The sequence below is a fragment of the Polistes fuscatus genome, unplaced genomic scaffold (assembly GCF_010416935.1).
Source record: "Polistes fuscatus isolate 324 unplaced genomic scaffold, CU_Pfus_HIC Scaffold6, whole genome shotgun sequence".
NCBI lineage: Eukaryota > Metazoa > Arthropoda > Insecta > Hymenoptera > Vespidae > Polistes > Polistes fuscatus.
In genome coordinates this window covers 931170-1217692 of record NW_025113140.1, presented here as the reverse complement: position 1 = coordinate 1217692, position 286523 = coordinate 931170, and the positions used below count along the sequence as shown (strand labels likewise).

Genomic DNA, 286523 nt, shown 5'->3' with positions numbered 1-286523 from the left:
TTTATCTCGCGTTCGCGATATTGTTTCTTAATTCGAATTCAATATTTTTCTATTTCAATTCGTATATTTTAAAATTTTCATTCAAACGTAATCAAAAATATATCTCGATCGATGTATTTAAAAAACGACCGAGTAGTTATCGAACGTTTATTACAGATTAAATATTCCTTTATTAATCCCCGAGGTATATGCAAGAGATATAATTTTAATAAACAAATAAAATGAAATAAAATAAAAAAAGAGAAGGAATGCGAAAAGAAATAACGTTTGAAACGTCGTCCGATATTTATGGGGTGGGGAGGAGGGAGGTGGTTTGTTTTTACATCGGGATAGATTATATCCAATTGTTTCCAGTTAAAGTGGTAAAGAAGATATCGTTGGTGTATTATCCTTCATCCTTCTGTTTGAATTTTCTAGGAAACACTGCCAGTTCCCCCCCATCGGAGGAACTCGAAGGAGGTGGGATTGTATCATGGGCCGCACAGGATACACGTGCATTAGGCACGTCTTCTGTTCCCTCAACGTTCTCATATGGGTATGTGTAGTAATATACACACGCATACATACATATATATATATATAACATACACGTAAATAAATTCTTCCTCGTTTGTCCTTCTTTTTAGTAGTTACATTAACTCACAAAACTTGACCCGCTAACGGGATATTTTTTTTCTCCTCTTATTTGCCAAAGAATTTTGTATCGAAAGTTTAGAAATTGTATATGCGAGTCGCGTATACACGGTGACCGACAAAAATTCGATTCGGTGATCGAACGGGGGAAACGGGGGAGGGAAGAAAAAAAATAAAAAGTCAACGACGAATGATACTTACCAAGTTAGGATTATACCGAGCAATTGTACATTTAACTCGTTGCACATTCCAATGCACTTTTCCGGCCTCTCTCTCTCTCTCTCTTTCTCTCTTTCTCTCTCTCTCGAATTTATTGCCACTTTACGAAACATTTGTTACGAGAACAAGGGTAGGGAGAGACTACTCTCTAAACGGGACGTTGAACCCTACTGTGTGCTCTATGAGCTATGAACTTACGGTATCATCTAAGTAGACGATGATGACGACGATAATCCACGCCAATTTGTTCGGTTTACCGACGAGAAATATATTTTTTTTTCCGTACGAGTTACGTTCTATAAAATTGTATTTTTTTTTTTTTGCAACCACGACCCTTCCCATTACCTTTCCCCCTCCCCCCTTCATCTTCGAAATAATACGTTCACGTAAAATAATTATAAATATTATTATAATATTATTCCAAGGAAAATTTTAATTGGACATGTATCGATTGGAAAGAAACAAAAAACAAAAGAAATCATTCGATCGCTATCATAATTAATCTTTACAGTTATGCGCTTGCGGAATTTTGGGTGCTGGCCTTTGGTTGCGATTGGCATACTCGGGATACACAACTTTGGTACCACAATACAGTTTCGCATCTGCCGATTCCTTGCTATTAGCTGCAGGATGCGTTACATTTGTTATTGCTTTCTTCGGATGCTGCGGAGCTTGGTTCCAATCGAGATGCATGCTGATCACGGTGAGTTTATATAAACTGTAAGAGATAATGACATTTCAAATAAATATATAATTATCTGTCGTTTGATTTTAGTACTTCAGTTTGGTCATATTGATGTTCCTGGCTGAATTCATGCTCGGTACACTCGCTTTTATATTTCGCGAGCATCTTGCTAAGAGCCTTAAAGAAGAATTATTATTTGGTATCGAAAGGCATTACAATTTAACCAGGGAACCTGGTACCTTACCTGCCGTATGGGATCACATACACACCGAAGTAATAAATAATTTAACAACATCTGACGAATTTGAATGAAACAAACAAATGAACAAATATTTCTATCAATGTTTGATTGCAGTTTCATTGTTGCGGTGTACGAGACTATACCGATTGGTATCAAATTAATGCGTGGCCAACGGAAGATCGTGTACCAGATTCTTGTTGCATACAACGAGAAAGGTATTGTGGTAGATTAGATCCCGAAGGAACGAAAAAAGAACTTTGGTACAAGGAAGGTTGTGCATCGGCCATACAAATGTGGTTGGTTACCAGGTTACACGTTGTTGGTACTGTCGGATTGGTCGTAGCTTTTCTTCAATTATTCGGACAAGTAGCAAGTATGATACTTTTCTGTACGGTCAGGCAAAAGAAATCATCTCACACTTACAAGAGTTACGATACTACGAATACCTAGAATTTCCGTTGGATCTTAGAAGAGAATAGCCTCTAAGATCCAAACGAAAAATAAAAAATACAATTTGTTTTTGTTAGAGAATCGAATCCTCGATTGTATTTCGATTCACGGTTGACTATCGATTTTGATCTTTAATTGACCATCGATATAATTTAAGATCATCGATATCGTTACACTTTTTACCAGGAACGAATGTGCACGAGACTATAAGACGAAGAGAATTAACAGAAGAGAAAATTATTTATTTCACATTATATATTCGAGATTATTTTTTCCTTCGTTTAATTTCGTCTTACTCGTTCGTGATGTTTCTAAAGAAAGATTTTCAACATTTCGTTCCCATTTTTTACAGTCCTAACACACACACATACACACATATACGTACATATATGTATACAATTTGTACATATTTTTATTTCTCGACATATATCCAACGCAAATAAAGAATTCATTAATCAATGAATGTAATTGTATGTGTAGTTTCAATTTAAAATATTATTTTAATAGGCATTTAAATAGGAAGTTGAATTTATTGTTAAATTATTACGATGTATTTAAGATGGGGAAAATTAAAAACTAATGTTTAGAAAATTATTTAAATTATTTATATATATATATATGCACAAATGTATGTGTGTGTGCGATATAGGACTGTAGAAAATATATTAAATATATATATATATAAATGTATATAAATATATATTCTTTTGATCGAGGCTCCTTTCGAGCTAAAAAAAAAAACAACTAGGTTCGTTTAGCTTTAATTTTCTTAGAGAATGATGCCTGAAATTTTATTTATTTATAATATCATTAATAATTATCTAGGATATATAATATAATAGTTTGCTTAAAGCGTGAATAGGATTTCTCGTTTCGTTTTCATTGATATATTTAATATATTATGTATATTGTATTTTTTTTTTATTTTTATTTTTTTTTTATTAATATATTTAACAACGTATACGTTCCTGCGAGCTTACGACAATATTTTATTGTTAGAAAAATAATAGTCACGTGCGAGAAACGATTAGAAAATATTTCAATTTCTATATCGTTACTCTCTCCGAATTTCCTTTAGTCAGGCCAAAAATTAATGTTGTTTCTTTCTTTTCTTTTTTCTTTTCTATCGTTTTATTTAATAATAAAAAAAAAGTATACGAACGTCTCGTTTATTATCGAAAATAAGCGTAAAAATCGCGCGATAAAACGCATAATTTTCTTGAATTATAAATACAACAACGTTAAAATTAAATCTTTCAACAAATTGTTTTTCCCATTATACCGACTCGTACCATTTTCCTTTTTTTTTTTTTCTTTTCAATTTAATTTTGTTAACTTATTGAAGTCCAACCAATTTCCCACCAAAATGATTCAACGCGTCGATAACATTATTTCCCACGGTTTTCTTCAAATTTTGCGCTGACTGTAAATAAAAAAGGGACGCGTTAATAACAATAATCTCTTATGGGAATAATATTAAAGAGATAAATTGTTAAAATTGATTACTCACGTTGATCGCAGAGTTCAAAAAATTACTGAAACTTTCGTAACCGTTAACCAATGTTCTTCCAATAGCATTGCTTCCCGTGTTACCATACTTCTCCTCTTCTTTTATTCGATCCACTAATGGTGTCGGATTGAAAAAATTAATGAACAAATCGTTAAACGGCAACGTCAATGTTTTCTCAGCCAAAGATTGTTCGGATTCGTTTTCTAAATGAACAGTTTCACGACTTCTCGCAGTAATGGCAGAAAATATGCTAGGAGGATAACGAAGGGATTCCAAGGATTCTGTTCCTTCGTCAAAGAAATTCGATTTTTCCCTGATATTCGAAGCCACGTCGTTTGCAGTTCTTTTCTGAAAAAAAAGAAAAAAAAGAAAAAAAACGAGAACAATGTTGCGTTATCATAAATTGTATGAAAATAAAATGAGAATAATAATCGTGACGATAATAATTTACATATTATAAAAATAGAAGCCAACCTTTCGTTTGTGTCTGTCTAACCTTCTCAATAATTGGTAATAATAATTAAAAGTACGCATATAGATTAAAAATACGTTGTCAAATGTTACGAAATAAAGGTAAAGAAGTAGTTGCACGATCCGGTAAATAACTTTTTTTCATTGCAATATCCAAAGGTACAAATTATTAATATGGAATGCGGTCAATTGCTATCATTATTATTATTCTTAAGGATATTTATCTTTTTCTCTCCTTTTTTTTTTCTTTTTTTTTTAACATCCAATTTAAATATTTTGTTTTTTTTTTTTGTCGTTTGTTTTTACTATTATTACCTCAATTCGATAGACAATGTTGTTTCTGGCCAACGTAATAGCGTTAACAAATTTTCCTCTGGCAATTCTTATTGCGTCGCCAATTCGAAATAACAATTCCTACAAAAATTCAGTGTCGAACATATTTTTGAAATGAAAAAAAAGAAAAAAAGAAAAAAGAAAATTCGAAGACAGAGAAAAAGTGGGCGAAGAAAAACGGGAGGACGGATTAAAGGAGAAAGCAAAAGTGTGCCACCAATATCGATTAGAAACTCGAATCGTAAAAGAACAACGCCAAAGATTTCTCCTACGTTTTTTTTTTCCTTTTTTTTTTTTTAGTTTCTTTTTTGTCGTATTTCGATAAATATTGAAATTTTCGCATACGTGATCTTGAACGATTTCATTTCGTTATTTCAAATCATTCGTTATCGATCGTGTGCGATACTATAAAATAATTATTATTGCAATATATAAATGATCACAAATTTTTGATTATTATTTTTATTACGATAACGTACTATATAAATGACTCGAAGCTTGTTGCAATTTCAATCACGTATTATACTGATAACATAATTATTGCATGCAATTATTTTTGTCGGATGACGATCGATGATATTCAATTATACGAAAATACGTATAAATTTGTAATTATTATTTTTTTATTACGATAATGTAATATATATATATCTTACTTGTGCTTGTTCCAATTTCGATGCTGGTTTTTGCATATTTTCTACGTTAGAATCCTTGTTGGTGTTCAGAAGAAATTTCGTCGGTTCTTCTATCGGATGACAATACGACGTAGCGAGAAACGCAATGATTAATACGACAATCGAAAAATGCAACATTATCTTTTGAACGGGGAATCTTAATCGATTCAAATCACTGCTACTGAAAATCAAATTACAATTCTAATCATTTCAATATTACGAGAAATCTAAATTGAATAAAGATATTCGTTAAAGTTTTATGATAACTTTGATTCAAAAATAAACAGTTAACATTTGTATTTGATAATACAAATAGATTAATGATAATAATAAAAGTTTTTAATTCATAAAAATGATTGCAGCAACTTTTCCTTGCTTACATATTTTCCACCTGTCGTTTCAATTTTTCGTTTCAAATAAAAAGAACGAAAATGGAAGTTAGAAACGATCGTTTGAAAAATAATTGTACGATTATTTAACGATAAGTTCGAGAAGACTTGTATGTATAAGGGAAAACAATAAACAACAATTAAATAATTTTTCTCAACATCGAATAAAATTATAAATTCATTTGATTTCACGCTGAATTATTGTTTAATGAGACAATCGTATATTTTGACACTTTAAATGCGGAACGTTGAACGAGCATGTAAATAATCTAAACGAACTTGATTGTTACGAATTAAATAATGACTACCATTTAATTATGCTTCCGACCCTGACGAGGTTCACACATTGACTGACGAAGCACAGATGGTTGCCAACGGACTCGATGTACTCTTACGAAACTTGGTTACTTTCCCTTTAGAATTAATGCTCTCATGATGAAAGCAAACTCATTTTGTGTTAATATTTTACTATAACCATACAAACAAGATCTTTATTTAAATTTATTATTCGTGGATTTTTAGATAAATATGATCGATTGTTAAAAGGTAAATAATTAATATTAAATAAATGTTCATTAGTTATATTTTCATTGTATAATGTTGTTTAACGTTTCTATTTATTTTACATATAACTGAAAAAGATAAATTAGACTTTTTCTATTAGCATTTAAAAAGAAATCAAGCTTAATGTACGTGTATAAATCGTGGTAACACTGCCTTTACCGTTGATGACACCGATGATGATACCGATACAGGTAAAATCATACGGATCAACCCAAGAACTGCATCTATGATAAATTCTAACAATCCTACAACTAGATTAAGGGTGCCTGAAAGGAGACTGGATACAAGATGGAATATGCCTGAAACTAGGGATACTGGTAATGAGAGTATAGTGGATAAAAGATGCCAAACTCCGGATAAAATAGATCTAACGAGACCTGGCAGAGATCCTACAAGGCCACGTACACTAGAAAGAATCGAAGAGACCAAATTCAATACCATCCTTAACAGACCGGATACTACGTTATATGGCATCTGAAAAAGAAAAGAAAACAGTTTATAATTAAGAACATAACAAAAAGGCAAGAGATATAAAAATCAGCATTACTAATGATACCTAAAGTTATGGTTTTTTTACAACAAACGAATAAATTGCAAATAATAACTAATACGTACATGCAATACAGAAGATAAAAGACCACCCAAAAATGAAAACAAGGACGTATCGCCGTTATTACCCGATACTGTAATTCCGTTATGTGAATTGTTTCCACTGGAGCCAGATCCACTTGAGCTATGGCTGGAACCAGAACTTCCTGAGCTATGGCTGGAACCAGAACTTCCTGATCCATGGCTGGAACTAGAACTTCCTGATCCATGGCTGGAACCAGAACTTCCTGATCCATGACTAGAACCAGAACTTCCTGATCCATGGCTGGAACCAGAACTTCCTGATCCATGGCTAGAACCAGAACTTCCTGATCCATGGCTAGAACCAGAACTTCCTGATCCATGGCTAGAACCAGAACTTCCTGATCCATGGCTAGAACCAGAACTTCCTGATCCATGGCTAGAGCCAGAACTTCCTGAGCCATGGCTGGAACCAGATCCTCCCCCGATTACAATAGAACCATCTCCTCCTGAGCCTCCACTGGAGCTAGATCCTCCTCCGATTCCAATAGAACCATCTCCTCCTGAACTTCCACTGGAGCTAGATCCTCCTGAGCCTCCACCGGAGCTAGTTCCATCTGAACCGCCGCTAGAGCTAGATCCTCCTGAGCCTCCACTGGAGCCAGATCCATGTGATCCTCCACTGGAGTCAGATCCATCTGAACCTCCACTTGAACCAGATCCTCCTGAGCTTCCACTTGAGCCAGATTCATCTGAATCTCCACTGGAGCCAGATCCTCCTGAACCTCCACTGGAGCTAGATCCTCCTGAACCTCCACTGGAGCTAGATCCTCCTGAACCTCCACTGGAGCCAGATCCTCCTGAGCCTCCACTGGAGCTAGATCCTCCTGAACCTCCACTTGAACCAGATCCATCTGAACCGTCGCTAGAGCCAGATCCTCCCCCGATTTCAATAGAACCATCTCCTCCTGAGCCTCCACTGGAGCTAGATCCTCCTCCAATTCCAACAGAACCATGTCCTCCTGAACTTCCACTGGAGCTAGATCCTCCCGAGCCTCCACCGGAGCTAGATCCTCCTGAGCCTCCACTGGAGCTAGATCCATCTGAGCCTCCACTGGAGCCAGATTCTCCTGAGCCTCCACTGGAGCCAGATCCTCCTGAACTTCCACTGGAGCCAGATTCTCCTGAGCCTCCACTGGAGTCAGATCCTCCTGAGCTTCCACTTGAGCCAGATCCATCTGAACCGTCGCTAGAGCCAGATCCTCCTGAGCTTCCACTGGAGCTAGATCCTCCTGAACCTCCACTGGAGCTAGATCCTCCTGAACCTCCACTTGAACCAGATCCATCTGAACCGCCGCTAGAGCCAGATCCATCTGAACCGCCGCTAGAGCCAGATCCTCCCCCGATTTCAATAGAACCATCTCCTCCTGAGCCTCCACTGGAGCTAGATCCTCCCCCGATTCCAACAGAACCATGTCCTCCTGAACTTCCACTGGAGCTAGATCCTCCTGAGCCTCCACCGGAGCTAGATCCATCTGAACCGTCGCTAGAGCCAGATCCTCCTGAGCTTCCACTTGAGCCAGATCCTCCTGAGCTGCCACTTGAGCCAGATTCTCCTGAGCTTCCACTTGAGCCAGATTCTCCTGAGCTTCCACTTGAGCCAGATCCTCCTGAACTTCCACTTGAGCCAGATTCTCCTGAGCTTCCACTTGAGCCAGATCCTCCTGAGCTTCCACTTGAGCCGGATCCATCTGAACCGTCACTAGAGCCAGATCCTATCCCGATTCCAATAGAACCATGTCCTCCTGAGCCTCCACTGGAGCTAGATCCTCCCCCGATTCCAATAGAACCATCTCCTCCTGAACCTCCACTGGAGCTAGATCCTCCTGAGCCTCCACTGGAGCCAGATCCATCTGAGCCTCCACTGGAGCCAGATCCACTCGAGCCTCCACTGGAGCCAGATCCACTCGAGCCTCCACTGGAGCCAGATCCACTCGAGCCTCCACTGGAACCAGATCCACTCGAGCCTCCACTGGAGCCAGATCCACTCGAGCCTCCACTGGAGCCAGATCCACTCGAGCCTCCACTGGAGCCAGATCCACTCGAGCCTCCACTGGAGCCAGATCCACTCGAGCCTCCACTGGAGCCAGATCCACTCGAGCCTCCACTAGAGCCAGATCCACTCGAGCCTCCACTAGAGCCAGATCCTCCCCCGATTCCAATAGAAGCATGTCCTCCTGAACTTCCACTGGAGCCCCAGCTGGAGCTAGATCCTTCTGAGCTTTCGCCTCCTTTTTCCTCAGAACTATCAGAGCCTCCAAGTATCGGTAATGGTATATGTACGTTTATACCATGATGACCTCTATGTATGAGATGCCCTCCTTTATTAGGGTTTTTACCCACAGAAATAGAGGATCCTAAACCGTTAAGTAGATTTGAAATAGAGTTACTTGATTGTTTGTTGCTATCTTGTTCATCGGCTGACTGGAATAAAAAATCAAGGATATATGTCAAATATATTTTTCTACGAATATAAGTCCTAGATGTTAATTGTATGATCGTCTTTTTATATTTTTAGATTATTATTTTATTTTTCTTAATATTTACCCTTCTATTTCTCAAATTTTGAAGTCTACTAGGTAGACCTAATACGAGGTTTGCCGAAATGAATAGGAATAATAACGTATAGATGAACTTTCCCATCTTTGCCATGGTCTTCCTCCGTTTTCAGCACCGTTTCCTTTTTTCTAACTGTTCGTAACGAGTCGTTATGCAAAAGTGAACCGAAACCGAAAGATCCTCCAATTATAAGATTTCTTCCGGGTATTTAAAATGCCCTCTTTGTTGCTTATCACATTGAAAAGATATTAAAATAATTGCTCAGTTTAACAATAAGTAAATACATTGTTTTTCTCTACTAAATTCGTAGCCATCTTTAGCGATACGGTTAATTTATTCGTCCTTGTTATTAGCTTAACGTATTATCTTTAATGATATAACAAACACAGGGTAGAGTTTTGTTGTTTGTTACATATGCTTGTAATGAATTATTGGTATATACATGTAAGTACTTTGGCCGTGTCAAATTTCCACTGCCAATAAGGAAACAATTTTAGTTTTGAAAAATTCTCATAAATATATATTTATAATAATTACCATTGACGATTACTTTTATTGAGTGTTGCTCGGAAATTACAGAATTCGATGAATAATTAAAACATTCGACAATAGTAAATATAATGGAAAAATAATTATTATACATATATATATGTAAATGGACATATTAAAAAATACTGTATACAAAAATTAAAATTAATCAATAATAGATCATAAAATTCGCACGAAAGCAATCTAACCTAACGGATCCATTGTTTTGAATAAAAAGCGATCGACGAATGAATACTGCGGAATATAGTAATAATAATAATAATAAAAATAAAAAAACGAACGCACCCACATATATGCACGTCTCATTCTTGCTACGAAAATTATTCCTAATAGTATATCAATAACAAAAAGTATTAATGATGTAATAAAAGGTACAAATGATATAATATATAATAATAATAATATCGTGCTGTTTCCTTAACCGGCATTATTGTTGAGTAATTGATTAACCGCCGTTAACGCTGAAATTGGTATCTGAAAGAAACACCAAACGTATTTCAGTATCGAAACAGATTTAACAACAATTAAAATAAACAAAACTAACAATAAGCTTACATTAAAAATGTCATCGTACAAGGATCCAGGTTTGTTATTTTTCGTGCTAACATAACTGACGTTACTGTCAGCATCACCATTTACTTGGGAGATTTCTTTTTCGGATACTTTGACGGAGACTTGTTTTCTTAATGGACCACCACGAAGTCTTTTTCTTAAGTTCCAACGACTAATAAATGGTTGTTCTTGCGCTGACCTAAAACTGTTACCTGATGTAACATAATTAATTAGTTTAGTTCGTTAGAAAATCTATTAACAATTTTCATTAAAAAATTCGTATCCCTCACCAACAGCAGCATTTACATTAGCCTCAGATTCGGCAACATCTTTCGTAGATACCACATCATTACTACGTGGCTCAACAGCTGGAATATTTTGTACACTTTCGATTGCATTTTTACCATTGACGTTACCCGTATCCGCATTACCATATAAATTTCCATATAATTTTGTAGAAGACTAAATTCATTTATTATTATTATTATTATTATTATTATTATTATTATTATTATTATTATTATTATAATTATTATTAGTAGCATATCTATATATATATATATATACTTACGTATTTTGATTCAGGAACGGCTTCGTTGATTACAACTTTTTTAACGTCAATCTACAAATGTAATGTTATGTAATATTTTATTAAAACGAGATCAAATTTATTGAAAAAGAGAAAAAATAGATCAAATATTAACCGCTCTTTGATTTTTGTGACCCTTCGTTGCCGATTTAGAGAGGATTTGTATGTTCGTATGACCCGTAGGAGTATTATTTGGTACATTATTATCATTAGGTGTATCAGGATTTCCACCAAGGACTCCTCCGAGTCCAGCTTGGGCTCCTGGTTGGTTATTTCCAAGATCAGCACCAGCGAATAGGCTACCGGCTGCAGCATGATTGGATCTGCCACTTCCATCTAAGATTCCCCCGAGTCCTGCTCTTGCCGATGGTCGATTGTTTCCAAGGCCAGCTTGCGCAAACAATCCACCACCTAACAACCATACCCATGTATCCTTTTTTCTTTTTTTTAATTATTTTCTTGACAAAATCATTTTGTAAATGTTTTACCCGCGTTAGCATTATCACCGCTAAGGAGTCCACCTAATCCAGCTGATGCTTGTGGACCAAACGGTGTCCCAGCACTCGCGTGAAGACCACCACCGGTTCTGGAATTATCCAGGAGACCACCCAGACCAGCTTCGGCATGATATCCAGCAAAATTCAAACGTACACCGCCATTCGTGAATTGTAAAAACGGTAACTGCGAATATACATTCAATACGTTTATATATTTAATTCATCTATGATAACGTATTGCATCAAAATAATATCTATTTATCGCTGGTTTATTATATTTTTCTTGTTGTTTTATTTAAATAGAAAAAAATATTATTATTATTATATATATAATATTAATATTATATTAATAAAAATATTATTATTTTAAACTTAGGAATATAATTAGTCGTAACGCGCATTTTCTAGGAAACAATTATATTTATAAAATATAATTATTCTTCGCAAGAATTATACTCGATAGGAGAATTTTCAAATTGCTCGACATTCTCGTTCATATTTTTTTAGCCCGGATATTGTATAGACGATTAGATACTAGTTTCTTTTTAAATGGCTTAACAGTTTACGTCTAAATTTTCGAACTAATGCAAGTCATTATAAGTATATTATAAGGCAAATAAATGTTTCCTCAAATGGATGATTGAATGATAAATAAAGTTCGTTCGAGGTATATTTTTTTCTTCTTATCGTTTCGATACTTATAAATTATTAACGGAAGTTATGCGAAATAAGATTGTCAAATATTGATTGATAATTGGATTGAAAATGATTTCATTCTATTCGTTATATATTTCGAATGAATTTTTATAAAAGAAAGATGTATATAGATGTATTTGACACTTGAATAATTATTTTTCCAAATAATATCGTCGAAATTTGTTAAATGAATATTATAATTATAAATGTTGCTTACCCCACCGGATGATTCTTGAACGATATCTTTGACTTTATCAGCATTGGTGAATAAACAAAGTAACACGAGATTGAATACTAAAAGAACACTGTTACCACTCACTATACTCGTTGCCATCTTGTATTATAATGAACCTTCTAAGGCTGCTGTCGACTGACGACTGTGATTTTGTAAAAGCAGAGGGAACTATTACTCATTGGAGAGGGAGAAACATCGACTATAAATACATACGGTATATCAAAAACCATCAGAATTATCGTCATTCCTTTCTTAATGTAAATGAGATAAGTGATTTGGTTATTGGATAAGGAAATAGACTTTTGAACTGGGAGAAAGTTTTATGGGAAATTTTAATCTAATACACACATAAGGATTCTTAATATTTTACTCGTATAAATTTGTTATCAACATTTGAAATATAAATTTTTATTTTGTGTGTGTGTGTGTGTTTTTCGATGTTTAATTTCATCATATTTTTCATTTATTATTACCATTGTCTGACGTCAATCAACAACTTTCCAAATAACATTAACCGATTTCTAATACGAACTATGACACAATACGCGTAACGCATATTTTTCTCAGACGATCAAATTTATTACTACTAACACTCTAACGATGGAATTTTATTGATTGGATTATTGATTGTTTGTTGGAATATTTTTTTTGTCTACTTTCGTCATTTTTCATCGTGGAAAAATATTCCACTTTGAGTCACGTCTTATTCATGGAAAAACACTTTCTTTGTTCATTCGATGTTTTTTATCATTTACATTTACATATACACGTTTGTATTAGTTATTTTACATATTGTGTACTTGAATTTTTTGAAAGTTCATAGAACTCGAAAGAAACTGATTTATTGATTTATTTATTTATTTATTTATTGTCGCGTTGTTGTTTAGTATTAACAAGAATAAATAAATGTAATTTTTTGTAAGAAATATACAATCAATTCTCGAGGAAGATCAAAGTCTTTGATTGAAAAATCACAGATTTCCAAGATCTCACGATGAATCATTCGAGAACTCATGCAACATGACTTTTGATCTTCAATCGTTTCGAAGGAATGATAATTTTAATCTTCTCATTCATTTTTTACTCTGTTTCTTTCGAATGCATATAACGAAAACACCTTTAACGTAATATTAACAAGGAACTATGAATTATTATGTATCTTCATTTAACAAAACATGATTATTCAAATAGTAATTAGAATTTTCATTTCAAAGATTTATTATTCAATTCGTAGATAAAAATCTTTAATATATAATAATTAAACATTGTCGTGTTAAAATTTCATGGAAAAATCAAAATTATTTGTGTACACGTTTTTACATTATAATCAAACGCATCATTGCATTTTTATATATTATAATTATCCAATCGGTTTAAAATGCTCTTTAGAATTTTAATGATGATTGTACTATGTTAACAACAAATTATAATAAAACGAAATACTTCGGTAGTCGTACATGAGATTCATTAATAATGTATGTCCAAGAATTTTCATAAATTTACATAATTATAAAATAAATGTTTACGTTTTACATAATGTATATGTTACCTTGAAAATTGTTTATAATAATAAGAATATTACAAGTTCTTTTACAATGTTAGACATTAGTTGCTTGTAAGAACAAAGTGTTTAGTATTTATCATCGTGAAATATTTTATTCAACAAAAGTTACGAGAAGTTACAAGAATCAAATTGCATTAGTTTCATTCCTAAATTTTCTCATTTATCCGATAATTGTTCAAATTCATTATTGACAAGAATTTCATGTACGTAAAATCGTTTCTGTTGTTCTTTACTTTCTCTGCCTCGAGCGTACACAACTGTAATTATTATCCTTCAGAAGCATAGACGTCTGACAAATTATCACGCGTTGCAATTCTTATAGAAAGAACGAACAAACAAACTAAAAAAATTCTTACGTAAAGTATTCTAAGAGATCGCAGAGAAGAATACTCGTCAAAGTAACGGTACGTTCCGCTCGGAAGAATTAAAATTATTACAAACAATAAATATATATGTTATGACACTTTTAACATTTAATATAAAAATCCACGACTTTTGCGATAGTCAAAATTACGATCAGAATTATTATCATATATTTAAAAAAATAATAATTTACAAGATGATAATGTAAATATAATCATAATTAAAAATTAAAAATTAAATAAATAATATATTAATAATGATAATTACAGCTATATAAATATTACATTTATTTAATAAATTGTTCGATCGAGTATCGTTGAATGTCTGAAAATATTTATTTGGAATTTGAACTGGTGCCTGGCGAATGGCAACCAGTTATACACGTGTATCACGTTGTTGCATTAAAAAACGTCATTCTGACGTTTCGCGTTCTCTGCATACGAAGAAGTGGTCAACGAGGAATATCAAAAAAAAAAAAGAAACAAACTCATGAAATTTTGTGTGAACGAGACACGAACTCTGGGTGACGTTTATTCTTCTTTGAATAAAACATTTATTCCATTCACGTGAAACACGTTGTTCGGAATCTTCCTCGAAATAATTTTCGAGCCACGACATATTGTTTTTTTTTCTCTTCATTATCATCATCATCATCATCATCATCCACGCAAAGTTCTTTTTAGTTTTGAAAAAATGTTGAGTAATACATTTTTCCTCTTTTTTTTAAAATTGTTTTCGAAAGATAAAACATAATTTATGTCGCCTGTGTAAAATTTATCTTTTTCTTTTTACCAAACTTTTTCAATTCGTTTCTTTGATGTTACTTAGTATATAATTATCGTTAAAATAGTATTGACAAAAATTCTAGACACGTGTAAGATACGTGAAAATGTTTATTCTTTGTGACGAAATGTTAAAAAAAAAAAAAAAAACTAAAATGAATAAAAATAGAAGCTTGCCGAGAGAAAAAGAGGACAATGTTCTTGAACCTTAGAACGTTACCGTTCGATGAACGACCAGTAAATCGAGTTTTCTATTTCCGGAGATGTTCGATCACGATTTATTATATGCCTTAAGGTCTTATCTGATTCTTCTTCTTTTTTGTATGTGAAATACGTGAGTCGAATTTGATTTCAAAATATCTTTCGAAATGTACGAAAACGAATTGGTAATCAATCGATAAACTCGTGTAAGGATCGTGTTACTAAAATTTTCATCAATCAAAAATCAATTTGAGAATCATCACGTTTGGATGTTTGAAACCTTTCTTTTTCTTTCTTCTTTCATTTTTATATTTAAAACGTTTTTTTTTTTTAATTTATGAATTAATTACTTACATATATATATATTTGTTTTTAAATTACAAACACATAAGAGTTGCTTATTGCATATAATTGAAAATAATTGAAAATAATTTTTGTTCATTTTAAATAAGTCTATTCCAAAATAAATTGACTATTACTTGACTTAATGTATTTGAGTACATAAATATTTTTAAATAATAAAAGAAAATTTTTTTATTTTTCCAGTCATTAAGGCAATTTTAAAAATAGGAAATACAACATTCTCGCAATTTTTATTATCATATTTGCCGTATTATTAAACGGTATACATCATAAAAATTATGTTTCAAATATGTTGAGTCACAATATATTTATTCAATTTTCTTCATAAATATTAGATTGACATCTATGTAAAGTGACGGCAAATTAAATGTATCATTATAATTGCTTTTTTGTTGGATCATAAATGGATATTTGGAAAATGTTATGCGCGTATTGTAAATCGAGAATTGTAATCGTAATAACAAACGTACGACACGAATTTTCTGATTAATTTCTCGAAAGTAAAAAGATGCGAGAATGTTAATAACGTTGTTCTTTTGATACCAACGTAATTCGATAAAATTCAAATAATATTTCAGTAATCATAAAACTATCGAATGTGTGTGTGTCTGTGCACGAATTAAAACTAATGATTATTTTCTAGGCAACGTATATGTAAACATTATAAATTAAAAATTAAGATTAGAGATCGGAGTATTCGGAACGAATGAAATCTTTCAATGAAAAATTCAAAATAAAACAAAACAAAAAAGAAAATAATAAAATTACAATAGAAAATATTTTTCAAACGAACGAAATTCTCGAATTACGCGGAGCAATTTTATTTTCCAACGGTGGTTCGTCGTATCGATCATATCTAGTTCTGTCCTTTCTCTTCGTTGAAAATCGATCCGATATTGGATCGTAATTTTGTTCCTTCGACGGTGCTACTTTGTTACGAATTTTATCTTTCGAGGTATTCAAGGAAAATTGTCCAAAGAAAGTTCCAATCGATTGTGGATTTCCTTCATCGACTTGTTCGTGTACCTGATACATGTTAGAACCGTGTTGTCCATTACCATTACCATTAATAATTTCATGCGAACCTGCAAAATTATATTCATTAACCCCACGCTTTCACTGCCTAGGGCAGTAAAACAGACGTATAATTATTATACTCTTTTAACGAATGCTGTCAAATAGATACGATTATTGTAAGTTACACAAATATTATCGATAACAAAACGTTTTATCGTAAACAATTTCATATTTATACGGTAGTATAAATTTCAAATATTTGATAATATATATATATATGTGCCCATAATTATGAAAGTGGTTTGAGTCAAAATTAAAACAAAAAATAAGTTTATCATTTATTCCACACTACATTATTTTAAACTAAATTAATTCAATGTAATTTTCACGATATTGTTTGTTATTTCAATATTATATAGAATTCATTTAATGTTTAAATGTAATCCTTTAAATATCTCGAAACAAGAAATATATGACTTAGATAACTTTCATAATTATGAGCACGTATATATAAATGATTGGAATGTGTTTGAAAAATATTCAAATAATTTTGAATACATTCAAACGAATTGATTGTTATTTAATTGATACCTCCGTGACTTCCTCCATGACCACCATGATTACTACCATGATTACTACCATGATTACTACCATGATTACTACCATGCCCACCACCAAACCAACTTTGATAATTTCCAAATATAGAATGTATTTGATTAGGTTTATCAAGAATACCATGATGGCCAATCAAAATTTTCGTCAACGAATTCAATCCCCAAGGATCTTTTTGATGTCTCGGAAATCTCGATGCTTTTCTTTGCGATCGTTCATTTTGTATTTGCGATCGTTCATTTTGTATTTGTTCTCTCCTCAATTTTTGTTCCTCCCTTTGAATTGACAATCTGTCTCGTCTATCTTGTCGCCTTTTTTGAATTACATCGGCGTTTTCGCGTCTTTGTGCTGTAGTCGTTTTAACGAGATCACCGACAGCTTCCAACGTTGAAATTGGAATCTACAAAATATTGAAACGACAGGGACGAGTTTTGAAATATACCATTGACAAGCGTAGAAATTAATTCGGTGCCACTTTTAAAGAATACATTTGACACTTGTTCCAAGGCACCGAATTAATTTCTATACCCTAAATATCAAAATTTCCTAATATTCGACCTGAAAAACGTTATCGATCATTTCTTTATTTTCCGGTGTGAACGATTGCGCCACCAATGCGGTTTGTTTAACCGCCGTAATTGGAATCTGTAATGATTTTCCATAAGTTGTTATTTGTTAATAAAACAAAAAAAAAATTCAAACGTTCGTTTTAATCTTATAACATTTACTCACGTTAAATATTTTATCGATCACACCTCCGCCATTTTGTCCAACACGATCACCGTAATTTTGTTGTTGGTAATCAGCCTGAGAAAACATTTTAAAATTAAAAAAATTACAAGAGTTATTTATATATATTTAAAATAGGGACAACGAACGCGTTGGAACTACTATCTTATTTCAACACGGTGAAACTTTCTCGCGTGTTCGGTAATAAGAACGTTCGAATCATTTATTTTTTTTCAAATAACAATCACGAAGGCTTAAACACATTATATCGATAACGTTCGTCCCGAAACAACAAGAATATTTAGCTTTTATTTATTAACACCATTAACGTAATAAATAATTCATTAAATTTCAATAAGAAACATATTGAATAAAGAACACTCGAATAAGAAGATCAATTGAAATTAAACAATAAAATGTTTCTACGAATTTACGAAGAAAAATTTATTATATTATAATATAATATAATAAAAAAAAGATAAAGAATATATTTCAAATTATTACATAACAATAATAAAAATGATCTATATTACAAATATAAACGAGTTAAAGCAACGAATTGCAAATGAAATAATGAAAATCAATTTCTCGGTAAGAATTTAGAAATATGAAATGTTAGTGTAAATAAACGGTAAAAAAAATTAGTAATAAAATGATTATAACGACGTAACACACGCGCGCACAGTTATGTAACGAGATAATCGAAAAATGATTATTATTCGTACTTACATCGTTCAATGCAGTAACGAGAGCAACGACACCGATCAGAAAGTAAACTCGCATGGTCAATTGAAAAAGGAAGACTTCGAGAAAGGTGGCTTTCATTCTGCATCACCGGTCCAGATACGATTGCCAGGTAGATTGAGAAAAACGATCTATATGGGCGAACGAGAGATCCCACGCTGATTCTCGGCCAATCGGAATTCGGCTCTGTACTATTACATACTCAATAACCTCAACGAAGTGAAATGGTGCTTTCTATTTAACGCAACACCGATACTTACGCGTAATACTTTTTTTTTTTTTATCTTTTTTTATTTTATAATCTCATCTCTCTCTTCTCTCTTTCTTTCATCTCCATAAAGGATTTTCTTTCTATCTTTTTTTTTTTTCATTATAATAATTATTTATGTCCTCTTGACATATTAGCAATAATGTGCGTGGGGTATAATGTGAGTTATGCAATCGAATAATACAACGATTATGTAATTGAATATATCAAACGTTTTCAGTATACCGCGTTTATAGTTCGCGATTAATAGATTATAATCATTTTCAATAGAAACATACAAAATGATTCTTTTACTATCATACATTTCGTTGTCTTTTACGAATTTCATTTTACGTCGTTATTTGATGATATATATTTTAAAAACTGTCCAATGTTAACGTGACATTTTCTTTTTTTTTTTCTTCGAGATATGACTCGTAACTAATGGAATACTCATAAATACTTCATTATTGTTATTACCGTTTTTTTTTTTTTTTTTTAAATTACTATTGTTAGTATCTAAAATTACTTTATTATGTCTATATACGCACGGAAATGTTGAAATATTTCACTCGTATTATATATATTTAGCTTCTTTTTTATTACCGATCTTTGGCTGTATTTATCGTTAAATAACTATAATTAAACTATGACGCATTAGAAATAATTTATGTCCAAAACAAAGTCTCATTCACTTCGCACTTATGTTTCACACTGATCATTGAGTCCACTTTTTCGTGTGTCTGTGTGTTTTTTTCTTTTTTTTTTTAATAAGCATTAGGATTGTCCTGCAAGTATATTCCTACCTGCTTACCAAGATCCTTTCTAAATTCATTAGCATTGATATCGGATTGCTAGAAAACAATATAATTATAAATATTCGTGTATCAATAATATAAAAATATATGCTGTAGATAAAAAAAAATTGACGGGAATCTTACTTTAATGGCATCCTGCCATTCGATGTTAAATAATCGTATCAATCCTTTGATATTCCTGACAATTAACGATTGTAATTCACCCCTTGATATTGCAGGCATCCGATTGGTGCTCGTCGTCGTTGTTGGTGTTTCTTCCGTCGTAGCTGTGGTCTCGTTTTGTTCGTTCAATGTTTCACTCGATGCCATCAACGAATCACTGCTGGTAGATTTAATAGTTGTCGTATCCGGTCCGATACTGTTACTAACTATTGAACTTATTTGTTTAATCGCCGATACGGTATCGTTGAACGTCTGAATCAAAAGTAATGAAATTTTTGAATTTGTGCCCCTGTCGAATGGCAACCAGTTATACATTTGTGTCACGAAAGTAATATCATTGCTATGATTTTTGTAATAAATCAATAATTATATATATATATATATATGAATTTTACCTCAAAAGTAAGCTTTGCAATTGTCCAAAAAAATCCAGGCTTTTGTTTACTAATATGCCTAACTACCCTTTTAGTATCTTCAGTCATGATCGAATCTAAATTAATTTTATCATTGATCGAATTTTTCGTCTCGAAATCTTTCTCCTCGTTCGTTTCGTCATCCGACAGCAATCTTTCGAGCAAATTCATTTTATCGATAATCTCTTCGTTCATCCAATTATTATTATTATTATTATTATTATTATTATTATTATTCTCGTCATTCTCATTAGGACGTAGTAACTTTTGATCGAGGATATCCTGCGACGACGGTGCTACGTAATCGTAATTCGTCGAATATGTCGGTAAATTCAAACGATTCATTCTTGGTAAGTGACTTTCGTAATTTGAATGATCAGCAGGACGTGAGTATCGGTAATACGTTTCCGGTACGTTGTATTTGACATGATCGTTTGTTTCGATTGTATAATCATCTTGATACGTTCCGTATGGCGTTAAGTATGAATTCTGAGATTCAACAATTTGCGATCCAATTAAAAATAACATTAACCAGCCGATGATCCAATGGTGATGCAACATCGAGGACATCTATAAAAAAAAATCTTTCAGTTTGTTTAATAAAGTCCCCGTAAAAAAAAAATTACGATCAAATTCTAATGATTCTAATGCGAACTTTGATTGCGTTCCTGAACAACAAATTAATTTGAAAAATTTCAAGCAGTTGCATTGAATCGGCAATAAAATAAAAAAACACATAATTGACGCTGTATGTGTGTATGTGTGTATTTAAAAAATTTATTATATTAGTATAAAATGTAAACATTCGTCTCTCTCATTCTCTCGAAGTTTAATTTTTTAAAGGTATTTCACTTCTACCGTTTGTGAACAACTGCACGCATGTATTTTTTCGTACACCCAAGAACATTCGATATAATCGGAACGTTCGGTGAAAACTTGAGACGCAAAGGAAGTATACAAAGTTATAACGAAACTTGTCGTAAGCGACGGGTTTTGGCTCGATTCGAAGTGAGAGTCGCGAGACGAAGAAAATAATCAAATAAAATAAAATAAAATGAAAATAAAAAAAATAAAAAAAGAAAGATCCGTGAATTACGTAAACTCGATTGGACTAACACGGGAGAGGAAGAAGAAGGTTTTACGACGAGAAAAGTGAGAGCTAGTGGGGGGATAATGAAAACCAATGCGATTCTGGAAAAGGAAACGTATACTTCGTTCAATAACGTTTAAAACTATCCCTCGTTGTACGCCAAATATTCATTCGACAAATTCCAATATTTCGATGATTATTCTCCTATCAAATTTTGAAGAAGAACAAAAATTCATCGTACTTTTCGTATCATTTATTCAATTTCAAAAATTCGTGATAAGAAAGTAATGTCGTCGTTGGACAAAAAAAAAATGTGTTCTCATTCTTGACGTACCTTATCTTCGATTAGTTAATTTTCCAAGAAAATCATTGACAATAAACAAACACTTGACTGTTCCGTTCATAATAATATTGGTGGACACGTGCGATTATTCGACAAAGATCGATTAGTTTTGTTCTTCTAACGTTTGTTTAAACAAAGATACGAAAATGTTCTTGACCGTTAGAACGTTACCGTACGATAAACGACTAACCAACCGGTAATTCGAGTTTACTTTTAACGTAGATCGTGGTTCGAGTTTTCGATTGCAATTCATTATGCTTTAAGGTACTACGCGACGACGTGTCTTTGATCGAAATCGTGAGTCGAATTTCATTTCTTTATATATTTCGATAGTTTCGAAACTAATCGATTAACAATCGATATTGGATCCTGTTCATATTACGTAAAATGTGTCGAAAATTCGTATCACTTTGAGTATTACGTACGAGTATTTAGAAATTTTAATTCATTCTCTTATGGAATCTTTTTATTTCTTTTTTTTTTTCTTATCGATTAATTATCTCGTTCGGTCGAATTAATCAAATAATTTCAATGTTTTCTATGCTTCGTTTGAAATTGTTTATGCTGGATATATATAATACCAAATAAGAGTAATTGATTATTTATCTGCAACGGTAAAAATATCAATGTTAATTGTATTTAATCATTTTCCCAAACTGAGCTTAAGTTTATCGATATTATTTTTTTAAATATAAGAAACACCTTTATTCAAATATTTTAATCTAACTTTTCGGAATCGTTTAACAGTTCAGTCATGACTGTCGATTTTAGTCAATTTTCATAATTAATTTTATCTAAACGTTTCACTTACGAAGAAATTTTCGCGAAAATTGTTTTAGTTGAAACATACTCTATTCGATCGATGTTGTAAAAATGATATATGCGTGCAACTGACTTATTAGGTTTACCATTACAAATCTAGAATTATACTCGTTACCGCGAACGTTCACGAAACTTTCTACCCAATTTCCTTAACGCAGAACATCGTAAAGAAATAAAAATCATCGTTAGGAAAAATACGCACGCATGATGTTAACTAATAATAATTCAGAACAGATTATCCTATACTTTTATTTCTAAATGATTAACATAAATTTTCTTTTTAATATTCCACGAAATCGATTATCGAAAGTATTAGTTCAATTGCACTTGTTTGTTTGTTTGTTTGTTTTTAATAACACACATTCGTACACACACACACACGTACACACGTATCGATATTTCAATCGATTTATCGCGAACGAATGATCGTAACTTTCGTCTCGTTATAATTTTTATTCCTTTTTTTTTTTTTTTTATTAATAACACTGAAACACTTTTCTTTCGATTAATTATCTAAACGACGATGATCATCGAAGTTTTCACCCGTTCGTTCGATGGATCACACAATACTCACAAACGTCCTTGCTTTCGTTGAACTGTGGCAGAAATTGGTCGACCACGTGTCGACCCTAACTCGCCATCTTTTACTTTCACTCTCGATTGCTCAGAATAACACGTGTTTAAACACATAAAAAGCGTAATTTCTTATTGCTTACTTATAGTGTTATTTTATATTTATTTTTTTCATTCGATCCTTAATATTATTCAATCGAATTATTTAACATTTATTAATGAACGTTAAACGTAGGAATATTCGTACCATTACTGTCAAATTTTAATGCAATCACACACACACACATACACATACACAATATTTTCTTGAATAATTCAATTTTATATTCTTATACGTGGGAAACCTTTTTCTAATCTGATTTAACATTTAAATATCAAATACCACTGTATTAATTAATTACAAAATTCATTCTTACTAAACCATAATAATTATTATTTTTAATTAAACATCGTTAAATGTTATTTAAGTATTATCGATTTTAATGATATCTTTCGTAATAATTCATCTATCTTTCTAATATAATTTTTCACGCGTTCGAATTAACGTTTAATATCTTCGATTAAAATTTCAATTAGTTAATCAGAAATGTTTTGTAATATTTTCAAAGTTCGTTTCTATGATACGCGTTAAAGTTTCTCTATTACGGAATTAACGAACAATTCGCGATTGTTATTAGTTTGGTCTGTAATCAAAACGGATTCATAACTTTCACTGCGATAAGATTTGTTCGAAGAACAAACGTTTCGTTATTATTACTCTTTAAATAGACCTTTTAGAAGAAGTTTTATTTTTTCTTAAGATAAAAAAATCTGTATAACATATATATACAACCACACAGTTATAAAACAGTCGCCTAAGGCTGTGTTTGTTTTACGTCACTTTTTATGCAACAACCAAACCAGGTGTTCCCAGTGCATTACGAAATTTTTGTTTTCCTTTTTTACAGAAAAATAAGAATTTTTACTTTTACTCGAAACTGAAAACAATTTGACCTATCAAATTTTCATACAATTTTTATTTACTCTAATTATTATTTTTGTACAATCCAAGTTTCTGATATTCTATGAAAAATGTATAATTGATGTTATAATTTAGGCTCACCTTATACGAAATATATAATCGTACGTAGAAAAAAAAAACGTTCTTCGAGTATATTAACCGAAAAGATGTTAACTCTAGATTCTCGAATCTCGAACTGATCGTATTTCGTTTTAACCAAGTATTTCAGTATCGTGCAAAAGTTTCATACAAAAAAAATAAACATTAATAAAAAGAAGGTACCGTTCATATATAATTAATTTAATAAATACATTTCACGGTTGATTACACCATTCCTGACATAAATCAAAGAAACAAGTTTACTATACTTCGACGCGTGTTTCCTCTCGTTTATATATTTATATAAAAATTCAACGAATTCGATCACATTAACGAAATTCTACGAAGTTTCAAATAGAAAAAAGAAAAATAATTACGAGATGTTACGTATTGCAACTAAAAGTTAAACGATCATTAACGACGTTATGCAAAATCTCTGGAGAGTAATGTCGTCCTAGTTGAAACAAGAATAAAAAAAAAAAAAAATGAAAAAGGTACAGAATAGAACGGTTAAACTTTACATAACAGAGATTTAACCGGACTTCGTGGTTATGAAACTTCTTTCGTGTCTTCTTTCCACCGTGTTTCGCGAATGACCATAATGACATTCTTACTTTTAACTTTTACCGGATTCTAGTAAATTGCGACACCTTTTTAATCATTCTACGTGTTAGAAATAAATTCAGTAGATTTACCGTATATCGTGAAAATGAAATAAAATAAGTTTCAATTGACACAAATCACATATTTTAATTTTTTTTTCAAAGCGTATAAATAAGAATAAACAACAACGAGATTTGATTTATTCATTTTCAACGAAATGAGAACAAATCATTTTTGTCGTCTTACCTTGGAATTTTTTCACAAAAGAAAAAAATGAAAAAAAAAAATACAAAAAGAAATAAAAATGTTCGATCTACTCGCAAACGGGTGGCCAATTTTATTTTCCCTTCGATTCCCCGAAGAAGTTTAATTCCTTTGGAAAATTTCGTTAAACTCGTGAAAAAGTAATTTTGCTCGAGAGTAATAGTATATGCATCCGGTCGAACGGTAGAAACGATACTAACGAGATGAGTCTTTCTCTGCCTTCCAATTTATTTCGTATCGGCGTCATTGAAGGTCGTCTACAATTTTTTTTTTTTTACGAAAGATCTTCTGAAACTGAAATTCTATTTTCTTCTTCTTCTTTTTTTTTTAGAAATTTTATTAGAAAATAAAAAAGTAGTATTCGAAATCATTACTTTATTTATATAATAATCGAATATTGTAAGAAAATAAATTTATGCAGGATGTTAAACGATATAAAATAATTATCTTAATTCTTTCTAGAGGTAAAAAATAAAGAAATAAAATAAAAAATATTACAAATTTTATTTTTAAATATTTTCGACAATAATAAAGATTTATATCAGCCTGACGAATGATAACCCGTACGACAATAAAATATCACGGAAAGTCATACGTACAGGGGTTTTATTTAATGAACATTGAATCCAATAGACCACGCCTTTTCATTTATATTCGTAACATTAACTTTTTCACCGATGCACGTTACACGAGAAGAGACTTCTTTATCGTCGACATTTTCAATAAAGTATTTAAACGTAAAAAACACGTAATTTTCAAGAAACTGGAACGCGTGATTGAATCGAGGACACGACCTGGATTCCTACTTTAGCAAGTAATTAATCTTCGATTGGAATTTAATTTCATTCTCGCGTTGATCTTTATATTATCTTACGAATTGCTGAGATGAAATGATAACGAAAAAAAAAAAATAAAAGAAACTTTGTTCTCAACTCGTAAAGAAAATTATCTATCTAAATAAGGTGTATGTAAATGAATATAAGCTAGGTGTTAAAGTTCGTATTAGATTTTTGCAATTACACTTGAAGAAACGAGAAAGAAAAAAAGAAAATATCTAACGTTTCGTAACGATCCTTTGGTCGTTTATTATTTTTTTCTTTTTTAACATTTGACGACCTATTACTCGGGCATAAACTTCTTACGAGACAATTGAAATATTCATTATCTCACATATGTGCATATGTATTAACACCATTTGGTCTGGAAAGACGTGCTACGCACGTTGAGATGGCATTCCTTTCCTTTTTTTTTTTTATTAACAATAAGTCGACGAACTAAGTATTGTACACGTTGATGAAAGATGACGTTCTCGGTACGTTAATAACTAACAATTAAAATTGTTCGATAATAGATAACATTTCGAATAATAATTGGATTATAAATGAAATATTCAATTTGATTAAAAGGCAGCAAATTAATTGCTACTTATGATAATTATTATTTTCTAAATTGTCATTTATAAATATTATAATTACGAGTGACTCGAGTGGTCACGTGTCCCTTATTATTACGAACGAACCCAACGAGTTTTATTTTTAATAAATTTTTATTTGCCTGGTTAGAACGTTAAACTTGAATGAAATGGAAAGTAACGAAAATATAATTGTAAAGAAAATTTGTCGATTTTACGTAACAATTTTGACATATCTTTTTACACATTCTTACGTTACTATTCTAATTATTCTAATTAATAATAATTGGATTCGTTCGTACGAGGATAAGGGAGAAACTTCATTTCTTCTTAAATTATTTTTCTACAAGATTTTACAAAAGAAAAGTGGACAATATACTAATCCAACTTTATCGTCATACTTTTGTACTTCCTACGTTATTATAAATCGATATCTCGTTATCGATATATCGTTATATAAAATCGATCGATTTTATATTTGAAAGAAACGTTACGTCCTTTCTCCAAAGATTTCTCGTATTTTTTATAGACGAATATTTATATGTGTGTATACGTGTGCGTGTAATTCAGCAAATAAAACATTCCAACGATCGTGAGTGGGCTTCTTCCCCATTATAAAATCGTTTATTACGATAACAACAAAAAACCAGCAAATATTGCATCGTAATAATTCGTTCAAAACTTACAAAGTTTTGCTCTTTATGGCATCATTTTAGGAAACTCGTCGTTTTCTTGTTTTTTTTTTTTTTTTTTATATTTACTTAAACACTCCAAGTTTATAAATAAATATTATCCTTAAGAGTGGGTGGGTTGAAAAGTTTTGAGCTTCGAGTAAAAAAATTAACAAATTTGTAATTCTTTATACAAAAGTTGATAGTAAAAAAAAAAAATTTGTCAACGTTAGGTTCGAGACTTTCCAACTCACCCACGCGTATTTCTATTATTACTATTATTATTATTCGAATATTATTCCTATTAATTATAATTAATATTTGGATAACTATCGTAAATCCCTGTTGCAAATAATAATTTCCTTTGTTCGGTGTAATAAAAAAAAAGAAAAGAAAAGAAAATATAAACATTTGATTGATGCGATCGATACGATCAAAATTATAGTTCAATCAAGTCGACTAAATTAGGCCTATTATGGCAAATCGAATTTCGAATATATTTTCGTTTGAAATCCAACGTTTCTCGATGCTCGGTCATTTATTATTTTGGATTATCCGATGGTAAGCCCTTTATAGCGAAGATACCTCGAAAGAAGGGCTTGAAAATCTCTAAGAGTGTCTGTGTTCGACGGGCTGAATTCTGAAACGTGAAAGATAATGAGTTCATTGAAAAAAAACCAATAAAAAAAAACATTACAATTATTTAATTAATTTATCATTAATGAATTCACACTTATTATTATATCGTTGGAAAAAGGAAATTACGTAATTAACAATTAAATTATAGAATAGAAAAATTCGTTTGACGTATTTATAAGGAAAGAAAAAAGAAAGGAAAAAAAAAAAAAAAAAAAGAAAAAAAGAAAGATGATAAATGACAACATTTCAGTTTATGATTTAATTCGCGTGTAAAAGCCTTAGATTTAATCTCAAAGGACTTTGATCGAGGACAACTAGTTTTCCTTATCCACATTGCTCGCAATTATTGCAGCAAAATTAAAAAAAAAAAAAAGAAAAAAAAACAGTCAAGTTTTACAATATTCGCAAGTAAAAAAGTAAAATATACAACTTTGTTCGTGTCTCGTACATCGTAATAATAATTATTGCAAATGATCCGCTCTAGGAGTATTTTTTTTTTCTTCTTCTTTCCCCCCCCCTCCCTTCCTTGCAACGTAACAATTTTTATTTAACCTCAGCGTTGACCATTGGGCCGTTTTGCAATCGAGTGAACGGTGTTCTCATATTAACAATAAAAAATAAAAAACTCGTTTAAATGGTAGATTAGTAGTCGTCTCATTAATTAAACATAAAAATATCGATTTTCAATCGGAACTGATTTCTAAACACTTACGAGAATAACACTGTTGAGAATCGAACTGATGTTGGTGACCAAAGTAAATCCCGTACCAAATATTGGCGGTGGTATATCCAAAGATACCCTTTGCCTATCAAATATTGGGATGTTTTCCTCCGTTGTCGTAGTTGTTTCAGTCTTCTAAACAAACACAATGCGTTTCCAATGTAATATTTCTCTCAACATCATTTGACTTTACTTTGCTATTTCGTTCAACCGTTGAATACTTTCACTAGTCAACGACCTTTATAAATCATTTTTACTTTTTTAATAAATCTCTCGATTATCTACTTCTACGCTTATATGTGTTTGTGTGTATGTGTCTATGCGTTTATACGTACATATACATGCATATTTACGCGACTAAGTTCGTGACGATTTATTTCTACGATGAGATGTAACTATAGAAGAATTATCATGAATTTCTTTATTTATTATCACTTATGATTTTGCACAATAATAAATAATTTCAATCGATTAAATTACAATCATATGTTTGATTTTATTTAAATGTAATATATGATAGAGGTATTAATTCGTGTAAATTTGTATAAAAGAGAGAAAAACAAATATAATTTTTTGTCTTACGATAGATAAAGATAGACGAACTATGTGATAGGAAAATTAAAGGGGGTTGGGGGGTGGAGGGAAGGATTTTATAATTTACTAAAAAATCATCTCTTAACAAGTGATACACAAAACAATGGTAGTAAGTTTATTTCATATAATCATTATTATTTATCTATCACCATTATCATCGTCATCACCATCATCGTTGTCATTATTATTATTATTATTATTATCATCGTCATCATCGTCGTAAGCATTATACGTAAAAAAAGCGTACATATGCACTATTTACATTCACCTAACGCACAAATTCTAGGTTGATTCTAAATAAATGATTGAATTGTGTAAATCGAACGGTAGTAATAATAATTAATTAAAAAATAAAAAAATAAAAAAAAAGAAAAAGAAATAATACTATTACAATAAAAAACAAAATTATTTACAGATAAACAAAGAAAAAAATTCCATACAACACAGAGAGGAAAGCGGGGGGAGAAACACGCATGGGATATTTAATATTCTTTGCTTATGGTATTTTTTCTTCTTTCAATTCATTTTGCATCATAACTTTTTTCCTCGAGAAATTAGAACACGTCGCAGAAATGGGGGGCTTGCACTTGCACTTGCACTTGCAAGTCTGTCTACTCGGGGGTGGTGAAGGGGGGCTTGGGGGGGAGATCGAAAGAGTGTCCTCGTTAACGTTTTATCGGCCGAGCTAGAAAATAAAAAATGAAAACAAAAAAAAAGGTAACCCATTTGTCAATGAAACTTCAGATCGCAACTTCATTTACTCGTCCACTTATAAGAATTTAATCTTTTTTGTTCCTTTTTTTCTTTCTCCTTCTCTATCTCTCTGTCTTTTTTTTTTTTTAAGTTTCGATTGTTATTATAAATATTTTTTGGCATACTGGTTTCTCTCTCTCTCTCTCTCACTCTTTCTTTTTTATTTTTAATGGCATTTCCCACATTTGGATGGATGATCATCTCCTGTCAAGCGTAGCTGGGCTGGAACGATGTCCAAAGTCCACATTTCCAAATCTCCAGTTTATTAAAGCCGTTACTATGCCTGATTTGGTGGCTGGTAGTCGTACTGTTTATGCATAATGAATGGTGACTAGATTCAGTACTCGTTAACAGAGCTTTTTCTTTTTTAATTCAATCTGTTTTGTCATTTTTCTATCTTTGTTTAGCGTTACAGTGACAAATTTTTCTCCTATGTTAGATTATGTTAATTATTACGTGTTGTTCTTGTTGTTGTTGTTGTGTTGTAATATCAATGAATGTTAATTTGATTGTATATTTTTTTATACATAAAAAAAAATAAAAATAAAAAAATTAATTATCGTTTAGATCAATTAACGTTTAGACATTGTTTTAGAAATATGTTTAGTCGTTGTTAAGAAACAGTAGTATGAATATAAAAAAAAGAAATAAAAAAAAAAAAAGAATCAATAGTGTAAAAGTAAGCATTTAGCGTGAGAGAATATAAGCACCAGGGATAATGTTAATTATCACAAGATAAATAAATCTTTGACCCTATTTATTATCCAATCATAAAGAGCTCTCTCTCTCTGTTATTATTACTATTATTATTATTATTATTATTAATGCATTTTGTTGCAACGAATGCAATCGACTGTTTCAATGCATTTGTGCAATTTTATTATGATAAAAACAAGCTACGTTACGAGTTGCTCGTTTTGTTTTATTTTATTTTTTCTTTCTATCCGATTTCGTTCTAGATAAAAATGTTTTTTTTTTAACGTGATTAGTTAACTACTTAAGAAACATTGTCATTGATTAATATCGTTAACAAATATGTTTGTTAATGATTATGCAAAAGTTAAGCTTTAGCATTTCATAGATTTTTAATTAGTTTTGATACCTTGACCATAAATCGAAAGATTAGTGCAAGAAAGAGAGGAAGAGAGAGTGATACGAAAGAATAGAAATCCAAAGTACATCTTTTTGTTTGCGAACGATTGAAAATTATGTAGAAAGAGAGCAGCAGGTGTGCTAGAAACGAATATAAATGAAAGAGATAAAGAAAAAGATCGTTGTGCGGATAGAAAAGGAAAGAGACAACAAAAAAGTACGTATAGTTCTCGATTGATAGAATTACATTTGTTCGAACGATTAATAATACGTAGAAAAATTACGTTAAATTTATTTGTTTAAAAAGAATAATAATAATAGACGTATAAAAAAAAAATTCGAGAACCATCCGTACTCGTATTACTTTGTAAACTGAAACACTCACACACACAGATCAAAAATTAAAAGTAAAAAGAAAAAAAGAAAAAAAGGAAAAAAAATAATGCATCATTCAATTAATGTAATCCTACCCCTGCTAGATTTGCGAATGCTCCAAGATTAATTCCAGCGGATGCTCCAGCGGATGATCCAGAAGATCCACCAGAACCGTTTCCATTTCCATTGGAAGAAGAATCGGAATTACCGTTGGAACCACCACTACTACCAGAGCTACTTCCACTTAGGCTAGTAAGAGCTCCTAATTTCGATGAGAGCAAGGTACCAAATAATTGGGAACCTGCTGATCCGGAAGAACCACCATCCCCACCGCTGCTGGATCCCCCCCCGGAGTTGCTATCACCCGAACTTCCTAAATATTCGTTCAAATGTATTATCATCGTATCGTTATATCAGAGTGAATCAAAAGAAAATATTTCCAAAATAAATTTTACAAACAAACAATCCATTAGGCAGTTTCAATGTAAAGTTTCAACACGAAACTTTTGTTTCACCCTAATATATTAAATCATTAAAAAAAAGAATCAAATTACCACAACGATATAATTATTTATATTATACCTGATGAACTACTACTAAGACCACTGACTATAGAACTCAGTGGCGCCAATTTCGAAACGAATGCACTCGTCAATCCACTTCCGGCAGAATTAATAAACGTCGAGGCACTGTTTATAACCGGACCGATGCTTGCAGTACCAGCCTTAATCTTCTGAGATATTAGATTGCTAATAAATTGACCTGTTGCTGATTGAGTATTGTCTATACCAAAAGCTGCATTTTTAGCTCTGTTAGAATCTTCCAATACAGTCAACGCTCTCGTTTTTGCGTCCAAGAATGCATCTAATTTCTACAAATATCACATCTCATATCTAATAATCTTTCATTATAAATATTATTATCATTATTATATTTCATTTTAATTAGAATATAACTTGACTTACACCAAAAACGAAGTTGATCACGCCATTGGTTACCCCTAATTTAACAACACCAATTTTTCTCTTGTCTCTGTCAGCCCTTTCATCGTCAACCCCTTGATCATCGTCAGCTTCGAATACATATACCTGTTTTCAATAACGAATTATATATATAGATATATATACGAAACTATTGCTAAAACGCACTTTCACAATTTCTACAAATAATCTTAAGTTAATAAATGGTTTTATGTAATAATATAGAGAAAGAGAGAGAAAATAATCTATTGGGTGGTAATTCATTGTAACAATAATAAACTATTAATAAATTACATTAATTCGAAATAAAAGGATTATAAATATTATTATAAGAATTATGTAATACAAATTTAATAATTATTATTTGTCGACAATGAGATATCTTTGACGCGCACGCGTGTCACGGAAAATCCGTTCAAAGCGTGAATCTATCTATCTCTGTCCTTTCGTATAAACTTAGCCGTCAACTTTCACTCTTAACTTGTTCTTCCGAACCGTGATATCTCTCTTTCTCTCTCTTTCTATAGATATTTCTATCTCTTTCTCTTATTTTATCCCTATTTCACTCGGTTAACTCATTAAAACAACTTAGCCCGTTTATTCTACACGTCAATCTTTGCAAATATATAAATATAAATATTAAATGACTTAAAGTACTTAAGAATTTGAAATATTATCTTTTACGTTATTACTATTGGTCAGAAAATGATTGGTTAAAATAAATGATTATTATTATTATCATCTATTTGTTTAAATCTAAACATGTAATCCAGTATATTCGTAATTTTTTGATATTAAAAATATATATATAAAAGTAAAAAATGTATCATCTTATTTTATAAAATCGTATATCAAATTTGTATTATTAATATAACATTAAATATAAATAGAAGAACGTGTGTGAGACTTAAGAATTTGAAATATTATCTTTTACGTTATTACTATTGGTCAGAAAATGATTGGTTAAAATAAATGATTATTATTATTATCATCTATTTGTTTAAATCTAAACATGTAATCCAGTATGTTCGTAATTTTTTTGATATTAAAAAAATATATATATAAAAGTAAAAAATGTATCATCTTATTTTATAAAATCGTATATCAAATTTGTATTATTAATATAATATTAAATATAAATAGAAGAACGTGTGTGAGACTTAAGAATTTGAAATATTATCTTTTACGTTATTACTATTGGTCAGAAAATGATTGGTTAAAATAAATTATTATTATTATTATTATCATCTATTTGTTTAAATTTAAACATGTATTCCAGTATATTCGTAATTTTTTTGATATTAAAAATATATATATAAAAGTAAAAAATGTATCATCTTATTTTATAAAATCGTATATAAAAAATGTGTATTATTAATATAACATTAAATATAAATAGAAGAACGTGTGTGAGACTTAAGAATTTGAAATATTATCTTTTACGTTATTACTATTGGTCAGAAAATAATTGGTTAAAATAAATGATTATTATTATCATCTATTTGTTTAAATCTAAACATGTAATTCAGTATATTCGTAATTTTTTTGATATTAAAATAATATATATAAAAGTAAAAAATATATCATCTTATTTTATAAAATCGTATATCAAATTTGTATTATTAATATAATATTAATATAAATAGAAGAACGTGTGTGAGACTTAAGAATTTGAAATATTATCTTTTACGTTATTACTATTGGTCAGAAAATGATTGGTTAAAATAAATGATTATTATTATTATCATCTATTTGTTTAAATCTAAACATGTAATTCAGTATATTCGTAATTTTTTTGATATTAAAATAATATATATAAAAGTAAAAAATATGTATCATCTTATTTTATAAAATCGTATATATCAAATTTATATTATTAATATAACATTAAATATAAATAGACGAGAACGTGTGTGAGAGATACGTGCCGAGAGATACATCAATTTGTTAACTAATAAATTGTTTAATTAAAATGAACGTTAGTCGAATAAATGATCTGAATTTTGTCGATTGCTCACGCATCGTATTAAAGATGTAAACTGTCATCAAAAATATTTCTTTTCTACGTGTCTATAATAAACATCGTTTTCTCTCATTAAGCAATACGTCGTCGCGTCTACCGCAAATCGAGGTTGTTATTCATAAGTGAGCGAAATGGCGCAACGGAAGAAGAAGAAGAAGGGAAAAAAAAAAATAAAAAAATAAAAAGAAAGAAAGAAAGAAAGAAAGAAAAAAATCGCGACAACGGTAAGTAAGTAACGTTGTTGAACTAATCGTAACGTAATCTCTCTCTCTCTCTCTCTCTCTTTCTCATTGTCCATGCATTATTGAAATGTTTCAAAAGTAACCACGATTGAAGAGAAGGACAACGACGACCATTTCGGATAAAGCTTTCTAAAATGTATAGTAGTCAAGGTCGTTCGTGGTTAGCCAGCTTTCCTTTTTCCTTCAAATTCGTTATTTAAATAATCCCGATCATAATTCGATAATAATAATAATAACAATCAAATGTTCAACTTACTTCGTTCAAAGGGTTGATTTCGTTATCGGCTGCTTCTCTTTTTATTATTGGATTGGAATCAACGAATACGACGATCAGCAACAAACCGCACAACGTCCACGTGAACTTCATTTTTTCCTCGAGTATCGTTTACCTCCCTTTCTTCTTCTTTATTTTTTATTATTATTATTATTATTATTATTATAGTCGTTAGAAATTAAACCTGTGTGTCTAGACAACAAGAACAACTACAGACAAAAAAAACAAACAAATGATTCGATTATAATATCATTAAAAAGAGAAAGACTGAATTAAGGGTGATCGAATAACGATGATACGTGTAAAAAAAAAAAAAGAATAAGGTTTGGTGAAAGGTTGAAAGAAAGTAAAAGTATAATCGATTACATCTATCTCATTAGATCCTCATCTAATCTTAATTCTAATCTTGTATCACGTATATATTTTTTGTCATCGTATTATACAAAAAATTACAGTTGAATTAATACGATCGTATCTAATCGTAATAATTAATTATTCTAAATACATTCGAAATCTAATCATATTAAATAAAGTAGAAATTAATTACGAACAAATTAATTCAACAAGAAAAAAAAAATATAAGTATATATATAAAACGAATTAATCAACAATTAAATTCACAAACAAAATAACCCAACACAATATAAAAATCAAATGAAAGATAAACGCATGTGTGCGTCTGTGTGTGTGTGTCGTGTACCTGCAGGCATATGATACGTTTGTCAAATAATAATAGAAGAAAAAAATTCAATGAATTGTAATAGATGAAACGTTAACTTACAGTAGACACAGTAAGTTGTATATGCAGGTGAGCGAAGAGATGTGTACCTGACGGAGTACGAGGCTCGTTTGAGGACCACGGTGAAGGAGGTTCCGATGTCTTACAAACTCGAGGGAACGAACGCGAGCATGTGTGCCCCTTCGAGAATCGAGAATCGAGAATTGCGAGCCACGCTATATGCTATCAGTGGTGGGAGACTTTCGATTTACCTCTTACAAACTCACATGGATATTTAACATTTTTTATTTTGTATCTCTATTTACTTATAACACCCCCCCCACTCGACTCCCCCCTCCCCCACTCCTCTACCCTTCTTTCTTATTTCATTTCATAAAATCCCACCCCCACCACCACCACCACCACCACCATCACCTGTGATATGAACGAACTATTTTACGAATATATTTGGATTCTAATTAAATTCTACGCTTAATATCATCGTTTTTATGCAATCGATTTATCGAATAAGCTTTTAAATCAAATTTTATTTCGATATAATCTATCTCTCGTGTTGTGCGTTATTTTTGTATTTTTTCGTAATTCTCGTATCGGTCGAAAATATCATTTGAAACTCCATTGAGTTACGAGATCGCGAAGAGATGATGATTTTTTTTTTTTTTTTTATTAAAGTGAAATTTGAATGACGTATTGCTATATTATCCGTAGAGTAAGAGCGAGATTTTTAAATTAATTACCCAAAGGTATTGATGATTACCTTGAGATGATCAATTTGATTTCTAGTTTTTTTTCTTTTTTTTATATTTAATTTCTACTTTCACGGATAAAACAGGTATTACGTATTCCACGCAAAAGGTAACACTTCGATTATGAAACGCGGGACTGCTTGTGTTATGTTATATTTTTTTTTTTTTTTTTAATTATAATACATTATTCATTTTCGTTATATTTTCCAATATACTTTGTTATAAGCATTCCGGTTTTTAAGGGTATCATTTTTTTTTTCTTGTTCTAACAATCTTTATATTTTAATCGATCGCAAATAGAAAAGCAAACAACGAATATAATTCGATTCTTTTTCTTGTAATTAAAATACACATCGGTAGAAAGTAAATCGAAATGGTTTATTAAATTTTTACGTAATCCTTTCGTCAAATTAACGATTTCCAATCATAACAGCTTTTCCCTAACGCTAATTACGATTATGCACCGTAATACGTTAATCCTCCTTGCTAATTAATACTGTTTCACCAACATTGATTCGATGCATTTTCCTTTCTTTCAACCTTGACCATAATCTTGATTTTTAATACCATTTAACACAATTAGAATATTTTCGATAATATATTTAAATAAAAATTTCCGTAGAATTTATAATTATGAAAATAATTATGAAAATAATTATGAAAAATATTGATTATTATCTATCTTGTTTAAATGTGCACAACTATAACTCTGAATACAACGTAACAGATTTTCACGCCTACGCTTTTTTCGATTCGGTGCACGAAAATGTACGATTGAAAATATCAAGGACACAGAAACGAGTTTAATTGGTTTTTCATAATACATTCAGTTTGAAAACGATGGTATAGTATTGTGGTCGTTTATGTTACTTTCAAATGATACTCTATCGATTTAACTAGTTACATGTATGGTGTTCTACGTGAACGCATTATTTAACTGCTCATCTTTTTCTTGCCGATGTATCGGCCATTATTACGCAAGCAAAATGTGTTTGTGAACGAATACACACACACACCTGTTTGTAAATCGTTCATTCAAATGATTACGCGAGAGTCAACGAACTTGTTCGATATTTTTGTCCTCTCTCTTTATACCTATTTATATATTCGTACAGATATATTTATTTATTTTTTTATCTCATTTCGAGCAACATTTACAAATATTTAATCCATATTTGAAATTTTGAAATGTAATATTAAACGAAAGAATTAGATGATGACAGTGAGGGATTTGTTCCACGACATCTCATGGTTGACAACATTTTACTGGATTGTTAACAAACATGAAATACGTGACACCAATAGATAAACTTTCCTATTAAAATCACATCTTACGAAATAACATTATTTAAATGAAATTGGAAGATATCAAAATTGATAGTACGATTTAGAATATACATAAGCTTATTTTATGATCAACCATGTGAACGATAGAGAGAGAGAGAGGGAAAAAGAGAACTGATCACTTTGAAAGTTACTTTTATTTTTTTAAAAATGTAGGCCAATGTTAATTGTGCAAGAAATTGTGTATTTCGTTAATGCGATTAATTTCAATCGGTAGGTCGTATCCCTTCACTTTTTGATCCCTACAAGTATTGAGTAAAATTTGAAGATTTGTTTTTATATTTTGTCCTCTCTCGAATCGTTGAAAGGTTATCAAAGATTCAAAGATTTTATCTTCATAGACGTGAATTAGAATGATATTTGCGTAGGGACAAAAGTAGTTAAGAATTACGATATGGTCGGACATAAATATTTTTTTTTTTTCCAAAAAAAAACACGTGTAAAGTGGTGCCACGTAGCGTCACGATAATCAAATACTTGCGGCATCTTAAACGTTTAAGAATGTTCATATAACTTTCCAACGAAAGAGAGAGTACAACAGAGGAGCGAATAGTCCTCTCATTCTTTCTTTCGTGATCTTTCGAACACGTAAGTAAAGAGTGAAAACGAGAACAGGATCCTCTCGTGACTTATGTAAGGGAACACGTAAGGTATCACACATATGGACCACACAATATTAACTAATTTTAAAAGGATATCATAAAAGTTGAAGAAGTTTTCAGAGAGCTTAACCGGGTCTTCTCTTTTCAACGTTTTAAGAATAATCGAACGGTTCGTTGACCCGGAACCCGACCATCTCTTTTCTCTTTTACCTTTTTTTTTTTTTTACTCATTTATTTTACTTATTTATTTACTTACCCCAGACAATTACCTCCTCTTAAGAGAAGAAATTATTTATGAACACTGATTTACTACGCGATTTATCAATTAACGTTCATTCGCAATCCAAATAATATGCATCTTTATTTTCAATATTATAATGTTGAATTTCTTATATGAGATCGATAATTGATAGTTTCCATCGTATACTACAAAAAATAATTTTATATTTTTAATATTAAAGAACAGAATTTTTTTTATTTTTTTTTTTTTTAGATAATGTTGCAGTAATTCTCAAAAAAAGTATCGCGACACCGTAACAGATCTGATAGATTCGTTTAAATAAATACGAATGAAATATAACGATTGTCGTTAACAAATTTGATAGATATTCATAAACAAAACTTTCTTCTTTATTTCGTTGGAAGTAAAGCTTCTTCGATAAAAGCTTGATTCTCTCTCACTTTCACAGTGATTCTCAAGCTACACCTAAATAGAACAGAACCGTTATATTTGTCTTCTCTCTCTCTCTCTCTCTTTTTCCTTGATACCGTCTCCTCCGTTGCTTTAAGAAAGGTAAAGCGTACCAAAAGAAAAAGGTAAAGAAGAAGAAGAAAAAAAATCGTGACACTGCACTGAACGTTATAAACGGCAAGAGACACACTTTCAAAACTTTGTTTGCTGTCTTCGTCAACGTTCCCTGATAGAAAACCGGTTCCACATTTAAACGAAACGATATATCGATATATATATTGATCGAGAAATCGATTTTAATCCATTAATCGAACACTCGAGAAGAAACGATGCAAGGAAGGAATTTAAAAGCCGAATTTTGAGAATTCTTCTTCGTTGGTGTTTTAAACTCTGAAGCCGATAGTTCGATGTTTAATACTCCGTTGCTGTAGACGACGACTGTCTAAGTAAGCGAAATAAAACTGGACAAGTAAGACACTAAGCGAAGAAGGAAAGTTGTCTCATTGGGGAAATTGGTTGTTGTGACCGACAAAACTCCTAACAATTATACTTCTCTCTGTACCTAGTAACAAATTTTATAATTTTAATAACACGACACACCTATGTTATTTGTCAGTTACTTTGTTTATTTTTTTTTTTTGTTTTCCATACACGTTTTATATAATCCTATAATCTCATAGACTATTCTAAAATGAAGTATTTCCTAATAATTATACCGTAACTATATCCGATCTCTGTGTATTTTCTTCTTTTTACGAATGATCTAACCGATCGTTTAATATTATTTTTATAATTTGACGATTGGAAATTCGTAGTATTTTGAAATGATTTCTTATTTCTTAAATTCTTTTAGAGATTCATAGAAATTATCGATAGTATTCGTACGTGTAATAATTTTCGTCAAATTATCGACAATTTCGTTCAACTTATTCTTTCATTTTGGATATGGATACAAAATACGAAAAAAAAAAAAAACAAGATGTTACTTTTCGAAGAAAAAAGAAATTACGACCGCACAAATTTGAGTTCGTATGTTTTTAATAAAAAAAATAACTATGATTTCTCTCGATTAAATGTAATATTTCATTCTAAAATGGTGTGAGACTTACAAACGTGATAAATAAATCTTTTACGTAAGATCTCGCAGAGTTTCTTACCCTGAGATTTGTTTTTTATTTCTTTATTTTTTTTGTAAATTTGTATAATACTAATAAAATATGTCGCGTCCTTACTTTCTCCGTACTATGAAACTTCCTATTCGTAACGTCTTATCGTTGATCATTAAAAATTTTATTACGAGATACTTATATCGAATGAAGTAAAATTTAAGAGAGGAATCTCTCGTTACGGCAAATCACATAAGACGAATTATGCGACTAAGCGAATATTTTCTTTTTTTTTTTATATATGTATTATACATGGATCTACATTCTAACGATAGAAATATATTACCCATTCAATTCGTTGTTGATTTTCTCTAATTTTCTTCTTGTCGTTGTTGAAAAATTGTCAATAAAAAATTAAATAGAATTTACATACGCGTATACGATCGTAATAACACTTTCGAGATTTAAATTATTTGGTACAAAGTACGAAAGTTAACTGGAAATAATTATTCCTTTCTCAATTTCGTTTATTTTTTTTTTTTTTTATATAAATATATCTTTGATTTATTTCTTCTACCTTCTATTTACACAAGAAAAAAAAAAAAGAGATTTTTTTTAATCCTCTATCCTAAAATTTAATTCAATATATATATATATATTCTTAATATCAATCGATTAGTTTGTAACATTACAAGAATTCCATTACGTAATAATAATTTCTCTCGCATCGCTAAACTTTCTTCTTCTCCGCGAGAGATCTTCCGTGATAATTATTATTCTCTTCTCGAATTACAATTAAGGAATTTTATAGTCGCGAAATGAGTCAATTTTACACGTCTACCATGTTACACCTTAATTACATGATCTTTCGTAATGAGTGTGAGCTAAATGTTTCGCGAATGAAATTAACCAAAGTTTATTCAAAAAAAGTCAACGACTAATATCATATTTTAACTATTTTCATATGTAAATTGTTTTTATTACTTATTCCATAAATGGTTGGTTAGTTAAGTACGAGAGTAATGATGAAAATAAACCGAAGGTAAAATTGTGCCGATGAGAAAACTTTGATCAACGTTTGATCTCGATAAGATCTTTCTATGTGTGCGTTGTTAGGGGGGGACGAGGGGGGTGAAGGGGAGAGTGGGGCGTTGGAGACTTGGGTTAATAAAAAGACGCTTATGGGGGACACACTGGTTTATAATGACATGCAGTTAGAAAGCGAGATTTCTAGGGGTCATGGAGCAAAAGATCAGACGAATCAGTGTTTTACGTAACACCTATCCTACCAACGAGAACACATAGAAAATGAAACAGGTAAAAGTAGAGTCCCATTTTATTTATTACCAATTGCCAGAGTCATCTTTGACTACTGGAACCTTCGATCTTGTAATTATTACATCATTTGTTTGTCTAACTTAAACTATCGTGTTTTTTTTTCTTTTTTTTTTCTTTCTTTTTTTTTAATGTCGTGCTTTTACAACTTTTCAATCTTCATTAAGGTTTACGATGAGTTTATAAACGAATCAAAGTTTGCTAATGGTTGCGTTAGACGTTCGCCACAAATATTTACACGCGTGATTGATTGTAATCTTTTTGTCTTCTCTCGAAAAAATGAACAATTAATTTTCATTCAAATTACACGAGTAATTCATATGCAAAATGCAAGAGTTATGATTGATTTTAAACAGATTTCGTTTCTCAATAATTATTAAAATTATTTTGAAAAATGGCAAAAGATATATTAACGACGAGAGTACTCGAATATATTATTAACATTACAAATTTTGATTAAAAAATGTCATGAAAGATCGCGAGACTTTTACTTCGATACATTTATTTACTCCCGTGCGTTTCGTTTCTATATTTCTATTCCTTTTTTTTTTTTTTTTAAGTAAATTTATTTTACATTCCGTCTAACTGTTCCAAGCTAGTTGCAAACCGGTTTCGTTATAATAATAATAATTAATTATACGATGACAGGGAGTAACTTACGTATTATTGGAATTTCTTATTGATAGGAATGTTATCGATATTCGAGAGATCGATGAACTCGCGTTAGATAATTACCCAAAAAAAAAAAAAGAAAAACAAAAATTATCCTTCATACATTCCTAACGGGTTAGAAACAAATAAAAATAGGTAGTTTACGTAATTATCAACGAAAGAAAATTGAAAATTGTAATTAAAGAATCGATTGAATCGAAACGATTAAATTTTATTATTACGGACATTTGTGACATCAATTAAGAATAAAATAAAAATTAAAATAAAAAAAAAGTATCTTCTTCACGAGAGTGCAATCGTTTAGAAATACACACCTGTGATGATCAATTTGATCATTGAAACCATTGGATTGTTGAAAAACTAAAGTAGCTATAATTTTAAAACAAAGTCTAATGGGACACGCGTTTTTTACTATCTTTATTTATTATTTTTTTAATTACCTTCGTATCTTCTGTTCACTCCTGAAAGGTTTGCGTAAGGGTTTCGTCAAGGTTTTCGTACAAAATAAATCAATAAAAAAATAAATATTACGAAACACCACCTTGTGTGTATGTAATTTCTTTTCTTTTGATTTCTAATTTTTTTCTTTCTTTTTTTTTTTTCGCATAACATCAGTTAGTTGTGTCTCGATGACGTGTTCTATGTTAAAAGGCGAGAATTTTTTTTTTTTGTTCAACTTAAGAACACACAAACTCGTATTTACGTTAGAAGAAGACATTCTAGACCACGGTGATCCACTACTGTATGTATATATTTAATTATGTGTACGCGTAACGATGATCTCTTAAGAATGATCCATAGTGATCTTGTAGCAGCTAAGCAAACTCAAGGATAGATAGGGGGTCACGATCTTAGTGGTCTACTTACGATATTATAAAGAATCATCTGTGTTCGATAAGCAAACTCGACCTACTTATTTAATATTATTCACTTAATTTCCAAGTTTCAGTAAATTTAACCCTGCGATAGATCACGATCTATGTCATTTTTTTTCATCATCTTCTTTTATTACAATCACCTTTTTTCAAATCTTATACAATTCATTATTAGCAAATAATTGTCAGTATATAACTTGGACTCATCACCTTATTTTATTCAAGGCTGCTCACGATCGTTCCATTTACGATGAATTTTTTTTCAATCGTCTTTTTATCATCGTAATGAATGTTTTATGAAAAGAAAAAAAAAAAAATGAGGTGATTTTTTTTTGTACCGTGACAATGTCCAACATAATTGAATCGCTTCAATGATTAATTACATTGATAAATAATGTTATTATTGCTATCGTTTGTGTCAATGCTTGTTGTTTCATGATAAACAAGATTGCAAAAAAATAAAAAAAAATTATTTGTTTAATCGTGACAGGTATCCTTCGTAATTGAACTATTTCAATGATAGATTATCGTATATTGATAACCTGTAAATATATTATACGCAGACATTTGATTATAATTAAAACATTTTTCAAACGATCTGGAATTAATTATAGTTTATGATAATTAAATAGTATAGTTGGTATTTATGATGATTCTAAAATATTAATATATATTTTTGTAAATATTTAAAATGCTTCCTCGAGTAAAAAAATCATTTACGATTAATTAAATATTTCTATTATTTCCTATCGTTGTCTTTTATTTTTTATCTATCTTTCTTTCTTTCTCTTTCTATACAACAACAATAAAAAGAACAACAATGAGACTTTCACGGTTCGCCAAGCGTACGATTACGTTTATTTTCAGTGTAGTAAAACAGGTAGAATATCGAACGTAGGTGGTATGGTAAATGTGCGGAAGAAAATGATCTTCCGGACGATAGTAAGATACATTCATAGGTCAAACGATGAAACGTGCTTTCACTCCTGCAATCCTATGATCATGCGTGTTATGTCTATCAACTCAATTATCCTTGCTACCATTCAACATTTTCTACATTTTTTTTTTCTTTTCTTTTTAAATATCTACGTACTAATTGCAATTTTCTTCTCACGAATTCTAAATACAACCTTCGATCATGCTCGGTTACTTCGATTAAGTATTCATTAGATATAATGATTTTTTCATTATTTACTCACGTATCTATTTATTTTACATTATAATTATTACGTATAAAAATTATCCAAATATGTTTATACTTAAATTTGTGTATATTTGTATATGTAATTTAATTGTTTTCTTTTTTCTTTTCTTTTCAAAATCTTATTTTAAAAACTTCAATTATTTATTTAAGTGAACATATTATTATGGAAGAATTATCATTAACTATATAATACATCAATGAATTCTTTACTTATAAATCTAATATTCATAAAAATCAGAATAATATTTAAATTGTATTATACACATATACGTGTGTCAGTCAGGATTATAGAGGATATGGTATGCATACATAATACTTAGTTGCAAATATTCGATCACTTTCTCTACTTGCTAACTTAGTTCCTGCTAGTTCTTTGATTATTATCAATCGTAACATTAAACAAAATTGCAATAAAAAATAAACGCGATCGAGCATAACGTTAAACGATGTTTAAGCGTGTTATTAGGAAGTGCAAGAAATTCTGTTTGTGGTTATCGTCACCAAGGATAATCTTATCGGTCACAAACAGGAACCACCTTGTTGCACATTTCACATATTATATTCCTAAAAAAAATCAAATGAATTTATCTCTAGAGTCCTGGTTACGCGAATAATAATCTCGTTCTCTCTTTCATTCTAAAACTCGCAATTCCTACAACTAGGCTATCAATTTCACTTTATGATTTCCCTTAACACGCATAACGTTCAAAAGTACGTAACAACACAAAGTAGACAAGACAGATACAGTTCTCGTAACGGGTTACATAGGAGGAGACAATAATACTCGTTTCACGAATCTTTATTCGGTGTTACGTGAATGAAGAAAATTATGTTAGTAGCCGAACAGGACGAGACGATTTATTACTTCTTTTCCTTTAGAATCTGATTATTTCCGGGTTTCCTTTACCCCGGAAGCGTTTTCTTCGTTACACATGCATACATGTATGTATATGTGTATATTTATAAATGTATATGATAGATATATATATATATATACCTACTAATCTCTCTTACATATTTACAAAGTCTTTTGAAATTATTGAAATTTATCGCACGCGAACAAATCCGTTCCTATTTAATAACCGGATCATTTTTTTATTGGCGTTTATTTTTGTATCTAGCAAAACAACACCCCCTCCTCCTCCTCCTCCTCTAAATATCGATACAAGAACAAAAAAAAATATATATAAAAAATTAAGAGGAGGAAAATGAAGGGATTAAAAAAAATATTTAACAAACTTTACGAAATTTCTTTGCTGAACGACACGTATCACTTAACTGGGACAAAGTGAAAGTAAAATATATCTTTGATAAAATATCTTTCATCCTTGAATTATAAATTAAATCAGATAATCAATAGGTATGACGATTACTAGTGGATTTATACAAGTGTACAATATATATACCTGGTAATACAATGTTTGTATAAATATATAAAGTAGCAGTTTAATCAGTATTTTTTTTAAAAAAAAAGAGATATTCCATTTCGCAATAATTGCATTGTTTTTTTTCTCCTTTAGAATATATTATAATCGACAGGCGAAAAATAACGCAAAGAGAATGGCAGGTCGAAGTCAACGTTATAGTTTTCCTATATCCAACTTCTTGTGTAATATTTTTTTTTCTCTACCTTTTCCTTTTTTTTTCATAATTACAAATTCGATTGTATCGATAATAGGTTTACCTATCTAAACGAAGGGCGTTTTCTAGGAACGAAATGAAAAAAGAAGAAAAAAAAAAAAGAGACGATTACACGAATCTCACGTTTAAAAGATGGAAGGAAAGAAAAGAGAAGAAAAAAAAAAAAAAGAAAGAAAAATTATTTATATACGATTAAATAATACGTTTCTTCACACTGGTTTGCCTTGGTGGCGGAGGTGCCGTTTGTCCGGTTGGTGCATTTACATACGAGTTGTAAGCGTAAGCAGGAGCCCTTGTGGTAGATGGTCCATAACCTGGTGGTGGACCATAAGCAGGAGGTGCTGGTTCTTGTGACGAGGCACCTAAGACCCCTGTCACTGCTTTTAAAAGTGATCCAACTAATTGAAGTGCACCGTTAATAATTCCTTTGATGGAATTACTCAACAGGTTCACCGGATTGACCGTGTTTGCTGGTGCCTGCAAATATTTTCAACAAAAATGCCTCCAAATTTGCAAACAAACTTTACGCAAAGATTCGAATAGAAAAGGACAATGTTTTGTTTTGTTTTTTTTTTGACAGTATTATTTATAATAAAAATATTTAATTAATTACCGTTAGTAAAATAATCGTTCGTTCGTACCATTTGTCAAATTCGTTACGAACGAAATTGAAATGAAATGATAAAGTAATTTAATCGAACGATTAATCGAATATTCGATCAAATTATTCACACGTTATTCTCGTTTATATATTTAAATAATATAATTGAAATAAAATAATGAAAATTTCTTACTGGACCATAACCACCGTATCCACCGTAACCACCGTAATCGCCATAACTTGTCGGTGAATATGCGGAATCTTTGTAACCGCTACCTTTCGATGATCCACTAAGTCCAGCACTAGTACCTGCTAGCAAACCTGAGACAACTGTACTAATCAATGTCGACAAATCTAATCCACTTCCACCACCAGGACCGTAGCCACCCTTAGCAGGAACTGAAATTTCCTATAAATATACGAATATAATATGTTTTATTCAATATCAACATTCTCATCATCTCTTTTGCGAAATAAAGTATTTTCTAAGCTTACAATTAATCGAATATAAAAATAAGCGTTAACGAACTGAAGAGAGGAGAGAGTTAACATCAATCTTAAATAATATTATTATACGTGAGATGACGAATAAGCGTAAACGTTAATTTGTTTTCTATGCGTCATTAGATACAAAAAAACAATAAATTAAAAAAAAAAACAAAAAAGAAAAAAAGACAAGCAGTCTTTTACTGGAACAGGGCGAGGTGCGTAAAAAAAGGAAAAGAAATCGTCTTGGGTTAATCGAACGTAGCGAATGGCATTCAATTTTCTTATTAGTAACATTCTCAAGTATAAATAAAAAAAAGGTAATGGGTTGCGTACTTTGCTCAGACTAGCAACGATCCCGGCTATTAAATTCGATAGAGGTGACATTTTTCCTGGTCCGGTTGGCTGGAAAAAATATTTTATAAAACTAATTTCTATAGAAAAAATTTAGAAAAAAAATATATAAAAAAGTGTACATATTCGATATAATTATTAATGATCGGTTATTACCGTACTCAATGGACCTGCCACGGATTTTACCAATGCCGATAAAGATGAACCACCTTGTCCATAAGGCTATAAAAATATATTTTGTTTAATTATATAAATGAATAATTATAACAAACATGATATCATATAGTAATCTTACTGGATTACTCGAACGACTCAAAGGACCGATTAAAGGGCCGATCAAAGGTCCTATCAATGGTGCTATCAATTGAATAAGTGGTCCAGCTATAGCTGCTACGTCACTTCCTTTCCCATCCCTACCCTGTAAATCGATTCTCACTTTCGTTATTAAATGATACTAATCAAAATGTGATTAAATTAATACTATCGATATGAACGACACTTACTCCACTGAGATTTAATAATACAGGTACTAGGGCTCCTGGAATATCGACGCCATCTCCGTCGCCCTAAAATAAATAAATAAAAAAACGAAAAAAAAAAAAAAACAAGATAAATAAATAAAATTGTCATAATTTTTCTCCGCGTGAATTTAAACAAAAAAAAAATAGAAATGAATTTCACTCGCTTCGGATAATCCTTGGATCAAAGGTAAAGCAGCTTGCAACACCTCAGCCAGATCTGTTTCCGAGTTAGGCTAAAATTATAGAGAGAACACTATCATGATGAACGTTTCGAATAGAGAACGAAAAAGAGAAAGGTTTTTGTTTGTTAACTATAGAAAGAAGTAATCGTTCGAAGGTTCTCTCTTACGTCACTTAAATCTTCCAAAATTGGTACGGCTAATGGCAATAAATCAAGCAACGCTTGTAACGATCCACCCATTTGATCGTCATCGTCATCATAATCATCGTCGTCTATCTACGAAAAAAAAAAATAAATAAATAAATAATTATAAATACTTCAGCTTTCTCATTTCGAAATAAAAAAAAAGAAAAGAAAATGGTTAAAAAGCAAAATAATAATATAAAAACACGTGGATCGGTGATACCTGTTGTTCGAGTTCCGGCGAATCAGAATTAGTTTCGTTTAATTCTTCTTTACTCGTCAATAACGTTGACTGAAATAGATGAAAGAAAAACAAAATAAATCAACGTCACTCGAAAACGAGTAAAAATCAATTTTTAAATTAATAATGTTACATATTTGTACAAAATGTGTGTGTGTGTTCGATCATTATATATATAATACGATTAAATAATTTTTATATTTATTTATAATCAATTAATAATAACATTAATACATATATATATATTCTTATAATAAATTATTTTGTTGTAATTAAAGTTATACTACCTTTTCCAATTAAATATTAAGATATCAAACGTCACACCAGTCACATTTCCCTTTTCCTTTTCCTTTTTGTTTTTTTTTCCTTTCTGTTGTTGTTTTTTTTTTTTAATGCACACACGCGTTAAAGTTTAAGTACCTGCGACACTGTATTACGCAACTACCGCTGTTCCCATAAAAGACTCTAATGTTTATCCTAACTTGAGTAATCGATCATTGACAGTCTACGATAAGTTTTGACGAGAAAGACGCATGCATAATTAAAAGAAAAATATACTTGTTAGGATAGAAACGTTTATCATATATACGTATCGTTAAATTGCTTTCACGTTTACGTCTTATGAAAGTCATCATCATCCAACTTGCATTTCATTATTTATTTATATATATAAATTTTTTTTGGTCATTTTCGAAGATAAAAAATATATAATATACGATTTTGCATGAATATTTATATATTAATTTTCTAGAATAATTTATTCAAGAATAATACAAACAAAAGGTCGACGTTTCAATGAAAAATAGAGAGGAAATGATAAATGATAAAAGATAAAAGATAAAAGTATTACCTCGTTATAGGCTGGAGCAGTTTGTACCTTCTGCGACGTCATACCTTTAATGATCTTCAAAATTGGCGGAGTTGTTCTGACGTTGGTCTCGTTTTGCGAATTTCTTCTTAAAACTCCTAACAATTGTAAAAGTTCACCTATCGTATTAGACGGTCTTTTTTTATCTTCCTTCTTTTTATTTTCCGTTTCTTGCCTAACGTTTTTCCTCGACGAATTGTTCTTATTATCCTCCGTTACGAAATCGTCGAAAATAACGTTAATTTGACCATCCTGATCGATAAGAGTGTAATTTCTTTCGAAATAGGGAGGAAATTCGTCGGGTGGTTCTCTCTTGGGTATTACCAAAAGATTTTTCGTTTTGTTAGGTGGAATTGTAGATTCGGTTGATTGTTCTCTCGTTATAGTGATCACTGCTTCGAATGGTACGCTTATCAATGGTATGATAGGACCATTGCTCGTATTTCTTTGAATATTCGTCAAATTGTTTGGTTGTCTTATCGGTGCTGATAATTCCAGAGGATTATTGATAAACTTGTTATTAACGTTGGTTAAATCATCGTTGTCGAACGTCTTGAAATCGAAATTGTTCGTCAAGTTTTTATCGAAATCGTCGAAGAATAATTTGCCAATCGGTTCTTCCTGTCTGTATCCTGAAATTCCAGGATTACTGATCGGCACAGGAAGATAAGTTCCCGCTGGCTGAGGTATAACAACGTTGTTCGTGTTACGTATGATTTCTTCGTCGTTCAAATCGTATGTATTTTTCGTACCAAAGTTTGGATATTGCGGTAAGAAAAGATTGCTCTCCTGTTTTGCATTGAATCGAGTTGTTGGAAATTGCGAAGAAGGTACTACCTTGCTTTTGATCTCCGTATTATATCTCGACGACGTTTGACTAGGCGTTTGTAGTTTGAAAGAACTTTTCAAACGATTCTGTTCAACCTTAGACAATTCTTCCTTGACCGACGACAAAGTTACATTTATCCTAGATGCCATCAAACCCATCACGTATTTCGCCCAAGCTATCAGATCATCCTTCGTAGCTATTTTAACGGGCAATTGAATTTCTAAAACTTTCGGAGACTCGGCGAAACCCGGTTCCTCTCTTCGTCTATTCGTATTATCGAAATTTCTTATTGGAGGACCTATTGGCAACGAAATTACCAAATCCATCGTAAAAAACACGATTAAAAACGATCCAATCGCAAACCGAGAGAACATGTTTTTGAATTTTCGATTGATTTTCCTTGGTCACACTGATATTATTATTAATATTAATATTATTATTATTATTATTATCGTAATTATTATTATTACGTATTTAACTTGAAATCACCGTGTATGAGCAGCATACTCCACGATCCCGTAATCGTTCGCATTATTCGCGAACACGATAATGATGATGATAATGATGATCAAAAAAAAAACAAACCAAAAGTAAAATGAATTTGTTTATTCGTTTGTTTTGCTATCCCAAGCTCGTTCCAGCGATCATGGAACTGAACGGATTCACGACTCATGGCTACTTTATAAGCGAAAGATAATTATGGGGTTGAAAACTCTTCCCTGGTCGTATAAACGTCTATATTTTTCCATGGACGTTGCGTCTACCTTGCTAGAGTCCATTGGCATTCCTAATCATAGTGCACGTGGGGGCCGGATCAGCCCGGTTGCACTCACTTCCGTCGTTACGTTCGTGTCAGTATAGTAACATAATTATTCGAATACGACTTTATTCGTAGATTTGAATATACGCAACTAAAATAGGATAAACCTATCCCGATGACAAGTATAATTTCGTAAGTTTTTTCATACTTCCAAGTATCGGTAAGAATAATCATGATGAAATAGGTATCTCTTGCTAAACGTATATATCTCTATCGTTAGGAAATTCGTCCGATTTTCCTTCGTTTTGTTTCTTTTTACGACTTTCCAATTGGTAATAGATACTTGAAAAAAAAAAAAACAAAGGGAAATAATATTTGAAAAAAAATACCGTAAAATGAAACGTTTTATTTATTACAAGCGAAAATTAAACGTTGATTAGTTAAGAACAATTGAACTATTAGGGTTCATTTATAATTACTTAAAATACGTATTAAAAAAGATAACATAAAATAATTCCAGTTGATTCGAAGAAAATTCTTTCCCAGACACCGGCAATGATCTTGATCTTAGAATTACTTTAGCCATAAAATAAAAGGCAAAGAAATAACACGAATAACCATGAACGTGTTAGCAATCTGCAAATGATTTTACGTTAGAAATCAAAATCAAGGACTTGTTTGCATCGTTAATCTCCCACGCTAATGAAAGTTTTTCCTAACTGCATTCGCTAAGTGCATGCAAATTGCATACACCTATATGGCTTTCTATACGACGACGACAACGACGACGATTCCTTTTGCTTTCTCAAATTTGTTCGGTGCAGTATGAAAATACAATGAAACCTGACGAAAGTTTTGAGAAAGTATTATATATATAAAACAACACTACCAATGTAATAATAATTAATCGTTTAAAGAATTTTTGATACGAATTGCATCCTCGTTTTGTAAACGAGTCTCGCAATGGATTTGTGTCACGTCGATAACCGTTAAGATCGGTTACTGACCAGATCTAAACAAGTTTATCGTAACCATAAACGATCCCGTTCGTAGACCGTCAAGAATGACTTTTTTATGGTATTGATGTTTTCAAGGACAAGAACTTATTTAGAAGATCGCACGCATTCTTTCTTAAAGTTTCGTTTTGTGCACACAACATTCTTTAAAACCTATCCCACGTTTCATTGTATATTTTGTATTTAGGTACGTGTACCTATACTTTTTAACAAGGCTGATCACGCGTATTACACCGATCCTGGCATTGGAATCATCGATTTCGAAACTTTCAATTACTTTTCTTTATAGATTCTCGTTGCATTCCCATCAACTTCAATTACGTATATGCATTTGCTATGTTTTTTTTTTCTACTATGATCGATCGATCATGTTTATCATAATTGAACAAAATTATGAACGTTTATGATTATGTTAATGACGATGGAATCGAATTATTCATATTTTTTTTTTTATAATGCGTAATATAATATTATGTATCTTATAAACTTAAGCTTTCTATCAATAAACGACAAAAGATATAACAATCAAAAAATCACGATATATATTATAATAAAAAAAATATCTATGAGAATTAAAGATCTTACGTAAGATCGAAGAACTCGAAATAATGTTTACACGCATGCTTAATATATTTCATAATTATGGACATTTTAATCGAACGAGATTCGTTTATTTATTCAAGAACACAAAACTTTCGCTTTTCGTTTCAGCTTTTTATTTTTGTCAAACGAGAGAGGCATTTCGTCGACCTTCCTAAAAAAAGAAAAATAATTCCCACGTTATTTCTCATATATCTTTTCTTTTAAAGGATTAAATGAAAATCGTATTACCAGTTTTTTCTCATCTCTTTTAAAATATATAAAATCAGATAGATGGACGTACGAGTTTGTTAACAAACAAACGAAAAAAGAACGTACGCATACATATTCCAATAGTTTTTTTGTCAAACTTTTAATCCAGATTAAAAGTATTTAACCGAGTTAATGAGAGTATTTGCAAATACGTGTGTGCGTTGAATGTGAACGGGTGTAAGGTGTGTATATGTGTATGCGTTTAATTTTCTTAAGTTCGTGCGCGTCCGGACGCGTTCGAGATATCGTGCGTTACGGTATCGAGTTTGTTAACTTGTAAAAATGTATGCACTAAACAAAACTCTATAAACATACGTTACGGAGATGCTCCGACGAGCAAAGTAAAACAGGGGCAGGGAGAGAAAATATGAATAAATGCAAACGTGCGTCGAGACTTTCCATTGCGCAAATGTTCGCCAGTACTAACTGGACTCCCGTACTATTTGTTTCTGTGTGTATATGTATGTGTGTGTGTGCGTATGTGCATATTTTTTATTTTTTGACAAGTTTCACCCGATCGATTTGTTAGAAAAAAAAAGAAAAAGACACAAAAGAAAGAAGAAGAAAAAAAAAAAGATAGAAAAAAACATTTCTCTGTTATCTGTCGCGTTGCATATAATTTTCGCAATCATTATTATACTTTCTATCACTGTCTCTCCATCTGAAGATGGAACACCTGCATAGGTAAATAAATCAAAACGATCACATTCACCATTTTACGATAACGTATTTTTATACCTGGTTTAGATACTTTATTTTTTTTAGAATTCGTACGATCTATTAATAAAATAAGGAAAAGGTTGTGAGAAGGAACATATGTATAAAAAAAAAAAAACAACGTTGTCGTTAATAACCAATGCAAAAACTGGTTTTCGTAATATTCATGCAGGTGAACCTATGCAATGACGTTCATTAAATGTTGATTTTTCTGTCCCTCTCTCTCTCTCTCTTTTTCTTTTTCCTCGACACATGCAAAATATATGTATATTCACCTTTCAATCTCTCGGGGTATTAGCAATTGTTACAACATTTATTAACCTAAGTGGAGAAAAAGAAAAGAAATTCTCGTTAAATATAAAACAACAAAATCTTAGGTCTATTGAGTTCGGAAGACACCTTTGACATTAACGATTAATTATTTGTCATTAAACGTGTATCAGGAATATAACTGTAATCATAATTATATAGGGTGATTGGAAATAACTATGACAATAATGCTTCGAAATACTACTACTATTACTCGTTCAATAAAGGTGTCTCCGTCTGGTGAACGTTCACTAAAGTCATAAGTTTCTACTACTAATACTACTGTTACTGTTACTATTTTTATTTCTACTTCTACTTCTACTTCTGTTGCTGCTGCTGCTGCTGTTGTTGCTGATCTAGGACTCGGACTTTCAAGTTCTCAACGTCCGGTTGTACAGTCGGTAAAATCGTGACCACGTTAAAAAATTCTTCCTAGAAAAAGGGTTTTTCCTGTAGGGGAAAAAAAAAAAAAAACAAAAAAGAGAAAAAAAATATAATTCATCCTACAATTATCCAATCGAATTCATTCCCTTTCTATTTCTTTCACTTTCCTCTTTTTTTTTTTTCCCTTTCGTCAGAGTCGAAGAATTTCCAAGCAAATCGATAATTTTAATCGTAATTTTTTTTTTAAAGGAATGTATTATATATATATAGATATATAAAAAAAAGAATACTAATCGTCCAATCGATCTCGAATACAATATCGATCGATGCGATCCTTGTTTCTTTTGTATGTTGCATATTATGCAAAACAAGCAAGGTTAACAACATAATTTTGCGTTAAAGATAAATCTAGAAAGAATAAAATGAAAATTTCAATGTTACTTAATTACATCTATATTACTCTTTATATAAATTGTTTTCTTTCTTTTTCCCATAGATATTATATGCAAAACTTTTCATTATCCTCGCTACGCAGATATTATCACAGTCGAGTAACTTTTCTCTCTTTTTTTTTTCTTCTCTAAATTACATCTATGGATTATTTTAACGATTAAACAAAACTATTTATTAACTTTTCACGACCTTTAAAGAAATTTGATGCAATTATCGTCGTTAAAAGAAGTACGACGTTTTAATAAAGACGTTTTTATTTACGTCACTATGCTTTAAATAGCAATCTTTCATAGTTGTATGATACAAAAAAGGCTTTCGCCAAAGTGTTCGCAAACACGTACCACGAATACCACCATAATTTATCGTTGTGTGTCAGTAATGAATATATTTATGCGTTTAATATTTAACACAAATGGTGGGTGTTAGGTAGGTGGATGACGTTCATACATTTTTTTAATGATTATCGTTCATCGACACGTTCGAACAGCAACAACAGTATCTCGAAAAGATTATCTACTAAATTTATGCACGATTTAAATACAATCGTATATAATCTAATCTAACCGAATAGATGGATTATGACTCAGCCAACCTTTTGCAATGATTACGTTTTAGAAAAGGATAAATAAAAAAAGAATAAAAAGTATATAAGAAATCCTTGGGCCCCTTTAATACGAACACTAAACAATTTCGAAAATGATTTTAAATTCTCGTCGTTAAGAAGCGTGAAACCTATTTTGAATTATCCGTATCTAATATAAAAATCGATACTAAATCTTCGAGCATATTCGATTACGTATTAAATCTTATTTCTTTTAATCTAATGCTAAATATTTCCGATGATTTCTACGGTAATAACAGTCTATAATAATACATTAATTCATATCGAAGATACTATTCATTTATATTTGTATTCTTCACAGGTGTTATCCAATCAATTTGAATAGAAACTTAGTTAGTCAACGAGGAATATTATTACATACCCCACGCAGTTACGGAAATCAGGATACGGAAAACGTTTAATCGTGTATTTTATATGCTCGTACATTTACGTATTTAAAATGTATGTAACTACGATCATTGACTGTTTCTTTTCTATCACACTGTATAATATACTTTATTCTTATTATTCATAATATATATATATTAAAGTAATTATATAATCAATTCCTGTAATTCGTTCCTATAATTCTGAGCAATACAAATTTCTTTCATTTGTATATAAAGCTTATTCAATTTATTATACATGTAATCACGATCAAATTAGAGATACTGATATTTTCTAAAAATAAATATAGGAAGACTACATTATTGAGAGAGAGAGAGAGAGAGGGAGAAAGAAGGAAAGAAATTTCAATTAGATTTGTTTTTATTTGATAACATAACTCCGTCAACGATTTAACCTGATTACGACTAACGATGATCGAACATACACGTTTGAATTTCCTTTAAGATAATTCTCTCTCATACCGGAACGAAACGCATGTCTCGTAATGTTGTCGTCTTTGCTTTGGCATTAATCAATACACGTTACGTGAATCTAAGATCGGTTATGCGAACAGATAAGAAATCAATGATCAGGATGTATGGTGTATGATACATGTACAGAGAGAAATGAAAAATAAATAATAAGAACATCGCGGCTTGCTTTCCTTTTTAATTTTTTTTTTTTATATATATATACGAGTTTACGTAAGCTTCGTTTAAGATATAATTACTATATTTTTTTAAAAACGAACATGTTCACAAAAAAATATATATATCTTTTATATAAGAACAATGAATTATTAATGCACGTAATTTTCATGCAACTAGGTCGTTTGATTCTTAAACAATGGCTGTTTTCTATGTGAATTCGTATCATACGAAACGTAGAACTAATAAGAAAATCAAACAAAAACAGAATTTACCTTTAAATAATTTTGTTTTACGAGATAAACTTATTTTATCATGTATAAATACAAATGAATGAAATAATCAAACACAAATATTGTTTATTGACAGTAAACATATATTTTAAAAAAAACACATGTTACTCGGTAAAATTGTCTCCAATACACGTTTTCTCTAATTCTTTGAGATATTCCCTACGAATTGTCGATGAAAGTGCATTATAAAGCGAGTGGTGTGAATGTATCGGGTTAGTTATGTAAAGTCGAAAGTTCTCATCGGAAATACGCCAAGTATGTCCAAGTTTCTACGTTAAATTTTGGTCCATAATGCGAATTTATCATTAAGAAGATAAAATGAAGAAAAAAAAAAAAAGGAAAAGATACGTGTAATTGTTCGATACTAGGAAATATTTGCTTTGTATACTTTTAATGAAGAGTATTATATCACAGGGACTAGTTTATATTCACATGTAAAATAAATTTCAGATAAGTATCTGAAATTATCTTGTAAATGTATGTACGTTAGATATAAAAACGTACGACGACGTGTGCGCGTACACGCATAGATCATTTTAAACGACGAGAAAGATAATGAAAAGAAAATTAATGTCCTCATTTTCTTCGTTCCTTTTTTCTCTCTCTCTCTTTCTCTTTTGTTATAAAGTATAAAGAAGAGAGAGAGATAGACAAAAGAAAATAATTATACTAACTGACGTTTGAATTTGCTGTTGCTGCTGCTGCTGTTGCTGCTGTTGACGAGTTGCAAGCGGAAACGTCGAAATAAGAAATAATAATAATAATGAAAAGAAAAAGAAAAGAAAGAAAAATCTAAAGTATAAAAATAAGATCGCGGACATATTTGATTATTCGCACGATTGCATGCAAAAGGTGGATCGTTGATTTTGAATTTTTCACGTGGAACGAAATGAATTTTCATCAGTATTATGAAATGTGCCATTTCATTGGCACAGAAATATAAAATTAATATTACTTTTTATCCCTTGCAAAAAATAATTAAAATATTATTACAAAATTGATCAGCATTATAATATAAATGTGCTATAGCTAATTTTATCAAATATATATGAGTACATTAATATTTTATTTTTTTATAGTAATTATAAAAGCACAAAAAATACTGTTCATGTATCTTATGACAGGAAAATGATTATTACTTATAATCGTCGTTCTTTTTAATCTTTATCTGACACCATGATTAAGAATATTCTCAACTGGTACGACAAAAAACTTTTTCCTGTCCAAACGTACTTAATACATTTTTTTATTTTCTTTATTTTTTATAATAAAATATTTCGATCTTGTTATAGCAGATCTTTTTTTTATATTAATATAAGTATATTATATATATGTATATACATATATATATATATAAGCTATGCTCCTTGGTGAAAGCAAACGAAAGTATACTTTGCTACGATGTTTATTACGTCATATTCCTATCCGAAGAAGATACTAACAAGAATTTAGTTTGATTTCGTTGATTGTAATTACTGTGAATTTATGTTACGAGTATATGGGCACGTACTGTCATATATATAAAAAGATTCTTTGCATGTTCGAATGATTCGATCATTAACCATGGAGAATAACTATGCAAAACATGAGACTCTTAAAAACGTACTGTTTAGAAAACCAGTTATTTATATCCATCATGAAAACAAATCTTACCGAGTTTGGTACTTTTAATGGATGGATCAACAAATCTTGAAAAAAAGAAAAATATAAAATTCTAACTTATCCTTATTATTCTCATTTTATTTTATTTTAATCACGTAGCAAACTTCAAAAATAATATTACTTTTTATAGGAACATATGTGGAATTTTATATCGATCATTTTCTTCAACTTTTTGTTATCTTTTAACCTACTCACGAACGTGTATAATATATTCTATTAAAGGGATCAAACCTTATGAAACATTTATGTTACGTGTCGCAAACTTATCACGTGTATTCATTTTTGTATATGATTTTAATGTTGCTGCTATCCGAATTAACTTTCAACTTTTCTAGAATATATTGCCACATTTTTCATATTTTTATGATGATCGATTCTCTCCATGCTCCAACGAACGGGTCAATTATTTAACGTAGTAATTGGTCACGCGTATTGATTATTATTCGATAGATTTTCGTATAAATAATTTGGACACAATATGTAGGAATAATTAAAAATTTTCTCACTCGAAGATCTCACTCGATTTTCTAACCATGGAAAATATTTGTTTGTTTGTTATTTCTATTTTTTTTTCAAGATCTTTCTTAATTCATCCGATTGTGAGATATTCGTCAAGCCATGTAAGTTCACGTCGTAGTTACCAATTATATTCGCCTGACAAAAATTCTCATCGTTGAAATCTTTTTTAAGACGAGTGTTAGATCAAGCATGAAAATGATCGAGGAGTGAAATCTTGAATGAATAACTTTTAACTTTCGAACCTTTGCTTTCGTTCCTGTCTTTTAAACGAGAATAAACTGTACATCAAATTGAACAATACACATTATATATATATGTACGAGTATATATTATTTTCACGTTTCAGGAGTTTAAAAAAAAAAAGAAAAGAAAAGAAAATATAGATAAAATAAGAAACAGAATAAACACAACCGTAAAACATTGTATCCTATAAAAAAGAGCAAAATTAGAAAAAAATTAAAAAAAAAAGGTCAGAATGTTTGCTAATGGTTGAAAAAAAAAAAAAAGAAATCCTTTTTTCCTTCAAAGTACACAATTATTGATGAAATAATATTGATGAAATGGGTAAGATCATAGGTTCATTTTACATAGGAGAATAGATGTATCTTTTTTCATAGGTGGATCTCTCATTGAAATGAGGGTCCTTCGACGATCGAGTGGATCGTTTATCGATGTGTTCTTGGGATCCCTTCTTTAGGATCACCATTGAAGTAGCGGAGAGAAAGAGTAAAAAGAGAAAGAGAAAGAGACAGCAAGTTACAGAGTTAAGTGTAGCGTGGAGGTGGTGCCAGGCTCCTCCTTCTAATAAAAGCCGCTCACTAAGCGCCAGTAAACAGACAGTCAGAGAAAAGTCGACGAGAACGGGGCTGTCGGGAGAGCTCCTTTAGGGACATTCGATTAATTCCTTTTATAGTTCTTTTTTTTACAATATTCCAAAGTTTTCTTTCAATTAGATATATATTTTTTCTGTTCCACAACGTGACACCGCATTCGTAAACGAATTTAAATAATATATATTTAGGTATACAAATAATAAAATGTCCATTGAAATTTGATATGTATATATATATATATATGTTGTGTTTGTGGTGAATTCTGAACGTGGCTTTTATCGAAATTATTATTTTTGTCGTATAAATTATTGTTTCTCTTTCAATACCTGTGCTGAAACTTCTCCCCCACCTGTTTACCACTACCACCACCCACCACCACTACCACCACCACTGCTACTAACTTCCCTCCCTCCCCTACCTACACCACAAAGTGTACGAAAATTAGGAAAATTCGTAGATCGCGCGAGTGTGAATTCCTGTGAGATGAAATTTCGATATATTTACTTTCTTTTCTTTTGTTCGTTGTTTTAAAAGAAACGGAAAAAAAAAAAAATAAAAAGAAAGAAAAATCTTCGTTGAATTTTGATCACGAGTTTAATCGAGACACACGTGTCAGGTGACAGAAATAAACGATTGGGGAAAATGGAAATGATTGGAAAGTTATTCGGAAGAAAATATTTTACATAGGGAAGTGAAATCTTTAGTGAAAGATCTTAAAGGAAATCGATCAGAAAGGAAAATCGTGATTAAACGTATGCGATTTCGTACGATAATTTCACTCTCGTGTTTGATAGAAAACTATATAATATAATAATAATAATAATAATAATAATAATGAACAAATTTTATTTTTCTTACGTTAGTTTCGTATTTTGAAGTTTTGATAGATTCAAATTGTTGTTGTTGTTGTTGGATGATTAAAATGTCCGTCAAATGAAATGACCTCGAGACTGAATAAAATAACGCAATAGCTCGTCATCCTCGAGTAGAAAACGTGTGCATTGAATTCGTGCATTGAATCTAATGTGACAGCAATCGTCAAAGTCATTTTTATTTCCTAAACGTCATTCTATTTTACCGACCATTAGTTATTAACAAGTATCGAATATTCATTCTACTTTATAATTGGAATAATAATCAATTACAATATAATGTTAACAATGTTAATCTTTGCTTTACCGGTTACTTCAGTAATGAGTCGTTAAAAAAGAAAATTTCCAATTTACTATGCCACGTAATTTCAATAATAATAATAAAAAAAATCAAACGTTCGAATAACGAAAAAGTAATTTAGGAAAAAAACGAATTTAAGTATTTTATTTTGTATTTTGTTTGTTTAAATAAACACGTTGTTTCTACGTTGTCGTTGAAAACTCTCTTGCGATGAAGATGGGAACGGAATCATCGGACTTTCATTCGGTCGAAAGTGATAGTCTTGGAGCTGAACACTATGCTCGAGAAAAGAGAGCCTTTCCTCGGGTTCTCCTCCTCCTCCTCCTTCTACCATCACCGTTACCATCACCGTTACCACTACCACCTTTCTTCCTATCGATCTTCCGAGCTACTTCACCTGTATCTTACTTTACATTCCTTTCAATTCGTTTCCGGTCTTCACTAATGGGTTCTAAGCATGATATCGTTATTATAACATGTTCAACATGCATGACCTTCGAATAAGCAGACGAAGAAAAATCTAAACTTCTTCATAATCATCATCATCATCATCATTATCATCATCATCATCATGATTAGCATCATCATCAATAATTAACAACGTCACAACAAATATTCTTTTTTTATTTGTCCAAAAATACGAAAGTTATTCTCTGTCGTTTGCAGCCAAATCTTGTGACGATTATTAAGAAAAAGAAAAAAGAAAAAAAAGGAAGAAGAAGAAGAAGAAGAAGAAAAAAGCAACGAAAACAAGAAATAAAGAAAGAAGAAACATGAGGTGTACAACGGTGACTCTGGTGGCTACGATCAGCGTTTTCGCATTGGTCAACTCATATCCTGTGCCACAAGAAAGAGGGTTTCGATCAGAGGTAAGTGAATGGAACACAAATTCGAACATTCTTTTTTCTCCCCTCTCTCTTTTCTTTAACTCTGTTTCTTTATCTTTCTCTTTCTCTTGTATATATAAATATATATATATATTATTATAATAATAATAATTAAATAATGTTAGGCGAGCTTTCTAAACATTATTCCAACTAATACGGTGTAAGAATGCAATTGGAAGCAATGCGAATAATGAATTATACAAAAGAAAAATAATAGAAGAAGTAGAAAATAAAATAGAATAAGAAAATTTAAACTACGACTGGATTCGTTAAACTGAATATCATTTTAAATCAGTAGGAAACAACTTCGCGTATCTAATTTTTATAGACTCGAGACCGTTCTATATACCCTGTGTACGATAAATTATCGGTAATTATGAAATAATTTATTATAACAAAAAGTAAATGAAAATATGAATGGCAACGTTATTAGTGTTCTATTTTAAATAACTAAATAAAATCTAATTATTTCACGAACATTGCCAAATTACGTAACTTATAAGAGGTATTATGACAACTTTCACTGTGTCACTGGGTCATTTTATCCTTTATGGAAAACTGGTCCGCCTTTTGTCTCTCGACACATTCAAGCTTGGAGAAAGTTAAATTTCTACGATATACATTAACTCATGTCTGTATATATATAAGCATATAGTGAACATATGTGAGTCACAGGAGTATTCTTTCACGTTCCCAACTGTAAATTTAAAATAATTGATATTTCCTTGTAAATGATTAATCATCAAAATTTCTATACGCGTAAACATATTTTTAAATTATTAAAATTTCATTGCAGAAGAATATTTTATCTTTTCTTAGATAAATATATGTAATTTTATCTAAACGATGACACAATTTGGATTAACAAGATTATTTGCAACTACGTAAGATAGAATAAAAATACAAAACGAATATTTTTGTATTAGAAAAAAGTATTTGATTGTTTTAAATCGACAGTTACGAATACTTCTGTTACTCTTGTTCATAAATTAATATTGTGTATATGTATATATGTATATAAGAAAAATATTACAAATGGTTTTGATTGTCTTAGGTATTGTCATAAATCGATTGCAACGATCGAGTTATTAATTGTATATTTTTTTTACTTACACAAACGCGATTACTTTCGCCTTCTGTCTGGTGAAAACAAAGATCTTTCTAAAGAGAAAGAAAGAGAAAGATCTCTCTTTCTTTCTCGGAAGAAGGAAAGAAAAGAAAACAAAAATTCAGTTTGAAAAAAGAAAGAAAAAAAAAAAGCAAAAAAGAGAACATAGAAATGGACGTAGACGTTCTCGTTGATATTTGACTAGAAATTATGAAAATCTCGTTGGCATGTAAACGTCAACGTTTGACTTTATCTATCTACAGCAAAAGAGGAAAGAAAGATCGAGCCACGACTCGTTGAAAGTTTTACTTCCCCCACGTGACGAAACGAAGTCAGTCACGTAGAAAATTCAAGTTGTCCGTTAAAAAATTATCCAGTTAAAAAGCCGAAATAATCGCGAGACTGTTGCGAGAGAGAAGAAAATCAACTGCTGCTGGCCCCGTTCGAATGATCGATTAAAATCCTTGATAAAAATCGTAACACCTATATACGGTGTCTTCGTAAAAAGGTGCAATACATCGAACAATTTAAACGATCGGATTTATTACATAGATCGATAATTGTTGTATCAAATTACATCTGAAAAGTTGAAAATAATTTGATCAATCTTCTTCGATGATACGATCAAAATGTAATATTGTTTTATACCTTTTTGCAAGAAATCTTTGTTTCAAATCTTCAAGGTATGAGGTAATTTGGATAAATCATACTTTCAATATATTTAGAAAGATTCAATCTAGCATAATAATAATCCTCATGTAATAGAAAAATTCAAAAGACAACATTTTAACTACTATATTGTAATAGATTAATTATATAATCATTTAAAGATATTGCACGTTTTTGTTAAGACCCGTATACATGTGTCATTCATTTAACAAATCGATTAATTCCATACAACAAAAAGTAAATAAAATGAATTTATTATTAGAAACGGTTGTATCAATTTTTGCTATTTATTAGTGTTGATTACCAATGAAAAAAAAAAAAAAAAGAAAAAGGTTAAACTACGTTAGTAATCAAATATTAATCTCAAGGATTTCATCTTTTTCTACTCGTGATTTGTATCTCCTAAAATCAAAATAGTAAAAAAAAAGAAATTAGCAAAGCAAAGATGTAAACATTTTTAAAGAAGAATTTAATATGGATTTATAAAAATATCCTTATAAATATATGAATAGATAAAAATAAGCAGAGAGAGAGAAAGAAAGAGAATATGCGGTCCAAAAAACGAAATCGCGGGCATCCGAGGCCATCGTGGCTGACTTCTCCTCTCTCGTCTTTTTCAGTTCCGACACTTTCACTGGCCGCGAACGCTACAAACTCAGCGGACACTTTCTTCGAGCTCGATCGATGTCCAATGGAAAGTGCAGCCTTAACATACACGTAAACTCACGCATACACGTTAAAAGATCTACGAGATTCTCACGTGAGAATCTTAAAAAAATTAATAACTAATAATTTGCTTCCGTATCTTTCTCATTTATCTTGTTTCAATGACGCATACATTTGTTTCGAATTTTATAGAAAATATATATATAAGAGTATATATATATATTTATTATTTTACTCTCGAATAAGATTCATATTATTTAGCGATAATTATGAATCATTTTGAGAAAGAATCTTTACAAATTTTTCATCGACGCGTCGAATTTTAATTCCTATCATTTAACATCTCGTTGAAATATTTCAAAATGAATTGAGTCAACGTTTTAAGATGTTATTAGACATTATTAACGACTTCAAATTAACATCATCTTAATAATTGATGAATTATTATCTCCATGAAGTTTGATAGAAGATATTTGATAGACCGTTTTACGATTTGTGCATAAATTATAGTTCAACTTGACGAGATAAACTAATTGTAAAATATCTCACAAGCTTGAATGGAAAAGATATCAACGATTTAATAAAATGTTAGGACTTACTATTCTTCTTAGAAATGGATTTGACGAAGATATGGAATGCTTAAAAGAACACGAAAGAGGTTTGAGGGAAAGTTAAATGTGCTGTAGGTAGGTTGAGCAACGTCATCGCACAATGTCCACGTAGTAACACGTGTAACTCGATCTAAATTTTATCGAATATTTTATATTTCACGTTAGAGATATAAAAACAAATTGAAAAAATACGCGAATCGATTCTAAAAATATATATATTTGTGTGATTGAATTAATTAAACTAATCATACGTTGTTTCAAATTGCAGTCGTGATCAAATACATTGTATGTTTAACCTTCGTTATAAAATATTCTTGATCACACGTTTTAATTGATCAAGAATACTCGAAGAAGGAAAGAGAAAGAGAGAGAGAGAGAGAGAAAAACCAGAAAATGAGAATAATTAAATATCGATGTTAGTAATCTCTAGCAAGTTTTTTCTTGAGCTTGTAAATGCATTATGGTTAATTCCTGTACATGTTTGCTTCCATTTAAGCAAATAAATTGCTGACTCAAGTATTTATACACTTCTATGATAGTAATACGAATGATTTAGCATTATTATATCGATGCTAGACGTTTTACAAAAATAAACAGAGAAAAGAGACGGGATTCGATAATTGTTCGAATTATAATTTGTCAGAAAAATATGTGCATAATATAAAAGAAAAAAAAAAAAATAGAAAGAAAAGGGGCCAAACGAAACTTTTTTCAGGCTCTCGAACGGTTGTTAATGATCGAAGGGGACAAGGAAGCTGCACTGAGGAATAAAAGGACGATCGGTATTCTCCGTCAACTGTTTCCAGATATTACCCAGGTATAACAAACAAACAAACAACAAATAAAAGAAATCAAGAAAATCAAGCTGACGAGAGTTGAGAAGAAAACTAATGAATTATTTTAAACGATCGATCAAAGTAAACTACAACGTGTAAGTTGTTTAGTTAGAAATAGATTGAAATTGTAATCCTCGGTAAGATTGCAAGGTTTCGATTATCTTCTAAAAGATCCTTTCAAAATCTGAACGGATTTGAACGGTCACCTTTCAATTGGAATTCCTGCCGAGAAAGTAATTCGTTCGTTCGTTCGTTTGTTCCTCTATTTATTAATCCACTCTAAACGCAATTTGTTGCTGACTCGAAAATTTATTACGAAAGAGGAGATCATCAATCGGACAAAATTTGTTCGGTTATATTTATCTTTCGTATACGAATAAATATGGAAGAATAATGAATAATCTTTCCTGTTAGAAAAGTCTTAGCAATCCGATGATTTCCAGGTGTTTAGAACGCGATTTCATCGATCGAACGAGAGACTATTAGTCATTACCCAATTTTGAAATGAATTTCTCTATGTTTTGTACACTCCGTTAGATATCTCCTCGTAGTGAAATAAGACGGGCATGACAATAACAATTTACCACGGTGTGTTTCCTTTTTTATATGCCGGCCGAGGCTTTTGCGACAGGAATCGATTTGGTAACGATTTCGTTGCAGAAGACCAGATCGTTAATGTCTACTTATGTATTCCGAGATCGTTCAATATTATTTCAAAATCTATCCTCGCATTGATCCTTTTTGGAAATCGATCCTTTAGAGAAGAGGAGTGTTTCAAAGAAAAAGATGGAGAAAAATAATTGTTCCTTCATCGGAACATAATTATAATATCAATGAGAGAGAATGAACAGAAATCAATGAGAAGATTCCTTTTCTTTTTTTCCTTCCGGTTAAGTGATGTTGTTTTCTAGATGATCGATAATAAGGTGAACACTATAGTCGCGGAAATCTTCCGCGTCCTTGGCCCGATCGTGCTAAGAAACGTCCTTGGCAATAATAATAGTGGAAGTGGTGGAGGTGACAGTACTGGAAGAGCAAACGACGATGGCTTAACCATAATGATAGAATCACCTTTCGAAGACAACCCGGAGGACAAGGATAATGGTAATGGTACTCGCGTTGATTCGATCAATTCAAACGGTTCCAGTGTTTCGATTTCTCAAACTACCTTTCCAACGGAGGAGGATAAAAATAACAAAGCACCTAGCACTACTACTATTGCGACTACTATTACAACTACTACTCCTACTCCGAGTAGTCTCGCTACATCTACTTGCAACACCATCGAATCAACGACAACCGAGAATGCAGGAACAACCGAAAATCCAACAACCGATCTCAATACTTCGGTGCTGTGATCGTTTAACACAAAGCTCGGTAAAATAATAGACGATTATTCCGATCGGAACAGGTGTTTTGTAGCTGTGTTATCTCAAACCTCGCTCTTCTTCTTCTTCTTCTTCTTCTTCTCCTACTATTACTATTGCTACTATTTTGTCTGCTGATTATTATCTCGTAGAAAGATGACCGCACGAAAAGGACTATTGCGGAGATTCTTCAATTTTCGATATTTTCTCATCACCCTGTTTGTCTGTATTTTTTTTCATTTTCGTTTGTTCTCTGTTTATCGTGCTAACTCATACTCCATATTTACGTTCCTTTTCATGGGACGATCAGGTGTTTCAGATGAAAAATTCCTTGGACGATTTTTTACCGCGCTCGAAAGACAGCTGCGGTTTTCAAATATTCTCAATACCTTTATGGGATTGTTCGCTCTCTCTCTCTCTCTTTCTTTCTCTCTTTTTTTTGTAAAAAATATCTGTGTTCTTGCGAAGATTTTATTGTTACTAATAAAAAAAAAGATGACGAAGAAATAAAAGGGATGGAGAGAAAAAAACCAAACGATCGATAAAACTTGATCGTGATAAAACAAACAGTATGATCAGCTTAATGATTAGTTACATATAAGTGTGTATAATAATTCATAAGTATGCGAGGAACGTAATTCATCATCAATAGGAATAGTAGAAAAAAAAAAAATCATTGAATAAATTTTGCCTTTATATAAGTTAACATTCAGCACTTGCAAATGTTTGATTGATCGATTTATTAATATGATCATTTTATTTATACCATGCCACCCTATTTCAAAACATTATGCTTGAGCGTTAAATTGTTTGCTTTTTCGACTAATCGTTACTAAACTTCCTGTAGTCAAAGAATCAACCTTCTCGAGCATTTCTCTTTCATTCGTTTGAGATAAGGGGAACTTAAATAGTCATTAAAAGTCAAAAAAAACATGAGAAGCATCTTATGTTAGCCAATCACTGAATAATTTAATATGACGAAATAAAATCAGTTATATAACGTAAAGTAACTTAACAAGTGTAAAATCAGAAAGATTTTTCTGTCCTTGATGATAATTAATTAATGAGATTCTAATAGTATTTCTCGATTTATTTCGATTACTTTTATAAACCAAACACAAAATGATTTTTTTCAAGACTTATTTTATACGAAAATATATTCATGACTTGCTCGACAACGATATTCTTTGACACTTGAAAGTTTCTTATGTTTACAGGATTATAATTCTGTTTCCTATTAAAGATCTTCTGTCTTTTTCTTTTTTTTTTTTTTTAATGAAAGAATGATTCAAGGTGGACTACACATTAGCAATCATTTTACTATTGTTGTTTTTGCATATGTGTATGCTTTGAGACTGCACTTATATAAAAAGAAAGAAATGATACGCATTTGAAAGACGTGGAATATTTATGTGGAATTGTTTGCTTCTAGGACGTGAATCCTGAGGCGGAGAATCGGGTAAACGAGGTTGGGTCTGAGTCACAGAACAACGAGGTACGCGTGCAATTTGCTGACGAACAATCGGCGAACGAGGCGGTGCCAAATTTAACACCTTTGGAAGACGTCGAAAGCAGTGACGATGAGAACAGAAATAAAAGGTTCTTGAACTTTGGATTTGGGGGGAGTTCGGGTGGCAGCGGAGCAGGCTCGGGCAACTTCCTTTTTGATATAATCAGGGTAAGTTAGTGTCTCTATTGTTACAAAATATGTTTCTCTATCTATCCTAACGATCAAACATTGAAAAATCTATATTTTCTTACCATTTTCACATCTATTATCCTATACGGAACAAAAAACATATTTTATACACATCATTTTATATTCCTTGTTGTCTGGTACAGTTAATCGGTTTGGCAAAACAATTATCTCAATGATGTATCTTTTTTTATAATAAACCAAATCGGTTAACTGGATTGAAACGAGAAGAAATAAACTATGATTGATACCTTATTATTCATAATGAAATAAATTATCTCCATTATTTTAATAATATTAATATTGTATACGTTGTGTAATAACATAATGATTATATACATTTATGTATTATAAGATATATATAGTATAATGCAAATGTGTGTATATTAAAAGAAATTTCGTTTCGTATAGGCTCGGTAAAAAAAAGAAAAAATATCATGAAAAATATGTTTGTGTTAATTAATAAGATAATTATATTTAAAATAAGACGAGGCGTTTCGTATCAGGATTTTCTTCGAAGCATATATATCGTTGTTGGCTAGTTGAAATATAATATAGTAAGAGAGTGGAGCGTTTTATACGGAAAACGACAAGGGCGTTTAATGCTGAGACGGTAGTGAAAGTATCATCGAATTGCTAGGCCGTGTCTAGCTCCTATTCCAAGGTTCCTGACCTAGGAACGGCCTTAGCTCACTCGAAGATCGCCGTGCACGGAATTTCACAATGCTGCGGTTAATGGAGCCGCTATAAACGCGAGTCCTTTTCGTTCGATTAAATTTCACCAAAACTTCATCATTTAATTTTACTTTACCAAAAAAAAAAAAAAATACCAATTCTCTGTTGCAGATCATAAATAATAATATATGTTAAGTAGGGAACGAGTTATGAACGAGATCACCAATAAAACAAGTCGCGTATAATCGATCGATCTAATTTACAAGACGAAATGTGAATTAAAGTAAAATAATGTGCATGGTTTTCATGCGTGATAGAAGTGAAACTACTCGTATTATCATATGGAAAATAATCAATTGATTCGTATACAGTGAGTTTCCCTTAAAATCGTACACCGTTACGTTTATCTAATTTTTACTTGAAAATTATTGATATAACGTTTTTAGGATGAAGAAATTTTATCTGATATTTTAATAGATGAAAATTTTCAAAATTCAAACTTATCGCTGATCAGGAACCTTAAAAAGAAATATATTTTATTTTATTAGTGCATTAGAATATTGAAATAATCGTTAATTAATCGAAAAAAGTGTGTATTGTAATTTAGAAGCACTGAGTATATGGTCGGAGCACCGTCTTCCTCGAAAATCACCTTTAGACTGGCACGTTGTCCTCAATCAAAGTTCTTTAATTAAATTTTGTTTATATGACTTGTTTTCGTTTTTATTGCCTAAGGCTTCGTATATATAACGGGTATAACATTCGGAATCTAAATAAAATTCAAGATTATACTTTTTTTTTATTTTAACGTCCTATTTATGTGTAATGCAACATTAATATAAAACAACTTAAACAACTTTTTAACAAGTTAAAAAGTTTCACTTCCAAAAACAAAACAAAAATAACAAGAAAATAAACTAAACATAATTTTGAATCGTCGAGGTACTGATACACATTTGATCTTGTAAATTAGAATAAAGATCGATTTTACAAATACTATTAGAAAACAAATTGCCCACGCAGGGTTCTCTTCGTTTAAGATGTTTTTTTCAGCGATAAGAAAAATAAAACAAAAAAAAAAAGGAATCGTTCAAACGACAAACGAAACGAAACGAAGCAAAGGGGTGATAAAAAAGAAAGTAAAGCGTGAAGAGAGCACGCTCTCTGATGTAGGGGGAAATAAAAATAAGGACGAAGATCAGGATGGCTGGATTGATATGTAGTTTCAGGGATGACAAAAAAAGGATGAAATATGAGGGGAAAATAAAAAGGATTGACGAATTTTCTCGTATCTGTTCTCGTGTAGCAAGCAGCCGACGGGGCGGCAAGAGCGGCGGGCACGGTTTACCGCGTGGTCGCCGGCACTCAGAGCCTAGGGCTCGGTCTTAGTGCTTCGCGAGACGTCGCTGCCGCCGCCCCAGCTGCTGCTTCTGCTGCATCATCATCATCGTCATCACCATCATCATCTTCTTCTTCCTCGACCCCTGGCGCATCTTCCTCGATGGCCGATGCATCCTCGACAGCCGCCCCTCAGTCTGCAGCCGGCACTCAACCACCATCGGTACGAGACCATCATCTCTCTCAACATCCTTCCAACCATATTGCCTACGGCCATTTTTAATTTCACTAATCATTTACTTACTCACTCACTCACTCACTCACTCACGTTGCAATGCATCGATTACGGTTTTTATAATATTTTATAATTATTTCTAAATATTTTTTCATCCCTATACGTTTACTCGATTTTCCATTTTTCTCACGCGGACAACAATATTTTGAGTGATATACTTGTAACGAACGAATTTTATTCTTTATCGGTTTTTACTAATGTTATTTATTTTTTTGTTCCTTGTTGTAACAGTAATCGATACATTTAATATTTTTGATATAGATTGATTTTGAATTTACTGAAATGATGCAATAATGAAAAATAATTTATAGTATCGATATGAAACATCGTGATACAATATCGATTATACAATTTTTTTTCTTTTAATTTTTATGAGTATTTCAAAAACCGTAATCGATTTTATAACTGTTTTCAACCCCTGATTTACACGCATACTTTCTTTCTCTCTCTCTCACTCTCTCTTTCTCTTTCTCTCTATATTTCTCTCTTTTATAATTTTTTTTTTATCTGTTACTATCTTTCATCTTTTTCTATCTCTTGTTTGTGTGTGTGTTTAATGCTAATACCTTTTAATCTCTGCACACTATCATAGAAAACTTACTATTGTACGATAAATAATAACGGAACAAGTATTATTTCGATGAAGTATAATTTTCATTTTAGAAAAATTATAGAATTTTGTATATACATTTGATTTTTTTGTTCTATCTTAAAATTTAAACAGATTAACATAAACGATCTTATACTCTTACGATATAATTCGATAATTTTAGAATTTCGTCTGTTAATTTGAAAGAAAAAAAAAAGAAAAAAATATTCGCCAATTACGTATTCCTTATTTGTAAAAGATAATTACTCGGTTGAATAATCAAAGAAATAATTAAACCGCCTTTTAACTTGTGGAGTTAATAACAACGTCGATTTACTGGCAATATAAAATGAGATTATAAAAGAACTTACGATAGATCTTCCTGTCTGACTTTCGAACCGCAAAACGTGAACTACCAATACTATCGTATCTCGGGTGTATATATGTACATTGTATATGTATATATGCACTAAATACGCAGGCACGCATGCATATACATAACACACTTTGCTTGTTGATGGTTCGAGCGTTTTTAAGTTTTCGCACTTTCTATCGTCGACTTAACATCGCTCATATGGTTTATACATTATCGGTTATGAGAGCCTTTTCCCTTGGCTAAACTCTATCGTCTTTTTTCCCCTTTCACCGTTTATCTTTATTTATCTCTATTATTTCTTTCTCTACCTTCATCTCTCTCTTTCTTTGTGTTACTCGTCTACTTGTGTATCTCTCTATCTTCCTCTAATTCTACCCTTTTTTTTTTCTATTTATCTTTCTTTCTATTACAAACGAATTACGTATCAAGATAACAAAGTATTTTATATTTTACACGATTATTATTATTAATAGAATATCTATATAATTATATTAGCATTTTTTTTTTTAAATAATACTATATTTTTTAAAAATCTTGACACGTGACTAGAAACGTTTGTGTCTTACGTTAATCTTTCGAATCTTTACAAATTTCTAACATTATTTATCTTTCTCTTTTTCTTTTTCTTTCTTTCTTTCTCTCTCTGTCTTTTTCTAGATATTTCTATTTCTTTGTTCCCTTACATAATGTCAAACTATACAGCGTTTGATATCCACGATATATTCACCTTCGTGCTTTCTTTCTCTATCGTTAAAATCGTACTACTCCTGGGTCCTTCATTCTTCGCTCGAATCCATTCCAAGAATTCATGACCCGTCCGTTCCACCCCGGCCACAACGGTCCCGACGCAATCAACCGACGATCACCGACTAAAAAAGGCAAATTGTTTTTTTGCCCAAACCGACTGGCCAATGGACGTTAAACCTCGTCTCCTCGTATTATACGTGGAGTTTGTATTCTTATATTTCTCTTTTTTTTTCTTTTTATTTTATCTTCCAATGCAAATATTAATCGCGACTCACGTTAATTATAGATGATTATTAATTATCGATTAATTGTATTATTTATTTTCATAGTATTAGCGATCTCGTTTTAATCTTGCACCTGTAATCCTAATTTTCTTCTTTAGCAGCGTAGTTGTTGTTGTTGTTGTTGTTGTTGTTGTTGTTGTAATTTATTCTTTTAATTATTTTTGTTTGTTTAACGTAGTCCTAGCACGAGCAACGAGCAAACGAGACAAGCCAAGATTGGTCTTGTAATATATTACTGGATTGATATCAAACGCTTTGATCTTTCTTTCAAAGACCAATCACGAAATTGGTTGAATCGTTTGCTCGTTGCTCTACCATCACGTAGCCAAGTAGTTTTATCGTAATATCCGTTGTAAATCCGTTGTAAATATCAGCTCATGACGTACGTTCTCCGAGTAATGGTTTTCCCTTTTTTTCTTAGTCTTTTTTTTTTATTCGTTTCATTATTTTTACACAATTATCACTAATATGTAATATACTTTGATATCATTTTTTATCAACTCCTTTCAAAATTGACGAGAACTTACGTCATTGACCACTTTTCAACGGATATTTCATTCAGTACATACATCGTAGTCATCGTAATTATCACCTTCATTATCATCATCATCATCATCATCATAGCCATTATTATGATCATTATAATTAATTTTCTTTGTATCTCACCCTGCGTCGATATTCACTTACACGCCTCGTAGATTTACCAATATCACGAAACCATTATTAGAGTTGTTGTTATCGTAGCACGTAAGAAATCTTAATTAGCAATATCGAATGGATATTTATGAAGTGTGATTGAAATACAAAAATTAGGTATAAGCATCGTTTGAAAGAGAGAAAGAGCACAACGTAGTGTCGGGAGCGCTGGAGCTGGACGTGGAGCTGCAACACATTGTAATTATGTCCTAACAAAGCAAAGCAAACAAAGTAATGTAACGTAAAGTAAAACTAGCGAGAAAAGAAAAAACGAAAGAAGATGATATCGAACGTGATTTTCTCTATCTTTCTCTATTTATCTATCTATCTGTCTATCATCTATCCATCTTATCTATCTGTCTGTCTGTCTTTCCTTTTTTCTCTTTAAATATATTTTACTTTTTTCTCTTTGATTGATTTATTTCTTCATTTTTTTCTTCTATTTTTCCTCAATTTTATTTATACTTTGTTTAAACGAATAAAAACTTTTTTCTATTAAGGGCCTCGTACACTTTGAAACATATTGCGTTACGTGCACGTATACTATATTTCGTAATGCATGTTGCATTTTTTATGTGGTTTAATGTTAGAAGCAACTTGTATTTATGTCAAAATTAAAACGCATATGTTTCAATGTGTATAGGTTGTTCCTTCAATATACGTTTCTATTTTTCTGTTAGATGTTTCTTACTCTGTTCACTCTCTCAGCATGAATATTATTAATTCATTTATTTTATCATTAAATCAAATCTCCTTTCAGATGGTAGCAGGAAGCGCTAGTCAAAGTAATGCGTCAGGTGATGCTTCTGCTGGAAGGGCGGACGGTACGCAGGAAGCTATACCTGGACCAATCACCAGGCTCTTTGTTATTGCCAATAGAGGAATTTCGAATCTTCTTCAAGATCTTATACTCGTAAGTAGAAAAAAGAAAAAGAAAAAATATCAAATAAAATGACCAAATTATTATTCTATAAATTTGAAAACGAACGAACGTTAACGTTTCGACAAATTTCGATTATTTCCTGATATAATAAATAATTGTTTCTTTTATACGTTCGAAGTAATTTCGAATATACAAGAATTTAAAAAGTTATCATAAAATAAGAAATTGATTTTACGATTGGAATTATTTACGGACGAAGGAACATTCTAACGATTGTTATCGAATACAATCACCGAGCCGAGACACGTTCGATCATACAAAAATTCGCGTCTCTTTCTGTCTGCTTATTCGTTTCTCTCTCTCTCTCTCTCTCTTTCTTTTTTTCTTTAATCACGTTGACGCATACAAAGAAATTAGAAAGTAATCGAAGATCATTTACCTTTTCTCCTTCAATCAATCAAACTTATACTTCAAATAAAACTATTTGAAGTTCGATAGTTCGTAATTTGAATAAAAATGAATAAAAATAAATAAGAAACACGAGAGCCCGATATAGCAGACCTATCAATTTAATATGGCCGTTCTATGATCAAATGTAATGTTTCATTATATACCAAATGATTGCGTGATATTACTACCCAAGTAGCCGATACGTTTCTAAACGTTGAACTTTGAGCTTTGAATGAAACAAGTTTGTACACCCAGTAAACCTCCTTCGGGCAACAATCTTTGCAAGGACATTAGATTGGACGGAAGAAAGGAAGATAGAAAGATAAAAGATAAAATAGAGAGGGAAGGACTTTAAACTCTTATGTAGTAATGTCGTAAAAGGGTTCGATTAATTCAAATCGGATGACTAATAATTTTCTTTTTTATGATAAACGTATGTATCATTTGACAAATCAGAAAGTTAAAAATCAAATCTAACGTCCAAAGTCGAAATGATTTCTTTCGCACCAATGCGAATAGGAACGAACGAACGAACGGCTACTACACTTCGTTCCAGATATATAAACCGGGCTATTACGCAAGCGGCCCGTGTCAGGATCGATGGAAAGCAAAAATGTAAGCGCGACTTTCTCTATGAAATAGCTCCTCCGTTCGTTTGCCACCGTCTTTTACTTGTATTGACTTATGCAAGAAGTAAATCCACTTCGACTATTAACACGCGAGATCGCTAGGGGCACACGCACTCGAAGAATTATTTATTAATATTGTCTCGTTTCTACGAATCCGATGACCAACAAAAAAGAAAAACAAATATAACGGAATTTTGATTTGTCAAATGATACATTCTTCTTATCGAGGAAAGAAAAAGAAAATCTCGAGAAATCAACCGATTCTTTCTTTCTCTCTCTTTTTATCAACGAACCCTTTCTAATAGTCGACTTATGTTAGTATCCTACGTAATAATTATAAACGTTCGATATTATCGTAGAAATGTTTCCTTACAGATCTTTTTACCGTTCGAAATACATTAAGAAAAATTTAAGAATAATAATTCGTAGCAAAAGAAGAAAAGGAAAGAAACGAAATATCGTAGAAAAATATATTGAAATTTTTGTAATAAATAAAATTTAACGATACGTATATCAAAAAAATAATCAACGTAATTTTCATATTTCAGCGCTTGGCTGCTACGAGCGAACGTATCGTCAACTTCAAGGCACGATTGATCACCTCGATTATCTAGGATCATGCAAGAAGTAGGATACAGATCTATAAAAAAACATCGTGAGAGTCTTCGTGATTAAATTACGTAGCACTAATCGCGATTGAAGAAAGCCAACCCTGCCGGAGGACCACGGGGTACGACGTCGACAACATTATCGACATATATCCTTTCTCTCTCTCTCTTTCTCTCTTTCTTTTTCTATTTCTTTTACTGAATCTTTATTTTTTTATCTACGATCTTTTTAGATTTTCTACACGTCGAATGTTGTCCCCTTGTCCCTGAGATCCAAAAAAAAAAAAGAAAGATAAAACAACGAATTCTCATCGATCATTGCTCAGAATGTGTCCATATTTTTTCTCTCTCTCTCTCTCTCTTTTCTTTTCTTAATTATTAATTATTAATTTCTTTTAATTTAATCTTCAACTCCTCCCCTCTCTATTTCTATATTTTCGTCTACTTAATTATTCCTTAGATGATTGAAAAAAAAGGAAAAAAAAAAAGAATAATAAACGTAGATCCCTACTTCGATCTAGAAGAAAAAACACAAACAATTTCTTGAAAGAACGCATCTTATACAAAGATCATTCAAAAATAGAACAGTTTGAGAAGAATCTTACAAGATGCGCATCTTTCGACGATCGATGAGAGAGAAACACTGAGTTGCACTTATGTAATGTTGTTTTGCAAAGTTTTGTACATAGACCTGTGCCTCATACCCCATGCCCTGCCCTATTTTTCTAAGAACACGTTCTACAGTGTCAAACACTGATTGTTTTTTTTTTTCTTTCATTTTTCCCTTCTTTTTCTTGTTTTAATTATAATTATCAACTAAAAATATATTTGCGGTGAAATGCAAGTCTATCTTTTGTTCGTTCCATCGAGCAGAGATTTTCTTTTTCTTTTGTTCAAAACAAATTTTAGATGAATAGAGTAAAACAAAAATATTAGAGCGTTATAAATTGCGCTGTGAAAATAATAATAATAATAGTTGAAAGGTTTAGGATACTTTTTTGTTCTCTTTTTATATCTCTTTCTATCTTTTTTGTTCTCTCTCTCTCTCTTTCTTTCTTATTTTTATTTCGATGATTATTCCTACGAGTAAATTTGTGTCATTTGGAACAATAGAAAAGAACCTAGTTAAATTGATCAGATGATTGATTGATTTTCAATACTAATTTGAGATAATACATTATTTCAAAGGTTTCCTTATCTAACTCTTCGTTTGCAAATTAATTCAATTGCATATACAGTGAGTCCCAGAAGTATCCATACGTGCTCCTATTGTAAATTAAAAATTAATTGATATTTTCGTGTATATTGTAAACCTTCTGAATTTTTATATACAGGAACCTATTTCAGGATTATTCAACTTTTAAATTAATATAAATTTAATTGCAGAAGAATATTTTATTCTTATATAGAAATAAAAAAAATATTGATTATTTTTAATTGACAGTAGGGATATAAATACTTCTGTAACATACAATACACATTTACATACTTATGTATTTACTCGTCACCATTCGAACGCAAAAAATATGAAATAAAACGTTTCCTATCTCATTCTCTCTTTGAATCTTCTCAAAAATATTAGAAAATTCAAAGAGAGAATTGAATGCAACGTTCAAAAGGAAGAAAATGTGTCCTCTTGTAACGCGAACGAAGTCCATTATATATTTATATGTGTAAATCGAACCCGTTGTTTTGTAGTGTAAATAAATATTATTGTAATAAGAAAAAAAAGCCTATTAATATACTTATTGTAATTCTAATACCCTATCTAACGATTAAATATTATTTATAAAATATTAATAATAACGATTAGCGCACAACGATGATAGTTACACAGTGATGTTAATTTCACAGCAAAGCAATTCCCGAGAAGGAATTATTCACGTGTACATCAATAAATAAATGCGTTCATCATAAAGATATGATGTAAGTAAAAATGAAAAAACTTACGATGCATTTCAATAGGGTGAAGCTCATTGGCATCATGGTGATGTATCTCGCATGAATGTAATGATCCGGCATAAACGAAAATAAAAAACTATAAATGAGTTTCAAAGATATAATATAAAAGATAATTCAAAGATTTACTAAAATTATATTTTATATTTTGTGTGTCTATGTGTGCCTTCAGAAATGCATGCATATATATTTTCAATAATAGCCATTTAAAGTACTCCAATGTAAGAAAATTGAAGAGGATTGAAGCTAAATCCATCGATGATCACCTGAAACAAGAAGCAAACTATATTAATCATACAATCAATAAACACAAGTGTAAAATACAAGTCGCCAAATTAGCAGATGCACTTTTATATTTAATTCCCTATTTATTTTTATCAAATCTCTACTTTACGTTGCATAAAATTAAATACAAACGCGTGATTTTATATTAAAATAAATAATAATTAAGAAATGGAAAAGCTTCAATTATTACGTTACTAAAAAAAACATTATAATCAACTTTAATAAATGTATATTACTTTTATATCGCGTCCTTTAAAAAAAAATCCAAATATAATAATATTCGATCATAGTTAAAAATTTAAAAGACAAAAAAGGTAAGAAAAATTATTGTGATGTTTAACGAACGTTAATTAAGTTTAATATCTAAGAAAACACAAATCTAAATAGTTTTGACTCTATAAACTAACAAAAAACTTGTGCATCAAGAATGAGTTTGGCGTAACAAGGAGATGGAATGGTCCATCATCTCCAATTACAATTACAAATTAATGACGAGCAAGAATGTAATATAATAAAATATAAAATATGATTAGAGAGCGATTTTCAAAAAGTTCGAACTTGCTGTTGAACCTTTAAAAATAACTCAATAATCTGTGTAGTTGCCCTCTTCAGCCACAATTAAGTGGGGGCCTCTTCGGCATTAGCCTCTTCGGCATTTAGCCTCTTCTTTCTTCATCCCTGAAAACTGCATTGGACATTTTCTACGAAAATGCGAGCAAGATAAGATTTCTCGTACTTTGTTTTGCAAATGAACTCGTATTTTGTTTGATGATTTTAATTTTCAATTACTAAAAAATTATTTTACATTTTCCGTTAGTTATATTCAAGCTCGTGGACCATCAATGAACTAAGAGTTCATTGAAATATACACGAGCACAATTAAACGAATGTCCAAGCAGATAATTATCGATGACCTAATAACACGTCGCACTTTTAATGTCAAAAAATAAAATAGAATTGAAATAAATAATGCAATAAATGTTATGCATTTTCTTGCAATATATCCATTTCATTCATTCGTTATATTTCTAATTGAGAAAATCGCGATTGTGCGAAGTGCTAATATTATAATACTTAAAACTAAGTATCAAATGGATCAAAGTATTTGCGAATTTGTTCGACTCTATCTCGTTCGAGATAGAATCGAAATAGAAATGAATCTTTCAAATCGTTGCAAATCCCTTTGAATCATGATACATAATAAAGATTACAGAAAAGTCACAAAATAAATTTACAAAGTAAGCATAATAGAATGAAATGATATAATTTTGTAACAATTCTGTATAAACCAGGAGGCGGAATTTCCACTCCGGAGTGGAAGCAAGCCTAGTGCCTTTCCTGGATCCTACCTACTTAAAATTAAAGTTTTCACATTCGCTCAAAAAAGTATGCTACCTGCCTGCAAGTTACCCATATTTAAAAAGAGCAAATACACATACGTACCCACCCACTCACTCCACGATTCTCTCACATACCACCAGGGTGCAAAAGCCTAAACTAGAGAGCATGCCCCGGGGCACCTCCGACACCCTAGTTCAAACGCGTGTTTTCTAAACTTATGGGAGTACGTACCAATGCTGTAATCGTCTGCCAAGGCTAGTGATTATTGCATAAAAAACTACAGCAAAAATACAAGTATACACTAGTATATATGCATACTAGTAATATACGAGTATATCAAAGTTTCCACAAATAAATGCGGTAACTCTACTATGCAAAACGATTGTTAAAAAAAAAAAAGTTTGTATCGTACACGTGACTCTACAAGTTATTTTTATTCAATAACTTCAAAAAATAATAAGCGCGGTATTACGTTTCGCGAAACGATGTACAATGCACACACCTAAACGCACACACAGGTGCAACGTACACCGTGCAATCACTAGCACAATGACAGCCGCCAATAGGGGGAAAAACTTAAAACTAAACCTATACTAACTGTTTCTCACCTATACGAGTAGCACCTGGGCACAGGCATAGATGAGAACGCAGAAAGTATAGGGGGGAGAAACGGGAGATTAGTATATTAGAAGCTGAAAATCCTGATCTAAAAAATATGATTAAAAACACATATATACATAAGACATAAATACATTTTTATAGAAATTTATCTAAGCGGCTAAGGACTCTACAATTTATTTGATAAATATTAACTTTTAATATCTTTTAATATCTTTTAATATATTTAAAAACCTCGGACGACTCCTTTCATTAAGTTGGCTGTTCTAATAAAAGAACTGGGCTTTGAGCCACCACTTAACTGCTAGAATCTATCCGTCGCGAATGAGTTTGTTTTCTTGCTCATTTATTTGTAATATCGAAGTATCGATATATCAAAATTAATCGCGATTAGATAAACTAAGTACGAAGCAATGCATGTAAGACATTTATTACATGCTTTTCTGGACGAAAACGAGTAAATAAATGCTCGATTTCATCACTACTAACCACGAACAAAACACGTAATAAAAAAGAAAGTGCATTAATTGATTGCACTGTTAATTAAATGAATTTAACCGATGAGACAAGAAAACCTATCCTGAACTAATATAAAATATACAATACAATATACAATATAATATACAATTTTCATGAGTAACTCCTAGAAAGGAATTACTCATGTGCTCGTCACTAATTTATTTAAATAATTACAACCAGTAACTCGTGCCGATTAGGACCTTTCATCCTCGACATGATTGAGCACCGGAGGGACTTTAAATTTTAACTCACGGCATAAGAAGTTCTACGATGGCTCCAAAACACTCCTACTTCGCAGCAAGTATTGTAGAATGCGATATCGAAGATCCATCGAAGATCCATCGAAGATCCATCGAAGATCCATCGAAGATCCATCGAAGATCCATCGAAGATCCATCGAAGATCCATCGAAGATCCATCGAAGAATTCATTCCACATCTTTGATAAGGTAGAAAGTCCGTCGTCATATCTGTAAAATAAAATAGAACAAAACGATAAGTTATTGCAATATAATCCAAAATCATATAAAATAAAATCGAATAAAATGTAAATAAAAATAGATACTTACAATGCATTCCAATGGGATGAAATTCAATTGCACCATGGCGATGCACCTCGCGTGAATCTAAAAACGCGGTATAAACGAAAATAAGAAACTATAGATGAGTTTCTTATCGCGAAACCGAAATTTTATTATACGGCGAACAACACTGATTCTAATTCGCGTTTGATTTTAATTTGTTTTACGCCCGATCACTGATTCTACACAACTAATTCAAAGACTGCTTTGCACACAGTCAATGCAAGTAGAAAAATCTTCATTGATGCACTGATTCTAATACGCGAACAGTCTGTGCGACTGTTTAAAGATAAAAATACAACTTTACTCGAACAAACTCTAATGCAATTACTGCATTGGTCGCAGTTAATTTAAATATAAATTTCAAAAATAGTTCGCGAACGCGACGGAATTGAAATGAAAACGAACGAACGTGCTTCTAATCCGTGATTTTAATTATATTTAACGATACAACACTCCCGTATATTGCTTCGCGCACGATAGCAATGCACGAACACTTGCAACACTTCACAAACACAATTCACAAACACTTCCAACACTGATATATTCCCATGATGATCTGAAACAGAAATAAAAACAAAATTATAAATATCATTGTTGTAAGTAAAAAAATTATTATAATTATTGAGAAAGTGTTTAAAATAAAAATTGACTTACGTTTATTCTTCATTGATGAATGCACGATGGGTATCCTACCCTTAGGATGACGATGAGCACACGTTTAAACCGAATAAAAGAAACTTACGGAGTTTCTTAACCGAGCAAACGAAACTTTAACATGCGACGATCAACACTGACTTTACTTTCCGATTCTTTTGTATTTTATTTTTACGATGCAACACACGAGTACCTCATTGCCTACGCGCTCGATTGCAATGATGTTCTGAAACAGAAAAAGAAAAAGAACAATTAATATCATCGTTATAATAAAAAACCATTAAAGTTATCATAGAAACGTTTAATAGGAAAATATACTTACTTTTAGTCTTCATTGATGACTGCAGGATGGGTATCCTACCCTTAGGATGACGATGAATAAAATAAAATTAAATAAAACTCTGAAAAGCTGAAACATACTAAAAAGATTATAGAACAATATATCCTGTGAATCATTCCTGAAGGCATTGCACACTTTTAAAGATATTTTATCATAAAGAATCAATATAAATTCAAGCAATATTAATTGCCTTTATCTCACTACTTGTATAAAATTACATATAAAGTATTTAATATCAGTAAAAATTGTTAATAAAAATCGATAACGTTATATATATATATAATAGTTTAATACGTCACGTTAGATCTTATTGTTAGCTCGTTGAAGGACTGATCTGGAATGAACACGTAATCGCGTCCTTCATGTCGAACGTTCGGCTGTCTTCGTTTTGTTTTCGGCTGTCTTCGTTTCTTCTGTTCTCACTTCGAGAAATTCCTGGAATATACGTACACATTCGTTATTGCCCGTAGATAGAATATTTTGTTTTCTTATTTTCTCTCTCTCTCTCTCACTTTCGTTCTCACTCTTTGTATACATTTCTGTATGGTTAAAAAAAAGAATAACGCTTACCTCGATGAATATGAAGATAAAAAAGAGTAAACACAATTGTTAGACTGAGTATATGTATTCCTGCTGGACTCTCTCCTAATGCTCGGTACCTAAAAAAGGAAAAAAAAAGATTACATTAGTATACATAAAGAAAATCAAATATATGAGTGTATGTACGAGCAACCTACACTTATGTATATATGCCTGTATGTGTGTGTATGTGACAGGAATCGAATTTAATACGAAATACGATCTTTGAATACATAATTATAAAAAATAATTAATTAGAGCATCATTAGAGATGGTAGTAAGTATCGATACATGAAAAAAGCTGGAAATAGAAGAAATATTGTTAAGTAACAATGGTGAGATTTGGCGGGACGCCGAGATATATCGAAGTTACATTGTCACATATATCGTTCGAACTTTTCAATATTTCGTTTTGAAAACACTTACGTATGAAAATCTTGTGTGTAGCTATCATTTGATATATAATAGAAAGGTGTAAACTATTTTTTAATTACCTGGATTAAACGGATGACGCAGTACGTTGGAACATATACAGCTGACAGAAAATGGCGTTTCCTCTACCTTTCCCCTGCGTCCGCCCCTTGCGTTGCCACTGCGTTGCCTCTGCTGCGCATCTGCTGCGCGCGGTAGTATGCGCGGTAGTCCACTTTCAAAAAAAGTGGAGAAATCCGTTGACATCTGGCTGCTTTATATTCTATAATTATAGAAAAATATCGAATAGTTAAAAATAGGATGTAGGAACATAACAATTGTCGAAATATATTCTTTATTAATCCAAACAATCGAAATTGATTATTATAAGCCGATATCCATAGAAATGATGCCATAAAACATGATATATGTATTTGTATATATATATACATATCATTGCGTAGAAAAATGCATACCAATGTACATGGAACTTTTTTCTACGCAAACAATTTTTATCCTCGACATTATCGTAATCTTTCGATTATATCATTTGAAAGTCATTTGCTAGAAGAATCTATTAGTATATAGGAAGATTATTTACGTTAGAAAATATTTTTTAATTACCTGAGATTAACGGGACGACGTAGCATCCGTCCGATCTCCAGCACCGACGAGGCGAAAAGAAAGAGGAATGATCAGCAAAGAGCCCTGATTGGCTGATAATTATTGCAAAAGAAAAGATGACCAATCAGAAATTCCCAATTACCATACAGAAATGTATTTTACGCACACGTTCGTAACTCGCCTTTCTTCATGACCACTCTAGTCAAGCTTGATATGATAATTTATTTATTAAATAAATAAAAAATTTATTCTATTTTTCTATTTAAGGTACACGTATCTTGTTAATATTTAAAAAATAACGATAAGAATAAAGACAATATGCACTATAATCCTTATCACACAGAACAGAAAAACATACATAATTTATTTATTACAATAATTAAATATCAATTTTATGAATTATTATAATTATTTAATTATTAATCCAATTAATAATTATTCTTATCTAATTTATTTTTCTATTAGGTATACACGTTCCTTTATAATATTTAAAAAATAAGAAATAAAATAAAGAGGTTATACACTAAAAACCGCACAGAGAAACGTAGTCGTATAGAAAAGAAACCTCGTTGCAGATATTTTAAAAACAATTGACATACAGCATTGTAGCCATCCTTCAAGAATTAAAATAACAAGAGTTTTTCCATATCAAAACAGAGTATGGGAATTTATACTTTCATCGTTGGCATGAGAGATGTCAATTGTTTTGTTTCAATTTATTTTAATTCTTTAAGGATGGCTATATTGCTTTATGTCATTTGTTTTAAAGATTTCTATAACGTGGTTTCTTATCTATACGATTATGTTTCTCTGTGCAATGTGATGTCAATTGTCTTATAAATATCAACAACGTGGTTTCTTTTCTATATAATTGTGTTTTTCTGTGCAATGTGACAAAGTTTTTAGTGTATATTATCTTTATTCTATGCATTATTTTTTAAATATTAACAAGGAAAGTGTTACACGTATAATAAACACTTATATATTTAATTTTCTTTATATTATACCAATGCTAAGTTATTTTATACTTTTTTTTAGGTTTCCAAACATTGGTAGAATACAGCATAAATACACATACTCATTGTCAGTCTAATTGTGTTTACTTTTTTATATTGATGTCAGTTGTGATAAGTTTATGTCTTTTCTTTTATAACATAAAGAAGATTGTTATAAAAGTATAAGAAGGAGAAAAAGAGAGTGAGTGACATCTTATACAAATATCATACAAATACATATAGAGACTCTTTCAGTTTGCTTGATACTTTACTAATACAATCTTATGATTTTCAGATTTGCAAGAATTTTAGGATTTGGAAAAGCACAGCATCTATTAGGCTTTCTTATTGTTTTGTGTATCAAGTACATACATAAAAGAAGAGTTTACAAGATTTTAAAATGAATCCAGGCAATTTTTTTATGATACTGAAACGAGCAAACACCTCAGCTTTCTTCTATCATAATGGTAAACTTCAATAATTCACATTTTTCATTAGTATATTGTTTATTAATTGTTTTAATATATTGGTTGTATTTGTTGAGAGAAATGTACTTTCTTTTTTCGTTTACATATACATGTACATTACGTATACATTACCAATTATTTCAATGCACTAATGCACTTTTCTTATATTGCAGCTAAATTTTACCCTCGAAGTCCTCACTGCGCAGGAGCATTAAAATAATTACATAAAAATTAAAAGAATACTAAGATGAGAACGATATAATCTTAAATTTATCGATTAGATGGATTATTCCTTTTATACACATGCGTAACGTTCGCAAAGTCATATAAACAACTTTCAATAAAAGTACTTTCATAGAGGACAACGTCTCATTTCAACGGTGGATTTCGAAGAGGACGGTACATAGATCATATATTCCGATCTTTTAGACAACAATAGACATTCCTATCGATTATTTAACAATTATTTTAATATTCTAATGCAATCTCTTTATATTTCAGATTGTTTAAACACATATGTACTGGTTTAAACATTACATACTTATTAACATACTTTGAATATAAAATAATTTTAATGTGATATTTTTTTGGATAAAAATTTTATTATCCAAAGTCATCATTGTACAGGGACGTTAAAACAAATGTATATTAGTTTAAACAATTACATAAAAATTGAAGGAATGTTTATATCAAACGTTGCAATGTGATTAAGTTTATAGTGTATATTCTCTTTATCTTACTCGTTATTTTTAAATATTAACAAGGAACGTATACACCTAATAGAAAAATAAATTAGATAAGAATAATTATTAATTGGATTATTAATTAAATAATTATAATAATTCATAAAATTGATATTTAATTATTGTAATAAATAAATTAGGTATGTTTTTCTATGCAGTGTGATAAGGTTTATAGTGCATATTGTCTTTATTCTTTTCGTTATTTTTTAAATATTAACAAGATACGTGTACCTTGAATAGAAAAATAGAATAAATTTTTTATTTATTTAATAAATAAATTATCATATCTAGCTTGACTAGCGTGGTCATGAAGAAAGGCGAGTTACGTACGTGTGCGTAAATACATTTCTATATGGTAATTGGGAATTTCTGATTGGTCATCTTTTTCTTTTGCAATAATTATCAGCCAATCAGGGCTCTTTGCTGATCATTCCTCTTTCTTTTCGCGGCGTCGGTGCTGGAGATCGGACGGATGCTACGTCGTCCCGTTAATTTCAGGTAATTAAAAATATTTTCTAACGTAAATAATCTTCCTATATACTAATAGATTCTTCTAGCAAATGACTTCCAAATGGTATAATCGAAAGATTACGATAATGTCGAGGATAAAAATGTTTGCGTAGAAAAAAGTTCCATGTACATTGGTATGCATTTTTCTACGCAATGATATGTATATATACAAATACATATATCATGTTTTATGGCATCATTTCTATGGATATCGGCTTATAATAATCAATTTCGATTGTTTGGATTAATAAAGATATATTTCGACAATTGTTATGTTCCTACATCCTATTTTTAACTATTCGATATTTTTCTATAATTATAGAATATAAAGCAGCCAGATGTCAACGGATTTCTCTACTTTTTTTGAAAGTGGACTACCGCGCATACTACCGCGCGCAGCAGATGCGCAGCAGAGGCAACGCAGTGGCAACGCAAGGGGCGGACGCAGGGGAAAGGTAGAGGAAACGCCATTTTCTGTCAGCTGTATATGTTCCAACGTACTGCGTCATCCGTTTAATCCAGGTAATTAAAAAATAGTTTACACCTTTCTATTATATATCAAATGATAGCTACACACAAGATTTTCATACGTAAGTGTTTTCAAAACGAAATATTGAAAAGTTCGAACGATATATGTGACAATGTAACTTCGATATATCTCGGCGTCCCGCCAAATCTCACCATGTTACTTAACAATATTTCTTCTTATTTCCAGCTTTTTTCATGTTATCGATACTTACTACCATCTCTAATGATGCTCTAATTAATTATTTTTATAATTATGTATTCAATGATCGTATTTCGTATTAAATTCGATTCCTGTCACATACACACACATACAGGCATATATACATAAGTGTAGGTTGCTCGTACATACACACCATACAGGCATATACATAAGTGTAGGTTGCTCGTACATACACACTCATATATTTGATTTTCTTTATGTTATACTAATGTAATCTTTTTTTTCCTTTTTTAGGTACCGAGCATTAGGAGAGTCCAGCAGGAATACATATACTCAGTCTAACAATTGTGTTTACTCTTTTTTATCTTCATATTCATCGAGGTAAGCGTTATTCTTTTTTTTAAACCATACAGAAATGTATACAAAGAGTGAGAACGAAAGTGAGAGAGAGAGAGAGAAAATAAGAAAACAAAATATTCTATCTACGGGCAATAACGAATGTGTACGTATATTCCAGGAATTTCTCGAAGGAGAACAGAAGAAACGAAGACAGCCGAAAACAAAACGAAGACAGCCGAACGTTCGACATGAAGACGCGATTACGTGTTCATTCCAGATCAGTCCTTCAACGAGCTAACAATAAGATCTAACTACGTGACGTATTAAACTATTATATATATATAACGTTATCGATTTTTATTAACAATTTTTACTGATATTAAATACTTTATATGTAATTTTATACAAGTAGTGAGATAAAGGCAATTAATATTGCTTGAATTTATATTGATTCTTTATGATAAAATATCTTTAAAAGTGTGCAATGCCTTCAGGAATGATTCACAGGATATATTGTTCTATAATCTTTTTAGTATGTTTCAGCTTTTCAGAGTTTTATTTAATTTTATTTTATTCATCGTCATCCTAAGGGTAGGATACCCATCCTGCAGTCATCAATGAAGACTAAAAGTAAGTATATTTTTCTATCAAAATTTCTATATAACTTAATGGTTTTTTATTACGACGATGACATTAATTGTTCTTTTTCTTTTTCTGTTTCAGAACATCATTGCAATCGAGCGCGTAGGCAATGAGGTACTCGTGTGTTGCATCGTAAAAATAAAATACAAAAGAATCGGAAAGTAAAGTCAGTGTTGATCGTCGCATGTTAAAGTTTCGTTTGCTCGGTTAAGAAACTCCGTAAGTTTCTTTTATTCGGTTTAAACGTGTGCTCATCGTCATCCTAAGGGTAGGATACCCATCGTGCATTCATCAATGAAGAATAAACGTAAGTCAATTTTTATTTTAAACACTTTCTCAATAATTATAATAATTTTTTTACTTACAACAATGATATTTATAATTTTGTTTTTATTTCTGTTTCAGATCATCATGGGAATATATCAGTGTTGGAAGTGTTTGTGAATTGTGTTTGTGAAGTGTTGCAAGTGTTCGTGCATTGCTATCGTGCGCGAAGCAATATACGGGAGTGTTGTATCGTTAAATATAATTAAAATCACGGATTAGAAGCACGTTCGTTCGTTTCATTTCAATTCGTCGCGTTCGCGAACTATTTTTGAAATATATATTAAATTAACTGCGACCAAGGCAGTAATTGCATTAGAGTTTGTTCGAGTAAAGTTGTATTTTTATCTTTAAACAGTCGCACAGACTGTTCGCGTATTAGAATCAGTGCATCAATGAAGATTTTTCTACTTGCATTGACTGTGTGCAAAGCAGTCTTTGAATTAGTTGTGTAGAATCAGTGATCGGGCGTAAAACAAATTAAAATCAAACGCGAATTAGAATCAGTGTTGTTCGCCGTATAATAAAATTTCGGTTTCGCGATAAGAAACTCATCTATAGTTTCTTATTTTCGTTTATACCGCGTTTTTAGATTCACGCGAGGTGCATCGCCATGGTGCAATTGAATTTCATCCCATTGGAATGCATTGTAAGTATCTATTTTTATTTACATTTTATTCGATTTTATTTTATATGATTTTGGATTATATTACAGATAACTTATCGTTTTGTTCTATTTTATTTTACAGATATGACGACGGACTTTCTACCTTATCAAAGATGTGGAATGAATTCTTCGATGGATCTTCGATGGATCTTCGATGGATCTTCGATGGATCTTCGATGGATCTTCGATACTCGCATTCTACAATACTTGCTGCGATGTAGGAGTGTTTTGGAGCCATCGTAGAACTTCTTATGCCGTGAGTTAAAATTTAAAGTCCCTCCGGTGCTCAATCATGTCGAGGATGAAAGGTCCTAATCGGCACGAGTTACTGGTTGTAATTATTTAAATAAATTAGTGACGAGCACATGAGTAATTCCTTTCTAGGAGTTACTCATGAAAATTGTATATTATATTGTATATTGTATTGTATATTTTATATTAGTTCAGGATAGGTTTTCTTGTCTCATCGGTTAAATTCATTTAATTAATAGTGCAATTAATTAATGCACTTTCTTTTTATTACGTGTTTTGTTCGTGGTTAGTAGTGGTGAAACCGAGCATTAATTTACTCGTTTTCGTCCAGAAAAGCATGTAATAAATATCTTACATGCATTGCTTGTACTTAGTTTATCTAATCGCGATTAATTTTGATATATCGATACTTCGATATTACAAATAAATGAGCAAGAAACAAACTCATTCGCGACGGATAGATTCTAGCAGTTAAGTGGTGGCTCAAAGCCCAGTTCTTTTATTAGAACAGCCAACTTAATGAAAGGAGTCGTCCGAGGTTTTGAAATATATTAAGATATTAAAAGATATTAAAAGTTATTTTTATCAAATAAATTGTAGAGTCCTTAGCCGCTTAGATAAATTTTTATAAAATGTATTTATTTGTTATTATTTATGTGTTATGTATTTATGTGTCTTTAATCATATTTTTTAGATCAGGATTTTCAGCTTTAATGTACTAATCTCCCGTTTCTCCCCCCTATACTTTCTGCGTTCTCATCTATGCGTGTGCCCAGGTGCTACTCGTATGGGTGAGAAACGGTTAGTATGGGTTTAGTTTTAAGTTTTTCTCCCCCTATTGGCGGCTGTCATTGTGCTAGTGATTGCACGATGTACTTTACACCTGTATGTGCGTATTAGGTAGTGTACTGTACATCGTTTCGTGATAGTTTTTAATTAATGAATTATTTAATACTTAAGTAATACTTAGTATAGCACACCTAGAGTAAGGTGTGATATAAAAATACACATTGTTGTATTTTTCTATTTATATTAAATTTTTCTCATTTTTTTTTTCGAATCGTTTTGAATAGTAGAATTCCCACATTTGTTTGTGGAAATTTAACAATACTTGTATTATACTAGTATGCTTACATATACTAGTATGTACCAGTATTTTTGCTTTAGTCATTATTGCAATAATCACTAGCCTTGGCAGACGATTACAGCATTGGTACGTACTCCCATAAGTTTAGAAAACACGCGTTTGAACTAGGGTGTCGGAGGTGCCCCGGGGCATGCTCTCTAGTTTAGGCTTTTGCACCCTGGTGGTATGTGAGAGAATCGTGGAGTGAGTGGGTGGGTACGTATGTGTATTTGCTCTTTTTAAATATGGGTAACTGGCAGGCAGGTAGCATACTTTTTTGAGCGAATGTGAAAACTTTAATTTTAAGTAGGTAGGATCCAGGAAAGGCACTAGGCTTACTTCCACTCCGGAGTGGAAATTCCGCCTCCTGGTTTATACAGAATTGTTACAAAATTATATCATTTCATTCTATTATGCTTACTTTGTAAATTTATTTTGTAACTCTTCTGTAATCTTTATTATGTATCATGAGATTCAAAGGAATTTGCAACGATTTGAAAGATTCATTTCTATTTCGATTCTATCTCGAACGAGATAGAGTCAAACAAATTCGCAAATACTTTGATCCATTTGATACTTAGTTTTAAGTATTATAATATTAGCACTTCGCACAATCGCGATTTTCTCAATTAGAAATATAACGAATGAATGAAATGGATGTATTGCAAGAAAATGCATAACATTTATTGCATTATTTATTTCAATTCTATTTTATTTTTTGACATTAAAAGTGCGACGTGTTATTAGGTCATCGATAATTATCTGCTTGGACATTCGTTTAATTGTGTTCGTGTATATGTCAATGAACTCTTAGTTCATTGATGGTCCACGAGCTTGAATATAACTAACGGAAAATGTAAATTAATTTTTAATAATTGAGATTTAGAATCATTAAAAAAAAGTATGAGAGATTTTATTTTGCTCGCATTTTCGTAGAAAATGTCCAATGCAGTTTTCAGGGATGAAGAAAGAAGAGGCTAAATGCCGAAGAGGCTAATGCCGAAGAGGCCCCCACTTAATTGTGGCTGAAGAGGGCAACTACACAGATTATTGAGTTATTTTTAAAGGTTCAACAGCAAGTTCGAACTTTTTGAGAATAGCTCTCTAATCATATTTTATATTTTATTGTATTACATTCTTGCTCGTCATTAATTTGTAATTGTAATTGGAGATGATGGACCATTCCATCTCCTTGTTACGCCAAACTCATTCTTGATGCACAAGTTTCTTGTTAGTTTATAGAGTCAAAACTATTTAGATTTGTGTTTTCTTAGATATTAAACTTAATTGACGTTCGTTAAACATCACAATAATTTTTCTTACCTTTTTTGTCTTTTAAATTTTTAACTATGATCGAATATTATTATATTTGGAATTTTTTTTTGTAAAGAACGCGATATAAAAGTAATATACATTTATTAAAGTAGATTTTAATTTTTTTTTGTAACGTAATAATTGAAGCTTTTCCATTTCTTAATTATTATTTATTTTAATATAAAATCACGCGTTTGTATTTAATTTTATGCAACGTAAAGTAGAGATTTGATAAAAATAAATAGGGAATTAAATATATAAAAGTGCATCTGCTAATTTGGCGACTTGTATTTTACACTTGTGTTTATTGATTGTATGATTAATATAGTTTGCTTCTTGTTTCAGGTGATCATCGATGGATTTAACTTCAATCCTCTTCAATTTTCCTACATTGGAGTACTTTAAATGGCTATTATTGAAAATATATATATACATGCATTTCTGAAGGCACACATAGACACGCAAAATATAAAATATAATTTTAGTAAATTCTACCAAAATATCTATCAAAAATATAATAATCTTTGAATTATCTTTTATATTATATCTTTGAAACTCATTTATAGTTTTTTATTTTCGTTTATGCCGGGTCATTACATTCATGCGAGATACATCACCATGATGCCAATGAGCTTCACCCTATTGAAATGCATCGTAAGTTTTTTCATTTTTACTTACATCATATCTTTATGATGAACGCATTCATTTATTGATGAACACGTGAATAATTCCTTCTCGGGAATTGCTTCGTTGTGATACTTATATTGCTATGCGGTAAAGGTAATATTGAGATAGAGACTTGAAAAGTAAGGGATATTCTTTTTTTATTGCGAACCGTATAAGCTGGGCATAAAAATTCAAAATTACCCAAAATAAGGACCACCGAAGTTTACATATATTCTTACAAAAATATAATTCGCTAATCGCGCGATTATAATTGTAATATTGGAAGCTCCCATTTTGCTACTACGATTCTAATCAGATAGGTGACAACAAAATGAGTTATCTTCTACTTAGCAAATATTTTTTTTATGTTAGTATGTTTTTACGTATACTTTGATTATAGTAACTTTTTATCAACAATTATTATGTCGATTTATTATTTCGAATATAAATTCTTACGAAATCGTATTAAGAATATTCTTAATATATCTTCTTCTTCTGCTTCTTCTACTTCTTCTTTTATTTTTTTGCTTCTTCTTTGTATTCTTCTATTTAAATTAAATTTAAATTAGAAGAGGTACACCCGAATGATTATTTTTGTCAGTTTTTATCAATCCGATCACGTCACGAGTTATGGTCTCCTACGATAAAATTTTCTTCTTTAAAAATAATCTCATCCTCGCAGGAGGCCCATCGGTGTAGCTATGGTGGCGATATTACAGGGGTTTCCTCCTCTTTTGGAACATCTACGTAAACTGGATCACCTAAACGTATAGTACCATTTGGTCCTCTTAAAGCAAGATGAATTCCCATAACCGGAGCATCACCGGTATAGGGACGAAGTTCTGGATCCATGATTTGCCTATAACTAAAGAAAATTAATTAAATGTGCAGTTAATTACAAAAATTACAATTATGAAATAAAAATAATTAGTATACCTCTTCAAAGTTTTTAAAGGTTCGACTTTGGAATTTTTAACACCGGTTTCAGGATCAACCGTAGTAAAAATACATCTAGTACAAGGTTTAACGTTTCTAAAAACAACGTCTCCGATCTTAATCCAATCCCAGGTATCTTCTTCGTAAACGTTCGCTCCTTTCACGACAAAATTTGGTCGAAAATTTGACGTAGTTACCGATTCTTCCAATCGCGAATTTAAATCCATTATCGACGACTCGTTTATAAGATTATAGCTGGTAGCATCGGGAAAAGCACCCTGTTAAAAAAAAAAGAAACGTTCGATAAATTATATATAAGTATTCCCTATAATCAAATTATACTTGATATGAACAAAATTATTGGTGCGTTCGATGAAAGCAATAACCACACAATTCGAATAACGCGATTTTCAATTTATTCGATGAGTACGGTAATAGGATAATAATAACGGTAATAATAATAAGAATAGTAACAACGATTCGTATACTACTTTCCGTGCATTCTTCGATAGCAGAGAAAATAGCATACTTTGAGTAAATTTGCGACGAAGTATGCGACCATGTCCGTGTAAGAAAAATAATATTAACAGATACGCTCTATTTTGTGAGAAATAAAGTAGCTCAAGATGACAAAGTACAATTGATGGAAAAAGTATGCGGATTTCGTGAAAGCAATTCCACGTTCCAGTTAAATTTTCTCGTAGTTGTCATAGATTACGTAGGGGAAAGTTAACTGATGGTAGGAAAGTAAAAAAAACGGTGAATAGATTTTGTTAATACTCACGGTATCAACGTTCTCAATTAAAGGGAAGATCCTGTTCTTCTCTCGTACTTCTCTCACTGGTTTATCCAGTGGATAATAAACCAAACGAAGACCGGCGTCTTCTTGAAGAAGAAAACGTGACAACCATCTGGCTGCTTCTTCTCCACAATCGCAAGCCGGTACTGCTTGACCCCATACTGCTGTTCGAAAACTTTTTTTACAAATACGCGCAAGATCTATAGACACCGACATCATGCCCGGAGCATTTAGGGTTATAACTGAACCCGAAACGCTCGGTGACACCTGCAAATAATATTCATGAATTTTTTTTTTTAATTTTATTATTTCAATATTTTTGTAGATTAAAAAAATGAATAGAATTATATTTAAAAATTGTTATACCTGAACCATTTTTGGCATTTGTCTAGCAGTAACAAAATGTCCATCAATATCAATAACCATTAATGTTCGATCACGTAACCATCCAACTTTGAGACCCAATGTAGTACATTCCATCGTCGTGTATCTAATTGGACCCAATGATTTTACCGGATATGTAACGAGATCGCTAAGTTCACCGACTTTCCTCCATTTCGTAGGTAATTGATATTTCTTTTTATGATTCCACCACCACCAAATAAAGAAAACTGCTGTACCGGCACCAACAGCTGCTGCCGTAACGTAGGCGAGTCTTGTTCTATCTGTAAACAAACGTGAGATTAAAAAATTATTAAAAAGACATAATATGAATTTGATTCTAATCATAAACTTGACTGATTGACTCTAATTGCCTGAAAAATAAAATAAAAAAAAGAAAAAGTCGAACTCGTTAGCTGTTTTTTTTTTTTTTTATAAATGCATCGAGCAAATATTATGCAATGATCTAACGAGGATAATTAGAGATATATTAAATTAGATCCACTTAGAGTTATCGTTCTACAAAGATTTGAAAAGAAACGGATGTTGCAAACTAACTATGAGTTACATTTCCAACCATCCTGCACGTAGGAGTTGTATTAACGTTTCACGCATACTTATACAAAAAAATAATACGTGGACGGAGAAAAAGACGATAAAAGTTTCGTGTGAAATATTTGGGCGTTGAATTTTACGCTCTCGAGGAAAGTACTTAAAAAAAACTTTCGACGTTACTGAAATTATCGAGAAACAGAGCAAAAACATTTCACTTTGGTAGTCGGTTTCCTCTTCCAGGTCTAACGTTTTTGCATGCATGGCCAGTAACGCGAAAGTGTAATGAAATATGCGAAGGGTGTTAGAGAAACAAAAAAGAAGGTAGGGTAATTTAACGTTCAATGAAAAAAATACTTTAAGGATATTATGCATCCTATCGTAAGGAAGTTAGAAATAAAACGATTGTTTATATCCGTGAAAAGCATAATAAGATTTTCAAGAAATTCTTCTACTACGAAATTACGGTAAATCTTTAGACCGGTTTCCGATCTGTTGAAAACTATATCTTGAGTGATCGTTACGAGTAGGAAGGTAATTTTATTAACTGTAAAGATGCTATTTTATTTTCGTAATACGGTTTAAAATAAATAAACTTACTCGTGAAAATAAATTTCAAAATTCGAACGCGTATTTTATTCTCTTTTTCTTTTTTTTTTTCTTACAAATTTCCAATCGATCTAATTATAATTTTTTTTTCCGCAAAGTTGACTAGATAAGGTTAATAAGACAAACTTTAGTAGATAAGATAATTTATATGATAACCCTTCGTCATATTTCATTTTATATTTATACGTGAATTTCGTTTTTAAAACAACGAGTTAGAAATACGATATATATATATATATAGGAATTAGAAAATATAAAAAGGAAATAATGAAAAAAAAAAATGAACTTAGTAACGAATGAAATATATTGTACAAGAGATATGATGACTATCGCACCGTGAAGGGACTGGGAAGGGTCGACGAAATTTCTGCAGAATCAATACTACCAGATACGGGCGTTGCTCTTCGAAACACGAATCCAAATCACAGAACGTACCAATAATAATTTTATACAATGCCGGTTCGGAAGAAATCAAACTAAATATTCGATAAAGATATGTTCTTATTGTAACGAAAAGAAAAAAATAATACGATATTACATTAAAATAATAAAAAGTTAGGGATAAACTTATGCAATAATTTCATTTAATACACTTTATCTGATCTTTGATATCAACAATGTATCTCAGTTACTAAAACTACGAATGATTGAACTTCTCGACTAAAAATATTCTCCTTAAAATAATTTCTATTAAAAAATTATGTAATAAATAAATATTAAATGATAGATACCTGTGATCATAATTGGAGACACGTTGAAAATATAGGATTGAATGATATCGAATAGTTTAAGGTTATGTAAAAAACACACGTTTAAATCGATTTAACCATGCTACTCGCACGAGGAACGTCTGACGATGGACTGAAGGTCGTTCTCGATGAGGGGACTTGCTCGACAACCACGTGATAGTCCATCTCTCTCTCTCTCCTTTTCTCTCTCTTCTTCTCTCTCTTCTTTTAACTCTTTCTCTCCCTCTTTCTCTCCTTCTTTCTCTTTCACAATCTCTAACTACGTCTTTTATTTCGCTTTGGTAAAGGAAACACCGTTATCTATCTACACCGTGTTCTTCCACTATCTTCTTCCATTTGAGTTTCCAATCTTACGATACGCCTGTAGACATTGCAACCCTTTCGACTTCCTCATTTTTCTTTCTTCCGTTGTTGCATACACACAGGCGCAATAGTTTTATAATATTTATCGAACGAAAATATTTTAATGGTATTTTATTATTTTTAGAGACACGATAAAATAATGAAAATATTCAAAGTTTGATATTATTTATTGGTAAATTAACTAAATTTATCTTTTATGACAAATTGTATGCATTTATTTCAATTTTATATAATACAAATAATTTAAGATCAATAAGAGAATATTTTTATTCGATTATTAACGTTGATACGCACCTGTTTATTTTCGTCAGGATGGATAGGTCTGAAACAATCCGTTCGCTATGGTAGTTCGTGAATTAATAAAAATATTTTTAAATAAAATATTTAGAAATTACTTAAAAGAAAGAACTTATGGGACAATCTAATATATTTGTTATTTTTCTACCGAACACAAATCTATGCTGAAACGTTTGAATATCGTAATTTTTATCTTTTTCGTCGTTTTAAAAAAATTGAAGTCAATGGTAATAAATAATAATAATAATGAAATTTTCCTTACCTTTTCCCTTTATTTATGCGACGTGCAGTATATTTTTCTGTTCTGAGAAATAGGATAAACGTATGATCATACATCTAGATAACTTTTATTAACCAATATAATCGTATATCGTTACAAATGATACGGCAACTGGTGTGCCGCCCAACGAATTACAATGAAACGGCGCATCATCAACCTTTAGACCATGTTTAGGTACTAAAGTTACAGAAAATCGTGGAGGAAAAATTGGTGAATGAGAGAATGTACAACAATCATTTAATTCGCTTATTAAATCGGCATCGAATAACTGCGTACACGTCAACATTTATTTATAATTTTTACCTTTCTTTTCTTTTTTCTTTTTTTTTCTTTTTTTTTTTCTTTTTCTTTTTCTTTATTCCCTTTTTTTATTATTTCTCTTATTTTTTATTTTCATAATATTTTTTGTCATATATTGCCTGCTATTTTAACGCCGTTTCGTCCTTAAACGTTAACGCTTTCCTTTTCTTATTATCATTTTTTCTTCTTTTTTTTCTCTTTCTCACCCTCTGTCTCTCTTTTTCTCATTTTCTCATTTTCTCTCCGTTTGTAATTATTTTCATTAATTCTTTTTTTATTATTATTATTATTATTATTATTATTATTATTTTATTATTATTATTATTATTATTATTATTATTATTTATTTTCACATATCTTTGATATAATCGTGTCTCTTGTAAATTTCATGTGAGTACGTCACTTGTGCGCGCGTGTGTGTATATGTGTACAAACTGTTAATTATATTCGAAGACATCAAAAACTCACTACGTAATGTTAAATAACGATGCATCGCGGATTTGTTATTGATTCTCTCTTTCTCTCTCTCTCTCTCTCTCTCTCCCTCTTTCTTTCGTTTTATCTTTCGCACACGATTACACGTACAATCGATTCCCTTTGCCCTTTCATCGAAGACGACCTAATTAATCCGCACTCTGTGCGACGAGAACGAACGTTTTTTTAAATGCCGATATCTCGGTCGTCAGGTTGTCGACCTGACCTCAAATTACGAACCTTTTTGCGGAATGTTTAACATTCAAACGCTTATCCCCTCGGTATTCGAGTTTGAAATTGGTCTCATCAATTGAAAATACTTGAGTGAAATATCTTTTAACGTACTATTAAATTCTAAAGAATTTAATTCGTTAAATTCATATCATATTTTTGTTAATTTATCCAATGTATAATATAGATCTACATGTACGTGTATGTTCATGGTTGCATATATATATTTATATATATATTAAAAGTGTTTCAATAGAGGAGGTAATTCATATATTATATTTTAAACTCACGTGTATGTACAATTATTCGGTGCTAGAGTAATCAAAATTATACTCACGATGAAAAATAAATAAACAATGTATGGAAGCATATGTACGTGTATTACATTTTTGTGTATTTAATGAAATCCGGGAAGTACGCGTAACTAGGAGAAGGAGAATAAAAAATAACTTCAGATTGTAGAAAATAAATTCTGTCGAATAACGAGCAAGCGTTATTTTTTTACGCGCTTTCTATAGAACGCTCAATGAAGTACTCGTAATTAGGTCAGGTCAAGCACGAGTGAATTGTCCGTTTGACGAAAATAAAAAGAAAAGAAAAAAAACAACATATATACGATCGTCTTTCATTATGTTTTCTCTCTCATTTTCTTTCTCTCCTGAGTTAAAAGTTTGAAATTACACAAATCCGCGATTACCTTGCTTAGGCTTACGGCTACTATCAAGATAATGGTGTACATATACAAGAGTTTATGGTTTTCTCTTTCTCACGGACACACGCATACACACACACACTCACACACATACATACATACATACATATAGATAGAGACAGACACGAGCGTGGCGATTTTGTATAATTAAAAGTCGCTCTTGAAAATCGCGCATTTTTCTTTTTTTTTATTCTCTTTCTCTTTTTCTCGCACGCTCGTACATTTAACTCTCTCTTTCTCTCTCTCTCTCTTTCTATTTTTTCTCTCACTCGTTCCTCTATCTCCCGTTGCAATTTATTATTCGCGAACGGGTATAACGAATTTTCATATTTGTGCAGTAAAAGTCAACCCCATTTTTCCTTTTCATATATCATCTTATGCGCTTTGTTGATTTATTTATTTAATTATTTTCCTTTATGAATTAATTTTCGCAAAAGCTCCGTTCATTTTTGGAAACGTTTCTTCCCACTCGTTCCGTATGTTATTTTCTCTTTTTTTTTCTTTTTTTTTCTTTTATTATTTTTGGGCTTTGTTGGTCCGGTGTGGCAGTGCCTCGTTTTAAATTCATCCGCGGTGCAATTCAAAAATGTGAACGCGTTGCCGCAAATATAGTTTATTTTTTTTTCTTTATTATTATTTTGCATTGTATATTCTGTATCTCGTTTTTATTTTATTTTATTTTATTTTATTTTTTCTTTCTTCCTTCATTCTCCTCAGGGAATTTTGTTCTCTTTATTATTTTATGATTTTTTGTTTTTTTTTTTTGTTGTTTTATTAAGATTTCCACTCGATCGATTATTGTTGTTCATATCACTCGAGACGATTACTTGAATGTTAAAACGGTAAGGAAGATATTATACGTGCTCAAGGAGTATGCATTTCATTTACCAGGTTAATCCGTTCATTCATCAATTTCTTCCTTCCTTCCTTCCTTCCTTCCTTCCTTCCTTCCCTCGTTTCGAATTTCTTCTTAAACACTCGTAAGATTTCACCCTCCTACTATCGACAAGATCATATTGTGGAAATACGATATAACGTTGTTGGGAGAAATACGAATTACGAAGAAATTCGAGTACTCGACTACCCATCCGAGCTCCTCTCACATACACTAATTCAATTGTAAGACGAACGATAACTTATTGAACATTATTAGATACTATTTACATATCGCACATCATCACGTTTCTCGCTGGTCAAACATCGCTGCTAAAATCGATTGACAACATCGATTTAGAATTCTCCCTTTTTTAATTCATTCATATATATTATTTATATATATATATAATATATCGTATTACCATTTTTTTTTGTTTTCATTAATATAATGTTATTCCGGATTACAAGCCTTATGTATATTATATATGTATAATTAAATCTGTATAATCGACCATAATGTCGATCATCTTCGTGGTGATGACCGGGTGAATCTAATAACGTATTTTTTTTCTCTCTTTCTTTCTTTTTCATTCACTTTCACGTTATTACATACGTACAATAATTCATATTCGCTATTACAATCATTCTCACTTTCTTTCTATATGCCTAATAATAATAATCATAATATAATAATCATAATAATAATAATTCAAATGTTTAGAACTCGTAAGCTAGGTACATACTTCCACTGCGGAATAACTGGGTTCTTTTTTTTCTTTTTTTTTTTCTACAGGACGGGGTTTGAGGTTTAAGAATAGTTAAATTGGAAAGGTTAGAGGTTCGTGGTCATTTTTTCACAAGGATTTCAGACGGATCGACGAAATTATTCCTATGTGATAAACAAGTTATTTGTAATGGTTTTTTCCCTTTTTGTTTTTATATATATATATATATATATATCGTTTTTGTCTGTTTAAACGATCTACGTACGATATATTCATAGTAAATGCGAATGGTCGACATCTCGCCGTGACAGGCTTAAATACTAATCAAATGGAGACAATAATAATGATCTATTTTATTTGTTGGTGAGTGTATGTGTTGCGAATACATCTACCCGTGTACACGATCTCTCTATTTTCTAATCTTTGCCATTTTTTTCTTTCCCTTTCTTCCTTCCTTCCTTCCTTTCTTCTTTTCTTTTTCTCAAAATTATACTTACAATCGTTGCAACGCGCACATATTAACGTATCCTACGCGTGCATTAAATTCTCTTTTTTTTTACGATTTCACGTCTAACGGTAATCGTTTAATTTTTCTTCGTTTTTATATCACGCGAAATATATTCTATGCTGCGTGATATATATACATATATATATATATATATATATTCGTCAGGTCAATTCGCTTTGATTGAAAAAAATATTCTCTTCGCTGTCTTATCCTTTTCTGTTTTTCTTTCGTCTCCTTTTATTTTTTCTTCTGCCATAATTTTTTTTTCCCTTACATTTCTTTCTTTTTTTTCTATCTTTTTTAATTTTGTTTGTTAAGATAGACAACAATTTATTTTCCACTTTCTTATTCTTTCTCTCTTTTTCTCTCTCTCTCTCTTTCTCTCTACACCATTTTCGTAAATCTTTAAATCTCTAGATTCGATCGTCTAAAACGTCTCGAATCGTTCAACTAATGCAGGTGCATTATAAATAAGTACGAGTGTCGTTTAAAATGGAGCCACTTTAAAAGGGTGAGCGTGTCGAAATATTTGTTAATCTTTTTTTTTTTTTCCTTTTTTTTAAATCTTTATTATTATTATTATATTATTATTATTATTATTATTATTATTTTCGTTCTCTTTTATTTTTCTCCTTTAATTATCTTTCGTAGTTTTTCTCTCCCTTCTTTTTTTTTCTTTTTTTTTCTCGCTCTCTCTTTTTCTCTTTCTCTCTTTCTCTTCGATAAAAGATTCTAAAACGAATTCTTAAAAATAATTTGTCGTTTGTACTCCGCGGCACGCAACGAATCGTCATCAGCTATTTTTTTTTTTTTGGCTTTATTCTTGCATTATTTGTTCATTGTATTTATATTATGAGCCATTTAAGAAAGTATCTTCTCGTAATTACTTGAATACAAAAAAGAAATAAAGAAATAAATAAATAAATAAATAAATAAATATAATAAATATAAATAAAGAAGAAATCTCTTTTTTCTCTCTTAGCCAGCAATTGGCATTTTACGTAAAAAACGTCCGACCAACAATAAGAAAAAGAAAATTGTTGTTTACGACTGAAAATATCCTGCAACCGTATTTATTATATTTACTTTCTTCTTTTGCCCTTTGTTTCTCTCAAAAAGATTCATTTTTTCAAACATAATGCAACATTAAATGACCCTATTCCTGCATCGAGTGTGTTTACCTCCCACCCACCTCTCCGCTTAACTACTTACAACAAATTTCACCTAATGAAATTCTTTTTCGTCGTTATTTTCACAAAGTCCGAGCATCGTTTCGAATACTTTCGAAAGATTAATTAATTTTTTGTAACGAGTGTGTTTTAATTAAGTACGCCTCTGAACAATTCAAATTTTGTATACTCTCTATACAAAGAAACGAAAAAATATTTAAAACGAGGTCATTTTCATATCACAGAGCGGCTTCGATTTTGACTGGATAATTATGAACGATATTGTAAATCGCGAGATTAAAAGTTATATATTTGTGTGTATAATAATTATATATATTATATTTATATTATATCATGTTTTCTATAATCTCGATGCATGACGGGCTTTGATTGGTGGTAGTGGTAATAGTAGTAGTACTAATAGTAGTAGTAGTAATAGTAGTAGTAGTAGTAGTAGTAGTAGTGGTAATGGTAGTGGTGGTATCAGTGGCATTGGTGCTGAATGACGAAGGTACATATATAATATATATAAAAGTAGAAAATTTGGCGGCAGTATGTAGAGATCGTTAAAAGTGAGAAACGCGATTAAACAGGGAATTAATTATTCTCATTATTTGTTGTCTTCGTATTCAATTCGGCATTCATATTCGCCGTGATCTTATTAGTCATTTTTTGTTCCCTTTTTTCATATTCCTTCGCTCTTCGGAATAAAAGAAACAAAATTTGTTAAAAAATCTATGCGAACGTTTCAAACTTGCCATCTTTTACCCTTCATATCCACACTTTTGTTATTGTATGTGTGTTTGTGTGTGTGTGTGTTTGTTATTTCCTTTCCAATCGTCTTCGAATAGAAACATTTTCATATTCGTTGTTACATACTCGATCGAGGAAGTTTCTTCTTCCATAGATGAACTACGTTCAAAGTAAGGGAGAGTACAAAGAAGTAATAGACAAAAAAAAAAAAAAGAAGAAGAGAAAAGTAAGAGTTCCAATCGGAACGAGCCTTAATTCGAGTCACAAAGGTACGCATTCTTATCTTGAAGCTTAGCTTCGATAGGTTTAGGGATAATTTCGATCGAAGGATAATCCATCGTTCTCGTTTTGAAAAAGAAAAAGGAAGAAAGAGATAGATGAACGTCGTTAAAGTTATTTCTCTCTTTCTCTCCCTCCCTCTCTTTCTCTCTCTCTCTCTCTTACCCTCCGTCCATTTACCAATACATTTCCAGATATTCTCTTGCTCTATCTCTTTCTTCTTTCTCTAACCGACATCGTAAAACGTATCCAGCAAGGTGATATTCCTCGTTGTCCTACTCGAGTCGTGCCTTGTAGCTGGTCTTCCAGATCTCGGCGAGCGTAACGGCACTGTGGAACCTGTGGAAGATGCAGAGAGGTAGGGTAACTCTCTGAACGATTGCCCAAGCGAGGAATCCATAGAAGTCCAGTTGTACGGGATTAGCGATGACCTTTTGCATCTCGAATGTATAAATGACCCACATGGTGACGTTGCAAATGAGAAGGAAAGTGACCACTTGACGGCCTGGTTTGCTGCGATCGTGTTCGGGTAAATGTACCCGCCTGCGAGATACATCGGCGATGAATAACATTTGTAGAACGACCTGGGAGACCGAGAGTAGACCGGTCACCATAACCAAAAGATTTGGTTCGTGAGTGAACGCAGCCAGGGAGCCTGCGATCACGCTGAATACGGCATAGACGAATAGTCCGAATGCCGATACGCGTAATAGGATGTCGTTCAAATCGCTCTGTTCTTCTGCCTTGAACTTGAGACTTTGGACGCGTATGAAACCGACGATTATAGCGACGATCGAGAGTGCCATCAGTACGCAATGAGAAACGTCCGCCAGATAAATCGCCAAAAGTCCAAGCTCCGAGTGGTGGATCAGCACGAAGAAGAGTATCAGACAGATCAATGAACCCACCAGTAGCAGCAGACCAAAGAAGAGACCCTTGCTTGCCCCGACGCAGTCCACTCTGGCGTGTCCTACATATTCGTGTTTGTTTTTTTTTCATGTTTAAAAGCATGCTCGAGTAAGAGACGTCGATCTCGTTATTACGAGCTCGGCTATCTTCGACAAGAAGTAGTAAAAAAAAGGAAGAAGAAGAAGAAGAAAAAGAGTGCTTGGAATAAATTATAATCGATTACCTGCATGAGCTAGGGCGACCGCCCTTCTCGAGAGCATGACTTCCAGACGACGCTCGAGATCAGCTTCCGCTTGATGAGGCCAACGTGGGTGTCTACCGATGTGTTTCCACATGACGTATATCACAGCCGCGCCGATCAGGCTATACTCGATAATGAAGGGGAACAAGTAGGGTGCTGCGTCTTGGACGATAGTACCCATGATGTTGACGCGACCACATGAGTTTGTTATCGTACCATCCTCCGTCAAAGCTTCCGCATAAAAGCCAAGATTCTGGCTCCAGTAATCACTGCTGTTAGTCGCGTTGCTCACGTCAAATACTTTCTAAACGAGATCAAACGAAATCATTTATATTAACGTTATTTTAATTTGTTCAATTTTTCTTTCTTTTTTTTTTTCTTGTATATTTTCTTTATAACGAATTTATCAAACATACCTGATCTTTAGTATCGGCTTGAAAGGAATCAAAGAAATCACCGAAAGTGTTTGATAAAATGGAAGCTGGGGTTGTGGTCGTTGTTGTAGTCGTAGTGGTGGTAGTCGGTGTTATAGTCGATGGCGTAGTACTCGGAGTAGTCGTTCTTTCCGTAGTAGTGCTCCTTGTAGTCAGAGTGGTCAACAAAGTGGATAACGTTGTAGCAGCTGTAGTCGTCAAATTGGGTAAGAACGTAGTGGTGGTAGTGGTGGTGGTTGTACTTTGTGTTGTACTAGGTGATGTCATGAAAGCCGTAGAAGCTGCTGTAGATAAAGTATGCGCTACTCTTGGGATTGCTTTGACAGTAGTTCTCATAGCTCGAGTTAGAGATTCTGCTGTTGTCGGTATCAAGGTCGAAGCTACCGACGTTGTTTTTACAAACGAATGCAACGGGGATTCTCGTAACTGGGCCATGTCCCTAGGCTGCGTGCCTAAGATTGCTCCAGCGTTTCTTAACGAATGTTGTTTGATACTCTCTACGATGAAAAACGTAACGATCGTTCAATATTAATCTGTTATTTTATTTTTAATTTGATAAGAACGTTAAGAAAATACCTAAAATTCCAGCCTCCTCTTGACCCAATCGTTGATGATATTGCGTTATCTCTTTAAGACTCTCGAGTACCAAAGTACGAATCCAAACGCAAAGATTCGTCGCGACCACGTGCATCAAACCGAATCGTGCAATTACTTTGAATCGATGAATGTTCAACTGATTGAAAAAAAAAAAGAAAAAGAAAAAAAGAAACACGAAATCGTCAGATTAAAAAGATCGATTTTATTTCAAAACATAAATATCTTTGTCGCTTACCCTGGAATTCATGAAGATAAAGTACATCTGCATGAACGTGAAAATCATTTGTAGAACTGGATTAACACCCTGAAGTATTTGATAACAGGGCGAGGTCGGTGGTACTTCGAAAAATGCTCCGAATTCCAATCCGTTATAAATCATCGTGCCCAAACCGAATGCTAATTAACACGTGAAAGTTAGACAAAAATATTCAATGATATGAAAATAATCCACGTAACGCTTTTGTTTCTTTTTTTGTTTTTTCTTTTTTACCTATGGCACCGATTCGTAGGAAAAAGCTTCCATGACTGTGATCATTCTGCGAAGTTTTTCGTTTACGTAAAGCACGCGTTGCAACGCCAGCTTCCACGTCTGCTGCATCCTGCGATCAATTTTTTCCCCAAGTCAGAAAGCTATTCTCTCGAGAATAAGATTGATTGAGTTATCCCGATGAAAAACGATACGAATAAAGAATAAAGAAAAAAAGAGAGAGAGAGAGAGAGAAATACACACACAACGCCGAGTCCCTCTTTGGCAGAAGTGCAATTCAATTACGCCCGATCTCGATAAAAACATCCCCGTAAAACATTCCAATCTCTATCGCACGTTCCATCTTGATTCTTGACGTTTAAAAATATAATCAAATAAATGACTCCCAATGGTTAGAAATACGAATGCGAAACGATCAAATAATTTATTATACATACACGCGCGTAGGTAGTAGGATCGTTGTTAAAGGTAAAAGAAAATGGAACGGCTCGTGCTATAAATATCAAATCTCCTCGCGAGACGTTTCGCATTAACACAAAAGAGTTTATGAATATTAAAATACGTAGGTTCTCGGCTAACTAAGAGAGAAGGAAGCAAAAAAAAAAGAACGGCCTCCTCCTCTTCTTGGTATACGTACGAAGATAAATAGGCAAGCTCGTTAAAAGGAGTCTTTATCCCTCTCTCGCTCCCTCCCCCTTTCAATTTCTGTCTCTTTCTATCCCTCGCAAAGAGAAAACAGGAGAGAGAGAAAGAGAAAGAAGTAGCGAGTAATTAATTCGATAGGCGGCGAATCTTTTGAAATTTCGCGCGGGTCCGTATTTATTCTAAAGTTAAAAAATATTTAACCTGAAAATCTTTCTTGTTTTTCGCAGCCTTTTGTTCCTTGTCCTTCTTGTCCTTTTTATCCTTCTGCTCCTTGGGTGGTTTTTGTGGCCTAGGTGGTGGCGGCGGTGTATCACTGCCACGCGCACAGCAGGCGCTTTCTTGTAAAAGGAAGCAGAATACGTAGAGAAGGAAGAGTATGCTTGCACCGTAGAGATACGTGAAAAATCCTTCGTAATAGTAGAGCGGCAATTTGTGTGTTACAACTTCGCTTATAACGTAAGCGATACACACAACGACCAGTAATTTAGCGTAGATGAAGCTCATGATGATGAACAGCGACGTTCTGAAGCACGAAAAAGTCAGATTATTAGATACACACACACATAGAAAAAAAAAGAAATAAAACGTGCGCGTGATTAACAAATGTTTTGAAGTAACTATAGATATAGGTACACGAACTCTCGCGGGGTAGAATGAAAGAGAGAATAAAAAATAAAACAAGTAAAAAAAAAAGAAAAATCTCAGCGTCTAGGATAAGCTTCTCTGATCGACGCATACACCTCACCTACGGTGTAAAATTAGATTTTCTAAATAAAGGAAAGATGCAGCCTTATATTGCATAGCAGTACCGTGTTTACAACCTGATAACATCTTATATAATGTTTCGTTAATGGCTCGATGAACAAAAATTACTTTACCGTTTTTTCTTGATCATCTGAATTCTACTGTTAACTGTCTGCACCGAATTCGTCCCATTGACCGTCGTATTGTTTTCTACCAGAGGAACAATTTCTACCTCCATGATTTATGATTAATTTTTTTTCTATCCACGTTTTTTAAAAAGAAACGAAACGATGATTAACAAAGGTACGACACTTCACTGTTATTTCTTTCTTTTTTTTTTTATTGTCACGTTTTAAAAATGAATTTTTATCCTCTTATGTTAATTGTCTTGTTCTAGTTCTTTCTTTTGTTCCTCTTCTTCTTCTTCTTTTCCTTCTCCGTTTGTTCCTCTTCTCTCGCAAAAATCCCTTTTTGTTCTCTTTTTTTAAAAATCCGTTTATCGATATAATCGACGCAAGTACAACTGCAACGTACTTTCGACGCGTCTACTTAAGGCCGCAAAGTCTCGACGTCGTATGGTGTGCATCTTCGACCAGAGAAGGGCTTAACCACCCTTTGTCCCCGTGGCATTTCAGGGGTTGAGGCGCAGACCTTATTGTGTTCCGCACGAGCTCGTACACTCGACACAGACACTTTTTACTCGATGGCTATCGCAATAGATATAGAAGACATAGAGAAAGAGAGAAAGAGAGAGAGAGAGAGAGAGGACTTCTTTTAAAGTGCACAGGCGTGTCACGTATTAATAAAAGCATTAACCTTTAGCACGAGCTTATCATTTTTTTTCTTTTTCTTTTATTTTAACGAGATGTGTCGTATGTACAAAAAAAAGACATAAATATATCTTTTATACTTTCATCGGTAATCTAATGTTACGTAATAATCATCTGATCTATTATAAAAAGGTGTCATTACTTTATCCAGTTTTCCTTTTTTTATTTTCCGTTATTGCGTGAACGTTTATTCTTTATATAAATTAAAAATATGAAGTGGAACAATTCATAATCGATACGCGTAAGAAAATGTTGATATCTTCGTGTAATTTATTCCTCTGGAAGAGAAAAGAAAAGTAAAACATTAAAAAGAAGAAGAATAAATAACTTAAAAAGACAGCGGATTTCTCGATGAGCAACATCATCATCATCAGTACACAGCCTTTTTACCACTCGTGAACGAGGAAAACGCTAGGAAGTGGAAACAGTGGTGTATAGTACGGACTCGGAGAGTGGTCCAGGCAACCGGTCGATATTTCGAAGTACCTACTTTCAGCTCCTGGTTCTCCTCTCTCTCTCTCTCTTTCTCTCCCTCCGGTCCTCTCGACTCACCCTCGCTCCGTATCTTTGTCCCTCGCAAAATTTCTACCCTTCGATCGTCATTTTCTACCCCTTTTCTTTCTCTCTCTCTCTCTCTTTCTCACACTCTTTCTTTCAATTCTTTGAATATCAACGACCTCCTCACGATTTCTCTCGTCCTTTTTCTTTCAACGACTTTTTTTTTGCTTTCTTTCTTTCTTTTTTGTACGTTTTAATCCGAAAGCATCACCAAAGCGAAATTCAAACCCTTCGTAAATCCTTCTCGTCCCTTCCTCCTTCTCCACCTCGTTCTCTTCTTTTCTCTCCTTTCTTTCTTTCTTGCTTTCTTTATGTTTGTTAAATCCTTTCTTTCTTAAATATACGAACGCTTGCAACAATGCATCGTAGTTGAAAATATACGTTGTTAATATAGCGCGAGATAGGATGATGTAAAACGAGACGATTGAGATTTGACTACTCTGGAGAACGAAAAGACACACCACACTCGTCGTTTCGTAGAACGCGTCTAGACTGACGAGTTAGTAGAAAGATGCTAAAGCTGGTAGAGAACCAACGTTAATGCTATTGCGACTATGAGTAATTCGAGAAGCCATTCCTACGCCACAGAAAGCGTACATGCTTAACACGAGTGTCACGCTCGGTGTTGTGTGCCTCCGATCTACATATGTGACGAGATAAAATACATTCGGATTCTCTCGTTTAAAGAGAAAAAGAGAAAGAGAATAAATAATAAAAAAAAAAAAAAATAGATAGAGAGAGAGAAAAAGAAAAAGAAAGAAACCCGTTGCTTCGTTTTCCTTACATGTACCGAGAAACCCGACTCGGTGGAATTTCAAACGAATTCTTTACTACGTACAGTCGTTGAGAAAAGTACAAAAAAAGAAAGAGAGAGAGAGAGAGAGAGAGATAAAAAACATGCTCTAGTTACGATTATGATAATCACACTTAACGATATTGAAAGATCAAACTCGTCCTCGAAAGAGCTTCAACATTTTCATTTCAATCCGAGACCAAGTTATTTTTTATTTTTTCACGAAATAAATCCGTTTCATGATTCTGACGACTTTCCTTCTTTACGGTATCATCTTCCTTTCTCTCTCTCTCTCTCTCTCTCTTTTTCTCTATCTCCTTTGTCACGCTCGGTCGGTTGTTTCCCTCGAGGTAGGGTGGTTCCTTCTACGTGCACGAGTGCATACTCCTTCTCGTGCACGTATAATGTATGCGTTAGTCCACGTTCTCCGTTATGTCGTACACGTACGTCCGCTGTTGTACGTCAACGATGTATGTAAGTACTACATACATTCCATACGAGCTAACGAAGTACGTCATAAATAGAAACACCGGATAAAACCAGAAGATTCTTTAGCATATACATGCATATGTTGTGTTCACAGATGCACTTTATCGCTATATATATACATATTTTTCTTTTCGAAAAGATAAAACCATTCCAATTATTTGTCCCCCATTTTCCGCGCGTATTCCTTCTTTTTTCTCTTTTTTCTTTTTTTTTTTCTTTTTTACGTGCGTAACAATGCAACTAGCAACTAAATATAATTGCGTTTTCATTCGTACTATGGTGAATAGAATAATTATGTCAAAAAATAAAATGAAACTAAAGTCAAAAGCTATTTATTTATTACTAATTCGTACTAAAGGATCTAAAACACGCGTCTTCAATGTTCGATCTAATCATCGACATCTAAAACGTAAGTGTTATATCCCCCTTTTTTTCTAAGATAATCCCCTTCGATAATCCCCAACCTATCACCCACCCACCGTTCTCCCCATTCGCCCCGTTTATTTTTTTTTGCCATCATTCTTCCGGAAATATATTCCTTACTTTTTCGCTGGCGTAGATCGTACGTTCTTCAGCTCCATTTCTTTATTAGCGGCGTTGTTCTTCTCCGCGTTGTCCTGCGCGTTAGGCGGTGAATTTTGCGGATTTAGAGGCCTCGTGACCGGAAGCGTTGCCGTGTTGTCACCCGCGGCTGCTGCTTCTACCTCCACGGTGGCGACTTTACAGTCTCCACCACCACCGTCCATCGCGAATGCCTTCTTCTTCTTCTCCTTTTTCTTCTTCCACTTCTTCTTCTACTTCTTCTTCTTCTTCTTCTTCTTCTTCTCCTCTCCTTCTCGCGGTTCCTAACGATCTTTATTTAAATATACCGTCCGTGCGTTTCTTCGTTCGTTTTGAAAATCGTTGAAAAGAAAACGATCGAATGGAATGACAAACAAAATTATTGTATAATTTATGGAAGGAATGGGAAATGTAGAAGAAAAGAAAACAAAAAAAGAGAGGAAAATTATATCGAACTATTGAGAGAAGTATTAGGCCGCCATTTTGGTGAACGCCTCTCGACTATTATTAAAATATATCGAATTATATGAGGAAGGGAAAATTTGTACGAATAAAATAATATATTAAATGAAATCAAATCAAAATTAATGTCAGCGAAAGAGAAGATTAAAAAATTACGTTTTAGCAAATGAGAGAACGTTCTTACAATTATTAGAGGTTAGGGGATAGATTGGTAGCTAGGGGGGAAGGACGGAATAGGAAAAAGAAAATAAATAATTTTGCGGTTAGAGAAAAAAATTCGGTAAGAGATGAGAAAGACGCGTTGCGAGAGCCTGAAAGGTACGAGAGATACTCCCGAGCAAACCCTTTCGCGCACACAGGGACGCGTCTCTCTCTCTCTCTCTCTCTCTTTCTATGGGAGGGTGTATAGAAAGAGGGATTTGTAGGTAGCCTGGCAGCGGACCACGATGATGATGATGATGATGATGATGATGATGAGGGCTAAACGAGCGGGTTAGTGACAAAAAAAAGTAGATGGAAAGTTATAGGAAAATAAGAGAGAGAGAGAGAGAGAGAGAATGAAAGAGAAGAAAGAGAGAGGTAAACGAAAGAGAAAGGACTATCACGAAAGTGTCTCTGATCCCGCGCACTTGGTCGAACGAGCTAATGGAAAATCCCGTGCGCACGACCGAACCTCTCTCAACAACCTGGAAGAATCAAGTACACTCTATCTCGCTCGAATGATCGACAACGACAACGACAACAATGACGATGACGACGACGATGACGATGACTATGACGATGATACCAATGATGATACCAATGATGACGATGATGATGACAACGAGAACACAAGCATACACACTCTCTCTTTCTCTCTTTCTCTTACTTTACTTTTTTCAATCTGAATCTCAGTCACGTAAAAGTGTTTAAAGAATGACTGAACGAACGAACGAACGAACGAACGGAATTACGAACGACGTGAACGAAGAAGGCTGCTCACCTGCTGGAGGTGGTTAGTTGAAGGTACTCGCGGTGACTGCACCCAGGCTTCGGCGGAGGAAAAGGGTGTGAAGCGTAGACACAGAGAAGGGATAGAGCACGCAAGGGGGCACAGAATTCGAAGTAGAAAGAGAGAGAGAGAGAGAGAGAGAGAGTAGAGGATATACACGGAGGGGATGAAAATAGAGAAAGAAAGAGAGAGAGAGAGAGTGAGAGAGTGAGAAGAAGAAGAGAATGATAGGATAGGGATAAAGTCAAGCGAATGCGCGAGAATAGAACGATGAAGTAAGGGAAAGAATGAGAGAGAGAGAGAGAATGTGAGTGAGTGAACGAGCGAGTGAGACAGACTCTATGTTATCAGAACACGATGAAATGGGGGTAGAATCACGATCGCCGCCCCCAGCATCCCGGAGACTGAGGCTAGCCGGGAGGTCTCTTCCCGGGCAGACTTGAGCTTCTTGCACAAGCGCACTAGCTACGAGTGAGCTTTCGTTCTATATAGATAGTTAGGGATACAGAGAAAAAGAGAGAAAAACAGAGAGAGAGAGAGAGAGAGAGAGTCGACTACGACTACGACGACAACGACGACACCTCACCTCACCTCACCTCACCTCACCTCGCCTCACCTCAACTCAACTCACCCCCGTTTCGTGTGGTGGATCCCGTTGGTCTCCATCGAGAAATCCACCAACCCAACCACCCTCTTTATCTTTTCCTCTATCTCTCTCTCTTTTCATTCTTCTTTCTTTCTTTCTTTCCTTCCCATTCTCATTCTCATTCTCTTTCTCTTTCTCTCTTTTATTTTTTTTTCTTCCTCTTCTTCTTCTTCTTCTTCTTCTTTCAACCACGCTCGGTCGGAATATCTCCGGAGATACGCCGAGGTTCTTTGTCCCGATGAATGTCGCATTGAGATTTCAACTTTCATCGTACACACTTTTTCCCATTTTTTTCTTTTTCTCCTTTTTTTTTTTATCTATGTTCACCTACGCGTTGCGTTGCGTCTCTCTACATGCATCCGGCCTACTAACGCAAATACGCGAACATAAGAGAGAATAAAGGTAGACTTTAGTTCTTTCTTTCGTTCGTTCGTTCGTTCGTTCGTTCGTTCGTTCGTTCTTTTCACCAATGTGTTACGAGCACCAGATACGAGAGACCGTTCAAGAATTCATTAGAACGTTACGTTTGATCTTAACCCCCTTTTCCTTTTTTTTTCTTTCTTTTTTTTCTTAGAGCTTCCTTAATAATTACTCAATGTTATCGATTGTCTCGAAGAAATAAAGAACGAATTCGTATTCTCGATACATCGTTGACGATATTACGTTATCATGTACGAGCCAATGACGCAATCCTGACCGATTCTATTATTCATCGTTTAAGGAACGATCCTGGGATAAAACTGTAACTTGGAGAGCAAAGTTTAAAGAAAAATGAAAAAAAGTTAGAGCCAAAGTTCTTTCGATTTCACCCTATATCTTCTTCCATTAACGAGTTTTCTAACCCGTGAGAATTTCTTGAAAAACTCGGATAACTCGACAACATTCATTCCCCTCCACCTTCTCCCAACCCCAGTCGATTCAGTTAGTCGTTATATTCCTCCTTCCTATCATGGAAAATCTCTCTCTCTCTCTCTCTCACTCACTCACTTTTCTTGCTCGCGAAATGGTTAGAGAAGAGGGTGCTGCCGTTAGTAGGAATCAGGATGAGGCGGTGGATTCGAGTAGAGTTACTAGGGGTGGGGGGTGGGCGTTAAGAGGTAAAGGGGGTAACAGTTCCATGCTTCTGCGACCCACTGACCCGCTCGATAACGCTGCCACCGAGGTGACTGACCTTACCCTCGTAGAAAATTCTTATCGTTGCGACCCGTTCGCGAATGCATGCAACCAAACTCGACCCGATTCCATTCGCGATCGTTTCATCATCGGATATCCATCCCATATTGACGATATTTGATATCCTTAGGACCTCAAACATCGATTTAACGAGAGATTCCTTTAGCTCCTTTCCCCCTCCTCTTCCCCCGTCCTACCCGGTCAAAGGTTACTCACTCTTTTTCCTATCCCCAAGCGCATCACCTTTAAAAGGGGAGATGACTAAAAAGGAATGAAAAGAGAGAAAGAGAGAGAGAAAAGTAATATCAATATGAAAATCCTGTGGCAGGCTTGTTAATCGGAAATCAAAGACCACGTCGTTATCTCTATCCAGCTCGTTATCAGCTTTTCCGTATTGTGCAACCCCCCCAATGACGGATATATATTTATACCACTGTCATGAGTAATTATAATGTAACAGACCTGTAATCTTACTACCTTAGTGGTGTAATCTAGTTTGTGGATTGTAAACTATCGTATAGTAGCCATGTACATGGACATATTTTTCTATAGCTCGTAATATCGCGTTTCAAGGATTACGAAAGAGAGAGAGAGAGAGAGACAAGGCTCACGCACTACGAGTATTGATTTCGACTGTCGCTCGCAGTGCTGCCACGATTCCGTGTCTCTAGAACTAAGCTCCCGGACCCACCGGGGGAGAGGTCATTGAAAAAAAAAAAAATACACGCGAAAGAAAAAAAATAATCCCTACCGAATATTATACTAAAAGAAAATAGACAAGTTCGTTTGTTTTATTCTACTTCTCTCTCACTCTTTCTTTTTCTTTTTCACCCATATTTTGTTGCCTTGCTCCAAAAAACACGGTTCTAGCTTTTAAACGGTAACACACCTTTTTTTTTTAACACCTTTGTCGAATATCGCGCTGGGAAGGGGATGACAGACGTAAAAAGATAAAGAGGAAGGGGAAGAAAGATGTAAAAAAATGTGATATACGAAAAGAAAAAAAAGAGATAAAAATGTAAGTACATCTTTCGCTTTAACGAGCGCGAAAGATTCGCGCTCGAACGTCCTTAGAAACATTTTTCTACAACTTGACACAGATTCTTTTTCTTTTTTTTTTTTTTTCTTTTTCTCGTTCTCTTCAACGGCGGAAGTATTTAATACGAGGATATCATGGTCGTTGTCGTTGGGCTAGATTAAAGACGACGATGTAATTGATTTTTCCAACGGACCTTAGCGAGTTTTCATGGAACGATAATCGATATGTTTGTCGTTGTTGAGTGTACGTCGGTATAACGTAATATATGATATAATTAATCGTAATTAATTGACCAAGAAAAAAAAATAAAAAAAAATAAAAATAAAAAGAATTAAGAAAATGAATAGTAAAACATTGCAACGAGCGAATAATAATTATGACCGACTTATTTCGTGTATAAATCAAGTATTTAATTAAGGACAAACACAAGCTTGAAGATCGAACAGTTAATAAATCCAAGTTGGAGATCGTCCTTGCGGTATTAGAACACGTACGATGATCTCGATAACGACACCATTCGACTTCTACTACTATCGCGCGTGAAATCGTACTCTATTTATGTAATACTATACACGATACAGTATTTATAGATACTTGGGTTTTATCCTATGATCAATCGAATCCTACGATTCTATAAGAAAATTATGAATTATTCAAATTCGCAACATTTCCATCTATATATGTTTTATATTGAATAATTATAATTGTTAGATTAGTATATCATAGATTATATTATATTATTTTATAATAGATGAATATTATAATATATACGAGAGTAGGTTGACAAATTTTGAGCACCAACAGAAAAGAAACTAATCTTTTGATTTATTTTTTCTTATAACAGTGTATTTGATCAAACAAAAAATTACTTCTATGATGAGTTAAAAAGGATATCAACATATACTCACGTACTATATTATAATATATATATCTGGAGTTTTTAAAAGTCGTAAATAAAATCGACTAGTTCTCGCAAGAATAGGGAACACCCTTTGGATAGAAAATTCGAGACTAACATAAGTCGTAAGTCTATAATTAGCGTGTTACTAAAACCGTAACGGGGGAATGCTTTAACTTGTACGCTGAGATCGTAAAACGCACGACTGGCTTAAGGAAGTTGTACTGGACTATTTTCAGTTTTATCCCTCGGGTGGTAGTGGTGTACCAGAAACTTCTATTCGTGATAACGATAAAAAATGCTCTTGAATTTCGATAGGTGTTTTTTCATGTTACCACGTGGCTAAGTAATATATCTTTCTAAGACCACATACCAGTCAACTCTCGTTTATACTCCTCGTTAAAAAAGAAAGAACGTTCCTTTCTATCATCCGTTAACGGCACGAAAAAATGTTCTTTTTTCGTAAACGTTTTCATCATCTCCTCGTAATATATTCCATAACTTCGATCCTAGTGTATTGATTATGAACACGAGAGTGATGTACACTGAAAAGAAACTACTCGCATCAAACGTGTGTTGGTATCTGTAATAATATATTTCATCGATTGAAAATGTTTCCGTTGAAAGAAATAGACGAATACAAATTTTTGAGTTAATCGACATTTATCTTCAAGCGACGTTTCTTCGCAGTGCTTATAGTTTGTTCTTCGTGAATAATCATCCTCGACACAAACTATGTATTATATATATATATATATACCTACTCGTAGGTATTCGTAGAAAACAGTCATTTTACTCACTTGGCATTCTTTGGCAACATGCCATTCGACGGCCCGGTGTGCGTTGGGGTGAGGCAAAGGGGTTGATTGTTTGCATTTTGCGGGACCAAGGGTTGCCTTGCGTGAGCCGGCGATGTGTGAGATCCGTAACCATCTGAGTTGAGCTACAAAAATATCGAATAACGTGATCGGAAAATATTCATTCAATTGATATCAACCTGTTGTTCGTAATTAATTATTAAAATATATAAAAATACCTTGACAACGGTACCGATCAACGATTCCGGTGGCATTTCCGGTGGATCGGGTATAACACCAGGATTGGTATGCGCAGGATAATCGTTGTGTAGATTTGCCTCCTTGACGGGAGTACCACCGTCGAGTCTTTCCATGTCTAAACTGTCTGTCGGTGTCGGTTGCGAGAGCAAACGCTCTTTCATCTCGTGGAGATATGGACACCGTTGCATCTCTTCAGAGTCGTTGGTCCTCTGACGATCTGAAAAATGTCGTCAACTCGTTAATAAATTCGAATAATAATCTTTGAAATAGGAGACTAGGTTCCACAGATGACGAAAACTTTTCCAACGTCGAATAATTTGTTGTTTAGAATAATTTCATTGGTTAACAATGTATAGGTATAGCTGTTTAGTATTAAAAAATAATAATAAATATATGAAATAAACATATTATATTATAGTTTTTGATCGCGTGATCCTGAGTAGATCGTTAGAGAGTCTGAAGTAGAAAAACTTTCCATAATCCATTCTCCTAGAAAGAGAAATTGCGATCGCGCTCGAGAAAAGATCGGCGAAATGGATGTCAGCGTGTTCGATCGGTTGTAAATAAAGATGGATAGGAGGGAATAGGATCCCTCCTCGTCTATCTTGAAACGGAATACGATTCGAAATTGCTTTGGCGATGGGACTGGGACACAAGGCAGCACTTAAATTACTCTGAACAATCCTGAGTAGGAGCTTCTGTGTAAGATGTCAAAGTCGGCAAACACGATCAAGATTGAGTTACGAGTTAGGTATCTTTCGATATCTTGCGATCGACCAAATTCACTTGTACTCGTGAACAAAAAGCCTAAAGGGAAGTATAGAAAATCAGAAGAAGTAGTAGGTCGCGAACCAATCTTCTTCGTTCTTATCAAAAGATCAAGGAAAATCTCATTTTGCAAGGTGAAACAATCGCGTTTACTATCGGCAACAAGTAAATACGGTTAAACCTGATATAAAACATCTGTCGTGTATTTTATCGATTAATCGTTCGAACAATCAAATCAAATAATTAGTTCTCCAATGTGGCGAGGAGAAATTTTCTATCTATAAGAAAAACAAAGAGAAACATACTTATCGTTAGATTAGAACAAAATCTTACGTACTAGTAGTCACCGAATCCATCGCATTGCTTACGATTATAAACTCGATCGATCAAATCGTTGATATATATATTCGTAGAAAAAAGGGTAGGGAAAAACGAAAAGAAACTTTGTTTATCGCGACGATTAAAATTTGATCGATCGGAACGATCTATTTATCGATCTATCGATCTATCGAGTGAAAGAACGAGCGAAGTAACGAGCGATCGGTAAAAAGGAAGGATCGAAAGGCGATCGGTTTGGTACTGGAGACCGAAGGAAGAATCATCGTGGTCGTACTCGGTTTGCTGTTTACTCTCTCCCCATAGCTGAGATCGCCAAACATGGCGCTACCATCGACACACGTTCGAGAATACGTGTGTCACGTGCTTCGTTTCGTTCATCCGAAGTATCATATGTATTTAAACGTTGTCTTTGTCTAACAAGTCGTCGTAGTTATAGTTGTCCCTGTCCGTTTGCTAGTAAAGAAGAGACAGACAGACAGACAGATAGACAGACAACCACCACCACCACCATTACCACCTCTTCCTTCCTTTCTCCTCTTTAGTCATCACTGTAGTCTTCTATCAACGTGTTTTTGATCTTCCGGTCGGCCCCAGGCTACCACGGTGAAAGAAAACAACACGGAAGAGAGAAGTTACGGTTGCACCGTGAGAAAATTCACTCTCTATAGAAAAATATCTTTGATCGTTTGATAATAATTGCGGAAGAGTTTGTATCTTGCAACATGGGGAACGCGCGAAATTCAATATATCTATGCGAATTTGGGGATATTTTCCATCAATTTTACTAAACCTATCATCCCCACGTAGTTTGATTTTAGTGATTTGACAATTACGATATAACGTTGACTATGTCGTTGACCATTTAAAACTAGATTATACATATAATATATATTTTCTGTTTTTGATTATAAATGACGGGGGAAGAAAAATAAAATAGAAAAATGATATACGCCGAAGATATATACTTTGGAACACTAAAATAAAGAAAAGAGAAAATGGGGGAAGATAACCGACCTATCCGTAAGCAGTGCGCGTTACCCACTGGAAGCTCTCAGAAAAGCTTTCGCGTGCAAGCCTCCCTTTCTATATATTTAGAAATCCGCGAGTTCGTCGGCGACACCGGCTTTAATCACGGATTCACGTATATGTACCACCACCCCAGACGACGAGGTTGATACTTTGCCCCCCCCCCATCTCCCATCCTTTTTATTCCGCTTTCGATGCTTTTCTCCTCTTACCCCGTCCCCTCCCCCCACATCCACCTGGCCCTTTCTCTTCCCCTTTTCTTCTTCTTCTTATTCTCCCAGCGTTTTTTTTTTTTTTTTTTTTTTTTTTTTCATTGCCTTCTTCCTTCTCGTTTTCTATTCACGTGTATGACACGAACACGCGTACGCGCGCGCGCGCGCGAACGAATGATTACGAGGAATCAACCAACCAATGTCGGTAGTCGCACGTGTGAGCTCACTCGACAAATTCGGATTATTTCTACCTTTTCTTCTTCCTTCTCAATCTCCACGTCGCGTCGTTCGTTCGTTCGTTCGTTCGTTCATTCGTTGGCTCGTTTGTTCGATCGGAAGCGGAATCAGACTACTTTTTTTTCTTTTCAATCTCACTCGCTCCCTAATCTCCGTCCCTTTCACTCACTCTCTCACTCTTTCTCTCTCTCTTTTCTGGCGCTGACAACAATGCGAGGTGGAGAGGAAAACCGAATCGATCGAAAAAGGGCCACACGCGAGATAATAAATATTCGCGTTTCCGAACGCGCGGTGAAAAGGGAACACCGATCAAAATCTAGAAAGAGAACAAGAGAGAGAGAGAGAGAGAGAAAATAAACGCACCATTGTTGTTATTGCTTTGCAATATTCTTCATCCTCCCCTTCCCTCCCCCATACCTATACCAACCCTTCTCTCACCTTTTCGTTCTTTTTCATCGATCGATCAAATCGAGATGCAAACCCTTCGATGTATAATCTCACAATCAGTTTAACAACGAATTTCTCTCTCTCTCTCTCTTTCTTTCTTTTTCATTTTTATTTTCGAACAAACAAACGAACGAACGAATTGAAACTTTTTCAAGTAGTTTATCCATACCCCAATTTTTGATAAATTTTCACCGTAAAATATATTTATCTGCCGGCATCCTCGGTTTACCTTCTCCTACTTGCACTATTTTGCGGTCCACATACCTTCATAGATTTTCCCGCGGAACGTGGAATCTCGTGTTATAATTTTCAGGGAAGGCCGCGAGCTCGAAAGTGTGCTAACTCTCGCGATCAATAACCTCGCCGGTAGACCATTTCGAACGGCTGAGCTTTCAAACATCGTTTTCTAATATAAATCCTTCGTTATCACTTTGTTTAATTCATCTATCAGCAATGGAGGAGGAGGAGGAAGAGGAGGAGGAAAACGACGACTCCCCTCGTTGGTCCTTTGATCTCTTTTTTTAATCTTTTCTTTCTTCTTCTATTCGAAAAGTAATCCTTGATTTAGTTTCTTTTTAATAATATCTCGGATCCGTGCGTTTTCATTTTATTATTTATTTTGTTTGTTTGTTTAAATAACAATCGGCAATCGTGCACGCGCACCAATATATACGATGAACTTGACGAACGACGAAAATCAAAAGAAATATCTCAAGGATATTCGTTAGACGTGTGTGTTCATTTAATTGCAACAAAAGGGACTCTTCAATTGTTAATTAAAAGAGGAAGCGTTATGCTCTCGTACCGAATGTAGGTTACATTATGTCACCGGAGCAACACGTACTACTACTACACGAGCTGGAAAGCGCACGCGCGCACGCGACCGAACTACACTCTTGCAAGGACGTCGACGTTGTTCCCGACTAATATATCAAAAGAAAATATGTAAGTGTGTGTCTGTGTGTGAGAGAGAGAGAGAGAGAGGGATGAAAGAGAACTTCTCTTATCCACTATTTTCCACGGCTATTCTCGAACAACGCCTACCCACCAATGGTACGATAAGGTAGAACTCCTCGAGTATGTTGGTCAGGTAGCTTCTTCGATCGTTGAAAGATCGATTTGCTATTTCTGTATAGAAGAAAAATTAACTATTCTTTTAATTTTCTATTTTCACTTAAATATCAATTATAATTATCGGAAATACACTATATAATCTTTTTAAATGCACGTAGTCTCACACACACACACACAAACACACACACACACGCACGCAAATTTATCAAAAGCTCACCAGAGCGTATCTCGACGAAGTTCCACTTTCGTTCCGATCGAAATCACATAGCGAGACTCGCGCACATGTATTATTAATAACATTAATCTATCCGAGTACTAGATATTCAAAATAGAAATAATCGAACGTTTAGTTTTTCTCTCGATATCTCATTTAAAAGTATTCATTAAAAATAAATAAATCGATATATAAAAAGTAAAGAGGTGAAAAAAGAAATTAAGGAGTGTGATGATAGGGAGAAAAAAAATACCTACATAAAAAAGAAGAAACAAAAGGGTTCATAAAAACGAGATGACTGGAAGAAGTTCGCGCGTAGTGGAATTACGTGAAAGATAAAGAATCGTGGTGTAGGGGGAGGGGGGTGAGGGTTGAATAAAAACGTTGGTAGTCAACACATACACATATACAAACACATATACACATATACAAATATACACTTAGTAGACGTACGGTATCCAGAGTAAAAGAGTAAAAGAAAGAAGAGGAAGAAGAAGAAGAAGAACGTGTAAGAAGGGTGGTGGTAAAGAGGTTAAAGGTTCTCCCTAGGATTGCACTTGGCGTCACAACAAACGGAAGCCGGAAGTATGGTCGCGGATCGATCCGGTCGGGGACCTCGAAAAAGGAGGCAACTACTACTCCTCGCGGTTATGTGTGTGCAATAGCAGCCAGCGGTGGTGCAGTAGCAAGTCGGTGGTGCAGTCGGCACACGAAACACGGCCAGACTGCGTGGCGACCACCTGTGAGCGTCCCCCAGCGACGCCGGCGTCGGCGTCGCGACGACCACCCTCGCACCATCGACCGGTCATCATGCTATAGACAGTTAGGGTAACAGAGACAGAAATAGATTCAGAGAGAGTGAGAGAGAAATAACGACGCTTCCTAACTCGCAAACAAAATAAAGAATTATGCTACCCGTTGAATGGGGGGAGTGGGGGTACAAGTTTGTTATATTTTTTTTTCTTCTCTTTTTTTAATGTTAAATATTTTATTGTTATATCTATAGGCATAAATAATACTATTTTGCCTTTTCAGTCGGTCACTCAATTATGATTCAATTATAATCTACTTTGTTTTTTTTTTTCAATTTTATTTTAATGCCCTATCTTAATTAGTTTATTAATATTATAATCGTAGAAACGGATCTCGGGTTTATTCATTATTTTTTCATTCTAACGAGTTTTAAAGTATCCATTACTTTATCTTATTAAGTGTAAGTGTGAAATATAGAATTTTCATAGGAATGCATATAAGAGCACGGTTTTTAATTTTATTATACTTTTATCTGTAGAGGTGTATATTAATTATTTTCATGTTTCACCCGAAGCCTATGATTATCCCCTTCCCTCGAGGGACTAGATAATATCTCGAAACGAAATGAAAATATTTCTATCAATTATATTTTTCTTCCTTTTTTTTTTTCGAAATATTGCGAAACAAAAAAAAATGGGAAAGATCGTTGATGTATAATAATCAAATTAGAAAATGCATAGGTATATATATGTAATACGTAATGTATTAAGTTTTTAAATACGTCAACTTTGTTCTTTGAATTTCTTTTACATGGCAACGGTACCTTCTGTGTTGCCAACTGGGAGATGATCGTTCAACGAAGGACGGGTGTCCATTGTCGTGATCTACAATGGATGCTTACGTATTATCAACTATGTTTCTCTTCCTATATAATGCACATATAAGAAAAGAGGGACCCGACGTATGCAACTGCAAATGCAAACAATAGGAAAATACGAGGAAAAAAGAAAAAAAAGAAAAAAAAAAAAGAAAGAAAAAGGGAATACAAAAACGAACGTTATGCATTTAACTATCGCGTAGTGCACTTTGTATATCACAGAGAGTAACAACACACACGTATTGGTTATATTCATTTTCCTTCTTACCTCCATCGCGTTCCTCGAACTATTTTAATTTTCTGTCCCGCACGAAGAATAGAAAAATAAGAGATAGAAAGAAATAAACGAATAGAAAGATATAAAGATTGATGGAAAGAAAGAAAGAAATATAGAGAAGAAAAATCATACAACGATAGTCGTCGACGAATGGGAAAAGAGGTTCACTTTCACGCGACACACTTTTCGAATTTTATTCGAATTTTTAATTGATATAAGTTTTCTCGTTTTTAGTCGCGAACGTTAATTATACACCGATTGAAAGTACTCCTGCCCCCCCCCTTCCCGCTACCACCATCATCATGATCAGTTAATAGGGGGAAAGTATCATTTGAATGACGATGAAATAACGTTAATTACGGTAGAGAAAGAGAGCATAAACGCGAGAGATGCGACACGTTCGACGATTCGCGCGCGAATAATCTCGTAGCTTCTTGCTTGCGTGCGTGCGTGCGTGCGTGTGAGATCGGTGGTGGTGTATTCGCGACACCTTCGTGTTGCCACACAGGTATAATCCTTTCTCTCGACTATATTCGCTCGTAGAATATCGGTAACACGACCGATGGTAGAAAGGTGCAACGGACAGGTATCTACATTTATAATACATTCCATAAGAATCCTATTAGTATTTTGTAATTTTTGATTTTAATAAAACACCGGATGTTTTCTATTCGTCGTCATATTTTTAAGGTAATCGACGATTATTGGTCAAACGAAATCGAGCGGGAAATTCGAACGAATTTTCACTAGTCAACGGAAAAGATGAATTTTTTATCCACGTGATTAACCCATACTTTCTTTTTTTCGTTCTTTTTCTTTCCCTTAAACCCCACCCCTCCCCACCGATCGTTATTTTGAAGAACGCATTTCGCTCGAATTGAGACGTGAGCACGAACAAAGAAGAAGAGAACCGAAAGCGAACCAGTTCCGGCTTCTTCTTCTTCTTCTTCTTCTTCCTAAGGGACTTTCAAACACCGAATCTTTGTTCTTTGAAGTTCGGCGTTGGGTCGTGGCCGTTCTTCTTGCTATTGCGTTACGGGAAGATGTCAAAAGAGAATTTCTATGTGGGTTTTTGTGCGTGTACGTGTGCGTGTTTAAAGGAAAGAGAAAGAGAAAGAGAGGATAAAACAAAAAAGAAAAGAAGAAGGTAAAATAAAAAAGGATTTACGAGGCCGGACACGCTTCCCTTTTTCTTCTTCCCTGTTCATGGCCAACTTCCATTTCGGTTCAATGCCACGCTTTGGTGAACGCACTTGCTATATATATATTTGTGTGTATGTATGTATGTGTGTGTGTTTATACCAGCATAAAACGATCAGAACACAGAGTTTTATATATTTTTCTCGACCTAAATCTTACTTTTTAAGTCGCGACGCGCAAAACATACCGTTGCGTGATAAGTTCAAGGTTTTTTCTACGAAGAAGAAAATAAATCCATAAGCACACATATATATTTCTACCTTAATAATTTAAATCGATATCATTTCTACGGTCACGTGAAATATTTAAATGTAAGATATGTAATATTAATTCGATCATTGAAATCTCCGACATTCGTGAAAGGTTTGTTTGAAAAATGTTCATCAACGATAAACCGGTTTCCTCTCTCTCTCTCTCTCTCTCTCTCTCTATTTCTTTCTAAACGATTACAACGGGAGGTGATCGAACTTGCCCGTAATAATATTGGCCGCTTATTATGGCCACTGACGACGATGCGTGTGACACACGCGACCAGCCTGAAAATCGATAAGGAGGGTTGCATGGAAATCATTTCCCCGGAAAGTCACTGACCACTAAACGTTACAAACTAAGCAAATAAAATACACACAGAAAAGAAAATAAAAAAGCGAGAGCAGAGGAAGAAGAAGAAGAAGAAGAAAAAAAAAACAAGAGCGTCTCGTCCGATCGATTTATTATTCACCTTCCTCGTTTGATCTTTTTTACTTTCCTTTTCTAACGATTACGTAAAAAAAGGAAAAGCGCTAAACAACAACAAAGTTGATCGAAAGCCAGACCAAGAATTCTCTAATTGGCTCGATTCGATCGTTTTGAAAGAAAAAAAAAAAAAATAGAAAGAAAGAAAAAAAAAGGAAAACGTGCGATAAAGGGGGAAGAACGGAAAAATAGGAAGCAAGTGTAAAAGTTAAAAGAAAGAGGGAGAGTGAGAGTGTGCGAGAAGATAAACTCGTCTTTGTCTTATCTTTAGGCATGCCATAAGAGGGAAAGAGAAATCAGAAATACTTTTAATCGATAGATTTCTAATACGCGTTGTTGTAAATAGTGCGCGTTATTTTCTAGAAAGGCGGGAAAATGATCGGAGCTGCTGCGGTAAGATGAAAGAAAGAGAGGATGATGGTGGTGGTGGTGGTGGTGGTGGTCTGTCGCGAAAATAAAACCGTAATCTCTTTCCCCTAAAAACGCGTATATTTCTCAATCATCCGAATCGATAAAAAAAGGAATAACGAATTTTACGTTCGACAGAAATTCGTTCGACGCGTTGTGGTGGGACGGGGTGGGAGGGTGCGCACTGTTAAACACCGGGAAATTTTTGAAATGAAAAAGAGATGGGAAAAAAGGAACGCACAAAGAACACCGAAGAATATATTTTAAAAAGAAGAAAACGCGGGAAAACGCGACGCGAACTATCATATTACTACAACAAATATATTACTGATATAATAAAATGAAAATAGACCGATAACAATATAAGTGACTGTAATGGGATACTCACGCGTCCATTAAACGATGCAGACGCTTGCCATGGGCAAGTCGACGGATGATGGGCCTGGGGTACTTTCGAGTGTGTTCCTGCTTGAGAAACGACCTCGAGACAAAAATAATTCCCCTCTCTCTCTCTCTCTCTCCCTCTCTCTCTCCCTTTAATTTTCTTTCACTTTTGTCAAAAAAGCAAGCCCGATAAGTAAGCAAGCAAGCAAGCAAGCAAACAAGCGACCAATCAAACAACCAACGAAATTAATAATTATGTTCTTGTTCTTTCTATTTTTTTTTCTCTTTCTCTCTCTCTTTCTTTTTCTCTCAATTCACGCGTGTTCCTAGAACACGCTAGGTAGCCTTTTTCTTTGTGCGTGTCGTATCGTATCGTATCGTGGGACGGATGTAAACAACGAGAAGAGTATTACGGAGCTTGCGCTCTTGCCCGGAAGCTTCGGCACGGAGCACACAGAGCTTTCTGTCAGTATAATGTTCTATAACTTGGCTGCCTCTCTACGACGTGCAGGTTCGTCGTGCACCCTCCTCGGCCCCCCCCCGTCCCCTCTCCTCTCTTTTTTCCCATCTACCTCCCTACCTTCTAACCATCTATATCCATCTCTATCTATCTTTCCATATATCTATCCATCTCTCTCTCTCTCATATTCATTCGTAACTCCCTCCCTCCCTACCTACCCCCCACCCACCCCCGCCCCACCCCGCTGGCAAGGCCTCAGAAGTTACGTCGCCACCGACGCATCAACCCCGTGCGATCCATGGTACTGTAATGGCGCTCCCGTTGGTTATGGGGTTGGTTGCCGCGAGAAGCCACCCCCATGCATCGGGGAAAGACGATCAATACGTAACCCTGCGATACCGTTTTCCTTCTCTCTCTCTCTCTCTCTCTCTCTTTCTCTCTCTCTCTCGCTTTCTCTTTATTTCAATCATTCTATCCTTCTCTATACCCTACCTATAGCTTTCTCTTCTTCTCTTTCTGTCTACGTATACCACACGTATAATATTGATATACATATACATACATACACACATATACTCAACCGACTACGTAACGTTAAGCCCAATATTATGCATAATGTATACGTATACCGCATTCTTCTCTTATCTGAATAAATTCCTTTAGAAGAGGAATCCTGTATTTTTTTTTAATTCTTTTTTTTTGAAATTCTACGCGTAGGTACGTATACTTTTACTTGATTTTTTATTTTCTCTTTCTTTTTTTTTTAGACCACCATTAGATTGATTATATTAGATTTATTTTTTTTCTTTGTATATACCGAACGTTTTATTATTACAAGAATTATATAAATTAAAATGGATGATCCCGTACGGTAAGGTACGATCGATTATTATTCTCAATGAAGCTTATGATCCTCGTGTGATATTTAAAGTTTTCTACGTTTTAAACTCGTTACATACGCGTTCTACCTACGCGAGTGAAATTTTTTGAATGATCGGATGGTAGGAGTTGTTCTTCTTTGTTGTTGTTGTTCTTGCTTTTTTTTCTTTCACTCTTTCTTTTTCTCTTCTCTCTCATTTCTCTCGAGGTATATATTAAACAACATCGTTGACGCGCCTGACAAGGCCATCGTGGGCGTCCTCGTGCGTTCCCAGTTATTATCGTCGGTGCATTATCGTTGTCCTTCGAGGAAGAAAGTTTGTTTTCATATGCAATCGTTGCAATGAACGAAACGTCATCGTGATTTCCCGTTATACAAATATTAATTGTACTTGTTTCGTCAAATTTTGATCAATTAATTTCATACTACGACAATTTGTCTCTCTCTCTCTCTCTTTAAAATCAGATTTATTATTTCTTTTTATATATTTGTCTGTAATCAATTAGAATCTTTTATCAATACTGACATAAAATCCAACAAAGGATATTCATTGAAAAAATATCGTAGACCGTTGGAAAAAAATATTTTTCCAACGAAACAGATATACGATTCGCGTGAAAACGTTTAGAAGTTGAATATTCGATAAACACACGGTATATTATTTCGTATTATAAAAAAGACTAAGAGAAAGAGATGACAAGAGCCGTTACGCCGGAGTTATACTCTCGGAAAATCTGCGCCCTCCTTTGAATGTAGCGACCCTGACAACGCCCATGAGGGGTGGATTTAGTCCGTAATTACGGGGAGGAAGGACTGCCCTACGATCTACTGCCACTACCGCCACGGATCGCTTGGATTCACCTAAACGAGCAAGGGACGCGACGAATTCTCCCCGCGTGTGTATCTGTGTGTGTGTGTCCCTTACTTTCCCTATTTGCGGCGTCATAAAACGGCAGATTCGTTATACTTCATCACTCAGCTAGAGTGCTTTACCTGTCGGAAAAACTACGTTTCTTTACGATAATTATTCAGACTCCTATTAATGTAAAACAAAAACAGAGAAAAACTAGAAGATCCTTCGATTCAAATGTTATTCGTTAAAATCGTTGGCATTTTTAAATCTTACCATTTTTCAAAATATTATTAGACTTGCCTCATGGTTCCTTAATATTTCCAAAGTAAATTGTACAAAAAAAAAAAACAAATACACATTGTGCAGTTTCAAAGTAAAGGTTTCAATGCAATAAACGCACGAATTTTTGGTTCACCCTTAATATACCACGAATGAAAATGAATATTAATAATTATTTGATTATAAAATAATACTACGATTTTTCTGATCGAATAATTGAAACATTTAACGATTGATCGTTCCACCTATTACATCTACTTACATCTTCTATATAATCATTAAGGTATATTTAACCCAATGCATAATATAATGATCTCTCTCGAACGATGAGATAAATCTCGAAGGTTTGCGCGTCACCGATAACGATCGTTAAAGATCGAGAAGCATCGTCCGAGGAGAGTATAGTATTTGGCAATAGTAACCGAGCAACACCCACTCTCACCTGCTTACCTGAGATCGACCAACGCAAGAATGAATAGAAGTAAATATAATTCTAACGATCATGCACGGAAAGGGTCGTTACGTTCGCACGCTCTCTTATGCAAGCGGAAACCTCTCTCACAAAGAGAGAGAGAGAGAGAGAGAGAGAGCATTAGAAAAATACACTTGCTTACATTGTGTATGAAAGCAATCGTTTATCTGCTACTACGATGATTCTCTATTTCTCTTTTTCTCTCTCTCTCTTTCCCTCTCTCTCTCTCTCTCTCTCTCTCTCTCTCTTTCTATCTCTTTCTATCTCTTTATTTCTCTCCTACGTAACACGTAATACTCTTCCCAACATCCCTTTTAACACGCGTGTAAGTATTTTCAAACGACTAAACAGTATTAGATATTTACGTAGGTGCCTTCGTAAATCTTTCGTGTCGAATTACGTTTGTTTTATATTTTCTAACGATTAACCAATAAAAGAATCTTTTAACGCCTACCTTCTACCCAACTACCAACCTTCACGTTCATTGTTTTAAATCTATTCTACGATACGCTTCGGGGTTAATCGCGGTCGTATAAATTCACTCAAAGAGTTATTTTCAAATTCAACGAACCTTAATGGCTCGAGATTATCTTTCCAATCGTTTCTCCTTCAATTCGAATTCAATTTGAACGAAAAAAAAATGTAAAAGAAAATTATTCTCGAAGCGCGTAGACTGAAAGGAATGTTATACATCCTGCTGTGATTATTCGTAAATCAACTTCGTTTTTTTTTCTTTCGCGAGATTAAATACGAACAAGTAGGGATGATCTTATTTTTTTGAAGATTGATTATTATTTTTTTGTCTATCGATCCTTGTTTTAATGTATCATCAAACATATTAACTTCTCGAATCTAAGAGAAAGTAATCGCAATGCGAATCGATTATCCTTTCCATTGGAATCTCCTCTTTCGGGGGTCGGTTACCAGATGACCTTGGACCGGAAGAAGAAAGCTTGTCCCCCCTCCCCCTCCTCTCCCCCCCAAGTCGAGAGATATCACGAACGTGATCTCGTTTTAACGGAATCGCGAAAGTATTTGGGTCAGCTCCACCGAACGTGTGACCGAGATTTCATTCTTGTCCTCTCGAATTCTATCATCGAGGTTAACTAACTAACATTTCAATCATTTCTATTAGATCTTCTCACGAGAATATTCCTTTGTAAAGAATATAAAAGATCAAATGTGTGTTTCTTTTTGTGCTACCGTATATATTCTTACCTTTTGCCAGCCTGTTACAGTAATCATTTCGTCATTTTCTTTGTAAGAAGAATTAATGCATCTCTATGCACTTTACGTAAATGATACGTAAAAATAATTTCCTAAAATATTTATATATATATATTTTTTTTTATATATATATATATATTTTAATAAAATATATATATATTTATTTATTTTTTTTAAATATATATATATTTTAAATATATATATATATTTTTTTTCAACGAACGATTCATTCGACAGGGTTGAACAATTTTTGTTAATACTTTTATGTTAATATTAATTGATTCAATTTGATCTATCCGTTGTGCACACACGCGAACACACACATGTATTATTCACGCGCGTATAAATGCAATTTTGAAAAAAAGGTAATATTAATTTTAAAATAAAATATCATCAGCTCGATATTATTGCGGACGAGTGTATTGCAATTCGTAAGGTACAAATAGTACAAAGGGTATAAGAGTACAAATATTGCGTTAGGAACTAGAGTATGCGGACATAGAAAAAGTACAGTTTAGAGACGTGACATATAAAGAGATATCTTGCATCGTTTTTTTTTTTCTTCTTCTTCTTCTTCTTTTTCTCCGTTTTTCTTTACCTTCCTTTTCTTTTTTTTCTTCTCCGTTATTTTGCGATGAATGATTTCGCTGCGTTTTTTAAAATATCATCTAGATGAAAGAAAGACTCGCGCCGAGACCTTGTCAATGTTTTCTTTTTCAACTCTAACAGGTGCATCAAGAATGTGCATCAAGAATGTAGACGCGTAACCAATAGAAAGAAAGAGAGAAAGAGAGAGAGAAAGGGAGTGAGAGAGATTATAATAAAAAAGACAAATTATTTATACTTTGAAAAATATATACGAGCTACGAAGATGTAAAGATGATGAAAAATGAAAGAAACACGATGAAAATGAAAGATAAAACAACGAAAATTAATCCGGATCTCGTCGCGAGTCTTGAGTTTAATAAACGTAACGTTATTCGCGCGTATTTTTTTTTTTCATTTGTTCGTTTGTTTTAAAATCTTATATCCGATGTTACAATAAATATTATAATAGAACAACGCAATAATAAATATATATATATATATATATAGAATATTATATATATATACATATATAATATTAGAAGAGAAACATGTCGACACAACTAGTCTAAACACCGAGAATATCTTTTCCGTATTTACAACCGTCCTTAGACTAGTCTAATTATATATATTTTACAAAAAAATCCGATCGTTCGTTCCAACTGATTAATTAACTATATATATATATATATCGTCAATTGCGATAAACAGTACGGTATTAAAGCGTCTAGCACGAAACACGCATTAACTATTAATGTTTCTTACTATAATATACTCTTACTACGACTTTCTACCCTTTCTCTTATCTCTTTCTGCCACTTTGTGCAAACACAAATACACGCAAACGCACACAGACAGACATTCTGACATTCTGACACGTTCATTTCTGACACACACTCTTACACATATAACTCGTATCTCATTTCTTTCTTTCTTTCTAACATTCACGTGAGATTTTTCTTCTCAATCTCTCTCTCTCTCTGGCGTTCATTAGTTGAATATAATAATAATAATTAATAATAAAAATTATAATATAGTCGTAATAATAATAATAATAATAATAATAAAGATTCGAGTAGGTAATCGCATCTCGATCGCTATCGATCTTGATCCCCATTTTTTGGACAGCACTCTCGACGGATTTTAAGGCTTCGTGATATGATTAGCCATTGTACTCTGTTCCCATTATTATTATGTTTTTTTTTTTATTATTCCTTTTTACTTTTTACTTTTTTACTTTTCTCCGAACGATATCATTTTTTTTCTCTCTCTCTTTTTTTCTTTTTTTAATTCTTTTCTATTTTAATATATTATATTATATGCATTTTTTTTTTTTATGTATGTATGTATGTATGTATGTATCTATGTATTGTAAGTGTACATATTTATGAATATTTATATCTCGAGAAAATGACACGACGGTTTTATCGGTGAGAATGATAGCGGTTGAAAAATAAAAAATAATTGAGAAAAACAAAAAAATGACTGTGATATTTGAGAAATATATTTGAACTCTTCGTATTATTATAATATAATATTTATATTAAAATTGTGTTTAGTGTTTTGCGTATCATCCTTCGTGCGCGTAGAAATAAACGAGAGACGACACGTGCTATATAGAATAATTATTTCCATTCGATGGAGAAAAAAAAAAAAAAAAAATAAACGAAATAACGTGAAAATACGTTATTATCGTATAATTACGGATCATACATGGCCGATGATATATTCCCGCGTATATATAAGAATAATTAATAAAATCTAGGTGTCATATTTTCTTGCATATTGCATGCAAATAAGTGTTGTACGTATATTAATCAGATCGCGATATCAATGATACGGGACTTGTTTTTTTTTATTGTTCAACGTGTTCGATAAATAATAACGACGAATAATCTACTATAAAAACGGCCTGTGACCCTAATGTTTTCAATTATTATAATCGACTATCACTCGCAACCCGTTTTCGTGGGATACTTTTTTATTTCCATAAATTTTTCCTTTCCTTTTCTTTCCTTTTCTTTCTTTTCTTTCTTTCTTTCTTTCTTTTTTATTAGTATTATTAATTATTCTTTTATTTTTTTCTTATTATTATTATTTATTTCTTTTCATTTTTATTAATTTTCGAAAATCACTAACGTGGACGCGACAAGTACTATTTAAGTTGTGTAGTTTGTACTACTTGGAAGACGGATGTCCGTGAGAGCGAAGAAAGTGATTACCGATGATGACGATGATAATATAATGACGATGATGATATTAATTAATTATTATTATTATTATTGAGATAGGATCGTAGAATCGAACAAGGATCACGGGAAAGGGATAACACATTGCGATATCATCCTCCTCGTATAGTTCTTATTACGAGATTTGAATACGAAATCGTTATTTGAACAAGTAGTTTTTTGTTGTTGGTTGTCACCGTTTACTATACCACGCAATCATCTAATCGAAAATTCCGACGAATATTCAATGGAATGATCGTCCTATCATATCTACGTATAATTCTATCTAGGAACGAAGTATGATATCGTTTCCGACGAATCGAACGATCGCTACTTTGATATAATTTAACTTCGTAATGATAACGCGAAAAGTTATGCGAGTGCGCGCGTTACGACGACGAAAACGAGAAAGATACTTCGTTTATTATTTTCAGAACTAAGAAGGGATAGAGATAAAGGGGGAGAGGTGAAAAGAGAAGGGATTTAGGAAAACATTATTTTTGGAAGGAATATTATCGTTGAATTAAATGAAATACGATGCCGGATCGTTCTCAACTATGGCGTCGAGTTTAGCCGGCAAGGTTCTGGGTCGTTGAGGGGCCGTGGTCTTCCAGACGACTTCACGGGACCCCTTACGTCACATATAGGTCGGTTTAACCTTATAAGCTCTCTTCCACACTTCGCATAGACACACCGTACTGTGAAACCTATAGAATATTGCCAACGGCATGGAAACGTGCGTTATTATGGTCCACGCCCAAAGCCCGTAAAAATGCAACTGCACCGGATGCGATTCGGCCCGTGACTTTTCCAACGTGTTGATAGCCCACATAGCTAAATTCGTAACGAGAAGGAACGTGACGATTTCTCTACCCGGTTTCCTTCTTATTTGTTTGGCCGTGGCCACGGATCTTCTCGATGCGTCCAAAATGAAAATGGTCTGGCAAGTTGTTTGTACGACGCTGGCCAATGCAGTCACCAATACCAGGACGGTGTTTTTCTCCAATGTAAAGTGTCCACCGATGATCGTAAACGTCGAATAAATGAACATACCGGTTTGCGCTGCCACTAAAAGTATATTGTCCAATTCCAAATTCCTACCACCGTCGTAACGTAGTTTACGCATTTGGAACATTCCTATCAATGTTCCCAACGTCGACATTCCGTAAAGGGTCAACTCGCAAACGTTAACTTCGGTTACCGCCAAGCTTACCAACTCTGGACGAGATATTAGGACGAAGAAGAGTATTAAGGATATTATAGTTAACACCAGGATGAAGATCCCGACGAATAGACCTTTGTGAGCACGGGCACAATCGACGCTGTAATGATGCGGCGATCTTCTGTCGAAAACGTTCGTGTGTTGTATTTTTATTCTTACGTATGTAGATAGATTCTAATATGTCATACTTATTCGTAAGCTAATTATCACGTTAATTCGATTACCTGTATGCATGAGCGTGATGACGCGATCCTGGTGGGGTCATTGTTTTGGCAAACATACTTTTCGATATGTTCTTCCACATGACGTAAAGAATGGCTGCGCATATCAAGCTATACTCTATCGTGCAAGGAAAAAGAAATGGGCTGGCGTCCTGAACCAAAGATCCCATGATATTCGTTCTTCTACATTCGAACATATGATGGGGACCCTTCAATCCTCTCGGCAATCTCACGTGTTCACCTTGATGAATATGACTTTGTCCGCCGAGATGGAATCCACCCTTTATACCTGAAATAATTCAACGTTTCGTTAATACGTACGAACTAAACACATAGAATAATTAAAAAGAAATGAAAAAGTGAAACATTATTTTACCTAATCTATGAGAAATCCTTAGAGAATTATTCTCCGGATTGTAAAACGTTAGAATCTCGTGCTTCGTTTCTTGAACCAATACGTTCAACCAAACTGAGAGATTCGTACCGATCATGTGCATCAAACCGAAACGCGCTACTATCCGATGACGATGAACTTTCATTTGCTGAAACATTAAATCCTTCAATTTTCCCGATTATTTCTATCAAGTTGCATCGATCAACGTGTAACAAGCGTTTTAACTGTCTACATATTATAACGTCCAAAGTTATGATATCGATTACTTTGTTTCTAATCGATTCGTTTCTCGTTTCGCTTTTACGAGCAAAAGGGAAGATCAAAGAAGAAACTTGCTTGGGGTAAGAGTGGTCTCGGGGTTGTTCACCCTTCTGTTTCATTAACCTCGTGGCCGGCTTTCATCGATGTATAATCAAGCATATTAATACACAGTTATTATATATACAAGGGTTGTATATATATATCGATTGAATATTATTCTATTTTTTTTTTGTTTAATTTATTTTCGCGCAAAGAAAAAACGAATCTTTCGAAATAAACAAAATATTCGTTTGGTCTCACCTCGTTGTTCAAAAAAATGAAGTACATTTGTATGAAGATGAAAGCCATTCTAGTGGCAGGTGTCAACGCTAGCATGATATTGTGACACTTGGTGTTGCGTTCCAATTCGAAATATTGGCCAAATTCAAGGCCAGAATAGATCATCGAGCCGATACCAAAGGCAACGGCACCCATTCGAAGATAAAAACTACCATAATGTTGAATCGGACGTATTATCGGAATATGAGGATATCCGGTATCGGGTGCATCGCTGTCACCTCCAGCACCGCTCGATGATCTCGATGAATCCAAATCGCATACCTCCTTTTGTTTTTCTATGGAATAAAAAAGAAAAAACCACAGATTAATTCGTATTAACTATAACCTAACGAAGAACGAAATCGAAGAAATAATTTCGATTGAAAATTCATTCTATAATTATTATTCGACGAAACGAAGGAAAGAAAAATCAATGATGAAACTTACTTGACTTTGGTTTGCCATCCCTGAGTAACATACCGTACATGTACATGAGAAAAATCATGCTACCGAAGTATAAGTAAAGATAGAACGCCTCGTAGAATGACGGTGGTATATAGGTTGATATCACTTCCGCCATGGGAAAGGCGATTCCCATTACGACGAGAAGTTTTCCATACAGGGCACTCAGGGTCGTTGCAAGAGCGTCGCTGCGTCAAAAACGGAAATTGAAGTTGAAACGAGGCGTGCGTCTTTCTCGTTTCGTGAACGAGACGAAATGGGGATGGGGGGATGGGAATGGGGATTGAGGCTTGGGGGTGGAGTGGATTAAGAGGGTGGAGTGAGGGGAAAAAGCTAGAAATGGAGAATGGGGGGAACTAAACCGAAATAAATTCGCGTCATTTCGCGTTTACGGTTTTTTATTTCCTTCTTCTTCTTTTTCTTCTTCTTCTTCTTCTTCTTCTTCTTCTTCTCCTCTTCCCTTTCTTTCTTTCTTTCTTTCTTTTTTCGTCTGGCAAATCGTATGCGAACGCGACGGAAAAACGTTTATAATTTACGACTTTCGCGAGAAAAAAAGATAGAATGAGAGAGAGAGAGAGAGAGGAATTCATGATATATATATTCAACCGTATATTTCAAACTGTAACGATACCCATTGGACACAAATACATCTCTCCAACCCCCGTTTAAGAATTGGCTCAATTACGCGTAATCGCGTGCCTCGACTCCGGCCGTGTTTAATTCCTAAAGTACCGGTAATTGCGGTGCAGACGTCCGTCAGGATAACGCGGAGGATCACGTGAAATTTCCGTGGTTGATATTAACCAAGTACAACCAACCCACCCACCCATCTACCCTTCTTCTTCCTCCATTTCCTACGTATTTCACCTATGCATGAATTTATCTATCGTATCCGTTGAATTTTATTTTTTTATATCCACAATAAAAATCAATCGCGAGGAAACGAATGATTATTATTCGTGTAAAGTAATTTTGTATATTTAGGTACTTCAATAAAAATTATGCTATCTCTGAAACAACGCGAATAATAAATTCACGAATTTTTTGATTCATTCCAATAGTAAACGTTTGTTCAATCTTATACACAGGGTGTGTTGCAAATTAGTTTATCGTTTTTTCTCCCCCTTTTTGTTCTAACGACGAACAGGATCGATTGGGGAAATATTTTTGTTTGAAAAAATGAATATAAATAAGATATTAGATGTAAAAATATGACCCTACTCACCATCCAAGATTCTTCCACTTGCGATCGTCCGTTACCTCGAGAAAGTTCGTCGCTGGATAACAAACCGTTGGTATCGGCTGTGAGGAACATGGTAGGGCCAATGCATACTGAGGTGACCGATGATGGGCACGTGAGGGTGAGCTACTACTGTGTCTAGACAGTGTTTCCGGTGAAACGATTACCGCAGATGGCGAGGCCGGTGATGGCAAAGCGCCTGGCAATCCTGGCCAGCTAAACAAACCAACAATGTTTCTTCTTTATTTTGTCTATTTTATAAATAAATCTTCCTTATACGTCTCTTAATTCCCATACCATGACCAACCAATCGCGAGTCACGTTTCTTTTCATTTCTAAACTACTCTAACCCAAGGGGACAAAAAATCCTCTTTGCTAGAAGAACACTTTGATTTATCTCATAAGAGTTTTACTATCTTTTATCCTCCTTCTTTCTTTATTATCGAATTTCTATCGATCGTTGTTTTATATATATATAAAAGAAAGGAAAATAGATAATTGGTCTCCCTCTCACGAGACAACATTACTCTACTATCTTTTTTCTAACGTTTCAGATCGATCGTACTAGTTCTATTCCGTTCTTTTTGTTAGATTAGAGAGAAAAAGAAATTGGGGTGGGGGAGGGAAGGAAAAGGAAGGGGAAGGGGGAATGAAATAGAGATAGAAATAGAAAAAAAAGAAGGAAACGTCGGTCCACGATAATTTCGCATTGAAACTTTTTTCAATGGACATTTATCTGTCATTTGCACGCATACTTCTCTCTCTCTCTCTCTCTCTTTCTTTCTTTCTTTCTATCCTTCTTTATTTCTTTATTTGAAAAGAACTTATTATAAAGTTAACGAGACCACTCTCGTCTATGAATTTAGAACGAGTTCAAATGAGATGAAATAAAATAAAGTTGTACGAGTTTCTTTAGCGAATTTAAAAAAAAATTTACGTGTAGGGTGATTATCGATTCAGTTGAATACGAAAGAGAGAAAGGTAATATATATATATATATATATATATATATAAATAGAAAAATAATAGATTAATATAATAAAATAGTATATATATAGAAAATTAATTATACGATCTTTCATTCTTTTCTATAATACGTATTTCATATCTACGTATCTAAAAAAGAAAAGAAAAAAAGAAACAAATAATACAATCTCGCGTGAGAACGGCTCGTTATTGTTCTATGCCCTTCATCCCTCCCACCCTCCCCCAACCCCTCAAGTGTTGTATGCACACGTAGAAAAGAATTAATGAAATTTTTAATATCCGAGAAGAGGAGGAGAAAAACCGTGGAGACAAAAAAATGGCGCGTTTAGTTTTGCGTTGCACAGTTGGTAACTGAAATTATGGTAATAGAGGTAAAGGTTTGATTAAAAAAAGAAACAAAGTACGAATACTTTCGTTACGTCAAATCTCAATGGGGCAGGGTGGGGTTGGGTGGGTGGGGGGGGAGTGAACAGGTCGCTAGAGGTTTGCTTTAAGGTCAACACGATGTTATAACGTTTGACACATTACATTGACACTGGCTGCAGGAAGAAACCTACTAGTACTGATGGGTATGTGAGTGTCATTAGATGACGTAGCAAGTAACACTTTCTACCACCGTTTATCTAATAATAATCCTAATTTATATTCTCTCTTAACGTGACACTCGATAAATTATTAAACTTGTGTGATTCTCTTTTTTGTTGATAATAATACTCGGGAATTAATTTTTCTCAACGAAATTTGACAATTTTTTTCTCTAGGATATCGGGATCGATCGATAAGAAATTGAATATTTCAGCATAATGATTCTATAAAAAGAATTTGAACTCGCGATCGCGTATCTGGAACGTTCAGGCGAACAAAAAATTAGGACGTATCTCGAAAAAGCATACGACCGATGTGATTCGTTAGTTAAATCCAGGTCAATTGTATTACAGAGAGAAAAGTATATTTGTCGTCGACGATTTAAACGTTTCAATATCGAATCTCGTAAAAAAAGGAAATCAAATTAGAATCTCTACGATATCATATATATATATATTTTTAATTTAGAACATCCGAGAATTCTATTCTAAAAAAGTATTATATATATTCGATACCCGAACTACTTTCCGATATTATTTGCCATTCGATCAATATTTTCCTATATACATTTTTAACGAATAAGATCTAATAAGAAAAAAAGTAAAAGAGAAAAAAAATAAACGAACAAGCCCAGACGTATGTATGTGTGTATATTTATAATATCAAGTTGACTTAAATTTTGTTTTTTACCCTACGTTATTATACGAATACGTGAAAATGATTCTCGTCGTAGGTTCATTCGAATGAATAAAAAACAGGTATATGACAAGTTACGTAGATAAATATACTAAAGTTGTGGATAACATAAGTATATATACATACACATGCATGATAGAAAAAAGTTGCAGTATGGTGACCTATCCAATAGAAGCAACGTTCTCTCGTAGTAGGTTGGGAAAGAAGCTTTGAGGAGTAAGAAGAAGAAGAAGAGTACCTCGTCCTTTTGACGAGGTACTCGCGCGACGAATTCACCACGCACGCACACGCCTAACAGGAGAAAGAAGGACAAAAAAAAGTGCTCAGGTTTGGAAGAGGGAGAGGAGGAGGAGGAGGAGGAGGTGTAGGAGGAGGATTTGCTGCGAGAGGAAAGGGAAAGGGAAAGAGAAAGAGGAACATAGGGCTCATCTCTCTCGTGTACCTTCGAAGCTTTTTGAAATAATCACGTAGTGTTGGAGAAGCAGCCGAGCATGAGAGGGTGCTGGTGTATAGGGGAGGGCAGTGAGGGGTTGATTCACCGGTTGAGTGCTGCTCCTCTCATTGTAGAAACGTAGCATGTCCGTGGCTTGAGAAGTTACCCTTCCCAACCCCCTTTTCTCTCTCTCTCTCTCTTTTTCTTTTTCTTGTTCTTCCTTTCCTTCTCCCACTATTCGTTCTCATTCTCCTCTCAGGGAATCTCCTGTCCTTCGCAAAAACCCTTCAGGCTATCCCTCAGGAATCCTTCTTCTCGTTCCTTTATTCTTTTTCTTCTCGTACGTTAACAGCAGTCCGCTGCAGTTTTGCGAAAGTCACATTTGTTGAATTATTTTCTCTTTCTCTCTCTCTATATCTTTTTTATTATTTTTTTACACGTGTTCAATAAACTAAAAGAATAAATCCTCTTCATAGATTATCATTTATATTGTTTCACTATTTTTTTCTGATCTAATCAATCTATACATTTGTACATAATTCTTATCAGAAAAAACGAAACAATAATTCTCTTTTCGTTTCAAACCTAAAATTCAATACTCCTCTATTGGATTTATTTTTTCCTTTTAAGAATAAGATAGAACAATTTGATTTTCCTTAGATCTTCTTCTATTATTCCACATTGTGACCATTACTATTTTATATTATTATTATTATTATTACGGATAGTAACTCTTTTTCCACCGACAAGGGAAAAAGTTTCTTCAAAGCGTTCTTCCTCTTCCTATTTTTCTTCTTTTTGTCGAAATAAACGGCTCTCTTTCATCCCTCTCTCTAAATATCTCTCCTCGAGGAGAAATCCTCTCGAAAGTACTCTCTCTCTCTCTCTCTGTCTCTTTATCTATCTTATCTCCCTTGCTTCCTACTTTGTAATCCGTTTCGCGTTAAGGACCAACGATCTCATCGATCCGATCGCTTTTTCAAGCTACTCTTCAAACCCTTTTCTCTATCATCATCGATTCGATACTTCAAACGTCTTTTTCATACCACCTCTATACATATATATAAATCTAACTTTAAACGTATACCTTCCATTCACATACACACGCACACACACACACGCACACACAGACACGTATTCTCGTATATCTTTTTACGAAATAAATCAAATTAACAATAGGTCACGATAACGCCTGAAATTATTTTTTATTATTATTATTATTATTATTATATTTCGTATTCTTATTTCTCTTAATATTTTGCTCTCTTTTATTTTTTAATACAACACACGATCACGACAATGAAATGAAAAACGTGATAATGAAATATTTCGAATAATAATCTGTCGACATTTTATAATAATACCGATCTTGCGCGAATGAAACGAGATAAGTGTCGGGTAAAAAAAAAAGCAAAAAAATGTAATTAAATGGGAAAGAAAATGAGGGGGGAAGTGGTCGAATTACGAAGAGAGTACCTGAGGGAAGTCTCCTTGATGAGCATTATCCGTGACCTTGAGTCGCGTTTTTTTTTCTTTCTCAGTCACCTCGTTGAAAAAGATTGGTAAAAATGTATTAGAGTCCCTCACCAGCGGATGACACAATCACGGCCCTCCGGCTCGTGAGACGATACTCTCGGACCCCGCATTACAGACTGAGGCCCTCCTCCTCGTCATCGCGAACTAAGTTCGTAACTAGTCTCATATATCTTTTATGGTATATATGTCTCTCTCTCTCTCACTCTCTCACTCTCTCACACACACAGTCTCTTTCTATCTCTCTTTTTCTCAGTCACCCCCTAACCATTATCTCTGGATACACCACGACCGTTTGATATCGAGCTCGTTAGCCACAGATGAGATTGGCAGTGCCGTAACCTACAACTGGTGGTAGTGGTGGTAGTGGTGGTGGGTGGTCTCCTCTTATTGTTAATAACGTCATTTTCAACGGGGACAAGAAAAAAAAAAGAAAGAAATAAAAATTTAATCGAACGAATCGATAGCTATCTCAAGAAGATATTAGATAAAATCTTGAAATTGTATTTAGGATTAAAATTGTATTATATTTTATACGAAGTATATATCGTTTGGGTAGGGTCTGATAGTATTATGATTTTTTGTTGTGCAATTTAAATAAATCTAATTATTAGTTTTCGATGTGAAGGAAGATCTTTTTGATTGAATTTCATCTTTCGTACGGATAATGCGATCAATAATAATAATGTTTTCGAAAAAATCTAACGAAAGACAAATGAACAAAAATATCACATTGTAATATAATTTTCTAAATAAAAATTTGAATAATTTCGATAACTCGTTAAAAACGTGAACCGAAGTTATTCAATGAATTAGATGAAAGATCGTTGTTGGAAAATTCAACGTGAAAAGTAGATCGAATCGATTTCATTTTAAACGAGGTAACAACACTCCTTCCAAAGAGGAAGGAATCTTTCCGATAGGCAGCAACGTCCGAGGGCTGGCTTGCTTTTGCGAATAATTATACTTCCGGAAGGAGCAACGTTTGGAAAATGGTCTTTACGGTTGCTTGAACAAATTTACTTTAACGGTGAGTGACTGGTAAACGAGTTTTCAAGACGAACTATCGTTAGTAATCTAGTTTGTTGATCTATACCTATAGTTAAAGTTATCTATAAAGAAAGATGTGTATATACATATATGTATTAAGTATGCGTCTTCTTCTTTAGCGTGTATGTTTCTACGTTGATTGAATCTGCACGTAAATCGACGGAATAAGCTGCTTTCCGGGTAGATCGAAGAGAGAGAGAGAGAGGGGGAGTGAAAGGGGGAGAGGGTTAAGTCTACTACTAGCTCAGGACACTTCACCGGAAGCAAAAGGGATGCTCTCTCTCTCTCTCTCTAGATATATGTGTATGTGTATGCGAAGGTCGTTCGAAAGCCATAACGAAGTGACAGGTCAATATTAACCTTCGGTACTGTTGGAACGTACGCCCCGGCTTGCTCCTATCTGCGAGTTCCTCTTCGATATCCGGCGGAAGTAATCGAGTTCTCTATAAACGAGTCGATCGAAGTTAAATCGATCAAGCGATAGATGAGGAAATGGCAGATCGATCTATCGATCGATCGATCCAATCGATTTGTTTCTCATTGAAAGGTAACAAAAACACGGGGGTGAATAAAATACACGTGATAGTTTTATGTATTAGGTTGTCCCATAAGTTCCTTCCTTCCTTTTTTTTGATGGAAAATCAATAGACGATATTTATTGTTTCAAATTGATTTATTGTATTATATTGTAAGATTCGTAAAAAAATTGGGCCATTGGACCGACTGGACCGGGACTCGAACCCGAATTTTCCACTTTCCGGACGACTGCTCTTTAACCATTGAGCTATCCATGGCCCACCGTCCAATTTTCTCACGAATGCCTATTTAAGTGTTTGGCTTGGAGACGCTCGCATTTTACAATATATGATCCGTTCTGTTCTTCTCACATCTCTCAGAAATCCTCGTTATGTTCTCTTTCCAAAATTGTTGAGCCATGCATAGCGTGTTTCGTGGAAAGAACTTATGGGACAGCCTAATATAATGGGGTTAAGGGTGGTCGGAATTTCCTATACATCTGACACGTATACACGTATCTATACAAGGTGTTATTAGAGAAATGGATAGTGTAATTGATATTCCGATCAGTCAAAAATCGTTTAACCGTAACGCTTACCTACAAATCGTAGATTCACCGTGAGTACAGATGAGGGGAATGCGCGTTAATCGCGGACAGTGATTAATGTCGTGCGGGAATGCGGACGGTCCACGTACGTTCTGAGAGAGAGAGAGAGGGAGAGAGAAAAAGGGGTGAGTAAACGTGGACGTGGATTGTATAAGGGGGACATAATTCGCGTCACGATGCCGCGGTCAAAGTCATGAAGTCGGGATCGATATACGGAACAATTCAAAACAAAAACAAAACGTACGCGTTCCTGAAATTAAATAGCAAAAAAATATAATGCATTTTTTTAGTGTGTGTTCTACTTATCAAATATTAAATTAAAAAAATCACTTTTGATACGCCTTATATACGAATGAAAAAATCCAAGAAAGTGATTACTATTTATATAATATAATTATTTCAACATTTTTTATATAACGCAATAAACATACTTAATGGTAAAATCTTAGGGATTTTGAAAAAATACGACGTAAGGGGTAGGTCTAATCTTTTTAGCAAACACATCAGAGGGACCAGAATTTAAGTATATATTTACATGAGCGTTATATATATATATATTTCTTCCTACGTGTACACTCGCTCAGATGATCGTTTCCTTTTTTTTTTTCCTTTTTTCTTTTCAGCAAGCTCGCTGAAGTTTAAGCAGCAAAATGAAGGGGTTATGGGAAGAAAAACTTGAAGAAATAGAGCCGGTCGACACCGCGGTGTCGGTTGAGGTGGGGGTGGTTCGTTAATGGTCGGAAATATTGATAACGAGTGAAAAAGGGGTGAGAATAACGCTCGGGACGATGATACGAAAAAGAGGGTGGTATTAGCAAAGGAAAAAGGAAATCCTTTAATTGCTATTACTCACTCTTGCCTGTTAGCTGTGCCCGCAACGGCCGCTGCTGCAGCAGCTGCAGTTAAGAATGTTCCAACACCTGTAGTTGTCGAGGAAGGGCTAGCAGTCGTCATAACGGTAGTCGTGTTCGTCATTGTGATCATCATTCCGGTCGTGGTCATCGTCATCATAGTCGTGGTCATCGTAGTCATGGTAGTTGTCGTACTTGCTATGCTACCTTTATCCATAATATCCATACTAATTACAGGAACGTCGGTGATACGCGAGGCAGCTTCCAATGCTGCCGCCGCTTCCTCCTCCTCCCTCAATTCTTCCGATGCTTCCTCCGGGATGGTGGTAATATCCTCCAATAACGGTAAGTCGCAACCATTCTCGTCCAACTGATTTTCCAACAACGAGTCGCAATTGTCACCTGGCCTGGCCACTTCTTCTATGTCCGAATCGATACCCTATTCAAAATCAAACAAACGAACGAACAAAATAACGTGAAGAAAATAAACAATGCAACGTACGATTACTAATTTTTCTACACTAGACAACTCTACTCTGAGACCGATGACAATTTCATCGAATACATTGAAAATCGATAAAGTTCGAACTAACCTCCCTCCTCCTCCTCTTCTCCTCCTCCTTTTCTCTACTATTCGATTCTCTCATCGTTCTCTCTGATAGCTAACTGTATCTCTATATGTATTTTGGTTTTTATCGAAGATTTATTAAAAGTTACAAAATGTCATAGGGTTTTTTATTCTAAGAATGGATATATCACCTATGCGGTATGATATTTTTAACAAAATTTATTCCTATCTCAATGGGATAGAACGTACATATATATATATAATAATAATAATAATAATAATTCTGCTATCAAGGATAATCTTTCAGTAAGAGCAATGATAGAGAAGAACAAGAAAAACAATCTACGAATGTACGTAAAGTGAAAAGAAAAAAAACTATGATAGAGAAAATAGGTAGTAGCATCCCTCGACGATATTAAAATCCTATATCTCGAAAAGCTCGAGGGGTTTTTTAATAACGTCTCTAGGAACGATCATCTCGTGTTAACGAGCTAACGATAGACGATATCACGAAGATGCCAAAGGCAAAAGCAAGGTATCCTAGTTGTTGTATATACCTGAGCGAAGTCCATGTAAAAGGAGTCTCGGGAGTCCGAGCTTCCACGTCGAAGCCGGAGGCTAAGATCCGGTGAGCTTTCTCCCATCTTGCTTATCTCCTCTCTCTCTCTCTCTCTCTCTCTCTTCTTATCTCTCTGTCTCTTTCAGTTCACCCCTCTCTACCCCAACAGTAGCTAGCTGGCTCTCCTCTCTCTCTTTCTCTCTTGCTTTCTTCTTCCGTTCTTCTCTCTCTCTCTCTCTCTCTGCTTCTTGCTCCTTCTCTTGCACGCTTTGGCTCATCCACCCCTCTCTAACACCAACCCCCTTTGTCTTTTACGAGCTCCTTACTCCACGGACGGGGAATTCTAAAGAGGGTTGGCCCTGCACACACGATCCACCGGGTTTGTAGCCTGAAAGAATCGCCCTTGAATGACAGATCGCCTTTCCTACCACCGAAACGAGGCTTCTTTTTCCTTCTACTCGTCGTAGTCGTCGTCGTCATCGTCGAGAAAAAAAAGAAAAAAATAAATAAAAATGACGCAACGACGAAAACGAACAAATCTACGTTGATTAAAAGAGGACATTCATTTTTATGAATATAAATGTTATTATTTTGTGTATTGTAATTAGATATTAGGTTTATATATTAAAAATGAAAAATATGAAATTAGAAGAAGATGGGGCATACTACTACCTACCTCGAAAGCAACTCATTTGACTATTAAGGTGAGTTTCTCGTTTCTTCATGGTCCATCGACGTGTTGTTCTACACGCTATGGATGCTGGAGTTCGAACGTCAATGAACGTTCTTCCACCGTACGTATGACATCGTTCAGAACGCCATTCCACGTTGGACCCTTCGCTTCTTCGAATGTTTTACGACTCCTATACGTGACATCAAATGTTGTTTCCTCGTCGGACGACCCCCGTGTTGTAGTACGTCAGAGAAATATTCGCTATACTATAAAAGATATCAAATATTTTTCTCTCTTTTATTTATTTATTTATTTATTTATTTTTCTTATTTTTTTCCTTTACATTTCCTTTCCTTTTACACGTTCGCTATACGGAAATTTTTTGTATTTTTTATATATTTATATTATTCAATTTGATAAGATAATATCGATGATATATTTTTTTTTTTTACGAGACACAGAAGTCGGAGAAAGTAAAGAAAATGTCTACTTCCTGATAAACATACATTTAATAAACGCGTTTCCCTTTAACAGGGTAGAAATATATACACGGGGTATAGTATAGCAAGCTTTTCCTAGAATTCCGCAGCGCAACGATTTTCCGTCGTTTCTGTTACGTGCAGGGAAAGGCAATGCATTTCCCATCGCGTTCATGCTTCCTGGTAGTTATGTTTTTATATCGACAATACTACCTTTTCATACACTTTCTTCATTCGACTATACATACACTATATATAATATACAAATACACATACACATATTTTATATATATATATATGTAATAGAAGCTCTAGTACGCCCTCTTATCTTTCTATAGTCACGCGACAAGATATAAATTAAATATATATATATGCATATATATAGGTATATATGTATATGTATATCCCGATAGAGGCGTGGTTGTAAAAATTATTGACACTTGTTAAATACAAATTTTCCTCGCGATAAATCGAATTGCGAGATTCGCCGCCAACCGATTCGAAAGAATTTCATATATATATATATTAGATCGAAAACTTTTTATTTTATCATTATATTATACTTTTACCTTTTTTCTTTTTTTTCTCTCTTCTTTTTCATTCTTTCATCTACGGCAGGGGGGACACTTGTCCGATCGGCCGTGCCAGTGCAAAACGATTTATTTTAATTCCTAAATATATTCATGACAAAAAAAAAAAAGAAAAAGAAACAACAAATAAATATAAGAAAATATAATTCGATGATAGGTGGTAGTATCATGATTCGATTTTACGCGACATAGAAATCTCTCTCTCTTTCTAATTATTGGCGAACGAATTTTGAAGAAATTAAAATATAGGATGATAAGTTAAAAAAAAAAAGAAACAGGGGTCGGGGATGAAAAACTTACGAGGAAGTCGTGGAAGGATTCGTCGTCGTCCTGTCGACGTTTTCCATATCACAGAGAATCCACCTCTCCTCCCCCACGTCGCCCCTGGTGTACGGTCAGTTTCGTTTTCACTTTCATCCACTACCGTGTGTGTCCATTCAAGCCGTTCAAGGACGAGCGCGGCGTACGAGGATCCGTCAGCTTCCCTCCACTTTTCCGATTCGCCGTTGCTCCATATTATACGTGCTTTTTACTCTCTCTCTCTCTCTCTTTCTCCCTTGTCAGATGAAATAAATGAAAGGGAGAGAGAACTACTCGGTGGATGAAAAAATAAAAAAAAAATAAAAGAAAACAATCCGAAGGAAGAAAATCCTACTACTATTACTACTACCCTTATTATACTATTACTACTATTACTACAATCGCTACTACGATATACTATTATATATATATATATATATATATATATATATATATATATATATATAGTTAGGTACACGCACGCGTACTTTTCTCGGAATCTCAATATTTTTGTTTACAATTATTTACGTAATTATATATATATATATATAAATATCTACTATTCTTTATTTATTTTTTATCCCTCTCTCTTTCTCTCCCCTCTCTCTTTCTCTATTATGTTTTTATTTAATCTCAATACATTCTTCTACCTCTTACTTTCCCTTTTTTCACCCTCTTTCTCTCTATTTCTTTTCCCTCTCTCTGTTTTGTATTTCCGCATTCACCGAGCCTTATCTTATAAGAAATAAGAAGACTCGTAAACAACTAACTCTTCTCGTACGATTGTTTTGAAAAAAAGAAAACTAATCGACGAGATGTAACTATTAAAGTAAAATCGGCGTTATCGGTACACGCGTAAAGTCGTATCGCGGGAGACGACGACACTTATTTGGCAGGCAGCAACCCCCCGAAGGGCGCGCCACGCGACCCATCGACATCCTCCGCGAAAGCCGACCGAAAGCCGACCGAAAGCCGACGACGAGCGAGCTCCTGCCGCCGATGGCCCGGGCGTCCGTTCCGACGACAGCGCCCGGCACGCCACCACCCGACATACACGCCGCCACCCTCTGATTCGACGCGCTCAACCCCCACCACTCTCTACTACACCCATCTCTTACTCCCCCCACCTTCAATCTATCTTTCCCGCTCCCTCTCGCTCTCCTATTCCAGGATCGTACCTACTTTTCCTTACTTTTTCCTTTTTTATTATAAATTTCACTTTCTTTTTTTTTTTTTTACTAATATTTCCATAGTAAATTGTACAAAAACAATACATTATGCAGTTAATAACACAACACTTTTGATTCATCCTAATATTTTTGATTTTATATATTTGCATATGTATATATGTATGTATGTATGAATATGCATGTGGATGGATGATATGTGAAAGGAAATGAACAAACGAGAGAGCATGCGCAGATAAGTAATTTTCAGGAAACACAAGGGGGTGCCCACGGAAAGCATCTCGTAGCTCTTCTCGCGGAAACTTAATGCGACTAATGGCGTGGAAAAAAGCCGAACGAACGACCGATAAATTACCATCGTAATTCTATAGAAAATCTAGCCAAATAAAAATCGATGAGACTAGCAGAACAAAAAAGTTGGCATAGAACGACAAAAGCAGAAAAAAATGAGTTACTCGAGTGAGCCACTATAGTGGCTCATCGACCTGGAAAAAATATTCGCAAAAGCCACTTTAGTGGCAGGCCGGCTAAGCACCATATCGGTAATAGTAGTGCTCTACTTTTATCTTATCGACCGTCGGTAACGGCAGTTTTCTACCTTTATCTCATCGACCGTCGGTAACGGCAGTTTTCTACCTTTATCTCATCGACCATCGGTAACGACAGTTTTCTACCTTTAAAATATCTACCGTCGATAATAGTAGATTCCTATTTTTAAATTATCGACCACTGTTAATAGCAGTTTCTAGTTTAATCATATTGACCGTCGATAATCTTAATATAAAGTATTACCGACGTAGAGAAAAATAAATTAGATATTTCGTTTCCATTTTCGTATCTTTAAGATTTAAGAATATAATATCCCTGATTGACGATACAAATAATCAATATAATATATAAATTAATCAATTAACTATGCTAAGTTATATGTAAATTATACGAGCATCTCATTATTTCTAAGTATTTATAGTAAGAAACGTTTGTGTCCTTAAAATATAGCAAATAAATATAGAATATATGTATATGTGTATCTATATATAATATTTAGTATGATTTAAAGACGATGCAGTTCACTTTCGTCTTAACAAAGGCCTTCCATATTTGACATCGTTCTTAATCATCCCAAAGTTTTTCTTTATTTCATATGACGTAACGTATTCTAGGCACAGCTTATTCAGATCTTTTCAGGTGTTTAATTTCCAACACACTTTTGCCAACCCAATCCACCACATGCTATTGACACCACAACATAAACCACTACCTGTAACGCAGAATATTTAAAAAACATTTTTTGATTCGTTTCTTTTCCACCTGATAAAAAAGAATGGAATATATGTTAACTTACTATTAAAACCACTCCTATAATGACATAAATTTTAACGTTTTTCCAAAACAATGAGCGTGCCAAGTTCCTACTCGTCTTTCTGAATGTAACAGACTGAAAATATTCTTCCATTAGTATACAAGTTAATTCGATTAAATAATATCATTGAAACGTTACTTACACTCGCAGTTAAATTTTCAGTCTTGTTAATTAAGAGTTCTAATCTTTCTCCACGCATTGCTAAATTGTCTATATTCTTAACCATAATATCTTTTAATTCGTCAAGTTCCCCGTGAACTTTGGATATAGTATCAATGTCCCTGGATTCGCTATAGTGTTTCTACAAAATCAAATACATCATTGTGCTTATAATTAAACGTATTTGAATTAGAAAAATGTATAAATTTTACCATTTCGTTAGCTAAAACTCTACTAAATTCTGTATTCATGGCATAAGCCATGGCAGTTTGAGCTCCCTCTCCATAAACAGTTAAAAATCTGCGTTTTATCTCGTTAAGAAACAGGAATGCTCTGGATCTTTGAAAATCCTGAAAAAGAAAAAACGAAAAAGAATGTAATCTTATAAGTTTTTTTTATTAAAAAACAAATGTATTATTCAAGTGAAATACTTTGTACGTACATCGTCAGTTATACACATGTAAATAAGAGAGTCCTCGCAAATATAATGAAAAAGATAAGGTCCTTGGGAATAAGTCATCTTATTATTTCTAGGTGGTATCTGTGCCAATATTTTTTCCGTAACTTCTTCAAAATTACCGGCACAAGTGGCATGATAGGCGAACACGGTGATTCCTCGAGACACAACGCTATATAAAATAGGCATTTTGTTATCTGAAAAACAAAATCCACAATTAATTTATTTTCAATCCTAACATTGCTCGCAAAACAAGACAAACTAAGAATCTTCATCGTTTATTCTATTATAACAAATGATAAAATACTTTTCAAATCATTAAGATGATTCATGGGATTGAATCATAGTGTCGTAAACAAAGAGATAATTAAACTGATTATATTGTAGATAAAAATTTACATTCTAACATCTTCCTAAATAACCAATCTCAAAATATCATTATAAGATTTATAATTATTATTGCATTTAAGATAGAAATTAGAGTTGAAACGAAATTTGATAATTTTTCATGAATTATTAAACATGGATAAAAGAAATAAATAATAAATATAAAATATTACCTTGATGTATTAAACTAATACGCCCTTATATGTTAAATGATTATGCACTTTGGTTTATTTTATTATCAGTAACAATTGTAACTATATACTTCTCATGACCTGACGTCGTTAAAAGAACACACACAAAACAATGAATTATTTATTATCGATTTATCCAACGTACACAAAATGAAATGGAAACGTCAAAACAGCTTTCTATGTGGTAGAGAAATATGTTCACAATAACGTTTTTTCTATTTTGTTTTTTAACAAGCTGTCATATGCACTTATTTATAAGTGTGCGTGTGCGCGTGATGAACTGGTGGAATAACAGTGGATAAATTACAAAATCATTTGTCAGTATTTTTAGTTTTTCCATGCTGCCAACCTTGGAATATTTCGAGACAAGAGTTTTCGACGTCAACTTCACACCGGACACCGTGTGTACGGAAGCGCCCTCTTAAATCAATAAAAAAACTGTGCCATAAGAGAAGAACGACCGTTACATATCCGTTGCTACACTAGACGAAGAGGTGAGTTCTACGAATTTATAAATTATTATTATCGTAATATATTCAATGAATAAAATAAAATCCATTTCTATCGATAATTCTCGATAAATTGATCAAATTCGATTAATATATTACACAATATATTATTTAATTATTATTTAAGAATTTTAATATATAATATCATCACTCTAATATTTTAACCAATGTTGTCTATCTTAGGTACTCTGTTAATAGTTTTTCTAGTATAAACTAAGAAAATGGGTTTGCCGAAAGTATACTTCGACATAACCGCAGACAAAAAGCCTATTGGTCGTGTAGTTATGGAATTGAGAGCAGATATTGTACCAAAAACAGCTGAGAATTTCCGTGCTCTTTGTACTGGAGAGAAAGGCTTTGGATATAAAGGTAGTACCTTCCATCGTGTTATACCTAACTTCATGTGCCAAGGAGGAGACTTTACAAATCATGATGGCACCGGTGGCAAATCAATTTATGGTGAAAAATTCGAGGATGAAAATTTTGAACTTAAGCACCTCGATTCCGGATTACTTTCCATGGCTAATTCTGGCCCGAACACCAATGGATCACAATTCTTCATAACGACTGCTAGAACTACTTGGTTAGACGATAAGCACGTAGTCTTTGGATCCGTTGTCGAAGGTATGGATGTAATCAAGAGAGTCGAAAGTTTTGGTAGCCAGACCGGCAAGACTCGTCAGAAAATAGTAATTGCTGATTGCGGACAAATTTAAATGACTTCCTTTTACTTACGTTCCAATAAATATTAAATAATAATTTTCACTTTACTGTTTGATCATCATTTATACCAGATCTACATTTAATCGTATTCTCTTTTGAGAATCATTGTCACCGTTTGACATTCTAATAAGAATATTAACACCAAACTATGCGTGATAAATGAGCACTTCCTTTTAATATCTAATAATATCTTTCTTTAATGTTCTTTATTATGTAAAAGATAAATAAATTGCCATATATATATATTATATATTTACACTTCCATGTGTGTATATATGTATATATATATATATACACATCTTTTTGAGTACTTATTGTTAATGAAACATTAATAACAAGTATACGTTTGACTAAAATAGAAAAGGAATTACTTAATAAAAAATACATTCAGATTCATGTGTTAATTCAAAAATAACGAATCGTAATGTACTAAATGGGCATGTTACAAATAATTGACTAGCACCATCGAATCGTTTGTATTTAATACATACATATGTACTTTAAATTACGTTGTCTTTGCATAAGAAGCGTGCACGCGGAAAAGGGAGACAGAAAGAAACAAAAAGAAAGAAATAAACGGGCGCGCACACGATAGTTATCGTCAGTGTTTGCATATAGGTAAATTGACGACGAAAAAGATATTAAGTTCTATGACCGATGCGAATACTAAAAATATGGCGTATGTTATAAGACATGTTATACCTATACCACGATTTAATTTAAATTTGTTACACGCGAGTGAGACGTATAAGACGAATAACGTCGAGAACAATGATACAGAACTATAAACGAGACCTTGTGAATTAATTTTAACGCTATGTTCTCCGGGTATAGTTGGCATTATGGCACTCTTCACGAACCATGGTAATCCTAAGCAAAGTAAGACGTCGAATACGTTCGAACCTATCGAATTACTTATTCCCATGGATCCGAGACCTTAAATAATAACAAACGAAATAATAACACATATAATTATATTCGTATAGTTAATAATATGTCGATATAAACTTTGAATTATCTTGAAACGTTAGTTAATTACCTTGATTTGTTACGATAACGCTAGACACAGCTTCGGGCACGCTCATTCCAGCAGCGAGGAAAGTCAATCCCATTATCGAGTCAGGAATGTTGAATGTATCACCTATGGGTTATTACATAAATATATGTATGGATTTTTATTAATAAACCTTATTGATCTTAATCATATCAATGATATAGGTGTTATTGAGAACAAAATAATGAAATAATAATACCTACCAATAATCGTAATCACCCATCCTACTACGTAAGACGTACTAGCGATCCACATAATGCACATTATGAATGTAAGAGGATACCATGATTTTAATTTGGGTCTCCTGCAATCTGGAATCGTAACGAGCAGTGCCAGATTGATGGGCCACGTTAATAGCCACCATATTTTTTCGCCATTCGAGCTCGGCCAACTTGTCATACTTACGATTTCAACTGTAAATATAACATCAGATCAATTTTCTTGTTCTCATAGGATGAAATTAAGAAATTTTTTTTTTTTTTTTAAATACAAACACTCACGTGCTTCTTCCTCTTCGCTCGTGCCGAAACTCTCGATGTCGACGCTTTTCGCATGCACTGTAAGAACAAATGCAAAAGAAATGGGACATTAAAATTGGATATATTTGTTTAAAATCGTAATAAATTTGTTTTAATCGTACTGTTAGAAAGAAGAGGACTATTTTCGGAAATGTTTTTGTATGGTTTCCTCTTCGACGTGACACGTTTGAGAAATCCACCGATCCTTCCATCGAAACACATGGCTGAAAGGAGACATAGAATTTCAATCGAATCCTGACTAAGGGAATTTGGGGAGGAGGAGGAGGAGGAGGAAGGGGGTGAAATTGTTTCAGAAGGGCTGGGGCTCACGTGTTTCCTATCACGTTTTTCGACTTACCCGAAATGTAAAGGATATAAAATGAAATGAGAATCAAGCCTTCGTACCACTCGACACGACCGTTTCGAAGTGTTATGATCAATAAAAGTACAGTGAAAGCATACGCCAATGTGTCGCGTGTTATGGGCCACCATTCTAGTTGTAATGCCTAAAAATAAAACAACGTTGAGAATGTTTTTTTTTTTCTTTTTAAACGTAATTTTTCATCGATTAGATTATAATAAAGTTGGAGAGAAAACAGATTAATTAAAATTGTAAACCTGTTTAGCAAATAATCCACAACAAGCTGGTACGGCAAGTATGTTGAACACAGCGGAACCAACAATCGTGCCTACACCTAAATCCCCTTCCGTTATGAAAGTTCCAACAACATTGATGAATAATTCTGGACTTGAGCTAGCCGCAGCCATAATAGTTGCACCTGCTACGTCCTCGCTCAATTTCAACTCTAACGAAATTCATTTGAATCGATCATTCAACGATCATTCTTGTTATCCTTTATGATTACAAAAAAAAGAAAAGAAAAGAAAATCTAAATATTCGATAAGCTTTACTCACTCTCGCATATTTTCTTTATCGATGGCACGAAGAAATCGTCGCAGACGATAGCGAGAAGTAAAAAGAGATAAATAGCTATGGCGAAATGAATCGCTATGAAACCCGATTGTCGTTGTACTCGGGTAAATCCATCCGATGGGAATTCGTCAATGGCCGGTGCTGTACAATTCTCTTCTATTATTTCCTGTTGAACGTCCGCAACCGTTTGCAAGAGTCTTCGTAGATCTTCGCGTGAATATGAAAAAAATACATAAAATAAAATTAATTAAAAGAAGAAAAAAAAGAGAGAAAGGAGGGATGATTGGAACAAAATTAAAAAAGAACCACGCGAGTAGAATCGAATATCGATTCCAGGGGTTCTTTTTTTTCGTTCGATGTATAATAATATTATATTCAGTAAAATTTAAAATAATTTCTACGAATCTAACGGGTGTCCCTTTACGATAATTTCATTCGCTTAGAAAATTGTGTTTCCTTTTATTGCTTTTTTCTTTTTCTTTTTTTTTTTTTTTTTAATCTCGTTCCTTCTCAGAAGAAAAAGAGAGAGAGAGAGAGGAAGTTGTACGCGAGGTAATAGAATCTTGAGAAGAGCAAGAGGAGGTTGTCTCTAATTCGATCGAATTAAACCGTACCGGGTAATTCCTCGTCGAGTTGGCAGATTATAAGACAAAATAATCGTCGTAACGTAACGTCGTCCTCTCACGCGACGAGAACTCTCGAGAGATCTTTTTATTCGATAATGCTCGGAATCTCGAACGACTTTCTACGTACGACGTAATTTTTTTTCATATTTAAATTCGATAAGAAGAAAACATTAAAAAACAACAAACAAATTCAACAAATATATCGTCGATTAATATTAATCGATATTTTATATCATATAATTCGTCCACGTTCAGCCAATTAACATTTTCATCCATTTTTTTTCTTTTTTTTTAATTAATTTACTACTACTGTTACTTCATAAAATGTATGCTTTTTCCAAAGCTAATTTTTTCTCATTAAAAATTCGTTTGACGTATGATATATGCATGACTCAGATTAGTAAAAATCTTTTAGCAGACCGAACGAGGAGGGGGTATCTTCTACGAATCTTATTAACAAGATAAAATAAAATAAAATTAAAAAATCGCGTGAAAAAGTTTGGAGAAATAGTTTTAGAAAATGAATATTTGTTGTCAACGCATACGCGTAATTTTCATTAGTAATCTAAATTGTTTCAAATTGAATCAAATTCGAGACTCGTCAAAGCGTTATATAAATTTATATTAAATGTATTACATAACATAGAGCTACGATTGAAAATGAACATTTTATGTGTTTTTTTTTTCTTTCTCTTTGTTATGTCATACTTACGAGTTTTTTTATAACCGGTCAACGATGTTGGATCCTTCGAATTATATCCACCGATACTTACGCAAAGAAAATACATAGCAGGTATGGCTATGACGAATAATATTCTAAATGCTATCATATGTCTGTGTCGTCGCGCCATAACGATTAGTATAGGAAAGTAAATAAAAAAAAAAAGTAAAATAAAAAAATATTTTTTCCTTCGTAAGAAAACTTGAACGAAGTTTAACGAAGAGAGGAAAATCTAGATTTGTTAATAATTGAAAAAAAAACCAAAATAAAAAACAAAATGAAATACTTTTCCTTTTTTTTCTCTTTTTTTTTGTAATCACGACAATAAGTAAGTAAAGCAAGTTAAGAAGATGATTTTTGCAATTCGATCAATCTCAGAAGACGTTCAAATCAATACTGATATCGGTATCAATATCGATATCGAAACATGGCCGTTTTTCTTACGTGTTCGTATTCGAGATAAGATACCAAAGAAAACAATCTTCCCTTCTATCATCGAAGGAAAATTTTGTCTAGCCCTAGAAAACGTCATAAGAGTAACATATTTACGTACATAACTGAATAAACCTGTCATTTCATTAATCCTGTATTATTCCAAAGGTTTACGGTGTTATTTTGTATTTACATTAATGGTAAATATTATACTAGACTATGATAGATATTTATTGCGTTGGCAACAGTGCTTTAAAGTATGATAAAGAACGTGATTTCCCAATGAGTGCTTTGATTTTGAATCAATCGAAAATAAAAAAACAAAAGTTGATTGTTTCAAAGTACAATACGCAATACGACGACGAATTAAATTGAATTTTGTTTTTTTTGTTGAAATTTGTAATTTCTTTTTTTTTGTCCTCTACGCGAATTAAAAATATATTTTTAACTTATGCTAATTATAATTTGATAATATGAATTGCATACGAGTAATAATGAATTAACATACGTAAGAATTATTATGTAAGAAAATAACAAATGATCGTAATCCAGATGTTCGAGTTTCGAGTTTATCGATTAGCTCGTTTCTCGCACGTGAATTTCGCCTAACGATCTTTTTCGAACGTAATAAACGTCGACGGCAATTTTCGTCGTTCGTTTGACGAGTTGTGATTAGGGACGATTAATTATCGTCGATAAAACTACACACGTGACTCATTTATACCGAATCTTCGAGGTACTCGAGAAGCAGCGTGCTATCGATTGGCGAATACGAGAAATTTGCCTCGATCTGTTCTGCGAATCGATTGTTAAGTCATTCAAAATATTAAGACAATAATAACATTGATATTAGACTAACAAAACGAATTTGAATTCGTAATTAAGTACAAAAACGCGATGTAATTTATTAGAGGAATCAAACGTTTAATTTTATATCTTTCATTTTATTGTATTTTATCATAAAATATCATCTCGTACATACTTTTTTTTTTAGATATAAATTAAACCAATTAAGATATAATTTTATTCGCGCACAAATAATTATTATAATATTTTTGCAATATATTTTTTTCATTGACATGAAAAAAAAGCAATTTGAAAAATAACAAATCAAGTTATATGGAAATCTATAAAGTTTGAAAATGATTAAAAAGTTTAACATAATACGAATCTCATAATTTTGGTTATCTTTAGTTTGCAACAAGGACTGTCAACTCGTAAAATAATGTGTACATTATACAATTATTAAAATTACTCAACCATTACACCATTTTAGACTTATCATTATTCCGCAGAAAGCACTCAAATTACTTGGTTATTGTTAATGGAAAAATATCGGCTAATGGCGAGAAAATGAGTTGACTAAAAATAAGATCAATCAGGATGGAAATGGAAGAAACATATTTTCTTACGATTAAACGCGTTACATTCTTTTTCTAATTCTTTTCAAAAATAATACATTTACGAATTTACTAAGAATATTAAAGATCAAACGATGAACCTGAACAGTGATGAATAATTTAAAATTATAATAGATAAAAGATATAAATAATTTTCATTTAAAACTTAAACACGTGATTTACTCGATAAAAGTTAATTTTAAAAGTAACACAATTCATTAAAAAAGAAAATAATTAATAACGATGAAACAATTTTATCAAATAAAATCTTTTATCGAATAATTAAAATCTAGAGATAAATAAATTTAAAATATTCCAATACACACATACACACACACATACAATCGAGAGTAGGGGGGGGAGATTGATAATAAAATAATTCATAAATAATTAAACGTTTACACGCGCATTTCCTCGATACGTAAACAAAAAAACAAAATAATAAAATGTAATAAAATGCAGTAATATAAATGAAGAAATAATAATAAAAAAAAAATAAAAAAGAAATACCGATAATCCGTTATCGATATAAATATATACTTAGTGTACCTGGCACACCTACACCTCGCAAGGTTCGCGAACTCGACGGGGCGATGCTTTTTCATGCGGAAAAAAAATCTTTCGAAACGTACACACACACACACATATGTATATATACACACATATATAACCAACCCATCTAAAGCCACGATTTTCAGCGGACGCGGACGAAGAGCTGAGCCAGAAGCAAAGAGAGACAGAAAAATCCAGAGAGAGAGAAAGAGAGAGAGAGAGAGAGAGAGAGAGAAGAGTAGAGGGAGGGGCGATTCCAACAAACGATGTCGGACTTCGGAGTAGTTGTTAATGTAGTATGTGTGTGACAACGGGATTGACAACATGGATACGTCTGACCTAGGAGGAGGTTGGTGCGAAATATTACTTTTCCAAAATTCGGCAACCACATTGGGGTAGTAGGGATGGTGGTGGTAATTCTCACGAATAAATAGTTCTCCAATCGAATGACGAATTCGAGTTTTTATACGCAATTTCAACAAGAACAACAACAACAACAACGACGACAACAACAACAACATAGGGAGAACAAACTAATAAAAAATAGGGAACTGGTGAAGAACTGGTGAACGAAAATTTTATCCTCTTGATTTTCATCTTCTTCTTTAAATGAATGAGAGAATCACAGAGAGAGAGAGAGAGAGAAAGGGGGTAGGGGGGAGGAAGAGGTAAAAATAATGGTAGAGTGAGAGGAAGTGAAAGGGGTAAAGAGAGAGAGAGAGAGAGAGAGAGAGAGAGATAGATAGATAGATAGAGAGAGGGGGATGAAATAAAGCGTGCAAATGAAATGAGAGGACATAGAAGAGAGAAAGAGAGAGAGAAAGAGAAGTCGACGTTCGAATCACGGCAACGCTAATGCAAAACATCATTTAATACGATAGCGCGTTGTAATCCAGACATTTCCGTTTGTGACGTTTCTCGGTTCGGTCCAGAGATGTGGACGAGATAGTATAGTACTCGAAAAGAGATATTATAGAAAGAGAACGGGTAGTTGCAACAACGACTACGACGACGTTGACGACGTTGACGACGTTGACGACGACAGCAACGCCAGAAATCGCGGTATTTAACGTCGTTAAAATCGTTCGTGCGTTCATATACACGGGTTTAAGTTCGATAGTGCGCAACATCTGCCAATCAAAAAGAAGATTTTACTTTGTTGTTGTTGTTTATTGTTGTTGTTGTTGTTGTTGTTGTTGTTGTTATTTTTTTTTTTTTTTTTCTCGCGCGCGAGAGAGTAATACGCGGTATGAGAATCGATCGGTTCATTGAAAAACGATCGAAAAATGACGCTAAATCGATCACGAGAGGATCCTTCTTGTTAGTGAGAAGAAAAAGTATCTGACGATATATATATATATATATGTATATTGAGAAAAAATATAATGATAATTATTATTATTATTGTATAGCTCTCGTAAAAAATAGTCCACATCATCTCGTCTCGTTTTTTTTTAAATAGTATTATTATAATAATAATAATATATATATACATATTATTATTATTTTATAATTCGGTGATTTATATATTTTATAATCATTTATTATATTGTTAGAGATTTTCTATTCGTATGATCGTCTAACCGATAGGAAGAATATGCTTTGCTGGAAATCATGTCGAATTTTACGAGGATAACTCATTCCTGGTCTAACGGTAAGATCGATTATTCACCCTTCTTCTCTCTCTCTCTCTCTCTCTCATCTACCTATCTTTCTTTTTTCTTAGATCTGTTTTAGATTCGTATTATTTTTTATCTTCTTCAAAATTTGAACGTTTCAAATTTGAACGACCCAACCACGATACGTTTTATTACAATTTGTTTTTTTTTCTTTCTTATTAACACGTGCGCATCAAATTATTTTAATTTATAAACTTTCCTCGCTCTTCACTTTTACAAACGATTTTGTTGTTTTTGTTTTCATTGAAAAGAGAGAAAGATTAAAGGGAAAAAGAGAGAGAGAGAGAGAGAGAGAGTTATCAGGATCTTTTGAAATGTTCCATTTTCATATACTACCTTTTAATCTCTCAATTACTGCGATTCTAATGCAAAAGAAGAACTTTGAAAGATTTTCACTCGGAATCGTTCGTTCTAATTTTCATCAAACTTATCTCGATCCGTACTCTTCAATTTCTCAATTTTAAGTATACTTCTAGTGGTTCCTCTATTTACGTGTGGGTGGGGGGGGGGAGAAGGAGGGAGTAGTTCTACCTCGCGTAAGACGGTTCCTTTGTTTGAAAAATGAAATTTATCCATCGTGAGATTGAGGAATCACAAAGTTGACGAGGACAATGGAAAGAGATAAATCGATATCCTTCGGAAAAATGATTTCAAACGGTGTTTCCTCTGGCAAACGCAAAATGATCAAAGACGGATCAAAGAGAAATATTGTTTCCTTTGAGGAGGACTTTTCTTTTTTTTTTTTTATCGAACTACACGTACTATCTATCTACTAAACCTTTTTTTATCTTCAACTAAAATCTATTTTTATCAAATATCACTATCGATATCTAATTTATTTATCATAAAATTTAAAAAATATATATTTTTCTTTTAATGCTTATAACATTAAACAGACAGAGAAAGGAGAGAGAAATCAAAAGAAAGAAAGAGAGAGAGAGAGAGAAATAAATAAATAAAGACAGACAGACAGACAGAAATAGAGAAACGAGACAAGAATCTCGAGATACCTCTGGTCGGGAAAAGCGCAAAAGTGTAACTTGAATCCATAACGCAAATCTATTTCTCGGTGGTATAACTTAACGCGGGTTTAAGTATATCAGATTTACCGCATCTCTAGGGTTTTATCGTTTTCTGTGATTTTTTCTTTTTTTTTTCTTTTTTTTTTTACGAACTACCCCATGATCTCTGTACGTTTTACACGCGATATTTTTACGTATCGATCGTCAAATTCTAAAGTGAGTTTCACTTTTACGATATAATACATATAAAAACGTAATAGACTCTTCGCTAGAAGTGAAGAAGATTAACAAGAGTTATAAAAACTCGTGTTCCCATTTCGTTGTTTCGCGGCCGTGAAGAAAAATAAATCTTTGACTAAAAGAGAAAAGAAAAAAAGAAAAATTAAAAAAGAAACCAAGGAAAACACCGAGAGATGTTAAAGAAAATAAATAGCATAGGTGAATATTATAGAATGAACCCAAAAAAGAAAATTCGTATTTTATTTATCGCGATTGAAACTTCACTTTGAAATCGTATAATCAATCCTTTCCTTGTTAACTTTATTTTGAAAATATTAATTTAAAAAAAAAGATTCACCCTAACTAACAGTCCGACGACGACGACGACGAGGAGAAATTTTTAGTTGGTGACACTACAAACAAACAAAAAAATAAATAATACAACAGTTGTGTAGTAAATAATACCACCATATTTTTGATGATAATGATACAGGTTGAATTATATCGAAACGATGGGCGGCATCGGTAAAAAGAAAATACGTTGACGACGACGAAGACGACGACGAAGACGAAGACGAAGAAGTTGGCGGGGGGGTGGTGGTGTCATTAGCGTATTAACCCGGCGATCGTTCTCTAAGGGGCCCCACTTACGTGGCCTTAAGCGCGAATTAAGTACTCTTAATAATTACCTAAGCTAGATAAAAATCAATTAGAGTTTAACCGGCTGGGCAAGGGGTCGGAGGGGGGAGGTGTGGGGGGCGGCAGGGGGCAAAGGTTTTCATTCCTCGCTCTTTTCTGACCCCTCGTTTCTTCAAACTATTGTATTGTACATATCGTTGCTTCACTTTATTCTTTCCCCCCTCCTCTCGCTCCCCTACCCCCTTCCCCCTACTCCTACTTCTACTCCTACTCCTCCTCCTCCTCCTCCTCTTCTTCTTCTTCTTCTTCTTCTTCATATTCTTATAATCTTCTTCTTCTTCTTCTTCTTCTTCTTCTTAGTCTTCATCTTATAATCTTCTTTTTTTTTTTTTTTTTTTCTTTTTTTCTTTTTTTCTTTTCTATTTGAGATAGAAAGAGAGAAAGAAATGATTCCGGTCTTCGGTCAGCGATCGACCCTCGAGACCGGCCGAGTTGTCCAGTCGCGTTATATCTAGTTTATACGACGTACATTAGGCATGAATGGCATCTACTCTGGCCAGTTGAATGAGAGCAATTTAACTTCTTTAGGTTGCTTAATCGGTAGGAAGTCACATCAACCACATAGCTGTATAACCGGTACGAGTCACCAATACACCCACCACATTCTACACGCTACCACTGCGTTAGCCTTACGGCTGGGGAGTAAAAGGCACGGATAGAAGAAAAGAGATAGGATTCTTTCCTTTTTTTTTTTCTTTTCCTTTTTTTTCTTTTAACCCAAAAAATGTTGACTCTGCCGAAGAGATTCGTAGAGAGAGAGAGAGAGAGAGATTTTTTTGTTCTTTTCTTTTAGATATGTTTTATAACGAGATGCGGTATAAGGTATAACATGAGTATCAAATAAAAATGGGAGAAATAATATTAATAATAATAATAATAATAAGAATAATATACTGGAAAAGAAATATGAGATTACCGTACTTGAAAATACAGAGAGAGAGAGAGAGAAGAGAGAAAATGAGCTTTTAATTTTATTTTTCCAAATAAGTTTTATACAACGAGAGGATGTTGTATCTGGGTATTATAGGAAAAAAAAAGAAATTAAAATAATAATATACCTACTCGGAAAGAATGATTTTTCTCTTTTAAATTAAAGAAAAGAAAGATCCTTTTCTCTCATCTCAAATAAGTTTTTGCAAAAGCAAATGAGAGACGGCTTTATTTAAAGTATCTGGAAAATAAGGGTAGAAAATAACGTATAAATATTGTTTAATGTGATTCTATGTTTTCTACACCTTCTTTCTTTCTCTCTCTCTCTCTCTCTCTTTATCTCACTATCCGTGTCTCTCTCTTGTTCCTCGTACGTTCCTATAATTGATTGCTCTTCACAATGTACCAGTTGAGCGATCCTAAGGTTGTACTAATCCAGAATACTTAATAAAGATTCTATCCATTTCTATTTCTAGTTTCTAAGCCTCTAATATCCGGTTTGAAAACTTAACCGGAGATTAGAGCATTCCTTCGAGAAAAAGGAAAAAAAAAAAAAAAGAAAGAAGATAAAAGATCGAAGGTGTTTTAGATGGATGAGAGGAGCATTTCATTCGCGTTCGAGAAAGGAAAAATAAATCTTTGCAAAGATATAACCCTCCCCCACCCCCACCTCGAGAATACACCTCGCGTATCGAATTATACTCGTAGGAATTGAAAAAAAAAAAAATAAATCAATGCTAATCTAACGAGCTACAGTTCGTTATTTTTTTATAACGAACGCCCCCACTCCCACCCCCACCCCCGTTCCCTTCGTGCGCGTGTGCGTGTTTTATTGAGGATTATAATTTATTTAGTAATTTTTCATTTAATTATAGACGAGACCCTTGACAGAGGGAACGAGGAAGGAAAGGGCCGAGGGAGGAGGGGGGAGAGGGTGGGTGGTTCTCGAAACGGATTTACAACACAAAATAGAGATCTTAATCCATTGGTATAAATTCGCACAGACACCAATCGACCAACCGGCCGGCCAATTGACCCCTGCAAATTAAAATAGCCCGAGAGAGATGCGCGCGCGCGTGTTCCGACATTTTTTGTGTCCCATTTGCGCTACGTTGTGCTACGCGCATGCGAACGAACTCCCGTATGCACGTGTCATGCTATGATATATCCTCTTTTGTACTCGCTTATTTATTTATAATGATCTCCCCTCCTCCTCCTCCTCCTTCACCACTAAGAGAAAAAGAAAAAGGTACTACGAAAAAAGAAACGAGAAAAAAAAAATTAGATACAAAGAGAAAAGGAAAAAGGAAGAAGTTACAGAGAGAGAAAGAAAGAGAGAGATTAAATCTAACCACATTAGATTTCATTCCCTTTTGTCGTTTCATTAAAAATCAACAAATTAACTCTGGTACGATCCTTTGTCCTATATATATCGTTATTCATCATTCGTAAGAACTAAAATTACTATTACTAATGGGCATAGGTTGGGGCACGATCTTTCGTCGTTTCCAACATTTCTAAGGAGACGTGCGAATAAATGTGTCGTCAAATAAACCTCTCCCGTTAGCTCTTATTGTTTAAACACAATCTAAAATGGCAGATCCCTCCCACCTCCTCCCCCCCCATCAACCCGAACCGTCAAAGTGGCTTTTCTCACGTAGTTGTTTGCCAAATAATTCCACGACACGCAGCTTTCGTAAAATTGAACTAATGACTGACCTTAACGAGACGTTTCCTACTTGGCGTATCACCGTCTTAAAACGCTACACGATGGACAACTCGATGACCGCGTACAACACCGTTTCTTCGACGTGTTTGCACACCGTCATCATCGTACCTTACAGATCCAAGCTAAAATGCTTCTGCTAAGCTTTACAAACGAGATCTCATTCTCATTCTCTATTTGTTTTGAAATCAATTCGAAATTAAAGGCACGTTCTCATCTTTGTACTCGTTGAAACAATTCGATAGGATGATAGGCATGATCGTGATAAATTATTATTCTTATTTGTCTATTTGAAAATAATCATAATAATAATTGAATACAATCCCGATAACACACGCACACATACACACACAGACACAGATATAGTTTTTTTTTCAGTCGTTCTTTCACGTTAGAGATCTCTGACGCGTTTCCCGTGGCTGTTACGTAACTCAAAGTACAACGTGTATTTTACGGCAGTAGCAAGTATGGAGGGTGTGGAACATCCGTTCGTTTTCCGTTACCGTACAGACGATGATGATAATAATTACAAGTAGGCTACAATACGATTTAAACGGCTCGTGCTGCTGCTCACTGCTCGCTACTCCTGTCCGACGACCTAACACGAAACTCACGCTGGACTCGTAACTTTTGACTCGGCCAATCGATCATTACACGTTAATACGATTTCCCCAGATATTCCAAGAACCCTACTCGAATGTGATCTAACTTGGGTATAAGTACTTACATCCATCTAATATCGCAGGGAATTCAACTTGAAACAAATGCACGTGCATTTCTAACGTTACTCGAGATTTGAACGATTATCGAATTTCAAGATCATCATCGCGCATATCTCATAGATTATAATTTCATTACCATAACGAGTATCTCGAATTTCGAGGAAAAAATTCGATGAACGATATCGTAATACGTTGTAATACTTAATTTCTCTTTCATAATTGGTATTTCATTTTACACGATAAAATACTCGTCAAGGTATAGGAAATATAAAAGGGAGTGAGGAATAGGAATAGCGCAGGGGTTATCTTTCACGGCTCAGTTGTTAAATCCAAGAGAGAAAAGACGGGTTGTGTTGTTTGTTGCAGGTATAAATTGCACGCCACCTGCGATAGAAGATTTTCCACATGATCTGTTTGACGAGGCACAGAGGCAAGGCGGTGCCGTCGTTGTCCACGTAATAGTCTCCCTTTATCTATTTATCGCTTTAGCAGTCGTATGCGATAAATTCTTTGTACCTGCGGTAGAAAAAATATGTCACGGTAGGTAACGATCGTTCGATCGAACATTTAACCATATCAACGGCCAAATATTCGAATTATTCTTCTTACGAACGTGTCCTCTCTCTCTTCTCCTTTTATTTATGTCAATTTGGTAGCACTGTCGATGTCAAAAGACGTAGCTGGTGCGACGTTCATGGCGGCCGCGACGTCCGCACCGGAATTGTTCGTCAACGCGATCGGTACTTTCATTACCGAAGGTGACATCGGAGTTGGAACCATCGTCGGATCGGCGGTGTTCAATATTCTTGCCGTTCCTGCCTGCTGCGGGATCGGTGCAGGAATGGTAAGCAACCGAAAAAATCTTCACATATTTCATCGTCGCGCAATACAATATCTTTCTCTTTTTATTTCGAATCTGGTTCAGGTTGTACCATTAGATTGGTGGCCCGTTAGCAGGGATTGTTTAGCCTACGGTGTAACCGTCGCCATTTTAATATGCATCATACACGACGAACGCGTCGAGTGGTACGAGGCACTTACCCTGGTTCTACTCTACATAGTTTACATTGCTGTCATGTATTGGGATAAATCATTTCAACGGTGTACGAGATTTCGCACTAACAACGATCAATTCTCGTCGGCCGACTGTCGCATCGCAACCGGTAAATAATACTAAATTGCTAATGGGAATTATTTTTAATAACTCGTCTGAAACGTGACATTTTTGAAATCTTAATGTTGTATCGCAGATGCCGATGAGATTCATTTACCCAGACCCGATAAGTTGCAATCGTCTGGCGATCGAGTCGAACAAATAGCAACGATAGATGTCCCGCTTCAAAATGGTGGGACCAAAGCACAGGAGGAAAATCCTGAACCGAGTAAGACGAATTAAATCTAATTTTTAAATACGTTCGACGATATAACGTCTATGATTTTGACGAATATTTCAGATTACGAGTACGAGTTATTGGTTTGGCCTGCACGTGGCGGATGGATCAGAAAGACAGCTTGGATTATGACTTGGCCGATTCACCTAATATTCATGTGCACGATACCGGATTGCGAGAAGCCGCGATTTAAAAATTGGTTCCCTGTTACGTTCCTAATGTGTATCATTTGGATCGGTTCGTTGAGTTACGTAGTAGCGTGGATGATCACGATTATCGGTGAGAATTATGATTAAGAATTATGATCGTTGGAGTACAAAGATTTTCACAACTGACGAGATTCGATTCGATACGTCATTATTTCAGGCGATACACTGAAGATACCAGACTCGGTAATGGGTATTACGTTCCTCGCGGCTGGTACCAGTGTACCGGAAGCAGTCTCAAGCGTGATCGTCGCGAAACAAGGTAAAATAAGAAAATCAATAATAATTTTGTTTGGATAAAAAGACATTTGAACAAAAAAAAAAAAAAACAGAAAAATCAAATCAATCGGCGAAAAATAATATATGTATTTGGAGTCCGGTTTTTAACTTTAGATACGAAAATTCTCGAAAGAAATATATTCGATATCCAACTTGGTAAGTTGCCATTTCGTCGGAATCTTTTTTAACGTAAGAAAAATCTACGATGCAAGGACACATCTTTCACAATCGTGCTTTACATCTATATATATATATATAAGTTTGATTTATTCGAGTAAAATAATAATCATCATTGTTGTTTTTCGTGTTGCAGGACACGGCTCGATGGGAATAAGCAATTCGATCGGTTCTAACACGTTCGACATACTCCTATGTTTGGGACTACCATGGTTAATAAAATCATCGTTTTCGCCCACGCAACCGGGGAAACATTACATCAGCATAAATTCCGGTGGTTTAGAGTACAGCGCCATATCACTGTTATCGACGTTAATGTTACTCTACATCGCCTTCGCCTCGAATAAGTTTCAACTAGATCGAAAAGTAGGCCGAGCCTGTTTGTGTATGTACGCGGTTTTCCTGATATTGGCATCGTTGATAGAGCTCAACGTATTCTTCACGGTTAATTTGCCAACTTGTCAGAGGACGGTCAAATGATCGGCGACCATCTAAGGATGAACGGAGATTGGACGATCCTCCGAGTACACGATTATTAACAACAACGTTCAAAGTTCCGCGGGTTACTCTCTTTAATATCGCCAGATACGAGACATTCGTGTGCGATATATGATTAATAATCGTAATCGAGGGAGTGCTTATTTTTACCCCTCACCCCCAACCCCAAACCACCCCCATATACAGTGTTGTCACGTGGTCTCACCGTGCGTATACCTTTTTTTTTTCTAATATCGCCGTGATTATAAACGTTGTATACGGTTGCGCATATTCTTCTCTCTCTCTTTATCATCATTTTCTTTCTCTTTTTTCTCTAATTACCGTTATATATACTTTTGTCGGATATACATTAACGAGTTTTAAGTTTATATTACTTTTTAACAACAACCATCACCACACTACCACCGCTATCGCTATACATTTTCTATCTTCGTTTTTATTTTACATATTTTCATGTATTACCCATTTGTAATCTCATTTTTTCTCTCTCTCTCTCTTTCTTTTCCTCCCTCTATTTCTTTTTCTCTATCCCATTTAAAACATCGTTCCGATATATTCTTGTTATTCTCCGCGTTATATTCACGGCGCTTTTTGTAAACAACGGCAAGAAAGGAAAACATGCGAACGCAGTTTTAGACGATCCTCGAAGTGCCGCCCGTTAAATGGGCGAACAGCTAATTCCGACCAAAGTTTTAGAAAGTAAGATTTGTTAAGATATGTAACGTAAACTAATCGTAAGGAATCTCGAAAGCAGCTCTCTTCATCGTTTTTATCATCCTTTTTATTATATTTTCTTATTTTATCGGTCTCTTTAAAAGAAAAAAAAAAAAGAAACAAAAGAAAGAAAAAAAACCAATATGGCGAATATTTTGCAGCATTAGTCAATCAACGACCGGCGTTTCCCCACGGTCCACGAGAAGAGTCGTCGTTTGATTTTTTTTTCTTTTTTAATAAATAAAACTTCGAATAAATAAATTAAAAAAAAAGAAATAAGATAATAGAGGAAAATTGAAGAGAAAGCTTTTTTGATAGAATCGATTTTACCATTCTCGCGTTATAGGACAGAACGAGAGCATGTAAAAGACTGCCGCTTCTATAAACGACGTTTAGTTGATACATATGCATACATATACCATATAAATAGATCCTTTATTACTTAGGAAAGGATAAACACTAAAGAAACAAAAAGAACGCTCGCTGGAAAGGATTGTATAATTTCAGTCTCTCTCTTTTTTGATTTCTCATCCGTGGATCGTGGCCTTACTAAGAAAAAAAAAAAACCTAATAAAATAATAATAATAATAATGATAATAATAATAATGATAATGATAATGATAATAATAATAATAATAATAGTAATAATAATAATGATAAATCACACGCGCGCATACACACGTACATACATACATACACGCGTCATACACAAGAGAAACGAACATGATTATTATATTAAAAAAAAAAACCCAAAAAAAATGGAAGAAAGAAAAATAGAAAAAAATAAAAAAAAAAACCAACAAATAATATTAAGAAGGGAACGAAAGAAAAATAAGACGAAAAGACCAAAAAAAAGAAAAAATGAAACATTGTATCGATATTTGCGACCGCAATTGTACCTACTAGATAAATCACAACTTAAGAGTGTAATTAATAATCGAATAAAGTACTGTAATAAGTTATTAAAAATGATTAAAAAAAAAAAAAAAAAGAAAAGAAGAAGAAGAACAACAAGAACAACAACAACAAGAAACGATTTAAAAAGGAAAGTAACGGGGAGTAACGAGACCTAAAAAAAGGAACAAAAAAATCAGGAAGAAGTGTCTGTCTCGCGATAAGTTTTGCATATCATCCCCCTCCATCGGTTTAATCATTACCCCTACCACCACCACCACCACCTTATCTTTTTCTCCGAGCTTATACTTCGCATGGCGCCGTGCCGAAAATGCCCGTTTGCGGGCTCTTATGTGAGACACAAGGGCGCGCACGCCACTGACAATTGGGACACGTTGAAGAAGAAAGATCGAGCGAAGGAATATCGTCTCGTCTCTCTCTCTCTCTCTCTCTTTCTCACACATACTGTATCTCCTATTCTATCTATTTTCTTCTCTCTCTCTCTCTCTCTCTCTCTCTCTTCTATTTCTCCCCGAAAAGCTTTCGAGATCGCATGCCGCAGAATCCATATTACCCTTGGCACGAATTCAATGACGTGTTCGCCTCGTTGCACGTATTTCCCGCTCTTCTACACGATAAAGAGACACACATACACACATGCATGGGAAGAGAGAGAGAGAGAGAGAGAGAGGAAACGACGTCTAACGAACGAACGGGGGAGAGAAAGTCGTCCGCGAGCGGCCAGTGAAATTTTAGCAGCGAACCAAGCTGTTTTGCTCTATTTCCCTCTTTCTCTTTCTCTTTCCTTTTCTATCTATCTATCTATCTATCTATCCGTCTATCTATTCGTCTATCTTTCCATTTATCCGTCTACTTATTTCCATTCGTTTTTTATTTCCTTTAATACCTGTTTCAATCTTTCTATCATATTTTTCTCCGTTTGTGTGTGTTTTTTATTTCATCTGACCACCTTACGCGTACGACAGATTTGATTTTCTTCTTTCTATATACATAACCCTCTTTTTAATTTTGTCAGGGGGAGACAGGGGGGATAATAGAGGAAAACAAAGAAAGTTGCGTGCGAGTTTGGTTTTTTTAAACAGCGGTTACGGAAGTAGAGGTGTAAGATTATACCCGCAACGTGTCTCGCGTGCACTCGAAAGAATAAAAGAGAGAGGGTAAGAGAGAGAAAGAGAGGGAGAGGGAGAGGGAGAGAGAGAGAGAGAAGAAACTATGGTGTGAATGAATATATGTATATATATATATATAAAACAAAATATATATATTCATCCTCTCGAGAATTCGGTGGTTACGTGTTACACGTGAAGAACTATCTTTTAGGATAATACTTATCGTACGAGTTAATAAGGGTAAGATAATAATATCTTTTTTTGTATATACTATAGAGATAAAAAAAAAAAACTTATTATACATTTATACGTAAAATACATTGTACGTAGGAGTTATAAAAATTAATTATATATATATAACTGTATATGTAAAAGTTTTTGAAATAATGAAATAAGATTAAAAAAAGTAGATAAGAAAAAGATGACAAGGTTTTCACGTTGACTAGACGCTTAAACACGCTATTCGTGCAAGAAACAACACACGCTAATCGATTCATCGGTCATGCAGTCGTGGTAGAGATAATCGCTTCGAAATCGTACCACACACGGAAACCTTTTAGTCGAAGCTACAAGGGTTGTTAGGTTTGGGTGGGTAAAAGAGTTAGAAGAGGTAGAGATGGCTGCTTCAAAGTTTACGTGCTGGAAAAGGCCGGAAAAGAGGAAGACGGAAAAAAAGGTAAAGAGAGAGAGAGGGAGGGAGGGAGAGGGTGGGAGATAGGGGAAGGGGGTCACGAGAGAGGTTCCGGTAGTTTGCGATCTTCGATGAATCGTTCGTTTTGCGATAAACTGCTGCGATTAAACGCGTTAGAGAGTGTAACGATTAGAGAAAAAGAGAGAGAGAGAGAGGGGGGGAGGGGAAGTTAAGTCGATAAAACCAGACGATTATTGGAAAAGCTTATTTGAGAGGAAAATAGTGTCAACCGGATACCAACGTTCAATAAGGAAAATACGAGGCAGAAAAAATAAAATAAAAACTAACGTAGAAGAAGAAGGAGAAGTAATAGTAGTAGTAGTAGTAATAATAATAATAGTAATAATAGTAATAATGATAATAGTATAGTTTCGAACGACAGTATAGAGCCCTAATTTCCAACAACGGGAAAGAAATATCGAACGTTTCCATCGATCCAAGAGTAAAGGGTATCCAAATGGGAAAAAAGAAAGGAAGAGTAGAGGTGGGGGAGAGTGGGAGAGATGGAGGGTAGTTTTGAGATGGAAAACGTGTATGGGTAGGTCGGTAGGTCGACTACGAACGACGAAGGAAGGCGCGCAAGAAAGGTTAGGCTAGGTTTGGTTGCGCGTCAGCGCAGCAGATCTGCAATGCGGCGTTGCCGATGAAACGTTTGCTTCGCCAAACCATCCCCCTACCCTTAAAGCTTCGGTACCACCACTACCACCACCAGCAGCAGCACCACCACCAGCACCAGCACCAGCACCATCGACACCACCATATCACCGGCACCGCCATCACCTCCATCTATCTCTCTACCGAGTCCACCTTCGCCAAATCAACCAACCCTACACTCCCCCCTCCCGCCCTTCCACCTTTTTCCCCTCTTTGAAAAGGGGTATCGCGTGCGCGCCGATGAAAACTCGAGCACACGTAACGCTCGCCATCGCGTGTATCCAACTCGAGTGTGTAACGGAGAAAGAGAGAGAGAAAGAGAGAGATAGAAATAGTGGTAGAGATGGTGATAAAGATAGATGGATAGATAGATAAATAGATGGATAGAGAGAGAGAGAGAGAGACCGGAAGAAGGGACAAATTTAGCGAACGTAGCGCCTCGTAGTGCATAGGTGTGCGTGCGTTTTCTACACCTTCTCCACTTCTACCTCTACCATTTTCCAAGCAGATCCTCCTCCTCCTCTTTCTCCTCTCTCAACTAACCACCCTTTTTCACCATGCGCATAGTCCAGCATAGTATCGGTACTTCCTTCGCACGTAGAATCTTCCTTTCGTGCCCTCTCTAATCGCGAGACCCACGCGCGTTTAGCAATCACGTGCTTCCTTACTTTTTCCAATCCTATCGAAGAAGATTTTTTTCTCTTTCTCTCTCTTTCTCTCTCTTTCTTTCTCTCCTCTTTTCAAGCATCCCCTTTTATTTGATATCATTAAAGAGAAGAGGATTATTATTTCTTTATTTCTAATAAGAGGAGGACTCCAAATTTTCCGTCTCTATTTTCAAATCCATCGTCGACACATTCTTGTGTTTTCGTTTCTTTTCTCTTTTAATCAGTACACAATTAATTATATATCTAAATAATACATATATTTTTATACATACACACATATATATATATATCTTATATCTTTTATTTATTATTCATTTCTGTCTGTAACACTTAAGAAGAGATTAAATTAGTTAGACTTTTATTTTTCAAACGGGCTTGTATATGAATTTACCTGCTTGGGACTTGAGAAGGGGTAAGTAGCAGTAGTAATAGTAGTAGTGGTAGCAGTAATGGTAGTTAGACTTTTAATTGTAGTGGTAGTCAAGTATATAGTAGTACACTATTAGTAGTGAAGTACGTATAAAAGGTATCCTCTCGAAACTCGAAAGAAAGATTTTTGAGATAGGAAAAGAAAGAATAAGAGGGAGACAGAGAGAGAGAGGGTAGAACTCGAAGAATCGACTGAGGACAACGACGCGCGCACACAAACCCTTCTCGATCGTCGTCGGGAAAGTCGACGACGACGACGACGACGACGAAGCTCCCACGCAGATTCCCGTGCGAGAAACAACCCTCCTTTCCCCACCCCACCCATCTAACAACCCCCCCCCACCAAGAGAAACGGTAGCAGCACCAGCACCAGCAGCACCAGCGGCACCACCGAACACCGAGAGGAGAAGGGGGTGGTGCAGGTGGTGGAAAGGAAAGGGCGGAAAGGAGGTGGTGGGGGCGGGATGGGATGGGGGAGTTGGTAGGAGGGTGTTAACGGCGGCTTCTATCTCGAGGCGAGTCGAAACGAGCGGAGTGTGTGCAGTGTTGCCTACCGCGCAGGGTGCACGACACTCGCCGCACGTCTCTCGGAACCCCCGTTTCTACGAATATTTTCTGTTCCTTTTTTCATTTTTGTTTTCTTCTTCTTCTTCTTCTTCTTCTTCTAATTCTTCTTCTTCTTCTTCTTCATTGTCGTTATTCATCATCGTCACGAATTTTTGGGTGTGCTGCTTTATTCATTTTACTCAAACCGGTGTTGTTCCATCGTGTTCGTTCATATTTAAAGGAAAGGAAAGGAAAGGAAAGAAAAAAAATATATTAAAAAAAAAAGAAAGAAAGAAAGAAAGAAAGAGGGAAAAAAATAGAAAAGAAAAGAAATAAGAGATAAAAAAAATTTACCCTCCTCCCCCTGCCCCGAAAGAAGAAAGAAGGGAGAGAGAGAGAGAGAGAGGAAAAAAAATATATAACATCGTTCGCGGGTAACGAGCAATATATGAAATCGTATATAATCTATACGTTCGTATATACATATACATATATATATATTATATCATATAATATATAAATCCATTTTTGAGAGAAAGACAAAAATCAAATCGTGTATCATATCGCGTATTATATCGGCCAGATAAATTCATATATATATATAGTTTTACTCTTCTAAATGAAACGAATTAAATTTTCGTTCGACTTGTGTGAAAAAGAGAGGAAAAATTTCAATTAAAAAGTGAAGAATAAAAAGGTTATGCGAATGAAATAAATCATAAGACGCATAGAAAAAAAAAAATAAAAATAAGGAGAGGAAGATATATTAATATCATCAAATATAATAAAGCAAAGAGGAAAATAAATAGAAAAAAAAAAAAGAGGTTTTGTCAAACACAAGGAGAATGATATTTGGAATCGCGTGGTTTATGCATCTCACGACTATCCTAATCTCTCGAGTTTTTACATAGGAATTGTAATCTGTCCTAATATCGTGTTGTATCATCTTCTTTGAGAAAATTGATTGAAGGAATACCCATTGGTATTAATCATTTCGAAACTGGAGCTGGATTTGGTGTTGGTATCGAAGAGAGGTGGTGGTGGTGGTGGTGGTGGTGGTTGTGGTGGTGGAGGTGGTGGTGGTGGAAGTGGAGGTGCACCAGGAGCAGGTTTCCTGGATCGGTCGAGCTGGCGAATAAGACGAGGAGAGTTAAGGAAGAAACCTCGATAAAAAGGAAGGAAAGTGAACGAAGAAGAAACGGAAAAGGAAAAAGAGGATTTGGAGGAATAGGTAGTGGTGGTTGCGACGGGGGGGGAGACGCGTTATTAGCTCGATTTATATTTTAAAACAAAGAAAAAAAAAAGAAAAAGGGCCAATTTAATATTCGGCTCGGAATAATATACACATCTCGGATTTAGACACACATATCCAACGTTCATATCGATCATTCTCTCATTGATTATTAGAAAAATTTAAATTTAAATAAAATAATAATAGACAAAAAAGCAGGAAAAATAAAGAGAAGGGTATTCATATAAATATATATATATATATGTATATGTATTATATATGATATATATATATATATATTTAAATGAATAAAATAAGTCACGCGCACATAATTAAATCAGAAATTATTATGATTTTCATGTATATCGAGGAATAAGCAAGCGCGTAACAATGTTGACGATACGTATATAATAATAATATACGTGTGTGTTATGTGTATATGTACGAATATCATATCCCTCAGCTGGGAACGCGACACGTTCGGTTAAAAAGCCGAAACCGAACGAGCTTTTATCTCTTTTTAAAACATATAAAAATAAAAATAAAAAAAAAAAACAAAAACAAAAATACGAGGTGCCTAAGGATAAGAAGTTATTCGATATAAATAAAGTAATAAGGAAAAGAAAAACACACGAGGGAATAAGCGTGATAGAGAAGAATATATAAAGAAATAGAAAGGAATGGGAAGTCGGTAAGACAGAGGTGGGAAAAAATAAATATTCAGTTGAAAAGAATATATTATTGAGAGAAGGGGAGAAACTAGTGCCTAAAAAAAATAAAAAAAAAATAAAAAATAAAAGAAACTAAAACAAAGCGTTAACGGTACGCGTGGATTAATAAACGTCACGAATCTCGCATATTATAAAAATTAAAAATTCATTCGATTAAGCCAATTCCTCCTTCGTGAGAGAGAATCTATCATCTCATCGGTTTCACGACGATCCAACTACGGATAGATAAAAGAAAAAGAAGAGAATAAAATAAAGAGAATAAGATTGAATCTTCGTGGGTGGCCGAATCTCCCGATCACGGACGCAAATTGAGCAAATTAGTCGTCGTAAGTAATGTCACGACTAATGCTCTGCAATCTCGCAAATACGTCGACCGGGGGAAATGATACGAATAACAACGCGAATACGAACAGCAGCATGGAGGACGACGATTCTTATCCACTGCCAACGATTTATCGGTAAGTTATTCTACGATGGACTCGTCGTCGTCGTTGATCTAAACGAATTTTCCTTCGATCCTAAATCCCGTTCCTATGTTAATAACATCAAAGGAGGATGGAATATAAATCGATTGAAATAAATCGATTCGATTTTTATACCCATTATAATACGATCATATCAACAACAACAAAACAAAGATACTTAAACTAATCTTTTTTTTTCTACCAAACGTTTTTTATATACATTTGTCTACGTATATCGATAATTAATAAATAAAAAACAGAAAGGAACAATAGGAAGAAAGAAGGATGATTTCAATTGAGAAAAAAAAACATTGAATGAACGAAACTATCAAGAAGATATGGACACAACTGACGAAAATAGATGCATGATGGATTTTAAAACGACACAAAACACACACACACACACACATTTGTAAATTCTGTATATCCGAATAGAAACGTTTTAGGAAAAAGAGAGGAGGGATGTTAGCCTAGGTCCTCGGCGCAACGTGTGTGTTGTATCAGCTTGAATAATAAAAAGAAAAAGTAAAAGGGAGAAAAAGGGAGAGAGAGAGAGAGAGAGAGAGAGAGAGAGGAGAGCCCCGCTTAAATACGTTCTGAACGAATAATAAAGAGCGTAGGTATCGTTTTCCGCGCTGGTGACCCACATTGGAGTCCTTGCGGTAGTCCCGGACTTTAAAGGGGCACAAACATAATCTAACAACCACGACAACGAGTCCCGCGTTTTACTCTATCATTTATGCAACAACAAAAACGCATATTTCATAGACATACACATACGTAATCGAGCATCTTCATTTATCACTTTTTTCTTCAAATGAAGGAGAAAACCTTTCGAAAGTACATCCCTTTTTTATTTTATTTTTTTTCTTACCTATATTCTATTATATCTATTTATATATGTATAGTGTGTATATATAACGTTTGATATATTGACGTATACAACGACGGGAGATGGTAAAAAGGAAAATTAAAAATATATGCATACAACTTTAAGAATAATCTTTTATATATCTTTCGTCGTGTTTTCTCATTCGAGCAAAACTTTTTCAATATAACGTGGTTGTATATATATACATATATACTTTTATATTTTATTATATATACAGAGTCAGAGTAAAAATATTCGAACACTTTTCCAAATGAAAAACATACTCTTATCTTAAATATTTTATAAACGTATAAGTAATTAATGTGTTTATGTAACATCGATGACAAATAGTTGTCGACATTTTATATTCGAAATTGTAAAAAAGTAATCTCGTTGTTCCATTAATCAATGAATTTTAATTCGTTTCAATGGTATACCTAGAAAAAGTATTATCAAAGAACTTTGTTTAAGAGTTTCGAATAAAAATAAAATGAAAGGAGAAGACAAAAAGTTATCCAATTTGGAAAAGTGACCGACTGACTGCGCATATAGATCATCGTCCCATCTTCGAGAGTAGTATGCTTCTGATATTGCGATGAGGATATTTTTTTTTAATTTTATTTTTCATTATTCTTTTCTTTTTTTTACAAAAACGTATTACGAAGCTTTACATCGTTGCATTGTCGTTGTTTGTTATAGTTGTTGTTATTGTTGTCTTGTCATCATAGTTGTTATCGTTGTTTGTAATTGTTGCTTATTGCCAAATAATCTTATTCTAACTGCAAACTTTCTCGCACAAGTATTATCGTAAAATAAGAAAATAATTGTGTCGAAGAAAGTATCTCTCGAAGAATCTTTAATGTTATTCGTCGAATAAATTTATTCGAGCTGTAGCTTTAAATGCATGGAGTATTTTTTGTTCTCAACGTTTCCGATGGAAAAACGAGAAGCTCGAGAAAAAAAGATGCGCATAAAGTTTTCCTCGTGCGTTAGAAAAAAGTTGGGAACACGATGCAAATATTTCCATCGTGTATGGTATTTTGCGATGCTTGAGGAAAAAAAAGACAAAAAAAATAGGAAAAATTCTTTCTCTCTCTCTCTCTCTCTTCGTTAAGAGTTTTCATTATGATCAAAACGAAGATATCTTTTTTTTGTTCATTGGCACGTCGTCTTCTTCGTGAATTTGTCGCAGGTGTCGCGCACCCATAGCCAGTTTGGATTGCATGGAAGAGTTCAACGGCGGTGGCGGTGGTGCGGAGACAGGAGTGCACTGCAGCAACACAGCAGGAACGAAAGAGCAGCTACTGACTAGCTGCATTGCTGCACAAGCGCAACGTTTACAGCATCCATCGCCAGGTATTCGTTATCGCAACTTGGGAAAAAGTGGTCTACGTGTTTCCAATGTTGGATTAGGTAAGAAGACTACTACTGAATTTTTATTTTTATTTCTTTTCTATCTTATACATTTTTCATTCTTATTCTTTGATCTCGTTTCTTCTACACGTTACTTTTTTCCTTTTTATTTATTTTACTCTTGTTCGATACTTTAAAGCAACGTTTTCATTCGTTGCTTCCTTGCTTGCTTGCTTGTTATACGTCAATATTGTTTTAAAGTCATTTATTTATTTATAAGAAATTTTTTCCTCTCTTCTAATATAAAATAATCTATACGAATATCTATGTTTTTAAAAATGTACCATGTATTATAAATATTTGAACCGTGGTACGAATTAAAAACGAATATACAATATATTTATTGAAGCGAGTTATAGAAAAGTTCTCTTACAAAGAATAACTGTACGAATGTTGATTAATTTGATGGGAGGAAGGGAATGAAAAAAAAAAAAGAAAAAATATATATATAAATCTAAAAGATGAAAATGAAAACGAACGTATCGAATAATCGTTATCGTATACGCTTCGATACCGTTCGATTGTAATAGGAATTGTCAAATAAAATTCTCGCCTTTCGATGATCTCCCTTTTTTTTGTTCGATATCTCGCGAACTCGACATTTTCCTATCGAACTTTTATTTTACAAATTCGACCATCGCGATAACATCATCTATCGATCCTACTTTGTACATGAAAAATATTTGAGTTATTTATTTATTTATTTATTTGTTCGGAATGCCTGACGAATCAAAACGACCAACGATAACAATTTATTCATTTTATGAAATAATACAAATATATTATTAACAAATGTATTATTTGATAGTCATTAAAAATAACAACGTTACGAAATATTGACGTTAAAAGTTGTATTAAAAAAATATATATAAAAATCGTAAATTAATCCAATTAACAAGTTTGTGTTTCCAACGATTTAGTTGTGAATTATTAATCGTAATGTTATCTATTGGTTATTTTATTAGGTACTTGGACCACCTTTGGCGTTGGGGGATGCGGCAACGAGGAAACCGCCGAAGCCGTCGTTGCACTTGCATACGACAGTGGCATCAATGTGTTCGATTTGAGCGAAGCGCATAGCGGTCATCGTGCCGAAATACAATTCGGCCGGATTTTATTGCGCCGTGCATGGAACCGTTCGAGCTACGTCGTTACGACGAAAATATATTGGAACACGAAGTAAGACAAATTTTATAACACACACACACACACACACACATTTTTTCTTTTCATAAGTGTGCGTTATTTATTCCCTCATATATGTACGAAATAATTCGATAATACTTTTGTATGAAAAATTTGTTTGGCAAAACAAACAAGTTTTCATTTATCTCGTTGCATATAATCAAACAATCTGCATAAATTTTTCTTTCCTTTTTCTTCTTTTTTTTTCTATCGATTTTATTCAATGATAAGAAGAAAAAAATAGTAGAAACTTTTTTAAACTCAATGTTTGAAAAACTTCTTCGTTATCTCGAACGTGGACTTTTAAACGATACGGTAATTAAATCGAGAGAAAGGGATACCCTACGAAAGCTGTTGCACGTTAGCTCGAAAGTTAACTCCGTAATTGACTTTGGAAACGTACGGGAGAAAGAAGAAAGAACGAGGGAGAGAAAGAGAAAGAAAAAGAGAAAGAGAGAGATGTCTGTGTGTATGTGAGAACGCGAGGATAGTACAACGAAAGTGTCGATTTTAATTAGGGCACGCTTTACGTCGAGGACACTGTTGGGAAAATTCGTTTTGATCCCGCTCGTAAACCCGGAAAGAATTTCCAAGAGAAACAGGGAATACAAATTTTTCGTATTACTACGATGATGATGATGATGAAGAATATTGACTTCTTTTTTTCAAATTTTTTTTATGCATCCTTTTTGTTTTCCTCCATCCCTCCACCCCACCCCCTGTTCGCACGTTTTTTCTTTACGTTTTTTAATCGTCGTTAATAATATTTGTATACGGATGGTGAGACCGAAGGAAAAAGATTACCAAGGAAAAAAAAAAAGATAAAAATTGTCTACGCCATTATTATCGAATTATCGAGAAACTTGATGGGGTCGGGGGAGGAAAATGTTGTTAACAAAACGCAACTATAACGTTCTTCGTGAATTTTTCTTTCGACTTTAGTTTCACGATAAACTCGTTCGCGTTGAGGCACACATTTTTTTTAATCTTCTTAATAAAAATAATTTCGTCGTCGTCGTTGTTGTCGTTAAATGTTTTGACGGAAACTAAAGAAAAATATAATAAAATAAAAACGAACGAATATTAATTTTAACCGAACGTAACGCGAACTATATATCCATTCGGTTTATATTTTTCTTTTTTCAATTTAACGTCGCGTAATTTTTGTAGAAATTAAAAACAAAACAAAACAAAAAAAAAGCAACTAAATTTCAAATAACATTTCGCACAGCACTCGCGAAATTGACAAACGTTCGATCGTAATAAAAGAACAAAAATGACCACGTACAAATAAAACAAAGAAAAAAAGATAACAGTGTTTAAATAAACAATCGACGTTTAAAAAAATAATATGACGATACGGCAAAGTGTATTTGATAAAAGTGGCCTTAGAGAAAACAATGGAGAAGAAAACTGAGAAACAATTCTCGCATAACGGGGGAATTAGCCCACGTAAAATACATACCTACTTATATATATAAAATATATATATATAAATACATATATACATACATATATACATAGATACAAAGTATGTTCTCCTCGTTCTATTCGATACCAAGTAGAACGCATTCCAGTGGTGTAAACGCGTTCGATCGTACAGCTTAGGGGGTGGAAAGTAGTACAACCGAATGTCAGGTCGCACGCGCTGTTAACCGCACACGTAAGTATGTGTGTATATGTATGTGTACCAACCTATGTATGTATATATGTAATAATGTATGTACCGTACATATACAATGTATGTCAAACCGAATATACGAATAGAATATGAAGTGTGTTAAACCATTGACTGTACTTTTGTGTTCTTCGAATGGTGAACATAAAAGAAAGAAAGAAAAAGAGAGAGAGAGAGAGAGAGAGAGATGCAAGGAAAGTTTTCTATGTGAAAACTCTCTCTCTCTTTCTATAAACGTCTTATCTATCCGTCCTATCTGTCTGTCTGTTCATCTGCCTGTCCGTTTAATACTTTTTCTCACACGTATGCTTGAAAGGCTTTGCGAAAGCTTATTGTTGTCCACGAACTGTCCAGTTTAAAACGTTCCACCACGTTGGCCTCGGTGAGGTGAGGGCTCGTTTCAATGCACGAGCCTTTTCTCGACAAAAGATACGAAATACGTGTATGTATATATATATATATGTGCATATATATGTACAAGAGAGAGAAAAGAAACACGACAAAAGGAGGTCGCGGCTGAATGCGATCGATGTGTGAGAAAGATTTTAACTTTACTATTTTTTTCTCTTTCTCCGTTGTGTTTTTATCGTTTCTTTTTTTTTTTGTTTTTCTTCTTCGTTTTGCCCCCCTTCTTTCTTTCACACGTATGCCTATGTGCACCCTTGTTTCTTTTTTTTGTTTATCATTTTCTATTCAAGTTCCGTATGATCGTTGAAAAACAATAGGAGAAATGGTTGGATAAAATCCAATGATTCTTGCAGAAAAATAAAAAATCATTTTTCTCGACGATTAACACGTGTACCACTAATGATACGCTTCAAACTTTCTATTCAGGCCGTGTATACCATCGGTGGTACACGTTCACGTATTTATTAATTGCATTGAAACATTTAATGATTTAAGATGAAAAATCTAACAAAAATGGTTAACAATCACTGAACGTTTTCAAATTCGTTGCACACCAGGTATCTCTCTCTCTCTCTTTCTCATTCAATCATGTTATCTTTCTCTTGATTTGTATGTAAGTAATAAATTAATTTTCATCGACAGAATAATATGTGTATGTGTGTGTGTGTGTTATATTAACAACGATCGTTTTAAATTATCTTTAGATTAATATGTTTAAAAAAATGAATCATTTTCGACAGGACAGAGGGACGAGGACTATCGCGTAAGCACATTATCGAATCTGTGCAAGCGTCCTTGGTCAGGTTGCAGCTGTCCTACATCGATATCGTCATGATTCACAAAGTCGATCCAATGTGTCCGATGGAAGGTAAGCTTTGAGACAAACGTTCCATATTCTATCGATTTTACCTGTACTCGTTTTCGCCTCTTCCCCCCCCCCCCTCTCTCTCTCTCTTTTATTTTATTTCTTTTTCCGTGTGATTCCTAGAAATCCCACTCGACTTTATTGCAACTAACGATCGATTACCAAGCAAATAATTTAGATTTTACTCGGATAACTTTTTTTTATTACTAATCGTAATCGTAAAAATCTGAAAATACTGTTGCACGCGTGAAATAAATTGTAAAAATCCGGGTATATTAAGATCTCGTAAATTCGTAATGACTGTAAGAAAGATGGAGATAGGGGAAGGGGAGGGTTGTGTATAAGAGGATCGTAAAATTACGCACGAATGCGTTCTAAATGTGAGATATAAATACGAATACTAGGTAGAGGTATAAATAGGTTTCTTACTTTCAATGAGAGGAATTTCTTCCGGTATACTTTAACCATTCCTCTTTGCTTTTACACGCAAAAATCATTTGTTAAAAGATTTCTAAATGTTATTGTCGAATATTTTCTATGAATTTTTAGTCTTGTGAATATAAAAGAAAGAGAAATTTTTTCGGGACAATACAAATAGATAAAATAATGTTTTACGAAATTTCAAAGTTATCGATCATTTTTAAAACGATATATATATATACATATACAGAAAGGAAAAATACAAATTTTTCAATCGATCATTCACGTGTTATTTACCAACAAAAAAAAATAATCAGAAACGCATTTACGACACGATAATGACACAACGACGAAAAAGACAAGTATAATATAAAATGATAGTAATCGAGACACCTTGATAATCTCTTATAACATCTGTTTACACGTTCTCTTTTCAGAGATAGTACGAGCTATGAATTACGTGATAAGCAAAGGCTGGGTAATGTACTGGGGTACGTCACGATGGTCTCCCGTTGAGATCATGGAGGCCTATACGAATTGTCGACAATTCAATTGTGTCACCCCGATTGTCGAACAAGCCGAATATCATCTTTTCTATAGAGAGAAACCTGAACTATATATGCCGGAATTGTACAATAAAATCGGTAAACCTAATTACTATTTATGTCGAATAAATATTTGATCATATATATAAATATATTAACGTTATCATTCAAGATTATTGATCCTATAAAATGTATACTTGACGTTTATACTTTTTTTTTTGTTCCACTTTGTTTTAGGTGTCGGTTTAATGGCATGGTCCACGGTCACCATCGGAATGGTGTCATCCAAGCCGGAAGATTGCGGAGTGTCCTTCCTCTCGAGGTCCTCTTACAAGGTAAACTCGAGCTCACTATATCGAACGTTGGTAACTAACCCTCCTTAAAATACTCCATCTCTTCTTCTTCTTCTTCTTTTACTATTTCCTTCCTTTCTTCTCATCTTTCCTTATTCCTCAACTACTTCTACTACTACTACTACTACTACTACTACTTCTTCTTTCTCGATCGATTCAGAAAGTTGTTAATTTAATTTCAGAATAAGTATTCTTCCTTCAGTTGGACGGAAGATGAAACGCAGTCTTTGTATAAGGAGGTGCGTTTTAATCGTTAAACACGTTTCGATTATTATATTATTCTACGGTAGGGATCGAATGTGTTAGATGTTCGTGTGGATATATAAAAATTAACAAACAAAAAACTAGAAAATATAAATAAATATATATATATAGGAATATATTGAATATATACGAATTGTTACATTTTGTAGGAATACGCTTGGAAGGACAAATCGGCGGACGAGGAAACGCGGAAATATTCGGATAAATTAAGGGACGTCTGTGCACTTGCCGAAAGGCTCGGATGTTCATTCGGACAATTAGCCATCGCGTGGTCTCTCAAGAATGAAAGTGTTCAGTGCCTTCTCCTCGGTGCGTCAAATACAGATCAACTGTACGAGAGCCTTCAGAGTTTACAGGTAAATATACGTCACGATGATTATCGTCATTCCGATATATAGATTCGAAAAAAAAATCAAAAGAAAACATATACCATAGCGTGTAGAATAAAACCCTTTAACTAGAAAGTAATATTTTCTTTTCTTTTAAAATCGAACGTTTTGACAACGTGTGTCCCGTATATATTTATACTAAGTCTAAAAATAGCAAAAGGGTATTATTCGAGGTGTTAATAATTATCGTATTCATCCTTTCGAAGTATACTCTATATTTAGAAGACAAAAAAAAAAAGAAAGGGATAAAACATATTTTTCTCTCCTTTCCTTCCCACCCCCCAACTACCCTCCTCCTATAGATAAAAATAATACCTACGTGTTAAAAACTCCCGATAAAATATGTAAATTGAAATATCTTTGAATTTCAGTTAATCCCAAAGCTAAACGCGACCGTAATGAGCGAGATCGAGAGGATACTCGATAACAAACCGTCCCGGCCACCGATGGTGTCGACCCTGGCACTTAGATGACAATCGATTTGCCCCCCCGGCAGTGGTGGGGGCTCTTTAGACGAGGGTGGCAGCCCCAAGAGCGAGGGTGGTAACAGCCAAGACCAGGAACAAACAAAGGAGATGACCAACAAGTTGTCATTCTGCGAGATACAATGAACACGGAATGATAATGGTGGGATCAGTGAGATGATGACGCAAATATGACACACGCACGACGCATCGATTTATGATACACGTTTAAACAACAAATAATAATAATAATAATAATAATAATAATATTAATAATAATATTAATGATAATGATATCCATGCTTCGACGCCACCGGATATGTGATATAATAAATCTTAAGGAAGAGAATTATATTAGAAGAGGAAGAAACTAAATGATTAAACAAGATTTGATTAAAGAAGAAGAAGAACAACAACAACAACAATAAATGGCTGATTATGTTTTGTTGTTCCGGTGCACGTTGTCGTCATAATGGACATTTATAACGAGTTGATGACAATACCTTCGATTTGCCGAGAAAGTTATATTTCTTTCTCTCTTATACACACACACATACTAAACACACACACACACACACACATTTGTCTTTCCGCGCATTTATTGCATTTCTCTCTCCCTCTCTTTCTCTCTAAAGCAAACTCTTTCGTATACTCGTTCATAAGAGTTTAGAGAGAAGAGAGAGAATGAGAGAGATAACGAGGGTGTTAGAAGAAATTCGTTGGCAGAAGAAAAATTTGGTGATTTTCAGATTATTCAGGAAATAGAAAAGAAGAAGAAATTCAAACGAAAAAGGAAAAATAAGTAGATGAAAGGGTTGATTGTGTAAAAACAGGAAACTATCTCTGATAACGAGTACGTTTCTCTCTCTCTCTCTCTTTCACTCACTCACTCTTTTTATCTTTAGAAATAAGCTTCTTAGAGATTAATAAAAGGAATAAGGAAAATAAGAAAACAATAAAACCGTAGTGTTCGTCGATACACGCAACGGTTTTGCCATCCCACGCTAATTTTTAAATAAACTTGTCAATATCGTCCTACACTTTTTCATCTTTCGCGTTAAAATTATAACGATAAGAAAGAAAGAGAAAGAGATAGAGAGAGAGAGAGAGAGAGAAAGAAGGAGAGAACAAGAAAAATTACGATGTCGCGTTCGAGCAACAACACTTATTCTATTAAAAAATAATAATACTGATTAATGATGACGATGATGATGATGATAATGATGATGATGATGATGATGATGATGCTGTTGCTGCTATTATTGCTGCTGCCGCTGCTGTTGCTGCCGCTGCTAACAATAAATTATTACTCTTGCCGCTGCTTTATTTTTCAAATATTTTTCTAATCGCGACGAATTATGAAAAGAAAATTCCTTCTGATGAAATAATGAAGGAAAAAAAAATAAAAGAAGAAGAAGAAGAAGAAGAAGAAGAGACATACCGACGAACGACGAAGAAGGAAGAAAATAAATTTATTAGATAAAGAAAAAGAAAAAAAAAGAAGAAAATTATTAAAAGAAATTATTATTACACGTAGATCATATTACGATTACGTCCGAGACTCTTATACTATAATAATAATAATAATTATTCTAATTACTATGATTATGATTGTAATTATTATTGTTATTATTAATATTATTATTATATATTATTATTATTATTATTATTATTATTACGATGAAGATGAAGGTGATGACGATGATGATAATTATTATTATTATTATCGCTTTTTTTCATAATAAAAAGAAAAAAAATAAATAATTAAAAGAACAACGTAATATTTCGGTTGAAAAATGAAAAGAAAAGAAAAAAAAAAGAAATAATTCGTTTAACGATATAAAAATAAGAAAATAAAATTCAAATGAAAAAAAGGAGTTCATTATTTAATAATGCGATTAATAAGTACGGAAGAGCCGTGAGGATTAAAATGAATCATCAGAGTAAACATTGTGACACTCTCGAAAGATCGCTATGATTTTATTATAAAATAGTAGATCGGATTGTTATTTGATCTTTAAAGATAAAGAATAAAAAAGAGAGAGAGAGAGAGGGAGGAGAGAAAGAGAAAGAGATAGAGAAAAGAATTAATAAATAATAAAAATAAAGACGACGTTTTATTGCCATTTTCGATGCCACAACAACAACGTTGATGATGATAAGCTAATTAACTACCACATAGTTTCCTATATATAAATCGAGAATATTCCTATTAATCAAATTGGATGAACGCGAAGGGATGATTTTAAAAATTGCGTTTTGACATGATTAGATATATAAATAAATAAATAAATAAAATCTATAAATATATATATATATATAAATATAAATATAAAATAAATAAAATGATTAATGCGTGAGCTCGTTCCGAGCTATAATTATATATAAAATTATGTAAATACACGTATAACGAAAGAGGAGGAGGAGGAGGTGGTGGTGGAGGAGGATATTTTGCGAAAAGGAAAAAAAGATTTTCGCTGGAAAATCGTTATAGAAAGAGAGAGAGAGAGAGAGAGATCAAATATTCAAATTATTATGAATAAAATCAAAGGAGACGAGGAGAGACGCGCTTTTTAATTTTTAGCGTCAATAATAATGATATGAGATAAAGAAGAAAAAGAAGAAGAAGAAGAAAGGGAAGAAAAAGGAATAAAAAAATAAAAAATACCATCGTTCGAGTATAAAAAATAATTAGGACCAAGTTAAGTCTCGTTCGTAATTCAATATTTACGTACCACCTACATACGTAGCAAAACAAGAACAACAAGAGATCCACAATCTTTTTTTCTTTCGTTATTTAAATAATAATAATAATAATAATAATAATAATAATAATAATACATTGCGCTTTTTGGATATAAATTCCGATTTCCCCTCCCCCCTCCCCAGCTTTAACCGACAAAGATAGGACGATACTTAAAAAACAAGAAAAATGAAGAAGATGAGAAGATCAATTTAAAACAGGAAGGAAGGATTATATGATTAAGTGGTGGAGGAAGTGGGGAAGGGGGACAATAATAACGATAACACGTTATTTTCGTCCAAAAATTTCGATAGATTAGATTAGAGATATAATATATTTGAGCACGGCTAAGTTTCTTTGCGAGAATTTTTAGAAATCAATGACAAATAAATTCAATCCGCACGCGCGAATAATTACGAAAGAAATAATAAAAAATATTAATAAATGATGCAAAGTAAAGAAAAAAAAGGAAAAAAAAAAAGGAAAAAAAAGAACAAAATAAAAAGAAAAGGAAAAAAAATGAATGAAGAGGAAGAAGAAGAAGAAGATAGAAAGAAGGAAAAGAAATAAATTAGAAGAGAAAAATATGTGAATCGGAGAAGAAGAAGATAAGTTAATATATTTACAATTAGCATAATTTTTGCCTTCGAAGAGAGAGGTATATATATATATCTATATATGTATATATACTTTGACTTACTTACACACACACATGTAAAATACGTATACTTATACATATATCTTGCCTGCCTTGTCTCTCTCTGCTGCTGATGATTGCTCGCGTAAAAGTTTAACGAACATGGGATAATTGTTGCACGTTTAAAGAAACAAAGAAAAAGAAACCAAAAAAAAAAAAGATAAAAAAGAAAAAAGAGTTTTCTTTTATAAAGTATAATAATTAATATAAAATATTAACGATCGTTGCGCTAAAAAAAGGATAAACGATCAGCGTGATAATGCCGCTTTATCATTAAAATATTATTACGATGTTATACAGGATGTATCCGAAAATAACATGAAATATCCGTATAAATTACATGAACAACAACAAAAATTGATCACCATTGTCGGATACACCCTGTACATAAAAAAAATTATCCGTCGCTCACGTTGATATTTCTATTTTATATATCGTTTTACAAATCCTTTACACGAATAATATTGTTCCGTCGAACGTGAATGAAGGAACGAAAAGAGGAAACGAACGAAGGAAAAGAAAAATAAAAAAAGAAAAAATAGGAAATGGATAAGGAAGACGAAAAATTTACAAATGAAACAAAATAAGGGAAGCAAGCGTTCGTTTTAACGGTCATGAGCGAATTTTTTCTTATTTTTTTTTTCTTCTTAACAAAACTTTATTGACTATTCAAAGTTTTTCGCATGTTTTACTATTCAACTATCATTCTATTTCTCTCTCTTTCTCTCTCTCTTTTTCGCATTATAAAATCACGCTAATATACTCGTCATCACGTTCGTGCACCAATCAACCAATCAATCGATTGCTCTTACAAACATGAATTTAATTAACATGCATATTAATATAAATACGTTTTTAAATGCATCCGAGATATATAACTATAAATAAATACCTCTCCCTCTCTCAACTAGGCACTGAGATTTACACCTATTTAAAAATATTAAATTACATTACGTAGGATATATATATCGAATATATTAGGCGAATGAATTTTTTTATTTCTTCTTTCCCTTTTTTTTCTTTTTATTTTTCCTATTTTTCTTTTCTTCTCCCTTCTCATTTAATTACATTACGACGAGAAACCGCGTCAAGATCTTCCTCCCTTCGTTGCCATCGATTACGAAAGAATGAAAATAAAGGATACTGTTTATTATTATGAAAAACCTAAATCGAATATTATTTATTATTATCCTTACTTATATTTATCTGACACGACAAAAATCGTTGGGGGGAAAAAAACGTTTTTTGCTAGAGGATTTATTATTAAAAAGAAGAGAGAAAAAAAAAAGAAAAAGAAAGGTACGAAAATATATTTCTTCGTTCTTTCAGGGAAACAAAAAGAAAAGCAATGAAAAATCAAATGAAATTTAATTAAAAAATCGTACGCGAAATCACAAACGATTTTTTTTTTCAATATTTCTCGATAATTTCATGCCAAATATTTTTGTGAAACGTAGCATTAATACTGTTAGTCGATACGGAAAATCTTATAAGATATTACTTCTCTTTCTCTGCCGTTTGTTTGTTTTTTTTACTTAAATTTAAATTATTTAAAATAATTTAAAATTTAAATTATTGCGTTTTCGTTTGTACTCTTCCCCTTTTTCAAGAGGTTCTAACACCTTCTCAAACTTATTCAAACCGTTGACTACTTAAATTCAAATTATATTTTAAACATTATCTTAATTTAAAGCTAAACATTTGTTTAGTTACTCTATTTCGAGTATACCCTGAGTATTATTTGTTATCCGTCTACTTAAATTAAACACTAATATGCAACATACACGCGCAAATACAAAGCATGCACATATATCTGCCATAAATAATTATTTTCCCTATACATTATTCTATTAACTTTCATTCTCTTTTTCTCTCTCACACACACACACATACATATACACGCACGTTCAAGTTATAAATTGACTATCGTACTCACGTATTTCTCTATTCTTATATTCGAGAACCTTTTTTTTTTTTTTCTTCTCTTTTCGGCAACTATCGAGGACACATAGGCAAATTAATTTGATAGAAAACGTTCAATTCCACCGATATGGCAAATATCAAAAATATTACGTACATAAATAGACAAACCGCGCCAACCTTTTTGTTCAATTTAAATTTGTAAAATGCCGTGATCGAATAGAAAAATATAACGCATACGATGATCGATAGAACACTGAAAGATAATGCACCGGATACGATTTCTACGTCTTTGCCGGATAGTAAAGATTTGATCAACCACGGTAAACCCAAACATAGAAGAATATCGAGAGTGTTGGCACCCAGTGTGTTGCTCATGGCCATGTCACCGTTACCTGGACAAAAATTTAAACAAAAAAAATATATATACATTCGATTGGAAAAGAAATCTGCTTTCGAATACTTCGAAGATTTTTTTTTCGTTATATCGTACGAGAAAGAGAGAGAGAGAGATAAGATTACAAAATAAAAAACAATAAGAGAAAAAAAGCATATAAATTTAACGAATGGAAAAAAAAGAAAAATAATCACAATCGTTGTTTCTTTTTTTTTACCTTGTCTTGAAAGGATGACGATCGAGACGAGTTCAGGCATGTTACCACCAGCCGCTAGAAAAGTTATTCCCATAACCGAATCGGGAATACCCATGGTGTCTCCAACGACGGTCATCATCCAAGATACTATGTAAGAAGACACTACGATCCACATGGTGCAAACGAAAAATGTTACGAAATACCACGAACGGAATCTTTTGTACCTGGTATCCGGTATGGTGACAAATAATGAAATCCTTAATGGCCAGGTAAAGTAAAACCATAGTTTCGTTATTAAATTACCTTTGGGTAATACAAATGGCGTATCTGATCAAAAAAAAAAGAAAAAAGGAAAAATATTATGAAATAAGTATTACTCGAGGTAACACTTTTCTTTTCTTTTTTTTTTTTTTTTTTTTCGGGAAGAAATTTAATATGAAAACTATAAGAAACTTACCGGGTTCGACATAATCGATCGATTCCTCGATCTTCTCTGGTGGTTCCTCGAAATTCTTATTGGTCGATTTAATTTCGGCTATCTTGGTGATACTCTTTTTTCTATACTCTGCTATAAGTTCACCATGAACGTACGGTTTGTACATGCCGTGTAACATCGGTTCGGTCGTCGGTTTGGCAGCAGCTATAACAACAACAACAATAACTAAACTCATAAATAATGCCACCAACAAATTTGTATATTTCATTTTTTTCTATCCTCCCGGTGGCCTCTTCCTGCCATATTTCTCTCTCGTGGCATACGAGAACAGATTTCATAGGGGAAAAGAAACCAAAAGAAAAAAAAAAAGAAATAAATAATCAAAAAGGTATAAAAAAAAAGAAGATAATATAAACGATAATTAAAAAGAATGAGGGAAACTAACTCACCGCTTTCTTCCGTAAATTCGGTACCGTTCCAACAAAGATGTTTGATCTTGTTAAACCATCGTGTTATCCCTTCGCCGGAGAACAGAAGGACCAAATAACCAACGAACAATACTATGAAGATCGTAGCTTCGTACCAGGTGATCAGGCCGTCCCACATAACCAATACCAACAAACCAACGGATATCACGTAGATTATGCAATCGCGCGACAGTATTTGCCATTCTAGCTGTATACCCTGATTTCAAGATTTCCGATAAAACATACAAGAAAAGAAAAAACAGAAAAAAGTAAGAAACATTAGCCCTGAGATTTGGTTATAAATTATAGATATGTATTGCACTTGTAATATACATATATATATATATACACACACACAGAGATACACGCATATATGCATACGGGTGAAAGGGGTGGGATGATGTATGAAAAGATATTGATAACGATTAAAAGAAATGTATAATACGTAAAAAATCGGATATCTGACATAAGTGATATTCGATCGGCGTGATTTTCGTGACGAAAAAGGAATAAGAAAGAATATTATCGTCGAAAATAATGCGATGATATGTGAGTGGGTGGTAAATGGGTGACGAGGAGTTTTTAGGAGGAGGAGGAATAAAAAACAGGCAACAAATGTTTTCGTGTGACGATGATAAAAAAAAAAAAGAAACAAAAAATAAGAAAAATGTAATACGTTTCGCATGTTCGCATCACGAATATCACGTCAACGTATGTCACCGAACGATCGTTCCGAGACGAAGAAAATAAAATAGTAATGACGAACGATAAAAAAGGGAAAAAAAAAATATAAGAGGAGAGGAAAAAGAAACAGGGTGGCTAAGTGTAGAGTTTAATTAGAAAGAAAGAAAGAAAATATAACGAATGAAATAACGAACGAAAAAAAAAGAGAGGTCGTTTTTCCGGTTTTTCCTAATTGAATAATATTAGAAAAAAAAAGGAAATAATATTATTATACCGGTGCGTTCCTCCTTGTCCTATCTTGTTAAATATACCGGCATGAATCGTTAGACGTTTAGTGTCACGAATTCGTTTCGTCGGATTTTATCGTCTCGGAGCAATAATAATAATAATTATAATAATAATAATAATAATAATATAATATTAATAACGTAACACACGCACACAATGTCGACCGACATCGTTGTCGTCGTTGTCATTGTCGTTGTCGTTGTGAACGTCGTCTTGAATGATTATTATCTTAACACGGCTCTTCTAACGCGTAGTATATTATAAGAGATATGATAAAAATAAGATTTACTTACGATAATTGAAATATCGATTATCCCATTAGCGCCGTTTAAACTTTAACTCGACACCACACATTCTTTCGAATCCGTTCGTATGCAATAAAGAGAGATTTTGACTAATAAGATCGAAAAGGAACATTTTATTCTATTTACTATTGTTTTCCTTCACTGGCCCCTATTTATATTCCCCCATTTTCTATTACACCTGATTTCTATTCTATTTCCCTTTTTTTTATTCGATATTAAATCGTATTAAGTTTTGATACGTTTATAAATACGAGTGGGTCACACAAGAAGTATATTCGTATTTATAATATTTATTAATTTAAAAATGATTGATATTCTTGTTGTAATACAATATTTTTTCAAATTCTTATAGACAGAAATATGTTATTAGAATTATTATATTTTTTCACACAAATTGATATATCAATTGAATTATTTAGATTTATATTGAAAAGTTTTGCACACACATTTTACAATCAAATGTTATTTATTTCAAATTACTAGTGAAAGCAGGTACGAATATTCTTGTGACTCATCGTATACGTGAACGATTTTACAGGCCAGAACGATTAATTTTACTTTGTAGATTTATAATCAATTTTCTTGACAAATAAGTTTCGTGTTATTTAAATAACAACGATTTTGATAATCATATTGAATAATAAATGACACTACACGACTAATGCAACTCAATTAATTTTTTCCAACTGTTCGTTTCGTTTGTTTAATTGATTTGTCAAATGATCGGCTTATATATCATCATCATTATCATCATCATCATCATCATCATCATCATCATCATCATTATTATTATTATAAAAATAACATAAGTGAATAAAAATCGAAGATACTATGCATATATATATATATATACGCATACTTATTAACGCATATTTATAACTATGCTTAATTACAACTAGTTTTGTGTTGTTAATAACGAAGATGCGCATCTAACATTGAATTATGTTTTTTTCCTTTAATGAATCAATTATTGAAATATTATTAAATAATACAACTCGCGGGTTGACGTAGACGATAAATGCTCTTTGCAAAGTTATTTATTCTTTTCTTATTTAACTTTTTTTTTTTATCTGCGATTTTGCACTCGCAGATTAAATTTCGAGTTCGATTAGATGCTGCTGATTACGACGATCAAAGATGAAGAAGATATTTAGTTAAGAGCTTCGGTGTGTGTTCGATCGTACGAGAAGATATCGGCGACTCCATTGAAAGAGAAAATATTGACCGTCACAAGGTAATACGTAATCTTTCAATAAAAAATCTGATCTATTTCCATTTTAAACATTTGTATATTTAATCGCGAACAAAAATTAATTACGAATACTCGTAAGATTTAATCGGTCAAAAGTGAAGATTAAAGTCCGGTATAAAAAAATTGAATGGAAATGAAATATCATTCGATAACTGATATAATTTTTTTTTATATTTTATATAATATTATCTCTGCCGATATATATATATAATTAATTATTATATAATTACGTCAATATGGACATATTTGCGGATATAGTATAGACGTTGCGTACATATTTACGTGTTTTCAATACCTATTCAAATATTATCTTATACATCGATAAACCATAAATACATTTTGTGTTACTTAAAAGTTGTATAAACGTTACCTTTTCCTTATCTCAGGAAAATGGTAATGAGAAAACAACAAAAAACCGAAGGTTAACTATTTAATAAAAGATAATTTACAAAGTTACGGCGCGTCTTTAAAATGCAACTAACATTTAACAACACTAATAATATACATTTTTAAGTATTTTATGCTTGACCTTTAAATATTCGACTAAAAAAAGGAAGAGTTGAAATGAACAAAAGAAAAAGAAAAGAAACACTCTGAAAAATACAATCAAAATTGCACACCTTTGCGATTATTATATGTTAATAAATGATACATAATTTATCTGATTATGATCATGTGATGATCCTAAACAGCAGCTGTGAAAATCCCCAATCGTCATGAAGCTACTTCAAATGGGGGAATCCTATCCTTAAGTTTGTTTACTTTCGACAAGTTAACAAGAAAAATCGATCCTAATGTCATAAATATTAATTGAAGTAAAATAGTCAAGAGTTAAACAATGAAAAAACGTAATCGAGGCAGTTGAATAATGATTAGCGTCTATATATATACTAACCGGTTTGGAAGTTCAATCGACACGAGATATAATTGTTTCTTTTTGTAAAAATAATGTTATCTTCTTATTACTAAATGAACTTATTAGGCGGAATTAAGTCAGGTTAAAAATAACGAAAAAGGTAAAATACACGCGTGCACGCATTTACAAAAACACATATAACGAATATAAACACATATATATATAATTATATAGTTACATAATGAACAAAAATTTGGTTAAAAAAATTAGAAATTACTCACGTGTCGTGCTGAAAGTGCACCGCAAGCTGTAGTAGCAAATGTATTGAATACTGCACTACCGACCACGGTACCAACTCCAAGGTCAGATTCGGTTAAGAATGTACCAACTACACTGACGAAAAGTTCAGGAAAACAACTGGCGGTAGCAAGAAATGTAGCTCCAGCAACATCAGCCGATATGTTTATTCCGGAACAAATGCAATCGAGTGCCGGTAAAAGGTAATCATTGCATACGAAAGCCGTCAGTAAAAAGCAATAAAAGCCAAGGAAGGCGTGTAAAAAAACAGCCCCTTGTGCACGTTGTTCTACCGTAAAAATGTCCTTTGGGAAGTCATTGATCGAACGAGGCGTACAATTCTCGCTTTCCTTAATCCCATTGATCACGGATTCTAAAAAACGATGAGTAAAATAATTAAATAATATTTCACGATTTATGAGATCTATGTATATGTATTATATATTTATATATTTTTTGCATCTCTTAAAATATGTGGATGCAAATGTGAATATACGATCATGTGGGACAATGATTATGCGGTTTTTTTTATATATATGTCATCATTATAAATATATATATGGATGCATTTTCGTCGAAATGTTTTACATCGTTTATCATTCTTGTATTTGTTTGAATACAATGTATCTTAACGTAAGATCGTAATTTCTAAGAAAATACTTTCTGCTCAATGGGTTTATTATTATTTTTATTATTATTGCGGTTAACGTGATAACTAAAATGTTTTTTTACGTTTAAATGTATTTATTTAAATTTCTTGGAATGCAATTATATTACTTTTATTTTTATGCGAAATAAATGACAGAGTAAAAATGTGGTATAACTAATCATCGTTTAAATCGAAAACATTGCCAAGCTAAACTATGTGCCATATCTGAATAATGCATCGATCTATTATGATTCGCATAAACACACACACACGGAAAGACACATACAAATACGACACCCTGCAACCTGACGCAACGCGGAAAAATTCATCTCGTCCGGAAAAACTTTGGGTTTATTTAATTTTCTATTTTTTTGCAATAATCCTAGAGAGAAAAATAATAATAATGATCGAAAATCACACCTGTCTTCTTTTGATAAAGAATCTTTTCTTTTCGTAATTCTTTTGTTTCGCGATATATTATCTCGAAACTATTCATCCACATACACACAGGTATAATGTTAATAAGTGCGTCTCGAATCTAAAATTATCCTCTAATAATTAAGGAAAAGAAAAGAAAAACGAATTTTCTTTGAAAATTGGTATAACTTCACACGAATGAATATTATTTTTAATACGTTCAAAAAAATTTGTAAACAATGACCGATATCTTTTTTCTTAATGGCAGGAAAACATTATCTTACGATTGGATTTTCCTACACGATATATCGACGTTTACCGAAACTACAAAATTCCAATGTTGTAATGTTGTAAATGATAATAATGATTACTCTAGATCGTAAATCAGTAAATATACTCTATATATTTTCAATTGCTGCTGGGATGATATCCGTCCTTCGAATGATCAATGATCATTATCGTTCAATATATATATATATATATATAATTGTGTTTTATATAGAACACTTTTTTCTTTTTATTTCCTCAATCTGTCAAAACTCGAACGATAAAATCTAATTAAAATTATTCATCATTGTTATTATTTTATTACAAAATAATATAATGTTATAAAATATATAATGTATAATTACAATTAACACATTGTGCATATATATAATATATTCTTTTTCTTTATTAATTTGAATCGATGTTTTTAAGACGAACAGATAGATAAAAAAGAAAAACAACTCATCAGTCGAATATCATAGATCTCCACAGAGTTTAACACTCACCATCATTGTCAATACTTTGCGCTTGCACGAATTGCAAGCACGTGGTTAAAGGTACGATGCATACGATGCAAGTTACGATAAATCTCAGGCCGGTTTTCATAACTATCTAATATAATATTTGTTATTTGATCTTTAAAGATATGTTACGATTTAACACATACACGAATCCTTTGGTTGATTAATACGGATGATGATGATGATAGACACCGGCGTTAAAAAATACGACGATTACCACCAAAGCGACTACCTACGACAAACTGCTTCTTTTACAGCGACTTCAGCATTTATGATAGACTTAACTGATTACGACTCTCCCTCTTAAACCTCCCCCTCTCCCTCCCATTCCTCCCCGGCCCCCCACCTCATCCTCCTTCTTTACTATTAACTTGTATACGTGCACAATTTTATCTTACGTGTTGTGTCATTGCAAAATAAAATACACGTACTGTACTAAAGTCTTTCACGTGTAGATAACTTTGATTATCGATTATCTCGTATGTGTTTTAAGCATTCTGAAAGATCCGAATAGATTATTCTACTTGGTCAACTTTACCTACTTAAGTATATATATATACATGTACATATTTATTACTTTCCCCAAGATTTATCTCAAACTCCACCCCATTCTCGTATATCTTTAATCTAATAAAATCTTGATATTCATTCGCGATTTCTCAATCAATTTGGATTTTAAACAAATATAACGATTCTCGATTATAAATATATAAGTATATGTATTTCTTGATTTTTACGTAGGTAGAGAAAAAAGAAAGAAATAAATAATTGTGACTCGGAATTTAATCGGTCGATTGCAGCTCGGAAATTCCACCGCGAAGGAATCTTTAAATTCTGTATCGACATCGTTTACACGTAATTAACTAAATCGAATGGAAAAGATAGATCGTTTTATATTATCGAAGATTGCCAATGTATAATATCTACATTTAAATAAATACGAATATTTCATTTGTATAGATCAACATCATGTAATCGTGTCACGCGTTAATTTAATAATTTGTTTTAAACGATATGAAGTATTCGTGTTAGAACTTTTTGATATTATTTTTGAAATTATTTAGGAAAATCTAATTTACAACAAAGGACATGTGATTATATTTTAGCGAAAGGAAAAGGATTTGATAAGACTAATGTGGTACAAAAAATATAACTATAGATTATATATGTTTTAGCTAGGATATTTCATTTGGATCATTGTGAAATACATTACATAGCTTTTGTATTTTAGTCTGTTTTTAATTGAGACCAAGTCGGGAAGATATCAAAGGAAGAGAGAAAATATCAGAGAGCAGATAAATAATTATACCTGATATAAAATGCATAATATTTTACATAAATAATAAGTATTTATGCATAGAGAAAACATCAAGTATATAAAATAAATATAACAATAGAGAATTACTACCATTATTTAAGAGTACGTACGTACCAACGAAAAACAGATGTATCTTTAATTACAAATTATAACTTTTTCAGTTTTCCATTTTCTGTTTTTAAATAAATATAATAGAATCTAAATAAAAAAAAAGAAGTGTATACGTTTGGAAGATTTTTATATAATCTAGCATTTGTGCCTACTTGATTGACGCTTCAATTATTCTATGTATTATATAATATCTATATATATATATATATATATATATAGTATTCTTATATTAAAGTCTTCTAGACATATTTTACAGATGCATTCCCTGTGTAGTTAATTTTACGTGAATCTAATACATAAAAAAGTATTAATATTATCGGCATAGAAAATGTACTTTGATTAAAGGCATTCGATAGGTATCTCTCGATATCAAAGTAATTTAACTAAAATAAAATAAAATGAGATACTCAAGGAACGACGATTACTTTTTTTTGCACTGATTCTGATTACTTGACTGTTTCTTTTCTACTCGGTTTATCTTTGCCATACATGGAATCCAAAAATAAACCCATAAATACTATAAACGTACTTATCCATTGTCTAGGTAAAAGGCTATTACCGAAAATTAATATAGATCCTAAAACAGTGAAAAATTTTCTAGTAGTTGTTATTATCGAACATGGCAATGGACCGAATTCAGCAACCGTTAAAAATATGAAATATTGTCCGCATGCTCCAGCCAAAGAAAATGTTGAAATATGCCAAATGGTAGTAGGATAACGTTGTAAGAATTTAATGAACTCAAATAATTCACCGGAGATAAGAATTACTATGCCACTAAATACAACAGACCATTGATTCATATTGAGCATCATATGTCCGGATTTAGATTTGTGTTCTGCTCTCATGCGTTCTTGTACTGCACTTGTTAATCCATCCATTGTTAACGATAACAAAAGTAACAGCTCGCCAAACCACGTTTGTCCTTCCACTTGTTTACTCGACATACTTCCATCCTTATACATAAATAAAGCAACTCCAATCACGATTAAAAATATAAAAGCATATTTTCTAATCGGATATACCTAGAACGAAAGAATTTATTGTTTACATTACTGTAAATAATTGCATTAAAAAACAAAGTTATATTCAAACAAAAAGATAATCTAATTCACCTTGTTACCCAGTAATACACCAAGTATCATAACGGGTATAGGTTTTCCAGCTTTTCCTATTACTTGAGTTGGATAGTTTACAAATTGTAAAGCCATATTGCTACAGACCATACCAAGTAGATATGTCAGAGAAGAAATAGCATAATATAACGTAGGTGTTGTATCTTCACCCTGTTTCATAACTGTTAATAATATCATCTTGGCGAACGTATAATTGACTAAACATTGTGTGAAAACGAGAGCAAACATGTACGTAAATTTTTCTTTATTTTTTTCATCACCATATTGACTTCTCGTTATCTTCTCTTGTAACATGCCAAAGTAAAAGTAACATATAAATATACCGGCGGCACAAATAAATAATTTGGAATGTTTACTGTTCGACATCTCGCACGATTAATAATCATCTATTGTCACAGAATATATTTATATAATTCACTGTTTATTATTGAATAAATTTAAAATAGTAAAATACTATTAACTATCCATGCCTAAGGAAAGATTTTTCTCGAGGGAAATTTAAGTTTTTGAGTATGACACGTAAATATACGTGGCATTTAGTGATAGGTTATACCCAACTCATATTATCAATGATTGCCATTTACTAAATATGTGTAGGTGTATCGATGAAAGTACTGTGATTCTATACAGCGCTCTCTACATTCAAATCTCGTTATTAAAACGATTTCGAGTTTTATCGATAATAGTACTAACCTCAAATCTCATCATCACGTGCATAGATTGTGCTTGACAAGTATCTGCAAATATAATTAAATTTAATAATTTCAATATTAAATAGAAAACTCTTTTCTTTTTAATTCAACGAAAGAAAATATTTCAAAAACTAATATATTAAATGTGAGTGTGGCATTAAATCATTTAAAGTGACAATTGACATAAAAATTTTCTTGACACAGATGTTCGAATTAAATTATCTTTAAAAGCAAATATGCAACTACTCTTATTCTGTATGCTTTTCAAAGTTAAATCAGAATTTGTTCATTTACGATATTGAATATGTCGAATTTTTGGCATGCCCAGCTATGGGTCGTATTATTTTTATTGTTTATAATTGATCTTTCTACCGAAGAAAATAATCACTGCGGAAGCCAAATTAACAGACAGTCACATTATACTAAGAATGGAGAAGAACAATGTTCGATGAACAATATTCAGAAAGTGAAGAAAAAGGATAATAAAGAAAAACCAAACATTGAAAATATGGCTAAAGTAACAGGTGGTACATTTTCAATAGGAACCAACAATCCAATTTTTGTAGCCGATGGCGAAGGACCAAAAAGAGAAGTTGTCTTGAATAGTTTCTACATAGATCAATTTGAAGTTAGCAATAAAGATTTCTCTGAATTTGTTAAATTAACTGGATATAAAACAGAAGCGGAACAATTTGGAGATTCCTTTGTATTCGAAGGTCTTTTAGAAGAAAATGTTAAGAAAGAAATAAAACAGGCAGTTGCGCAAGCACCATGGTGGCTACATGTGAAGGGAGCTACGTGGCAACATCCTGAAGGTCCTCAATCAAATATAAAGCGTAAGTTTATCTAGCTGCTAATGATATGGTAGAAATAAAAATTATAGTTGCTTTTTTATATTTAGAATCTTACTACGTAATAATACAATTTTTATCATTTATGATTAAAATATTTTACTTACTATTATTCAGACAGAATGGATCATCCAGTTATACATGTTTCTTGGAACGATGCATTCGCATATTGCAATTGGTTAGATAAAAGATTACCAACAGAAGCGGAATGGGAAGTCGCATGTAGAGGAGGATTATCGGACAAATTATTTCCATGGGGAAATAAATTAACTCCCAAAGAACAGTTCAGGTATAAAACTACATTAATACAAAAATAATATATAAATTAGTTACATGCAGGGAAGAATATTTAATATTTACCTTTTTTTCTAGAGCAAATATTTGGCAGGGAGAATTTCCATACAATAATACGAAGGAGGATGGATTCATCGGTACTGCTCCAATTACAGAATTTCTACCAAATTCATATGGTTTACATAATATGGTTGGTAACGTTTGGGAATGGACATCGGACTGGTGGTTCACAAAGCATTCGAGTGATCAACAAACAAATCCTGTAAGTAATAATTCCAATCAAATAAACTTGATCTGTACTTAACTTATTTTTTAAATAAACGTTTTCTAATGCTAAATATTTTAGAAAGGACCACCGAGTGGTTCAGACAAAGTAAAAAAAGGTGGATCATACTTATGTCATAAAAGCTATTGTTATCGATACAGATGCGCTGCACGTAGTCAAAATACACCTGACACATCTGCTGGAAATCTTGGTTTTCGATGTGCAATGTCAGCATAGCATGTACGATAATGCTCTTTACAAAATAACTATATTTTTATTACATTTTCTATAATCTTTAATACTGCCTTGAGACCAAAATTTTTAAAGACGAAGTCTTTAAAATTAATTTTAATTAATAATAATATATTGATATAAGTATTCGTTTATCACAAATTTACACCTAAATTATATTTCACTAAGTTTATATATTTCTGAAATAAAAAAACACTTGTTTAAAAATATTTGTCTTCAAATATTTATAAACAAAAATAAGATTAGGTAAATTGTAGATATTTGAATTTTCTTTATCGACAGAGTTTTTTAGTAGATGCTGATTCGCAGTCGATAATCGTTACTCATAAAAAGTTCTGTTAGATGGCAGCACCTCAACGAAGATTTATTTTATTATATTACGGTATGTGTTCGTTCATATATATATACATATGTATTGTATGCAAGGTGTATTGGAAATGATATTACATAGAGCGGGAGTAGGTTCAATAGTTCAAAATAGGAATATTTATTTATACTTGGAAACGCGTCATATAAGTGATAAAAGTTAACAAAGTTGCATTTTAGTGTGTATGCGTTATTTCAGTCCTATGTTTCTAAAAAACTATGATATATATGTATTTAAATATATTTCACACAAATAATTATTAATTATAAAAATATTTATATATATAAAATATTTAAAAAGATACACATTGAAGAGATCAATTTAAAAAAAGATAATCAAATAATAGATTAAATAATTTATCCTATATAATAATTGACAATTACTTGATAATTATTTTAAATGTATAAATAATAGAGAGATATTTCTAATACCTTGATAATGAAAATTCACGTCTAAGATGTTTACAGATTTTCTTAAGGATAAAACTCCTCGAAGGAAAATCATTGCAAGGGATGCTCCCCCTTTTCGCGTCGAAGCAATTTTCTCTTTGAAAGTCGAGGCATATATCGAAACCTTTAAGAAGGAACAGGACCCTTAAAAAGCGCTAGTCCCTTTGACGTTGGATTTTACGCAACGGTAAATTATGTAAAGATGCTCCTTGTTTAACTCGGAATTGAGTTCCTCCCGCGGAAGTATACGTTTCCGTGATTGGGTTTCTTGAAAAAAAAAACAAAATTCATTCGTAGATAATATAATTAAGATACTTCATATATAATTGGAAAATATAGCCAATATACCAAATAATACTTTTGTAAAATCATATAACATTTCTTTAATCATAAAGATAATTATATCATTATATATTTCGCGTGTGAATAATTTTATTCAATTAATTACGTTATTATCGTATGCTCGATAAAATAACATATAAAATAATCAAACAAATATCTATATATATATATGTATATAGAAAATGTATACACGTTTTCTAACACGAAGAGAAGAGTATACTTAAAATTATAATAATAATATTTTTAGAAAATGTTATTTTTGTACTCTCGATTGATAATCTTGGTATAATTATTTGATAGTTACGTTATATATATATATAATGTCTATCACACGGTGACCGTCAGCGTAGTTATTGATTTTTGGGAAGAGGGAGAATGAGAGGCAACAAGCGAGGAAAAGTAAGGGGATAAAGGTAGCCCAATAGCTTCTCCTGACCATCGTAGCTTTATTTTCTACTCCAAGTTAGAAACTTTTTCTCCGATATCTCTTCTCTTCATCCTTTCACTAATTTTTTCATGCGTCTTTTGAAAAATATTATAACGAGTATCATTAATTTTAATATAAAGAAAAACAACATTCCTATCATTATTCGTACTGATGAATACGTTAAACAAATCTATATTTATAGATAGATATTTTTTTATTTTATTTAAACGTCTGTTTACTTTTTAGAAACGTTAAATACGAATAAATTGAAAAGAAGAAGAAGAAGAAGAGAAAATCATGTTATTAAAACATTGGTTTCAATATTAATATGAAATCAAAATTACAGATATTAGATTTGTTTCGATTGAGAAAATAAAAATGATTATGTACATACCAGTTGGGAAATGAAGTAGGCTCCATTCGATTTCGAAAGCGAGATCTCGAATAATCCTTAGGTTATACGTGACCAGAAAGTCTTGATATATTCTTTTCTTTTCTTTTCTTTTGGACGTCATTCAAACGGTCGTATTTCGTAGATCGTGGAAAAGGTCGAGTCGAATGAAAAATTTCCAAGGATTTTCTTCAATCTGATCCCTATACTCTATCGTGAAAAGAACTTTAACCGTTAACTGTATCAAAATTTATTGAGATAAACGTTTATATAAAAACTCATGCGTTTATATTTTACGACTTCTTTTTATAATATAAACAATTTTAATATATAAAATATAAATCTCCTAACGTTTATGTTTGTCAATATTTTTTAACTTAAAAAAAGGTGAGTCAAGTTGACAGGATATCAATTTTCGTTCAATTTTATACAGTTGAAGGGGATCCATGCACCGTGTCAGTAGTAAGACCCAATACTTAACCGTTCCGAAGAAAACGAAGGAAGAAGAAATTTCGTACGTATTTTTATATACCAATTCGTTTCAGATGGTTAATAAAATAAATTGTTTACAATTTAATTCGAGAGAAAAAGAAATTGTAGAAAATGTGTACAGGGGAGTGGGGGGGAGGAGGGGGGGGTATGGGCCGAAAAGTTTTGAGATTAACACGAGAATAATTAAAAAAAAAAAAGAGAGGGAAAAAAGAGAAAGATGTAGAGATTATTCGATCGACAATTTACATCGGCAGTTCTATTTCAATAAAATAATATCCAATATCATTGGCTGGGTTGGTTCAATTAATCGCGCGCGTCTCTCCTATTTCATATTTATTTCCAATTGAATTAAGGTACCGTGGCCCAACCAAAATAGTTAATACCAACGAAATTGTAAAACAGCTCGATATAAACGTACTACACTCCTCTTGTATTTAATTTCATTTAAATTTAAGTTGATAATCAATGGTGGTGGTACCGGTCGACGGTTGCACGGACACACGTCGCCTATGCTTTTTGTTTTGGGAATCGGATTTCCTTGTTTATCAGTGCGTTTGCCAAAAGGGATTTTCGATGAATTCCATCTCTCTCTCTTTCTCTCTCTTCCTCCCTCCGTACCCCTCCCAGAGTGCTCTCGATATTATTAATATTCCATTCGAATATCACCGATATCTACTCGCGTTTCGTATTTCGATGTGTCTTCCTTTCCCGTCGCAACACCCTCTTTCAAAATTAACCAAGACAAATATCTTTTCGCGAACAAATCTTATTATTATACAATTATATATTAATTATTTATTATATATTATTTATTATATATTAATATTATATTTAATACAATTTAAAAAAAAAATAGAATAAATAAGAAAGAATCAAAAATAAATTGAATAAGTTGAGGAGAGAGAGAGAGAGATGACGTTATTTGGCAAAAAAACACGAGTCATGCATTTAGAATCGTACCTCCGTAAGAAAAACGATTTGAGAACCTTCGCTTTAAAGTCCCACTTATCGAGCGCCTAGTTGGTATGATAATGTAATAAAATAAATGGAGGCTACTGCTTCCGAGCGATATAGTCTCCCACCTTTTCCCTTTACTCTCTCTCTCTCTCACTCTCTTTTTCCCTCTCTCTCTGTAGCTTTTTCTTTCTTCATCGTTCGCGTTCTCTTCTACTTATACTTCTATACTCCTCCCTTTTCTGTCCCGACCATCGAAGAGTTGCCCTCAGTGAGAGTTAGCTCCGTCTCTTTTATTTCTCTTTACCTACCTTTCCTCTGGCCTCCCCCTAGCCACTACTTGGATCTCATTCTATCTCTTTCTAGCTCGTCCCTCAAAGCAGCAGCACCAGCAAGAGGGAAGAGGAGGGGGGAAATCGTTCGTAGAGGTAGAGGTAGGGATGAAGATCGAAAAGGTAGAAAGGGAATGGGTTTGGGGGGGGGGTTTACCTCGAAAGCGAAATACAACAAGTCCTACCGCCATTGCTGGATCACCGGTGGTTCGGTGGAAGTTTTGTCGCTTGTCGCGAGTAAAGAAGCGGGAGGGACGGAGGGTTGCGTGGAAAAGCAGCAGCAGCAGCAGCAGTAGCAGCAGGAGCCCCTTCCTTCCTTCCTTCCCCCCTCTCCCCCTTCGTGCAGCAACGAGCATCATCCCCACTTCCATTTGAGAGGGCAACCGCCACCACCGACGCCGCCGTAGTTTAAAAGGAGCGAGAAAGACAGGGATAGGTCGAAAACTCCGCCCATGCACCAGAAAGCTCCTCTCGAGTCAATACTAGCAACGCGCCCTTCCGTCCCAGTTACCCTCGGAAAACCCCTTTCATCTTACACCACCACCACTACTACTACCCTCCCGTTTCCTCTCATCGAAATTCGTTCCTCGTTGCGTCGGTTATCGGCATGCCGATATATATATAGTATGTATTATACCGTAGTACGGTCAAACGCGGAAGCGAAAGGTTCGTTTCCCCCTTTTTTCTTTTCTTTTCTTTTTTTTTTTTTTCGGTAGGGAAAAATTACGAAATTCATTTTTTTTCTAATTGAAATTGAAAAATATTTTACATTTAACAAATAAGTAATATGTATATATATTTATATTTTACATATATTTGATAAGTCTGTCAGAGTAATATTCTTGTATCGTTTTAACTGTTAATTTAAAAACAATCAATATATTTACAATTATTATTAATTTTGTATTTATTTTCAACGAAATTAGTTTTCTCTCTAACAATAAAATGTACGTTCTGCAACGAACATTTATATTTATCAATTTGAAAGTTGAATAATTTTAAAAATAGGTTTCAACGTAAAAGAATTTTGAAAGCTTTGTTGTATTACAAGGAAATATAAATTATTTCAATTTTACAGTGGGGAGGAGAGGTGGGGGGGGGGAAACGAACGAGAGTACGAATATATTTCAACGATTCGATGTATACGTAGACAAACAGAATTATCGCGTAATAAATACGCGTAGATAATTATTATACAATTCGCGTAAATTATTTATTATCAATCGACGAAAAGAGAAATATATATATATAAATAAAAATCGAAGAGAAAAAAAAAATAATATAATAAAAATCGAGTAGCATATTTAAAAGTGTTCCGACAGAAGAAAACCTTTACGGACGGCGGTTCCTGATCTCAAATATAAAAAACATTAAGCACGGTTGCTCACACCCCCGCGTCAGGGTGTTTAACTCCCCGACTGCTTTGACAACTTAAGCAGGCCCTTAAACCTCGCTCAAGCCAGACGTAATTTATAAGCGAGCGAAGGGTAATTCCAGCGGGGATCGTCAAACTGCCATGTGGCAAACCCACCCCCGTCAAGGGGGAAGTCAGGGATTACACGGTGATAAATAAATATGTACTTTTATGCAACGAAAGGCAACGTTTATGTGGGGGCGTAATCACGCGCGAGTCACCACACAACCTTCGCGACGTCTTGGTTTGCTTTCGAGTTCCCTTACGGGTGTTCCCTTTCGGATTTTTTTTTTCCTCCCTTTCGAACTCTCACCCTTCGTACTCGCATAAGAGAAAAACACAATCGCGGTAAATTCCAATAGAAATATATAACCCTCGTAATATAATTCCATCGATTTAATCAGAATTTGTCGATCGTCGACCGATTATTATACGGCTTATACTATTGGATATATCAAACAAATCTCTTGCTTTCATATTTATTTCACCACTTCGTTACATCCTAATCACGTTAATGTAATATTATTGAATTTTTCTTTCAATTACAATATTTCGCGTATTAATTTCTTTTTTTTTGTTTTTTTATTATTGTATCTCTAATTCGAGGAAAAATATTCATTACCAATTTTGACGTATTCTTTTTATATATATATATGGTGTCCTGTAATTGATTGTACAAACGAGCAGGACGTAATGAAAATGTAGAATAAAATTTATTCGTATAAAGCTTTTGCGTGTGTGTGTGCGTGTGTGCTTTCGAGAAAAATATGTTTGCAAAATTGCCAGGTACGGGACACCATGTAATAACGATCCTATATAAACGAGTTCATTTCTTTTAGACAACTATTCACATATGTAATTTTATTTTGTAAGAAAATTGATCCAGTACTTACCCACATTTTCCATATATTTCCAATCTCATCAGTCGTGACAAAACGTGTCTTATGAAATAATGAAAAATTTATTATTAGGATTTGTTTTCATCGCGTTTCCTTTTTATTACAAGTAATGAGACGTTATCACCGTTACATCGTTATGCATCGATCGAGTTTACGTACACTTTTACAATGAACAGTATCACAACACGAAGTATAAAGAATTGAAGCACGGCTGAACATACGTCTGTTTCATATTATTCTATTTTTTTTCGTTTTTTTTTTCGTTTTTTTTTTTTTCCTTAAATCTTTACATCATCGAAGTTTTTTAACTACTATATATCTATTTTTGGACATTCGTAGCGAGGTATGTTAAGTATTTGAATGTGTAATATGTAAGTCGTGCTTCTGTTGGAAGCCTCGTGAATCTTCCCTCGTTTTTTTCGTGTCTCTTGTTAGAAGACGAATATAAACAAATGATTATCGTTTAAAAAAGAAAAAAAAAATTCAAGAGATTAGAATTAAAAAAACTTATGAACTCTCTTTAACGAGAAGACAAAATTTCAGATCACTGTGTCTTCTTTATTTCTCTTTATCCTTACCGTAGGAGACAACAATATACGTGATATATGTGCGTATATGTTTTATGGGTGTCTGCCTGTATGAGGTGTATGAGAATGCGTGAATGATCTCTCCTCGTAAATGATAATCCCATTCGACAAATCGAACCTATGGTTCGATAAACATTTTCTATAATAAATAAATACACGTATTTTTATACACACTCATATTGTGATAATCACAATAACACTTCTTCTAGATTTCTTTTCTTCTTGTATATATTCCATTTACACACTATTTTTTCCTTTCTTCTTCTTCTTCTTTTTAGATGCCGTTTCTCTTTCGTAATTTCAACACAAGCAAGCAAGGTGCTGCCATAAGTTTCTTTCTTATTACGAATTCTCATCGAATTCTTGCCCTTCTTTCTTTTTTTAGGCCATTTCCTTCCTTCCTTCCTTCCTTCCTTTCCTTCCTTAGTTTTGTTTCCGTAACTTTGTTTTCTTTGTAAAAGAAAGCGAGACAGTTGTTGGATACTTTTAGTTTATCTAACGTTTTAAAAACGTTCGATGTTTAGGGTTATTTTAATTCTTGTACATATCGCAAAGCACTTTCTCCATCGGCGTATTACCAATGGTTCTGTGAAAATATATTAATTCTACTCTTGCTGCAGGTACGGCTCTGAGTAACGGTAGAAGCAACAACAACCTCCCAAAACGTGCCGGACTTCCTGGCTGTTGGGCTCTCGCGTGTTGACCTAACATCACCTGTGCCTGGTCTTGAAGATTTTCAATTTGACTAGAATCCTTCAATCCGCGCGTTTCTACAATAAGATAGAGAAGAAAAAAGAAAACAAACGATTCATTTGGAAACTTAACATTCGAACTCTGTTGCAACATTTCGTTTTCGTAAGTGATACAACTTTTTTTTTGATAAATTATATCATTCGTTGAAAATAATGTAATAAAACAACGATGTAAAATGATTATTATCGGCGTTTAGGTTACCTGGTCGAAAAAGTACGATGGCCTTCATGCATGCAAATTCCGCAGGGTCTACCATGACAGCCTTGTACCTTTGCAAAGTATCGTGAAGGTGTCTGACATCGGCAGCAACTTGGCTCGGTTTACCGGTGCTGTTTTGCAGATGAAGACCCGAATGTGGATGCTGATGGGGCGAAAGTGTCAACGCCGTCAATTCTGGTGCACTGAATAGAGGCGAGGATTCGAGAGGTAGACACCACTGGACTGCATTTAGTAAGAACAGTTCCGACCAGGCCTCCTCCAGTAGGATCACCTGAACGAATCGCGTGATTGCACGAGAGACAAGCGTTGTGACAAGTCAAGTAAATCCACTTTGTATTATCCCATATCTTTTATTTGATCTTGCATTTGAAATTTTTGATCACGGCTGTACTAAATAGTCCTGTACCTGATCTCTGAAGGGTAAACTCGCGAACGAAGGAAGATTCTTCGCCCATTTAACAGCCATGAAGAGTAATCTCGCGCTCGTCTCGTAGACAGTCTCGGCACTGGCAGGTGAATAAAGGGATGGTATGACTGGTGGAAGTTGCGTGCATCCACTTCTCTGAGGTGTCAATGGTTCCTCGTTCGTCACGTCTATGCTGTCCTCTGACGCGTTACCTATAGCCCAATTATTGCCCAAATTTCATTAATTTCAACATTTCCTAACCGATCTATTAACTTGAATCAACAGTTCGCGCGCTTTGTGCTTTTTTTTTTTTTTCTTTTTTTAATTAATATTCCACTCGCACGACACACATACAAATTTATTTTATTGACTTCAACAAATTGTCCTATCCGAAACAACACGAAAAATAAACGCGCGAACTTTTGCTTCATCTATCCGATTTATAGGATAATACTTTAGTTTTATATAACAATTAGAAAAGTTTTGATCGTGCGTTCTCAAAGGCTTACCATCTTCGGTTTCCTGTCTGGGAGGAGTAGCAGTGGTGGTTGAATTCGTCGTGGGTGCGATCGAGGGTAACGGTAAGGGTGTCGTGTATCTCGCCATTGCCAGAGACACCGGTGGTCTACAACAGACAAAAAAAACAAACCGAACGCGATTTATATTTTCATTCGTTGCTATTGCTTGAGAAATTTTTCTCTTTTCTTCGTATTTTTTCACTCGATTAAAAGTTGGGGAAGAAGGAATCGAGGGGGGGGGGACAATCTCGACAGTTTCACGTTGTTACAAAAAAATTGTAACGAATTTTGTTTGCGTACTGTGTGGTGGTGGTGGTGGTGGTCCGACACCGTACGTCAGATCTTCCCCATCATCATCGTCATCATCATCATCATTATTATTTCGTCTCGGTGGTGGTGGTGATGGTGGTGGGTCGTCAAGCTCGAGAACAGCACAGAATTCGCGAGCTTTTCTTTTTTTTTTCCTTTCGTTTCTTTCATTTTCTATTCCCCCTTTGGTCTTATTTAATTGCGAACCATATATTCCTCTTTTTTTGTTCCCTTTTAATTTGTTATTTATTTTATTTCACACAAACACGTTCACGTTCAGATTCTTCGTTGGACTAACTTCGAAGCTTATGATACGGATGACGTTGTTGACCGTCGGATCGGTGAAAGGGTGGTGCACGGTTGAAGTCTCTCGATAATTCAAAACCGAGGTTAGTGAATTATTTCTTTAATTTGGAATACATTTTATTCGAATATTATTATTATTACGTTATCATTTATATCTCACGATAATACGATAGGATTATTATCGTTTCGTCGCATTTATTTCGTGTAATTATTATTTCGCTATTCGTTAAATTGATCTTTTCTTTTTCGTATAAATGATATAAATATTGAAAACTTAATAGCATCGACAATTTGTAGATAATATTTATTTAATGTCCGTTGACAGAAAAGTTAACCCCACGATCGATTTCTTATTTAAAAAATAATCATTGATCATTAATTAAACAAACGCGAGATAATGATAAAGAGAATAATTTCATTACGAATATCGAACGATTTTTAGGATAACCGAAGATATTTTGGATACTCAATTATAAATTTATAGAAAACGACGATTGTACTCGTGTGTCGTTAAAATAATCTGTTAGAAGAAAAAGAAAGAAAGAAAGAAAGAAAAAAAAAAGGAAATGGTTGAAATGAGCGGAACGTTATTGGCATCGTCGCCGCGGTCAACAAGAGGAGAAACTGCATCGCGTCGTAAACGCAAAAAGAATGAAATTTCTTCAACGATTGTAAATACGAAAGATACTACGATACCAACTGGGAAAAATTTCACCGCGTGTTACATGGAACTTTGTAAGAGGTATCACCTGAGACCATTACCGATTATCTGCGTGACTTTACCCTACAGCTTGGATTTTACAACCGATCGCATTAAAATGGAAGATTGGAGACCGATACTTAATTCTTTGTCGCTCGATCGTAGTAGCTTAAGGTTTTTATCCATTTTACTTTAATCGCGTTTAAACGAAGAACGAATAAACAACACGGGTAGATCAATAATTAAATCCTGTTCTTTTGGATTTTGATTTTCTTTTATGTAGATCGATCAGCATACGTAGTCGATATCAATATCGGAAACCATCGGAAAATGGTGATGGGAGGATAAATTTGGAAGAGAAAAATCGATCGAAAAAGGGTCCTGGGGTATTAACTCAATGTCTTTTGGAATGGCTCTCCCATAGTATCGGACAATGCGTTAGGAACTCGTTGAGTTTGACTCATCTGGAGCTAGAGGGTATACCCTTTCCGACGGACTGTTTGGCTGTCTTGTGCGTCGGTTTGGCTGGCACGGAAACCCTCGAACATCTTTCCTTTCAGCGTTGTTACATCGGTGATGCTGGCTGCGAACTGGTCTGTCGTGCAATAACCGACGTACGGACGATCAGATCGTTGAATTTCAGCGATTGCGATCTTACGTCCAGGTTAGACAAGACTTGAGACCATCATCTATCTCATCCGCGTAGGTCGATTCAATTGATTACGTTAGTTTATATATATATGCATATATGTAATATCTTTCTTTTTATAAATGTCGTTTCGGGTTTTCAATTCTTTATCGGGCTTATATTGAACTGTTATTATTATTATTATTATTATTATTATTACATTCGTTTCTATGTTTCCCCACGAATTGATTAGCCTTACCCGATGATATTATGTATTAATTCGAATTAAAATTCAACGTAAGATGCGGCACGGTTCTAGCCAGTACCTTATCAAGGCAAGAGTTATCGTTATATCATGAAACTTGGAAACAATCTCTGAGATATCGTCAACCAAATATCGAAGCTATGCCCGGTCTGCGACGATTGACTCTAAGCGATAATCCTCGATTGGGTGATTCCGTCGTATTGAAGATGATCGAAGTTATCAGAGATAGTCTCTGGTTGAAAGCTCTCGATCTTCGGCATTGCGGTTTAACCGATCAAATAGGCAACGATCTACTCGAACTATTGGAACAAAATTCTTCTTTGACCGTTCTCGATGTACGACAGAATTCTAATATGAACGATAATCTGATAGAAATGATTTTACAACGGTTGGATGGTAAAGAACGACACGGAGATTACGATTGGTCGAATTCATCTCGCAAGGATTGCAAATTATCTTCCATGAATTTTCAAAGGATAAAATCTAACAAGGGTAACAACAACAAGGAGAACGAGATCAACGGAGCTTACGAGAAGAAAACTAATCGAATACGCGAAAATAATTCGATCGGTGGTAAGAAAACGAAAGTTTTAACGCCTTCGACGATGAAAACGCGGAAGGATAATACGCAACCGAGCGAATTAAATAAAGTTCAAGGACGATTAGTTAAACCTTCGTTGCATTTGGATTTACAATCTCGAATAAAACCAACTACCGTTGAAATGACGACGACGAATTCTTTGGAAACGAGCGAATCCAACGTTAAATTTTCTTCGGGAAATAAATTGGAAAAGAAAAACGAGGATAGGGAACAGATTATAATGATGACGAGAGAACTCATGTTAGCGAGAACCACTCACGATCATTTATTGGAGGAAAACAAACGTCAAGATATTTTGGTGGCACGGGAAAAAGCTAAACGGGAGATCGCCGAGACCAAATTGAGAGCCATGAGCACGGATTTGGCAGATTTGGAAAATATTTTGCGAGAAAAGGATCGAGAAACTGACGGTTTCCTATTGGTCAGTCAACGCTCGTTGAACGACATTTGCGCTTCTTTCGATAGATTGGTCGAATTGTTGGAAAGTTTGACCAGAAATTCGAGATTGGATAGGAAACATTTGGAAGAAAATCTTACGATTGGCAAAGATGTCAAACGTCGATTTATCGATTCTATCGTTAGAAAAACCAAATCTGAGAATTTAGGACGTGGATACGTCGTTGATATCGAGGACGATGAACGGGAAGAAGAAGAAGAAAAAGAACGAGAGGAAGAAACGATCGAGAAAGATAAAGAAATGATCGTTGAATCTTCTAGGTTTGTTTCTATCTGTTCTAAATTTTGTTCAAAGAAAAACGAAAACCTACACACACATTAATTTTATCGTGTCTTTGATTTTAAACAGATTCGATAAGAAAAAGCTCGTCAAATCGGAGGGAGACGTAAGAAGGAAACAACAACAGCAACAACAACCTTTACCGTTAACACCCGTAAGAGTGGAAACAAATATCGGTGATAATCCTGACGTGTTGGTGGTGGGTTCATCGTTGAAAGGTTTGGTGCATGGTCGTTTAGATGCTGGCGATAAACGTAACATGTCTTCCGTGGAAAGGGCAAAAAATATATTCTTTCGTTTCGTTAACGGCGAAGTCGAAGGAAACTTTCCGATCGGTTGATGTGATCGGAAATAAAAAAGAATTTATATAAAAATATTTATATAGCAAACACTTTAGAAGAAGAAGAAGAAGAAGAAGAAGAAGGATAATAATAATAAGAAGAAGAAGAAGAAAAAGAAACAAACTTTAAGATTAAGAGATCGTTTATATTAGCACACGTTTTTTTTTCTTAAAAAAGCTTCTGTGATTGTACATGAAATATAGATAATCGTTTATGGATTTTTCCAATGCGAGGTAACACTCATTAACATTTATACTTATTTAAAGAAAAGAAGAAAAGAAAGAAAGAGAGAGAGAGAGAGAAAGTGTTAGCCGATCGGGAACACCGTCGTCATCGTCGTCATCGTCATCGTCATCGTCGTCATCGTCGTCGTCGTCGTTTATCGCTTTTAACGTTCACCCCTTGGCACTCTATGGATTTTCCATTACTTCCGGCCTGGGTCGTCGGTTACTTGAAAAACGTTACCTATGCACGGGCTAACGGTCAAAGGTAATTTTTCATGATAGATCACGCTCGGCGTGGCGTGTCGCGAGCGATCTTGTTCGCAACGTGAATGGTGAAAGGTAAGTCGTTGCGCAGCACAAGATCAAACGTTCCAGCAACGTCGTCCGGTGTGTGCCTCCTCTTTCTTCCTCTCTCTCTCTCACTCTCTCTCTCTCTCTCTTTCATTCGATGTATCGTCGATTATCGATCACCTTCGTGTCCTCGCTTTTACGCGTTCTCGAAGCCTTTAAACGAGAGAAGGAAGAAGACCTCGTTTGCGTCACGGTAATAAACGCTGTTAGATACTCTGTTAAGCTTTCCCATGTATGTATGTATGTATGTATGTATGTATATGTATATATCTGTGTGTGTGTGTTACTTCTCTTCCTCGAGAAATCGTATAGAAACGGTAAAGATTACAAATAGAATATTAGATGTGGTTTTTTTCTAAAAAAAAAGAAAAAAAACAGGAAAAAAAGAATGACTTACCCGAACACACCAACTGCAACTGCTGCCTCGCGAAGTGCTCGTTCTTGGTCCATTTCAACGAGTGCTTCCGGTCTGATAGTCGCAGTATTTCTAGGCTGTCTTTCATTCTGAACCGCTGAAATATACAAAATATTATCTATATTATCTTTTATTCTATCCGCATCCTATTATCTCTCGGCGTCTCTTTATATTTTCTTTTTATTTCGTCAATTCAGACATTGACTTTGATTTTGATGCACGGTGGGTGGCGATTTCGTTGTCAGAGGTAATTGAAATATTACGATGATTTCGCTTCGATGGTTCTCGGCAGATTAATCAGGGAACAAACGCGTTCCGCCTTCTACGACCAACCCCTCCTTCCCCCTGTCCCCCCAGCCTCAATCTCTCTCTCTCTCTCTCTCTCTCTCTTCCTATATATCTATCCCTCACTTCTATCTCTCGTTCGCGTCTCGTCAAATTCACGTAACTCACGGTTATGTCATGCGAACATCGTGCGTTTGACAAGCACGAGGAGTTTAACGGACGCGCAGAAATCAGCCCGAGTTATTGTTTGCCTGGGTATGTTCGCTGTTAGGTAACTCCCATTCTACGGAACGTACGAACGAAAGAACGAACGATGCTAGATAGAATTCTCATCGACGATCGATTCGTACACATTTTCTCCATCATCCCGATATTACTCTTAAGAGAAACTTACTCTCTCCTCTCTATTATTTCTATTATTATTCTTTTTTCTCTATTTTATTTTTCTTAACGGTGAAATCACATTTATAGATACGGAATAAGGAACGTAACGGTAAGAATTAGATAACTTTATCGGGGATCTAATTTTTGTCTAATTTTGACGATTGATTTTGGAAATTATAATTTGATTTATATAAATAAATATTATTATTATTATTGTTATCTAAATATAATAGAGAAATCGAGATAAATTAATCGAATGAGATCGTACTTTTCGATGATACTAAATTTATTATCATATTTCGAGATTTAATTGATGATCGGTAGGAAAAATTGCGTGTTTCATTGGTTTTTTTCATAAATAAAGATTATGAAATGTATTAGAAAATTGTCGATGAAAAAATATAACGCGAATTTATTTCTACGCGAATTGAAAGTTACAACACGGTTCTCTATGGAAAGGGTTAATAATACTTCACGAATAAATATTATTATCGTATTTATCGAATGGTTCTTACGTAATTGTTTATAATTAATACGTCGACGATGCGGACGTTGCTTTTTTTTTCCTTCTCGTATTCCACTCAATCGACCGGGATGATTTACTTTTACCTTTGCAACAATTTTGTCAATAAGAAATGCATCAAACCTTGCAACTTTGCAATAAAATGATTATTTTTCGATAGAAGACGACAAAAAAAAAGAGAAAAGAAACAAAGTTTGTTTTCCCGATCGACGCGAAACTCATTAACGAGATTATTTTAATATAAATTATCAACTATGTATACGTTTATGTCAATGGGTTAATCGTGTCATAATCAACATAATCATTCGCAAAATCAGCCATTTAAATTTTCAAAATGAAAATTAAAGGAAACAGTGAGGACAGGAGATCGGTTGTTTCGGGTTTTAAAAACATGAAATTCATTGGAGAAATGCGATGTCTAGGCAAAGAAATGAACGAGATGATGGTAGTGATTATGGCAGTGTTATAGTGTTCTTCTCACAGAAGAACGAATCCCCGGAGGATGACACGCGACACCTCGTGCGGCCAAATTACTTGCCTTCGCGTCGTTTTAAACGCCGCTCACTCTCTCTCTCTCTCTCTCTCTCTCTTTTAGTTTCGCGAATATATTCAAATGAGGCGGGCTTTGATCTTCGTGGGCATCCGATCGTCACGAAAACGATGATGTCATCCCCGTTAGTTAGTCGAATAGAAAGAGAAAGAGAAAGTGCCCCGACACGATCGAAAAGGATAAGAGAAAATACGCGGCTTCTGTTGGTGTAAAAATTTAACGAGCATCGAAAGGAACTAAGGAAGGGGCTAAACTACTAGAACGAAACTTCGCTAAAACGACGTAAAAAAGATGATCAACTGAGATTGACTGACTGACCGAACGAACGAACGAAGAATCCCTGAAAAAAAGAAGAAAAAAGTAAAAAAAGGGACGCGCAGAGAGAGACAGAGAGAGAGTCGAAACGCGAAGGAAAAGGTTTGGCTAAAAAAAGATTTGCGAAAAGAAAAAGAAAAACGAGTATTTCTCATGAAACATGAGCAACAGCATTAAAGCTTTTAATGGAGCCACGATAAGGGCACTCAGTGGCGCGTAACGCTCGAGTAGAAGCATTTTTCTCTAGGCTGAGGAGAGAATGAGTGAAAAGGGGTGGGGCGGGGAAGAGGGGGGGTGGGAAAGGTGGGCAGAAGAGAGCATCCTTTTTAACCGTGGCACACGGTTGTTGTGCAGTAATTTCGTAATAATAAAAAAGCGTGTCGGCTCGCTTTACTTTCGTCGCGTTGCTGCCTGCCTGCCTGCCTGCCTGCATGCCTGCCTGCTGAGCGGCTTAATAGGGTCCCTCTTGTCTCTAACTGAGCCTTTTCCTCGTCGTCCTTCATTCTCTCATTCCCATTCCCTTTTCTCTGTCCGTTGTGACTCTCATCTTTTTTCCTCTCAACCAACGTTATACTCCTCCACCATTCGAAAAGATAAACGCTGCTCGACGCCCTTTACCCTACGGCATTTCTTTCTCTCCTTTTTCTTTTTTTTCTTTTTTTTTTTTTGGCGTTTCTCTCGCTTCCACGTAGGATAGAAGTATAATAATTGCAAATGGATGGGAATCGTAGCGGGTGGCTGCCTGCCTGGCTGGGTTGGGTTGAGTTGGGCTGGGCTGGGTTGGGTTGACTGTAGGACGAAAATCGAAGGATTCAGATTTCCGCGTGCACATCGCACGAACTAACACACCGCTGCTCGGGGCTTGCATACGTTTATTTCCTCCAATTAACCCTTCGAGCCGTTCGAAAGCCACGCGACCATCGTTAACGACCGTGTAGTGTTTACGATGGCTACGGAGAGTTGCTTTCAACGTTCTATCTCTGGTAGACACTGTGTGGTTGTTATCCTGGTAGTTGTGGTTAACCGCAAGGAACCGATTGCTTTCGCAACTAAATGCTAAACTATATCCTCTTTTGCTTTGGATTTAGACGAGACTCTCGTAGTTCATTCTCTCATCTCGAGTCTTTCTTATAACTATAACCCTTTGAGAATTTATTAGAAATTTCAGGATCCGATTATGCGCGATTTCAAAATTCGATGATAATGTATATATATTTTAAGACAAATTATTATACAAACACTGTTATTCGCGTTATCTTTATTTTCGCGATACGAGATAGAAAATAATTGTTTTATCTTACGATTATTTTTTAAATACAAAATTCTAACCCCTTTTTAATTAGGAGGAACATAAAAGTTTTATACACTGGTATCTCGAGGTATATTCGCGATACTAGATCTAAGAGATTAACCTGCTCGCGAATTTTCCAATCGTTCGTTTCACGTCTTTCACTTATAAGAAACGACGACGAGATTTCGACGTTATAAGACAAACTTGTGCGTCTCGATTCGATCTAATTTTATCTTACGACGACGAAGACGACGAGGAGGAGGAGGAGGAGGAGGATGCCGACGTCAAGTTCGGCAATAAGAAAGTTAGCGATAACGGCGAAACGAGGTTGCACGCTGACTAGGGGGAAAAAGAAGGAAAAAACTATAGAATGGAAGGAGGGTTTGAGGAGGGGGTGGGGGGGGAGAAAAAAAGGAGAAAGAGGAAAGAGAGGAGAAGCAGGTGCTGCTGTGTCTCGTCGAGAGGCATTAAGAGTTGAATCGAACGATTCTAGAACCATCGGCGTGCCCCCCCTCCTCCTCCCCTTCCTCCTTATGTCCCTTCCAACTGCTTTTCCTCTCATTCCATCGTCTATTCTCATCTTTTACTATCCTAACAGGAGTTTCCCATCGGTGATGGTGGTGGTGGTGGTGTTACCTTTCTCTTTCTATCTCGCGAAACGCGCGTTCCTCTCTCCGTTCTCATCCAGTTATTTATGTCGCGAACATAAAGGGCCCTTTCCTCTCTCTCCACCATCGAATTTCCTGATCGCGATACACAGGGGACGTCTACCACTCTGATTGATTCGAGAACGGATTATCCAAAGGTATCCTCGTCGTCGTTTCGGTTTCTCCCACATCTCGAACCGATCGACTTTCTATCTTTCTATCTTGACTAACGCGACTTCGTTTCCAAATGAAATCGATCGTGATATTGATCGGAGTGTTCTCGATTTCTCGATATTGTTAAATTTAATTGGATTAACTTGAAACAAAAAAAAGGTTACATATTTTTGTTCAACTAACCGTCCTTGTTCATTCCCATCTGCATACATTTTTTCAAACGACACGCTTGGCATTGATTCCTGTGCGCCTTGTCCACGACGCATCTTCCTGTTCCAGCCTGACATCTGTGACAGATAAAGACAAAAAATACATTTTCAAATTGGATTGGAAAAAATTATTCTATCCGAAGAAGATGAAGATGAAGATGAAGATGACGATCTTAAAGTCGTCAGGATTTTGTACGGAAAAAAAAGTGATGGTTGTTAACTATTTACAAAGAGCAAGACGATAAACTACCACCGGGGCCTATGTTCGTCGAAAATCCAGGCTGTACACTCACGGGAGATGGCGTTAAATTCGATTACTTTCATTGTTGAGCTAACCCGGTTATCCCTTGGAGCGTAGTAACGTAAAGAGCCGACGACCACCCTCGGGGGTCACGTACCTTCTTCTTATCCCTCTTAATCTCGTCCAATCCCGCGGTGGCGTGCCCGGTGCACTTCCTTCTTCGCGAGCTATCCTATCCTCTTTCCTCTCCTCTCCAGAAAAGGGACCCACGTCGTTTTTCCTTTATTCTTTCCTTTTCCTCAATCGCAACAAAAAAAAAAAAAAAAAGAAACCGTCCAATCGAGTTTATCATCGAATCCTGATCATCTATCTGAATATTAAGATTCTAACACGGAAGACGGACAGAACAAGGATGGATAATTTGTCCTCGTTCTCGAGAAAACAAAAAAAGGAAAAGAAAGTTCAAAAGGATACCAGCGGAGTAAAACGGGAGGGTCGAGGCGGGGTGGGGTGGGGTGGGGGTTGGTGGTCCGGGGGTTCTTGCTTGATCAATTTATCCGTAGTTGTTAGGACGATTTTAAGTGACGTCAGTCAGAAGGAAATGAGAATCGGGCTAAAGGAAAGAGGAACGGAAAAGGAGTAGGAGGAGGAGGGGAGGGGGAGGAGGAGGGAGTTAGAGAGATATCCGGTTGGTCGGTTGGTCGGTTGGTCGGTCGACCAAACCATCCTGACCCGAGGCAGCGGTTGGAACGCGACAAGAAGAACGGATCCAAAGCTAGAAGGGTGGCTGCGTGCCGTGCCGTGCCGTGCCGTGCCAGCGGGTGGCGTCGCACAAATTGATTTGCGTTCACACCCCGTCGGAGTTTCGAACACACGCGCGAACTCTCTCATACATCCTCGCGAGAGGACACACTCTGTTAGTAGTAGTAGTAGTAGTGGTAGTGTAGTAGTTGTTACTGGGTACAGTAGCATGATGGGGGACACCCAAGAGAGAAAGAGAGAGAGAGAGGGAGATAGAAAACGGACTCCTCTTCCTATCCATTCACCCTTCAGAACCACATCACGCATTTATTTACCCGACTCTTCTTCAACAACGACCCTCTCTATCTTCCTTTCTTTCTTTCTCTCGTACTTCTTCGATCGAGCGGAATCTCCTCTTTGCACGTGCTCCGACGGTCATTCTTTTTCTCTCCCGAGAAAGAGAGAGAGAGAGAGAAAGTAAGAGAGAAAGATTTGAGCTTCAGGAACAAAATCATCATCAATAACCCTGACGAATAGCAAAGAAGTTTATTCCTTTTCTTTTGATTTTTCTTCTTCTTTTACTTCTAATCGAGATAGGTCACGTAAAAAGGGGTGATCTGTGTCGTTAACGAGTTAAAAGATTTCGAATCCTTATCGGGATATCGAGTATACCCGATTTAATTTTATTCGCCAATTGATAGGATCGGCCGGTCAACCTAGTGTCGAGGTTTACGGTTAATCCGTCGATCGTGGCTGTCTGACTGGCTGGCTGGCTGGCTGGTTGGCGCGACGTCGGGACGCATCTGTCGCAACTCTAACTCTAACTCTAACTCTAACTCTATCTCTCTCTCTCTCTTTCTCTCATTTTCTCTCTATCTATCTATCTTTCTCTTTCTCGTACTCTCACCGGAGCTAGGGAACCCCTGGCACTTTTCCCCTTACCGAGTAATTGGTTATCTGTGCGAAGGCTCTTCGGTCTTTACCGCGTTACGACCATCTGACAGGAACGGATACTGGGAGAGAATAATAAAAAAAAAAAAAGGTGAACGGCGTTACGATGACCTCAAAAAGGATCGATTAAAACGTACTTGTTCAAGAAGAAGAAGAAGAAGAATAACGAGGGATCGACGACCGGCTTGCTTCTCTCTCTCTCTCTCTCTCTCTTTATACGGTGATCATCATAGCTTTCTCTCGAACTCGTCGAAAGACCGGCCGGCTTCGATGTATTGTTGTTTTATTGGAACAGGTGTCAGAGTTATTCAAACGTAATTGTTTTCCTTATGACCGTTTAAAGAAGAACGCGTTGTTTTATTCCCCTGTGTGCGTGTGTGTGTTCGATGATCGAAATGTTTGCTTTACGATTCGATCGGTGCAATACGATAAATTATTATTTGTACAGCGGTATTTCGGCTAAAACACTTGGCAAAGGTTATGATCGTCTGAAGTCGAATTTTTCTTTTCTTATCGGTGAACGTTCTGACATATGTTATTTAAAGCCGCGTGTACATTGTTATTATTATCGTGAATTCGCAATATTTTACCGATACGTTTTTCGATTCGCGGGTTGGGGGAGGGAGGGAAGGGTGGGGGATTCTCTCTTTAAATCAATTCTTTATTTATTTATATTAAGATCGATTCGTCTGTACATCTGTAAAAGCCTTTGCTTAATGCGAATGATAAAGAAAAACGAAACGATGGCTAGGGGGAGGAGGGGTAGAGAGAAAGAAGAAGAGAGGATGGGAGGAGGGTTGAGAGTTAATAGTTTATATATCGAGTATCCTTGGCCAGGATATGACACTCCTGGTTAAGCTGAAGGACGAGGAAAAGAGTCGGGGGTGGGGGTAAGTAACAGTGGATGTAGGGTACCAGCGTAAAGAGGATCGTGAACGTAGCCAGACACAGCACCGATTCTGAGTTGAGAGGGATTCGATGGAGATGGATCGCCGTTCCCAAGGGATGCTAATAGTTCCTCGAACGGCCCGCGGAGCTTTGGAACCTGGCTTGATCGCGCGTATACACACGGGTTAGCTAGGACAGGATAGGATAGGATAGGCCCTCGTGTTGGTCGAGCTCAATGGAACATTATGCCGTTCTGCATTGTTGCCCGGTATTACGATGAGCCCACTCGACTCGAGGCCACATGGCGCCAACCGACGACTATAACCGACTTCCACTTTACCGCTTGATCCTAATACTCAAAATGATATCTTCTCTTCTCTTCTCTTCAATCTATATATGTTTTCATTTTATATCAGATACAAAATGTGTTTCTATTAAATAAAGTGTAAACTTTATCGAGCAGATGACGTTTATATCTCTCGCATCTTTTTCGAATTGAATCCAATGAAACCGCGTGGTCGTTTTAACAATTTGTTCGAAAAACAAATCTTTCGTCGAAATTGAAATCAATATTAGGGTGCGCTTTTTATTGTCTTTGAATTTGATTTTGTAACCGTATATTATAATGGATTGTTTTTGTTAAATTTATCTTTGGATAAATATTCATTAAAAACTCACGAACAACTAACCTGTATATCAGTTTACGTCTGACGCTTCTTTTGAAGAATCCGCTGCAACCATTGCACGCAAGTATTCCATAATGTTTGCCAGAACTGGTATCACCGCAGACAACGCATATTAGACCAAGACTTCTGGGTGTCTTGCTACTGTGTTGCGATTGTTGTTGCTGCTGTTGTTGCTGTTGTTGTTGCTGCTGTTGTTGCTGTTGTTGCTGTTGCTGTTGTTGTTGATGTTGTTGTTGAACTTGACTCAAAAGGTGCGGATGTCCGTTACCGAGTGCGGTAAGATACGGTGATCTCGCTAAAGGAAAATCCGTCGGCATTCCTCTGCAAAGTGGCACAGGACATTCTTGTACTGGTCTCGAGGCGTAAGGATCGTGACTGGATGTAGATCCTGTCGCTCCTAATGGACTATACCGTTCCGGTAATCCAGGAGATATCACACTACTCTCACCTGAATCTGTTAAACAAACGATCGTACGTTATACAGATTAGATTGAAATCATTTGTTCGTGTTTCGTTTAAACGATACAAACATATTTGTTTGATTTCAATAAGAAATATTGGTTTTTTTGCCTCGAACGCGTATTATATTATCCTCCTATCTTTTATTAAAACCAACGTTCACGTATTATTTATTTATTTTACTTTCGATATATTCAGACTTTGTACAATTGTCTTAACGAATATGATGAAGATGATGATGATGATGATGATGATTTAACGAAAGAAGAAGAAAAAAAAAAGAAGAGAAATGAAAATAGGAAGGAAATGTTGACGCAGCATGTTCTCGGCTTTTTTTTATTGTATTCGAGATATAAATACAAAATTTGATTTGTTTTTTTTTCCTCTTCTTTTTCTTCTTCTTCTTCTTCTTCTTATCGCAATCGTTTCTTTTCACAAATAACATTTAATCATGCAATTAAAGAGCAAGAAAAAATATGATACGATATATGCGATATTATAACTACCTACTTATCGTCCAGATAAATAATGTCTTGAAACTTGTGTGTTTTTTTTGTTTTTGTTTTCTTTATTTTATTTTCAATTATAATATTTCCTCTTGAAATCGCTGAATCGATTATCGAAGACCACGAGAGACGAAAGGATTTACGATCAGGGATGAGATGATTCTCTCCTCCCCCTCCCCCTCCCCCTCCCCCTCCCCCTCCCCCCTCCCTGTTAGCCTAACCTAAGTCTCGAACGATTTTCCTTCGATTTGATCGATCCTCGTACCGTTCGGTATACCAAACTAATCCTAGAAATCTCTTTCGCGTGTTCCGATATCAAAGCGACCCTCTTCCTTTCCCCACCCCCACCCCTAACTACAAGAACGTGAAAGAGAAACTGGCCTGACCTCTTCCCCTCACACTTCTAACCCCACCCCACCCCACACCATACCCCCCCCTACCTTTCACAGCTTCTATGGATGCTTTCCACCCTTGATTGATTCTCACGAAACACAGGGTGGTTGTTCGTAAACAGGACTATCGCGTATATAAAATAATTGCATTTTATTCGCAAGCTTAATACGATAACGTTATGGATCGGCACGTAGAATTTACGGACATGTTTTGATGACTACGATATGCCGATCCTGATACCCGATACACACCCCCGATATATTTATTACATATTTCATTGAACGGTTACAAGGATCTTAAAAAATTCGATTAAAATATCTTAAAAAAGAAAAAAAGGGAATATTATGAAAAGACAAATTAAACGAATATTTTCTTTTTTATCGGAACTCTTCCTCCCCTTTCTATCCTACCCTATCCTACCCTTAACAAATTATTATACCGAGTGTATAAATTTTGTATTTCTCGTATATAAAAGTCTCGTCTATGATTAAAAAAAAGAATATTCGAAGTTATTTAAAATCGTTTTCTTGAACGTAAACGTTGATTAGAGTTTGCGGGTCCCCCCTTTGCTGCTTGCTTTTGTTTCCAAAGTTATTACGATGAGATATTATGATCGGGAATTAAAGTCCTCGAAAAATTACACAACAGAAGAGAATCTCTTTTCTGTTAGAAAAAGAAGAAGAAGAAGAAGAAGAAGAAGTAGAAGAAGAAGAAGTAGTCCGTGTTTCTTGTTTTTCTTTCCCTTTGGGAGATGACACCGTTTTTCGTCTTCGATTCCCCTTTTTAAGGATTACATTCAGGGATCGCAGAGGCAAACAGTATTTACATCGAGAAATGAGTTTTGAAAAAGCTCAGAAAGTAAAGAGATTTATTTGCCATAAATATTTATACCATTTATCTTTTTCTTTTTCTTTACGACGAAAAATAAATACTTTATCCGTAGAGAAATTGTTCGAGAATAGGAGAAGGGGAAAACCGAAGATAAACTTTCATCAAATTCAAGACATTTAATTAATAAAGAAATTGAAAAACAAAAAAAGACAAAACAAAACGACATTTGTAATATAGCTGCTAACGCAACAAATCAGGGGATACGATAAAACTGCAAAAGTATAAAATAGTTCAAAATTAAATACGATTTTTCACACGAGTCTATTAGTCACGGGCGCGCGCGGGGTGGGGTTGGGGAGGGGCCGAGGGGGGAGTCTATCATAGAAATCGTATTTGTCGAATCGAAAGCTCGTTTGGATTGCTCGTTAAATGCCATAGGGGGGTTGGAAACGTTTTCGACGAGAGAGAGAGAGAAAGATAGAGAGAGGAAAAAAAAGAAGAAGAAAATTACCAGTCACCCTTTTTCCTATACATTCCCCATTAGCATTACTCACTTACGAATGAATTACATACTTACTTACCTATATACCAAATTAAAAAAAGGTACCATATTAATCTCGGAAAAAATGGTACCCTAGGACCGATAAAAAGGTTCGTTCGAACCCGAAGGGTTCCTTCCTTCCTTCCTTCTAATACACCTTTTCCTCTTCTTTTTCGAAGAGTTACCCTTTCGACCATCCTTCGACGAGTTTAACCATGAAAATATTCTATGAGTTTCTCAGAGTGAAAACCATCGGAGCGTCCCTCGAAATATACAGTGTACCGTTTGCCAATCCCCTTGCCCCCCTGCCTCCTACCCATCCTCCTTCTCTTCACCCCGTTCCCCCCTGTTATCCCCCTATCGTTCGAAGTATCCAACGATGATCCCGTAATACGGGGGACGCAGGTGGCGCCTCGCCATCCGCCAGCATTGATATGCTAATGAAATTTGACGCCCCTGCTGTCGCCTATCTTTCTCTCTCTCATTCTCAACATATACATATATATATATGCATCCGTTCTCTATATATTAGTGCTACCTATTCGTGCATTCTCTTCCTCTCTCTCTCTATTTCTCCCCATCACCTTCATCGTAGATTTCAATTGTGAAGCTTCGAGACGTCGAGAGAAGACACTTTCTTCTTTCTCGTTTAACCCCGCACGTTCGACGAGGTTCCGCATCGTGTCGTGCATTCCGCCAGGACCATAACGAAATTTCATTACTCTAATGGCCTAACGATGTTCCCCGTATTCTATTGTATATACACATACACACATATATATAGGTAGATATTGGTAAACGTATAGACAACGTTGGTTGTGTGAGAAACGATTCGTATATTAGCGTATTCGATGCGTGTGCAATATCTACACACATACGCATTGGATTTAACTGATAACGACATTATGAGAGCTTTCGAAAGCATCGAATCAAAGGAATAATCGTGGTACTAGCCGTGTGTCGTGTGTACGTTCTGAATGTGTTACGTGTGACAGCATACGAGCGTGATCGCTCGCAGATTGATTTTATCGAACACACGAGAAATATATTCTAGTGTCTGTCTATCTTTACTCTCTCACACCGATTGACTGGAGTCTGATCTATTCGATAGGGAATCCGATTATAAAGGATACCTGATGTGATATCAACATTTTCATAGTTCTCTAAAAGTTATTTCCAGTGGATCTAGTCAACCTGGAATTTACTACGGTGACGACGGGACAACGCGCGATTTTTCTTCTCTCTCGTTTAATTAATTAAATACAAATGTGACGCGTGCTCAAGAGAGAAAGAGATAGGTGTTACTTTTTTTTTTTTTTTTTATCCCACGGTTGCTGTAAACTCAGTTAGTCTCGTAGTTTTTAAGCCCATTTCGTGTCTCGACGTCTACCAGGCAGAAATTTCGTTTCTAGCGGATTTACGCGTATTCTTCTCCTCCTCCTCCTCTTCTTTCTTTTTAATATTCCTTTTTTGTTGTCTGTCTCTCTTTCTCTCTCTCTCTTTCTCTCTCAAAAAATATAAAAAGGAAAAGTAACACTCACCGTGACGGATACTGAGCGGACTGGCAGGACTTCGAGGATGTTCCGAACCCGTTTCGTTTTGCGATTGCTGTTGCTGATGTTGCAAATCTCCTGAAGTACCAACGGTCGTTGCTCCGTTCATGATGTTTTCTCGATGATCATCGAATCTCACCAACGGAACTTCACCTACGAATTTAAAACGATCATGATTTTTTCTCCGACAAAAGTATAAGTAACAATTTTGATTTCGTGTATATATATATATTCGATTATTTAATTAATTCACGGTACGATGTTGAAATCGAATTATTCAAATCGCGTTAGTATTGTTTCGTACGATATATTTTCATTTGGTTTTCACTTTATTATCAACACGTTATAAAGAATTATACTTTACGTAAAATCGCATTAATTTATTTGGAATCTATTAGATTCACTGCCCGAGCATTTAGTTTATTTTCGATACACAATATGCTTAAAAATGTTCACTTGTTTTTCGAATATAGACGCATTTGTCAATTATCACTTATCAACAAATAATATTAACGAAAACGTTCCCCGTTCGATGTTAATTTTTATTCACGATCAATGAGAAATAATAAAATCGATTGTGTTGAAAAAATTAAATAAATAAATAAATAAATAATGTAATATTACTTACCAAGTTCCGGCTCGCCGAGAAAATCTCTGATCCTTTCCGTGATTCTTCTGTTTATCTTACCGCTTTATAATATTACAAAAATCACTCGTCGTCGTTGTCGTCGTCGTCGTAACACGATACTTTTTAGTTAAACTACGATATATTTTATTACGATGCACGAACTAACGAACTAACGAACTAACTAACTAACGAACGAACGAACGAAACGAAGTGAAGTAAAGTGAAGCAATCAATTGCACTGAACGTTCAATAAGTTCTAAAGCAAAGTTCGCGAGCGATTGCAAGAGAACAGAGAGACGCGAAAGAAGAAGAATGGCATATAAGGAGTAGGAGGTGGAGGAAGAAGTAGAAGTTAAGAGAGAGAGAGAGAGAAAGAGACAAAGAGAGAGGGAGAACGGAACAAGAAAGAGGAAGAAAGACAGAGAAAAGAGAGATAAGGAAATAAGGAAAAAAAGAAAGAGAGAGAGAAAGAGAGAGAGAGAGAGATAGATTAGGAAAAAGTAGGCTAACGAGGAAGAAAACAAGGCAAACCTCGAACTAAGTGTGTTCTCTCCCGTTGTGACTAGCAAAACGAGAGGAATCCTCGCGAATATCTTGTGTCTCGTCGTGTTCCTAGTCGTCGACTCGTTGCCGTTCGTCGTGTTCCTCGTCGTCGAGGTAGAAGAACGTCGACATCGTGTTGCCAGTAGCAGCAGTAACAGTAGTAGTAGTAGTAGTAGTCTAGTATATTCGTCGGTCTCACTCGGTTTCCATACTTTGAACGCGTGGGTGCGAGTAAGTGAGAGAGAGAGAGAGAGAGAGAAATGGAAAGAGAAAAAGAGTAAGAGAAGAGACACACATACGCGGAATGAGAGAGAGAGAGAGAGAGTGAGTAGACGACGTGGTAGTGCAAGTGAGAGAGGTAGAGAAGTAGAGTGGTAGAAAGAGAAGTAAGAGTGGGCTCTAGCGGTGATTGGTCGACCGGCACTTTTGAAGGCGGGATCAGGAGGCAACGGCGGAAAAACGACAAAAACAAGGAAGGCCAGGATTTAACCTATAGCCAGCACGTTTGACGCGCGACACGAGCCTCCTCCTGGAAGTATCCGACTGGTAGGACGCGTGCGCACCCACCACCTACACCAACGTGCCGCCGAGTAACGGTGTAGTAGTAGATGAGCGTGTAGAGGATCCTAGCTCATTCATCCTTCTCCCCTCTCCGCCCTTTCCCTCGCCATCTCGGCCTCCTACGTACAATTGTTGATCGTTGGCTACACTCTGCTCTCCTCAATCCCTTCTTCCTCCCGCTGCTCCTCCTCCCCTCCTCTTTCTCTCCGTACGTTCTCTCCCTTCCACGGCAAACCGCTTCTATCCGATAGGTCCCTTTCGTCCTGCCTCTTTGACTACCCAAGGTGGGGGATCGCCAATTCGAATATCGGAGTAGAGAGAGGGGTTGTTGGTTGGTTCGATCGAAAGACGAGATCGACGGGCAACGATCGGAGCAGCGACCGTCAAACTCCGATGCTTTCTACTACTACTATTACTGCTACACCACTACTACCACCACCATCACCACCGTCACTACCACACACTATTATTATCAGTATTCCTACTACTACTACTATTACTAATTTTCTCTCTTGATTCTCTCTCTCTCTCTCTCGTTTACTCTGATACGTCTCGATAATTTTGTCTTCCTATCCAAATAAACTCGGGGTTAACTTCAGATAAACTCTGGAGTAAATTACGATCGATTTGTAATAATTTATAAATACATATATGTATATACATATATTAATGATTAAATTATTTTATAGACAAGCAGTATTATCGTTTATAAATCAGAGCTAATTTAATCACATTAAACTCCTCTATTTGTTTCTTTAGATCCTACCCTCCCGGATGAAACAATTCACTCTTGTGGGACTTGACAGCATCGATCAGACCAGTGTTCACGTTCATCAACAGATCGCGTTTCCTGGAAAGTAAAGTTCTACGAGAAAGCTGAGAGTAGCAATGTTGGTTGGTGGTGGTGGTGGTGGTGGTGGTTGTGTGGCGGTTGGTGATAAAGTCGTTTCGAAGGGGGATGTGTTGTCCGCCATGCTGGATTTCTGCCTTCGGACGACACTCGGTGGCTTTCTGGTAATCGTTGCCGGGGATGCAGCAGAGAGATTCCTCCTCCCCCTACCAACGAGGGAAGGATCGTGGCCACGCCCCTGAACTACTAGCCAGACCAATGACGCCAGGACATCGCGACGTTACCGTCCACCAATAGGATTACCCTCTGATACGGTCTTTCGCTTGTCAGCGATCGCTTCCCCCTTCCTCCCCCTCCTCCTCTTCCTCTTCCTCCCCCCATTCTTCTTTTCCTCCAGCTCCCTCAACAACCACCCCACCTACTACTACCATTCCTCATCCTTCTCTTGGCAAAGCCACCGGGGTGCTTTCCAATTTCGGTTCTACCTTTCCTGTACTCGTAAAGAGGTCGAAGGCACCTATTCACGCGCGCGCACGTTACCTGTGTTTTCTTCCATCCTACTCTAACCAATAGAATATCTCTGTCTCTATCTATCTATCTACCTATCTATCTATCTATCTATGCATCTCTCTTTCTCTTGTTAGCACGCTTTACGCCATCCCGACACCGGATAGCTCACTCTCTTGATTCGATCCTCGCTTGGAAGGAAGGAAGGAAGAAGAGGGTGCTCTTATTTATCGTGATAGCGGATTATGTTCCTTCCGTGATACACCGAGAGGAAGAAAAATGTTGCCTATAATTTTGATAGCCTTTCCCTTCCCTTCTCTTCCCTTTCCTTCCCTTCTCTTCCCTTCCCTTCCTTCCTTTCTTTCTTTATTTTCGACTTTAAACTATACTTATTCAATTTTTCTTTAGTTATCTCTTTCCTTTTTTTCTTCTTCTTATTCTTATGCAAATTTTACAATACTTCTTTTAATAATAATAATAATAATAATAATAATAATAATTATTAATAATCTTAAATAATTATACAAAACCTATGCTTATCATGGAATATAATAATTAATTCGCGATTACGTTCGCGGTGAAATTGTTTTCAATGTTTTCTCCATCACTCGACATATATCTTCGAAAACATTTTCTTCGTCGTTCTCGGCATTGATCACCGCGAGTTTGTTTTTGTAATAACGTAATATCGGTTTGTTCGTTTTGTGAAAACCTTTTATACGTTCTCTCATTTTTTCTTCACTCGCCTCGAGTCTTTCGGTCAACGTAACCGCCTTCGCCATTACTCTATCGCGTAATACTGAATTCCTTGCCGATAAATAGATCAACTGATCAAACGGTTTCACCTATTCAAATTAAATATATCATCGAGTGTTGAATATTAAATGAAAATTAACTCAAATTCAATTGTACGAACTTGACTTTCAAATAATTTCCCTTGATCTTTTTCACGTGGGAATCCTACTAGTAAAAAACCTCTGGCCGTGTTTAAATGTGCCAACATCTTCGTTTTAATCATTTCTATCAAAATGTCGGCTGGTACCAATCGACCTTGAGACATGTATCTTGCTAAAACTACTCCTTTAACTGATCTAGTGTGTACCTCGTCTCGTAATATGTCAGAACTTATTATACTAACCAAACGAAATTTTTCTATTACTTTTAACGACTGCGTTACTAAAATAGAAAAACAAAGGAAAAATTATGAATCCACTTTAAGGTATTAAAAAAAAAAAAAGAAAAAATATACCCGAGAAGTTTATTATTTACGATATTATTACTAACATTTTCCTGAACCTGGTCCACCGATTAGGCATATAATCGGTGGATTAGCCTCTCTAACAGCAGATGCATCGATTCCGCTTTCTCTCGGAAGAATATCATCTAAGGGATCCCTCGGTTTAAGGCAATTGCCCATAATATTGCCCTTTTCGGATGAAAAACTACGAAGACCTAACCGCGCGTTTTTTTTTTTCTCCTTTTTTTCTTTTTATCTTATATATATATATTTGTTATATTTATAAATAAATGTGATTAATTATATAGGTTCGAATGAAATTAAAATGACAGATCGATTAACGCGAAGTACGTAACGGTTAGAGATTCATTTTCATAATTCGAGATTTTTGTGTTAAATGTATAGTTCATTTATATAAACTATTTGATATTTTTTATATTTCGATATCGTTAGATGTTACATGATCGAAGCAATTGGATCTTCCCCTTTTTTCCTTTATATCTACGGTCGGTAAAACAGATTCATAAAACACCCACGCATAAAATGGATCATTTGACAGTACCTATAGTTGGTATTGGGATTTTTCGATACTGTATTATCGATGTGTACTCGATAATAAAATTTGAATTTGTATAATACTTATTTTTAGTTTACATTATTATTGCGATTAATCATTTAAATCGAATCATATACGTGAAGTTAGAAAAATATGCATTTTAGAATTGCAAATTAAATGAGACACGCGTAAAGGGGCGTAATAAAATTATGAGTAATCCAATATATTTTTCCGATTAATATGAATCAGAAATAAAAAAGAAAATTTTTTCTACGAATCGTGACTAATCGTTGGTATTTTTTATTTTTTTGTGTGTAATGTCTCCTTTACCAAAAAAAGTAAAAGAGAAAGAAGAAGAAGAAGAAAAATAAAATAATAGAAAATGAGGTTACAAACACGTTGCCTTTACGAAATGTTGTCGATTCTAGAAAAACGTATTAACTATAACAAAGTATTTAGTAAAAAAATCCAACTTTTAGCAAAGTTTACGAAAAGGCATGGTTCGAATGATTGCCTGCCACGAGATCGAAGCGAATTACGTTGCATAGAAGAATGTCGCGTTGCAATCGTCGGTTTGGGCGGTGTCGGTAGCTCTTTGGCGCATTTATTAAAGATGTTTCCTGGAACATTGACGGAACTTCGATTATTGAATAGAAGCGATCCGTCGGGAATAGTCGAAGAATTAAATCAATTGCCTACGAAACTTCCTGTTTATGGTATAGGTGGAATGGAGAACCTTTGTCATGGTTTACGTGACGTAGACATCGTTGTAATATCGGCCGGTGTAACGAGAAAAAAGGATACACCGCGGGAACATCTTTTCGCGGTTTGTATGTTAACACAAAAAAAAAATAAAAAAGAAAAAAAAACCATTACCAAGGAGAATAATCGAAACGATACGCGATTATATTTCAAATTAATCGATTATTATAATAGGAAAACGCAACGATTTGCGCGAACATATGCAAGGCCTGCGCAGAATCGTGTCCAAAGGCATTGATAGCAATAGTATCAAACCCCATAAACACTTTGGTACCCGTGGCTGCGCATATGTTCAAAAAACACGGCTGCTACGATCCAGCCAAATTATTTGGCGTTTGCTATTTGGACGAATTAAGAGCGCGCCATTATTTCGCCGAATTGATTGGTTCCCATCCAAGGTGGACTTACGTTCCCGTTGTGGGTGGTCACTCGGAGAATACCACCGTACCATTGTTCTCTAAGTGTCGACCTAGCATAGAATTGACGCCAGAGGAGATGATGAAGCTTACCAAGGCCGTTAGAATAGCCGGGAAGAAGGTCGTGGAGGTAATTAACTTCAACGATTTATTATTTCTTATGATTTTTATTTATTTTTTTTCTTTCCTTATTTCATACAATGTTACGAAGACTAAAAGAATCTATATCCAAAGGATGTAATTTTATAATTCTTTTACCTGACAAATGCGGAAATTAAAAGGCCGTTTATTGGCGCCAACCTTGAAGCATTTATAATCGGGGGGTGGGGGCGAGGGTGGAAGGGAGATAGAATTATGAGATAAAATTAGAACCGATTCCGTGATAATCCATACAACCAATCGTTATTTACGATCTTGCCATTTGTGTCAAATAATAATAACGTATTTTTATCGATGTAAAACAATGATATGGATATTATTATTATCACTTGACGTAGATAGTTTATTCTTAAAAAAAAAAAAAATATCTTTGGATACAAATTTTAGGTCAAGAAATCAAGTACAACGTATTCCATGGCATCGGCATCCATGTACTTCATTCACAATCTTAGCCGTGCCATTCACCACGAGCCCAACGTGATTATTTCCGCATACACGGAATCTCGCGTGACGCCAGCTCGTTTCTTCTCCAATGAATTGCTACTCGGGCCAGCTGGCATTGATAAAAATTTAGGTTTCGGTAGGGTTAACGTGTTCGAACAGAAACTCATTGACGACGCGGTCAAGGTCTTACAAAAAGAAATCGCCATGGTCGAGGAATTTATCGATAAGCTCAACGTTTAATATCAATCGTCGATTTAATTGCTTACTGTCATTTTATTCAAAGAAAATAAAGAAATAAAATATAAGTAAAAAAAGTATCATTTTTATAAAATCATATCGTGTCATTTATTTTTCATGTCGAATTTTCCAATCAACGAATAATGATAATAATAATAATCAGTTAGAAATGAATTTATCGACAGGAATAAAATTATAATAACGCAACGATTAAAGTACTATTACTCAATGAACTTTACGAGTTGTTTTATTTATCCGATGATTTATTATTTCAAAAAGTCGTGCAATAAAAATCGAAACTTACGATCCCGTTTAACGATTTTAACACGTGCGACAAAGTTAATGATTTGCGTACCCCGTCGTTTTACTTGCACCTACCTATCAAACGCAATTCGTTGCTGGTAGTAGCATGAATTTTCAAATGAGATAAGACTTACATTAGAAATGATTTCTACGTTTACTATGTCCAACTAAATGTATATACCACACCGTTACGTACCTCACGTATAACACGTATTAAACGTTGAAAGCGGAGGCGTAAAACACACACGCAACGATTCCGCGAGTCGTGTTGTAAATTAGTCATATACCAATAAACGTTTGAATTATACCTAGTTCTCAAAGCCTAAGCAAATTATATATGGAAACGTTATGATCTTTAGATATCACCTTGATCGATGAAAATACATCGCGATTTAATTCATCTTTTTCTCTTCTTCTTCTTCTTCTTCTTCTATTTTTGTTTTATTTAATATAAATCCAAGGAAAAAATATTTTCGCAAGTAAATTTATAGCAAACTTACGTTAGTATTATACTTAACGATTTTTCGATGTTATATTTGAATTCGAAGAAATTCAATTATTGTAATACCATTAAAATACGATTTACAAAATTATCAATAATTTAAAAGATAATTATATTGAATTTAATGCAAATATAAGAACGTATGTAGTATACTCAACGATCTAATAGTAAAATCTGACGGTTTTAACAAGGTCGCGAATGAAATATCGCGGTTAATCGTAGACGTAAAAACGACCATAAGCTGGATTAGAAGGGAACGTTAGAGGAATTTTGAATGAGATTGGGACGACGACTGCGACGAACTGGTACGGATTATACTCTTTGATATTGTAACAAGTTGCATTGGTAACGAATGGGGTAACGCAAATGCGAATCGTTATGCGAATAGTTATGCCCTCGTCGATTGGTAATGTCGCCGTACTCGTAATCATCAAAAGTTCCGACTTGCACAAAGTCCTATTCAATGTTATATATAAATTTGCTATTTTATTTGCATTAAATTTCAATGAAATACGATTTCTTAGAATCGTTAAACTCGTTCGAACTTTGTCGACAAATCTAAATAACGTTTCTCCGCCTACTTCTATTTCTTTTTACATTTATATATATATATAATATTATCCATCCTCTTTCAACCTTTTATAAGACAAAAATCACGATAACAACGGGATCACGATTAGCCTTGAGCCAAGTTTTAATCTTGCTATCCTGCGTATTAGATATCTGCAAAAACTAAACGATCTTAAAATACTTTATAGATTAATTTCAAAGTACCGATAAAAGCTAGTAGTAACGACGAACCAGTTTCTAACGTTTCGATTGAAACCCGTGGAGAGACTCGTCGATGGAAAGGGGGGGGGGTGGGGGGGGAGGGGGAATCCTTATTTCGCTAGAATTAACGATCACCGCTATGCACGGACTAAGATTTATCGAAAGAGAGATGCCGAAAGGGTTATATATCGGATGAAGAGTATTCCTCCTCTTCCTCCTCCTGATCCTCCTTCATAGTTGTCGTCCCTCATCCTGATCATCGTCGTGATCGTGGCCGTGCTGGTTAGTAGATGCTCGAAACTTTCGAGATCTCTCCTTTGCTGGCAGATTTATGTAAAGTACTTTGACGTAAGGCGTTCTATACTATCTTATATAAAGATATATGTATACATATATGTGTGTGTATGTATATATATATATATATATATAAGTATAAGTAAGTTATACATTAACGATTTTCCAAGTCGCATATCTGAAATATTTCAGATTACGTCGTTCTAACCGATCCATTTATATTACTCTTACTTCCTCGATATACCTACGCGTTTCTGTTTTCGATCTTCTGTTTTTCTCTCTCTCTCTCTCTCTCTCTTTTTCTAGGAAGATGCCGTACGATAATCTTCCTTTGTGCTATATCGAGTAATAATAATAATAATAATAATAGTAGTAGTAGCCAGTAATGGGAGAGAGAAAGAGAGAGATGGAGGTTGGTCCTAAAACTATAATAGATATCATTTTCTCTCTCTCTCTCTCTTTCTATTTCTATTTCTCTCTTTCTTATTACTTCGCGCATCCATCTCATCGATCCATTTATTCGAACCACTCCTTGTGTGTTTCACCGATGTATCACCGATAATGCATGCGTTCGGGCACGCTGTTGCTGCTGCTGTTGCTGCTGTTGCTGCTGCTGCTGCTGATGCAACTTTATTAATGACATTAAACAGTGGCTAGAAGACCTACTCCAATTCGAGAGAGAATGAGAAATGGTGATAGGAGAGGAAAAACATATCGAACGAAGAATAATAATTCACCCTTCCCTCCCTCCCTCTAGTTGAGAATATGTTTTTCTTCTACGAGAATAAATGACGATTATGATTGGAACCGATAACAACAACAACAACAACGAAAACTTGAAAATATGGATCAAGGAAGTCAACGGTAGTTTAATCAAAAATTCGTCGAGGTTTGAATAAGAGGGCGAGAACTTTGGTGGGGTGGCGAGCTGGGGGCGGCGGGAGGAGGAGGAGGGATGATACTCGAGGTCATACCACGAGAAGAACTATTCTAACGAGGTTTTCAGGTCGTCCTCTAACATAAGCGTGTATAAAGAATTTAATTCGGAATTCGCGATTTTCCGAATTTCGCATCGGGTAAAGTATTTTTAACGGATCCGCTCATACTCTAATATTAAACCACGCGTACCGTTTGCGGGGCCGAGTCGGCGGTTGTCGAGTGGACGTAGAGAACGGATTCCGGGCCGATAAAGTCCTTCTCGAGATGCCATTAGAGAGAAAGAGAGAGAGAGAGAGAGAGAGACAGTGTGAGAGAATGAGAGAGACCTCGGGCACCGGACTTTAACGCGCGGAGAGCTTATTTTTCCTATGGCATAATAAATAACAAGCTCGAGGTCTCGAGAAAGAAAGAAAGGGAATTAAAAAAAAGAAAAAAAAAGAAAAAAATCGGGGGGAAAAAATGAATGAAATAAATGACAGAAAAAAGACCCCCATAGAATTGGAACTTGTCTCGTTATACGTTCACTCACTCACTCACTCACTCACTCACTATCGTTCTGGTCCTCCGTGTCTTTCCAAGTTGTTACTCTTTGACACGATTAGCTAAAGAAGAGAACTATAATAAGAGTAGGACATGTTCGAGATATCGAGAATATCTTCGAATATAATGGACAATGTTTTCTAACGTTTTGTTTTAAGATTTTTTTTGTATTCTACTTCTTAACGATCATTTAATTGACCGTTTCAATCGAACGACACCTCCTCCTCCTCCTTCTCTTCTTCCCCCCTATTATTTTCTTTTCTTTTCAGTTTAAGAACTGACGTTAAACTTTAGTCACCTTGGCATAATTATCGTTAGAACCCGTGTGCGAGTTATTCCACGTTCGTATCCCATCGATTCTTATCATCTATCTCTATCCTTCTCTATCTCTATCTCTATCTATCTATGCAGGGCAACGTTGACCCGACGTTAATGATACTAATGAATCGTGTCATCGAGTCGTTGACACCACCAATGGAGGTAGCAAAAAACGGAAGTTATCTCTGCGCTTCGCTAGATTATCATCATCATCATCATCATCGTAATAGCTGCAACGATTAATGAATATATAAGTGTGTGTATGTGTGTTTTTCTGTGCTCATTTTTATCCACGTTTAATTATTAAAAACATACCGATCGATTATTCTTATTCTATTTTATCGATTATCTCTCTCTTTCTCTCTCTTGACATACTAATTCAAAATAATAACTTTACGAATTCGTCAAGTAGTATAATATTTGTTCTGTTTTAGTTTCTTTTCTATTCGATACGATTTAAACGAACAAGATGCAACACGTTTCTAATAGTCTTCTAGGAATGCAGCAATTTAACGCCATCGGCCAGACTGGCGCTGTTAATTTCATCTCAACGGCACGTCAATAATTTCTTCTACACAGAGCTTGTTGCTCATAGTTAGTTAGGTTGCTTACTTGCTTATACGATGCGTTGAAATTGTAGATTATCCTAGTTGATCTTCAAATTTGTCGTCTCTGTTAAACGTCATATCGTAACGTATTATTTCATCGTCTATTTTTTCTTCTTTTTTTTTGCAAATTTATAAACGACTCGCGTTATTATTTTAAATACGTATTTGTCGTGCATATTCGATCGATGTTAGAACATTATTTTTATAACGTTGGATAATTTTGTAATATTTTTTATTTAATGTCATTATATTATTTAAGTGCATAGAATAAAATTCTATCCAACGATTTTGAAATGTGTTCGATCAGATTCTTATGTAATACTTTTTTTCTTTCTTTTCTTTCCTCGAGTCTTCGGAACGTAAGATCCAAATTTAAATTTTCTTATTACAAACAAATTTCTTCGTTAGAAAGATATAAACTCGATCGATCTTTTTATTTCGGCCTTAATTTCGTGAAACATTTCTTAACACCGATCATATATTTCTTTTTCGTTTCTCGCGCACTTGTTTATCCTCCGCACAAATTTTTTTACTTTTTTCCATTTATTATCTATATCAAAATCTATCTCTACGAGAAAGATATATTTACTAATGATTAATCGATAGTATATTCATACAAACGTGTTAACTGATTTTAATTAACATAATCCAAATTGCGATGTCAAATTTATTACCACCGAGAATTACTTCCTCGAATTGAAAAGAACAAAAATATTGGATACAGAAGAACGATTCGATATAATTTCCTTCCGATGGAAGAAAGTGTATAAAAAAAAAGGAAAAGAGAAAAAGAAAATACGAATATAAAAAGGAATAACTAAAAATAAAATATAAAAATAAACTGGAGGCAAAAGGGGTAACCGGTCGTAACGAAGATCTCTCATCTGTACGAGAGATAAGTAAAACGCGTTATCCTGGTCATCGGATCCCCTTGCCGATGAACTCTCTCTCTCTCTCTCTCTCATCCTTGACGAGATGAGATAATTCCTGGCAATGAAAAAACATTCGAAAAAAATAAAAAAAAAGCTAAACTGGACGACGATACCACGATAGTTGTTTTTAAACGCTAACTAATATCCAAAAAAAAGTCACGTTTCTAATCCAAATCCAATAATCTCTAATTATTATATTAAAACAAAAATTATTTGTTTAAAAATTAACATCTCACTCGTTTATTGATTTCAACAACCACAAAAATCACTCTAATAAAACACACAAAAAATTGATAAAGTAAACGAAGTTTAGGATTAAAATGTAGGGTGTCGAATTGTATGAAGAAAAAAAAAATAATCATTCGATTGGAAGGATGAATATTATTGTAAGTAAATGATGCATTCTACAATAGTTACCATAGTGTCAGACAGTATGGTAATTGGAAACGTTTCGTTGCCAGGTGACAGTGGTTGTGTGGCGTCGTGGCATAGTAGTGGCGCCTTAAGCCACGTTCATACCGCACACTCTCCTCTCTCGGAGTGCTAGCCGCAAGTATAAAGTTGCTCCACCATCGTGGGGAACCGTCAGTTCTAAACGACACCTCTGGAAAGTACGCCGGAAGAATACGCCTCCTTGTTTCTATCTATATTTCTTTTCTTTCTTTCATTATATATTTATTTATTTATTTATTTATTTAAAACATACACACGTACACACGCACACAGACATATCCATACATCATTTTCCCAATCCTAATTCATCGAACAAACCAAAATTTCATTCCCCCTTTACTCCCGGTTAAAAACGTTCCGAGTGTTCGGATTAGATTCGAGATTAATTTGTAAGATAACGTAATCGTGATATTACTATTATTATTATTATTATTATTATTATTATTATTATTTTGTTTACTCTCATTGTTCTTTTCATTTTCTCTTCTTTTCAATTGAAAGTATCTTCAGTGATTCGAATTCGATCGGTATATAAAAATACGTATGGGGAAGTAGTTATCGGTGAACGTGCCAATTTTTTGAGAAACTTTTCGGTGACACTCGTATTCAAATATTCTCGAGTATCTCACGTGTCATTTGTTCGATTTTACGAATCGATCTCGAATACCGTGACATTATCGGAATCAACTAAATTGTTTTACGCACGTACGAAGTGATTAATATAAGTATTTAATATAACAAATTAATCGTGAAAGCGTGGAAACCACGGTGACAGGAGGATGATATACAGTCATCTATACTTTTTTGATTTTCATTTAATCGTTTTATTAAATGTCAGTTAAGCTCGTTGCATCTCGATGCAACAGGTTACGTTCTTCTTCTTCTTCTTCTTCTTCTTCTTCTTCGTCTTCTTCGAATTACGTACGTCATTATGCGCATACATTTCCGTGATCTCTCCCGCCTAAGTTGAGAAAAGTGATACTTCGTGTTATTCCAACTTTAAACATGATCCTCCGTTTCATTTGATTTGCCTAATAATCGGTGTCAAACTACCACGTTGTCAATTAATATTCCTTTCGTGTTTTGTGTTGCATATATTCGATAATTCTGTTTCTTTTTTCTTTTTTTTATTTTCTTCTTTTCTTGTCGTTTTTTAAATTACACGCACGCACGCACGTATTCACGCACGCGCGAGTGTATTCAAACGTGACATAGTTTTACGATTAGAAGATAAAAGTATAAGTATGTGTTTCATTTTTTTCTCTCCCTCTCTCTCACTCTCTCTCTCTCTCTCGTTTATTTTATTTTAGAACCGCTTCAAATTTGTTCTACTTTTTTTCTCCTCCTCCTTCTTCTTTTTCTTCTTCCTTTTTTTAACGATCGACCTTGACTTTGCAATATCTCAAGAGTTTCTTGCTCGAGTTTTTTTTTTTCTCATAGAAGAAAGAACCCAAGTCTACTTTGGTGGGCGGCTTATCGTTTATCGACATATGAAAGAAAAAAACGAGGTGGTGGTAGAGGAGAAGGGGGAGGAGGAGGAGGAGGAGGAATCAACGAGGAAGACGGGAAGATACCGTCGGCAAAAGCTTTACTCGCGATTACGTTTGTTGCACTAATCAAAAGATATCTTAACCCTACTACCAATTGCACGCTACGAATCGGCTCCTAATTTTTTTTTTCTTTTACTTTTCCCAAAGCGCACGCAAATATACATATAGTAGACACGTTTACTCATACTAACGCATATTATACACACACACATGTATATACACGAGGAATAACTTATTAATAGTACACGACGTCGCGCGTTCAACGTATAATCATAAAAATAAACGGCATTTTAGTCGTCTATCCGTTGAAAGGATTCGCTCTTTCTTTCTTTCTTTCTTCCTTTAACATGATTTCCACGGAGTTTGCATATTAAACAAAAAAAAAAATATAAAGAAAATCATTGAGAAACGACGATATTTACAACAAACTGTTTGCGACGTTAAAGATCAAGTATAAAAGCCTTTACCGCGATTAATATCAGAAATATCAGAAATAACACGAATAAATTATATACGCGTTAAAAACGTTGAGAAAAAATGTTCTCACGTCTAATGCTAGTAAGAAATTTCTTCCCTCTTCCCTTCCCTTCTCTTCTCTTCTCTTCTCTTCTCTTCTCTTCTCATTTCTTGCTCGTTTAAGGTTTACCAGTTGTATGTATGCGCGTATGTACCAAGATAGACGGTTTAATTAATTTACGATCTGTTTTGATACGCGTGCTTCGCAGCTAATATCCGCGTAACGAAGTGTAATTTTACACGTTTAATGCATGCATGTATATATATATGTATGTATCTATACACGTGTGAGTATTTCTATATAAATATAATATATATATGTGCATGTGTGTAAGTACAGAGATACAAGTACACGTAGTTGTATACAAGGAATAGGATGACCGAGAATGAAATAAAAAAGAACGAAAGATTCTAATCGAGCTCTCACGCGAGATGTTAGACACAAACTAATTATCGTTCTTAACGTCTATTAAAAGCTTGCAAATAATCGATAAATAATAATAAGATAGAAAAGAAGTTCCTGTTTGTAGGTTCGTTCGTTCGTTCAATCGATCGATCTATCGATCTATCGATGGTTCGATCGATTATCGATAAACAAACGATTTCTTTTCCTTTCCCGCCCGTTCGAGTTATTTCCTCGTGTGTTTAGACTGCGTTTAGAATCGTTCAATTCTAAGTCCCGATGGCTGACAACTGGAGCATGAAAAAGACACGTGTGTCTGTGTGTGTGTGTCTGTGTGTGTGTATGCTATGTAACGCACCCGCTACTTTAATATATACACGTTAACAACGATAACAATTAAAATATAGAAAATAATTGTTGTTTGTCGATCGTAGGAAAAACGAGAAGATCTATCTATCTATTCGTTATCATGATTTCTCACGATTAATTCACAAATGAAATTGTCTTCTTCGTAAACGTCACTTACATGACCTACTAACAAGATCAGCGCAAAACACTTCATTAAATCGTTAAAACTGCAGCACCAACAGTTTACGCGGATTCAACTTGTCTCACTCTCGTGTTTGTTCTTATCTTATAAATAGTTTAGGTATAGTAAAAACGATAACTACTTTTATATCATTCGCTATCTGTCGTATCGTAACGCTTGACAATTGTTCCCTCGTGTATCTCAAAGAATATTCCTAATCGTCAAATCGTTTCTTTTTCTTTCTTTTTTATTCTCGAAGAACTTAAAGGTGTCTCGCTGTGAACTCGAACAAACATACATATACATATATATACACATATATGTATAAAAAATTGTGTGATGTGATTTAAAATTCGTCGAATTGTTTCTCGGTGCGTGGGTGGGTGTGTTGTACGTGCGCGAATCAGTGTTTATTTTTATATCATTCGAGAATTATAAGAAGAAAAGGTGTCGTGAGAAATTCAATCTAACGATAATGATGCATCGTAATTGAATTTAAAAAAAAAAAAAGAAAACGGAAAAGAATTCTTCGGTTTTCTTGTTCTTGTTCTTCTTCTTCGTCAACTTCATCGCGGTTGTCATCCTGTCGTCGAAGATGCAGCAACTACTCGGACTGTTCTACACTCTTCTGCTGTTAACTTTAACGGTAAGTTATGCATTTGCGGTATATACTAAAGGTATCGAGGTTTGATTTATTGCACCATTAAGGTGTTCTCCGTTCGTCCCCCCCCCCCCTGTATGACATCAGTGCCAATATCATATATCAAACGAATGATCATGAAACTCGCCACGTCGACCTAACTCTTTAAATGTATACTCTTTTTTCTTTTTTTTTTACACATTCATATATATTCAGATTTTCTTTCCTTCCTACCTTCTTCCTATCATCTCTCGTCACGATTCTAATATACACAGGAAATACCATTGAATTTCTCATATCTACCTATATCCATAAATAATAAACATTTCAAGATTCTCGTTTACCGACTTTATTACGTTAAAAAAAAAAAACAGACAAAAAAATCGAACGTTTATTACCAGTAGCTAGCATAGATAAGAAAAAAAAAAAGAAAGAAAGGAAGAGAAAGAAACTTTTCTCACTTCTCTTCATCTTTCAAAAAAACCCTTCCTTCCTTCCTTCCACTCGATCTGTCTTCGCGTGTTCATACGTTCGTTATACTTTTTTTCGTACCAGCAGTAAAATCGCATTCGCATTCGCTTCGACTATAAAAGCTGCCGTTATTGCAACCCGTAACACGATCCTCGTTTTATGAAAGAGAGAATTAAATGAAAGAAAGAAAGAAAGAGAGAGAGAGAAAGAAGAAAGTTAAAAAAAAACAAAAAATAAAAAAGAAGGAACGAAAGAAAGGGTTGACTTACCAAAAATAGCCATAGGACGATCAGAGTCGTGTGTGTCACGGTCGAATATTATAATTTGTAAAGCTTCTCGAAAATCTTCCTGCTCGTTCGTTCAATTTTTTTCTTTTCTCTCTTCGTCATCCCCAAGCCCCCTTATTTCCCCCTTTGGGCCCTTACCAACCGTTCGGATGACGACCTACGCGTCCAAAGAGACTCGTCGAAAGACAAATTACAGGAGGACCACGTTATAGTTTCGAATATAACGTGGTTGCTCTCTCTCACTCTCTCTCTCTCTCTCTTCCTATATCTTTTTCTTTCTATCTCTTATTCACTTATTTACTTACTTACTTACTCTTACACGATTTACACGGGTTACTTGACGTTTAAAAGTGCCATGCCATGGCATATTTACTTCGTTGATCTTCCAAAACGACCTACAAAATTATTCTTTATTTGTCCGTCCGTCCGTCCGTCCGTCCGTCTCTGTCTTTTTCTTTCACCAAGAGATCCCCCTTCCCTCCCCCTTAACCCCCCTTCTCCCGCTCCTTTATACTTCCTATTCTTTTTCATCCTTCCTCATTCCCTTCCTCGTTCTTTTTATTTATTTCTTTTTTTTTTCTTTTTCTCATTTGGTTCGTTCGTTCGTTCGTTCGTTCGTACTTTGAGATAATCCTCAACGATGGGTTGTCTTCTCTCTACCAAGCAATAAAAATAATAATCACGGGACAAGACGGTAGGTTACTTTCGTTTCTTCGATGATAAGAAACTTTCTTTCTATCTTCTTTTTTTTCTTTTTCTCTCTTACGAAGGAAGACTAACTTTTTATCTGACTCTCAAAAATCTCGTTCGTAAGAATTACTTACTACGTTTCTCTCTCTCTCTCTCTCTCTCTCTCTCTCTTTCTATCTATCTCGAAGGAAGGAAAGAATTACGAGCATACTCTCTTACATTTATTTTATTTCATTATCGATAAAGAAGACACCTTAACGAAGAATGAAATCATTTCATTAACGTGAAAATAAGAATGAATAAATATAGAAAAGTAATCGATAAAACAATTTTTAAATGTAAGTTTGCTTTGCTTCGAAAACTTCACTATCTTTCATTCTCTTTCTCACACACACACATATACACATATATATATATATTTATATTGTGGCATAAGAAGATTTATCCAGGAAGTTTCACATCGCGTGGAACGCGTTCCCTCGGTTAAATGTTGCGAGTAACGCGTATTCTTAGACACCGGAGGATGTATCGGCAGGAGGAAGAACTCTCTCGTACTCTTCTTTTAAGAAAATAGAGATAGAGTAAGAGTGAGCGAGAGAAAAAGTATATATATATATATAAAAGAAAATGGAATTTTTTTTCAAAAAAAAAGAACGAAAGAAACCGTATTATTTTTCATCTTCTTATTCCGTATCGTGTAAATCAGGGCTCGGGCAAGTGGCGACGCACCTGTTTTCGAACGAGACTATTCAAACAGAAGCTCGTTCTCGATACGGGAACACTCAACTTACTATGATTTTATAAAACCACGTGCAACGTGATAAGCGCTTTTCGCACGGCAAATTCGCATTCCGTGGCTTCCGATTAAAAACTGTGTGCCACCTGTTTGTTCGCTAACTTGCTTGCTTGCTTGCTAACTTGAAAACGTTTTATATTTGCCTTTTACTTATTATTAATCGAATGAAATTAAAGAATACGTAAACGTGTTTCTTACCAATGGCTGGCTACCACCCTCCCCCCCCCATCTGCACAACTTTTCCGTCCCTTCTAACTTTTTTTCTCTATTTTTTTTTTTTTTTTTTATTTTCATTTATTTTCAAAACGATTCCCCGAGGTCGACCGCATATCGAGAGAATCATTTTCATTTTACACGTCGAGTGGGGTGCATTCATCTTTCTCGTTCGCGCCTCGGCCATCGTTAAAAGGCATATCGAATTTGCCACATGATTACACGCCGTTTCCCCCCCACTCCCCTTCTCACCCTCTCTCTCTCTCTCTCTCTCTCTTCTTCGCGTATACATTTTTTTTCATTTTTATTTTTAATAAGATTTTATCACACACGCACAAACACACACACACACATACGAATACGAATACGCAGGAACGTCGATTCTCATCCGATTAAATTCTTCGAGCAAAAAACCTTCGCATCGATTTAATTGCAACGAGGTATCCCTTTCACGGAGATCACATCGATATCTCGAAAACTTCTTTCAGAACATCTACATTATTCCAATTGAAGAGAGTGAAAGAGAGTGAGTGGGAGAGCGAGAGATAGAAGAAAGAAAGAGATCGACGTTGATCCAGTACGAAAAAAATTGTATTGGACAATTTTTTTGTGACCAGCTTCCGATCGATCGATCGTTCGATCGATCCACTCGATCGATAGGTTCGATCCATCGATCGAATAAAAGCCGCACCCAAAAAGGGACACTCCTCCCTTTCTCTCTGTTGGATTAACTGCCGAGACCGATGGTTTATACGAACCCGTACGTCAACTTTATCTGTCACACGAGAGTCAAAGATGCTTTCATATTAATTGTATGAATATCGCATGAGCTAAACTTGTATTACTTGTATATACTAGTTTCATACATATCATACGTAGATGGTATATAATGGATATAGACAAAAGAAACGCGATTAGTGTTCTCCCCATAGCTTTTATTATTACATTTATGTTAGACGATCCATCGTTAACCTCCTACGATAGGATAACTTAATAATTGAGATTACGAAAGAATAGAGACCATTTAAATTTCTTTGTGTATGCGTGTGTATATGTGTGTTGTTATATAGATATATGTATTTAAAGTATATAATACTGTACTATAGATGTGTAGAATATGTTCATTTATAAATATGTATATGTACGCGGAGAAAGGAGAATGCAAGTGGAATGTGTCTTTGAATATAACTCAATCCGACGTGGAAAGAAGTGTAAAAAGGGAAGGTAAAATAAAAACGAAAAAGTAAAAGAGACGGAGACAGAGACAGAGAGAAAGAGAAAGAGAGAAGGACAGATATAGACGAGGAGGGGGAGAAAAAAAAAGAAAATATAATAATAAAAATACAAAAATAAAAAAAAACAAGAAGCATATACAAAGTCAAGCGATCTCACTTTTCTCATAAATATGCAACGATCTTCTAGGTCGTAAGTGAATGCACGCGCCAATTATGCACGCGTTCCCTCTCGGCTGACTTTATTTTTGGCACCTTGCTCCTTAGAGAAAATAGGAAAAATAAAAAGTTAAGTAAAGAAAAAGCAAAAGTAGACGAGAAGGAGAACGAAAAAATGTCGAAGAAAAAGAAGAAGAAAAATCAGAGGAGGAAATTTTCTTCGGTTCTCTTTTAAACCGTTTCTCCACTCCCTCCTTCCCCCCCACCCCTCCTACTCGAATATAACTCGACGGGTTTCGATGATGGGCAATTTTCGATAGGAGGACGCGTAATAGCCATAATAGTCGGCTTAAATGCTATCATAGTTCATGCACCTCCTCCTCCTCCTCCTCCTCCTCCTCTTCCTCTTCCTCTTCCTCCTCCTCCTCGTCGTCATCGTATTCTCATGCCGGAAGAACTGCACCGATTTTGACGACGACCAGACGAAAATTTCAAAGATCTCTTCCCTGTCCTTCTAAATTTGCCTCGCGTTATACGAAACATATATATATACACACATATATATAAGGTGTATGTATATGTAGATGTATAAATGAAATGAGAGAAATAGAGAAAGAGTGAGTGAGAGAAAATAGGAAGAAAACAAGAAATAGAAAAGAGAGAGAGAGAGATAGCAAGCCTCTTATTACGATCAACAACCATAACACCATGCTTTTACTCGGACGTTTATGCATTTCGCTTGAAAACATCGTCTTCGTATAATGTTCACCTATATCGTGAAACGTTACGCTCTCGTTAACGCTTCGTTTTCTAATTTGTTACGGTGTTGTTGTTTTTTTATTGTTTAAACTAATCCTCTTTTAAACCGTCCATACACACGAGTATATTTAGAATCAAGTCAATTTATGATAAGTAATTCTTGAAAATGAAGTAATTTGGATTATTAAATTACGTGCAATGTTAAAATTGCAGTTCTCAATCATATTCCGTGTATTTTTTTAATTTTCTCTTTTCTCGTCATTTTTTTATAATAAACCTAAATGACTTTTTGAATTATGGTAATGTATCTAATAAGTATAAAAGATTATTTTTACGTTTGAATAATTATTAATTTATGTGCATCGAATTTATATTCTTGTAATATCTTTGTATAAAAATATCTTCTCGTCTATAAATAATAATAAGAATGAGTAATAATTTGTGGGTTGAAATGAACACTTGCATTACACGTATGCAACCATTCTCTTCGATTATTCCGTAGAGAGATGAACGATACATTACCCCTCGCTATACGTCCGGATGAAGATAATAATGAAAAGAAGTAACAAGAGATGCTTATCGCGGATGTACCGTGGAAAAAAAGAGAAAAAAAGGGGAATAAAAAAAGAAAAAACGTTCTATAAAAGGCGTGCCAACGATCGCATCCTTCCTTTTTATGCACGATCGAATCTATCAAGTGTCGCGATCGAAAATACCAAACGCACCGTTAGAATTTGCAATTTCTATTACGAAAATTTTCACGTACGTGTATCTTTTATTACGAACAAAAATTTTCATATAAACAGTGTAATATTATATAAACGTATGAAGAATTATACTTTTTCGTATCGTATAACAATTTTTAACGATAAAATATATCTTTTAAATATATTACAATAACGCGCTCACACGAACGATAAATAAATTGCTTTTCGGATAAAAAATATATTTACAATTAATCGTTTAATTGATAGACATCGATAAATTCGATAATATTTCTAAGATAAACCATTATAATTTGCAGTTATCTGTGATTTCAATCGAGAGTCATCTGATCGATGGGATCTTCACGGAACCAACCTTAGAACCAGGTTATAATCTTGTGGCTACCGTACCACGAGGTGCTGTGGCATTGAACGTGACCGAGTTACGTCACACGCAAAATTATTTAGGTGAGTAAACGGGATGGGAAATATCTCTTCGATTCATTTGCATAATATTTATCTCTTGTCAGGATGATCATTAAATATATTCACAAACTTTTCCTTTCGACGAAAGCGTACGAATTAATCCGCTCAAGCTGATTCTCGTTCTCCTTTTGCGAACACCAAATACGATATATTGCATGAATATATTATATATATATACATATACATATATACATATGTAACTTGATGATTCTAATAGGGTCAAGGGGTGTGGTTGTCGCTTAACAAGTACGCAAGGTAATACCTTATATTAGCCTCTTACCACGAATGAATTATAAATCATACGTTTTCAAATGCAATCCTCTATTTACGATCATTTCAGTTAAGTAACAACAAGTAAAACTGCATCGTTTGTTTAAACGTTGCATCGTCTCGCCTGATGCAAGATCAAATTAAAAAAAAAAAAGTATTTTCTCTATATAATTATATTTTTCCCCCTTTCGATCAAATTGAAAATGTTGACAATAGTTATTGCGTTGGATGGAAAGAAAAAGAAAATAAAAAGAAAATATAAAAGAAATAAAAAGAAAAAAAATGAATGAAAAGAAAAGCCATAGAGAAGAATAGACGATTCTTATTTGGAGAAGACTATTTCTTTATTATCCTATCTCGAGAGATACTTATCTCTTAAAGTTTTATCTCGTGAAACGACACGAGCATGTCGTCGAGCATTTTAATTTGTCTTGTATCGTGTAATCCAATCCCATCTCCGTTCACGACGACAAGCACAAGACATAACAGTTAGAAACGGCATCGTGTGTCTCACTCGTGCTAAATTGGATGCAATAGTTGTCATATTGTCACGTGGATTACATAAATCTTACGATCTAATCGTAGTTCTTCGATTCTCCGTTCTTCGTTTATCGTACGAGATCATTGATCCCTCTTTTACTCGCGATGACTATCATCTTTTATTTGTCTTGTCTCTCATATACACACGCGCGTACGCACACGGAGAAACGAGATCGCAGCATCTCGTTATAAAATTTTAATATTTTTGTCGAAATTTATTCGGCCGGAAGGAGAAGAAAAAACACGCGCGCGCGCGCAGATGAAAAAAAAAAGAAAAAGTTGAAAAGGATTAAAATAGATAATTTATGATATCATTATTATCAGCTATCAGATTGCAAAATGGCAGTTATTTGTTCAACGGTAACTACAGCATCAATTGGTCCGGCGAATACAACGCAGCTGGCACAACATTCGTATACATACGGCAAAGCCCACAGAATTTGGAAAGTTTTTCTGCCACTGGTCCGTTGCACGAGTCCATCGATGTTATGGTAAGGAGGAGGAAGAATCCCTTAACCATTTTTTAATAACGGTTTTATATAAGGTTGATACACACATAAAATAAGCAAAAATTCGGAACGTAATGAGCTAATTTGATATTATTTATAATCCTGTTTTCGCGATAAGAATTCTCCTTCTAAGTTTACGTAGAAAAAGTAAAGAAAAATATAAAGAAAAAGAAAATGAGAGAGAGAGAGAGAGAGAGATATTAAACGAGCATGCCAAGAATTCCTCGATATTTTATGATGACCGTAGGCTACCAAACACGAAGATCTAACTTTCGATCTTAAGAAAAATGTACCTCTCTCCCTCCCTCTCTCTCTCTCTCTCTCTCTCTCATTCTTTATCTATTTCTCATAATTCTTATTTTCCCATTCCCCTTTACGTTGGCTTTTTCAAATCGATCCGCTTTATTTTACATAGGTGCTGTATCAAGAGCCCAATCCTGGTATAGTTTACCGTTATATCATTCCTGGAAGTAGTACCGCCAGTGCTCCGAGTAATTCTCATCTCACTCGCAATACAGGTAAAGATTTCTTACGTAACTCACTTGATGCATGCATGCGTGCATGCAATTATTCTCCCTTTCGCAGTGTTCTTTAATAACGTATTATAAATCGCGATAATTAATATCAACAATATAACCTTAGTCAAATAATTATGATATTTTATTTTGTTATCCGAAAGAAATCGTTTGAATTAATCGAATAATAATAATAATAATAATGTCAGATAAATTTAGATAAACGTCAATGTTTCAGTTTTAAATAGACAGATCGAAGTAGCAGCAGCACCACCACCACCAGCAAATACTTCGTTAAGAAAGTAAGAAAACAAAGCGTATTACATTGTCGAGAATAATTTATAAACAATGTCTGTCGTTAATTTTAAAGGAAAAATATTCCTATTGTTTGTCTCGTTTATACTCGTAGAACGAACGGTACCACCAATACATTGACAACTATCGACGACTCAGCTACAAATGCCTCGTACATTCCTAGGCGATACAAAAAACGAAAATTTGCATGGAAACCTGCCGGTTATACGGAATGCAATAAATCCTGTGGCGGAGGTATATCTCTAAATAATTATAATTTATATATATTATATAAAATCTAAGTCCCACGCACGCACACACACACGAGTAAGATAAACATAGATATGTAAAATAATTGTGAAAGAGGAGGGGATGAAGAAAATTATAAATGAACAAAATAGAAAAGAAAAGAGGAAAGTTTTTGTCCTTGAACTAAACTAAATTCCAAAAAATTGTTTTAGGTATCCAAACGTTGAGATACGTGTGTATCAGAGAACACACACAGACACAGGTATTCGATAAAAGGTGTCACACGTTGGAAAAGCCAAGAGAAGTTCGATTGAGGTGCAACATCAATCCCTGTCCACCCGTGTGAGCATTCAAGATTATAATATTCCTTATAATCTCGTATAATCTTGTGGTGTGTTTGGATTATAATAGAAGAGAAGAAAAGAATAGGAAAAGTTTTCTCGTTGTTTGTTAGATGGAGACCAACCGCATGGAGCCCGTGCACGGTCAGCTGCGGTACCGGCGTTCGTATACGAGATATGGAATGCGTTCAAGAGATCAGATCGACCTTAACGGTAATTGTATCCGAGGGTGCTTGCACTGAACCAAGAAATTTACCTATCAGCGAGACGTGCAACGAACAACCTTGCGAACAAGACACCAGAAAAATATCGGAAGGAGGTGGACAGTTCTTCGACTGGAATGTTGGATCCTGGTCCGAGGTATCACTCTCTCTTTTTTTTATTATTTATTTATTTTCCTATAACCTCTTTTAACACACTAGAATTACGGATTGAATCAATTTGACTTCATTAGAAATTTAATGTAAAATTTAAATATTAATTCATTTCTTCTATTCGATTTTTTTTTCATTAAAATAATGTTTGTAAGTCGTTAAAAAATAATGAATAAACAAAAAGGTCAATCTAGTGTTTCAAAATGTCCACGAAACGACGTTTTTTTTATTTCCCAGGTAATTTGACAAATAATCATCGAATATTTTGTTATCTAAACTTTCCCTACCGTTTATTATTTTACGATACAGTGCTCGACGACGTGTGGGGCAGGTAAAAGAACGAGACTCGTAACGTGCGAACCAAAGGAATACCTTTGTAACGTAGCAGAGAAACCGATTTCTCAAGAGGTCTGCGATTTGGGCCCTTGCACCGTGAAATTTTCTTCAAGCAATGCAATTTCGTTGACCGAGCCACGGGTAACCACCACCACCACAACCATTTCTCAATGGCTTTATACCGAATGGTCCGAACAGGTTTGTAATATCGTATAGTTTATTAAATTCGATTAAATGTAATGATTTTTGTATTTTTCTTCTTCTCCTTCCTCTTCTTCTTCTTCAGTGCTCTGCCGAATGCGGAATCGGTATGCAAAGTAGAAGAGTATTTTGCGAAAAATATTCCAACGAGGAATGCGATCGTGCGAATCGTCCGGAAACATCCAGATCTTGTTCGAGTAACAGAACGTGTAGCGGACAATGGTTTGTCGGGCCTTGGTCTGAGGTTTGTATCATTTTTTTCTCTTTTAAAATTATTAACTCATTTGACAAAAATTTGGACGAGTTAGAAAATAATAAGAAAAATTTCATTCGGTGCAACTATCGCACACGTGCATGAGTACGCTCATTGTAAGCAATACATTTTTTAATTCAATGAAACGAAACAATTTGATTAAACGGTAAATAAATAATAAAAGGAAAAACTTTTTCTGTAACAGTGTTCTTCGAATTGCGATTTTGGCGAACAAACGAGAGAAGCCGTATGCGTTACTACACTTCGCGGTGCATTACGTGTCGTCCTTGATATGAATTGTCCTGCGAATAAACCGGAAACGAGGAAATCGTGCAGAGGTCCACCTTGCTCGTACGCTTGGTTTACGTCCGATTGGAGCGAGGTGATTCATTCGGAATTTTTTCTTTTTACTTTTCTTTTTTTTTTATTCGTTAAATTCAACAATTTATGTCGTATCATTTATTTTTCAGTGTTCACGTTCGTGTGGCAAAGGTATACAAAAAAGAGAAGTCAAATGTTTGTCACCGGAAAATGTATCGAACGAGTATCATCAAGCACATTGCAACGAGGACGACCGACCGGTTTCACGACGAACGTGCAACGATTATCCTTGCAAAAACGATACCAACAATTCGGAAAACGTTCCCAGAGTATCGCAAGTTCAAGACGATCCGGAGATATACAATGGTGTGAATTCATTTCATCGATTTTTATTACCCCTTCTTTACGAATAATTATTTCTATTTATTTTGTCCTTTTTTTTTTAAAAAACCGAATTCTTTCAGGTCTCGAAGATAATCCATTTTGCAAGGACAACATACCGAATTGCGGATTGGTGATTCAAGCACGTCTATGTACTTATCAATTTTATCAACGATCGTGTTGTCTTTCTTGTTCGCGAGCTAAACACGAACCGGAATGAGAAGAAGGGAAGGATAAGGGCAAAATAAATAAGATATTATTTGTTATTGATATAAATCGGGCGTAAAGAAAGAAAAAAGAAGAAAAAGAAAATGTGATTAGTGAAATTTTGTTGACCAACGATGCATTTAAAATTCAACGATCGTGAAAGTAAGATAAAGAATACGCGAATCGGTTTAAACGCGATGCAATATTCAGGTCTTCCAAACGCGAAACACGTCGTATGTTTTTATTTAGTAAAAGAGAGATGCTTTCTACGTTTACTCACATTTAGTGGCTTAATCATTTAATCATTGTGTCTATGTTAAAACGTAAAATCTCACGATAAACACGATGTTACGTTTAAATGACGCTTTTCAAGTATCAATCAACTTACCGACGTTTGCAAATTCTTTCGATGAATCGTTACTGTCCAATATTTTTCTTCCTATGCGCATATATATATATATATACGTTCCCAACATTTATAATAATATAAATTCGTAAGGATTCGAATCTATCGCGAGAGAGAAACTTAATGAAATATTATTTAGTTTAGTTACAATTATTTGAAAACGATTCTCGTGAACAAATATTCAAATGCAACATCACCCCCGCTTTTTTATTTCTTTTCTGTTTTGATTCTCTGTCACATATCTAATCCTTAGTTGTATGGGCTAATTAATTAATTAAGAGACATGCTGCTTTCGAACTTTTTTCGAAAAGAAGATAACACACGTGCAGAATACGACGATTCCCCTTAGGAGAATATTACAGTATTATAATGACGTAATTAATATATTGAATAAAAAAGAAAAAAAAAATATATATATATATATTAAATATAATATTTAACAATATAATACGAGCGTTTAAAGTTTTAATTAACTATTTACATAGAAAAATATTCACACCGTTGCACCGTTAATTATGTAATAAATTATATACACTCATACAAAAGCAGTCACACAAAAGATCCAAACATTCGATCGTATCTCGATGGACAAACATAATCCAACGAAGACCACCATCATATTTATTATCCTACTTAAAAAATGACTTCGTTTACTTTTATCTCGTACAATAAAGATCCCCATCTTTTTTCGCATTCTTTTTTTTTTTCAAAGGGTTAACGAACTCGACGACTGTACGTACGCCCTTCTACGTTTCTTTTTGACCCTTTTTCTTTTTTGATTTAAATTAATGGCTACAAACACATATGACGAATATGGGAGTTAAATTATCGACAAAATTCTTCTTCTTTTTTGTCTTTGTATCAGATTATACGAATAATTACGTTCGAGTTACTTCACTGTCAACGTTATCCTTGGTAATAACCGTACCGTTATCGTGATTCTTGTAAGCAGAGAAAAATGCTAGTGCCTTCATTAACTGATAACTCTTGCTGATTGGAATATTACTGTCGTAGAGGCTCTTCGATGATGGACAATCAACGTAGAACCACCAGTTGCATTTCAAGATCGTTTGATCGAACAAAGTTGACTCGGGACACAGGAAACTCTTCATGATCAACCCGTCATCGGTTAACGCGCACACGTGGAAAACCTAAACGAAGCGGATGATCGTTGATATAAATTTATTAGATATATAGAGGAGGACGAGATAGGGGGGGGGGATAGAAAAAAGAAAAGAAAGAAAGAAAAACCATACCATACATCCCAAATCCTCGTCGGCGTAAAGACCCGGGAAATGTTTTTGATCGCCGCAATAAAAACTGGTGTCGGGAAGATCAACGCGACTGGCAAAATTATCGTCGAAGTTTTTATCGTATCCTATGGGATAATATTCGTTGGGTGCGTTCATTACTTTCGTAGCACCGGAATTGGTATATTTGCTGAGAAACAAGAAGAAAGTTGCTTTTTATCAATATACGATCACGATGTTACATTAATTATAATTATAAAAGTCATTTAAATGAAAATACTTTTTAACGAGGGGTGAAATAGTGGTGGTAGTTGTCGTTGTACTGGTCGTACTGCTGGGTCCCTGCTGTTTCTGCATAAGTTGTTGCTGCCTCAAAAGGATAGCTGCTTCTAAAGCTTCTAACGTGATGTTGCTCGCCTCGGCTAAAGCTTTCAAAGATGTTTCCATACCTTGGATCGGTGCTAACGAAGGTAATGAAGCTGGCAACGATTGTCGTTTCTCATTTTGTTGAAGTGGTAAACTTTGAGACGATTCGGCTGCATTACCAATTGGTTGCAGCGAGAGCAGAGTCATTTTGTTAACAGAAGATGCTGCTTCTTCTCCTGGTAACGGAAGCTATCATAGGAAACCAAGTATATATATATATACTTCTTATTAGTCGTGTAATTTGCGATCCTATTCAAGATTTTATAACGTGTAATACCTGATTATAATCGTCCTTAGGTACTTCATTATCGGAATCGTCGAGTAACGTAGCACTATTGCTGATCCTATCGGTGAGCCTGGAAGATGATTGAGGCATGGCGATGAAAGGTGGTAAGCCGTTGCTAGTCACGGACGTCATTGCCGATGAAACAGGTTTTAAATGATCACTTTGCACTATATTTCCTATCGATGAAACTACGACACTGGGGGGAGCCTTCGTTGTCGTTGCTACTGCGATCGCTGCCTATTCGTATTATTCAAGTAACGTTAACATCGCTCTTTCAAATCATTTTCTTATTTATTATTATTATTATTATTATTATTATTATTAAAGAAGAAAATGTTTTTAATTAAATCCAACCTGTATCCTTTTAGTTTGCATCGCTAGGATTTGCTTTTGTTGTTGAACCATCATCTGTTGTTTTTGTTGTTGTTGCTGTTGATTCAATAATTGTTGTTGCTTGTATTGCTGTTGCATCTTTTGTATATGCTGTTGACGCATAGCTTCCTGTTGCTGTTGTCTCTGTTGCTTCAATACTTGCAACGCCAATGCCTCCTGTTGTAACTTTTGCTGTTGCTTCAATTTTGCCTCTTGCTGCTGTTGCTGATACTTTATCATATCCTCCTGCGTACCCAAAGACGGTGCTGCTATCGTCCTAAGTGCCGTTGTATTTTGTTGAACCACCAATTTTTGACGTTCCGGTTGTTGACCCATCGGACGGCTCATTCCAACTGGCAAAGGTTTGAAAGGTGGCACTACCTGTCTTGCTTTTTGTTGATTGTCGTTCCGATTTGTTGCCTATCATTCATTATTTTTATATTGATCAGAATTATTTTTATACTTTTTATCATCGATAATAATTGGAAAGATTATTAGAGAATTTATGATTAGAAGTTAAATAGACGTTAAAAGTATTAATTGTGATTGTACGATTGTACCTTCGATCATTTCACCTCTGTCTAAAGATCACGGGGAATGAAAGTGGTTCGACAAGATTGTATATATATATATATATCGTGTATCTTGAATAATCGATTTTAAGGTGACTTCACACGACCCCATGAGTCATTTTTTCTCATACAAAGATCATCATTGTGCATAGCGTTCTATTTAATAACGGACATTGCTTTTCATCTTTATAAATGCATTATTCATTCACGTTCAATGGTATTAATATTTCTCGTAAGAAATATTACGAGCACATGGCTACGAGAATCAAGCACGTAAATCGAGTACACGCACGTGAATGAAGCTGCATCGATACATTCATACACCAATTACTTACAAGGCCGATTCTAGTTGCATCGTAAACATATACTGTACCACCTTGCGTATATTTATTTATCTTACGAAATATATAAGAAATGAGAATAATTTGGAATTTTTGAAATATTTAACAATTCCTATGATCGTTTATTTTTGTATTAAATACTCCACAAAATTGCACGCGGGTTGATAATACAAAATTCGATAAAAATAAAATGCTTCTCTGTGTGTGTGTGTGGTTTCTCTCGTTTCACGAATGGTAATGAATGTAATTAATTCAACTCTGAGTGCAAGCACGAGGAATGACGTTCGAACGAGAATTGCGGTAGCCGTGTTACGCCATAGCAAAGGATAACATGTATACAAATACATACATACAAACAAAAATACATATGTTGTGTTAAATAGTAGATCTAAGAAGAGGAAGACGAGTTCGAACACGCGTTTATCGCTGCTATTTATTTCTCGTTAAGAACTAATTTTGCAAAGGAGGGAGAACGGGAGGGGGGAGGGAGGTTGTCACAAATTTACGCCTAATCACGTCGTTTTACGCATCGACATATTTATCTCGAAGAATTTATTTCTCTTACACATTTTTATCATTGTTTTATATATATATATATTTCTTTTTTTTTTAAAAAGAGAAACGATCTTAACTTTACGTAAGATTTTAGGCTATATATTCAACATAACGTAACAAACATGAATTGGTTATTCGATTATATGATTTCGTAACGAATACATGAGATTTTAATTAAGAAAAAGAGATATTAAGATTTCTTACCACATTCGTCGAACCAAGAGAAAGACCAGTCGTCTTTCCAGCTTGCACGCTCCTTCTCCTTGCATTTTCAACGTTCGATAAGGATTCCCTAAATCCTAGCTCGTCGCCTACCGTGAATCCTGCAAGATGAACGAGAATAAAGAAAGAAAAGGAAAATAAATTCGATTTTTTTTCCTTGTCGAATTGAATCGAACGATTCGTAAGAAGAAAATGGCAGAAAGGAAAGTTGAGTAGAAGAGGGTTAACAACCGTGTGTCCCAAAACAATGAGAAATGGTTAAACAAGCAAATAATACAACCGCCTTTTTTAGACGACAGTAGTTTACTATGTAATACGTTTTGCATAAGTTAAGATATCTTCTTCTGTGTTTGATCATTCTTTTTACTACTTATTATACTTGTTCTTCTTACGTCGGAAGAGTACAGTATAATAAACGAGAAACTTATGTATTCTTTTCTCGACACAACTCGGCCAAGTCAAGGTAATGAATAAATCATATCCGTAAATGCATGTTTTTTTTTCTTTCATTTTACGTTTGCAAAAGCAAGATTGAAGTAGGTTAGAGGGTAACACCTGTAAACTTGCGAGCCTGATAATCGCAAGTGTGCGTTTCACACTTATACATATATGTTTTATCTTATGCACCTGTCTTTCTATGTAAATATGTACCTAAATACTCGAGAGATTATGTTTGAAATTCTAAAAACATATTGACACTCGAACTTGCATTATCATATGCATCCTCCTTCGTATTAGGTTCTTTCACTTCCGACACCACGATCATTTTTTCCTATTCATTATTTTTCTTTTCCTTTTTTCTTTTTTTCTTTTTTATATAATGAAACAGACAATTGTCATTTGCGTATGACATAACGTTAATAATTTCTATGTTACATTTTAGCAATATTACGCCGTCCACCCTTTTCCGGTAAATTCGTTCGACCGATCAGTATGTAATTTCTTAGAAATGTGAAATTTATGCACACGTAAGTTATCAAAGGGAAAATGAAATAATATCGTTTCGTTGCGATACATTTATATATATATGTATATGTATATGTATGTAGTATGACGGAAGAATCACGATTACTAACTTTCTACGTCTATCATCGTAGTTGTTCGAGTTAAACGCGTAACGATGATTATTATTACTCTCGTGATTCTGTACGTGGTTTGACGTAAATCAAATACAAAAATCCGAGCGATATGAAATAGAAATAGAAAAATAATTCGACAAGCGATGAATTAATTCGCGTGAGATAAGCAATAAAATATATTATTACGTAAACGAGAATAATAAAGGAGAACACGTAAGATTAAAATCGTTTGATAATCTAATAAAAAGAAAACAAAATAACTTCAAAAGGAAGAAAATAATAATAATACTAATAAAAATAATAAAAAAGATTCGCGAGAGGAATTTCGATGAGACAACAAATCTCGAAGGAAAATAACCTCGATCGTTTTTTATTGCACGATCATCGAGATTTTCCACTCACCCAAGCCAAGGTAACCTTTGACACCTCCGAGATTTCGTACCCGGAAGAGGCCGGATTTTTTGAAGGCGCAGTTTAGCGCAAATCCGAAGTCGGATTGAAAGACGCATGTGCCTAGCGTAGCCCGCCACGTGCAGCCTGCAACCAAATCGGAAGAAAAACTTGATGGATCCCCCTGGTGATGATTAAAACTTTATCGGGATGATCCATACAGATGAAAAATATTTCTCTCAATTTTGTAATACCTAATTTCAACGATTTCAGTTTGTTCTGTGCTATTGATCCTCCCCCACCCCTACCGTCCCATTAAATAAATTAATTTAACTTTTTGTTTTCTTATTATCGTTTCAACGAGTTTTCTCTTTTTACCCTCATTCAGTTAGGCTGTTCATTTTCTTTCTCTCTCTCTTTCTTTATTTTTCTTTTTTTTTTTCTCGTTAAATGTTTCTTTTCTACCAAGGTCTGGGTTTTAATCCGGTGACAAACGAAACAGTAGCACGATTTTATTCGCCACAACAAATTGCCATAAAATACGAAGTAATTTTTTTCAATTATGATTGAGAGAGAGCCTTCATTTACCGTCTTACCACTGTTGTTGTTGTTCTTGGCAAGACGTGCAATAATGTCTTTGACGCGTTCTACCGTTACACGGACAGTTAGATGCGAGCACGAAGAATCAGAAATTACAGTTAAGAATCAAGATGATCGTCTAGGTGAAGAGATTCTTCTTACGTGTTAGACACCACTTAGGATAATACTATCGGAAATCAATAAATAGTTTACGTTCAAATCAAAAATCACTAGCTACTAACATTAATATTAATCTGAATTATATTGTTTATGAAATGTATACTTTTTCATGAATACTTTTAATTTGGATTTTTAATTAACACGATAATCTCAATACTCGTAATAATTTGATTATAAAAATATAGAACAGTAATATTATTTGTTATTTTATTTAGGGGATTAATACTATCGAGTTAGGTAATGATAAATATCTAATTTCGGAATTTTCAATAAAAAGTATTAGTTTTTACTTGAAACTAAACGTGACTAACTTTTTATCGAAAGTGTCGACATTACTCGATTGGCCAACTAACGTATTAACGTTTTAAACAAAACTATTACTCTAGTTGCAAACTCGTAAATAGAAATACAATATATATATATTGCAATGAATTCGAATATTAACCGAGAATGAAAAGAAATATGTCTAATTTCACGAGAATAATAGACAAATTTGTATAATTCATTGAAAAAATATTCAGATTCCGGATCAAAAGCACGTCATCCATGTCCTAGCCTAGTGACCCACTTGATGGCTGACTAAACGTTCACCTGTTAACCGGTTGGCTATGGATTATGTTACTTATTCTTCTAACAAAAACCTAAAACTACTTTCCTATTTGACGAGGAATGAAATCGACGTAAGTTTAAAACTAATATCCCGCAATTGTTGAATGAAAACGCATCTTGATTGACGACGCACTTTCGCTGCTAAACAGAAAATACACGATATGACTTGTTTCATAAACGAGATCTCGTTAACTTCTTTCACTTATCCCATTATTTAAATATCTTTTACCTTGAATAGCAAAATAATTTTTTGTTATCATGTGAAAAAACGTAAATGTAGATAAATTGCTAGGTAATGTCTAATGAAGGAACTAAAAAACAATCTTGCGAATAAAATACAATGGGTATAAAACGTACGCTTAGAACTTTAAATTATATATTTATATATATATATCTTTTTTTTTCAAATACTATAAAAACAGGATAAAGAAGAGGAAAAAAAAGGGAGGAGATTGAATTAAATTAATCAAGGAAAGATATTAGTTCCGTTATAATACGATACGAGAAATCGTACGTTTGAATAAAATGCGACAGAAAATTTTCGATAAACAACGTGGAGAGAAAGTTCGAGGTTGTTCGAATGAATTATAATACACCGAGGGAAATAATAATTTATCTCTATTATTATTAAAAGATATCGTTGTTTTGTGATTTGAAAATGACTTTAATCGATGCTTTCATATTTGATGTCTCCTTTCTATCTATCCGTTTTAATTTGTTTCCCCCTCTCTTGGACAATTTTAATCGTTAATAAAATTATATATTTTGATGAACGCAAAAATATATGTAATTATTTGTAGATCAAAAAGGAGGGGATAGTGTTATTATCGATCTATAATTTTCATTTAAATCAAGTATATCGATATATATATATATAACATTTCCCCTACTACATCAACAACACATACGCGTAACTCTCTATCGATGACGTTTATGGCAGTTTGTTCGCTTTCTTTCTTACTTACTTTTTCTCTTTTTTTTTTCTCTTTGTCCCCCTTCGTTTTATATTTTCCCCTCCCTCTCTCTCTCTCTCTTTCTTTCTTTCTTTCTTTCCTTCTTTCTCTTTCATATCTCATGCCAATGAATTGACTTTTGCGACCGATGAAAACCGATACTCTTGCACTTTCTAGTTCACCTGCATCGATGCGTGAATCGTCCTTATGATACTTCTTTTTTCCCCTTCGATGATTCCTTTCTCGATCGGAAAATTAATAATACTCAATACGTACGGTGTGTGTCACGTAAACGAGTAAAGAATGAAAAGGGAATTGATATTATTCATAGAAAAATAGAATAATAGGAGTCAAATTCAATTTCTATTCTTCCCTGTATCTAACAAATAATACTCGGTTTTTTATATTATTATTATTATTATTATTATTTAAAAGAAAAATAATGTATTATTTGATATCAAATATTTTCGTTGTTTAATGTTTCCACCTAACGATTGATTCTTCCAAATAAATATGTTGAGAAAAAATACAAATCTTTGTATTAACAAAAAATGTATCTTCCTGTTAATATCGTTTACTAGTTTTATTATTAATTATTATACGTTTCTATCTGATATCCTGTTCAATGAATTATGACTTGCTAACGATCCTTAACGATTCGTCGTCCATCTATCAAAGATCAAATGTGTATGTATGTATGCATGTACGCACGTATATTTATATACAGGACCGGATTTAAGAGTGTGAAGTACCCAGGGCACCGAATGAGTGGAAACCAATCCTAATTATTTAATATAATTTCAAATGATAATCATTTTACATTCAAAATTATTCATATGTTGAATCGTATTGAAAATTTCGCGTTTATTTTGATTTCATCCCAAAATTGTATATTTTTATAAAATGATTTGAATAAAACAAAAATTGTAGAACCCATTAATGTTAAGGCCTCCCCATGGATTTTAAGATCCTGTTTTCCTCTCCTAAATCCGTCCCCGTTTATATACAAAGATGAAAGGCAAGATAATTAGTAAAGATAAGAAGTAAAAGAGAAAGAAAGAGAGAGAGAGAGAGATAAATAGAAAGATAGAGAAATAGAGAGAGATAATAAGTTATTATTAAATTATTGATAGTCGAAAGAAATGAGCAGTGCGTTCTGTCAATATGTGGTAAGAAGTCGAGATTCGATAGCACAGAATTCAAAATTTACAAAAGATCCCCGAAAACCTGCCAACTACCCAAAATAAAGTATATTCTAATACTTTACAAAAATATCTTTACAATATTTATATATATATATCAAAATTTCTATGAATATATATAACTACTATGTTACAAATTTTTATCGATCCATTAATTTATTACAAATATGAATTGAAAGCGAGGATAATTCGAAAACTTTGTCAATTTTGTTTGAACGAAATTATATCAGTGACGCCAAGTTTAAATTACTTGAAATTTACTTTTATTAAAACTAAATATAATATATTAATATCAAAATGTTTTCGAATCAACCCCAAACGTTTGTAAAAATTTCTAAAAGTTTTCTACACTCGATGATATCGATAAAGTATTTTACTCACCAACGACGACAAAAAGAAACAAGGTAACAGCAATCTTCATTATCGTCGATTATTGCAAACCCCTAAAAGTCTTGGCTGAACTTGAAAAAATATTTTATCGAACTTCCGGACGATCTCCCTTTCGTCCTTCGATCGAAACGAAAGATGTTACTCGCGCAAGGACGAAATGGGGGTTCACGCTAGTACGGTGGATCAAGACAAACTGAAACCTCGTGAATACCTTCTTTCAAAGGTAAGCACACGCGAGATACTTTCAGAGTACAACCGGTCGATCCAGGGCCGTAAGAAAAGAAAGTAGTCGTCGTAGAGACATCGTTCGTCATCGATCGCTTTAATAACGATCTATTACAAATTATACATCATTTCACAATCATTTTAAACTATATTTTTTAACAACAATAAAAATAATTATCTTCTACAATATTTTTTTCCTTTTCATATATAATCTTTCACAATTTCTTCGATATATATATATATTTTGTTCTCTTTAAATATTGTTCTACTCGAAATCGCGACGTTAAAAACAAAAAATAATAATAATAATAATAATTAAAAAACCATTGTGATTTTTCCATTTATACAATTGCTAACGTTAACATTTATATTTAGATCATCGAACATCTTTTACATTAGATAAAATCTCGATTAGAAATTGCAAAAAAGAAATAAGCACAAGGTCGAATAGTAATAGTAGTAATCCTTTAATCATTAAGAACATTTCAATCTGTCTCTCTCTCTCTCTCAGTATGGTCAAAAAACTTTTTCCTATATTTACTAAGTACATTGAAGCAGCTATGAGTAAAAAGCCTGGCATGGTACCGGTGACCCACTCGTACGTAACACGCGCGTTAACGGGACCCTCCTGCGTATGTTCGAAAAGAAAAAGAAAAACAAATCGCTGGTGGACTCGGTGGACCAACCGGTCAACTCCAATATATGTGATCTCTTCCTTTTATTAAATTATTTATATTATCATACCCGATTTCTTTTCAATTCAATTTGAATTTTTGTATTAATGTATCATTATTGATCGAATCCAAATGTTAATTAATATTAACGATGATCGTATATATTTATGCATAAGTAGGACAACGATCGATGTACCATGTTAAATTCTTGAAAAAATATTCAAAAAAAAAAAGATAATAATAAAACTAGTAAGTTGTCCTATATACATACTAATGAAACGATTTCAATTATAATAATGTCTAAACGCCTCTGAGGAGAAAGTCGAAACAGTTCGAAAAGTGAACTCGAACATTTTTACTCAATTTTAAATAGTATCGACAGTGCAATATAACTGATGTAATATTAAAATGTTAGTACAAAGTACAAAGATGTTATTTTGACGTGAAATGATAAAATTGTATCTATCTCGTTCACAAATAACCGGTTCATAGATGCTGTAAGATTTGTTGCGAATCAGTTAGATTGATTGCCGACGATCTATCAATTGCAATTGAATATGCACTTTCATTTAATCCGGATGATTGCTATGAGGATTCTGGAAGATGTCATTATCTACTTGACCATATGAAGGTCAACCATAGATAAGTAGGTCAAGGCTCGTCTACTGCATCATCTACGTGACTCTCTTTGTCGATCCGATCTAACAAATCCTTTCTCTGTTTCCTCGATCATCGACCTTTCTATTGCTTCGTTTAATAATCTCTTATGATTTATCTACATGTATGCGTGTATGTTTATTTACTTAAGTATATTATGCATATGAAACAGCGTTTCTAATAGAAAGATTAGAAAATTAAAAAAAAAGAAAGATATTTATATTTTTATTATATATTTATATTAAAACATGTGATTTAACTCTTTTATAACCGATCTCGCCAGACACTAACGATAAACTCTGATCGCAAATAACATTAAGAAAAGAAAAACGGATAAATTTTTAATTATAAATAATTTCTTTATACTCGTGTGCGGCAGACAAGCTTTGAACTATTCAATCAAATATTGATCAAATGAAATCTCCTGTTTTATAACTCGATGTTTTTATTAAAACACTACTTTTTAAAATCTTTATTAGAATAAATGAACAATTATAATAGAAGTCGTAGCATTTAGAAAATATTATTTTTTTTTTTCTTTTTTTTTGTTTTCGTGCAGAAAATTGCAAAACTACATCTTTTCGTGTTAAGATTCTTTAATAAACAGTGATAGTTTATAAACACGTTCGCGGGCAGCTTAAATTTGTGTAGGACGCTGATATGAATACTCTCTATAAAATTATAATCAATAATCATTTTTAGATGAGAAATCGGTATAGAGCCTTTCCATACATTTTACATGTAAATACTAAAAACATGTTGATAAGAATAAAATAATAATTCGGTATTTGCAATGTTTCCTTTAAATTAAAAAGAAAAAACTATAATATATAGTGCACATGCAGTAACTGTCCGCGTACGTGCTGAAGAGATTAAATGTAAAAAACGCAAGCTATGCTACGATCATTATCATATTTTGTCAATGTGACGTATAAATCTATAGATTTGTATTATCTATTTATAATATATATCTCTCTATAAATAATTCTATCAACGACCACACTATCATTTTCATTTTATAATTCAAGAGAGTATAATATATCGTACGAATAATATGATTTATCAAGTAAAATATTTGTAGAATTGTAAAGCGTGTAAAATCGTTTTCTATGACAATTTCTAGACACCTCGTCGATTCTCATTGAACATCTTACCTAAAAAAAGGGCATGCACTTATCTGATATTCCTCCATTTGAAAATAACAAAACAGAAATCTTGTGACATCTCAGCATCATTTCCAATAAAAAAAAATAAAAATGTAGTTTTGCTTGATTCTATCTTAAATATAATTCTAATGCTCTCGTACCACTTTTTCGCCTGTTCAGTATTTGACTTTAGTTTATTTCTTCTTTCTTCTTACATTCTAAAATAAAATAGCAAAGTTATATAATATCATTATTTAGATAACAATTAAATAAATATATTCAATTAAAATTAATACTACCTTAGTTGCAGTCGTAACATTTTGTTTCGTTGATTTATCTTCTTTAGAACAAGGCATATCAGTTTTAACTTTCTTTTCTAAACTAGGATTCACTTCTGTGGAATCTTTTACTATTTCAGATTCAGGCTTTTCGATCTCTTGAATGTTTTCTACACTAATATTCATTTCTTCTAATTTATCGTCTAATTTGATTTCTAATTCATCATTAGATAATTCTAATGATTTGTCAATTACATCTTCTTCCGATAAATCAGTCGCCCATTGTTCTATCGTAGTCTCTGCCTCTATTTCAGATAAATCTACATCAGTGCATTTATTTTCTATATTATCGATTAATTTCTCAGTACTGTTTTCTTGATTACTACTTTCTGTATCTTGTTCTGTTTGAACAGCTTCTTTTTTAGATATCGATATTTGTACTGTACTTTCATTTACCGTACTTTCCGAACTGGATTCAAGCTCTGTACTGTTGTCACACAACAAGTCACTTATCCGTTCTATTGATTCTTTATTTTCCATTTCTACAACTTCATTCTCATTTATATTTTCAGTACTAATAACGGAAGATGATTCTGCTATACTTGGTTGTGTCTGCAAACTATTTTCTTCTACCATTTCTACGTCAGAAGATATTTTTTCCTGTCCTTCTATTCTATTTTCTTGAGAAGAAGAATAAGAAGAATCCGTATCCTCGGAGCAGGGTTCAGAAGAAAGTAAACATTTGTGTATCGATGAGTTAGTTATTTCTTCATCTTCATTTATTTCATGTTTCTTTTCAGTCGTGGAATTCGTATTAGATTCCGTTTCTAATCTTTTTTCAAGTGATACAAGTACATTTGTTGGAGCAAGTTGTTCATTAATATTTTCTAATGATGTAGATTCCTTCTTCGAATGATCATCTTTTTCTTTAGATTTATTACTTTCCGATGATTCCTTCTTCGAATGATCTTTTTCTTTAGATTTGCTATTTTTTGAAGACTCGCGTGTAGTCGAATCGTTATTGGTCTTAGCATTTTTCTCATTCAGTTGTGCAACCAAAGACTTTTTTTCTTGTTGGAATATTCTGCACAAGTTCTGTAGCAAAGCTAGTTTTTCTTTTAATTTTTTTAATTCCAAATCTCTTGCTTGTTTTTGAGCTGCCATATCGACAAAGACCGTGTTGCTTTGCTCCCATCGTTGTTTCCATAAGGATGTTTCTTTCTCCAAGGTAAGTATTTTTTTAGACATCTGTATGAGAAAAAATATTGAATATATAAAATATTAAGGAGATAATGCAAAGTAGTTACCAACCCTTTCCATCTCTTCGTTAAATTCACCGCAAACTTTGTTACTTCTTTTAAGACAATTTTGAAACTCGTCATATTTATTAGTATACAAGTCAAGTTGAGTTTTCATAGCGGCTTCTGCTGCTTGTAATTCATCGATTCTTGTTCGATATTCATTTATTGTCTGAGAAATGAAATATTCATATATTTAATAACTATTCGATAATATTAGAAAAAGAAAAAGAATAGACATTTATTACTTACAAGCAAGAGCTGCTGTTTTTCCCTTAAGAAAACTTCTTTCTCTACCGTAGCTTCTATTTTATACTCTTCTAACTTGTTACACGCTACATACAGCTCATTCTTCGTGCGCAAATGTTCTTGCATAAGCTGTTGTTCCTTAAATGCAACTTGATCGCACAAAGATTTGAACAATTTATTCATTTCTAAACTTTCTTCTTGCATCTTCTCATTTTTTTCATGAGTTAAATTCATTTGCTGATTAATATGAGCCAAAATACTTTTACAATTGTCGGAGAGTTCTTTTCTCTTCTCTTCCTCCTTTTTGAGTCTCGACAAGCACTCCTCTTTAACAGTTTTATTCTGTTTTTGTAATTCACGACATAAGTTCTCCAATCTTTTCCTAGTTAAAAGAGCTTTATTACGTTCGCTTTGAAACTGCTCTTTCTCCCTCAGCAGCAACACTACCTTCTTCTCTGACTGCTTTAAATTTAACAACAATCTCTTGTTATCGTCTACCATGTCGGAGTACTTTTTAGACATAACGTCCAACTTTTCTTTCAAAGTTTGCACATCGTTGACAGTTTCTAAAAGATGTACCCCAGTCTTTTTGACATTTTTCATTTTACTTTTCTCTTCCTTAGGACGTTTCCTTTCCTTCATACGATCAATCGGTTTGACCTGAAATAAAAAGAATTCAAATTAAACGACGAATTCTGACATAAAGTATATTGAACCAATATTAACGGATATTTAATTATGCACATTAAACTGACTTTTTCAACATATATTCTGACATCGATGATCATACGATGATTATCATTAATTCGTTTAATTGAAATCGTTAATAGAAAAATAACGTTAAATGTATTTTTCATTGAATTGGTATTAAGCCGAAATATTGTTGTTTGTTACAGGACGAACACATTGAGGTTATGTGCATTATTCTAACCGATTGTTTTACCTCATTTTTATCCTCCGTCGAAGGATTCTCATCGTTCGAGTTTTTATCGCTGATATCGTCCATCATCGGAACATCTACGAGAGACAAAGCAAAGAGAACAAAAGATAGATGATAAATGATATTACGTTATAAGTTACAACGTTATTTACTATTTACTTTCTCTAACGATGAAAACAGTTAACGCAGAAGCGCGCGCGCGCATTTAAAAAAAGAAAAGGACAAAATAAAGATAGAAAAAGTAAGAGAAAGATAGATGTAGGTTTTACACAGTACGTTATATTAAGTATTTCATTATCGTTGCATCCATAAAAACGAAGGAATTCACAATGCAAGGACAAGGATGACCCTTCGACCAATGAAAGAAAATATGGCGTTCTTCTAGGTTGCAACACAATTATTTACTAACTTATACAAAACAAATACATTCACGTTATATTAATATGTATATTAATAGTTAATTATGTCAAATTTTAATTGTAAAGTTATTGCAATAAAATGTTGAAAGCGTTGAGAGTTAAAAATGTGGTACCTAATATGGAACACTTAGGAAATTTGTAGCAAACTTTTTAAAAAAACTTTATTTTTATCATTGAAAATATTTATTAAATTAAGAAATAGTAATAAATTGGTACCTTGTGATTTTTTTAAATTTATTATACATTATATTAATCTTTGTTATCTTCTACGCGTTGAATGTATGAATAATGAACACCTGATGAATTACATTTTTTGTGAACCCAACAACAGCGATATCATAGTCTAATAATTCACTGCGCATTAACATCGACAAGTCCATATCAAAATCAATGCTTTTTATTAAAATCTTCCTTTTGAAATCTATATGAAACCTGCTTCATATTATATGTGCAAGTATTATAACAGAAAAAATAATTATACTAACAATAAGGAAAAAAAGAATTTTAACAGTTTTTTTTTAAAAACTTACTTTTACATGAAAAGTTGTCCCCGTTCAATTTGCTTGTCAAAAACTTTCCAACACAATAAAACTTTGCATTTATTAACAGACTTTCAACAAACGTTTTAACAATAGTATGATTGTTTTTTATAAAAAAAAAAGAAATAAAACGAAACGTTTCGCAAGCTTACCTATAATTTATGTCATTTACTTGCCAAGATATTGTGGTGTTCCATATTAGGTGCTGTTTCATATTAGGAACAGTTACCCTAAATATAAATGCGCGTAGGTGTGCGTAATAAACAAGAACTCCGGCTGTTCGTTCGAAAAAAAAAGAAATAAAATAAAGAGTTAAAAAAAAAAAAAAAGAAAGATGAAATAATACCCACGATTATTTATTTTCGTGTCTTATTTATAATTATATCATGCACTTTGTCCTTTACTCGTTTAACTTATACACATTCAATCGTTATGTAATATACCAGGATTAATTCGATTCGGGGTTCAAATGAGTGAACGATGTGTATATGTGTTAAAGTAACTATAATTTAAAATGATTTTTCTCTTAGTTGGAAAAACAAGAAAGGGGGTAGGATTAAACACACGATGTTTAAAAAACGAGGAAACATTTGTTTAAAAACGAGGAAACATTTGTTTCAAAAAAAAAAAAGATAAAGTAGTCAATTTTATTCGTTCGATAATGAAGTTTATGATTACGTTTGGTTACTGTATATACTGTTACTTATGTATGTGATATATGTATGCGTATGTGTGTGTGTTATATATGTATTATATATATATATATATAGGATATGTTTGAAAGTATACTTAATATACTCTCGTAATAGGAGAACGATGCGCTCGCGCAACAATGGCGAAGATGCGGATGATACGATGGCAACACGGAACGACACTGCCAATGCGAGAAACAGAAGGTATCTCTCCCGAGAAGTCTCGCTTGTTATTTCGGGAATACGTTCTTACTCGAAAACGTATTCTAAACTTAGATTCTCGTAGAGGTGGCATAAGCGAACGTAGCCGAACATTGTACATTTAGAAGAAGAAGAAGAAGAGGAGGGATCACTCTTCACGTGATTGTCTTTTAATAATAATTTTAAAAACTTATTAACAAAAATAATAAGTCTATTTACTTTACGAATAACAATATTTCGAATGAATTTATTCAAAATCGAAGCATTATAAATACGAGTGGATTCTATAAAGAATCAAAATTAAAATTGATAATCTTCTTCCTCTTCCTTCGCTTATTTATATAAATATGAATTTCCCGCGAATTACGTTCCGCGCGCTATCTTTAGGATCTTCGACGAACTACCCATGACTCTACTTTATCAACCGAGTTATTTTTATCGTAATGCTTAGCAGTTTTCTACATTTACAACAACGACCGTCGGTAATAGTAGATTTCTAATTTATTTTATTCTACGTTGGTAATACTTTGTATTAAGGTTATCGACGATCAATATTATTGAACTAGAAACTGCTATCAACAACGGTCGATATTTTAAAAATAGGAATCTACTATTACCGACCGTCGATATTTACCGTTACCGACGGTGGGTAAGATAAAGGTAGAGCACTGCAATTACCGATATGGTGCTTAGCCGGCCTGCCACTATATTGGCTTTATCGATTATTTTTTCCAGGTCGATGAGCCACTATAGTGGCTCACTCGAGTAGCTTACTTATTCACCGTTTGTATTAAATAATCATCATCATACTCATTCATATTTAAGTGAAATGTTAAAATTTAAGTACGTACAATATATTTTTAAGAAAAATTATGATTTAATCTTTAAGGAATCTTTACGTAAAACATACGAACTTTCTTTATACACGTTGAAATCGTTTCACCTCCCCCGTTTGATTCAATGGAAATTACTTATGAATACGTGGTATTTTCAAAATGATACCGAACAAGAGCAGTTGATTAATAATTGATGGTTGATGCGAGATCAATTTTAATATCATTATTCGCTAAATCAGTGCATTATTGTAACAATATTTACGATATTCTATAATAGACAGTGCAATTATTTTTTGTATTATTCAAACAATAATTACATTATTAATATACGAACAAATTATATTTTTAAATAAATATCAGGAGAAATCTCTTCCTCGCGTAAAAAATAAAATCATTTAATTTCTTCTAGCAAATTTAATAACGCTAAGCATTATATTTCACATCGATGGTATAAGTTTATAAGAGAGAAGATTCATGTTGGTAGGTATCATGCTCCAGTAAATGAATATAAGGTTCTCCTCTTTGGAAGCATTTAATAAAGATGAAACGTTTAAGATGTTTTTACGTGTGAAGTCAAAGGGTGCACTTTGTTTAATGAAATATACAAAAATGGAAAGGGGTAATATAGCCTAAGGATGTTGTGAGATTTAGCAATCAGTAATACAGGATTGTACTTTGTCACGTAAACGTCATAAATAAAATCATTTGTTATCCGATCAATCAGAGAATTACAATTATGCGAATGGTCTTTCACGAGAAACATTATTTTATACATTAAAGAAAATATCCGATGAAATTGTACCTTTAATCTAAATTTGTAGTACACGTGTCTTCAATGTTACTTCAAGGCGCGTGTCGAATCGGATCTATAACGTAGAAGTTTGAACAAAAGAAAAATTGTCCTTCTAAAAATAAATCTGATCTCGTGGTCGAGGTTCGATCCCACATACGAATTCGCTAATTCCCGTTTCTCTACCCCCTACCACCCCCCTACTACTCTACCTGATCATTTATTTGTGCAGGATGCAATTTAAAAGAAACGATCGTTATGCAAGAATCGCGATAGAGAACGATTAGCATCGACTTTTTCTTTCGTTGTAATCGTTTCTGGCATTGCTTATTGTATGATTATTAACTACCATGAACAAAAATAACCCCGATAGTTTTATTTTCTTCCCTTGGAAAACGGTCAATGTTCCAATTTTAATATTCTCTTTTTTCGCATACTTTTTCACCATCGGTGGAATAATTTTACTTCCAAGATAAACCGATCTATCTATTTATCTATCTATCTATCTATTTGCAAAGGAGAAAAGAAAATAGAAAAAGCTTAGAGATTTCAAAGGATTTGCATGGGCGTTGTGCGTTGCGCGTGTGTAAGTATACATTTATAAATACATGTATAAGTATGCGAATAAATAAGTAGTAAGTATGTATCTACGTATACGTGTATATTTAAATGTGTATTTAAGTATACGCCAAATGTGTCATCTTTGGAACGGCATACCTTTCCTTTAGTTCGAGCTTATGATAATTATTAGATGCAGTCCGGATGTGTGAATGCCGATAAAATTTTCATCGCGATTTAATAAGAATGATCTTATTTGCGTTGAACATTTCTATCATAATATTATTCTCTTCTTACAAAGTTTTATTCTTTTTTTTTTATTCAATACTCTCAACCGTCCAAGGGATCGTGCCAAAATCTTATTTCGTAGTTCGATTCAAAATCATTTCATCAATTTCATTTTCATTTTCAATTTCAATTTCATGATTCATCAATCTTTATCGATAAACAACGTGGTGGCATTTATTCTCCTAACGTTAAAACATAGAAAATACGACGTGTCTAACGCGTAGAATTGCATTCGTAAAACATACATTTCTCTCATCTCGATAAAGAGAGAGAGAATATTTATCGAATTGAAATTTTCTTTCTTGTCGATCGCAAGGATCGCGAAAGATTAATTGCATCGTCAGGCGCATTGGAACAGTTCCAAATTCAAAGTTCGTTCGTTGCATTAACGTTAATTGCCGATTGATTCGTAGGGGAAACAAAAAAATAGAAAAGAAAAGAAATTGAAATTGAAATTGAAATTGTCGTGTCCTGCATCCTTGAAAATCAACTTCTCGGTTCTGTTGTTCGGTTAGAATAAGAGAGACATTATCGTTATCGCATTTGAAATTCTTGTGCGACGCGACACGTGGAAGTAGTCACCATGTAGAGAGAATGATCGACGTAGAATGTATTATTTATAAGAAGCATTCGCACATACTACTTAACGTCGAATTCGTTGATCGTGCGAACTTTTATTCGGTATGATAAATATCGAAAAAGAAACGAAACAAAAAACAAAACAAAACAAAACAAAAGAAAAATTAATAACAATAATATAAATCTAATAATATTCGATAAAATTGATGAAAAACAAACGCATATACATCCCTAATTAAATTTAATTCTATGACTAACAAACTACAAGAGACACTCTGAGGTTTTTATTTTCGTTTGGACGAACAAGAAAAAATTAAGAAAAAAGAAGTAATGAATTGAGAGGTCAGTTCAAGAAAGATCACGAATGAGTAATTGGCAAATGGAATACGAAGTAATCAAATTTTTGCTCGTAAATCAAGAACTTCTTCTTCTTCTTCTCTCTCTCTCTCTCTCTCTCTCTTTCTTGTTTAGACGACGGTTTCAAAGAGGAGTATTTTATTCCTCTCGTGTTTCTCGTTCGAGAAAGCTTCGCAAAGTAAAGAGCCCCGCGCAATGGTTGCGCAGTTGAAGAAGAGGAAAGGAAAAGAAAAGAAAAGAAATAAATAAATAAGAGTCCTAACGCCTGCGCAGGAATGAATTTTCGTAAGAAGAAGGCGCGCACCGCGCGAAGAAAAGATAAACGCGTGCTTTTTCGATCAGTGAAGCGCCGGCAAAGCCGGAGGAAGGATCTTCATTTGTCCTTAATTCTATTTTACTTTTTACTTCTTTCTCATTCGTTCCGAGTTCTCCTCGTATGAAATAATAGTACGAAGAAAAGAAAAGAAAAGAAAAAACAAATAATTAAAAGAAAAAGAAAATTCATCGATCAAAGTTCGTTAGATTCTCTCCCATCGATATTTGCGTTGTTTCATTCTTTTTGCTTTTGTTTTTTTTTCAATTTTTATAAATTGAAAAGAACGATTTTTCGAATGAAATAATATCGATAGATCTCGATGGGTCGAATTAAACGTAGTTGATTCGTGTTTGTTCTCTTATTTTTTGTCTTCTTTTGTCGTGCTACTTGTTCGGAGGATCAAATTCGAGAAGAATAAAATATATTTTTGTTAGGAAGAAATCGATTAATTGGAAGATTTGATCTTCTAGATCTTCGTGGAGTCACTCTTGATCTTTGAGACAAATTAAAAAAGAGAGAGAAAGAGAGCAGAGCCTGTAGGTCGTGAATTTCTTCCTCTATTTGTTAAATTCAATGATATCGTACGTTTCTTATTAATCTAATCGAAGTATTATGAGAATAATTGACAACGTTACGAAGTCATTTGAAAGAATGAGGTTTTGAGAATAAACGAAAGGACTAAAAAAGGGTCCCATCCAGGGTCCCAGATCGACGACCGGTGTTGTCACATCTCCGAAAAACGAGAACGAGTAAACAAGTTAACAAGCAAGCAAGCAAGCAAGTAACAGCAACAGCAACAACACAAAGTTAAAAGTGGGGAATACGATAAGAGAAAACTCATAATTTTTCTTTTAGCCTAATCGTTCTCTTCGAACGATGCATTCGATACTGACGTTTGTGTGAATTCAACTAGAATACAAAATTTCATTTGAGTCAGATGATATGGAAACACCGAACGATGACACTCCTCGAGTTCTCTTTGAATTAAATCAAATTACGAAGGATCAAAGAGAAGATTGAAAAAGGAAAGACCAACAACCAGATAATAAAACTTTTTATTTACGAAATAAATAAATAATAGAGGGTAATAGAAGTGACAGATAATTAAGATAATTCGATCGATAAAATAAAACATGAAGATGATGGATGAAATGAAATCGAGTTTCCATACGGAAACTTGGCAAAATGATACAACTTCTATGTCTATCATTGATCTGACCAGCACTATGATGACTACGAATAATATTAGTCTACCTATCATACCTAAAAGGCACGTGACGTTTCTTTCCCAAGCAGTTCTAACTTTGGTATACATTACCGGTGTTATCGGCAATGTTTCCGCACTGGTCATTCTCTTCCATCGCGATAAGGTAAAGAAAATAAGGGAACGGAAGAAAAAAGATAAAAAACAAATAAAACACAATTCCCACTTAAGTCCCCCACTCCCCACACTTCTTCTCTCATCTCATATCTCACCTTTATTGATTCTTACTCTGACTGTTTTTTTTCTTTCCTCTGTTTATAGAGAAGAAACCGTAAACACCTGCTGATGTTACGTTGCTTGGCAAGTAACGATCTCGTAGCGTTATTAGGCATGTTGGTACAAATGTATATCAGCATTTACGTGGCCGGTGTTACATCGAGTCGAGGATTTTGTTCGCTCAGAGTTGTTTGGAGATTATTTGGATTGTTCAGTGGTTGCGTAGCTATCGTTATGGCTGCTGAAAGATGGCTAGCTTTAACGAGACCTTTCGTTTATCAAAAGGTAAGCAGATTCAAGATTCTTAATTAATAAAACAAGACAAACAAGTATTTATAGTGTTTTCGTTGTAATACTTATATTAATGAATTTTTTTTCTTCCTTAACACATCCTCTTACTTTAATTCTATTTTAATCATTCGTGAGTAATATTTAACGTTGAAACAATAAATATAAACGATGATGATCGTATCACTTATCAACGAGCATCTTAATTATCAATTTATTTCTCTTTTAAACGCGTCATGTTTCTCTCTCTCTCCCTCTCTCTCGTTTATATGGAAATGAACACTTTAATTAATCTAAGTGAAATAATAATAAAAGCGATAACGAATGTACTCTCGTTTTTTAACGTTACTTTTTTTTTTTTTTATATCTATTCGAGAATCAAAGTTCGGTAAAATTCGTATATTCAGACATCTCAAACATGTTTTTCTTCGGATAGAATCGATTAACAAGATAAGCTTGTACGTTCTTATTTCTACTTATACATATATGTATGTATTCATAGAAGATTGGTACACGTTATACCGAGTTGACCCATTTCATGATACTCTTAAGATGATCTACTAGTCCCAAAGAAACATATCAAACGATATATCTCGACAAAATTATCTCGGAATCGTGATATCGATTATCGAATTAGTCGTTTAGTCAGGATTTCAATATAATTCGGTATTAAAAATCTTTGGACGTTTGTATTGTTAACTCGATAAATAAATACGATGTATTCAACGAGAAGGGAATACTAATTTTTGCTACTCGCGTACGTCCGGGTTTACTATTACCTTTGAATCGACGAATCAGCAGGTTTCTTACGAAATTTAGGCTTACACCTATTATAAAATGTACAGAGACAAAAAAAATGGCAAGTATTTATCGTCTAGAAGAAGTTCAAAGTTCATTGGTTACTTAGTAACTCACGTAACCTTATGAGTAGCAAAAACATGCGTAGAAACGATAAGCAAAATACGTATGTTGTATTCTTGAAACTTGGGGTCTGACTGTTCCAGACTCTTATTTTATTTATTTCGCATTGTGAAATTTGATAACCGGACGGTACGAGTAAAAGGCCATTGACCAGCACTCGTTGGCCTAATCGTTAACGACCACGATATATTTCAGTTTTTAACCCTCAAACATCCAAGGCCGAGTACAAATTAATATAGGTCACCAGTTAGACTGTTCAAGTTCTAACCTTATCGAATTTATTCTATCAAATTTCAATTTAAAAATACATTTTACGATGCCTTTTTACTAACCCGTTTTAATTCTATTAATTCATTTATGTCACTTTTGTTAATATTATTCAATTAAAACTATTCTTCCAATGTTTCTTTTGAGAGGGAAAAAAAAGTGTGACGAACAAATAAAGATTTAGATTTTCTTTTAGAAATTTACACGTTGATTCAAAAGTTAAATTATTAGTTACATATTTTCATAATAAGAGATTTCAACGGAATTTATTAAACCACTATGTTATTTCAATTTAAATCTAATAATCTTCGTTTGTGTCAAAGAAACGTGTATAAATTAGATTATTTTTTTTTTTTGTAAAAGAATAAAAAAATAAAAAAAATATTGCGAAGGTAGGATTAGTATGTTTCTCGTTTCTTTGGAATTAGTGTTACCATTCAAGCGGGGCAACTTCTAATCGTAAATCTTGAGACGCGTGGTTTTTTTTTTTATTAAAGTAGAACCAACATATTTTATCTCGCGTATAATATAATGCGTGGAACGTATTATTATTTTTAGAAACAAATTTAAGAATGTTTAATATTTACTTATACATTTACAGTATTTATATCGCATCAATATTATTTTGAGAATTTATTAAATTACATAAAATAACATAATTTTATATTTCGACAAAATATATTTACAAAAATTAATTTCCTTATCTAATATATAAATTGATATTACGAGTGTTTGCGTAGGCACGCAGATGTGTGAGTGGTTTTTTTCTCATTGGACCGCCTACGCAGGTTTCTCTACGCAAATCCTCTATATTGCTCTTGTAAATTGCAATCACGTGTATGTAACTTCAAATCTAGTTTCATCTGCCTATCATGTCCAAATTTATATCTACGTATTCGCGATTTAAATATTATCTTCTCTCTCTCTCTCTCTTCGAAGGCAATGTTTACGGGTCAGTTAGTTTTATTTTACGAGCAACGATGTTAAAAGTATTAAATATCTGAACGAGTGATTTGCTAAGTGAGAAAATATTTTCCCGAAAGATCGATTAGAATTTTTCTTTCTACTTTAATTTATACTTAATGAAGATACTATTTTCTTTTCTCTTAAGTTTTTATTATCGTTCTTCAATTAAAAGTTTAATTAAGTTCGTAGAATTAGCAATATCAAAATTATAATTAACTGTCAGTGTGATTTCGAAATATACGAAAACTGACAGTTAATTAATAAAAATTATTACAATGAAAGTATTTTAATTGCATTAGAAAAAAAAAAACTTGAGAAACGCATCGAACGGAGATTTGTACAATTTTATTTTTTACTTTGTATAATTTAAATTAACATCTTTTTTAAATATATCCCGCAAGGAAAAAAAGAAATGCTTGATTCATTGAAATGTTTTTTTTTTCTATACAAACAATAAGTAAACGAGTTATTTAAGATGGTAAGCACTCATTGACTCATCCTGTAGACAATTTACGAGTATTAATTTAGATCGATTAATATCATTGAGAAAGACTTAACCCCCGCAAAAGTTTATTCCTTCATTTCTAGGAAAGCCAATAGTGTTAGACTATAGCATGCGTCTTACTAAGGGTTTATTAGGATTGATGGAAGTCACGAGCATCATTATATTCGATTTTTTCTTCGAATGAAATTTATCTCTTTATCGTAACGAAAACAATCGAACATTGACACGTTATTTTTTTGTATTTATTAATATTAATTAATATATATGTTTATATTAATGTTTTATATTAATTATATATATATTTATATTAATTAATAATATATAATTATTATATTATTAATATATATATTATATTAATTAATATATAATAATTATTTATATTAATATTACTCAACGTTGCATTTTTTTTCCTTAACACTTAATGTTATTATTATTATTATTATTATTAGTAGTAGTAGTAGTATGTAAGTATCCTAATACATTCTCGACCTAATCTCTATTTTGACGAGCATATTTTTCCCAGACGCGGATGTTTACAAGGTCCTCGAAGTATATATATCACGTTCTATATATATTATATATATAAATATTTCCAATCTGAAAAATAAGAATCTTAATCATTGAGAATCGATGGAAATGAGAAGAGAAAAAGAACAAGAAAAATCCTAGTCAACACGAATTAATGGAAATTTGAGATCGAGAAAATTATCTAGAACGTTGTGTAGTTCTTTAGCAATAACGTCAAAACGTCAAAACAATTTTCTAAGTTTTCCTTCCCCGATCGTAATAATGCGTCAAGTGTCAAAGATGTTCCATTTAAAATTGAAAAATGTTATTTTGCATTGGATACTTCGCTTATTAATTTTTTTCTTCTCAAAGTATCACGTCTTAATAATATTTCATTGGGCAAAAGTGTAATTTACATTTGAATTTATACTACACGTTAATATTTAATAAATCTTTCCTTTCAACGAATTTCTTCGATCGTGTTTACTCATAAAAATACGAGAACGAAATGAGAGGGATCAATTCGGTTGACTATGTTTAATAACTTTCGGTATATACGTTTTTTTTTTTTGTTCTTTTTACTTTAAGACGAACAACCTCTTCGACAAACACCGTGAACGAGACGCTCCCGTCTTCTTAGAAGAAGAAGAAGAAGAAGAAGAAGAAGAAGCTTTTAATTAATTAGATATTTCGTTCTGAGTTCTATCTACGTTTTTTTTGTGTCCCCTAAGGATCGTCCGAAGATCATTTTCGACGTCGCGTACCTATTCGAAGATCTAAAAATAATACTATGAATTTTATTCGTGTAGAAACCTTGAATGATTAATAGGAAAATAATAATTGACGCGTGTTTTGTGTTTCTTTTTTTATAAATCACTTTGCGAAGCACATTCTAATGAAATAATTTCATTTATTTCCCTCTCTCTCTCTCTCTCTCTCTTTGTCTTTCTTTCTATTTCTTTCATTAGTTTATCAATCATGCACGTAACGATTAGTGAGATAAGATTTAAAAGCAATGTGACGGATACTCGTCGCTCAAAGGAGCTATTATTTGTATGCATAGTTATTTACATAAAATATGCCATTCTCGTAGCTATTCGATGTCATTGTTCGCGATGTGGATACCAAAGTGTGTGTATATATACATACATACATACATAAATACATTTGAAGTAACCAATGCGATTCCATTCGCGTACGCATTCAAAGAATTCTTATTCCAAACTGTGAGTTTTAATTCAACTCCGAAAGATTAATAATCGATTAGACGAGATCAAGTGTTCGTGTTGATCTTTGATAAATAACAAATACATACGCATACTTGTGTGGTACATATAACCATCGATCACTGTCTCCTCGTGTGTTTTATTAAAACTACAGAGGGTGGTTAACTAAAACGAAAGGGTGAATAATATCATCGTTGACCAATTAAACTCATCGAATCCTTTGTTTTTCTACGAAAAGAATAAAAAAAAGTAACGAAAAGAATAAGAAAGATGTTTGTACAGACAGTCGCCAGTTTAGATTCGTAAAACGTAAAATTACTTCGAATGTTTCAAAAGTACATTTCAAACGTATAAATCGAACGAACAGAGTTACGGTTTAATCGTACGACCTCAATAATTTTCGTCAAAGAGGTCAATGAACTATTTTGCTCAATCGATGACACGCATGTATCTTTCAGCAGGTGACGTATCCGGTAATTGTCCGTTGTATGCTGGCACTTTGGCTGGCTGCTCTGTCATTGACCAGCCTACCGGTATTGGGCTTCGGTCTTTATTACAAAGATGATCACTGTGTTCGATATAGAGAGGCTACCGAACCTACTGACATAGCTTATGCATACGTGTGGTTCGTTTTCGGTGAGTGTCAATGATCTCTTTTGCAATATGAGTATACATATATATATATATTTAACGTTTATGTTCAACCATAAATCATTTAACTATATTTTTATCCTAAAATGATTGATGTGTTCATAGATACATCTTACATTTATGTATTACATCTTAAAAAGCATCGATAATCATTTGTTAAAGTATTGAAAAAAAGGTACAATTGTACTCGTTCAGAAATGAATTTGACGAGTAATAATTGTCAGATTAATATAAATGTTAATTAGTGGCCTAGATGATATGTTTGTGCAGGCAGATAACTGTTTGAAATAAATCGATAATTGTTATATATTTATTCGTTAGGTACTCTTCTCTGTCTGTCCATTGTCTGGTGTAATTTAGCAGTCTCCAGAGCTTTGAATAGACTAAGTCGTCGAGTTGGAGCACTGAGACGTATCTCGAGGGCTTCTTCAAGGGCTAAACCATTGCTAACTGTAACCGGACCAACACCAGAAGTCGTAACAACTGCTGAGGAAAGAGCTTTTGCCAAACTAATGGCAGTACTTTCGATATCTTTCGTCGTTTGTTGGATGCCGCAAATGGTAATGGGATTTTGTTTTTTTTGTTTTTATTTAAACAACATTTTCTTATCCTTTCCTCTCAGTTAATTCAAATTAATCGTTTACCGTTGTACTATTCCTATCGACAAATTTTTTTTCCCCGATTCTCTCTCTCTCTCTTCTCCGATTACTTTCATTCGGTCAAGGCCGAGTGGTTATCTCGTTCGATGCAATTTTGCTGCGAGCGATAACCATAAGTTGTCACGTTAAATTACAACGTACGGCGCGTAAAATAGAACCTTTGATTTATTCTACGAAGGGTGAATTCTAAGTTTGTCTTTCCAAATAACTTTCTAAACGGTATTTATGGTTAATGAAACGATTCTCTTTTAACTTTTTCTTACGAAAATAATGAATTATAATCTTATATAAATTTATTTTAAATTATTCCATATATATATACGTAAAAATATTTTATAACACTAAAACAATTTTTATATACTTTTCTTTTTAATTTATCATTCAAAGGTTCGAAAAATTGTTTATGGAAAAGTTTGGCATAAATCTTATTTACCGTTTTCTCTATGATATCTTCAATAAATTACTCGAAATAAGAAAAAAAGAAAAAACTTGCTTGAGAAGTCGTAAATAGTTTTTGCTCGAGTGTCCTTCGGAGTTGGACTCTACTTCGTCGGGAGAAAATGATCGGAACCGTTTTTACCAAGGCGCAACCCTGAAGGAGAAATAGCTTAGTGGAAAGAACAAACTTAGCTTCCGGCTAGTAGCTTTTATGGGAAGCAATGGTTTTTACGTGACGTGCTTGCAAGGGATATTGAAGTTGACACTTTACTCCTACGCAGTCGAGAAAAAGATCCACGATATTTGTGACTAATTCGTTCGTGATAAAACGCTACGAGCATTTCAAGTTATTGTCTTTCGTTTCATTGTACGTATTGTTAATAACAATTTGTTTTTCTTTTTTCACAAGGTTAGGAAGAAAAAAATTAAAGAAAATAACACATACGCATAGAAAATTTGTGTTCAAATTAAATTACTCTTCGTTCGCGTTTCTTTTTTTTTTTTATTTAATTTATTGTAGACAAAATTTGATCAACTAGGAAGAAAATTTCATCGAACAATAAATCCACAATCCTATTTCCTTAATGTTTCATTTAATATTCAATAGGTCTACGTGTAAATTGTTTTCAAATGTTCTCACGTACGATCCATCGAGACCAACGAGTAACGTCGTCGTCGTTTTCGTCGTCGTCTCGCGAAAAATAGACTTGCTATCGAACCGGATGTCATCGTTAAATAAAATTACGCGCGCGTGTCGACAAATGTTTCGTCCAAATCGAACATCGGATACATTGTGCTCGTTTATTGAAAATCTAACTACGTTGATGTTGGATTAATCGATAAAACGAAATTGTTAATCCCTGCGTTATTCCTTTTTTCCCTTCTCATACGAGTACGAATTTACACGAATTACGTCAAATTTATTTTACATTTTAAACGCAAAACGAACGAGAATATTTCTAATATCATTTCTGACAATGTAACGAATAAACAAATTCAAAAAATGAATGAATTAATTTGTCAAATTTGTCCGATAGTTTTCAATTCCGCTCGCACAATTCTCGATGACGTTGCCTAAAAAGATGGTGACATTGAAAAAATGCATTCATATTTTTCACGTCGTCGCTGACATTCTATTGTGCATACACTTCACCTTGGATCCGTACATTTACGTACTCCTACGAATGCCTCGACCAAGATTCCGTTTGTTGAAACCACTTTGCCGAATTTGCTGGCCAGCCAGAAGTCGATCTAATTCGTTTACAGGTGAGAAATCCCATCACGATCATCTAATTTGTCGTTTCATTATTTTTCTTCTTTTCGTTATAATTAATTATCAATGAAAATGAAATTTAATCTTCAGGTACAGGTGATAATCATTTCAGCAGTGGTGATCCACCAACCCCAATAACCGAAGCACCCTCGACACCCGTTAGCGAGGAACACGAGTCCGAATTGGCATCGGTGAACGTTTAAACTAACAAAAATAATCAATACGATTAAGTATGATTTTCTATCGACGATGTATTTTACGAAGTACCAAAGTTTTGTATATGTATATGTTTATTTACCCAATTCGTATTTACAATTCCTAATTTAATAATTGGATTAAGTAAGTCGAGGCATTCCGTATGAATTAGGGTGATAAATGAAGGATGAAAAGTATGCGAGTGAGATGGATAAAGTACTTTTTTTTTTTTTTAAGTATAAACCTTTAAGTATTTTTTTTCTCTCTCTTTCTTTCTTTTTTGATTTTTCTTTTTTTAATATACATATACATATTATTATCAATATTGTCGAAAGTTTACGGGTTAAACGATTTTTCATCGAGAACTCCTAATCATTTGCCACGTGCAAATGACAGCGCGAAGTTGGACGATTCGGATAATTTCGTAATCTTTCGTCAATTATTACGATCAAACCCTATATATTTATTTATATTTATATATATATATATATACGAGAAAATAATCGATATTATTATTTCACATTCTTTTTTCATTTTTATATTCAATTTATTATTCGATTAACTAACGTTTCGACGAATTTTTATAATAGTACGTTACGTTGAATAAAAAGGAAAGAAGAAAAATTCGATACACGTTTTAAAAGCACAGTTACACGATCCAAATTGTTTTACGTAATAAATTTACATATATATATATATACACACATATGAACGTTATAACATCTGTGTAAGTGTGCTTCTAGTCAGAGTAGCGAACCGATGTAACTGTGCAAACAAATTGGAAATTAAACGCAATGATCAAATATAAATGTAAACGAAATTTCATTGAAATGTCGTATGACAGAAAAATATACCAAAGTTAAGAA

The 286523-nt window shown here is 33.8% G+C and overlaps 28 protein-coding genes and 2 long non-coding RNA genes across 67 annotated transcripts in view; 10 read left to right on the top strand and 20 right to left on the bottom strand.

The window, feature by feature from the left end:
- Positions 1–2691, top strand: part of LOC122523094 (tetraspanin-9) — a 7776-nt gene extending 5085 nt beyond the window's left edge. The window contains exons 1-5 of one of the 2 annotated variants that reach the window (XM_043644660.1): positions 1–184; positions 418–535; positions 1364–1555; positions 1628–1810; positions 1893–2691. The exon at positions 1–184 is cut by the window's left edge and continues 214 nt beyond it. In XM_043644660.1, the coding sequence (XP_043500595.1) occupies positions 473–535; positions 1364–1555; positions 1628–1810; positions 1893–2228 (774 nt within the window). In that variant the 5' untranslated portion in view covers positions 1–184; positions 418–472 and the 3' untranslated portion in view covers positions 2229–2691. The remainder of the gene's footprint in view (positions 185–417; positions 536–1363; positions 1556–1627; positions 1811–1892) is intronic. The other variant, XM_043644659.1, reaches the window with a different exon arrangement.
- An 837-nt stretch (positions 2692–3528) lies between these two features.
- Positions 3529–5234, bottom strand: LOC122523202. The gene is made up of 3 exons (XM_043644857.1): positions 5199–5234; positions 3739–4086; positions 3529–3651 (listed from the first exon to the last, which is right to left on the bottom strand). The coding sequence occupies exons 1-3, from the start codon at positions 5232–5234 to the stop codon at positions 3565–3567; spliced, it is 471 nt and encodes a 156-aa protein (XP_043500792.1). The 3' UTR covers positions 3529–3564.
- A 979-nt stretch (positions 5235–6213) lies between these two features.
- Positions 6214–9442, bottom strand: LOC122523201 (uncharacterized transmembrane protein DDB_G0289901-like). Its single transcript, XM_043644855.1, has 3 exons — positions 9347–9442; positions 6785–9223; positions 6214–6643 (listed from the first exon to the last, which is right to left on the bottom strand). The coding sequence occupies exons 1-3, from the start codon at positions 9440–9442 to the stop codon at positions 6290–6292; spliced, it is 2889 nt and encodes a 962-aa protein (XP_043500790.1). The 3' UTR covers positions 6214–6289.
- A 449-nt stretch (positions 9443–9891) lies between these two features.
- On the bottom strand, positions 9892–12794 carry LOC122523091 (nucleoporin NUP49/NSP49). The gene is made up of 7 exons (XM_043644656.1): positions 12459–12794; positions 11537–11729; positions 11164–11459; positions 11031–11081; positions 10750–10921; positions 10463–10671; positions 9892–10381 (listed from the first exon to the last, which is right to left on the bottom strand). The coding sequence occupies exons 1-7, from the start codon at positions 12573–12575 to the stop codon at positions 10325–10327; spliced, it is 1095 nt and encodes a 364-aa protein (XP_043500591.1). The 5' UTR covers positions 12576–12794; the 3' UTR covers positions 9892–10324.
- A 3696-nt stretch (positions 12795–16490) lies between these two features.
- On the bottom strand, positions 16491–19013 carry LOC122523092. The gene is made up of 5 exons (XM_043644657.1): positions 18837–19013; positions 18111–18185; positions 17937–18023; positions 17358–17778; positions 16491–16834 (listed from the first exon to the last, which is right to left on the bottom strand). The coding sequence occupies exons 1-5, from the start codon at positions 18930–18932 to the stop codon at positions 16533–16535; spliced, it is 981 nt and encodes a 326-aa protein (XP_043500592.1). The 5' UTR covers positions 18933–19013; the 3' UTR covers positions 16491–16532.
- Positions 19014–19699: 686 nt separating this feature from the next.
- On the bottom strand, positions 19700–25362 carry LOC122523093 (dual specificity protein kinase splB-like). Its single transcript, XM_043644658.1, has 4 exons — positions 25268–25362; positions 20474–21061; positions 20040–20330; positions 19700–19952 (listed from the first exon to the last, which is right to left on the bottom strand). Exons 2-4 carry the CDS (start codon positions 21059–21061, stop codon positions 19866–19868), a joined length of 966 nt encoding a protein of 321 aa, XP_043500593.1. The 5' UTR covers positions 25268–25362; the 3' UTR covers positions 19700–19865.
- Positions 25363–27908: 2546 nt separating this feature from the next.
- On the bottom strand, positions 27909–35153 carry LOC122523200 (putative lysozyme-like protein). The gene is made up of 6 exons (XM_043644854.1): positions 35043–35153; positions 32507–32629; positions 32124–32412; positions 31637–31914; positions 28719–28859; positions 27909–28007 (listed from the first exon to the last, which is right to left on the bottom strand). The coding sequence occupies exons 1-6, from the start codon at positions 35151–35153 to the stop codon at positions 27909–27911; spliced, it is 1041 nt and encodes a 346-aa protein (XP_043500789.1).
- An 11054-nt stretch (positions 35154–46207) lies between these two features.
- On the bottom strand, positions 46208–50605 carry LOC122523199. Its single transcript, XM_043644853.1, has 10 exons — positions 49433–50605; positions 48565–48633; positions 48327–48434; positions 48142–48210; positions 47954–48022; positions 47752–47874; positions 47613–47678; positions 47439–47507; positions 46810–47025; positions 46208–46492 (listed from the first exon to the last, which is right to left on the bottom strand). Exons 1-10 carry the CDS (start codon positions 50603–50605, stop codon positions 46208–46210), a joined length of 2247 nt encoding a protein of 748 aa, XP_043500788.1.
- Positions 50606–61373: 10768 nt separating this feature from the next.
- Positions 61374–77219, top strand: LOC122523423 (osteocalcin 2-like). Its single transcript, XM_043645153.1, has 6 exons — positions 61374–61754; positions 65542–65643; positions 68462–68707; positions 70707–70961; positions 74486–74638; positions 76236–77219. The coding sequence occupies exons 1-6, from the start codon at positions 61659–61661 to the stop codon at positions 76299–76301; spliced, it is 918 nt and encodes a 305-aa protein (XP_043501088.1). The 5' UTR covers positions 61374–61658; the 3' UTR covers positions 76302–77219.
- A 15863-nt stretch (positions 77220–93082) lies between these two features.
- On the bottom strand, positions 93083–97442 carry LOC122523125 (mitochondrial amidoxime-reducing component 1-like). 2 transcript variants are annotated; one of them, XM_043644732.1, is made up of 5 exons: positions 96950–97442; positions 95043–95341; positions 94662–94943; positions 93878–94155; positions 93083–93806 (listed from the first exon to the last, which is right to left on the bottom strand). In XM_043644732.1, the coding sequence occupies exons 1-5, from the start codon at positions 96957–96959 to the stop codon at positions 93641–93643; spliced, it is 1035 nt and encodes a 344-aa protein (XP_043500667.1). In that variant the 5' UTR covers positions 96960–97442; the 3' UTR covers positions 93083–93640. The 2 variants fall into 2 exon arrangements, with proteins under 2 accessions (XP_043500667.1, XP_043500666.1); XM_043644731.1 differs by lacking the exon at positions 96950–97442 and adding an exon at positions 95616–96148.
- A 6656-nt stretch (positions 97443–104098) lies between these two features.
- LOC122523630 (proton channel OtopLc) lies at positions 104099–126972 on the bottom strand. 16 transcript variants are annotated; one of them, XM_043645510.1, is made up of 10 exons: positions 126445–126972; positions 117468–117706; positions 117232–117374; positions 107449–107770; positions 106606–106714; positions 106351–106511; positions 106095–106251; positions 105501–106015; positions 105067–105388; positions 104099–104904 (listed from the first exon to the last, which is right to left on the bottom strand). In XM_043645510.1, the coding sequence occupies exons 2-10, from the start codon at positions 117675–117677 to the stop codon at positions 104210–104212; spliced, it is 2634 nt and encodes an 877-aa protein (XP_043501445.1). In that variant the 5' UTR covers positions 117678–117706; positions 126445–126972; the 3' UTR covers positions 104099–104209. The 16 variants fall into 16 exon arrangements, with proteins under 16 accessions (XP_043501445.1, XP_043501446.1, XP_043501444.1 ...); XM_043645511.1 differs by lacking the exon at positions 126445–126972 and adding an exon at positions 121810–121907; XM_043645509.1 differs by lacking the exon at positions 126445–126972 and adding an exon at positions 120783–121447.
- A 6301-nt stretch (positions 126973–133273) lies between these two features.
- LOC122523621 (proton channel OtopLc-like) lies at positions 133274–148259 on the bottom strand. 4 transcript variants are annotated; one of them, XM_043645493.1, is made up of 11 exons: positions 147970–148259; positions 147649–147750; positions 146604–146866; positions 145926–146381; positions 144803–145239; positions 137528–137758; positions 136288–136490; positions 135823–136136; positions 135244–135409; positions 134871–135156; positions 133274–134767 (listed from the first exon to the last, which is right to left on the bottom strand). In XM_043645493.1, the coding sequence occupies exons 4-11, from the start codon at positions 146010–146012 to the stop codon at positions 134062–134064; spliced, it is 2430 nt and encodes an 809-aa protein (XP_043501428.1). In that variant the 5' UTR covers positions 146013–146381; positions 146604–146866; positions 147649–147750; positions 147970–148259; the 3' UTR covers positions 133274–134061. The 4 variants fall into 4 exon arrangements, with proteins under 4 accessions (XP_043501428.1, XP_043501431.1, XP_043501429.1 ...); XM_043645496.1 differs by having other exon boundaries at positions 133274–134764; XM_043645494.1 differs by having other exon boundaries at positions 145926–146315.
- LOC122523628 lies at positions 140449–142183 on the bottom strand. The gene is made up of 2 exons (XR_006305337.1): positions 141720–142183; positions 140449–140602 (listed from the first exon to the last, which is right to left on the bottom strand). It is a non-coding gene; the product is annotated as an uncharacterized LOC122523628 (long non-coding RNA).
- Positions 148260–149979: 1720 nt separating the features above from the next.
- Positions 149980–152105, bottom strand: LOC122523626 (vesicle-associated membrane protein 7). The gene is made up of 6 exons (XM_043645506.1): positions 151696–152105; positions 151121–151332; positions 150891–151028; positions 150662–150820; positions 150502–150594; positions 149980–150417 (listed from the first exon to the last, which is right to left on the bottom strand). Exons 2-6 carry the CDS (start codon positions 151322–151324, stop codon positions 150349–150351), a joined length of 663 nt encoding a protein of 220 aa, XP_043501441.1. The 5' UTR covers positions 151325–151332; positions 151696–152105; the 3' UTR covers positions 149980–150348.
- Positions 152106–152112: 7 nt separating this feature from the next.
- Positions 152113–152987, top strand: LOC122523627 (peptidyl-prolyl cis-trans isomerase-like). Its single transcript, XM_043645507.1, has 2 exons — positions 152113–152207; positions 152406–152987. Exon 2 carries the CDS (start codon positions 152444–152446, stop codon positions 152936–152938), a length of 495 nt encoding a protein of 164 aa, XP_043501442.1. The 5' UTR covers positions 152113–152207; positions 152406–152443; the 3' UTR covers positions 152939–152987.
- A 350-nt stretch (positions 152988–153337) lies between these two features.
- Positions 153338–159508, bottom strand: LOC122523625 (sodium/potassium/calcium exchanger 4-like). Of its 2 annotated transcripts, XM_043645505.1 has the most exons (9): positions 156790–156943; positions 155434–155658; positions 155136–155323; positions 154876–155023; positions 154640–154741; positions 154500–154556; positions 154203–154412; positions 153985–154086; positions 153338–153881 (listed from the first exon to the last, which is right to left on the bottom strand). In XM_043645505.1, exons 1-9 carry the CDS (start codon positions 156926–156928, stop codon positions 153547–153549), a joined length of 1506 nt encoding a protein of 501 aa, XP_043501440.1. In that variant the 5' UTR covers positions 156929–156943; the 3' UTR covers positions 153338–153546. The 2 variants fall into 2 exon arrangements, with proteins under 2 accessions (XP_043501440.1, XP_043501439.1); XM_043645504.1 differs by lacking the exons at positions 153338–153881; positions 156790–156943 and adding exons at positions 159180–159226; positions 159306–159508 and having other exon boundaries at positions 153927–154412.
- Positions 159451–169547, top strand: LOC122523623 (sodium/potassium/calcium exchanger 3). 2 transcript variants are annotated; one of them, XM_043645497.1, is made up of 9 exons: positions 160252–160502; positions 160739–160836; positions 166546–166719; positions 166836–167023; positions 167105–167342; positions 167430–167561; positions 167634–167849; positions 167937–168038; positions 168369–169547. In XM_043645497.1, exons 2-9 carry the CDS (start codon positions 160797–160799, stop codon positions 168710–168712), a joined length of 1434 nt encoding a protein of 477 aa, XP_043501432.1. In that variant the 5' UTR covers positions 160252–160502; positions 160739–160796; the 3' UTR covers positions 168713–169547. The 2 variants fall into 2 exon arrangements, with proteins under 2 accessions (XP_043501433.1, XP_043501432.1); XM_043645498.1 differs by lacking the exons at positions 160252–160502; positions 160739–160836 and adding an exon at positions 159451–159531.
- Positions 169548–170820: 1273 nt separating this feature from the next.
- On the bottom strand, positions 170821–186708 carry LOC122523629. The gene is made up of 2 exons (XR_006305338.1): positions 186620–186708; positions 170821–170860 (listed from the first exon to the last, which is right to left on the bottom strand). It is a non-coding gene; the product is annotated as an uncharacterized LOC122523629 (long non-coding RNA).
- Positions 171306–186669, top strand: LOC122523624 (voltage-gated potassium channel subunit beta-2). 4 transcript variants are annotated; one of them, XM_043645503.1, is made up of 9 exons: positions 171306–171708; positions 178946–179166; positions 180132–180345; positions 183178–183305; positions 184160–184366; positions 184505–184602; positions 184803–184859; positions 185034–185240; positions 185645–186669. In XM_043645503.1, exons 2-9 carry the CDS (start codon positions 178977–178979, stop codon positions 185744–185746), a joined length of 1203 nt encoding a protein of 400 aa, XP_043501438.1. In that variant the 5' UTR covers positions 171306–171708; positions 178946–178976; the 3' UTR covers positions 185747–186669. The 4 variants fall into 4 exon arrangements, with proteins under 4 accessions (XP_043501438.1, XP_043501437.1, XP_043501435.1 ...); XM_043645502.1 differs by lacking the exon at positions 171306–171708 and adding an exon at positions 171793–173893; XM_043645500.1 differs by lacking the exon at positions 171306–171708 and adding an exon at positions 175950–176876.
- A 4340-nt stretch (positions 186709–191048) lies between the features above and the next one.
- On the bottom strand, positions 191049–198716 carry LOC122523620 (sodium/potassium/calcium exchanger 3-like). Its single transcript, XM_043645492.1, has 6 exons — positions 198115–198716; positions 196260–196648; positions 192576–192810; positions 192148–192330; positions 191712–192017; positions 191049–191492 (listed from the first exon to the last, which is right to left on the bottom strand). Exons 1-6 carry the CDS (start codon positions 198212–198214, stop codon positions 191173–191175), a joined length of 1533 nt encoding a protein of 510 aa, XP_043501427.1. The 5' UTR covers positions 198215–198716; the 3' UTR covers positions 191049–191172.
- Positions 198717–199294: 578 nt separating this feature from the next.
- LOC122523619 (solute carrier family 35 member B1) lies at positions 199295–201291 on the bottom strand. The gene is made up of 2 exons (XM_043645491.1): positions 200674–201291; positions 199295–200583 (listed from the first exon to the last, which is right to left on the bottom strand). The coding sequence occupies exons 1-2, from the start codon at positions 201058–201060 to the stop codon at positions 200005–200007; spliced, it is 966 nt and encodes a 321-aa protein (XP_043501426.1). The 5' UTR covers positions 201061–201291; the 3' UTR covers positions 199295–200004.
- Positions 201292–201542: 251 nt separating this feature from the next.
- On the top strand, positions 201543–210407 carry LOC122523618 (formylglycine-generating enzyme). Of its 2 annotated transcripts, none has more exons than XM_043645490.1 (4): positions 201543–202222; positions 202355–202526; positions 202610–202793; positions 210323–210407. In XM_043645490.1, exons 1-4 carry the CDS (start codon positions 201691–201693, stop codon positions 210332–210334), a joined length of 900 nt encoding a protein of 299 aa, XP_043501425.1. In that variant the 5' UTR covers positions 201543–201690; the 3' UTR covers positions 210335–210407. The 2 variants fall into 2 exon arrangements, with proteins under 2 accessions (XP_043501425.1, XP_043501424.1); XM_043645489.1 differs by lacking the exon at positions 210323–210407 and adding an exon at positions 202878–203593.
- On the bottom strand, positions 209190–229523 carry LOC122523617 (photoreceptor-specific nuclear receptor-like). 2 transcript variants are annotated; one of them, XM_043645487.1, is made up of 9 exons: positions 229271–229523; positions 228631–228795; positions 224363–224813; positions 220827–220930; positions 216457–216571; positions 211590–211705; positions 211081–211292; positions 210657–210945; positions 209190–210472 (listed from the first exon to the last, which is right to left on the bottom strand). In XM_043645487.1, the coding sequence occupies exons 2-9, from the start codon at positions 228749–228751 to the stop codon at positions 210234–210236; spliced, it is 1647 nt and encodes a 548-aa protein (XP_043501422.1). In that variant the 5' UTR covers positions 228752–228795; positions 229271–229523; the 3' UTR covers positions 209190–210233. The 2 variants fall into 2 exon arrangements, with proteins under 2 accessions (XP_043501422.1, XP_043501423.1); XM_043645488.1 differs by lacking the exon at positions 229271–229523 and having other exon boundaries at positions 224363–224680; positions 224808–224813; positions 228631–228708.
- LOC122523616 (centrosomal protein of 78 kDa-like) lies at positions 210827–215727 on the top strand. Of its 2 annotated transcripts, XM_043645485.1 has the most exons (6): positions 210827–210994; positions 212188–212296; positions 212656–213087; positions 213197–213577; positions 213844–215124; positions 215213–215727. In XM_043645485.1, exons 3-6 carry the CDS (start codon positions 212780–212782, stop codon positions 215481–215483), a joined length of 2241 nt encoding a protein of 746 aa, XP_043501420.1. In that variant the 5' UTR covers positions 210827–210994; positions 212188–212296; positions 212656–212779; the 3' UTR covers positions 215484–215727. The 2 variants fall into 2 exon arrangements, with proteins under 2 accessions (XP_043501420.1, XP_043501419.1); XM_043645484.1 differs by lacking the exon at positions 210827–210994 and having other exon boundaries at positions 212088–212296.
- A 2748-nt stretch (positions 229524–232271) lies between the features above and the next one.
- On the bottom strand, positions 232272–233148 carry LOC122523198 (adenylate kinase isoenzyme 1-like). The gene is made up of 3 exons (XM_043644852.1): positions 233016–233148; positions 232648–232907; positions 232272–232576 (listed from the first exon to the last, which is right to left on the bottom strand). The coding sequence occupies exons 1-3, from the start codon at positions 233146–233148 to the stop codon at positions 232298–232300; spliced, it is 672 nt and encodes a 223-aa protein (XP_043500787.1). The 3' UTR covers positions 232272–232297.
- Positions 233149–233906: 758 nt separating this feature from the next.
- LOC122523196 (malate dehydrogenase-like) lies at positions 233907–235545 on the top strand. Its single transcript, XM_043644850.1, has 3 exons — positions 233907–234350; positions 234461–234832; positions 235249–235545. The coding sequence occupies exons 1-3, from the start codon at positions 233907–233909 to the stop codon at positions 235543–235545; spliced, it is 1113 nt and encodes a 370-aa protein (XP_043500785.1).
- Positions 235546–241334: 5789 nt separating this feature from the next.
- On the top strand, positions 241335–255503 carry LOC122523086 (thrombospondin type-1 domain-containing protein 4-like). 3 transcript variants are annotated; one of them, XM_043644643.1, is made up of 15 exons: positions 241335–242444; positions 242643–242804; positions 244460–244846; positions 250472–250619; positions 251772–251938; positions 252372–252474; positions 252710–252773; positions 252881–253020; positions 253227–253356; positions 253469–253715; positions 254039–254263; positions 254352–254510; positions 254725–254901; positions 254990–255206; positions 255305–255503. In XM_043644643.1, the coding sequence occupies exons 3-15, from the start codon at positions 244796–244798 to the stop codon at positions 255439–255441; spliced, it is 1965 nt and encodes a 654-aa protein (XP_043500578.1). In that variant the 5' UTR covers positions 241335–242444; positions 242643–242804; positions 244460–244795; the 3' UTR covers positions 255442–255503. The 3 variants fall into 3 exon arrangements, with proteins under 3 accessions (XP_043500578.1, XP_043500579.1, XP_043500577.1); XM_043644644.1 differs by lacking the exon at positions 242643–242804; XM_043644642.1 differs by lacking the exons at positions 241335–242444; positions 242643–242804 and adding an exon at positions 244106–244320.
- Positions 255504–256330: 827 nt separating this feature from the next.
- Positions 256331–265620, bottom strand: LOC122523087 (transcription factor SPT20 homolog). 2 transcript variants are annotated; one of them, XM_043644645.1, is made up of 8 exons: positions 265232–265620; positions 261340–261474; positions 259841–259959; positions 258151–258588; positions 257788–258033; positions 257365–257699; positions 257091–257274; positions 256331–256985 (listed from the first exon to the last, which is right to left on the bottom strand). In XM_043644645.1, the coding sequence occupies exons 1-8, from the start codon at positions 265269–265271 to the stop codon at positions 256713–256715; spliced, it is 1770 nt and encodes a 589-aa protein (XP_043500580.1). In that variant the 5' UTR covers positions 265272–265620; the 3' UTR covers positions 256331–256712. The 2 variants fall into 2 exon arrangements, with proteins under 2 accessions (XP_043500580.1, XP_043500581.1); XM_043644646.1 differs by lacking the exon at positions 261340–261474.
- A 2367-nt stretch (positions 265621–267987) lies between these two features.
- Positions 267988–272560, bottom strand: LOC122523152 (alpha-taxilin). 7 transcript variants are annotated; one of them, XM_043644779.1, is made up of 6 exons: positions 272454–272560; positions 270710–270783; positions 269770–270426; positions 269531–269689; positions 268241–269467; positions 267988–268159 (listed from the first exon to the last, which is right to left on the bottom strand). In XM_043644779.1, the coding sequence occupies exons 2-6, from the start codon at positions 270773–270775 to the stop codon at positions 268136–268138; spliced, it is 2133 nt and encodes a 710-aa protein (XP_043500714.1). In that variant the 5' UTR covers positions 270776–270783; positions 272454–272560; the 3' UTR covers positions 267988–268135. The 7 variants fall into 7 exon arrangements, with proteins under 7 accessions (XP_043500714.1, XP_043500711.1, XP_043500710.1 ...); XM_043644776.1 differs by lacking the exon at positions 272454–272560 and adding an exon at positions 272015–272089; XM_043644775.1 differs by lacking the exon at positions 272454–272560 and adding an exon at positions 271837–271876.
- Positions 272561–276308: 3748 nt separating this feature from the next.
- On the top strand, positions 276309–285882 carry LOC122523339 (prostaglandin E2 receptor EP2 subtype). Its single transcript, XM_043645014.1, has 6 exons — positions 276309–277651; positions 277807–278046; positions 282900–283077; positions 283414–283652; positions 285227–285455; positions 285553–285882. The coding sequence occupies exons 1-6, from the start codon at positions 277415–277417 to the stop codon at positions 285663–285665; spliced, it is 1236 nt and encodes a 411-aa protein (XP_043500949.1). The 5' UTR covers positions 276309–277414; the 3' UTR covers positions 285666–285882.
- Positions 285883–286523: the final 641 nt, after the last annotated feature.

Excerpts from the sequence above, each read along its gene's own strand:
- LOC122523621 (XM_043645493.1), bottom strand. The coding sequence starts at position 146,012 with ATGGGAGAAAGCTCACCGGATCTTAGCCTCCGGCTTCGACGTGGAAGC. Across the intron at positions 137,759-144,802 it reads GGCACAGCTAACAGGCAAGA|CTGGCCAGGATTGCCAGGCG; the intron begins GTGAGTAATAGC and ends TGGTTTGTTTAG. Across the intron at positions 135,410-135,822 it reads TCATTTTTTTGAACAACGAG|CAAATGAAAGTTCATCGTCA; the intron begins GTGAGACCAAAC and ends TTAATGTTTCAG.
- LOC122523423 (XM_043645153.1), top strand. The coding sequence starts at position 61,659 with ATGAGGTGTACAACGGTGACTCTGGTGGCTACGATCAGCGTTTTCGCA. Across the intron at positions 68,708-70,706 it reads TCCTTTTTGATATAATCAGG|CAAGCAGCCGACGGGGCGGC; the intron begins GTAAGTTAGTGT and ends GTTCTCGTGTAG. Across the intron at positions 74,639-76,235 it reads TTCTTCAAGATCTTATACTC|CGCTTGGCTGCTACGAGCGA; the intron begins GTAAGTAGAAAA and ends TTCATATTTCAG.
- LOC122523339 (XM_043645014.1), top strand. The coding sequence starts at position 277,415 with ATGAAGATGATGGATGAAATGAAATCGAGTTTCCATACGGAAACTTGG. Across the intron at positions 277,652-277,806 it reads TTCTCTTCCATCGCGATAAG|AGAAGAAACCGTAAACACCT; the intron begins GTAAAGAAAATA and ends CTCTGTTTATAG. Across the intron at positions 283,078-283,413 it reads ATACGTGTGGTTCGTTTTCG|GTACTCTTCTCTGTCTGTCC; the intron begins GTGAGTGTCAAT and ends TTTATTCGTTAG.
- LOC122523086 (XM_043644644.1), top strand. The coding sequence starts at position 244,796 with ATGCAGCAACTACTCGGACTGTTCTACACTCTTCTGCTGTTAACTTTA. Across the intron at positions 244,847-250,471 it reads TTCTGCTGTTAACTTTAACG|TTATCTGTGATTTCAATCGA; the intron begins GTAAGTTATGCA and ends TATAATTTGCAG. Across the intron at positions 250,620-251,771 it reads TCACACGCAAAATTATTTAG|CTATCAGATTGCAAAATGGC; the intron begins GTGAGTAAACGG and ends CATTATTATCAG.
- LOC122523619 (XM_043645491.1), bottom strand. The coding sequence starts at position 201,060 with ATGTCGAACAGTAAACATTCCAAATTATTTATTTGTGCCGCCGGTATA. Across the intron at positions 200,584-200,673 it reads GTGTATTACTGGGTAACAAG|GTATATCCGATTAGAAAATA; the intron begins GTGAATTAGATT and ends CTTTCGTTCTAG.
- LOC122523201 (XM_043644855.1), bottom strand. The coding sequence starts at position 9,442 with ATGGGAAAGTTCATCTATACGTTATTATTCCTATTCATTTCGGCAAAC. Across the intron at positions 9,224-9,346 it reads AAAATTTGAGAAATAGAAGG|TCAGCCGATGAACAAGATAG; the intron begins GTAAATATTAAG and ends TTTTTATTCCAG. Across the intron at positions 6,644-6,784 it reads TTTTATCTTCTGTATTGCAT|ATGCCATATAACGTAGTATC; the intron begins GTACGTATTAGT and ends TTTCTTTTTCAG.
- LOC122523627 (XM_043645507.1), top strand. The coding sequence starts at position 152,444 with ATGGGTTTGCCGAAAGTATACTTCGACATAACCGCAGACAAAAAGCCT.
- LOC122523092 (XM_043644657.1), bottom strand. The coding sequence starts at position 18,932 with ATGAAAGCCACCTTTCTCGAAGTCTTCCTTTTTCAATTGACCATGCGA. Across the intron at positions 18,186-18,836 it reads TCGTTACTGCATTGAACGAT|GCTGATTACCAACAACAAAA; the intron begins GTAAGTACGAAT and ends ATGTTTTCTCAG. Across the intron at positions 18,024-18,110 it reads TGATCGATAAAATATTTAAC|ATTCCAATTACGGCGGTTAA; the intron begins GTGAGTAAATGT and ends AAATCATTACAG.
- LOC122523196 (XM_043644850.1), top strand. The coding sequence starts at position 233,907 with ATGAGGTTACAAACACGTTGCCTTTACGAAATGTTGTCGATTCTAGAA. Across the intron at positions 234,351-234,460 it reads CGCGGGAACATCTTTTCGCG|GAAAACGCAACGATTTGCGC; the intron begins GTTTGTATGTTA and ends TTATTATAATAG. Across the intron at positions 234,833-235,248 it reads CCGGGAAGAAGGTCGTGGAG|GTCAAGAAATCAAGTACAAC; the intron begins GTAATTAACTTC and ends TACAAATTTTAG.
- LOC122523630 (XM_043645509.1), bottom strand. The coding sequence starts at position 120,918 with ATGTTTGAAAGCTCAGCCGTTCGAAATGGTCTACCGGCGAGGTTATTG. Across the intron at positions 106,715-107,448 it reads AAAACAAGAAAGATTTTCAG|GATGCAGCAGACGTGGAAGC; the intron begins GTTAAATATTTT and ends AATTGATCGCAG. Across the intron at positions 106,512-106,605 it reads CCTACGAATCGGTGCCATAG|CATTCGGTTTGGGCACGATG; the intron begins GTAAAAAAGAAA and ends CGTGTTAATTAG.
- LOC122523623 (XM_043645497.1), top strand. The coding sequence starts at position 160,797 with ATGTCGAATTTTACGAGGATAACTCATTCCTGGTCTAACG. Across the intron at positions 160,837-166,545 it reads AACTCATTCCTGGTCTAACG|GTATAAATTGCACGCCACCT; the intron begins GTAAGATCGATT and ends TGTTTGTTGCAG. Across the intron at positions 167,024-167,104 it reads GCGGGATCGGTGCAGGAATG|GTTGTACCATTAGATTGGTG; the intron begins GTAAGCAACCGA and ends AATCTGGTTCAG.
- LOC122523087 (XM_043644645.1), bottom strand. The coding sequence starts at position 265,271 with ATGAAGATTGCTGTTACCTTGTTTCTTTTTGTCGTCGTTG. Across the intron at positions 261,475-265,231 it reads GTTTCTTTTTGTCGTCGTTG|GCTGCACGTGGCGGGCTACG; the intron begins GTGAGTAAAATA and ends ATTTGGTTGCAG. Across the intron at positions 258,589-259,840 it reads CTCTTGGTTCGACGAATGTG|GCAACAAATCGGAACGACAA; the intron begins GTAAGAAATCTT and ends AATGAATGATAG.
- LOC122523200 (XM_043644854.1), bottom strand. The coding sequence starts at position 35,153 with ATGAAGTTCACGTGGACGTTGTGCGGTTTGTTGCTGATCGTCGTATTC. Across the intron at positions 32,413-32,506 it reads TGATCAACTTCGTTTTTGGT|AAATTAGATGCATTCTTGGA; the intron begins GTAAGTCAAGTT and ends TGATATTTGTAG. Across the intron at positions 28,860-31,636 it reads CATTCGCAAATCTAGCAGGG|ACTGAAACAACTACGACAAC; the intron begins GTAGGATTACAT and ends TTTGTTTAGAAG.
- LOC122523625 (XM_043645505.1), bottom strand. The coding sequence starts at position 156,928 with ATGGCGCGACGACACAGACATATGATAGCATTTAGAATATTATTCGTC. Across the intron at positions 155,659-156,789 it reads GACCGGTTATAAAAAAACTC|ATCTACGAAGACTCTTGCAA; the intron begins GTAAGTATGACA and ends ATTCACGCGAAG. Across the intron at positions 154,557-154,639 it reads TAGTCCTCTTCTTTCTAACA|TGCATGCGAAAAGCGTCGAC; the intron begins GTACGATTAAAA and ends TTGTTCTTACAG.
- LOC122523125 (XM_043644731.1), bottom strand. The coding sequence starts at position 95,637 with ATGGTTGGAAATGTAACTCATA. Across the intron at positions 95,342-95,615 it reads GGTTGGAAATGTAACTCATA|ATAGAACAAGACTCGCCTAC; the intron begins GTTAGTTTGCAA and ends GTTTGTTTACAG. Across the intron at positions 93,807-93,877 it reads CCTTTAAAAACTTTGAAGAG|TTATAGGCAAATCATGGATC; the intron begins GTATACTAATTA and ends AATTTTCTTTAG.
- LOC122523152 (XM_043644773.1), bottom strand. The coding sequence starts at position 270,911 with ATGCGCGCGCGCGCTTCTGCGTTAACTGTTTTCATCGTTAGAGAAA. Across the intron at positions 269,468-269,530 it reads TTAACGAAGAGATGGAAAGG|ATGTCTAAAAAAATACTTAC; the intron begins GTTGGTAACTAC and ends TTTCTCATACAG. Across the intron at positions 268,160-268,240 it reads ATGTTACGACTGCAACTAAG|AATGTAAGAAGAAAGAAGAA; the intron begins GTAGTATTAATT and ends ATTTTATTTTAG.
- LOC122523091 (XM_043644656.1), bottom strand. The coding sequence starts at position 12,575 with ATGGCAACGAGTATAGTGAGTGGTAACAGTGTTCTTTTAGTATTCAAT. Across the intron at positions 11,730-12,458 it reads TTCAAGAATCATCCGGTGGG|TTACCGTTTTTACAATTCAC; the intron begins GTAAGCAACATT and ends GTATATTCGCAG. Across the intron at positions 10,672-10,749 it reads TAATGTAAATGCTGCTGTTG|GTAACAGTTTTAGGTCAGCG; the intron begins GTGAGGGATACG and ends ATGTTACATCAG.
- LOC122523616 (XM_043645485.1), top strand. The coding sequence starts at position 212,780 with ATGGTTGAAATGAGCGGAACGTTATTGGCATCGTCGCCGCGGTCAACA. Across the intron at positions 213,578-213,843 it reads GATTGCGATCTTACGTCCAG|ATGCGGCACGGTTCTAGCCA; the intron begins GTTAGACAAGAC and ends ATTCAACGTAAG. Across the intron at positions 215,125-215,212 it reads ATGATCGTTGAATCTTCTAG|ATTCGATAAGAAAAAGCTCG; the intron begins GTTTGTTTCTAT and ends GATTTTAAACAG.
- LOC122523198 (XM_043644852.1), bottom strand. The coding sequence starts at position 233,148 with ATGGGCAATTGCCTTAAACCGAGGGATCCCTTAGATGATATTCTTCCG. Across the intron at positions 232,908-233,015 it reads TGGACCAGGTTCAGGAAAAT|TAACGCAGTCGTTAAAAGTA; the intron begins GTTAGTAATAAT and ends TTTCTATTTTAG. Across the intron at positions 232,577-232,647 it reads GGAAATTATTTGAAAGTCAA|GTGAAACCGTTTGATCAGTT; the intron begins GTTCGTACAATT and ends TAATTTGAATAG.
- LOC122523093 (XM_043644658.1), bottom strand. The coding sequence starts at position 21,061 with ATGTCCTCGATGTTGCATCACCATTGGATCATCGGCTGGTTAATGTTA. Across the intron at positions 20,331-20,473 it reads TTGCAAAGCTTACTTTTGAG|ACGTTCAACGATACCGTATC; the intron begins GTAAAATTCATA and ends CTTTTGATTCAG. Across the intron at positions 19,953-20,039 it reads AATGGCAGGATGCCATTAAA|CAATCCGATATCAATGCTAA; the intron begins GTAAGATTCCCG and ends ATTGTTTTCTAG.
- LOC122523202 (XM_043644857.1), bottom strand. The coding sequence starts at position 5,234 with ATGCAAAAACCAGCATCGAAATTGGAACAAGCACAA. Across the intron at positions 4,087-5,198 it reads CGAAATTGGAACAAGCACAA|AAAAGAACTGCAAACGACGT; the intron begins GTAAGATATATA and ends CTTTTTTTTCAG. Across the intron at positions 3,652-3,738 it reads TTTTGAACTCTGCGATCAAC|TCAGCGCAAAATTTGAAGAA; the intron begins GTGAGTAATCAA and ends TTTTATTTACAG.
- LOC122523624 (XM_043645500.1), top strand. The coding sequence starts at position 176,752 with ATGTCACGACTAATGCTCTGCAATCTCGCAAATACGTCGACCGGGGGA. Across the intron at positions 179,167-180,131 it reads TGTTTCCAATGTTGGATTAG|GTACTTGGACCACCTTTGGC; the intron begins GTAAGAAGACTA and ends TTATTTTATTAG. Across the intron at positions 180,346-183,177 it reads AAAATATATTGGAACACGAA|GACAGAGGGACGAGGACTAT; the intron begins GTAAGACAAATT and ends CATTTTCGACAG.
- LOC122523199 (XM_043644853.1), bottom strand. The coding sequence starts at position 50,605 with ATGGATTTGGTAATTTCGTTGCCAATAGGTCCTCCAATAAGAAATTTC. Across the intron at positions 47,508-47,612 it reads TGGCAGGTCCATTGAGTACG|CCAACCGGACCAGGAAAAAT; the intron begins GTAATAACCGAT and ends TATTTTTTCCAG. Across the intron at positions 47,026-47,438 it reads TCGTTGCTAGTCTGAGCAAA|GAAATTTCAGTTCCTGCTAA; the intron begins GTACGCAACCCA and ends GTATATTTATAG.
- LOC122523618 (XM_043645489.1), top strand. The coding sequence starts at position 201,691 with ATGTCGAATTTTTGGCATGCCCAGCTATGGGTCGTATTATTTTTATTG. Across the intron at positions 202,223-202,354 it reads TCCTCAATCAAATATAAAGC|ACAGAATGGATCATCCAGTT; the intron begins GTAAGTTTATCT and ends ACTATTATTCAG. Across the intron at positions 202,527-202,609 it reads ACTCCCAAAGAACAGTTCAG|AGCAAATATTTGGCAGGGAG; the intron begins GTATAAAACTAC and ends CTTTTTTTCTAG.
- LOC122523620 (XM_043645492.1), bottom strand. The coding sequence starts at position 198,214 with ATGAAAACCGGCCTGAGATTTATCGTAACTTGCATCGTATGCATCGTA. Across the intron at positions 196,649-198,114 it reads GCAAAGTATTGACAATGATG|AATCCGTGATCAATGGGATT; the intron begins GTGAGTGTTAAA and ends ATCGTTTTTTAG. Across the intron at positions 192,331-192,575 it reads CGAATTTACGGAAGAAAGCG|CTGCTGCCAAACCGACGACC; the intron begins GTGAGTTAGTTT and ends TTGTTGTTATAG.
- LOC122523617 (XM_043645487.1), bottom strand. The coding sequence starts at position 228,751 with ATGAACGGAGCAACGACCGTTGGTACTTCAGGAGATTTGCAACATCAG. Across the intron at positions 211,706-216,456 it reads GTTGCAGTTGGTGTGTTCGG|ACCACCGGTGTCTCTGGCAA; the intron begins GTAAGTCATTCT and ends TGTCTGTTGTAG. Across the intron at positions 210,473-210,656 it reads CATCGTACTTTTTCGACCAG|AAACGCGCGGATTGAAGGAT; the intron begins GTAACCTAAACG and ends ATCTTATTGTAG.
- LOC122523626 (XM_043645506.1), bottom strand. The coding sequence starts at position 151,324 with ATGCCTATTTTATATAGCGTTGTGTCTCGAGGAATCACCGTGTTCGCC. Across the intron at positions 151,029-151,120 it reads ACATGTGTATAACTGACGAT|GATTTTCAAAGATCCAGAGC; the intron begins GTACGTACAAAG and ends TTTCTTTTTCAG. Across the intron at positions 150,595-150,661 it reads CTGAAAATTTAACTGCGAGT|TCTGTTACATTCAGAAAGAC; the intron begins GTAAGTAACGTT and ends GAATATTTTCAG.